Here is a 288,358-nt window from a genome sequence, read left to right as displayed (position 1 = left end):
ATACTCTAAATATCAAACTTTCTTTTACATAAACTTAAGGGTAACCACTCAAAAAAAATCCAGAACTGAAATATATACTGTAATAAAAGAAGAAACAGAGGGAAACATCATAGAATACCACCACAAAGAAATAATAGACAACAACAAAAAGGCAAAGAAACAATGGAGACACAGCCTTACCAGAAAACTAAAGATAGAATGACAGGAAATCCTCACATATCAATAATCACCCTAAATGTAAACAGACTGAACTCACCAATAAAAAGTCACAGAGTAGCAGATTGGATCAAAAAATGAAACCCAAACATATGCTGTCTCCAAGAGACAAATCTCAGTTACAAGGACAAGCATAGACTCAAAGTGAAAGGGTGGTAATTGACACTCCAAGCAAATGGTACCCAGAGAAAATCAGGGGTAACCATAATGATATCAGATGAAACAGACTTCAGGGTGAAAGGGATAATAAGAGACAAAGATGGACATTTCATAATGGTGAAGGGGACTATACAACAAGAAGACATAACAGTCATCAATATTTATGTCCCCAATCAGCAAGCACTGAAATATACCAACCAACTAATAACAGAACTAAAGGGAGAAATTGAGCAAAACAAAATTGTAGTAGAGGACTTAAATACATCATTGACAGCTCTGGATAGATCATCTGAACAGAAAATAATGAAATAGCAACCCTACATGACACATTAGATGAAATGGACATAATTGACATTTATAGAGCACTTCATCCTAAAACATCAGACTATACATTCTTTTCTAGTGTACATGGTACACTCTCAAGGATAGACCATATATTGGGACATAAAATCAGCCTCAGCAAATTTAAGATTGAAATCATACTAAGCATATTCTCTGATCCAAGACTTTGAAATTGGATATCAACTGCAAAAAGAAAGCAGGAAAAAACACAAATACATGGAGATTAAACAACATACATTTAAAGAATGACTGGGTCAAAGAAGAAATTAGAGGAGTGATGAAAATATACATAGAAACAAATGCAATGAAAATACATCCTACCAAAATTTGGGATGCAGCAAAAGCAGTTTTAAGAGGGAAATTTATATCATTACAGGCCTATTTCAAGAAACAAGAAAAATCCCAAATGAACAACCTCATCTTACACCTTAAAGAACTAGAAAAAGAAGAACAAATGAAACCCAAGGTCAGCAGAAGAAAGTAAATAACAAAAATCAGAGCAGAACTAAATGAAACAGAGAACAAAAAGACAATAGAAAAAATTAATGTGACAAAGAGCTGGTTCTTTGGAAAGATTAACAAAATTGAAAAAACCTTGGCTAGACTCACTAAGATAAAAAGAGAGAAGACACAAATTAACAAATTCAGAAATGAAAAAGGGGAAGATATCACGGACACCACAGAAATACAAAAGATCATCCAAGAATACTATGAAGGACTATATGCCACCAAATTCAATAATGTAGAAGAAATGGACAAGTTCTTAGAAACATATAGCCTTCCAAGCCTAAACAGACCGATCACCAGTAACGAAATTGAATCAGTCATCCAAATCCTCCCCAAAAGCAAAAGTCCAGGACCAGATGGCTTCACTAGTGAATTCTACCAAATCTTCAAAGAGTATCTAATACCAATCCTGCTCAAACTCTCCCAAAAAATTGAAAATGAGGCAGTACTCCCTAACTCATTTTATGAGGCCAACATTACCCTGATACCAAAACCTGGTAAGGACAACACAAAAAAAGAAAACTACAGACCAGTGTCTCTGATGAATACAGATGCAAAAATCCTAAACAAAATTCTAGCAAACTGAATACAACAATGCATTAAAAAGATTATTCATCATGACCAAGTGGGGTTCATCCCCGGGGCTCAAGGATGGTACAACATCCGTAAATCTATCAATATGGTACATCACATAAACAAAATAAAGGACAAAAATCATATGATTATATCAATTGATGCAGAAAAAGCATTTGACAAGATGCAACATCCATTTATGATTAAAACACTTAATAAAATAGGTATAGAAGGAAAATACCTTAACATAATAAAGGCCATATATGACAAGCCCTCAGCTAATCTCATAATTAACGGTGAAATACTGAAGCCCTTTGCACTACGTTCAGGAACACGACAGGGCTGTCCCCTATCACCTCTGCTTTTCAACATAGTTTTGGAGGGCCTTGCCCGAACAATCAGGCAAGAGAATGAAATAAAAGGCATCCAAATTGGGAATGAAGAAGTTAAATTGTCACTCTTTGCAGATGACATGATGCTATATATGGAACACGCTAAAGACTCCACCAAAAAGTTATTAGAAACAATCAACGAGTACAGTAAATTTGCTGGCTACAAAATCAACGTACAAAAGTCCATTGCATTCCTATATGCTAACAATGAAATCTCAGAAAAAGAAATACAAAAAACAATTCCTTTTGCAATTGCAGCAAAAAGAATAAAATACCTAGGAATAAACTTAACCAAGGATGTGAAAGACCTATATGCTGAAAACTATAAGACATTTTTGAAAGAAATTGAAGAAGACACAAAGAAATGGAAAGACATTCCGTGCTCACGGATTGGAAGAATCAACATAGTTAAAATGACCATATTACCCAAAGCAGTACACAGATTTAATGCAATCCCCATCAAAATCCCAATGGCAGTTTTTAAAGAAATAGAACAAAAAATCATCAGATTTGTTTGGAACCACGAAAGACCCCGAAAAGCCAAAGCAATCTTAAGAAAAAAGAACAATACTGGAGGTATCACACTCCCTGACTTTGGATTGTACTACAGGGCTACAATAATCAAAACAGCATGGTATTGGCAAAAAAACAGACACATAGACCAATGGAATAGAATTGAGAACCCAGAAATAAAACCACATAAATATGGACAGATAATTTTTGACAAAGAAGCGAAAAACATACAATGGAGGAAAGATAGCCTCTTCAATAAATAGTGCTGGGAGAACTGGATAGCCACGTGCAAAAGAATGAAACTGGACTGCTATCTGTCATGATGTACCAAAATTAATTCAAAATGGATCAAAGACTTAAGCATAAGACCTGACACAATAAACTGCATAGAAGAAAACATAGGTACTAAACTTATGGACCTTGGGTTCAAAGAGCATTTTATGAATTGGACTCCAAAGGCAAGGGAAGTAAAAGCTAAAATAAATGAATGGGACTATATGAAACTTAAAAGCTTCTGCACAGCAAAAGAAACCATCAACAAAATAAAGAGGCAACCAACTGAATGGGAGAAGATTTTTGCAAACAGTGCCTCCGATAAGGGGCTAATATCCAAAATATACAAGGAACTCATGCAACTCAACAACAAAAAACTAAACAACCCAAATGAAAAATGGGCAGAGGACCTGCAGAGACATTTCTCCAAAGAGGACATGCAAATGGCAAATAGACATATGAAAAAATGCTCAACATCACTAATCATCAGAGAAATGCAAATCAAAACCACAATGAGATATCACCTCACCCCTATGAGAATGGCTATCATCAACAAGACAAATAGTAACAAGTGTTGGAGAGGCTGTGGAGAAAAAGGAACCCTCATACACTGTTGGTGGGAATGCAGACTGGTGCAGCCGTTATGGAAGGCAGTGTGGAGGTTCCTCAAAAGATTATGAATAGAATTGCCATATGACCCAGCAATCCCTCTCCTGGGCATCTACCCAAAACATCAGAAAACATTTATCCATAAAGACATATGTGCTCCAATGTTCATTGCAGCATTGTTTACGGTGGCCACGACATGGAAACAACCAAAATGTCCTTCGATAGATGAATGGATAAAGAAGTTATGTTATATATACACAATGGAATACTATTTGGCGGTAAGAAAAGATGATATAGGAACATTTGTGACAACATGGATGGATCTTTAGAGTATAATGCTAAGTGAAATAAATCAGACAGATAAAGCAGAGAACCATGTGATTTCACTGATATGTGGTATATAAACCAAAAACAACAAGAAAACAAGACAAACATGAGAAACAAAAACTCATAGACACAGAGAATAGTTTAGTGGTTACCAGAGGGTAAGGGGGTGGGGGGTGGGAGATGAGGGTAAGGGGGGTCAAATGTATGGTGATGGAAGGAGAACTGACTCTGGGTGGTAAACACACAATGGGATTTATAGATGATGTAATACAGAATTGTACACCTGAAATCTACGTAATTTTAATAACAATTGTCACCCCAATAAACTTAAAAAGAAAAAAAAAAAGACCAGAGATAACCAGTGTTGGTGAGGATGTAAAGGTAACCCTTGTGTACTACTGGTGGGAATGTAAATTGGTACATCCATTATGGAAAATAGTATGAAGGTTCCCAACAAAAAATGTTGAGATAAAGAAATCATCCTCAGTTGGCTCTGTGGGCTCAAGTTAGTCACAAGGGTCCTTATGAGAACGAGGGTAGAACATCAGAGAAGACAGAGAAGGCAATGTGATGACGGAATCAGGACAAAGAAGGAAATTATGGAAAAAAAGGTCCGTATGGAGAGAGGTTTGAAGATGCTATACTACTGGCTTTGAAGAGGGAGGAAGGGGTCACTAGCCAAGAAATACAGGCAGCGTGTAGAACTGGAACAGAAAGGAATGGATTCTCCTGAAGAGTTTGCAGAAGAACCAAAGCCTTTGATTTTAGCTCCATAAGAACCGTTTCAGACTTCTAACTTTTATAAATGTAAGCCAATAAATGTGTGTTGTTTTAACCCACTAAATATCTGGTAATGTGTTACATCAGCAGTATAAAACAAATACATCACAGCTTAATATAAATATATAACATTTATATAAATGTTTCTTTATATAAAAGAAATGTACATAAATATATAAAAAGATGTACACTGAGAAGTTTTGCTTACTTATACCCTGTCATCATCCACTTGTTCCTACTTGAACCCTATAAGTAACAATTTATATTAATTTCTTGTTCATTCATCCAGTGTTTCTTAATGCAAAATAAGGAAATATGAATATTCATATTCTCTCTTTTATTACAAGAATGGTAACGTACTATACATACTGTACTGAACCTCATTTTTTTCAATGAATGAGATAAAAATAGATAAATTAATTAAATGCAATTAAAATCTTAAAAGTTCTCATCACAAGAAAACATTTGTAACTATGTGAGGTAATGGATATTAACTAGACTTATTGTGGTGATCATTTCTCTCTATATACACACACAAACACACACACACGGTGTCAAAAAATGTGTACACATTATGAGCAAGGAAAAACTTATTAATTGTAATATTCAATATGTACTGATAACAAAAGATGAATACAATTCACGTTTGACTTCTGCAATTACAAGAGGTGCTCAAAGTGGTTACCATCAACGTCCAGACACTTCTGATTACGGCAAACTATAGCTTGAGCATAGATAAGATCTCTTAAAATGTGTATACATTTTTTGGCACCCCTGGTATATAGATATAGATATGTATATCTCAAATAATTATGTTGTACAGCTGAAACTAACAATGTTATATGTCAATTACATCTCAATAGAAAGAAATAAAAATACAAGATATAAACTTAACTGTGTAAAAATTTAAACATCTGTTTAGTACGTGATACAGTTAGCAAAGTCAAAAGATGAGCTTGGAGAAAAATTTGCATGCATCCACAATAAAAATATAAAATTGATTGTGCAACAATCGTGAATTGTGCAAATAAATTTTGTTGTATCCAAATAACGGAATACTATGAAGTCATTCAAATGCATGTAAAGGGCAGAGAGAAAATTAGAATTAGGTGAGCCTATCAAAGCTTAGCCTAACAAAGCTTCAAAAAAAATAGGATGAACCTACTTCTGTATTTCCTATGTAATTAAAAATAAAAACAATGGGAAAAGAACAAGAAGACTATAGATCTATATACCTTTGAAAGATTTCAAACATACAGCATTAAATGAAAAAGACACTTGTAAAACAGTGTGTATAGTGTGATCCTATTTTTGAAAAAATGTACTGCTATTAGCAGAGAAAATATATGGAAGAATAATACATACCAAATTATTGATAATAGTTATTGGGGAATTTGAGATTATGAGGGACTTTTCCTGTTCTATGTTAAATTATCACGTAATATTCAAATTTTTATAAAACGTGTGTATCACTTTGTGATGAAAAAATTTTAAGATATATATTTTAAAATATACCCTCCCCCATGCCCTTTACCAGGCAAGGTCCTTGAATGAAACCATCAGTGATGACTTTGGTTAACTATAGCAGAAAATTAAGTGATTGCAAGGTATAGCAGGGACATTTACTGTTTGCTGAATATTCACATTTCCCAGACCTCTTAGAGTTAGGGCCATGTGACTAGATGTGGTCAATGAGCTGTGCATTTAAGAACTGGTGCGTAATACTCCCACTCTCTCTTCCTCTGCTATGACAACCAGGGAGGCCTCAGGTGCTAGATGAGACAGCCACAAGATGTCAGCCTGTATCCCTGAGTTACCTTTTGGAAAAGAACTGTCTTTAAATACCACGGGACTTGCAGTAGATTGTGCATGAGCAAGAAAAAACTTATATGTGTTGTCATTGAGATTTGAAGTTTATTTATAATCAAAGCATAAGCCACCCTATCATGACTAACAGAATAGTGTCAAGTAATTTACAGGATCCAGGAGAAGCCTGGAGAACCGGTAGGGTCAGGAACCAAGGGTGACAATGACATGACATACAAAGATTTTGCTGCAGGAGTGGTTTGATAGAATGATGCTGTTGCCCCCATTGCTGACTGACACTTGCCACTACAGCTGTACCCTGCTGTTTCTTGACATTAGTGCTGTTCAATCCGATTTTAGACTGCAGTAGCTGCCTTGAAAAATCAGTAATTGACCCTGCACACGTTTTATCACTCCCTCAACATTCAAAGTTCCAGACAGAATCATGTGATTTGTCATGCTGAGGTCACATGTTCATGCACTAGCTACCAGGGCATGGGGAGAAGAAATATGTGCCAACCTTCCTGGTTTCAGTCGGGCCTTGCCTCCAAACCTATCTTGGGATTCTTACTAAATAAGAAGAGTGTTTGAATGCTGAGCAGCCAAAATACTAATGTTCAACCCAGTCTTCAGCTTCTTCACTGACAGTTATTTCACCTTGACTTAATTAAAACTTTCCCCTTCCCTGAAAAGTGGAAATCTGCCTAATCTTCCACTCTCTAGCATATAATGTCCTCAATCAGGTGCTTTGTCATTCTTCAATCACAGCCCAACCTTGGAGGAATACAAATCTACCTTCTTTAGGTCAATCCCAGTCTCATGCTCAGATGTGGACCACTAAAAAGTCATGATCCCCAACCTCTACTGAGTCCTCATTGCAGTCTGTCAATCCTGTTTCCCTGCTCAGTTCTCCAAGACTCCACAGCAGCATTGCCAAATCCCCACTGTCTCATCCCTTCTACACCTTCCCTTCTTTCCCCCTCACTTCACCTCCTACTGCACTTAACCTATTTACATTTAAAGTAATTGCTGATAGATATGTAGTTATTGCCTATTTGTTGGTCATAGTTTTGGTCTTTCTTTTTCGCCTTCTCCTTCTCCTTCTTCTTCTTCTAGAAGTCCCTCTGACATTTCTTGTAATACTGGTTTGGTGATGAACTCCTTTAGCTTTTTCTTATCTAGGAAGCTCTTTATCTGCCCTTCAAGTCTCAATGATAGTTTTGCTGGGTAGAGAAATCTTAGTTGTAGGTCCTGGCTTTTCATCACTTTGAGTATTTCATGCCAATCCCTTCTGGCCTGCAAAGTTTCTGTTGAGAAATCAGCTGACAGTCTCATGGGAGCTCCCTTGTAGGTAGCTAACTGCTTTTCTCTTGTTGCTTTTAGGATTCTCTTTGTTGTTAACTTTTGCCATTTTAATTATAATGTGTCTTAGTGTGGGCCTCTTTGGGTTAATCTTCTTTGGGACTCACTATGCTTCCTGTGCTTAAATGTCTATTTCCTTCAAGATATGGAAGTTTTTTGTCATTATTTCTTCAAATAGTTTTTCAATTCCTTCTTCTTCTTCTTCTGGTACCCCTATGTTGTGAATGTTGGTACACTTGATGTTGTCCCAGAGGCCCTTTAAACTATCCTAATTTTGGGGGGAATCTTTTCTTTTTGCTGTTCTGATTGGGTGTCTTTGGCTACCTTATATTCCAAATTGCTGATTTGATCTTCTGCTTCATCTCATCTACTGTTGATTCCCTGTAATGTGTTCTTCATTTCAGTTATTGTATTCTTAATTTCGGACTTGTTCTTTTTAATGTTTCCTATCTCTTTGTCAATGTTTTCACTGAGATCTTTATAACTTGTGTTTTGAGCTCTGTATCTGGTAGATTGCTTGTCTCCATTTTGTTTATTTCTTTTTCTGGAGCTTTATTCTATTATTTCACTTGGGACATGTTTCTTTGTCTCCCGATTTTGGCTGTCTTCCTGTGTTTGTTTCTATGTATTAGGTAAAGCTGCTATGTCTCTTCATCTTAGAAGAGTGGACGCATGTAACAGGTGCCTGTGGGGCCCAGTGGCACAGTTTCCCTGGTCACCTGAGCCAGCTACTCCAGGTGTGTCCCTTCTCTGGGTTGTATGTACCCTCCTGTTGTAGTTGAGCCTTGATTGCTGTTTGCATATCAATGAGAGGGATTGACCCTCAGGTTTGTTGGTTGAGAGGACTGGCCATGACTATAGTGAGGGAGCTCTTGTGCAGCGGCTGGCCCTATGGAGCAGGATTTCCTTCAGGAAGGCTCTGGTGCTTGCCAAGACTCTCCTTTGGGTGTTCATTTGTGGAGCTGGTTGGGTGATGCTTTGGTGTGGTCTGAAACTGGCCACCAGGTGTCTTGGTTCTTGGGCCTCTTGGGAGGGGCTCTGGTGCAGGCCAAGATCAGCCACTGCATGCAACTTGCCCAGTGCCACTTGGTACAAGCTACAAAATGATCTGCTGATGGTTACCACTTTTGCTTGGGCTGGAAGTGCCTGGTAGAGGCTAAGCTGTGAATGGAGGCTTGCTGCCACTAGTTCCAGGCTTGGGACTATGTAGCAAGAGATATGGGGCACACTGAGACCAGATGCTGCTTGTTTGGGGTTTGTGAAACTTTAAGAGATTTTAGGAAACTCCACAGCATGAGTCAAGACAGACTGTTTGTGTGGAAAAGCCATTGGAAGTGGCTTGGTTGGGCCCACTAGTTGGGTGGGGTGTGGTCTCTGGGAATCATCAGGGAGGGGTGAACACTGTTAGCTAGGTTGATGAAGGTTGAGATATGGCACCTACCTGTGTGTGCATGCTGGGTTGTGGGAAGGCTCACCAAAGAGACAATGGCTTCTGCCAGCACTTCTGCCCTTAACCTGAAGCCAGAGAATTCAGTTCTTTCCCCATATGTCCCTTATACCTTTTGAGCTGCTGCCGAAGCACTGCAGCTCAGAACAAATGAGTCTGTCACCAAGTAAGTCCATGTGTAAGCCCTTTAGGAGGAACGCCTCAGACTCCAGCAGCCCTCTTCTCATTCAGTCACAATTTTCTCTGGTTTCACAGCCAGAAGCTGTATTCCCAGCATTAGAACCCTAGGCTGAGGAGCCTGGTATGGAGCTGGGACCCCTTGCTCCTCAGGGGGGGGACCTCCATAGCCAAGATATCCCTCCTGATTTTTAACTGCTACATTTGGGTGTGGGACCAACCCTTTCCACATCTTTGCCACTACCAGTCTTCACAAGGCTTTTTCTAAATATACTTAGTTATAAGACTTCTATTCAGCTAGACTTCAAGCGATTCTAAATGATGCTTGTTCTGTAGATCACTTGTAATTTTGATGTGGTTGTGAGAGGAGGCAAGCACAGCATTTACCTACTTCGCCATCCTGATGGGAAGCCAAACCTGTTCTTCTTTGAGTATTCTCAGTTTCAGTGAACTGTTCCATTATCAAGCCAGCCACCTCAGCCATAAATCTAGGCTTCATCTTTGACTCACTCTGCTAACAACCACATATACTTATTTCATAATCATGTTAATTTTTACCTCTGAAATATTTTCTCATTCAGAGACTTTGCACAGGGGTTCATGGACCTTGGAGGGTTTCAAAGAACCCATGAACATGATGAATTGTAGGCAAAATTTGATATACTTGTATATATTAGCATTTTTCTGCAAAGAGTGTGCAGGCCATAGCTTTATAGCATTCTCAGGTCTGTGAATGAACAAAAAGTTTAGCACCATTGCTCTAACACCATCCATTTCTCTTCGTCCATTATCCCACTCTGACCAGAGATAGTCACTATTTCTTTCTCTCCATATAATGGTCTCTGTGTTTTTTAGGGCCACAAATAAGGAGGGATCTTGTTGAGAACATGACCTAAGGCTAGTAGGGCTGGATGTACTCTGCCTCAGAAGACTCTTATATGCCACTGTGGCCTGCTCCTTTCCCTCCTTTCTGCCAACAAATCACTTATTCATTCCCTTTTCCTCCCCTTCCCCATATCTCCTTCTTCATCTTATCCTTTTCTCTTTTCCTCATTCTCCTTTCCTTCCTCTTTGCATTCCACAGCTTCTCCCTCATGCTTCATTAGCACACTAATTATAGGGTAATCAGATCTTGAATACGAAGCTTGAAGCCTCTTAAAACCAAGACTAGATGCAGCATTCACCTGGCTCATTGGCTATCACTTGCAGAGAGCCCCTAACATGCCCTCTACAGAAGAGGAAGGGAGAGAGTGTGTGTGTATGTGTGTGTGGTGGGGGTCTGAGCTTGGAGTTGTGTGACCAGTAAGTAGGGAGACCCCAGCCCCAAGCATAGCTGTTGTGGGTTAGGAGAAATATGTGTGGCAGGTCAAGAATCATAAGCCTTAAAATTTTTATTAAAACTTGCAAGTTGGAAGAAACTTGGAAACGTATCCAACCCAACCTTCCTCCCATCTCATATAGATGGTCCTTTCTTTTCCTTACTCTGTATACCCATCAACAATTTTTTTGTCTCTACCTCCAAATATATTCCATTCTGTTCCATTGATCTCTGAGTCCATTATTTCTTCAACATCACTCTCTTGTGTAATGTAGTTTTATACTACCACGGCTGTCTTGAAATCACATAGTGTGAATTCTCCAACTTTGTTCTTTTTCTTCAGTATTGTTTTGGTTATTGTAGGGCTTTTTTCATTTCCATGTAAACTTCAAAATTATTATCTCTATGTCTACAACAGAACTAGCTGGGATTTTGACTGAAATTATGTTGAAAATATACACTAAGTTGGGAAGAATTGACATCTTAGCAATACTGAGTTTTCCAGTCCATGAACATGAAGTAAATATCTCTCCATTTATTTAGATATTCTTTGTTTTCTTTCATCAGTGTTTTGTGCATTTCCACAATCAGATCCTGTACATATTTTGTTATATTTATACCTAACTATTTTATTGTTTTGCTGCCATTGTAACTAGTATGTTTTAAATTTCAAATTCCAATTGTTCATTGATGGTATATAGGAAAGCAATTGATTTTTGTTTATTAACCTTGTATCCTGTGACCTTGCTATACTTTCTTATTAGTTCTAAGACTTTTTTTGATAGATTATTTGGGATTTGTAGAATTTCACAAATTTTGATATTTGTATATTCATTTTAATTTTGTTCAAAAAATTTTTTTTAATTTCCTTGAGAATTATTTGATCTACATACTGTTTAGAAATGTGATAATTTCCAAGTATTTGGGAATTTTCCAATAATATTTCTGTTATTAATTTATAGTTTAATTCCATTATGGTCTGAGAACATAATTTGTATGATTTCTTTTAAATTCATTAATGTATGTTTTATGTCCCCAAACATGGTCTATCTTGGTGAGTGTTCCATGTAAACTTGAGAAGAATGTTTATTCTGCTCTTGTCAGATGGTGTAATCTATAAATGTCAGTGAGATGGAATCAGTTGATAATGCTGTTCTGATCTCTTCTAAATCTGACCATTTATCTTTCTTCACCATTACTGTCCTAGCCCAAGTTATCATGGTCTCTTGTCTGGTCCTCCTAACTGGTCTTGTAACTAGCCTCCTAACTGGTCTGTTGCTACTTTTGCCCCTACTATAATCCATTCTCCACACAACAGAGTGATTATAGATCATGTCACTGCCAGCTCAAAACTTTTCAATGGCTTTTTATTGTACCTAGAATAAAATCTAAACACCTTCCCATAACTGACATGTCCCTACACAGTCTTGCTCCAGAACTTCTTTCCTGCTTCATCTAGCAATAGTCTCCCCTCTTGCTCTCTCCAGTCAGACTTCTTCCTGAAATCACTTGAATACACCAAGCTCATTTATATCCTAGGGCCTTTGCCCTTGTGTTTCACCCTGTCTGGAATGCCATGACTCTGAATCTTTATGAAATGACTGCCTTTTTGTCACCCCTTGGTGATACCTTCCCTGACTACTCTGTTTAATCTTTTTCCCCCACCCCCACACAGTCACAATACCTTTGTATTGTTTTCTTTGTTTTCATTGCACATTTGACTTTTAGAAATTATCTTTTACTTGTGTTTGTTCAGTTGTTTGTGTCCATCATTTCTCTAAAATGTAAGCTCCAGAACAACAGGGACCCTCTTCAACACTAAGTCTCCAGCACTACATCAGGGCCTAGCACCTCATTCTTCTGATGTCAGGACTGAAAGCATGTGGGGCAGGGAGCAAGAGAACAAATCTCATTCTAGGCAAGTGGGGAGTGGCCAGAGCTAGGTAAGGGAAATGGGGAAAGATTCCAGTTCATGTTTTTGCCACCTTTATAGGCTTGGAGGCCACTACTACAATGAACTCCTGCAACTTATAGTCTTTACTTCAGTATATCATTAATTAAATTTCAAATAATTATGAATTGTATCATCTATCTTCTCCTTGCCTAGGACTGGGAAGAGGCCCTAGAGCAGTTTCTCCACCTATTTTTTATTATCTCACCTTAAGAAGACTTTTTAGACAATTTTGTCCAAAATTGCTGCCCCCATGAAATTTGAATATCACAGATAAATCATATATTTCTTTAACAACTATGTATATTTGTGTTTCACACATAAAAGAGTAACTATAAAACTATATTTTCAATTTATTGGGGTGACAATTATTAATAAAATTACATAGATTTCAGGTGTACAATTCTGTATTACATCATCTATAAATCCCATTGTGTGTTCACCACCCAGAGTCAGTTCTCCTTCCATCACCATATATTTGATCCCCCTTACCCTCATCTCCCACACCCCACCTCCCTTACCCTCTGATAACCACTAAACTATTGTCTGTGTCTATGAGTTTTTGTTTCTCAATTTTTTGTCTTGTTCTCTAGTTGTTTTTGGTTTATATACCACATATCAGTGAAATCATATGGTTCTCTGCTTTTTCTGTCTGACTTATTTCGCTTAGCACTATACTCTCAAGATCCATCCATGTTGTCACAAATGTTCCTATATCATCTTTTCTTATGGCCGAATAGTATTCCATTGTGCATATATACCACAACTTCTTTATCCATTCATCTATCGAAGGACATTTTGGTTGTTTCCATGTCGTGGCCACCGTAAACAACGCTGCAATGAACACTGGAGCACATATGTCTTTATGGATAAATGTTTTCTGATGTTTTGGGTAGATGCCCAGGAGAGGGATTGCTGGGTCATATGGCAATTCTATTCATAATCTTTTGAGGAACCTCCACACTGCCTTCCATAACGGCTGCACCAGTCTGCATTCCCACCAACAGTGTATGAGGGTTCCTTTTTCTCCACAGCCTCTCCAACACTTGTTACTATTTGTCTTGTTGATGGTAGCCATTCTCATAGGGGTGAGGTGATATCTCATTGTGGTTTTGATTTGCATTTCTCTGATGATTAGTGATGTTGAGCATTTTTTAATATGTCTATTTGCCATTTGTATGTCCTCTTTGGAGAAATGTCTCTGCAGGTCCTCTGCCCATTTTTCATTTGGGTTGTTTATTTTGTTGTTGTTGAGTTGCATGAGTTCCTTGTATATTTTGGATATTAGCCCCTTATCGGAGGCACTGTTTGCAAAAATCTTCTCCCATTCAGTTGGTTGCCTCTTTATTTTGTTGATGGTTTCTTTTGCTGTGCAGAAGCCTTTAAGTTTCATATAGTCCCATTCACTTATTTTAGCTTTTACTTCCATTGCCTTTGGAGTCAAATTCATAAAATGCTCTTTGAATCCAAGGTCCATAAGTTTAGTACCTATGTTTTCTTCTATACAGTTTATTGTGTCAGGTCTTATGCTTAAGTCTTTGATCCATTTTGAATTAATTTTGGTACATGGTGACAGATAGCAGTCCAGTTTCATTCTTTTGCATGTGGCTATCCAATTCTGCCAGCACCATTTATTGAAGAGGCTGTCTTTCCTCCGTTGTATGTTTTTAGCTTCTTTGTCAAAAATTTTCTGTCCATATTTATGTGGTTTAATTTATTGCTTCATTAATGTTTTTATACAACACAAGGTTAACAATGAATGAATAAAATGTTTAAGTTAAAGTTAATTTAGAAATGTTAAAAGTATGATGAAAGAAATTGAAGAAGACACAAAAAATGGAAAGATATTCCATGTTCATGGATTGGAAGAAATAATATTGTTGAAATGTCCACACTACCCAAAACAATCTACGGAGTGAATGCTATTCCTATCAAAATTCCAATGGCATTTTTTTTCCACAGAAATACAAAAAACTATCATAAAATTTGTACAGAATTACAAAAGACCCCAAATAGCCAAAGCAATCATCAGAAAGAAGGACAGAGCTGGAAGCATCATGCTTTCTGATTTCAAGCTATATTGCTAAACTATAAAAATCAAAATAGTATGGTATTGGCATAAAAACAGACACATAGATCAAAGGAACAGAATATATAGCCCAGAAAGAAACCCAGACATATATGGTCAGTGAATTTGCAACAAAAGAACCAAGAATACAGAATAGGGAAAGGACAGTGTCTTCAATAAATAGTGTTGGGAAAACTGGACAGCCACATGCAAAAAAATGAATGTGGACCACTATGTTACACCATATACAAAAATTAAAGTAGATTAAAGACTTGAATGTAAGACCTGAAACCATAAGACTCCTAGAAGAAAACATAGATATTAAGTTTCTTGACATCAGTCTTGGCAATGATATTTTGGACTTGACACCCAAAGCGAAGGCAATAAAAGCAAAAATAAACAAATGGGACTACATTAAACTAAAAGTTTTCAGAACATCAAAGACAAAACAAAACTAAACAAAACAAAACGAAAAACCATCAACAAAATGTAAAGATAACCTACAATATTGAAGAAAATATTTGTAAATCATATATCCGATAAAAGGTTAATATCCAAAATACAGTATTTCCCCCTTATCCATGGGAGATGCATTCCAAGAACCCTAGTGGATGTCTGAAACCACAGATAGTACCAAACCCTATATACACTGTTTTTTCTTATCCATACATACCTATGATAAACTTTAATTTATAAATCAGTCATGGTTAGACATGAATTACAATAACTAATGATAAAATAGAACAATTATAACAATATACTATAATAATAGTTATGCGAGTGTGCTCTTTCTCTTTCAAAATATCTTATTGTACTGTACTAATGTTTTAACTTAAAGGAAACACTTTATAGCTTCTCTTTGGAGTATCTGAATTGCCAGCAGCACTAGTCTTGCACTTTGGAGTCATTATTAAATAAAATAAAGGTTACTTGAACACAAGCACTGTGATATTGGCTGTTGTGACAGTTGGTCTGATAACTGAGATATCTACTAAGTGACTAAGGGGTGGGTAGTGATAATACAGCATGGATATGCTGGGCAGAGGTGAGTCACGTCCCAGGCAGGACAGAGCAGGATAGCATGAGATTTCATCAGACTACTCAGAATGACACACAATTTAAGATTTATTCAATGTTTATTTCTGGAATTTCCCATTTAATAACTGAAACTGTGGAAAGCAAAACCACAGATAAGCGGAACTATAGGGTATAAAGAACTCGTAGAACTCAATAACAAAAAAACAAACAATATAATTTAAAAATGAGCAGAGGATCTATAGATACTTTTCAAAGAAGACACACAGATGACAAATGGCACATGAAAAGGTGCTCAACATCACTAACCATCAGGGAAATGCAAATCAAAGTCACAATCAGATCTTACCTTACACCTGGTGGGATGATTACTATCAAAAAGTTAAGAAATAACAAGTGTTGGTAAGGATGTGGAGAAAGGAGAGCACTTGTGTACTACTGGTGGAAATGTAAATGGTACAAACATTATGGAAAACACTATGGGTTTTCCTTTAAAAATTTAAAATAGAGCTACCATATGATCCACCAATCCCACTTCTGGGCATTTATCTGAAGAAAACAAAAACACTAACTTGAAAACATATATGCGCCCCGTATTCATTGCAGCATTATTACAATAGCCAAGACATGGAAGCAACCTAAGTGTCCATCAATGGATGAATGGATAAAGATGTGACACACACACACAGACACACACACACACACACACACACACACACACACTGGAATATTATTGACCCATAAAAAGAAGGAAATCTTGCCATTTGTGACAACATGGATGAAATTTGAGGACATTATACTAAGTGAAATCAGTCAGACATAGAAAGACAAGCATTATGTTCCATATGTGAAATCTAAAAAAAAAAACAAAAACCAAAAAACTGAACTCATAGATACAGAGAACAATTTGGTGGTTACCAGGGGTGGCAGAGGTGTATGTGTGTGTGTGTGTGTGTATGACATGGGTGAAGGTGATCAAAAGATACAAACTGCAAGTAATAAATAAGTCATGGGATGTAACACATAAAACGGTGACTATATTTAATAAAAGTTTATTGCATATTTGAAAGTTACTAAGAGAGTAGATCTTAAAAGCTCTCATCAGGACGTCATCAAAATGGCGGCGTGAGTTGAGCCTCTGTAAAGCTCCCCTGAAATTTACAACTAATCGAACAACAATAACAACACAAAGGACTCCCTGCACAGCAGACAGGCAAGAAGAAGAAGCCCACTACTGAATTCACCTACAGGTGGGCGAATACCACGAGCAGGGGAGGAGGGAAGGGAGAATTGCAGAGACGGAGCCGTGCAGACGCAGGACGCAGACCTAGCTCAGTGCTCTGAGCTCGCTGCATCCCGGAACTACCGCAGCTGCGAAAGAGGGAAGAACTCAGACTGCTAGGGCTCCGCTTGTGACCCACAGGGCTGAGGGGGCAGCATATAACATGGCTGAACCCAACGCTCATGGCAGAGACCTCAGAGAAAAGACTGAGGGAAAAAGGCTGAAAACGGTGGTTTAAGCCCTCACTGCCGAGCAGAGAACGGAAGCCTTAGGCACTGAGACTAGCCGCCGCCTCCCTCCCCTCCCAGAGCTCCCCCCGCCCCCACCTGCCCGGTGCTAGAAGCGGAACAGTAGCAGTGTCAGATCAAAAGAACAGAATATTTGGTGTTCTGAGAACTGTGGACCGCAGACACAGATTCGCAGCCCAAATAGTTCTGGCGAAGGGGAGGGAGCTTTGGAAGCAGGACCGGCTGTGGTGGTGGTTGCCGCCATTGCTCTGGGCCACCTCTCACAACTCACCCCGCCCCTGGCCCCACCTACCTGGGTGGATCCCTGCAGGAGTAAACAGAACTACTGAAACATACGGGCTCTAAATCTGGTGCAAGAAGAGCTTTGGAACTTCAAAAGCTCTCCACATACCCACACGGACACTGTGACCTGTGACCCAGGTGAACTATTAACAGAGGAGAAGCCCGTGTCCCAGGGAATGCCCCCATTGTGTGAGAAGCTGGAATAGTGCAGAGACAACATAGCACTACCGTGTGAGAGAGAAAAAAAGGCTGCAGTCGGAGAGAAAATAAAACATTCTACCAACAAGTACTGGAAAACAAAAGAAAGACCTCTTCCTATCAACCTGCTGCAGAAGCCACTCTTGTAGGTGTCTAGGAAGAGAAATAATAAATCAGTAATTGCCATGAATAACCAAGGCAACAAAACAGCTCAGAAAGCAAGTGAAAAGTCTCCAGAAAAGGAACTGAAAGATATGGAAATATGTGATTTAAATGACAGAGAATTCAAGATTGCAGTTCTGAAAAAACTCAATGAGATGCAAGAAAACACAGAAAGGCAGTTTAATGAACTCAGAAACACAATCAAAGAACAACATGAGCATTTTACGAAAGAGATTGAAATTTTTAAAAAGAACCGAATAGAATTTCTGGAGATTAAGAACTCAATAGAAGAAATTAAGAATGAAATAGCCAGTTTAGGTAGTAGAGTTCACCAGATGGAGGAAAGAATGAGTGACATTGAAGATAGAAACCTGGAAATGACACGGATGGAAGAAGAAAGAGACTTGAGACTTAAAAGAAATGAAAGAACTCTACAAGAACTTTCTGACTCCATCAGAAAGAGCAATATAAGAATAATGGGCACCAGAAGGAGAAGAAAGAGAGAAGGGAACAGAGAATGTATTCAAACAGATTGTCGATGAGAACTTCCCAAACTTGTGGACAGAACTGGATCCTCGAATCCAAGAAGCAAATAAAACACCTAATTACCTCAATCCCACAGGCCTTCTCCAAGGCACATTGTATTGAAGCTGTCTAAAATCAACGACAAAGAAAGAATCCCCAAGGCAGCCAGGGAAAAGAAGACGGGAACCTACAAAGGAAAGCTCATTAGATTATCATCAGATTTTTCAGCAGAAACTCTACAAGCAAGGAGGGAGTGGAACGAAATATTCAAACTATTGAAAGAGAGAAATTATGAGCCAAGAATAATGTATCCAGCAAAGATATCGTTTAGATATGAAGGAGGAATAAAGACCTTTCCAGCCATTGAACTACCACTCACACACTATATTCTCCAGTGGGGTGAAGGCGAAGAAAGAGAATGGAAATGAGAAAGAGAGAGAGAGAGAGAGAGAGAGAGAGAGAGAGAGAGAGAGAGAGAGAGAGAGAGAATAAGGAGAATGGTTACAGTTCTTTTAATTGAAACTAGTCCAGAGGCCATAGCTGATGTTTCTGACTCCCCTTTCTCTCTTCTGAATTCATGTGTGCCCCTTGCCTTAACAAGCACCTTAGCTGCTCATGGTTATTTGCTTGGAAGTGTGAGGCGAGGCCCTTGGTGGTCCTGAGTATGTATGGCTACTGTATTCTTTGGCTAATTTGGACATGATGTGGATGAAAGCACCAAGGGGATTTTCTGGGACCCATATATAGGAGATGTAGGAGGTACATGTAGAATAAGACATGTTCCAGTGGGTCCAGCAATCCTGAATGTGCCTTGGAGGAGCAAATTGTGCATTATGCTCCTAAGGGACTTTAGAAGTTGTTTCTACAGCAATTGTGTGGAATCTGAGCTCTTGGAGGTCCCTCCTTTACTGTATTGCTATAATCTGCCTTGAACTTTTGCCACTGGACATGGCAGGGCTAGAGTCACGCAGTGAATCTCCTGGGTTCCAGACATGCTCTTCCCTACCCCATTGTGTAGCAGACTCCCTATTTCCACTTAGAAATTAGGATCACTCATCCTAGCCACATAGTAAACACCCCCTTTTTGCCTATTGGTTCAATGTCATGAGAAGTTTGAAATGGACAGATGAAAGTCTTAACTTCCTGTGAATCAAATTTTTGCAAGAGTTTTACTAAGAGAAGTGATGAGAGGTGTCACCCCCATTTCCACCCTTTCTTTCCTAGACTTACGTATTCTGTTTATGGGAGAAAGAACATCACATATTGGTTGTTGAGTCAAAAAATACACTGAATTCTTTAGGAGGGCCCTCAGACCTCACAGAGTTTCTTCCTATCGCCATAACGAAATCTTCTATAGGCCATACCCACCCAGGGAGGGGATACTGAGGGGCTCTTAGCAAGGCCTGGTTTTGGTTCCGGCTCTGGCTGTGTGACCTGGGGCTGCTCTCTGCTGTAACGGCAGATGGTTATGGGTGAAGTTGTATGTGATATGAAAAGGGAAGCCCATGGTCATTAGACCATTGTCTTACCTCTTTGACTGCAAAATGTATTCCTTGACCAGAAAAAATATTGTAGGGGATATTTCAATAATGTATGAACTGTATTGTAGGGGATATTTAAATGGTGTATAAAAGGTATAAAGTAATCAGAAAATCCAAGGATGATGGTACTGGTAAAAGCACTGCAGGCAGGGAAGGCAAATCCATTGCAGAATATGTGATTATTTTGGTAAGGACAAATTGACATCCACTCCGTGACAGCAAGGGTCCAGTGCAATCCCTCTGTCATCCAAGAACTTGCTGGTCTCCCCAGGGAATGCAGACGTATTGGGGTTTCTGCTGTTGAGAAACTGGGCACTCAACAGTGTTGGTAGGCAAGTCAACCTAAGTGAAGGTAAACCCATGTTGAACCCTTGCATAACACCCATCCCTTCTACAGCAATTTTGTTCACTGGCTCTTCAAACAAGCACTGGGATATCTGGAGAAAGGTTGACATATTTCCACAGGGTGGGCCATCATGCTCCTTTTGGTAAGCATTCACATAGGACACAAATATTCTGACACTCAGCCCATTCTGAGAGATCCGTTCATTTACTCTTCATATGTATGTAGGCAAAGCAATTAGATGGTGCCTTGCTCGTAGTAAGTGCTCTTTAAGCATTTTGTTGCATTATTGTTATTGCTGTCAGTTCTCTAATCTTGAGCCTTCCCAGTCTCTGACGATCTAACCAGACTGTTGACTGGTATTGATCAGTGCCCCTGGCCAGCTCACTTTCTGGATAAAAGATCAACCAGATGCACGGTTCCAACTTTTGCCTCCCAGGAAGATTTTCCTTCCTGACGTCCCATCAGAGTCACACCTGAGTGGGGCTGTAACACCACAGCTGTGAACTTCCAGCTAGTTCCTGCGTACCTCACAGCATCACCTGCAAAGCATGCTCCTGGGGTTCTTTTCTTCTTTAGTGAGCTGGTTATTGGGAACTCGGCACAAGGACCTAAGTGTGAGCTGACGGAGAACAAGCAATGCGGCAGGACTAGGTGCTAGGGGAGTGTGAGTCTCCTGTAACTCACTTGTGCTTTCAGGACCTGCTCCAGACTGATTTTTTTTATACCACCGCACTTTGGTGATGGGGTGTTGTTATTGTCTGCACAACTTTATGGTTTGGTGGATCAGTGGCACCAAGGCCCAGGATGGGCAGCTCAGGTTGCACAGTCACTTGCGGCGGAGGGGGGGGGGGCACATGGTTAGGCATTCAAACTCTACTAGGGCCAGTAATTTAACTTTATTAATCATCAGGTGCCAAGAGCTCTTTCTCAAAAGGAGAGTAGTTATTTGACAAAGGGCATGGCTTTTGCTGCAAAACTCTAGAGGCTGTGCTTTGATTCTCCAGTTGGCTCCGTACAGCACTCCAATCTGTCACAGACACTCACTCAACTCATTAAGACATTTACTGGTTCAGTCAACAAACATGTATTAGTGAGTACAGTTTTCATGGCCCTGTTCTGAGCACTGGTGTGTCTTGTTCTCAAGACACGGCCAGTCCACTGGGGGCAACAATGACAGCACTAAGAGGAACCACAAAGGGCTGTGGGAGCCCACATGAGCAAGTGATTCGCTCTTCTTCTGCATATGGGCATGTTAATAGTCACAGATGGTGTGTGAGGAACATCTGCACAGATGCACAGATACAGGCACACATTTATATGTATAGATATGGGCATTGTGTACACACAATCTAATTAAGGATTGTGAGTCAGCAGTCAGCGTGCTCTGGTGGAAGGAGCCCTTCCTAGAAGGTAGGTGACAGGAAGTAAACTGCTCTGTGTGCCCTGGGACGCGTCCCAGCCCCACTCGGGCCTTGTAGCTCCTGCCTGTAAGATGTGAACAGCATTAGCTCACCCAGCCTGGTCACTGAGTGGCAGGTTACATAGTGGATGGGCAGCACCTGGAGCACTCCTGGCACACAGTAGGTGAGAGCTACTGTGACTGATGTGGTGACAGTCAATGGAAAGCGCTTTGTAAACCCTTCACAGTGCACTGTGCCCATGAGCTTGAAGGTTGGGGCCAGGTGGACGCGAGTCCATGCTCACGTTTGTGTGGAGGGAGGCACACCGTGTGGAGATGGCCACCTGTCCTAACTGGGTGCTGAGCTGTGTGGGCAGGGCCGTGGCCATCCCCAACCAAGACAGCCCTGGCTGCAGGTGGTGCCATGGTGCAGGGATGATGCCTCTGGTGGCCTCTGACTGCTCTGAGGAGTGGGGGAGGTGGGAGTCAGAGGTCAGAGTCCACCTCAGCGGGAGGCTGCCTGTCTGAAGGCAACAGAAAACAGGCATGAGGAAGGGCTTTCCGGTGAAGTATCTTGCCTGGGACACACCGCCTCTACAAGGAGGGGAAGCTGAGGGGCTGGTAGGAAGGCCTGGTTTTCAGTCCTGGCTCTGGCTGTGTGACCTGGGGCCGCTCTGTGCTCCTGTCTGGGCCTCAGCTTCCTCATCCATAAACTGGTGGTGGTGATGCCCACCCCACAGAGCTGCTGTGAAGGTTAAATGAGGACACGCGGAAGCAGATGGCACCATGCCTGCGTACAGGTGTCCAAAAAATGAGCACGCTCCCTCCCTCCTGCGTCACACTTCCCACTTGTCCCATCCTCAAGCGATTCCCCCCAGCAAGAACCTGTGCTAACAAGCCCAGGCACAGGGCCGAACCCTGGGTAAAATGTGTCTGTTTATAGAGCCAACACCCATACTGTGCAGGTCACTATGCTCAGCTGGAGAGAAGGGACTCATGCCATAGAGTCAGAGATGGGCCACAACTGGGAGAAACGGAGGCCAGGGCACGGTGACCTGCCCGGGGGAGGAGAGGACAGGGGAGGGCTTCCTGGATCAGATCACTGAGCAGCAGCTGGACCCTGGATGAGGGTGGGGGAAGGAGGGCAGGAAAGAAGCAGTAACCGGTGGGGGACAAGTGCTGACACTGTGATGACCTGCACGATGGTGGTGGCGGAATGTAGCATCAGCCCTGAGTAAAGGAGGAGTCAATGGATTCAAGAGTGGGTCACTTCAGGGCACCTGTCTGTGCAAGTGATGGTCACCAGCTGACAGAGGATGGCAGCCTAGGTGGGGACACTGCACAGGCGAAGGTACAGAGTTGTGAGAAAGATGAGGGGACCAGGAAGGCAGGAGTGTAGGGTGCTCATTATAATGAGGCTGAAGAAGCAGCCAGATCCGAGCAGGCGTGGAACACCAGGACCAAGCTCTCAGACTTGCAGATGCTGTGGGCACATGGGAGCCATTCAAGGACGGGTCAAGACTGAGTAGCTGACAGGGTGAAAGTATGGGAGTGACCAGAACCTGCTTCTACCTTGTCACTGAGCCCCCCCCCCCCCATTCTCAAGGCCCAGGCAGTAGTCAACCCACCCATCCGTGGCCCAGCTGGCTCAGCTTGGCCAATGCTTCTGGGTATATGGGGCCCTCCCTACCTGCTTGCCCCGAGCTGAGAGGCCGGAGTCACCTCCGATGCGGCCTCTGAGGTTGAGTTCACTCTCACCGTGCCGGCATAGGTAGATAGAGCGGGGTGTGACATGGATGTTCATGAGATAGTAGACTGTGCGGCTCTGGATGTGGTCCTGCACTCGGTTCACCGTGTAACGCGTGCCCACGTCGAAGATCTTGATGTAGGACAGGTGGCTGGGCCAGCCCAAGCAAGAGCAAGGGCAGCTCAGAGACTGAAGGTGCGGTCTCTCTGTGTTATCCCACATTTCTTCCTCTAAACCCACTCTCCATCTGTGCCCCAAGAGATTGATTTGTGTTGATTGCATCCTCTAGGCTCCCTTGTTCTGCCAACCAGAGACATTGGCACGGGATGGAGGGTGGTCAGCACAAGAGTTTGGGTATTTAATCCCATGCCTCCCTATCTACCGTGTGGTGCTTTCTCTGTGTCTAAGTTCCCCTGACCATGGCCATAGGCTCCTGTGGGCAGCCCCTCTTCCATGGTTATAAATCTTGCCACTTTCTTGTAACTGCTCCCTCTCCCGACCCTTCCATCCTTGGGGTGGAAATAGCTTTCAGTTCATGCAGTCCTTACGTATCTAACCATCCGTTGTGGATCCCCTTAACCCTGTTCACACCTCTGAAAATTATGTCTTACTAATTTATCTTCACATCACCCACTGAGTATGCCATTTATTTTTTAGAGCATTCTGATTGACACAGAGAGTCAATGTGAGTGAAAAAGGAAATGAATGAGTAAAGAAAAGGGTAGGTTAGGGGGCAGCCAGTTAGCTCAGTTGGTTGAAGTGTGGTGCTCCTAACAATAAGGTTGCCGGTTCGATACCCACATAGGCCACTGTGAGCTGTGCCCTCCACAACTAGATTGAAACAGATACTTGACTTGGAGCTGATGGGTACTGGAAAAACACACTTAAAATAAATAAAAGTTTAAAAAAGGAAAGAAAGAAAAAAGAGTGGGTGAATGTAATGTGAGTAAATGCAAGGATGAATAAGTGTGAATAAAGTGTGAATGAGGGAATGATGGAATGGGTTGATCTGTGAAACTTTCCCTATTTATTCTGCTAAGTGTAGTGGAAGCCACACTGGCCAAATCTTGCTTCCCTCTGGAATCACCACTCAGAAAGGAAGGACAGTGTGAGGCTAATATAAAGTGCAGGCTGTCCTTGATGATACCGTCTGAAGCCTGTAGGTCAGAGAGATGTCCTGGCTGCCAGCCTTGCTTCAAATTTCATTGAGAGGTGTTTGAAGGCCAGACTGGCAGCATCAGAATCACTACGTTAGAAACACAGATTCCTGGACGCCACTTTCTGGAGTCCACTTCAGTAGGTTACGGAGGGGCCCAAGAATCTGTTTGTAACCAGTTTGCAGGTGAACTTGGTATCCGGCCAGATCAGAGAACCACCAAGCAGGCCTACCAACCTCCTCTGGGATGAGTGCACAGGCAGAGAGAAATCGCCCATGTCGTGTGGCCACCCTCACCAAGCTGTTTAGCTGGGAGGTCCTGGCTCATTTGATCACGCAAACCCAGAGACACAGTATGGTGCATGCAAAGGAGAGAGACAGACACACAGACCTGGGTTCTAGTCCCAGCTTTGGCTTTCACCTAAGGTGGGACGGACGGCACATCACTGAAATGCTCTGCTTCACTTTTTCCATCTGTACAATGAGGAGATGCCATCTGTGGCCCAGGACCATGACGAGAATTTGAGAAAATTCTTCCCTGCAAATCACTGTTGCAGAGTAATGAAGATTTGATGATAACAGTAACTGCTGCATTATTGAGCACTTATTAGATCTAAGCATGGTGTTAAATGCTTTATATAAAGGATCTCATTTAATCCCCGCTGACACTGTCTATGAAATTGGAGCCATTGTCATTCCCGTGCTACAGATGGGGAGACTGAGGCTTAGGGAGTGTGAATAACTTTCCAGGGCCCCACAGGCGGCATCTGAGTCCTCCTGCATTCTTAACCCTAAGCTAAAAATGGCAGCTCCCTCCCACTGCTCCTTAAAGGTTAAAACACAGGGTAGAGCCAATCCTGTGGGGATAAAACAGAACAAAGGCCTCTGAAAGGAAGGAAGCCAAGGGAATGTATGTAAGCAGGTGCCTCAGAGAGTATGGGGGCTCAGTTTGCCCCTAAGCTTCCTGACAGCTGTAGCAGGAAGTGGTAGGCTAGCAAAATTCCCAAGTTTCAATTTTCTTGATAAAAGGCGGCACAGAGACATGTCAAAATGGACATTTGTCTTGGACTAAAATTCCAGAGGAGTTGATCTTGTAGGCAGCTCAGCAAACATCCGGGACTAGAAATTCATCTGTTATTTCATCAGACATTAAGAGGCTTTTTCATGCACATGATTCTGAGCATCTCCCTCTGAAGGCAGAGAGAAATATGAAATTCTCTCCCAAATCTCCACAACATCTTTGTAAAACCCTCATTCTCCTCAACCCTTACATATCTCCACCTAACCCTCATCCTTGCCTCACCTCCTACTGCATTGAAAATGGAAGACATCAGACAGCAGTGTCCTCAATTTCTTGTTACAAACTACCTATAAATTCATAAGCATCCCCACCTGTCTTCTCCTCACTCCTTCCTTCCTGTCACAGTGGAAGAGGTAACCTTTTTTCCTACTAACTAATCTTTCCACCAGTGTTCTGTGTCCTCATTAGGAACTTTGATCAAACAGTTACCTCTCCCTCTTATACATATATCTTCAGCCTCTCCCTTCCTCCTTGACTCACCTTTTAACATATTTGAGTCTATTACATCTTTAAAAAATCACAGCCAACACACAGACTCCACTTTTAGGATGACAGAGTAAGGGGCTCCATGAACCCACTCGCTAACATACAAACAAAACTGGTGAAAAGGATTTTTTTTTAATTTATTTTTTAAATTTATTGGGGTGACAATTGTTAGTAAAGTTACATAGATTTCAGGTGTACAGTCCTGTATTACATCATCTATAAATCCCATTGTGTGTTCACCACCCAGAGTCAGTTCTCCTTCCATCACCATATATTCGATCCCCCTTACCCTCATCTCCCACCCCCCACCCCCCTTATCCTCTGGTAACCACTAAACTATTGTTGGTAAGACATTTTTGAAAGAAATTGAAGAAGACACAAAGAAATGGAAAGACATTCCGTGCTCATGGATTGGAAGAATCAACATAGTTAAAATGGCCATATTACCCAAAGCAATATACAGATTTAATGCAATCCCCATCAAAATCCCAATGGCATATTTTAAAGAAATAGAACAAAAAATCATCAGATTTGTTTGGAACCACAAAAGACCCTGAATAGCCAAAGCAATCTTAAGAAAAAAGAACAGTGCTGGAGGTATCACACTGCCTGACTTTAGCTTGTACTACAGGGCAACAATAATTAAAATAGCATGGTATTGGCAGAAAAACAGACACATAGACCAATGGAATAGAATTGAGAACCCAGAAATAAAACCACATAAATATGGACAGATAATTTTTGACAAAGAAGTTAAAAACATACAATGGAGGAAAGACAGCCTCTTCAATAAATGGTGCTGGGAGAATTGGATAGCCACGTGCAAAAGAATGAAACTGGACTGCTATCTGTCACCATGTACCAAAATTAATTCAAAATGGATCAAAGACTTAAGCATAAGACCTGACACAATAAACTGCATAGAAGAAAACATAGGTACTAAACTTATGGACCTTGGGTTCAAAGAGCATTTTATGAATTTGAACCCAAAGGCAAGGGAAGTAAAAGCTAAAATAAATGAATGGGACTATATCAAACTTAAAAGCTTCTGCACAGCAAAAGAAACCATCAACAAAATAAAGAGGCAACCAACTGAATGGGAGAAGATTTTTGCAAACAGTGCCTCCGATAAGGGGCTAATATCCAAAATATACAAGGAACTCATGCAATTCAACAACAGAAAAACAAACAACCCAATTGAAAAATGGGCAGAGGACCTGCAGAGACATTTTTCCCAAGAGGACATACAAATGGCAAATAGTCATATGAAAAAATGCTCAACATCACTAATCATCAGAGAAATGCAAATAAAAACCACAATGAGATGTTGCGTCCAGTACAACACGGGCAGTGAGGGTGCGAGAAGGGGCGGTTTGGGTTAAGTTTTTAAGAAAGAAACAAACAGAGACTTAATGCAGTTAAATCTGTCAGCAGGCCAGGGGTCTATCAGTCTCAGAGGACTGGAGCCCAGAATAAGGCCGACTGAAGGTTTCTATTGATAGGTATACAAAAACAAGAAAGTAACATTGTTTCTTTCACGGGTGTGAGACTCATACATCATAGCAGAAAAATGTTTATTCCAATCACCCTTTGTCTGTAAAGAGCCAAAGCACAAGGTCCCATGATGTCTTAATTAAGTTATGTACCTTCTCAGGGTCAAGTCTCTCATATTGTAACAGCTCCGTTGAGATAAATGGAGAGAACTGATCTTTGTTGTCCTTATGATTTCTCTCACAAACAGGTGCGAGGGAAAAGCCAGAGCCGGCAACATCTTTTCCCAGGCAGGGGGAAGGGGAGGCAAGGCTCCTTCCCATATTCTTCTAAGGCAGCTCATTGGGGGTCCCTACTCGGTTCCGCCTGGCTTAGGTTGTATCTCCCGTGATATATCTTACCCGTCTTTGGCTGCAAACCATCTTTTGGGGACCAGACAGAGAGACATAAGGTGTAAACACAAGGATGGAACAGAGTCCCAGAAAGGCACAGTCTTACAGACTCTTCTTTCCTTAAGGAAAGACACGGGGGGACAGTTGGCTAGACTCTTGTGTGACTACAATGAGATATCACCTCACCCCAGTCAGAGTGGCTATCATCAACAAAACAAATAGTAACAAGTGCTGGAGAGGCTGTGGAGAAAAAGTAACCTTCATACACTGTTGGTGGGAATGCAGACTGGTGCAGCCGCTATGGAAGGCAGTGTGGAGGTTCCTCAAAAAATTAAGAATAGAATTATCATATGACCCAGCAATCCCTCTCCTGGGTATCTACCCAAAAAATCTGAAAACATTTAGAGATAAAGACACATGTGCTCCAATGTTCACTGCAGCTTTGTTTACGGTGGCCAAGACATGGAAACAACAAAATGTCCTTCGATAGATGAATGGATAAAGAAGTGGTGGTATATATACACAATGGAATACTATTCAGCGGTAAAAAAAGATGATATAGGAACATTTGTGACAACATGGATGGATCTTGAGAGTATAATGCTAAGCGAAATAAGTCAGACAGAGAAAGCAGAGAACCATATGATTTCACTGACATGTGGTATATAAACCAAAAACAACAAAAGATCAAGACAAACAAATGAGAAACAGAAACTCATAGACACAGACAATAGTTTAGTGGTTACCAGAGGGTAAGGTGGGTGGGGAGTGGGAGATGAGGGTAAGGGGGGTCGAATAAATGGTGATGGAAGGAGAACTGACTCTGGGTGGTGAACACACCATGGGATTTATAGATGATGTAATATAGAATTGTACACCTGAAATCTATGTAACTTTACTAATGATTGTCACCCCAATAAACTTTTTTAAAAAAAGATTTATTTTAAAACTGTGATCATTGGAACTGTGTGAGTTTGGTGTAGGAATGGTCAAATTGACTACTGGAAGAGAATAGAAAACTCAAAATAGGTTCATGGAACTTAGAATAGTATAGAAGTGACACTTCAAATACCAGGGGGTAACAAAGAATATTTAATAAATGATGTTGGAACAGCATATTTTACATGGAAAAAGTAAAATTAGATCTCTACCTTGTATCTTACACAGAGAACAATTCTAGATGAACTAAAACTCTAAATGTGAGAAGCAAATTTTTTAACGTATTAGAAGAAAATATATGAAGATATAATATGACTTTGGAGTAAGAAAAATATTCTTTTTTATTATTTTATAGATTTTTTTAAAAAATTAGTTAGCAAACAATATTATATGTTTCAGGTGTACACAATAATTATTCAACATTTATATACCTAAAGAAGTGATCACTGTAAGTTCAGCAACCATCTGACACCGTACAAAGGTATCACAATATCATTGATTATATTCCTTATGCTGTATATTACATCCCCATAACTTATTTGTTTTACACCTGGAAATTTGGACCACTTATTGCCCTCCACCTTTCCCACTTTTTGATTTTTCTGTTATAGTTGACATTCAATATTATTTTATATTAAGTTCAGGTGTACAGCATATAGTGAGACATTTATGTAATTTGAGAAGTGACCCCCCCCCCACTAGTCTAGTACCCATCTGGCACTATACATGGTTATTACCATATTATTGACTACATTACCTATGCTTTACTTTACATCCCCATGATTATTTTGTACCGTGTTTCCCCAAAAATAAGACCTAACTGGAAAATAAGCCCTAGCATGATTTTTCAGGATGACGTCCCCTGAACATAAGCCCTGATGCATCTTTTGGAGCAAAAATTAATGTAAGACCTGGTCTTACTTTCAGGGAAGCATGGTAACTACCAATTTGTACTTCTTAATCCCTTCACCTTTTTCACCCTGCCCCCCAACCCCTCTCCCGTCTATCACCCCAATAAATCTAGTACCCATCTGATGCCATACGTAGTTATTACAATATTATTGACTATAATCCTTATGCTATGCCTTACGCGCACATCCCTATGACTGCTTTGTAACCACCAATTTGTACTTCTTAATCCTTTTGGCTTTTTTACCCACCTCAAATCCCCTCCCATCTGGCAATCATCAAAATGCTCTGTGTATCTATGAATCTGTTTCTGTTTCGTTTATTTTGTTCTTTAGATTCCACGATAAGCAAAATCACATTGCAACTGTCTTTCTCAGTCCAACATTCCACTCAGCACAATACCCCCCAGGTCCATCCATGCCCCTGCAGGTGGCAAATACACATTCCTTTCCCTGGCACAGCAATATTCCACTGTATATATGTGCCACCTCCTCTTTATCCATTCTTCTATTGACGGACATTGTGGCCATTGTAAACAATGCTGCCATGAACATATGGATGCACATGTCCCCTCAAAGTAGTGTTTTGAGTTTCTTCAGATAAATACCAAGAAGTGGGATTACAGGGTCCTTCTTTGCCTCTTCTTATATCCTTTGGCTTAAAGTCTATTTTATCTAGTGTAAGTATTGCTTACAATAGAAGATGGGTAAGTATTGTTTACCCATCTTTTTTTTTATTTCTCTTTTCATGAAATAACTTTTTCCATCCCTTTACTTTCAATTTGTGTGTGTCTTTCAATCTGAAGTGAGTATATTGTAGGCAGCATGTTTAAGGGTTTTGTTTTCTTATCCATTCAGCCACCCTATGTTTTTGATTGGAGCAATTAACCCACTTACATTGAAAGCAATTGTTGATAGATATGTAGCCATTGCCATTTTATTATTCACATTTTTTTAATCTTTTTTTTCCATCTTAAAGAAATCCCTCCGAGCTTCCTTGTAATTATGGTTTGGTGGTGATGAACTCCTTTAGCCTTTTCTTATCTGGAAGCTCTTTATCTGTTCTTTGATTTTAAATGATAGTCTTGCTGGGTAGAGTAGTCTTGATTGTAGGTACTTGCTTTTTATCACTTTGAATATTTCATGCCAATTCCTTCTTGCCTGCAAAGTTTCTGTTGAGAAATCAGCTGACAACCTTATGGGAACTCCCTTGTAAGGTAACTAACTGCTTTTCTCTTGCTGCTTTTAGGATTCTATCTTTATTTTTAAACTTTGCCATTTTAATTATAATGTGTCTTAGTGTGGGCCTATTTGGGTTCATCTTGTTTGGGACTCTCTGTGCTTCCTGGGCTTGTATGTCTATTTCTTTCACCAGGTTAGGCAAGTTTTCAGTCATCATTTCTTCAAATAGATTCTCAATCCCTTGTTTTTTCTCTTCTCTTTCTGGTACCCCTATGAGGCGAATGTTGTTTTGCTTGATGTTGTCCCCAGGGTCTCTTAAACTATCCTCACTTTTTGGAGTCTTTTTTATTTTTGCTGTTTCGATTGGGTGTTTTCTGCTACTTGTCTTCTAAATCACTGATTCTATCCTCTGCTTCATCTAGTCTGTTGGTGATGTCTTCTAGTGCATTCTTCATTTCAGTTACTGTATTCTTCACTTCTGACTGGTTCTTTTTAGTGGTTTCTATGTCCTTTTTTATGCTTGCTATCTCTTTGTTGAAGTTGTCACTAAGTTCCTTAAACAGCCTTATAACCATTGTTTTAAACTCTCTGTCTGGTAGGTTGCTTGCCTCCATTTTATTTAGTTCTTTTTCTGGATTTTTCTCCTGTTCTTTCATTTGGGATGCATTTCTTTGTTTTCTCATTTTGGCTGCCTCTCTGTGTTTGTTTCTTTGTATTAGGTTGATCTGCTATGTCTCCCAGTCTTGCTGGGTGGCCTTATGTAGAGGTGCCCTGTGTGGCGCTGGCAGTCTCCCTGGTCACCTGTATTTGGTGCTCCAGGAGTGTCCCTTGTGTGGGTTGTGTGTGCTCTCCTGTTATAGTTGAGCCTTGATTGCTGTCGTCATGTCAGTAAGTGGTATAGACCCTCAGGCTGACTTGCTGTGGAGTTTGACAATGTCCACAGCTGATGGGCTGCTGTGCGGGGAGCTTACCCCATAGAATGTCATTCACACCAATGGTCTCTGGTGCCTGTTGAGACTACCCTTTGTGAGTGCTGCTTGTGGAGCTAATTGGGTGGTTCTCTGCTGTAGTCTGAAGCCAGGTTTGGGGACCACTTGGAAGAGGCTCCAGGGCAAGCCCAGGTCAGCCAATGCCTGTGACTGGCCAGGGAGTATACCTGGTAGGAGCTACAAAGCAATCCATGGTTGGTGGCTGCCTGTGCTGTACCTGGAGGCCCGTGGGAGAAGCCACGCTGTAAACCGAGGATGGCTGCCACCAGTACCACCAGTCTGGGGTAGCTCCACAAAAAAACCAGGACACTCTGAGGCCTGCTGTTACCCGCTGGCTCTCATAAGTTTTAGACTCCGATAAAGTCTCCTCTGGTAGGCAAGTTGGTGAGGCAGGTTTTCAGTGAGTCAGCAGGGTGGAGCGGCAGAGCTCTCCAGACCAATCCGATTCATATTTGGCTTGTGGGAGTGGGCTCAACACTGAAAAATGGCACCTACATGCCAGCCGCACAGGAGAAAGACCCCACACAGGGAAAATGGGGACTGACCCTCCAGTTCTTGCCCTGAGTTATACAACTGAGTTCCTCCTCATATGTCTCTGACACCTCCAGAGTTACTGTCCCTCCACTGAATCCCAGGGTGAGTGCCTTCATGGGCCCTTAAAGAGGATGTCTGGGTTTCCACCACACCCGGACAGTCAGAATCCCCACTCTTTTTCACATCCAGAACTTTTGGGTGCTCCTATTCCTGGCACTAGTACTCAGTGCTGGGGAGCCTGGTGTGGGTGGTGGGGTCCCTCGCTCCTTCATAGAGAACCTCTGCAGCAAAGATATTCCTACTGATTCTCAACTGCCATGTGGAGATTTGGGGCCAGCCCGTTTCATTACTCCACCCCTCTCACCAGTCTCAACATGGCTTCTTCTTTATATCCTTAGTTATAAAAGTGCTGTTCAGCCAGACTTCAGATGGTTCTCCAGGTTGATTGTTCTGTAATTTAGTTGTAATTTTGATATATTCATGAGATAAGGCAAGTACAGCATTTATCTACTCTGCCATCTTGGATTGGAAAGGTTTCTTTAACCAAGTTACAAGAAGCCCAAATCATAAAGGAAAAAATTAGTTTGACTTCATTAAAATTAAAACTTCTATAAAACAAAAGCACTATAAACAAATTTATAAAACAGGTGTCAGTCTGGGAAAAGATATTTGTAATACACATAACAGAGAAAAAAACTGGTATAAAGAAGTTCCACAATGCAATAAGAAAAAGACAAACAAAACTCAACAGAGAAAGAAGAAAAGTATATGAAAACACTCTTATGCATAAAAGTAAAACCAAATGCAAAGATACTCAACTTTACTAAATATCAAGAAAATATAAATTAAAACAATGAAAAACCATTTCACCTCCATCACATTGATAAAAATTTAAAGTTTTCTTATACAGGATATGTGGAACAACAGAAACCGTCATGTACTGCTGGTGGAAGTGTAAATTGAGACAATTATTTCTGCACGATTTAATAATATGAAAGGTGTGTTTACCATATTACCCAGTAATTTCACTTCCAGTTATTTTCCCTAGAAAAATTTTCCAACATGTGCACAGGGAAAATGTATTAAGATTTTCATTGCACATATGTAATAGTGTAAAATTGGATAATGTGTAAATGTCCTTCAATAAGAGGATGCATAAATAAAATGTGGTATACTCCTACAATCAAATACTACACAGCAGCTAAAAGAAATGAACTGGACCAATATGTATTATCAACATTTGAGTGAAAAAAATCAAGTTGCAAAATAACATATATTATAAACATATGTTATTATATATTTTACATATGTATATTATGAAACTATTTCTATAAAATTAAAAATCATACAGCACAATATTTTGTTGCTTATAGAGAAATAAATGTATGTAAGCATTATTAAAAGGTGAATGCCAAATTCATAATAGTGTTTGTATCTGGGTGGGAAGAGGAGAATAGGATTGTGGATGGGTGGACAAAGGGTACTTCAACTTAATTGCTTTTAAAATTGCTTCTAAAAACACAGATTTGAAATAGATGTGATAAAATGTTAATCCATAATCCTGGATATATGGGTGTTTGTTATATTACTCTTCGTACTTTTTTGTATTTTGAAAATTACAAAATAAAATATACCATCAAAGGCAAAGTCGGAGGCTCTTCCCAAATGATGCTTACATAGTTTGGAGTCAATTCCAGGATGTTTGTGCTGAGAAGCAACCAAAAGTGTAAAGGGAACAAAAGGAAAAGGAGATGATGTGCATAATCATCACATGGTTCCCATGGACACGCTACTCAAGTATTCTTGTCTATTTGTAAATTATATTAGTCCTCCCAAAGCTCAAAATGATGTGATGACTAATACACCATTAACATGCCTATGTGTCCTATGAGGACAAAACTCTAAGACTCTGGGCAGCAGCTGTATAAAATGTCAAATTTTACAGGAAGATAAAGTATATAGGTACAAAATTATTAAAAACTGTGCATATTAAAATAAGATTTCTAAGAGGGATTTGGTAGCATAGAAGCTATTTTATCTCATGCAATTGCAACTGTAGTCAGTGAGCTAATGGAAAATATCAGTAAATCAGGGAATCATTGACGTGATACATTAGCATATTGAAATTTTTATTTTAAGTTGAAACATAAATGTACATTAATTCACCAGGTTTTATTTACAATCAAGGTTTTTTCTTTGTGTATACTTCCATTAAATGGCCTTCTGCTTCATTTTTCCTACATAAACCATATTCACAGTGCATTACATATTACTTATAGTTTTGGTTTCTTCAAAGTGGAGCAAGAACTTAAAGTGGATTCTGAAGCAATCTGAGAGCAGAATACTTTCAAAATTGTAAGAGTGGCTAAAGATATTTAATGTCTTTATGTGCTTGTGTGCCATCCATATATCCTCTTCAGTGAAATCTCTTCATGTATGTTTCTGTTTAATGACACCTTGTTTAATACATCGTTGATGCATTAACAATGAACTCACAGCCAACAGCACTATAACTCTTGCCTGAATGAAGCTTACCTAACATACATCATTTCTCTATGTCATGTCACAGCCTTCTTGTGCTTAGAAACACTAGATAGCACTTCATCACTGTGCTTGGGGGCCATTTTAAAAAGTGACATCACCAACAAAAGGCACAGAAATGTGAAAAACATGCCACTAAATGTATCCCAGAAAGGACACTTGTTTACAGTCTAAGAATTGAAACAAGAAGGCAGAATATAACCTTGTTTGACATCAACTGGGAACATACACATTAAGTAACTCAATTTTTTTTGCCAATCTGCTTATGTGCATGTATGAAAATGACTGTGAAAGTACTGTGAGTATTGATTTTAGGATTACAAATAAATTTTAAAGAGTAAGTGAATTTACAAATACAGGATCCATGAATAATGACAATTGATTGTATACCCCAAATCACTCCATCACCGGCAATCTGGTAAGGATTCAACTCTTGACATGCCACCACTGGCAATGGACTTTTGCTGCTACTGTCACTTCTGTAAATAATTTATCAACATTCTCTGTGCCTCTGTATCACTCTCTTTAAGATTTTACATTGGGATGGAAACATCTTATAGCAAAACCATAGAGCCCTGTCTCTTACCAAGACTCACAGTGTAAAATAATCCTTGCATAGAAATGGTGTTCTAATGTTGGATAGTACCTCCAATGATAAATGTCCACTGAAGTCTATCATATGGCTCAAAGTCTGCATAAACCATTATTTATATGTTTATACTTTGTGCCCCAAATTGTTCCCACCTAACATAATGCAGCTAAAGTTCCTACAACTGAAAACAGGCTTATCCTCTCCCCAACATGAGGAGCATCTCAAAGTCTCATCAGTTACTTCATCTGGCTCCAGTTCCAAAATACCTAAATAATGTTCATCCCTCTTGTAGTTCTGATGCAGTGCTCTCTCAATATTCTGCATCTATGGAGTAAATTGTAAAGTTCACCCTCACTCCCAATGTCTCCCCCATGTTAAATAATGGGCAAAAAAAAAAAAAAAGAAGAAAAAGGGAGATTCATTAAAATATATTAAAACATACATGGCATAATAAAAAGTAAATTCAGGTGGAGTCTACAATTCTTGGTTTTACATCTCATAAAGATGTAATTTGTACAGTAATAATGGTACACGGGAAGGGAAAACAGAGATATATTGGAGCATAGTTTTCATGTATTATTGAACTTAACCTAAAATTAATCCAAACTCAATTTTTAAAAGTAAAGATGTTAATTCTAATCCCCAGAGCATTCATTAAGAAAATACTTCAGAAATATAGTAAAAGAAACAAGAGAATTAAAATGGTATTCATGAAAATATCTATTTAACACAAAAGAAGGCAATAATAGAGGAATAGAAGAACACAAAAGACATAAAACAAACAGTAAAATTCTACCTTATCAACAATTACATTAAATTTAAATGGATTGAACACCCCTGTACAAAAAGCAGAGATTGGCAAAGTGATGAAAAAAATACGACCCAACTATGCTATTTACAAAAAACAAGTATTAAATCAAAGATTCACATAGGTTGACAGCAGAAGGATAGAAAAAGATATAACATGGAAACAGTACCCAAAATAGAACTCTAATGGCTATCTTAACAGTAGGCAAAATAGACTTGAAGACAAAATTTGTTCCTAGAGACTAAGAAGGACATTTTATATTGATAAAAGGATCAATCCATCAAGAGTATGTAACAATTGTAAGCATATGTGCACTTAGCAACAGTGCCCCCAAATCTATGAAGTAACAACTGACAAAACTGAAGGGAGAAACAGGCAATTCAATTATACTAATTGGAGAAGTCAATACCCCACTTTCAAAAATAAATAAAACAGCTAGACAACAGATTAACAAGGACATAGAAGACTTGAGCAACAGTATACAAACATTAAATATGAGACATCTATAGAACACTCCACTGACAACAGCAGAATACACATTCATCCCAAGTGTGCACGGAACATTCTTCAAGACTATATTCTAGGCCATGAAACAGGTCTCAATAAATTTAAAATGTTAAAATCATACCAGGTATATTCTCCAACCATAATGGAATGAAACTAAACATCAGTCACAGAAGGAAGTTTGAGGAATTCACAATAGACTCTTACATAACTAATGGGCCAGAGAAGTAACCATAAGGAAAATTAGAAAATACTTTGAGGTGGATGAAAATGAAAACACAACATACCAAAACTTATAGAATGCAGTTAAAGTAGTGCTTACAGGGAAATGTATAGGTATAAAAGCCTATATTTTAAAAAGCAGAGAGGTCTCAAATTAATAACCTAATTTTCCACCTTAAGAAACTAAGAAGAGCAAAGTAAACTCAAAGTAAGCATAAGGAGGATATAATAAAAACTGGAGTGCAAATAAATGAAATAGACACTATAAAACCAATACAGAATATCAACAAAATCAATAATTGGTTAATTGAAATGATCCACAATATTGACAAACCTTTAGCTAGACTGACAAACAACAAAAAAGAATCAAATTACTAGAATCAGGAATGAAAAGGGGGAAATTACTAACAAACTTAAATAAATAAAAAGTATTATAAATGAATGCTATGGATATATGCCAACAAATCTAATAACCTATATAAAATAAGCAAATTTGTAGAAAGGCACAAACTACTGAAACTGACTCAAGAAGAGAGGGAAAAGATGAATAAACCTACAACAAGTAAAGAGATTAAATTAGTGATCAAAAAACTTTCCACAAAGAAAAGCCCAGGACTAGATGGCTTCACTGGTAAATTCTAAAAATGTTTTAAAAAGAATTAACACCAATGCTTTATAAACTCTTCCAGAATATAGAAGAGGAGGTAACACTTCTTATGTAAGACCAGTATTATCCTGATACCAAATCCAAGTCATCATCAGGAAAGAAAACGACAGACAAATATCCCTTATGAATATAGATGTGACAATTCTCAACAAAATACTAGCAAACTGAATTTAGCAGCACATAAAAACGATTATACACCATGACCAGGTGGGATTTAGCCTAGGAATGCACGGTTGGTTCAATATACCAAAAAAAAATCAAACAATGTAATGCACCATATTAAGAGAATAAAGAACAAAAACCATATGGTAATCTCAATAGACATAGAAAAAGCGTTTGACAAATTCCAATGCCTTTGCGTAATAAGCACACTCAGTAAACTAGGAACAAAGTGGAACTTCTTCAACCTGATAAAGACCATTTATGAAAAATCTGTGTCTAATATCATACTTAATTGTGAAAGACTGAATGTTTTCCTACTGAGACCAGGAACAAGACAAGGATGTCCATTCTATCACTTCTATTTAACATTGTACTGGAGGTTTTAGCAAATGTAATTGGGCAAGCAAAGAAATCAAAAGCATCGGGAGTGAAGTCATATGGTTCTCGACTTTTTCTGTCTGATTTATTTCGCTTAGCATAATAATCTCAAGATCCATCCATGTTGTCACAAATGACAGTATTTCATCCTTCCTTATGGCAGAGTAGTATTTCATTGGGTATATATACCACAGCTTCTTTATCCAATCATCTAATGAAGGACATTTTGGTTGTTTCCATGTCTTGGCCACCATAAACAATGCTGCAATGAATATTGGAGTTGAGTGAAAAGTAGACAGATTGGAAAGGAAGAAGTTAAACTACATGTATTCACAGATGACATAACCTTGTATACAGAAAATTCTAAATAATGTGCAAAAAATCATTAGAACTAATAAGCACGTTCATCAAGATCACAGGACACAAGATCCATAATGTAAAAATTCATTGTTTTTTCATACACTGGCAATAAATAATTTTAAAATGAAATTAAGAAAACAGGTCCACTTATGAAAGCATCAAAAAGATTAAAATACTTTGGGAAATATAATCAATAATGTTGGAAAGGTTTTGTAGGGTGTCAGATGGGCACTTGTCTTATTAGGGAGACCACTTCATGGACGGTGTAGATGCCTGACCACTGTGCTGTACACCTGATGCTGAAGCTGAATAATATTGAATGTCAACTATAATCTAATATGTATAGTCACGGGACATGGAGTACAGCACGGGGAATAGAGTCAATGGAATTGTAACAGCTGTATATGATGTCAAAGGGGTAGTAGATTGGAGGTGGGGGTTATCAAAAAAAGATTAAAGGGGCCGGCCTGGTGGCTCAGGTGGTTGGAGCTCCGTGCTCCTGACTCCGAAGGTCTGCCGGTTTGATTCCCACATGGGCCAGTGGGCTCTCAGCCACAAGGTTGCCAGTTCAATTCCTCGGGTCCCGCAAGGGATGGTGGGCTGTGCCCCCTGTGACTAGCAATGGTGGCTGGACCTGGAGCTGGGCTGCGCCCTCCACAACTAAGACTGAAAGGACAACAACTTGATTGGAAAAAAAAAGTCCTGGAAGTGCACACTGTTCCCCAATGGGGTCCTGTTCCCCTTCCCCAATAAAAAAAATGTTTAAAAAAAAAAAAGATTAAAATACTTAGAAATAAATTTAACAAAAGAACTGCAAGACTTGTACACTGAAAGCTATAGAACACTACTGAAAAAAATTTTTAAGGCTGCTAAATTAATAGAGGGAATACTGTAAAAAACTTAATAGAGATGTCAGTTCTCCTAAAATTGGTGTGCATATTTAGTGAAATTCTTATCAAAATCCCAGTAAGATGTTTTGTACATATAGGCTAGATTATTCTGACATTTATAATGGAATGGCAAAGGAAATACAATGGGTAAAATAATTCCGGAGAAGAATAATAAAACAGGGACCAACTTCACCTGAATCCAGAACATATTATATAGCTGCATTAATCAAGACTATGTGTCATTGGTGGAAGGATAGACACATAAATCAATGAAACAGATGGAGAACCCAGATATAGACCCACAAAAATCCAGCCAATTTATTTTTGACAAAGATACAAAGTAAGTTCAATGGAGGAAAGATAGGCTTTTCAACAAAGAGTGCTGGAGCAATTGGATATCCATAAGCAAACAGAGAAAACTCAACCTAAATTTCAAACGTTTTATAAGAATTAACTATTTTTAATTCTTTGAGGAACCTCCATACTGTTTTCCATAGTGGTTATACCAATTTGTAATCCCACCAACAGTGCACGAAACCCACATCCTTGCCAACACTTGTTTTTTGTTGATTTATTGATGATAGCCATTCTGACAGGAGTGAGGTGGTATCTCTTTGTGGTCTTTATTTGCATTTCCCTGATAATTAATGATGTTGATTATCTTTTCATATGTTTGTTGACCATCTGTATGTCCTCTTTAGAGAAATGTCTATTCAGGTTCCCTGTCCATTTTTTAATCAGATTGTTTGTCTTTCTGAAGTTGAGTTGTATGTGATGTGTTCCTTGTATATTTTGGATACAGTATTAACCCCTTATTAGATATATCATTTGCAAATCTCTTCTCCTAATCAGTCTTTTCATTTTGTTGATGCTTTCCTTTGCTGTACAGAAAGTTTTTAGTTTGATGTAGTCCCAGTTATTTATTTTTGTTTTTGCTGCCCTTGCCTGAGGAGACATATTAAAAAAGATATTGCTAAGAGCAATGTCAGAGAGTTTATTGCCTGTTTTCTTCTAGGAGTTTTATGGTTTCAGGTCTTATACTTAAGTTTTTAATCCATTTTGAGTTTATTTTTTATATGGTATATGTGTGATTTCTTTTATATCACAATCTTCAAATGACAAAATTATAGAGATGAATAGATTAGTGGCTGACAAGGGTTAGGGATTGTAGTGGGTGGGGAAGGGATGGATGTAACTATAAAGGCATAGAGTCAGGGGATTATTGTGGTTATGGAATAGTATTGTATATTGATTGCAGTGGTGGTTACACATATCTACATACTTTATACCAATGTCATTTGGGAAAATTGGATGAAGGGTACACTTGACCTCTTTCTACTATGTTTTTAACTTCCTGTGAATCTATAATTAGTTCAAAATAAAGAGTTTCTTTAACAAACAAAACAGGTTGCTTATAAATCAAGCTGATCTTCCCTGTAATACTAAAAGCCAAAAAACAATAGAGCTATGACTATAGTTTTGAATGGAAATGATTGTGACCCAAAAATTTGATACTTAGCCAAATTGTCTTTCCTATATGAAGAAAATAGAAAGACATTTTCACCTTCATTCATTTATTATACAAGATATTTGAGCTCCTATTCTGTACCAGGCAATGCGCTAGGTATTGAGGATAAAAAGGTGAAAACACAGATACAATTCCTGCCCTCATGAAGCCTCCCCACAAGGTACCATGAGGTAGATTTAGAATAAACAAGCAAAGAACCAAATGAAGAAATACTTAAAAACTGAGATAGTTCCCATAAAGGAAACAAATAGAGTATCGTGATTCACAATAACATGGGAAAACCTAATATAGAATAGCAAGTACTGTGGTTTCCCACCCCAACTCATTCCCAGCCCCTTTCTTTGTTGACAGAGTACTTCTCATCACAGAGGCTAAGAGAGCTCACTTTCCTAACCTCCCTTGCAACTGCTGGGTAGGCATGTGACCCAATCCTGGCCAATGGGACCTAAGAAATCTACTGTGAGGATTCATGGAAAGCTCTCTCCCTGGTAGAAATGCAAATAACTTTTTCTTTCCTATCTTTGGATGTGGTTGGTGTGGAATTTGATGTCCAAAACTGTGGCAGCCCCCTAAGGAAATTAGGTCGAAAACAAAAGCCAAAAGGTTTTCTGCTGTTAGACCACTATTTTCCTGGTCCTTTGGACAGGAGGAACAGGCTTTTCTTGGAGTGTGTGAGTGAGTGTGTGTGTGTGTGTGTGTGTGTGTGTGTGTGTGTACGCGCGCCTGTTGGCAATTCAGGTTTCGAGGTTTCTGCAACACTTTGTCCCATCAGTATATAAGGGAGGCACTAAGGAACTCACTGTTCTGTTATTCCTCAAGTCCCAAGGTCTCTATGCAGTCTGTCTGTTTCCTTTCACCTTTCAGAGTCTTCCTATGTTGTTTATTGTATTATGTCCAGGGCTTGTTAGTTGTAAGAAGGAGGACCTGGGAGGAATGGGGTTATTCCATTTTGGAAAGACCTTGAAGTCCAGAAATTCGGTGTTAAATGTTTATTCTGGCTGCTCTGTAGAGCTTGACTTACATGAAGGCAAGGATAGAGAATGGACTCTTGTTTAGGGACTGTTGCATTGTTGCAGGATAGAGATGGTAGCTTAGAGTAGATTAATGGCATTGGGATCGGATAGCTACAGACAAATCTGAGATATATGTTGGAAATAGAATTAGATTGACTTGCTATTGGATTGGGTATGGGGAGTGAGGAAAAGAAAATAAACAGAAACCATTCAATATCTCTGGCGTTTTCTGAGATGGAGGATCCTGGGGCAGAGATGAGTTTCAAGGGGAGGGAAGAGAAAAGCAGCATTTTTGTTTTGGACATGTTAAATATGAAATGTCTGTGTGACATCCTAGAAGAGATATCATGTAGGTAGTTGGATGTATAAATCTAGAGCCTGGGAGAATGGTCTGAACTAGAGAGTTTAAATTAGGAATCTTCAGATTACAGCCATGAGACTAGACAAAATCACTTAGGGAGGAAATGTAGAGAGGAGAGGGCCAGGGCCAAGTCCCTAAGAACTCCAATATGTAGAAGAGAAGTAATAAAAGAAGTATGAGGGGCCAACCCAGTGATTCAGGCAGTTGGAACTCCATGCTCCTAACACCGAAGGCTGCAGGTTCGATTCCCACATGGGCCAGTGCCAGATGGCTCAGTTGATTGGAGCCGGGCTCTCAACCACAAGGTTGCTGGTTCGACTCCTTGACTCCCACAAGGGATGGTGGGCTGCACCCCCTGCAACTAAGATTAAACACAGCACCTTGAGCTGAGCTGCCGCTCAGCTCCCAGATGGCTCAGTTGGTTGGAGCACGTCCTCTCAACCACAAGGTTGCCGGTTTGATTCCCACAAGGGATGGTGGGCTGTGCCCCCTGCAACTAGAAAACAGCAACTGGACCTGGAGCTGAGCTGCGCCCTCCACAACTGAGATTGAAAGGACAACAACTTGACTTGGAGAAAGTCCTGGAAGTACAACTGTTCCCCAATAAAATTCTGTTCCCCTTCCCCCCCCCGCCCCCTAAAAAAAGGATGAGAAGAGGAAGCCAGTGATGTAGGGGCAAACCTACAAGTTTTCTGTGACTGTGGTGTCACAGAAGCTGAGAAGGAAAACATTTCAAGAAGGAAAGAGTGGTAAACTATGCCAAATCCTGATGAAAGCAGGAATTTGAAGTCAGCAAGGTGGCCATTGGATTTGACAACATGGAGTTCACTTGTCATATCGACAAGAGAATTTTCAGTTGGGTTATGAGAGTGAAAACCCAATTTGAATGAGCTAATGAGTAAAGGGGAAGTCAAGAGGTGGTAGCAATAAAGAAGTGTATAGACAACCATTTTAAGAAGTGTGTCTGTGAAGGAGAACAGAGAGATTCATTCATTCATTCTGCAAATAGTTACTGAATGACTAATATAGGCCACGCATTGTTCTAGGTTCTGGGGACATATCTGTGAACAGGACAGGTTAGGACATGCCTTAATGAGGAAAAGTGTCTGGATAAGGACTCAAAGGAGGACTTTCAAGGTTGAAGAAACTATAGCATATCAATAACCTAGTTGAAAGCAAAATACTATATCAGGCAAGAGAGGGGATAACCCAAGGAGAGAAGTCCTAGAAAAGGCAAAAGATAATCGTAGGCTCAGAAAATAATATCCCTAGTACCTTCTTGTGAAAATTACCTGAAGATGATCTCCAAACAAATGGTGAAGCAATGTTAAGAAGAATTGAATTCCAGTTTAAAAATAATGATTTTTCAACACTTTTATGGTGATTTTTCAAACATACAGAAAAATTATAATAATTATACAGTGAAGACTCATACATTCTATAATTAACATTTAGCTGTATTTGTTTTATCTCATATATATCAATCAACCCATATTACTTTTTGATGCATTTCAAAGTAAGTTAGAGACATCAATACACTTCATCCATAAGCACTTCAGTATGCATAAAAGATAATGATCCCAGCACACGTGTTTAAGTCCTTTCATAATCCCATTGAAACAACTGAAGAACTATAAAAAGAGGAAAACGTCTTTATGAGTTAACAACGAATAGGTCAGAAACTTTTAAAAACATCTGCAAGACTGTTAGATAAAATGCAGTGAGTAACCTACAATTCAACTCAGACAAAGTAGGGGCTCATCTAAGACGGAAGAGGGCTATTCCCTAGAAGAACTTTGGCAATATCCAAAGTCAGCAGCATGGACTGGGAACAGAGGCACACCACAAGATGGATACCAGGAGAAAACTAAAGGACTGGGTTAACTGTCCCAGCATCCCAAATGTGGAACAAATGGCTGAAGTCTGACCCAGCCTTCATTTGCTGCCGATGGTGAGCAAAGTGAGAGGTACCACCATAGCAAGATTCTAAAAAAGGTAGGTGAACCAGTTAGAGAAGGCATGTTGTGGCCCCCAATTATCTGCAGGTTCTCACAAAACATTGCATATCAGGAACTTTCCTTGTTGTACTGTGGGCTCTCTGTTTTCCACAGGCAATTAGATTTATGACTGACACAGGAACTCCAAATCTCAGACAGCAGAAGTCTGAGTCAGTGTAGAATGAAAGATCACCTAGGGAGAAAAATTCAAGTCATGAGGGACATTGGGAACTACACATCATTTTGCTGGCACATGGAATGGTTGGGGGAAAAAACTGATCATTTGACAAAACAGTTAATCTCCCTGGCATATGACTACCTTTTGGTAGCTCATTCCATACTCTCCATTTCCCAGGGGAATTCCCCCAATATAGCAAAATAAAGCTACAGAAAACAAACTTTCTCTTCTTCCCTTTGTCTAGGATACCCTGTCAGAGGGAACCTATCTCGATGTCAGTAACAGACAAACAAAACCCACCACCTCTTCAGAATGAGCTGTGAGAAACAAGTAATGAGCTTGTGAAAAGACTCAAAAATTTAAGAGAGGAGACCATTCTGAGGAAATGTTTACCTTTGAAATATTCTCATTGATATTTGAAAGGACATTCCGTATCTGAAGAGGGACCAATTCAAGCTTACTTTCACATGGAAAACATGATTATCAAATTTGAAAACATAATGGAGATTGTGTTTGTACATTGGATACTGCCATAAGCCAAGCTGATTATTGAGAATAAAAGCTAAAGAAATTCTTCTATAACCTAAAAAATAAAAAGATGGCGATAACGAGTCAAAAGGAAAACAATATGAAAGTATTTCATGAATAAGGAAAGAAGTTCTATAAGAATCCAGAAAGAAAAAAGCAGGTTAACCATGAAGGGGGGAAAAAATCAGGTCACCCTCAGATTTGTCTTCCACACCACAAAATGTGAGAAGGCAATTGAGCAATAGCTATAGAGTTTTAGGGGAAACCAAGGTTGTGATTCAAGAATTCTATATCCCGCCAAGCTATCATTCATGCATAAAGGCAGAAAAAAACAAAGACATTCCCAGATATTCAGGGACTCAGCAAGTATATACATTTATTTCCTCCATGCCCAAGCTTGCTTCATAGAGAAACTCCCCCATGCACAGACCATGGAAGGTGGCCCCAAACACCTGACTATAGTTTTTTTCACCAGTGCTGGACATGTGCCCCACATAGAGCTGATCAGGTTATTATAAGAACTGAAAATGGGACTCTGAGGGACTGCTCAGGGAGACAGCTCTGGGCATTTGAATCGAGAGGTCATGTAGAGTCAGGGTGGGAGTCACCAGCATTGTAAACCTGCAGATTGAAATTATGGTGGAGCAGTGGGGCTCTGAGAGAGAGGAAGAATCTGGTTTATAGAAAGAAGCAGGAGAATGGAGTGGATCCAGAGAAAGGAAAGAGAAACAATGACTTATTTTCCTGTCCTTGGTTATCTATAAAGGCTGCCTGTTGTTTTTGTTTTATAAAACCTCTTTTTGTCACTTTTTGTGTTTTATTTCTGTATTAGTTAATGTTCTTTTGGTTGCAAGTAACAGAAATAAACTCAGGTTAGCTTATGCAAGAAAGGGAATACTTCATAAATATACAAGAATGGCTTGAAAATTCCGAAGACAGGAAGAAACTGGGCCTCAGGAAGGAATGAAAGTCTCAAACCCCAGGAAGTCCTCTCGGTCCATATGTAATCTCTGCTTCTCAGTACATATTTGCTTCATTCTTCTCTCTGTTCCTGCCCAGTGATTCTCCCTGCTTCCTGGTCCACAGGGTGAGAAATCATTGCCAACAGCTGTAGTGTTTACACCTTCTCCATTGTTTTAGAGAGCTGTCAAACTGAGACTGGAATCTCTTAGTCTCAATTCCAAGGGCTACAGAAAAAGGGCTTATTGGTTCTGTTTGGATCAGATGCCCAGTCCAATTATCTGTGGCCAGAGAACAGGGTCATGTTTACAAACTTGGTGACTGGAAGCCCACACCTGTGTATCCAGGGTGGTTCCCGAAGTCCTCCTAAGAAGTGTCTACTATCGGTCATTTTAATTACAAAAATGAATACATTAGACAATAACAAATGTTGGTGAGGATGTGGAAAAGTCAGAACCCTCATCTACTACTAGTGTGTATGTAAACGTTGCAACCACGTTGTGAAACAATTTGGTAGTTCCTCAAATAGTGAAACATGAAGTTTCTGTATGACCCAATGATTCCACTCCTAGGTATATACTCAAAAGAATTGAAAACATGTTGTCATGCGGGGCAGCCTGCAGGGCCTCTGGTCCCGCTCCCCACACAAGAACGCAGGACATGGTGAGGCCAAAAAGGAACACCCACGGAGCCATAGGTAGGGGAGCCACACCACTATGGTCTCACTGGAGGCACTACAGTCTCACTGGAGGCTGGGTTCACACGACATGCAACCTGCTGTCCGCTTTGCTGCCAACCAACCGACTCTCTTCGACTCTCCTCGTAGCTGCGGCAGTTATATTAGTGGCCAATGGCTCAATGGTTACAGCTGACGGCCAACTTGCCACAGCTGACGGCCATCTACTACCCAAGCCAGCACCTTTTCACGTGAGGCCGAGAGCCTGGAAACTGCTCTCTGGGGCTCTGTCCCCACACATGTCCACATGAATGCTTATACACAAATGTTCTTAGCAACATTATTCATCACTTTCCAAAAGTGGAAACAACTGAAATGTCTGTCAATTGATAAATAGGTAAACAAAATGTGGTATATACATACAACTGAATATTATTCAGCCATAAAAAGGAATCAAATACTGATACATACTACAACATTGATAAACCTTGAAAACATGCTAAAAGAAACCAATATAAAAAGCCACATATAGTATGATTTCGTTTATATGAGATGTTCAGAAGAGGCAAATCTACAGAGACAAGAAGTGGTTGTAAGGGACTGCGGGGAAGAGGCATGAAGAGTGACTGCCAAGGGGTATGATTTCATTACAAAATGAAGAAAATATTCTAGAACATTCAACACCTAGAATTAGGTATTGGTGATGGTTGCACAACTTTGTGAATACACCAAAAGCCAATGAACTGTTTACTTTAAGGGTGAATTTTTTGGGCATGTGAATAATATCTCAACAAAATAATTGTTTGAGAAAAATTAATGAAAGAGACCTTAAAGAGGAATGCATGCTTATTCTAAAAAAAAAAAAAAAAATCTAAACAATAAAGAAGTCCATAAAGTAAAAAGTAGAAGTAGTTTTCTGATCACCTCTAAGGAGTAACCACGGTTAATAGATTGCTGTGTATTCTTCCAGGCCCTTTGTTATGCATATAAAATGTATATTCACTCTCCATAAATAGGCTTGGTGAGGTTTTTTTCTTTTTCACAAAGATCAAATGGATGGAATCATGCTATATGCTGTTTTTAAATTTTCTCTGATCCTTGCATGAGTGCTACCTTATGTTAACCAGAACCCGCACTCAGTGTTGGGAGGTGGGGTCAGGGTGTTTCAACTTGCTGCTGGACAGAGTGTACTTACAGGTAGTCTTTTGGTGGTAGGAGAATTCCTTGCCTTCCAAGGGCTCTAGCTTCTGCAGCCCAAAGGCTTCTCCTCACAAAGCTGCCTTTGTTTCATCCTCCAAGTAATCACCCTTGGCTCTCTTTTGCTGCAAGTTTCTATTATCTCTAAGGTTGGAACACCCCCTCCTCCAAGATGCCTTCACCTTTTGTAGTGTTTTTTTGCCTGCCTGTGCTTCAAAGGTTTGATTTCCTTCGTCTTTCCTATCACATTTGCCTTCCTTCTTACACAGCTCCTTCATAATTCTAGGTCTACTGGAAGTATCTCTTCTAGTCTCCAAGCACTATATTTATTTCCTTTAAAAATATATCATTTCTGTCATTTCCAAATATACGAAGTAGGAGCAGGATGCTGGAGCATGTATTAAATTGGTGCAAAAGTAATTGTGGTTTTCACAATTCTTAACCTTTTAAACTACAATTACTTTTGCACAAACCTGATACTTAATCCTCCATCTTGATCTACTCTCCTCCATACTGCTTTATGATTTGACTTTTTCATTCAGCAGTATTGTGGGGGCAGAGCCCCAGAAAGTAGTTTCCAGGCTCTCGGCCTCACATAGAAAGCTGCTGGCTCAGGTAGTAAATGGCCATCAACTGTGATTGGATGGCCATCAGCTGTGGCTAGTTGGCCGTCAGCTGTAACCAGTGAGCCATTGGCCACTAATATAACTGCTGTGGCTACGCTAGGAGAGAAGAGAGAGAGAAAGAATGGGGGCTAGCAAGAAGATGGCGGCTGGGCTGGCAAGCGTGGATGGCGGTTTGCGGACAGTGTGGATCCAGCCTCCAGTGAGAGTATAGTGCCGCCAGAGAGAATATAGTGGTATGACTCCCCTACCTATGGCTCCGTGGGTGTTCCTTTTTGGCCTCACCATATCCTGCGTTCTTGTGTGGGGAGCGGGAGCAGAGACCCCGCAGGCCTCCCTGCACTACACATGGCGCAGTGAACAGGGTCTCCCGCACAACAAGTATATAAGGTATTGGTTAGGGTCCCTTGATTACAAGCGATGAACCCTAATTTATTCTAATAAAAGAACTGGGGGGACAGAGCCAGGAGTGCAGTTTCTAGGCTCTTGCCCTCATGTGGAAAGGTGCTCACTCAGGTAGTAAATGGCCCTCAACTGTGATTGGATGGCCATCAGCTGTGGCTAGTTGGCCGTCAGCTGTAACCAGTGAACCATTGGCCACTATTATAACTGCCATGGCTACACTAGTAGAAAATGGGGGCTACTAAGAAGGTGGTGGCTGAGCTAGCAAGAGTGGATTGCAATTAGCACAGCAAATTGCAGCTAGCAAGTGAGGTTGGTTGGCAGAGAGAAGTGGACAGCAGGTTGCAGATAGTGTGGCTCCTGCTTCCTGTGTCTCCAACCCAGCCACCAGCTAGAATATAGTGGTATCACTCCCCTATCTATGGCTCTGTGGGTGATCCTTTTTGGCTTCACCATATCCTGCATTGTTATGTGGGGAGCAGGAGCTGAGACCCTGCATGACACCCTGCATGACAAGGACAAAAGGAATTTACTAGAAGAAGAATGATATAACTCACAGAAGCAAAGAAAAAAACTGAACAACAAAACCTCAGAAAGGACAAGAACCAGGCCAACTTCTAAAATCTAGGTAGTCAGTTTGTGGGGACAGAGCCCCAGAAAGCAGTTTCCAGGCTCTCGGCCTCACACAGAAAGGTGCTGGCTCAGGTAGTACATGGCCATCAACTGTGATTGGATGGCCATCAGCTGTGGCTAGTTGGCCGTCAGCTGTAACCAGTGAGCCATTGGCCACTAATATAACTGCTGTGGCTACTCTAGCAGGAAAATGGAGTCTAGCAAGAAGATGGTGGCTGGCTGGCAAGCACAGATTGCAGAGAGGCAGATGCCGCCAGCGAGACTATAGTGGTATGACTCCCCTACTTATGGTTCCGTGGGTGTTCCTTTTTGGCCTCACCATATCCTGCGTCCTCTTGTGGGGAGTGGGAGCAGAGACCCCGCCGGACGCCCTGTATGACAAATGGCGCAGTGAGCAGGGTCTCCCGCACGACACAGTTCTAATGGACAGGATGTTACTGTTGAGGTGGATCTGCCCCAGCAATATTTTTCCTTTCTTTCCTTTACACTTATGTTTCAAGGTCCTGAGAGAATCTTATTGGTCTAAACTAGATCGCATGCTCCCCTTTTTTGCCATGGGAAATAAGAGGACTTAATGGGCAGTTTCACCAAGAGTGTTTGTAATTATTGGGATGGGATAGTTCCCAATAGGAAAAATAAGGACTTTTAGTAATAAAAAAATGCTGCACAGGCAAAAGCAATAGCTGTCCACCACAGGCCACTCCTTGTCTGCCCAATAACCACCTTCCTATACCTGCAAATTTTTTAAATGCCCCCTTTACATAATGCAACTGTTCCATGTACAACTGAAAGCACACTCACCCCTTCCCCATTAGAGTGTCAGTAAAATTCTCATCGGTTACTACATTCACATCTAAGTCCAGGATCTCTGTGTGATGTCTTTTCCTTCTTTTCCATCCTGATTCCTGTATTCTGTATTATGTGTTCTAGTTATGAGATAAAAGCACCACATATTTATTGGTTACTGTAGAATGGCATCACAACCTATCAAGGTATTGCCTCCCAACTGTTGCTGTAACTGTCCTCCCCATTCTATAAGGCCAGTTGCTTTTAGGTGATGGGATATGTGGTAAGACCAGTGAACATCATGTCATTGCCTGACTTTTTCTGCTGTAAGATGAGTTCCTTGGTCAGAACAGTGTTCTGTGTAATATAACAATGAATGAGGTATTCAATAAACCGATGGATAGTGAGACTTGCAGAAGCATGGTGGGCAAGAAAGGTATATCTATTTCCAGAATAATTAGACATTACAGAGATCACTGCCTGCTCCATGAGGGAAGGGGTATAGTATAATCAATATGCCACTGTATATCTGGTTGTCCTCTTGAGCCATAATCCCTCATTAGAAGCTCATGACAAGCAATCAGAGTTTAAAAAAAAAAAAGTTCACTAAGCAAAGACAAATTCAGCCTTATGAAGGGAAGTTGGTCCTTTGTTCATGAGTCTGTTGAGCAAGCACTGGGGTGACTAGGAAGGGGGACTGACTGATGTTCATTGGACGGGACATCTTGTCCACCTGATTATTTAGAACATCTTCTGTAGTTGGGGACTTTGGTGAGTATTCTCCAAAGTTATATAAACAGTCCCAAACTCTGAGGCCATTTTGAGAGCCCTGTGTGCATGCTTCTTCCCCAGATCTCTATGCCTTCATACCTCCAATCTTGTTTCTTTCCAGTTCCCAAACCTCCAACCAAACCATTAGAAATTGTCTATGATTTAGTGTATATCCACACCTCTGACTATCTCTCCTTCCTGGCAAAATGGACTAAGTTTTATTGCTTGAAGTTCTGCCTACTGGTAAGGTGTCCCTACAACACTGTCCTTCAGGGACATCCCTGATTGGGACTGTAACACTGTAGCAGTCTACTTCTAACTGGTAACAGCAAACATATCATGGGACAATCAGTAAACTCGGCCAAATAGCTTTTTTATTCCTTGATAATTTGGCCATAGGCAATTCTTTGTGATCGCATAGGTATGGGATCCAGGGAATGTGAGTTACCTGTTCACACAACTTACTTATGCCTCCAGGATCTGTTTGAATGCAATCTCGTATTTACTGCCCTTTCATTATGGCATACTTGTGGGAACACCATATTTTATCACTTGGTAGATTAGAAATAAAAATTAATGATAGGTAGCTTATGTTGTATGCCTAAGGGTATTGTATACCTAGGGTCAGCCATTCAGTCTCCACCAGATCAAAGCAAAATGTGCTACTCAAAAGAAGATCAGTGCGGGTCCAGCCCGTTGGCTCAGGCGGTTAGAGCTCCGTGCTCCTAACTCCAAAGGCTGCCGGTTAGATTCCCACATGGGCCAGTGGGCTCTCAACCACAAAGTTGCCAGTTCAACTCCTCGAGTCCTGCAACTGATGGTGGGCTCCGCCCCTTGTAACTAAGATTGAACACGGCACCTTGAGCTGAGCTGCCACTGAGGTCCCGGATGGCTTAGTTGGTTGGAGTGTGTCCTCTCAACCACAAGGTTGCTGGTTTCGACTCCCGCAAGGGATGGTGGGCTGTGCCCCCTGCAACTAGCAACGGCAACTGGACCTGGAGCTGAGCTGCGCCCTCCACAACTAAGATTGAAAGGACAACAACTTGACTTTCAAAAAAGTCCTGGAAGTACACACTGTTCCCCAATAAATTCCTGTTCCTCTTCCCCAATAAAATCTTAAAAAAAAAAAAAAAAAAAAAGATCAGTGCTTGATGAAGGGGCATAGATTTATTTCAAACCTCTAAAGATCTCAGTTGTGAGTACTCTATCAGGGCCTTCCATAGAATCCCTTCCCATTGCAGATTTAACTGTTTGTTCCATAAAGGAAATAGGGGAAAGAGTTTTGTTCTACAAAGGAGATAAGGGGAAAAGTCTGGGTGGATGTTGGATTTTACAGTGGCTGCTGTTCCCCTCCCAGCCAGCACCACAGAAAGACAAAGAGGAAAAAGGGAGATTTCTCCCCATTCTATTGTGATAGTCTGGGGTGGAAGGATTCATAGAGGAAAATGCAGTAAGAAGTTGAGAATGCCTCTATCACTACAGCTCTCAAGAGATCCATACTCTCACACTAGCTCACATTTCAGCAGTTGCCTTCAGTAATTCATCAAAATTTCTAGTTTAATGTTCTTGCTGGTTTATATGGCATTAAGCAGTGTCTGCCCCAGGGAAGCAAATGTCAGTCCTGTGTCTCCCTGCTGGTGACCATCTCTCTCCAGGTCATTTGACTTGTGACCTCAGTTCCCTGAAGGGTTCATGAAGAGTCATTAGTTTGCACTCTGTCAGCTTTTTTCTTATTAGGGCAGGAGTGACATCTTTCTAGCTCTCTACACCTCCAAGTTGAAACTAGAAGTTCTTTGGACACTGAAATTTGAATTTTATATAATTTTCACATGTCATAAAATATTCTTCTTTTGATTCTTTCATCCCTTTAAAAATGTGAAAACTATTGTTAGCTCACAGGCCATACAAAAGCAGGCAGCAGGATGGATTTGGCCCACTGGTGGTACTTTGCCAACCCCTGATCTAAGCGTTTTAATGCTAGTTTATGGATGGTGATGTCATATGGGGAAAGGTCTCTGGGGGGGGGGTCTTCCAAAAAAGGTTTCCTCACTTTGAGGGACACATAGAAAAGACAGTCTAGATTCTTCTTCTTGATGTTGTGTGTCTGAATATGATACACAGAACTTCAGCAGCCACCTTGAAAATACGAGGCAACTAGCCTGAAGATAAAGCCAGGAGGATGAGACTGGCAGAGCAGAAAAATGAAAAGAATCTGGCTTCTTAAGGACATTGTCGAGAACCTAAATTAAACACTGGAGCCATCATACCTCAGAACTTTTTATATGAGATAATAAAATTTTCTTATCTTTAATAATTATTTTCTTATCAAGTTATATTTTCTATTAGTCATTCTAACTAAAACAATGAGTCAAAATTCTTTTTATTTTACATCATGAAAATAAAGCATTCTGTTCATTGAAAGTGTTAAGAGAATGAAAACAGAGTCACAGAATGGGAGAAAATATTTGTAAATCATATATTTGATGAAGAACTTAAGTTCAGAATCTATAAAGAGCTCTTGAAACTCGATAATAAAAAACCCAGCACAATTAAAATAAAAAAGACAAAAGATTTGACCAGATACTTTACCACAGATGATATACACATGAATGGCAATAAACATATAAAATTATACTCGTCATTAATCATTAGGGAAATGCAAATTCAAACCCCAATGAGGTACTACTACTCCCTTATTAGAATGGCTAAAATTAAAAAGATTAACCAAAACAATTGTTGGAATATGTGGAGGAACTGGAATTCTCATACACTGATGGTGGAATATAAAATGGTACAACCACTTTGGAAACAATTTGGTAGTTTCTTAAAAAGTTAAATATATGTCTGCCATATGATTGAAACATATTTATCCTAGGAATTTATCCAAGGGAAATAAAAGGATATTTTCACATGAATACTTTTATACAAGAATGTTTATAGCCACTTTTTTTTTCTTGTTTTGTTCCCAATTTCAATGCTTTTCTGATACCTGTCTGGATTCTTTCTTTCACCCTACTCCCTTGACTTGGGAATTGTGATCTCTTTCGACATTGATTATTTCCTTTTAGTCAGATAAAAAATATTCTCCCAAAACAAAGCATCTAGTATGCCGCATTCTCTGATTTAACAGACACAAATATTTGTGTGTATATAGACTCCTACATACATAGTTACATATCTATGTTATGTACTCTGAATATTCTTGTTTAGAAACTATGCCTGGGTAGATTGTGATGCCATTAATAGACATTGAGAGCACAGGAGGTACAGTAGGTTTGGGGAGTTATCTACCAATAGCCACAAGAACGCTGAAGCACTGTCCCAGTATCTTCTCAAAGGGTTTTTCCTTTACAGGATGGGACAGAATTCACATGTTAAAGAGACGTGAGTTTTAATTGACAGCCAACTCAATGTGGGTCAACAGCGAGATGTAGTTGCCAAAAATAATTGTGAGGTTATAGCCACTTTATTTTTAATAGACTCCAACTGGAAACAATCCAAAGGTCCATCAACAGGTGAATGGATGAACAAATTGTGGTAGTCATACAATGGAATTCTACTCAGCAGTAAAACTGAATGAACTCTGATACAACAGCTTGGATGAATCTCAAAATAAAGTATGCTGAGTAAAAGAAGCCAGACAAAAAAGACTACATACTGTATGACTACATTTATTTAAAGTTCTAGAAAGGGTAAACTAATCTATAGTGACAGAAAGCAGAGCAGTGGCTGCCTGAGGGTGTGGGCAAGGGAGCAAGGGGTAGGTGGGAGGGATTACAAAGTGGCATAGGGACATTTTGAGTGGTGATGGACATATTCATTATATTGATTCTGCTGATGGTTTCATTGATATGAATAATATGTATATTTCACTGAAATATCATATTGTGCACTCTAAATATGTGCAGCTTATTACATATCAATTACATCTCAATAAAACTCTTAAAATTAAAATAAAAAATCTTTGCTTACACGAATTCAGATGGGTCTTCTATCACATTTACCTAAATTTTTTTAACCGATACAGTCATTGTAGTTAGGCAAACTATGTCTAAATGATACATTTAACTAACCTCCAGTATACCCAGTTGCCCAATTGTGGAAGAAAGGCCATATAACTGAAATTAAGACTAGGATTTGGAAAAGAGAAAAGGAAGGAGTGTACAGCAATCACTACCAGTCCGAAGACAGAACTCTACTAGGGTAGTAAAGATTTCGCTCCCCTGCTAGTAGCGTGCATTCCTTAATCAACAAATGTATCTGCTCCTGCCTCTGGGCCTGTCTTGGGAGAATTTCTCTGTCTTGTTGTCCCCCTTGGCCCCATAGAAGATGGTTACTGGGGGGAATCCTTCTCCTTGGGCCTGTATCATTTTAGTAGCCTACTTCTTGTTGGCAGGTTCAGTGTTTCTAAAAGTATGATCCGTGATCCACCTGAATTAGAATCACCTGTTTAAAATGCAGACTCCTGGGCCTCACCCCTGAACTACTGAAACAGAATTGCTGGAAGTGGGGCTAGGAATTTACATTTTACCAAGCATTCTAGGTGATTCTTAGGTATGCTGTAGTCAAGAAACCTTGGATTAAGTCTTGAATTGTCATCCTCATGTCATAAAAAGAAAAACCTAATTTAGGTTTCAATATTATTTCTTTTCATCTTGATAATTCTTTTTGAGACTGTCATAACCTAATGTTTTTCAAGCTAGGGTCTATGGCCTGTGAGAGGTCCAAAGGTGTGTTCTTAGTCGTCCATAAATTCTTTGTCTTTTTAAATTTATTTTTTAAAGATTTTTGTTAAAATATAGCTAATGTACAATATATTAGTTTCAGGTGTCCACCATAGTTATTCAACATTTATATGCATAAAATATTTTAATTTTGTATGTTTCTTTTGATGGTAACCTAACTACAACAATTATAATTTTAGATTTGGATGACTGCCTTGTAATCAAGGCCAGTTATATAATTTTAGTACCCATGTTACCAGTGCTTTTTGTAATGAAGTTGAAACCAAGGCATACTATTTCAGTTGTCAGGTGTATAATAGTGTCTGTGCCCCTCTGTCACTAGCTAGTGATGTGCTAGCATGTCCCAGTCCTTGTCTCAAAGCATAGATGTGGTCGCTCCTCTCTGACACCAGTAAATGTCCAGAGTGACCTGAGAGAACCACTTCAAATGCTATGGCTAAGCGTCCTTACACATTGGTGAGATGATTGTGGTACAAGGTCTTAAGGCACAGATAGGATCTTATTTCCATTTATGTGACAGGAGGGCAGTGAGAAGGTGAGGTCCTGGGGTATAGGCAATGCAACTGTTCTCTCACGCAGGTGCTTAGGTGGCAAGATCTCAAAGCACAAATAAGGTAATGTTTCCATTCATGAGATGGACACCCTTGAGACTTAGCCCTGGCCATGGTTCTGGGTTTGGTTCATGGTTCTCTGGTCCAAAACAGTGTTTCTCATGGCAATATTCATCTATTGGCCTTGCCCTTCTCTGGTTACCATCTATACAGTTACCATCTACATAGCTATAGACAGTGCTTGGTCTCCATTACCTTGAAGGATGGGTACATGTTTTCATTTTTTCAAGATCTCAGCCTACCCCCACGAAGGACTTCTCTCTACAATATGTGTGTCACAACTTGAGTTTCATAACCTACTACACTATGTTGCCAGTAAAAATCTTTGTATCTTACATCCATTTATGATTAAAACACTTAATAAAATGGGTATAGAAGGAAAATACCTTAACATAATAAAGGCCATATATGACAAGCCCTCTGCTAATCTCATAATTAATGGAGAAAAACTGAAGCCCTTTGCTCTACGTTCAGGAACACGACAGGGATGTCCCCTATCACCTCTGCTTTTCAACATAGTATTGGAAGTCCTTGCCAGAGCAATCAGTCAAGAGAAAGAAATAAAAGGCATCCAAATTGGGAATGAAGAAGTTAAATTATCACTCTTTGCAGATGGCATGATGCTATATATAGAAAACCCTAAAGACTCCACCAAAAAGCTATTAGAAACAATCAACGAATACAGTAAAGTTGCCGGCTACAAAATCAATGCACAAAAGGCCATTGCCTTCCTATATACTAACAATGAAATCTCAGAAAAAGAAATACAAAAAACAATTCCTATTCCTTTTGCAATTGCAGCAAAAAGAATAAAATACCTAGGAATAAACTTAACCAAGGATGTGAAAGACCTATATGCTGAAAACTATAAGACATTTTTGAAAGAAATTGAAGAAGACACAAAGAAATGGAAAGACATTCCATGCTCATGGATTGGAAGAATCAACATAGTTAAAATGGCCATATTACCCAAAGCAATATACAGATTCAATGCAATCCCCATCAAAATCCCAATGGCATATTTTAAAGAAATAGAACAAAAAATCATCAGATTTGTTTGGAACCACAAAAGACCCTGAATAGCCAAAGCAATCTTAAGGAAAAAGAGCAATGCTGGAGGTATCACACTTCCTGACTTTGGCTTGTACTACAGGGCTACAATAATCAAAACAGCATGGTATTGGCAGAAAAACAGACACATAGACCAATGGAATAGAATTGAGAACCCAGAAATAAAACCACATAAATATGGACAGATAATTTTTGACAAAGAAGCTAAAAACATACAATGGAGGAAAGACAGCCTCTTCAATAAATGGTGCTGTGAGAATTGGATAGCCACGTGCAAAAGAATGAAACTGGACTGCTATTTGTCACCATGTACCAAAGTTAATTCAAAATGGATCAAAGACTTAAGCATAAGACCTGACACAATAAACTGCATAGAAGAAAACATAGGTACTAAACTTATGGACCTTGGGTTCAAAGAGCATTTTATGAACTTGACTCCAAAGGCAATGGAAGTAAAAGCTAAAATAAACAAATGGGACTATATGAAACTTAAAAGCTTCTGCACAGCAAAAGAAACCATTGACAAAATAAAGAGGCCACCAACTGAATGGGAGAAGATTTTTGCAAACAGTGCCTCCGATAAGGGGCTAGTATGCAGAATATACAAGGAATTCATGCAACTCAACAACAAAAAAACAAACAACCCAATTGAAAAATGGGCAGAGGACCTGAAGAGACATTTCTCCAAAGAGGACATACAAATGGCAAATAGACATATGAAAAAATGCTCAACATCAGTAATCATCAGAGAAATGCAAATCAAAACCACAATGAGATATCACCTCACCCCAGTCAGAATGGCTATCATCAACAAGACAAACAATAACAAATGTTGGAGAGGCTGTGGAGAAAAAGGAACCCTCATACACTGTTGGTGGGAATGCAGACTGGTGCAGCCGTTATGGAAGGCAGTGTGGAGGTTTCTCAAAATGCTATGAATAGAATTACCATATGACCCAGCAATCCCTCTCCTGGGTATCTACCCAAAAAATCTGAAAACATTTAGAGATAAAGACACGTGTGCTCCAATGTTCATTGCAGCTTTGTTTATGGTGGCCAAGACATGGAAACAACCAAAATGTCCTTCGATAGATGAATGGATAAAGAAGTCGTGGTATATATACACAATGGAATACTATTTGGAGGTAAGAAAACATGATATAGGAACATATGTGACGACATGGATGGATCTTGAGAGTATAATGCTAAGGGAAATAAGTCAGACAGAAAAAGTAGAGAACCATATGATTTCACTGATATGTGGTATATAAACCAAAAACAACAAAAGAGCAAGACAAACAAATGAAAAACAAAAACTCATAGACCCAGACAATAGTTTAGTGGTTACCAGAGGATAAGGGGGGTGGGGGGTGGGAGATGAGGGTAAGGGGGATCGAGTATATGGTGATGGAAGGAGAACTGACTCTGGGTGATGAACACACAATGGGATTTATAGATGATGTAATACAGAATTGTACACCTGAGATCTATGTAATTTTACTAACAATTGTCACCCCAATAAATTTAATAAAATAAAATTGAAAAAAAAAATCTTTGTATCTTCACAAGGAAAACTCACTCCCTGTCCCACAGCCCTCTCCAGGAGAAAAAGGAATGGGTCATTTTCTAGAACTGGTTCAAAAATTCCTGTGTCATAGTTTCAGGGTTGATTTAATCAGCAATGAAATGACATCATCAAAGGCACAGGGGCTTCTATTCTTTTTTTTTATTCTGCCTCCCTCTACTGACAGCAGATCTTTCTTCCTGGTTGCAAGGTAGCTGAAACAGTTCCAGCAATGCATGCAGACACAGCAACATCCTGTTAAGAAGAGGGGAGTTTCCTCCTATGCATCTCCCTTTATTACTGAGGAAAACATTCCCAAAAGTCCCCTGGTAGACTTCCCCTCAGGTACCACCGTGTTTCCCTGAATATAAGACCTAGCCGGACAAACAGCTCTAATGCGTCTTTTGGAGCAAAAATTAATGTAAAACCCGGTCTTATAATATAAGACCGGGTCTATAGTATTATAATATAATATAATATAATATAATATAATATAATATAATATAATATAATATAATACCGAGTCTTACATTAATTTTTGCTCCAAAAGACGCATTAGAGCTGATTGTCCGGCTAGGTCTTATTTTCGGGCAAACACAGTAGGACTGGGTCACATGCCCATACCTAAACCAATCACTGGCAAGGAGAATGAGCCCATCAATGACTGGTATTGATTATTCAAGATTCCACCACCACCCCAACACAGGGCTGGAGTAGGGTATCTTACCTAAGCACGTGACCACTTCAGACCGGTGCCAGCAAGGAAGAAGGAGGAGAAATGGATTTGGGCAAACAACTAGCATTATCTGCTTTACCCACCTACCTCCAGATTCCCCACATATGGACTATTTGGTTCAAAGAGTACTGCACAGGATTCCCCAAGGCTATAAGTGGGTGGCAGCTTGGTAGGTAGCTGTCTCCATCTCCCCACTCAAATTCACTGCCTAAATCCCTCACTCACTGATGGTTTAGGTGCTGTTTCCCTCAATTTCATGCAAAGCTGAATCCTACAAAGGATTTGTTCTTGCCTTCTCTCCTGAGTATGAGGAGATTGTTTCCTGTCTACACTGGGGTATGTGGGGGTAGTTTTCCTAACTAATTCCTTTATGAGCAGTAAGTTATTTTGGTAATTCATTTTATCTGGACTTTCCCTACTTTCTGACTACACTTTGTACACATTAGAGGGACCCAAGTTTCCTTACCACATGCTAGGAAGCAGCTCTCTAGTGATGGCTCACAGGGCATCCCCAAATTTCACAGCAGCATGCAGGACCCTTCTCCCATCTTTTTTTTTCACGGTGAGAGGCAGTAGTGATTAGCTTACCAGCCAACTACCACATAAAGACACTCAGGGCAGATGTACACTGAGTGAAGTTCCCTGTAAACTTGCCTTCCTCACACATTCCAAATCAGAGATCAGTGAACAGCCAAGTGTATTATCCAAACACCAAAAAACAGCAGCAAAACCTATGGCATTAATTCATTCTGATGTCATTAATTCATCCTGGTGGCATTTCAGATGTGAGCCAAGAGTGCCTCATATTGGTTCCACTGTCTTTCCTGATCAGGCCTGAGCATCTCAAATATATTTAATAAAAGTCTGGTTTTAATAAACCTCTCTGGTTGTGTGTCTCCACAGGGACAGTGAGGCTCAGCCCTGAACTTCTATACCCTAGCTAATTGAAGTACTGTTGCCAGCAAATGTAAATTTAGGGGAGAGTTCTTACGCTGATCATTTTAGAGCAGAAATCCCCTAGAATTGTTATACATAGACTTATCTTTGGAATCAAATGGCTGCAATCAGAAAACATACTGTGGTGCTTGATTTTGTCCCCAGATATGTTCAAGTGCATTTCATCAATGGGTCAAAGGCAATGGCGTGTTGAGAAAAGCTAAATTCTCTCCCTCCGCTTACCACCACCATCACCCACTTGCTCCCAGATCACCCAAGTCATCATGCCAGGGTCTCTAGACAAGGAAGTTATATTCTGAGGATAATATCGATTGTTTTCTCTGCCTTGTACAGAGCACTGAGCTCCCAGTACAGCTCCACCCCCAATCATTGGGCAGTTCTCCCTCCCTCCCATCTTGCAGAAAAATATTAAGGCCCTGAGGGAAATAAAACCCTTGTTTCTTTCTTTGATCACTTTCCTCAGCTTTGGGTCAGCTCACTATGCCTTCCTGTACTCTGCCCCCAAATGAGGTAGCAATGGCTAACTTGGTGCCAAATGAACTAAGCAGCCCCCAACTGTCAGCCTGTGCTGGGTCTTTTGCTACTCTTTCTGGGTGTGCAGTTGAACCCACTTCCTCTGGTTAGGGACTTCCCCATCTCATGATTCTTGGAAGGAGGCAGAGCCCACCTCCTTTTACAGACTTAAGAATGCCACATTTAGTCTCCCTCGCAACCAGGGTGTTGGCACATAACCTAGATCAGTCATCTTAGACTTTGTCTCAGGAGTTAGAGACAAAGAATCAGGCACCCAGGCAGTCTGTCTTAGGCAGCACTAGCATTCACAGCAAGATAGAGCGCTCTGCAGGGTGACAGTGGTAAAAGCTATAGACTGGAGTGCTCAGAGGTGCTGCAGTGGGTTCCTCACCAGACCGGTTCTGCCGCGTGGTTTGAGTGTTGTTTCTGCCTGCAAACCTGCCTCTCCAGCCTGCCTGCTGATTCTGTGAGCTGCCCAATATCCTTTTAATGAAGTCTTTTTCTACCTAAATCATCCAGAATCTGATTCTGTTGCTTGCAATCAAGAATCCGGACTGATACACAGCTGTACCTCCTTCAGGAATTTGACCTACTTCCCAGAAGTCCCAAAGGGCTTTTCTTTGTCCCCAGGGAGAGCTGAAGGGGATTCTTTGTAGATGTCCATTCTGTTATGAATACTAAAATTAGAAGCAGTAAGGTTACCCACCATTGTCCCACAGTATCTAGTTTAGTATCAGTGAGCGCATATGTTGAGCAATACTGGAAAGCCCCTTTTAAAGAAATTTTGCCCTGGCAAAGAATTTATAATGCTTCTTGAAATAATTAGTTTCATGATGTAGACCTGATGTCTGTGAACACATTATTTTAAAATGGGGGTTTAAAATGTGCTTTAGCAGGAACGGAATATTTGAACGTGATGAGTTTAATTGATTATAAAAGTGTTTCTTTTGAGATGATGCAATAACTGCCTGGTATTGAGTCTGCTGCTCCAGTGCATGCTGGCAGGAAGGCTTTCAAAGTTTATCTTGGTACATTTGAAATCTGGTAAGCGATTGGTTCTCTCTCTAAACTCTGGTACAGAATCTAGCCTTAAATGATGAGGCACTAGCAATACCCTAAAAAACTGACCAAAGTAGGGCTACCCCTTGCTGAAACTTTGAATTTCAGCCATAGGGGTCTGTCTGGGAAGACCACAAGGCCATCCTCCCTCTGATGACTGCCAGGACTCACCTTTCCTGCTTATCTCCACCTGCTGTGCCCAATTCAGGAGTGTCAAAAGTGAGTTGCATTGGGTGTTGTACCAAAACTGTTCACAAAGGCCCTAAGCTTCTGGGGCTTGGGGGATAGATGGAAGGTGTCTGCATGCCAAGCGTATATGTGCTGGCAAGGGAATTTGGGGGGGGGGTGATGAAACTGTTTTATATCTTGATTATGGTGGTGGTTATATGACTCTAGTCTCTTACTAACCTCATAGAACTGTACACTAATAAGAGTAAATTTTTTTCCTGTTTCTGTTTTTTTTATTTATTTTTTAAATTTATTGGGGTGACAATTGTTAGTAAAATTACATAGATTTCAGGTGTACAATTCTGTATTACATCATCTATGTATCCCATTGTGTGTTCACCACCCAGAGTCAGTTCAATAAGAGTAAATTTTATTGTATGGAGATTTTAAAACAATTAAAAATTTTTTTTTGAAGAATGTGGGTGCTGTAATATCTATTTTCCACGTGTGAATTGTGGCTGTGCAGTGATGCAGCATGCAGGCACGTGACCACAGTGGAGGACAGTGTCTCCAGCTAATCTGAATGCTGTGTGTGGCTGTCAGACCACATTTCAATAGCCACCTCAAATACGAAGTTCTAAACCTTGTGAGTGACTGCCCGTTTTAGGCCCAGGAATTCAAATTTGTAAGGAGTGTGTATTGGGTGTGGCTTTATTTCTGATTCCTGCCAAAGGCTGAAAGAATCTGTTCCCACTTTGTCTTGATATAGTACTATTTATTCCTAGGCCCTAAATACTGGCACCTATGTGCATAATGAAAAGCTTAGTAGAGGGAGACAGCCGCTTATCTCAGTTGGTTAGAGCACGGTGCTCTTAACAACAAGGTTGCCGGTTCAATCCCCACATGGGCCACTGTGAGCTGCGCCCTCCACAACTAGATTGAAACAACTACTTGACTTGGAGCTAATGGGTCCTGGAAAAACATACTTAAATAAATAAAAGTTAAAAAAAAAAAGCTTAGGAGAATCACTGGATGCTGAGAAAGCAATTTATAGGGTCCAAATTCCCAGTAATAGGACCAACTTTCCTTAAAGGTTTTTGGTGGTGGCTGGATTCCTACAATTCTCCTGCTTTGTTGGTGAAGCCCTGGTTTCAATCATCTCCAGCTGCTATGCCACACAACTCTTGGTTGACCTCTTATCCCAGCAGTTCTCAATCTTGACTGTAGTTTACAATTACCTGATACATAGGCCACCACCCATACCAATTATATAAGAATCTCTGGGGTATGGGGCCCAAACATCGGTATTTTTTAAAAACCCCTCAGGTGATGTCTATACTTCTGAAAGGGGGCAAGTTTCTATATCACGGACAGGCAGGAGCACCGTAAAAGGGATATATTAGTCTGATTAGGCTTCCATAACAAAATGCCACAGAATGGGTGGCTTAAACAACAGAAATTTGTTTTCTCACAGTTTTAGAGGCTGGAAGTCCAAGATCAAGGTGTCTGCAGGGTTAGTTTCCCCTGAGGCCTCTCTCCTTGGCTTGCGCGTGGACACCGTCTTGCTGCCTTTCCACAGGGTCAGCTCTCGGTGCTCAAGGCCCCATGTGTCTCTTTGTGTGTCACGATCTCCTTATAAAGACACTGGTCAGATTGGAGCAGGGTCCGCGCTAACAGCCTCATTTGAATCTCCTCTTAAAAGGCTCTATTTCCAAATAGTCACATTCTGAGGTAGTGAGGGTTAGGGATTCAACATACGAAGGGGGTGCGTGGGCAATTCGGCTCATAACAAAGGAGATCACGGTTTCTCTAACATGCCTCAACCTTTTTGTTATCTTAACCTGCTGGGTTTAATAGCCAAACTCATAGTCCTTTGGGGGTGTGGCTGCCTGCATCAGGGGTAGGACACTAGAGTTCAACAGAGCAGTCAATGTTCCACCTTCATAAGACCATTCTCCCAATGCCAACCATCGTTCCTCTTAGGACCAATGTTGGACACTTCACTTTGTTTCCAGACGGCCTGAAGTGGATAAGAATAGGACATTAATCAACTTAATTCCAAGTTCCCTGCTGCATCCTAGGCTGTAAAGTCTATCTTTGTTGCATTTCCCATCCTAAATTATGCCTGGCCACATTGTCCAATATGGTTGACCAGAAGTTATGTGTTCAGCCCAAATGATAGCATTAAAATGTCCCAAATAATGTACAAATGTCCAAAATTTGAACAATGTGAAACTCCTGGGTGGAAAATAAATTTCAAAATTCCGAAAAAATTTAAGTCCAAAAGTATTTGCTCTTTGATTTCTGTTTCTGCTCACTTTCAACTAGAATGGTCTCACCCTAAGGTGTGAGGAGAGTGAAGGTTCCTTTGGCAACTACAACCTGAGCTGTCATCCAATGAAATAGGTGAAGTTCATACAAGACCTCCAAAAAAGAATTAATCCAACTCCAAGATTCTCATATGTCCTATTGTCTAAGAGTTCAAAAAGTTAATTGGACACATACGATGTTCCTGGCACCAATGCCACATGTACAAAAACTTTAGAAGAAAATAATGCAAAGAAGCCACCAGAGAAACCAAGTAAGTGAAACATTCTGCAGAACCATTGGCCTAGTATCTTCAGCAAATCAGTCTCATTCAAAATGGTGACTGTGCCAGATTAAAAGAGATTTAAGGGATACACGAACCAGATGCAATGCATGGTCTGGATTGGGTACTGCTGTGCATGAAGCAACTTTACGGGACATTTTTAGGTCATTTGGAGAAATATGAATATGATCTGGCTGTTAGATGAGTTGAAAATTTACTGAAATAGCAAAACAGAGGTTGATGACTGAAAAAAAGCAGGCTACAGAACTGTATGTGTAGTAAGATCTCAGCTTGGTGATAAAATAAAAGCATGTATTGAGAGAGAGAGAGAGAGAGAGAGAGAGAGAGAGAGAGAGAGAGAGAGAGAAAATGATATCGTGCAACTTATGCCCTAGGATCTTATAGTGATAATTTCTGGGCAGTGGAAATTTTACTTTTTATTTATTTATTTATTTATTTTATTTTATTTTATTTTATTTTATTTTATTTTATTTTATTTCTGCTTGTCTATATTGTTTAATTTTCTATAGTGCATCTGTACTGCTTTCGTATTAATATAAAGTTATTTAAAAGAAAAAATTCTGGGTTACAAGCCAACTTCAGCCCCTAACGCAGTTATCCCAAACAAAATCATGTTGCTAGAAAGTAGTATATAATACAGTCTAGACTCACACTGCTACCAGAAAACAAAAGTTATAGCAGAGACAGTGATATCTGGAGGAAACCATAGAAAACGTAAGAGGAAGAGGAAATCGGCTTTCTTTCAGCCTCAACAGGAGGCAACTTAGATGGCAGTAGTTGTTTAGGGTCCATAACCTCTCAGTTTAAACTCTACTGCCTCTTGCTCTAAAATTTCTTGGTTGTGTGAAGCCTACCTTTTCGGGTGGTTTCTCTCTCTCTCTCTCTCTCTCTCTCTCTCTCTCTGTCTGTCTCTGTCTCTCTGTCTCTCTCTCTGTCTCTCTGTCTCTCTCTCTCTGTCTCTCTCTCTCTCTCTCTCTGTCTCTCTCTCTCTCTCTCTCTCTCTCTCTCTCTCTCTCTCTCTCTCTCTCTCTCTCTCTCTCATTTATTTCACTTCATGAATTACCCTCAGTTTATTCCTAAACAGACATTCAGCAGCTTGTGTTCTTGGGTCCTGGTGAGGAAAATTTCAACTGCCTCGGGCTTGCTGTCCTTGTGAAAAACCTTTGATTTTTCCAGGCTTTAAATACCACTTCACCAGCAGCAGAAACAGTTCTTTCTGTCCACTCTTGTGACTCCCTTCCTCCTTTGAAGCAATAGGCTCAATAGAGTTTCCTCTTTTCTTTAATTTTGAGAGATGTAAAGGCTACATCTCTCAAGAAGAAGTACAAAGACTATTATAACAAATACCCATCACCCAGAATTGTAGATATTTTGTCATATCTGCTTCTTGCAGTTAAAAGACAATAGAGATATAGCTAATGTGCCATTTAATCACCACCTGCATTGCCATTCTCCTTTGAGGCAACCCCTATGGTCTAGAGTGTATTCTCCTCCATTTTTATGCTTTAAGTATACATACACCCATAAACTCTATGTGGTATTTTTGTGTCTATTATTCCATTTATATAATTGTATCATTTTTATTCAGCATTCTGTTTTTGAGACCCATGTTGCCATATTTAGATCTAGCATCATTTCTGTGCAATGTTACATTGTATGACATCACTACATTTTATTTTTTTGGCAACATTTTGACAAACTGCTCTCCAGTGGTTGAAGTAGTTATGTTCTCACCAGCAGTGTAGGAGTATGCTTATTTCCCCACATTTTCTCAACACTAGCAATAGTCAGATTTTAAATTATTTGTCTTTCTAATGGGTAAGAAATACCTCATTTTTGTTTTCATGATCATATGTGAAGTGTTGCTTGCTCTAGGCCGATTACCCGACTCACATAGGGCCTTGGCTGCTCAGCCTCAGCAGGAACTGACACTCCAGCCGCTAGAGCCTGTGTTCAGTCCTGGCTCCGTCGTTACCTGCATGCACGTCTATCTTACTGTCAGGGATTCTCTCCGTGTTTCTGACATCTGGAGAGCTCCTTTTTTGTAGCTTTCAAGCTCAGATGTCCATTTTTTAACTCTAAAAATATTTTAGAAAATGTGGGACAACTGTTTCAAATTCATACAGACATAAAATGCAATGCATGAAACTTGACTGAATCCTGGTTTTTTAAAAAGCTGCAAAAAGACATTTTGGGGAAAACTAGGGAAATCTTAATATGGCTTGATATTATTAGATGATATTAAAATATTATTGTGAGTATATTATTGTTAATTTCCTTAGTTGTGATAAAGCTTTTGTAATTATGTAGAATGTCCTTTTAAGATGCACATTGAAGTTTGTAGGGATGATATAAGTCAACTCACTTTCAGATGGTTCAAAAAATTAGATAGATACATTATAAACAGATAGAAGATAGATAGATAGATAGATAGATAGATAGATAGATAGACAGATAAAGCAAATATGGCAAAATGTTAACAGTTGAAACTGAGTGGTGGACATAATGAAATTCATTATACTAATTTGAACTTTTCTATATGTTTGAGATTTTTCACAATAAAAAATTGGAAACATTTTATACTAGATTTCTAAGTATTTGAAACAGGGCTGAGGGAAGGTTTTAGCAAATGCTCAAGTCACCATCTTGATTTAACCTGCTTCATAGGTTTGTTACCTTTACTTCCCTAATGTGTATGTGGCTATATTAGTTAGGATACAGGTCCAGCTTCTTGTAACAGTGACCCAAATTAACAGAGGCTTAAATAAACAAGATACTTATTTTCCTCAGATGTAACAGACCAGAAGAAGGCACTCCAGGACTAGTGTGGAAGCTGTTCTGTGAGGTTATCCAGAGATTCAGTCTCCCCGTCAGTGCCGGAATGGTGCTCTCATCCATAAGGTACAAAATGGCTCATATTTTAGCCAGTAGGATGAAGAAAGGAACGGCCATCACATTAAGGGCTGGATCCAAAAGTTGTACACATCATTTCCAGTCACATCTCATTGGCTAATAATATTTAGTCACACCTAGCTGCAAGGGAGACTGGGAAATGCCATCTTTAGCTGAGCAGGTATGTGCATAACTAAAAAGATAATTACTTTGAAAGAAGGTGAGAACAGATATTGAAGGACAATTAGCAATGTCTGACACAATGGTTACTACTTTTTGAATCATAGTGTGTTCCTTCCCTTTTTGTTAATTTTGTTTTCAGAACGAACCACTTGTTTTCATAACAAACTTCTCTATATTTTGTCTTGTGAGGTCCATCATAGTGAAAAACACGTATTCAAGAAATTCTAGTTAATTGAACCTATTATGGTGATCATTTTGCAATATATACCGAGGGTGCCAAAAATTTTAAGAGATGTTATCTATGCTCAAGCTATAGTTCGCTGTAATCAGAAGTGTGTGGATGCTGATGGTAACCACTTTGAGCACCTCTTCTAATTGCAGAAGTCAAACGTGACTTGTATTCATCTTTTGTTATTGGTATATATTAAGTATTACAATTAATACAGTCTTTTCCTTTCTTAAAATGTGTATACATTTTTGTCACCCTCTGTACGTATATCAAATCGTTATGGTGTATACCTTAAAGTAATATGGTGTTACATGTCAATTATATCTCAATAAAACTGTATGTGTGTGTGGGGAGGAAATTCTGGATCTGGCAAAAGCATCCATGGTTCAACAACACTTGTCTACCTTCTCCTCCCAGAATTGAATAATTTCACCAGGAGGTATTCCCCCATTAAAATTAATATCTATTCCAGGCTTAACTCAATCTATTATTGTCCTACCTGATTCCCCTGTCACATGTCTCATCTTCCCTATTTATTTCTCTTGCAGTCTTAACCCCATACATGTTCTGAGCTTGTGACCACAAGGACATGTCATACCTGCTTCCCCATCCATAATTGTGTCACCTAGAAACTCGTCTAAAATGCCTGAAATATTTTATAATCATCTTCTTAGTCTCCCTTTCATAAAGTTATCCAAATTCTTTCACCCACTTAATATTATGGTGTACAATAGTGTTCTATTGCTGTTGTAGCAAATAACCACAAACTTCAAGGCTTAACAATACAAATTTGTTATCTCACTGTTCTATAGGCCAGCAGTCTGAATTAGCTCAACTGGTTTCTCTGCTTCCGGTTTCAGAAGGCCATGATCAAGATATTGGCAAGCTGGGCTCTTATTGGGAAGCTTGGAAAGAATCTGCTTCCAAGCTCATATCAGGTTGTTGTTAAAATCTATTATAGTTCTTTCCACTAATAGACCTGAAGACTGTATATCCTTATTTGCTGTCAGCTGGGGGCATCCCTTAGCACCTAAAGGCCTCTTTCCAGTCCTTGCACATGGACCCCTACATCTTACACTTGGAATCCCTCTGACTTCTCCTTCTGCCGTATTTCTCTTGCTGCCAGCCAGGGTGGGTTCTCTGCTTTTAAGGGCTCATGCTATTAGATTGGAACTACCCAGAAAATCCAGGATAATCTCTTTATTTTAAAATCTGGACCCTTAATTATATCTACAAAGTCCTTTTTATCCTGTGATATATCATATTCACAGGTTCTAGGGATTAGAGTGTGGACATCTTTTGGGAAGAGAGACATTTTGCCTACTATGTGGTTATTTTTCTTGTTGCTCTCTAAGGTCAGCTTTCGGAGAACACCTTTATATGTGAATACCTACTCAGAGTAGGTCTGGACTCTCACTGGTAGAGTAATTCCAGTGCGTTTTTCTTTTTTTTTCTTTTCTCCCTATCTCTCCTTGGTTTCTTTGGGAACCAGACAGCCTCTCTGACCTAGTAACAATTAAAATATCTCTCTGTTTTCTAGTTACATTTTTAAGAACCTTTAGATCTGAGTGTATCTTCTTTTCCCCTTTCATCTCTGTTTAGCTTATTCTCCAAGATCACATTTTCTTAAGAAAATCCCTTTCTCCAGCTTAAGTAACGTATCTTTTTGGATCCCTTTCTTTCACTCTCTCACTGCTCTTGTTCTGACAGTAAAACCAAAGCTTATTTTTATTTTTTCTAGCACTTTATTCTGGGAAATTTCACACGCACACAAAATCAGAGAGAATACTATAGCAAACCCCAATGAATAGTATAATGAATCACTCAGCTTCAACAATTATCAACACTTTGCCAATTTTAATTTATCTAGTCATACATTTTTATCTGGACTATGTTGTAGCAAATCTCAGACATCATGTCATACCAATCACAAATAAATTAGTATGAAGTATTATTTTGAAAGAAATCCAGTACCTCCTTGGTTTTGTGAGCAAACCATTCCTAGAGAAGGTGATCTTTAAAGTTTTTTTGTTTAGCCTTCGGAATTCTAATAATTTTAAGACTTGTTTCTCCACCACAATACAAGAAGATGCTATATCCTATACATGGTAAGGTCTCCTATTTCTCTATTGGTACTTTTATAAAAATCACCTGCCTTCCTAGGTTAGTCTGGGTCTTTAAAATCCAAAGTCATAGTCATGTCTCATATAAGTAATAAATCCAGAGCCAACCTGAGACCATGCGGAGGTGTCGGTTGGAAGACAAAACAGGGGAGTAAGGCTAGGAGTCTGTGGATGCACCACAAATTCCGAGAAGGCTCCTCCACAGTTTTTCCTTGCCTCTGGAACAGGGTTGCGATTCAAATCAAGGTAGAGGAACAACACTGATAGAATACCACCTACTAAATGTAAAAGATATAATCTCACTCTCTAGGACTTTGTGGTTCACGTGGAATTTAGCTACTTTTGTAGTTAAAAGCCCTAGTCTCTAGTCCTGGCTGAGAAATAAGAAAAAGGGAACAAAAATTTTTCTGCCTTCTGATGCTGAAAAAAACCTGATTATTGAAGGCGCTTTGAGTAAACCTTAACCAGAACCAAAATATTTTTTCCTGATACTCTGATCCCTGTCTCAGCCACAAAAGCATACACAGTCTGTTCTTACTAGGGTCCACTCGAGTCCACCTGCTTTTAGATGCCAGCCACAGTTTTAAGGTCAAAAACCTATGAGTCCTGTGCTTTCTAAAACTGCTGTCTATTAAAAGCAGTTGCATGCAGCAGACACCAATTATAATACATACTGCTGCAAACTCCCAAAGTTAATGATGTGCATGGCCAGGCTTTCCTTCCTTCCTTCCTTCCTTCCTTCCTTCCTTCCTTCCTTCCTTCCTTCCTTCCTCCCTCCCTCCCTCCCTCCCTCCCTCCCTCCCTCCCTCCCTCTCTCTCTCTCTCTCTCTCTCTCAGAGCAAGGATAAGTTTATTCAAGCAAAAGAGAAGAAAGAAGCGGGCTACTCCATAGAGCAGCTGGCCAGTGCTTTCTAAGGCCTGCCCTTATGAAAAAAAAAGAAAAAAGCAGCTGTAGCACCTGTGCATACCAGCCACCACACTCCCACAAAAAGAACTGCCTCCCTCAAATGTTACTCTAGATCTCAAATGCCACTCATTATATCAATTTCTCACAGTTTCTCAACCCATACACCATGGGGTCTCTCTAGAGGTCCTACAATCACACCACCCTCTCCCCTGAATTCTGAACTAGTTGAGAAATAGACACTGGAGTCAAAGAGTGAGCCGAATATTGAGATTTATTGTTGACAAGACTGGTTTAGAGAATGGGTCTGTGGTCTGCAGCCTGAATCAGGTTTTCAAATTTTTCATCCCAAGCCTAGAATTTTGCACCTTCCTGAGGAGATAGATGGGTCTGTACAGCACACCCTGCTGAGCTTGCCCTAGTGGGGCTGACCACATGGAGGGACAGAGGGGACACAAGCATGCTATAGGCAAGAGAGCTCTGAAAAATAGAGAGCAAGGCTGAGCAGTAAGCCCTCAATTACATTCTGGAATCTCACAATTCAGTCACTGAGAAGAGGAGCCAGTGAGTGAAGTGGGGGTGGGATGGGCACAGGAGGTTCTGGGAAGTTCTCTTCCCAATACTTCTGAAAGGGCAAAAGTTTCTAGTTCCTGTACAGATGGGAATAGTAGAAAGCGAAACCCCATGTAACTAATACATATCATCAAAGGGGAAAAACCAAGAGGCCAGTGCTTTCTCCAGTGGCTGGCCTTATGTCCTCACTGCATGACTGGAATGAAGTGGAACGCAGTAATATGTAGAAATGAGTGTGCCAGTGCCCGGTAGAAAGAGCAAAACCTACTAGTTTCACCTCATGAACATCTCTTGAGAGTCTTGCCTGGTTATTGTGGCCGTCTGATAGGGAGAAAACTTTAGAGCTAAATTAAACCCAGTTATTGGTGGGTTTTTGTTTGTTTGTTTGTTTTGTGTTTTGTGGGTGTGTGTTTTTTCTCCCAGATGGCGGAAGACATCAAGTCCGAATGCAAGACAGAGGATAAAAGAGAGCTTCAGACAGAGTTTGCAAGCTGGTAGCCTGCTGAACAGATCCAGTCCACAGATGTGTTTGATTTGGCCCATAAGAATTTTTAAAAAATATTTTAAAATTACTTGTCAGCATATAAAATTGGTAGAGTTCATATAAAAACCCAGATTTTGTTAAAGGTTGGAAGATTCTGGCCATGTAGATGTGTTTTTCTATATGGCAAAATCGGCAGGGTGAAGTAGCCACTGCTTCTTTTAGGAAGGGGCAGTGCTCATCTAGGCTTCTGTGTGACCTGCCTAGCCCCTGCCTACATTTGGGTTTGTGATCTCTGGTTTAAATTGACCAGCATTAGAGATTGTGATCTGAAAGAAATGTAAATCATCCATCTCCATGAGTGTTTAATCATGTCAGAGTGAGTATTTGGCAATGTGGAGAGTGCCAGGGAGGTGTGTGCCAAGAATCTGACCATCCATCAGGAGGGGGAGGGATGAGAAGACATCTGTCTATGTAACGAGGATGAAGAAATTGTTATGAAAGGCAAAAGAAAAGGGGGCCACAGCCCGCAGTGTGGAGAGGCAGGCTAGGCTGGAGCAGGTGACAGCGGGAGTCAATTACAGCCAAGCGTTGCTAGGGCAACCCAGGCTCCATGAACAGCCTGGAGGGCCTCTGGCCCTCTCACTAAGGCAGCTGATTTAGAAGGCCAGAGCTCTGAGGTCAGGGAAGCTTATGAGGAAAAAGATAAGGTTGCAGTAGCATTATCCTGGGTTAGGGCTCAAGTCTTGGTATTAGAGACAGAGGGAGCCACAACATCTCAAACAAAGCTACTGGTGGCCGCACTAAAAGCCTCTGGAATTGAGAACAATTACATCTCCCCCTCTTAAGGGCACTTCTTTCCAAACTGCTGGTTGTAACTCATTGGTGAGCAGTGAAATTAATTCAGTGGGATGAGATCAGCATTATTTTTTTAATTAAAGTTTATTGGGGTGACAATTGTTAGTAAAGTTACATAAATTTCAGGTGTACAATTCTGTAATACATTATCTATATTTCACATTGTGGAGATCAGAATTTTTAAATGAAAAGAAATGAATACAACTTTTTTTAAGAAACAGAGTGCATTACATACAGTAAATAGTTTTGTGAAACATTGGTTTCAGATATGTGTGTGTACGTATGTGCAGGTGCGCGTGTGCTGTGTCGTGATTTCAAATCTGTTTCTTACCCTGTGAATTGTGCTCAAAAAAGTTTGAAAGCCCCTGTCACAGGCTATAGTCAGTCATTGTGACCAGCTGACTGGATGTACCAAATTTGTCATGTCTAGTGAATTTTTTTTGTTTTTTTTGTTTTTGTTTTTGCTGTTGTGAGCAAGAATGGCAGATGTAGGCCAATTATAACCTTCTAAGGACTCTCTGGTGTCAGAAAAAGCACAGTGTAATGTTGTGCCAGCTGGGAAACAGGTTTTGGGGTGTGGCTGCTCAGCAGAGGCACAACTCCACCTGACTGCTCGAGACTCTACCTCCTGGGAGTGGTAGCATTGCAGGTGAGTGTGCAAGTGAAGCCAAAAGGAGAGCCTGCTCCACAGTGCTGGACCCAAATTCGGTTCTTGTCTGGAATTTTCCAGGTTTTCTAGGAACAACGTCATTCCCATCATTTTTTTGCATGGCCCGCGCTGTCGGTACCCTACCCAATGGCCATGCTTCACTTTCTTCCTCTCTCATAAAGCCCCCATTTTTGTTGATATGTAGGGTGACCCTGTGCATCACAGGAGCTGTGGTCATCTCGGGATCATAAGGTGAAGGACAAACAGGCCGAGGACAGTGGAACAGGATGGAGGGAAACTGGATTTTAATGCTGTTGCTGAGCTACTGAATTACCTACTCTTGAATCCCTCTATATCTGGGAGATAATAAAATGACCTTACTGTCCACTTTGATCCACTTTGTGTTGGCTTTGCTGTTATTTGCAACTGAAAGAATTCTGATTGATGTACCTTGCAGGACATGACAGGGTTAACTAGTTTGGGTGCAGAGGCCTATCTGTACTTAGGATATTTTAGAGTGAGCTTAGAATTCCCAGAAAAAAAAATTGTAAGGATAAAAATGGTTAAACAAAGCTTCATTTGTATACTGACCCATCAGACATAGCAGATGTCATTCTACTTCTGGCATCACTTTTTTGTATTTTATTTAACATACAGTAAATTTGATTTTTTTCTAGGTATAGTTCATGAATTTTAATACACGCATAGATTTTTGTAACTACCACCACAATCAGGTTACAGAACAGTTCCATAACCCCATAAAACTTCACATGCTATTGCTTTGAAGTCACACCCTCCCCCCCCGACTCCTAACCACCGATCTGTTCTCCATCACTATATTTTGTACTTTCAGAAATGTCATATAAATGGAATCATACAGTATGTAATGTCTTCAGATCATCTTCTTTCCTTTGGTGTCATGCTTTTGAGATTTATCCAAGTTGTTGCACGTTCATTCCTTTTTATTGCTGAGTAGTATTCCATTGGATGAATGTACCATAGGTTGTTTAGCCATTCATCCTTTAAAGGATATTTGGATTGTTTCCAGGTCTCGGTGATTATGAGTAGACACTAAACTTTTATGTGTAAGTTTTGTGTGAACATAGGTTTTTATACCTAGGATTGGGATTGGGTTATATGGTAAGTGTACATTTGACTTTATAAGAAATTGCCTATTTTCTAGGATGGCTGTACCATTTTGCATTCCTACCAGCAATATAAGAAAGTTCCAGATGTTTCTCTATATTTTCTTCTAAAACTCTTATAGTTTTATGATTTACATTCAGATCTATGATCCATTTTGAGTTAATTTTTGTATAAGGTGTCAGGTTTTGGTCAAAGTTCATTTATTATATACCAGGTTTCCCCAAAAATAAGACCTAGCCAGACAATCAGCTCTAATGTGTCTTTTGGAGCAAAAATTAATATAAGACCCAGTATTTATTATATTATATTGTGTTGTGTTATACTATATTATATTATATTACATTGTTATATTATATAAGACCGGGTCTTATAGTAAAATAAGACCGGGTCTTATATTAATTTTTGCTCCAAAAGATGCATTAGAGCTGATTGCCCGGCTAGGTCTTATTTTCGGGGAAACAGTATGAATGTCCAATTGTTCCAATACCATTTATTGAAAGGACTGTCATTTCTCCATTAAATTCTTTATACCTTTGTCAGAATCAATTGAACATATTTATGTGGTTCTATTTCTGCATTCTCTATTCTGCATTGGTCTATATGTCTGTCCCTTTGCCAATACCACACTGTCTTGATTACTGTAGCTGTATAGTAAGGCTTAACATCAGGTGGTGTGAATCCTCCAACTTTATTAATCTTTTCAAAATCATTTTGGCTATTCTACTTCCTTTGCCTTTCCATATAAATGTTAGAGTAAACGCATCTGTATCTACAAAATTTTTGCTGGGATTTTTATAGGAACTGTATCACATTTATAGATCAATTTAGGGAGAACTGACATCTTTAATATGTTGAGTGTTCTGGTCCATAAACATGTTTTCTCTGGTTACTTTAAGTCTTTGGAGATTTATTTCATCAGAATTTTATAGTTTTCAGCATATAGATCCTGTATATGTTTTGTTAGATTTTTACCTAAGTATTTCATTGTTTGGAGCTATTATAAATAGTATTCTTCATTGCGAGTGTATAGAAATGTGACTGAGTTCTGAGTGTTGACCTTGTATTCTGCAACCTTGCTAAATTCACTTATTAGTTCTAGTTGTGTGTGTGTGTGAAAGAGAGTGTGTGTGTGTGTGTGTGTTATTTGGGATTGTCTGTACAGACAATCATGTCATCTGTGAATAGGGGCAGTTTATTCCTCCCCTCTCCTTTGCTTTATTCTCCCTCCCTAACTGCCTAGAGTTGAGATGCCTAATTTGGATGAAATCTAAGAGTGGAGGATAAGTAGATTTGTTATAGATCATCTGCAAATTGTTCAAGCTGTTTAGAAGTCATTCTACAACAATGTGATAAAAATATCATTATGTGCTGATGATATGATCATGGACTAATTAAAACGATAAAATAATAATAATTTTTTAAATAATAAATATTACAAAAATACCAGTACTTCTTATGTGCCAGGGACTGACTGTTCTAACAATTATACATAAATTAACTTATCTAGTAATCACAACACTATAATGTGGGTACTATTATGCCCATTTTACAGATGCAGAAACTGTAAATGGCAGAGGTGGGTACAAACCCAGGTAGTCTGGCTCCAGAGTTTGCACTTTTAGCCATTATACGATAGGACAGAAGATTCTAGAAATGAGCTCCAAAATACCTGGGAGATTAGTATTTAAAAAGGGGGGCATTTCAAATGAATGAGTAAAATGTCAACTGTTCAATAATTACATACGAACAATTGGATAGCTACTGAGAAAAACTAAAGTTGGAAACCTACATTTGTACTGTACATCAAATAAATCTAATATGGCACAAGTATTTAAAGTTAAAAATTAAAATCATAAAGGTGCAAAAACAAACCATGGAGAAAGAGTTTTATAGTCTTGAGGTAGGGAAAGCTTTTCAAAGTACAACACATAAACCAGCTGTTATAAATGAAGTGATCAGTAATTTGATTATATAAAATATTTTAAATTTATATATTCTAAGAAACAAATTTGCAAGGCTAAAAGGCAAATATACTAAGGAAAATATTTGTGACAGGAAGACCAAAGGTTATTATCCACAATATAAAAAGAGCTATTCCAAATCAATAAGAAAATACTAAATTCAATAAAAATGTGGGCGAGCAACGCAAATAGGCAACATATTTGAAAATAGGATACAAATAGCTATCAAATATATGGTGATAGAAGGAGAACTGACTCTGGGTGGTGAACACACAATGTGATTTATAGACGATGTAATACAGAATTATACACCTGACATCTATGTAACTTTATTAACAATTGTCACCCCAATAAACTTTAATTGAAAAAAAAAGAATACAAATGGCTAAGAAACAAATTAAAAGGTGCTCAACTTCACCAAAAATCAAAAACATGAAAATTAAAGCAATGAAATATCACTTTGTATCAGATTAGCAAAGAAAAAAATGAGTGAAAATATGCAGCTTTGGCTAGGGTATGGGGGAAAACACTCTCATACTCCAGCCTATGGATATAAATCTGTATAATCTCTTTTGGAGGACAAGTTAGCAATATCTACCCACTTGTAAAATGGGCATACCCACTGCAGCACTCCCATTTCCAGGCATTTGTCTTATAGAAGCACATACATGTGCAAAACTATTTTCGTTATTATAGAGTGCTTCATTTTGGCACTCTATAAAAATGAAAACTCAGTAACAATCCAAAGGAGCATCCACCCTCCCTATACAACTGATTAAAAAATGAGGTAAATCTTTAAGTATTGACATATTAAGAAACACATAATCTATTGTTACCTCATCCTCTTATTTCTGAGAATCCTCAGGGGTTTTCTTATAGGGTGACTGTTACTTAAATTAGCATGGCTTTGTAACCTGTAAAATGGGCATAGTCGTAATACTTGCATCATAGGGTTGTTTATTCATTCACTCCTTCAAATAAATGTTATTGAACAGAAACAATTGCCAGGCACTGTGCTAGGTGCTGGGGTACAAATATAAATGAAACAGACATGGTCCTGCTCTCGAGGAGCTAGCTCACTGTCCAGTGTAGGGTATGTGGGTAGTGTGTATGTGAGGGGGACGGATGTTAATTACACAACTATACAATTGTCTTGGGTACCTGGGGAGGAAAATAGCAGAGTACGATGAAAGTGTATCACAGGGTACCCTGATCCAGTTTGGGGCGGGGCAGGGAAGGCTTCCCTGAAGTGATATTTGAATTTTTAAAAAAAAGATAGTGATAGGCCAGGCATTTTGTGTAAATGCCAGTTCCAGAGATTAGTTAAAAAGGATGAGGTATATGTGTATACACTGACATAGAAATAATGTCAAGAAAACGTTAAGTCAATAAAGCAAGTTATAAAACATATATAGCATGACCCAATTTATAGACAGAAAAAGATCTGAAAAATATATGGTCTGCCAATTAAGTTCATGAACTTGTTGCAACGATGTTGTTAACCTTTTTTGATATCAAAGGTATTATTCATTGTGAATTTGTACCAACTGGACAAACAGTTAACCAAGTTTACTATTTGGAAGTGCCGAAAAGGCTGCATGAAAAAGTTAGACGACCTGAATTTTCGCCAACAATTCATGGCTCTTGCATCACCACAATGCACCAGCTCACACGGCACTCTCTGTGATGGGAGTCTTTAGCCAGTAAAAAAATAACTGTATTAGAACACCCTCCCTACTCACCTGATCTGGCCCCCAATGACTTTTTTTTTTACCTGAAAATAAAGGAAATATTGAAACGAAGACATTTTGATGACATTCAGGACATCAAAGGTAAAAGGACTATAGCTCTGATGGCCGTTTCAGAAAAAGAGTTCCAAAATTGAGGGTGTACTAGTTGCTGGGTTCGGTGCATACCTTCCCAAGGGATATATTTCGAAGGTGATTGTAGTGATATTCAGCAGTAAGGTATGTAGCACCTTTTCTAGGATGAGTTCACGAACCTGTCTGACCTCGTATACCATACTCATAGTTGTTAACTCTATTTGAATAATTTATAAATTTGTCCGGCGTTATGTAATCAGAAAAAAACAAATATATGTAAATATAAATAGGAGCGACACCATGGACATTAGAAATATTAGTATTCAAGGCAAAAAGTTTTAAATGGAGTAAGGAGAGATATTGATAAAAGATACTATCTACTAAGAATGTCTTCTGTAATAAACATACATACCAAACAATATTCCATTAAAATGCGTAAAGAAAACAGAAAAGCAGATAAGCTGTACCTATAAAGTAAGTTTTTAAGAAAAATGCCTATGCAACCCTTGGAAAAATTGATCATGTACTGATTCACAAAAGAAAACACAATACATTTCCAATAGCAGAAATCATAAAAGCTGTGTTATTAGACCACAGTGCAATACAACTACTAACCACAAAGCAGTAAAAAAATGTTGGATCACTTCAAAAATCAAATAACACTTCTAAATAACTTCTGGTCAAAGAAGAAATCAAAACCAAAATTATAGGCTAGAAATTAATGGGAATGAAAGCACTCATATTAAAGTGAAATGCACAAAAAATTAAACCTTAAATGCTTTTAGAAATAAATAAGAAAGAATGAAAAATGAATGAAGCACATATTTAACATAAACCATTCCAACAAAGAAAACAGCAAAAAGAACTTAGAACTAGAGGAAGATATTAATAAATATAAAAGCTAAAAATTATTAAGTAGAGAATACGAAAATGGTAGAATAAGAAAATAAATCTGAGAAATAGTTCTTTGAAAATATCAACAAAATAGAGAAACCTCTACAGCCCAGTTAAAATAGAAAGGGAGAAATACAAGATGGTTTGATTGCTGCATAGACAGATAGATGATAGCTATGTGATAAAGCAAGTATAACAAAACATTAATGGTAAAATCTAGGTTGTGGGTATGCAGCTGTTCACTGTAAAATTCCTTCAACTTTGCTTTGTGTTTGAAAATGTTTACAATAAAATAGATAAAAATCTATTATCATCCAGAACATCTGTTTTGGAAACATTAACTAGAAATTTCATTAAAACCCGGAGACAGACAAAGGTACCCACTGTTGCCTCTACTATTTAACATTTTTCTAGAAATTCAATAAAATATAATATGTCAAGTAAATGCATGTAGGAATTATAAATATAATAAGGAGGGTAAATCATCATTTGCAGATAATATCATTATCCACCTGGAAAACCAAAGAGAATGAATAGAAAAATTATTAGAACTGAAAGGGAAGGTAAGTAGAGTGGCTAGTACAAAACGATGTCCCATTATGCACAAAAAATATAAACGGCTACTTCTAAATAGGCATGGTAGTGAGGGGAAGGGGGATGAAAGGCATCTTTCATGTTTTGCTCTGCGTACAGTACGTCTGTGATGTTTGAATCTTTTACAACCAAAATGATTCATGTAGTTGTTTGAAAAAAAGGGAAAATAAATCAATGGTAGGCAGAATCCTGAAAGGTCTCTTCCCCGCCCCCCCGCCCAGATTTCCCACCCTAATTTTTGGACTGTGGTTGTGATGAGATAACTTGCCTGTAATTATTTTACATTACATGGCAAAAGGGATTTTGCAGATGTAATTAAAGTTCCTCTTAAAATAGGGAGATTATTCTGGATTATTCCAATGGGCTTACTCTAATCACACAAATCTTTTAAAAGCAAAGAGTTTTCTCAGGCTAGTGGCAGAAGAAAAAGTCAGAGAGATTCCGAGAAAAAGAGGGATTCAGCCTGTCACGGCTGACTTGAAGATGGAAGAGGACACGTGAGGGTGACTTCTAGAAGCTGGGAGCATGGGGATCTTAGTCCTACAAGAGCAAGGAACTGAATCCTGACAATAACCTGAATGAACTCAGAAGTGGATTCTTCCCCAGAGCCTCCAGATAAAAGCCAAGTCTGGAACACCCTGATTTTGGCATTGAATAATCCTAAGCAGAGAACTCAGCCAAGCCCACCAGGACTTCTGACCTGCAGACCTGTGAGACAATAAGGTGCTTTTGTTTTTTGTTATTTTCAGGTGTACAAAACAATGTAATAGTTAAGACATTTACACCCCTCCCAAAGTGAAAATGCGCCTCCCCCAATCTACTACCCCTCTGACATCGTATATAGCTGTTACAATTCCATTGACTCTATTTGCTATGTTGTACTCCACATCTCGTGACTATATATAAAGTATAGTTGACATTCAATATTATTCAGCTTCAGGTGTACAGCACAGTGGTCAGGCATCTACACCGTTTATAAAATGGTCTCCCTAATAAGGCAAGTGCCCATCTGACACCCTACAAAATCTTTACAACATTATTGATTATATTCCCCAAACTCTTTCATATCCCTATGGCTATATTGTAGCTACCAATTTGTACTTTCTAATCCCCTCACCTTCTCCCTCATCTCTACCCCCCACCAATCTAGCAACCATCAGTTTTAAACTGCTAAATCTGTGGTAATTTGTTATGCAACAACAGAAAACAAATACAGATCCTCCTCTATTTACAATGGTTACGTCCCAATAAACCTATCGTAAGTTGAAAATACCATAAGTTGAAAATGCATTTACTACACCTAACCTATGGAACATCATAGCTTAGCCTAGCCTACCTTAAATGTGTGCAGGACACAACATCCATAAAAACGCTGGCAACACAGTACACTGTAGAGTATGAGTTATTTACCCTCCTGATGACGTGGCTGACTGGGAGCTGAGGCTCACTGCCAATGGCCAGCATCACTGGAGAGTATTGTGTCACATATCGTTAGCCCGGGAAAAGATCAGTTCAAACTTCGAAGTGTGGTTCCTACTAAATGCGTATCATTTTTGACTACCATAAAGCTGAAAAATCTTAAGTCGAACCATTAGAAGTCGGGGACCATCTGTACAAAATACATTATTCATCAGCAAAACAATGAGATATGTTGCGTATCAAATTTTCAAAGATTCCAAACCCAGTCATGCAGTAAGATAGGGAAATGACATACCCATGGGCCCAACGGGAATGTAAATTGGTAAAATCTTTCTCAAAGTACATTGGTCAATACCTATCAACCTCCCTCAATATGCAAATATGCTCTGCTTTATTAAAATTTATTGTATTTAAATAATTAGAGTGGTGAGTAAAGATTTTTCTAAATGTCCTTTACAGAACTGCTTATAACAGTGGACCATTAGAAACAACAGGAATGTATGGCTGTAGAAGACTGGGTTGTCAAATAAAATATCCTACACCATTTGATGAAATAAATTTATGTAATCAAAAGTCCACTAGGAATTCTTATAGAATTTTACAAGCTAATTTTATAATTCATCTGAAAGAAAATGCATGAGGATAGTGAAGAAATTTGTGGGGGAAAAAGTCAGAGGGGCTTACCCTCTGGCAGGTATGAAGTAATAATTTAAAGCTCAAGTGCTTTACAAAATTGTGATATTGGTGCTGGTATGGATTTTAATACTATTGAATGAATTATTTACATTCAAATCCATGTATATAGGAATTTGGTTTTTGATAAAGGGAAAGAATAACCTACTCAATAAATGTTTAGGGCCCTATGAAAAATACCAATAAGTAATTAGTATTACAGTGGAATAATATTCACCTATTAAACATAATATTGTTAGAACATGTAATGACTTAGAAAAATATTTACCAAAGTAATTCCAGAAAATTAAAGAGCTAAACATAAAAAAATTCTAAAATATTACAAGGAAATACAGAACAATGGTTCTAGTCTTGGTGTAAACAGGCCTTCTTATGCAAGGTTCAAAATGAAAAAGCCATGAAAGAAACGACTGATAAATTTGAACATATCAACATTTAAAACATCGATACCAAAAAGACCCCATAACCAAAGTTTAAAAATAAGCAAAGTTTGCAAAAAGAAAAATAAATTTCCAACACATGTAACAAAGATTTATATTCATACTACAAAATTCAATAATAAGAAGCCAAACAGTCCAATTGGAAAGTGCATTAAAAGATTCGAACAAACAAATGGCCAACAAACATGAAAATATTCCTTAACTTCGCTAAAAATCAGGGAAATGCCAATAATGAGATAACATTTTCACCCATCACATTGGCACAACATTCAAATGATTAGTTAATACCCAGTGTGCATAAAAATTTCGGGAAATGCATATTCTTATTCCCTGCTGGTGGAGGTGTAAACTGAATCTTCCTATGTGGCAATTTGGCATTACATGTTGAAATTTCAAAACGTGCTGTCTTTGAGCCATCTATTTCACTTCTCCATATTTATCTTACAGAAATATTTGAGCGTATGCACAAAAAAAGCATGTACAAGGATTTTTACTGTAGTACTGGTAATAGTAAAAAAGTATCACTGTTATAGTAAAGATTGAAAACAATGTATTTATCAATAGGTGACTATATCAAGTTGACTATAGTACACTCATTCAATGGAATACTATGCAGTACGTAAAATGAATGAAGTAGATTTGTATATACTGACATGGAAAATCTTCAAGCCATAGTAGGTGAATAAAGCAATTAACAGAACAACACACAAAATAGTTTGACATTTACATTTTTTAAAAGTAAAAAACACGAAATGAAGCTATGTATTTTTATGTTTATATGAACGTAAGAAGAATTTTAAATGTATCTGTCTTGTGTTTTGTAATAATGTATTCATTCATGTATAATTAGGAAAACATTTTAAATGAAAAAAGAACAAAAACAAAACTAATTACATGTTAAAAAAAGGAATGCTTTATGTTGAGATTAAAATCATGTTATAAACAAATATTTAATGACATGGCAGATATTCACTAGGTTATTAAATAATAGCATGCTATAATACTACTTTTGTTTTAGAACTATAAATACATATATAATACATAGAAAAAGGCTGGAAGGACAAAAAACCAAAACATTAATAGTGGTCCTCTCTAGGTGATGGGATTATAATTTTTCACTTTTGGTACTTTCTTTATGCTTTCATGTATTTTCTGAATATTCTACAATAAGAAAAATAGAAACAACAGGTGTGTGTGTGTGATTGTAGGAATTAGCACTGTAAAAGGAGTGTAGTTGGCAAGAAAACTAATGCCTGCTGCAGACTGAAATTAAAACTAGGGTGTAGGGAATGTGAGATTTTAGAATTGGGAGTTGGGGAACTAGACTTCATGGGGCCTAAGAATTAACAATAGAAACGTGGGGGCTAGAGTTGGGAGTAGAGACCATGGATTATTAGAATTAGTGCAGATGCAGTGAGAGATTGAAACTAGAATCAAAGGCCTCATTAAATTGAAAGGCTTTTTGAAAACAATCATAGCAATATTGGTGAGGGTATGGGAATATCCAAATAAGCTGAAATTCTCATATATTTCTGGTGGGACTGTATATTGCTACAACTGTTCAGGAGAGCCTGTTCTGAATATTTTTGGAGAAGTGACCTTTTGACCCTAGCTACTCCATTTCTACAAATTTCTCCTTGAGAAAAATCTTGGAAATATGCAAATATTTAATTACATTCAAGTTCATGTCTGCCTTTCTTATAATAAAAACATAGACACTTGGTTAAATAGTTAGCATTACAATGGAATAACATTCACCCATTAACAATAACATTGTAAGAATATTTAACGGGTCAATCTATCTCAAAGGGGCTTCCATAAAGATTATACACAAAATTTTATATGTAAATATGTATTTGACTGGAAGTGGATCCATTCATCAGATTCTCAATTCGGGGCATGAGCCTTTGCTCTGGAGGGCTGGAATTAGAACTGGAGGGTATAATTGCAGTTTTTATTTCCTCTGTGACTCAAGAGTACTTTGGATAGTGCTTTTGTCTTTATACTTTAAAATACTGTGTTAATACATGCTTTTTGTTAACAATTCAAACCTTACCGAAGTATCTAGTGTAGCGAGTCAAAGCTCCTGTTTCCTCTCACCCTCAGATGCAGCACGGTTAATAGGGGTATCTCCTACCAGATGCACTTTATTACCATGCATTTACAGATGCAGATACTCTATAAAAACTCTTTGCCAATAGCACTGCCACCCCAAATAATACCAAGGAGAAAAAGAGAATATTTATTGAGGGCTTACTTTGTGCCTGAAGTTAAGTGTTCCAAGGCTTTGCCCTTGTGAACTCGCTGTCATCGGCGCCCCCGTCACCTCCCGCCCTCCATCCACACCGTGTCCCTGCTCGTCCTTTTGCCCTCGCACCCCCCATTCTTCCTTCACAAGGCATCTGGAGAGATTGTTAATTTTTAAACGTAAATCAAATCAAACCAAATCCTGTCAACCTTCAGTGGCTTCCAGCGTGCCTCGAATCAACTCCCAATTTCTTAGAGACCCTACTGTACTTTAGGGTTGGGTTGCTGGGCCGGTAGTAGCTCAGGAGGGGTCCCCTGCAAGGGACCCGGCTACACCGCGGAGGGAGCGCCCTCCCAAGGGGCAGGGGCGGGGCTTCCCGAGCCGGGGGTGGGGCTTCAGATCGTGTGTGAGGAGAGCTGGAGGGGGAGGCTTTCCGCGGAGGGCGAGCAGCGAGGGGAGCGGGGCTGAAGCAGGGCGGCGGACCCGGCACGCTCCTGCGGGCCCCGCGGAGCCATTGCCGCCGAGGTGAGCTTGTACCCCCGAGGCGGGGGTGGGGGGAGACTGGGATCTGGTCGCACGGCTGTCCTCAGATCCTCGCTGGGGGTTGTTCTCACGGGACTCTGCGTGGAGGCGCGGAGGTGGCGGCCTTGGGGAGCCTGAGGGAAAGGGTGGTGAAAGGGCCCGGGGGCCTGCCCCAGCACTCCCTCCACCCCGCCTTCTCTCCCCTCCCCCAGGCCTCCGCCGGCGCCAGTCAAGAACGAGCCGCTTCTTCGGGGGCAGCGAGGGCAGCGGCCCTTAGCGCGGCGAGACAGCGGCCGACAGTGGGGATGCGAGGTACCGGCATTAGCGGTGGCCAAGTGGCCCTAGAGAGGGAGTAGAGGCCGGGCCTTCGGCGTTTCTCTCACGGGTTCGAGGAAGGCAGCCACATGGGAGGGGGAAGGTGAGGGGCGGGGGGGGGCAGGCTTCGTGGGTAACTACTAGGCGTAGTATATGTATGTTTTGGGATCTAAATGGTACTATAACACACACATGCATATTCATTTCGGCAAATTGCTTTTTAAAAACTTAACGATATGTCTTGTAGATCTTCCTATATCAGGGAATCTCAATTTATCTCATGTATAAACAGCTACATTGTATGATTGTACTACAGTTTATTTAACCATTTCCGGATTGATGTACATTAGCTTGTTTCCCTTTTTGGGGGGAGGGGGATGTTACAAGCAATGCTATAGTGAATGGGTTTCTATGTTTCAGGCACATGTGTGAGTATTTCTGTAGGAGAATTTCTTAGAAGAGTAATCGCTGGGTCGGTGTATGCGTATTTTGAATTTTGATAGATTTGTTCAAATTGCCATCCCAAAAGGCCGTTAATTTACACTCTCCAATGTTCTGCGAGAGTACCCATTTTTCCACAGTTGTGCCAACACAAATTATTAGGTTGGTGCAAAAGTAATTGCAGTTCTTGCAATTGTTTTAACCTTTTAAACCGCAGTTACTTTTGCATCAACCTGATATTACCAATCTTTGTAATTTTGGCCAATTTAAAGAGCAAAAAATGGTATGTCATTGTTTTCATTTGCATTTCCCTGATTACTACTGAAATTGAATGTATTTTTATTTGTCTTAATTACAAAAGTAAATAGGCAAATATCAATAGTCTTCCTATCTATAAGCAATAAGCTTTTCGAAAATTTTATACTGGGAAAAAACCCATTCGCAATAGCAAGAAAAACGAATAAAAATACCTAGACGTAAACTACAAAACTTTATTGAGGAATATAATAGAAGAACGTTTGCATACATGGAGAAAGGATACATGCTTCTGGATAAGAAGGATCAATCTTGTAGTGATGCCCATTTTTCCTATGTTGCTTAATACAGTTGATGCAATTTCAATAAATATACCAAGTTTTTGGAACTTAGTATGTTTCTAAAGTTCATCTGGAAGAAAGATGGCTAAGAATAATCCAGAAAATATCTTAAAAGATAAGTAAAGGTGGGGGTATTTATACTACCAGATATTAAAATGTACTCTAATGGAACAATATTTAAATTAGAATAGACAGAACAATGTATTAGAGTAGAAAAGCCCACAAATCGAGCCAGATTGGATCCCAAGATTTATTGGAGAAACATTGTTGGCTAGTCGTGGAAAAACTGCCATATTAAAAGCTACAAGCACGCACTCTTTCCCCCGCCCCCCCAGGAAGCTTCAATTTTCCTTTGAGGGCAGACTCCTTTGTTTGGAGAAAACCACTTTATTGGATCTTTTGGTTATGCCAAGTTAAAGCCTTAGGAGTTAAAATTTGTGGCTTTGGAGCTCCAACTAACGATGTGAGCCTATAAGTTAGATTAAGATGGATTCGGGTTAGCCTGCAGTGCGGCGAGAGGAGTCTGTATGTTACTGGTCTTTAAAAAAAATTTTTTTTCTGATCTAATGGGCAAAAAATGTTATGTCATTGTTTTCATTTGCATTTGCGTGCTTATTGTGAAATAGAACGTCTTTTATGTGTTAGTCTAGGATAATGTGTTATTCCTGGAGGCAGGTAACAATGGGGTACCCATTGCTCCTGTTCCAGAATGTTGTTTAGCTAATTGGTACAGCTCTGCCCAGAAGCGTGATAATAAACAGGTTGACTTTTTAAATTTTCCTCAAGCACTAGGCTCTAGACACCTTAGATGGGGGGCGGAGGCAGTTTTCAGGACATGGCCGAGATTTGGCGCTGAGCTGTGTCATCGCGAGGTTTGGCAGTCAGCACCGCAGTGGGTCGGAAACCTCGTGGTAGGCGAGATCCCTGCAGAACGGGAGGTTCCTCCCTTCCCCCGAAAAACTCCCAGTCATTTTCACGAAGCCCCGCCTCTTTCCTTTTTAGGCGAGTGCACTCAGTCTCGCGAGATCTCGTGTTTCCTAAAGGCGAGGCGCGGGCGGCATCCTGCGGTGATTTCGAAGGTCTTGCAGAGACTAGAACGTAATATCGCGATAGTTGTCTGGGCGCATGCGGGAGCTGGCGGCGGCAGATTGGCTCCGCCCCTCGGCGCTTCGTGAGGTTGTGCGTCATTTGCTTTTCGCTTCGCGTTGGGTGAGAGCGGAGCAGTAGCGACTTCGGCTTTGGTGGGAGGAGGGGTCTGCGAAGGGCTGGGCTCAGGCTTTTCCCGTCCGGTAGAGGTTCTCGCGGGATCGCGCGGAGGCGGCCGCGGTTCGGCTACGGACAGCCGCAGCCGCGGCGGCGACCGCAGCGTCTTCAGTTCGTGCTGTTCTTAGCCGGTAAGTTCTCGCGGGAGTGGGGTTACGTCCTCATTTGATCCGTTGGCGTCGGCGTTGGCGGAGGTAGCTCCGGGGTGGGGGGGGCAGTGACTAGGGTCGGTCCGCTTGCTGTTAAGATGGCGGCGGAAGCTGATGTCTGTCCGGCCAGGACCAGGGACTGAGGTGTTGGCTGTCCGCGTTCGTGACGCCTGTCAAGTACCCGACGTTAAGGAGGTGACGATTGGCAGAACGCCCAGGTGCCAATAAACCGAACCTGAGACGAAGACCACCCCGTCTCTGGTCGGTTGAGGCGACACCATTTCCCGGGCCTCAGCCGCGTGTAGGACCGTCTTTGCCCCACGAGTGGGTCAACGCCTCCGTTGTCGCCGCCGCAGTGGGCAGGTTGGGCACGGTGGGGGGGTGGGAGTCCTGGAGTTCGTTGGGGGTTAGATTGGGCGGTGGGGGAAGAGGGGGACTAACCTATGACGTTTGATTCTCTTCCCCCTACCTTTTTGCGGGCCCGCCTCCGTTCTCCGCCCTTGCGGCCGTCCATATCAATCTTCTAGTTTTTCTTCAGTTGTGGTGGGCTCTACTTCTCCAGCTCCCATGGTCTTTGAACTAGGGTTTAGGGGTCAAGCTTTGGTGCCTCTGACGTACTCGTCCTCTAATTCTGTCGTCCCATTGAATCTTCCTTACCTGCATGGATATTTGAGGCTGTAAGTAAGAGAGGGAGTCAAAGCTTTTCTCCCTGTCATGTCTTACCCAGTTCTACTAAGGAAGAGAGCCCACGTTTCCTATCCCGTCCGCTCTCCCTCTTCCATTGGTCCTCTTGACGCAGGTGTTGCATAGAGCCTTTCCCGTTCCCTGCATTTTACTCCATCTTTATGGATGGAACCATATATAGTAGCCTTCCATTTCTTAGGTCTTCGTGCTTTATGACCCTGATCTAAGCACAGGGCACTGATTTCTCCAACTCTGCGTGATGCTCGACCACTCTTAGGTGGAACAATGAATGGGTTGGTGGTTTGATGATTTGAGTTTTTGTGACCTCTTCATTTTAGGGGCCGTTAGCTTTCCCTTCCTCATTACACCCTCCTTCCCCCCCCAAAAAAAAAAAAAAAAAGCTGTAGAGGATAACCCTCCTGTAAACCAACTTTTGTCTTTTTACTTCTCTGCCACCCCGGCGAAAGCTCGGGAAACCCCCCTTTTCCGTGCCTTGCTCTGAGTTCCTGTGACCTCTTCGTCTGTAGACATCTATCTTTGCTTCTGACCACCTCTTAACATGCTTCTCACTTCTTAATCCTTCTATTCCCTGTCCCTCGTGCTCTTTTACTAGGAGCTGTATTCCCTAGAGAGAAGATACTCTCCTGTCAGTCTCCACTACATCCTCCCCATGTGCTAGAAAATAAAATAGCTTTGATAGATTATCTCCCGTCTCTCAGTCATTGCCCTGTTCTACTTTTGTCTCCTCTCCATTCCACCATTACTATAGACAGTTACTTCCATATCATTTGTTTCCTTTTTAGATTACATATTCGACACTGTTTTCTCTTAGCCTTAATGTTCTCTAAATTGAGGAGACACCAACATTCCCCAGTCAAGGGAAGGCAGCCTGGTATGGTGGAAATACAGTGTGCTTTGGGTTCATGTTGAACTTTGTGACCTTGGGCAAATTACTTTTCAGTTTCTTAGTGTTTTCTTCTGTATAGTGTGGATAATAGCACTTGTGGTTGCTAAAATTAGACATTTTGTAAAGTATCTGGCTTATGTTAGATACTCAATACATTGTTACTTTTTCTTGGTGTAAGAATATGCTGGCAGATGCATCTGTCAAATATGGTAGTTTTATGACTTGGGAAAGAAAAAAGATTTTGTTCCTTTAACTGTAAGTCTTTCATGTATATTTCTAGGCCACTCCTATCATTTGTGTATTTTTTTTTCTTCCTCATAGGCCACATTCTTTATATCCAGTGGTTGCTGATGTTTGAATGTTATTCCCACCTGCGTTAACCTACTAGTCTAGGAATTTTAGTGCAAAATTACTTTCCTGGAATGACCACCAGTTACAATGTTCCTGTCAAGAATCACCCCCAGCCCCTTCACCCCTCTCTGTGTTCTGCCTTTTTAAAAGGGTGCTTCATCCCTTGCCTCCTCCCTCCTTACTAACATTCCTTCAAAGGCAGTCTGTCCTGCCATTCATCCTAGATGAGATTTGGTGCCTGGTGCTTTACATAGTGATAAAAGGAACTTCTACTAGCTAGTTTTCAAGTGCTCATACTGCTTTTCCCCTACCTCTTTTCTTTTTTTGGCCCCTCAGATCAGTGTGGGGATCTACTATTTGGTCTTACCTGGGCAGGAGAATTCGTTTCTGAGAGAGTTTAGAAAGGTTTTTTGAGATACCAAGCTTCTTTTCCAAAGGGAATTACTGCCATTTCTTTAATACATTACCTTCTGTTGTGCTTTTGCCATTTTATGTTTTCCAGCATTCTGACTAAATAGAAGTGACTGTTCAGTATGGAGGTAGTTTTCTTACTGTTAATATTTTGGTTTTGATTAGACCAGTATTAAAGTGGGTGCTTTTTTTCTGATTATCTTGGCTGGATGATGGGTTTTAAAATAGGAATATGATTGTAGTGAAAAGTTTACCTGGGATTAAAAATTTACAATGGGTAGCCATCCAGTAATTAACTATATGTGGACACTGGTTTGGAGCTTTAGGGTTTATTTAGTTTGAAGTGCTTCGGAGGTAATAAAATTTTCCTCCTTTTTCATTGGAGGTCAGGGGATAACTTTGTTTTGAGATTTTTGCCTTGGTGTTCTTTACAATGATTGGAAATTAACTAAACCTTAATTTGACTCTTGTCATTTAGAACTAGAATAAATCTGAGAATGACAATCTGGGTGTGGTCTAAAAGGTTTAATTTATTCTAGGTAGATCTCTGAGGAGAGGAAGGAGTAGAAATACCAGTTAAAAACTTTGTCTAAGGTTCAGTGGCAAAGTTCAACCTGAGTTTCTAGGATGTTTATCATTTGTCTCCCAGCGTGGCCAAAAAGCATATGTATGAAGGTGAAAATTTTTTGTGTCAAATTTTTTCCACAGAAATTAATAAATTTTAATTTGCAGTGAGGATATAAAATTGTTTATAAAACAATCACTATCCCCTATAATTTTGTTTGGGTTGAGAACTGAGTTGAGTTTTTAGGAGGTATTGTCAGATTAGAAGAATTGTTTTAGCTGTTGGTTCTGAATTGTTACTGCTCAAGGCAGGTCCTGAAAATGCAAATTGATATGTGAGGGCTATTGCTTAAGAAATAATAACCAGGGTCATGTTTGAACATTGATATAAAGGTTAAACTCCCCCACACCCTAATAAATGTTTGTGTATCTCCCCTCCCCCACACACCTTTTTCTTTTGTAGGTCCTCCAGTAGTCTGACCTGAGTGGGTTTGCACTCCAGAGGAACCAGCAGACCAACTTCGTCAGGAAGGTTCAGAAAGCTGTTGGAGCAGTGTTGGTATTTCCCACCAGGATGAGTATGATTGGCTGTGATTTTAGGTTAGTTTTTCTAGATCTTTGTGGGTAGTATTTGTGTTTTACTTCCTGTAATGGAGATGGTGGGGATTTTATGTATTTACATTCTGTAATTGAGCTACTTTGGTTTCTTCCATTGATCTGAAGTGGCACTGGCTGTTTTTTGCATTTAAGTGGAACTCATTACTGAGAACTGTTTGAAATCTATTTGTACATAATTTTTAAAAATCACCTTAAGTGTGATTCAGAAAATAAAATTGCATAATATTATGTCTAACCAACTCTTTCTTAAAAGACTTAGGAAAATTTGAAACATACAAAAATTGGATGGTATAATGATCCCCCTGTGTATCTATCACTATCTTTTAACAGTTACCAACTTACAGCCATTGTTTCATCTATACTTCTGCCTATTGCCCCCCTCAATTATTTTGAAATAAACCCCTGCTGTCATATTTTTTATTTGCAAAATATTTGTATCTCTAAAAGGTAAAGGCTCCGTAGAACACAACCTCAAAACCATTATCTCAACTCAAAAAAATTAACAGTGATTTTTTAAAATACCAAATAGGAAGCAGTTTTACAGTTTGCTTGTATTAGACTCCGAAGAAAGTCATTTATCTTAAAGGATTGATATATCTCTTCAATTTATTTTAATCTGCAGGTTTCCTCCCTTTTGTTTTGTTTTTTTCTTATTTATTTTTTTGAAAAATTTGTCCTATAGTTTTCCCCACTTTTGGTGATTACACCCTAGTAGTGGTATCTAACCCATTCTTGCTAAGTTAAAGACCCTGGAGGACCCCATTATAATGGAACAATGGCAGTAATCTCCTGTATCCCAGTTGGAGTTGATACTGCTGGCCTAGGCACTATCCCAAAATAACTAGTCATGGATTCCTTTTTCTGTGGCAGAGTCTGATTTAGTTGATACCTGACTTCAGTTCCATGTCTTGGCCCTGCTTACTGCTCTGCGTGAAAAGTAGGCCTCCTTGTGGAAGAAGCTAATGTTTCCTAGATAATGACCTGATTGTGCCTTTGGGGTTTTTCATCATGGTTTCAATTTCCTTAGGTGGTTTAGTTATTTTTATACTATCTTATAATGTTGCTTTTTATTCTTTGAAGTTGATGTCTCAGCTGCTCTGACCCATAACTTCTGAGCTATTGAGACTTAGCGATGAGTTCCTCAGGCTGTAATAAACTTTTTGAAATGGCAATACCAAACAGTTTTTGAGAGCTTCCACTTACATCCTGATTTTCAGCTATTACACACAACTGTAGTTTTCCTGTTATTTTTCATTTTATTCCGGAAATGATGTTCCCCCAGCATAAAGTTCTTTAAACTGTTCATTTCTTCTTTGTGTAGCATTGGCCATCCTGAGATCTGTATGTCTGTTCCATGGTTAAAACCCATGAATGGAAGTTGGACACATAGCCAGCCAGCCTTTGACTTAAGGCCAAATTGGGGCAAAGCAAGGCCAGTTGTGACTACCTTTAAAATGAGAGTATCATGAGCTCAGGCTTCTCAATTCTTTGTTCATTAATGAAGAAAGATTGCTAGTTGAAAATAGACTAAGTTTTGAAGAAGTGATTTCTTGGGGATTGCAGTGAAGTCCATTCATTTAACAAAAAAATTTTGAGCACATTGGCTATAAAAGTTGTTTACCCCTGTCCTGCTTTTCTGTAGGTAGGAAGTTTGAACAAGGTCACTTAAACCTTCTAATCCTGAGTTTGTGAAAGTAGGATAACTGTAGATTTTTGAGACAGAGTTTTGCACACAAGTAGGCATTTCAATAAATAAATTGTTTCCAGAGTTCTTAACAGTTACAAGTTTACAATGGAAAAGCTATTGGTCTTTCTATTTTTAGTTGTGTGTTTTCAACCATGGTTCATAGTATTGAAATGCCAAACTTGTTTACTTTGAAAATACTTGTTCTTTATATTCCATGTTTACCTCTCCTGCAGTTAGGTTAAGTTGTTAAAATCTCATGTGTAACTGTAACCATATTAGGCTGCTTTACAATGATCTCACCACCTATAAGGTTGATAGTCACAAACACTTGGGTTCTGGTATTGTTCTCAGACTCATTTCCTCAATGACTGGTTACCAGATGTTTATATGTTAATGTCAGGGATAATTCGACTCAGAAGATTCTTTGGAAGCCCTCTCATTTGATGTGTCATAGGGGTTGAGTTGCTGAAACTTGACATACTTGTTGACCAGCTTGGTTATAGAAATGCTTTCAGATAGTGAAGGGGAGTGGCTCTCTATGAGTAAAACAACTGTAGGTTTTGTTTGGGGTGTTAACCTGAGCATTTTCAACTTTTATTTTCCTTTAAAAGTTTTTAATCATTTGGATTTAAAAATTACAGTGGTGGGATTGATCCCAGAATGTGATTTTACAGAAAGTTGGAGTTTGTTTTAGCTTTATATGAATATATCATTAAGTGGAGATTGGTATTGTAGTTGATCAGTCTGGATTGCTGATTGGACTAGATGAATATGAAAATTCTTTTTCAACCTTGAGATTCTGATAGTGTAATCTTAAATGTTGAGAAATAAAGCAAATTTTCCTTTTCAGTGATCTTTTAAGTAGTAACTAAAAGGGACTGGGAGTAGGGAGATGGCAAATTATTTTGGAATGACCTTTTAGTATAATCATTTAGATTTTAAAGATTGGTAAGTGTGAACACACTGCCATGAATTTATGTACCATCTTTAGCGTAATCCAGGATTTAAGTCCTTATAATTAGATAGCATAGAATTGCACTGGAAATACTTGTGTATGTTGTATTTGGTGGCTGCTTATGTTTTGGAACACTTGGAGATTGCTTTAATGATTTCATTATTTGCTGCAATTTTCTTACTTGCCTTGTCTCGATAGTGAGGCATTTTCTCCTTATCTTTGCTTTTCTTTTTTTAACTTCCACTACTAGTTCTTTGTTATTACGTTCTGCCAATTGTATTCTTATAGGTATAAGTACCTTTTAGCAGTGGTCAAAAACAGACTCGAGCTAGATCTCTGGGTTCAAGTTTTGACTCCATTTTTTACCAGCTGTGTCATCTTGTGCAAATTATTTAATCTATGGCACAGTTCTTAATCTGTAAAATGGTAATAATAGTGTTACCTACTTCACAGGGTTTTGGAGAAGTTTAGCTGAGTTAATGCCTATAAAGTGCTTAGAAGAGTGTTTCTGAAACTTTAGGGAACCTCACTGTCACCTAGAGGGCTTGCTAAAACCTATTGCTGGGCTCCACCCTTAGAGTTGCTAATTCTGTAAGTCTGGGAGGGGCCTGAGAATTTGCATTTCCAACAAGTTCCAGGAGATGCTGATGGTCAGGGGAACCATTGAAATAGAACAATGCTTGGCACAAGGTGTTAACTGGGTTTCTTTTCTGGATTTTCTCAGTCCCTGAGGAAAAACACTTCACTCTTCAGTGCTGTTTAGTACTGCCTCCATCTAGAAGCAGTTTTGAAATCCTTTGTTGAAGTGGGTCTCAAAATGTGGCTCCCAGATCCGTATCAGCAGCATCACCTGGGAATTTGTCAGAAATTCAGATTCCCGAGCCCCACCCCAATCTTCATTTTTAAAATGTGGCTTGGCTTAACTGGGGTGTCTTAGACTTTTCAACAGCTTTGTTGAAATGTAATTCATGTACTATACAATTCACCCATTTAAAGTGTACAGTGTTTTTAAATATATTCACAGTTGTATAACCATTACTACATCAATTTTAGAACATTTTTCATCATCCCTAAAGGAAACCCAGGACCCATTAGTAGTCACTTCCCTTCTCTCTCCCAGCAACCGTAGTGTTTGGCGATCACTAATCTACTATGTCTCCATAGATTTGTCTATTCTGGGCATTTCATACAAACGGAATCATACCATATGTAAGCAGCTTTATTGTGATTAAAATGTTTTCCTTTTATTGCAAAAAAACCCAAAAAACAATAAAAGATACGGAAAAACACCCAAAAACAAATGTAGAGTTTAATAAATTATTTTAAAGCAAACACTTTTGCAACTGCCACCCAAGTCAAGAAATAGAAGTTTTCCTGTCTCCCTGGCCTGGTGCTCATCCCAGTCACAGCATTGTCCCTCCCTCGGACTTTGTAGTAATAATCACTTCTTCTTTGCATTCTGTTAAGGTTTTGTCCAAGTGTGCGTCCCTGGATAGTAGGGACGCATTGGTTTTCCTGATCTCCCTTCATTTGCACATCCCCCTACTGTTCAAGTTTGTTCTGTCCGTTTTTTTAAAACTCGATTTGTCTTTTAAATATATATGGATTCCCTTTCTTTCTTTTCTTTTCCCTGAACTATAATTGTTGAAGGACTCAGGCCATTTGACCTGTAGAGTTTCCCACAGATTGAATTTTGCTAGTTGCATACTCAGTATAGTTTAACCCATCCCTCTGTCCTCTGCCTTTTCTGCAAATTGATAGGTGGATCCAGAGGCTTTATAAATTCAGGTTCATTCCCTTTGGCAAGAATATTAGCAGTGCTGTGTTCATTCACAACATGCATTAGATTGTAATGATGTTTTGGATTTTTTTTATTTTATGTTACCAGCCTTTTGGTACCTAAAGCTTATCCATTAATTATGTGGAAGTGTCAAAATGGTGACATTCTAACTACATCATTTTGTTTTCATATATTAGCAGGAATAATTTTATAAGGTTACTCAGTGATATAATTTATATAAGAAGGGCAGGATAAATGCCTGATTTTTACATTTTTTTCTGGCCACTTACTAGTTCTGTCACTTTGGGTAAATTAACCTCACCTGTCAGCTGCCTCATCTGGGGAAAATATCTTATTCATGGGGTTATTGGGACTTGAGAAAATGGAAGGTGTTAGTATACTGTGGGTGGTCAGTAGATGGTAATTTCTTTAACATACTATTTCGCTTAACCCCTCTACCAGCTCAGAGATGGGTGGTCATGGTGAAGTGATGGCCAGTTAGCAAAACCTGTCTGGACCCTTCAGGTCTTTGTTGGGGTCATCAGTGGTGGGGAGGAACAGGGTTTAGTCTTTGGTCATTTGGGGCTAAGACTCTGGCCAGTGGTAACTGAATGTTCTACCAGAGTAGTTTTCACTTTGCCAAGCCTTAGGAGTCACATTCATACCCTTGTGAAGGGTCTTACCCAGTTTTGTGATGATGTGCAATACATTGGTTGCCCTGATCTGCCTTTATCTACATAGCCTCCTATTGTTCAAGTTCTGTTCAAGGTTCTGCTGTAACCTTAGTAACCTATAATGAGTCTTCTGGTAGTTATCAGTATCACCACCATTAACATGCTTGACTGGCACCATACATAGCAGGTTAGAAAAAGAGGTAAATATTCCTTTTAACATTATATATTATCTAAAAAGTACAGCACTTGGCACATAGGAAGTACTCAGTAAATTGGAAACCTTTAAAAATTAATATATCTTCTTTTTCCCTCTCATGTCTTAACCTCTTCTTTCCTTTCATTCCCTTCAATGAGTATTTACTGAGTTTTCTAAGTACACGGAGCTAGGAACATAAATTGAAAGCGAGTTGCTCTCTGCCCTTGAGGAACTCACAACCCAAATACTGAGATCAAGTTTAAAGTTCCTTAGGCTTTTCCTTTGTTATCATTTCTTCCCCTGCTTTGTCCGTGCATAAAGTAACCTATTGTTTCTTAAAGATCTCCTTAGCTCTGTATCCCTCCCAGCCTTTGAGACTGCTGATACTTGAGAAAGACTGCAATTGTCTTCTGTGAATACAAGGTAATACCAAGAAAAACCTTTGGGCCAAGATTGGATTTCAAAGTGGTACATGTAGTTGACACTACAATATCAGTTCATGGTCTTTAGGTGGACCCACACCTGGTCTCCAGCTTCTGTCCTGTTGCTTTAACTGTCTTCTCCCTTCCTCCCTCCCTCTCCTCTACCATCCTCTCAGATTTTGCTACATAAAGATAGAGGCTCCCAAAACCAGTGAGTGATCTATCAAGTATGTAAAGAGAACTATACTTTATATAAACTTAAGATTTGAATGGGCCTGGGGTTTATCACTGAATTTTCATTCTCATCTATAAAACTGTAATCAAAAAGCCTACTTCATAGGCTATTATATTAAAATGAAATGTATTTTAACATGTTTATAGAGTGCCCTACAAAGATATAAAGCCATTGTAATTTATATATAAAAAAAATAGCTCTGTTGGGGCAAATGACTTCATCACTGAACCCATTTCCTCATCCTTTAAATGGTGGTGATATCTCATTCACTCAACAAGTATTTGAGTACATACTCAGTACTGCCAGAGGCTGGGAATACAAAGATAAGCAAGTGGAGAATGGAAGGCTGGTGGTCTATTGAGGGGAGGGAGAGACTTGTAAATTACAGTCAAAGGATCTGAACAATAACATGAGAAGTGAACAAAATGTGCCTTAGCAGTTTACAGGAGAGTGTCAGAGAATGGCATATAGTGATTTTGTTAGGTTTAAACAAGATGCATGAGAAGTACATCATGGACTGAAAAATGCTATACAAATGAAGTTAGTTAAATGTATCCCAAATGAATCAATAGCCTCAACCATTATTTCATTTTTTTCACAAGCTTTATACTTAAGATGTGTTTGTTTCTTTGAGCCAGAGTTTATGAACTCTTGAAGGGTATTATGTACTCCTGTAGTAGGGTACCCTGAAAGTAATACCTTTTAATCTAAAAGGATTATTTTTACCTACTTTATTATTTTCTAGTTTCTATTGCTTGAATTAATTTAGGGAAAACTAAAAAAAGTTCTTATTTTGGGAAAAGATTCGTACTCCCACAACAACATACAGTCACCATTAGCATTTTGGTTGGTGTGTAACATTTAGAAAATTGGGGGCATGCTTTTCCTGGAATAGGAACCTAAAAAATGTCTAATAAAAAGAAGATAGTCAAACTAAACATCAGAAATATAAATTAAAATGAGATCTTTTTTAACCATTAGAATGGCAAAAAATAATTATTGAGTATCAAGTCATGGCAAAAACTATAGGGAAGAGTCTAGTCTTACAATACTGCCCACAGTGGTATAAATTAATACAGCTATTTTGGAGATAATTTTGGCACACTGCAAGATATTGTATACTATATGATGCTATTTAAAAAGGGGGAGGTAAACTGATAACTTTCTTTGGGCAAGGAGAACTTGAGCTTGTGTAATGTTTGCATTTCTATTTCTGAGTAATTTAAAATACACAGAAGAAGACAGAGAACAATGTAAGAACTCTATTCCTTACCATCTCCCCATCCCCCCATTGATCATTTTTAGCGTTTATTTTTGCCTCAAGTCTTTTAGTGGGGAGGTAATGTAGGCAAAGGGGAAATACTTTTATTATTTTAACCCAGCATTCCCCTTCCCCCCATCGTTACCATGAATTGCTTGAATTTTTGTACTGTGAGAATGGTATAAATTACTCATGTAAGTAGAAATTCAAAAACAATGTAACGTCCCCACAACAATCTGTTATTTTGTAATACTAAATTTGCATACTGCTTTAGAGTTTGTAAAATCATTAACTACATGTAAGAATGCTTTGGGTATGAGACTTTATTTAGTCATTTGTTCATGTCCTTATAACTCTTGTTTGAAAATATTTGCCTGACTTTAAGTAATATTCTTTATGATTATAGAAGTATATATGGCTTATTGTTGAAAAATACAGATAAGCACAGAAATCTCCTGAAATTCTACCACTGACATGTAAATACTATTAACATGTTGGCATATAGTATATTCTTTGAAGGCTTTTCTTTATGCCTGTGTAGTATAAACATATTTTTTTTCAAAAATACTTTATAAAAATGTAACTCATTACTTGCCAACATTTTATTATGAAAATTTTAAAACATAAAAATGCTGAAAGAATAACACTGAGCACCTGTATATATCATCAGCTTTATCCAACAATTAAGAATTTGCCATTTGATTTATATGTACATATGTGTTAGTTTTCTGAAGCATATGAAGTAAAAATGATACTTCATCCGTAAATCCTTCAGCATGCATGTTTTAAGAATAAGGACCTACAAAACCACAATACCATTATCACATCTAGGGAAGTTGTTCTTTTCTGTAAATTATCTAATATCCAGTCCACATTTTCTCCGTTTTCCCCAAATTGTTTTTTAAGTTGTTTCTCCAAACCAATAAAAGAAATGGTATTTTTAAATTTGCTGTTCCCACTTAATATATTGACCCTTGTTCCCTGTCATAATGTATACCACTGTTATGTTTTAATGGCTGCATTACATTCTATTGTGTGCATGATTTTTTATTTATGATTTATTAATCAGTTCCCTATGTTTAACCCTATAAGTCCTACTAGTTTTCATGATCTTAAACAATACTTCCTGACACAATATAGGCATTTGTTAAATAAGTGTTGAATGAAGGAAAGAAGCAGAGGGACATCTTAATAGGGAAATCTTTGTGACATCTGTGTTTATTTCCTTAACACGTTGCGTACGGATCACGAGAATCTTCGTTTTTTCCGGAACAGAGGGGTATGAGGGATTTAAACCCCGCCGTACGCAACGTGTTAAGATATTCCCAGAACTGGAATGCAAAAACGTAAGGCTTTTGATACTTAACTGCCAAATCGTTCTTTAGAAAGACTACGTTATTCACTGTGGTATGTTTACTATATTATCCATGTTTATTTACAGTATGGCAGCACCTCAGGGTAAACCTTGATACTTCAATATTAGAGAAGAACATAAACCTGGACAGATCCAGTATCCTTGCTGTAGACGGCTCTCCTTATACCTATGTGTGCGGCCAGACCATATTTTGCAGGGGCTAGTTGGACTCCTCCAGCCGAGAGTACCTTGCAATCTAATGACCTAACCTAGGGTTCCAGTTCCTTTCTCCTCAAATTTCCTTAAGTATGGCAAGGCCAACCTTAAAAGGAAGTATAACCTGGAGAGGTGCAGATATCACTTGAAGACAACTTTTTACATAGAGCATTTTAGATTTTTGCTTTTTAAAAGTAAAGGCAGACTGCTTGCATGGGTGAATTCAAATCTCTACCTGTAGCAAAACATTACCAGTGGCTTTAAAATGGTAATCTTCTCCATGTCCAACAGAAGAGTTGGAGAAGACCCTCTATTTGATATTATCCATATCAAACTCCTTATTTTTGTTCCCCCTTTCTTCCGCCTCCCCCCCACTCCAGTTCAAGCCGTTGTTTCTCAGTCTAGTTGTGTAGGACACAGCTCCCTGGCCCAAGCTGGTATTATGAGCCTTGCGCTTCCCTGGCTGAGGCAGTCGGTCGCCGGTAGTTGGTCGGCCGCTCATAGCAGCTTATGGCAGCCCATGCTGGCTGTCATTCGCTCATGGTGGCTGCGCTGGCCACCAGCCGCTCATGGCAGCACACAGCAGCCTGTGGCAGCTCTCACCAGACCACCTCCAGGGAGAGCCGTTCTTCACAGTCTAAGTTGTAGAGGGCGCAGCTCCCTGGCCCATGTGGGAATTGAACCAGCGACCTCTCGACCTCGGCGTTAGGAGCACAGCGCACCAACACCTGAGCCACCGGGTCAGCCCAGACTGTTTATTTTATAGGCCCTGATCAGGGGAAATGACTTGTCCAAGGTACCATGGCTGGTTAGTGGTGGAGTCAAGCATTGAATCAGGTTGTCTAGTCCAGTGTTGTTGTTGTTGTTGTTTTTTTTTTTTTTGTGCTATATCTTAAAACTGAACTTATTTCTTAAAACTGAACTCTATTTCCAAATGTGCCAGCAGGTGTCACCCATGGAAGTGCAGAATAAGCGGCCCCCTTTCAATAAGAAAGGTACCCAAAAGATGGGGAAAATTTAAGGGAGCAGAAAGGTAAATGATAAGTCAAAAGTCCAAATAAAGCTAATTTTCTTTGCCCTTTTGACTATGGTTATTACTTTTCAACACAGGGTCAATTTGCAGCTTTTTAATGGGACACTTCAATTTCACTCTGTGTTTTCCTGCATATCTATGGATGCTGTAAACCTGTAGATGGGACTGAATTTCCTGCTTGTAAAACTTTGAAACTAAGGTGATGTTTTCTAAATCCACCTTTTTCTTGCTTCCTTTTCAACTGTTTTAAATTATAAAAATGTTTGTTGTAAACTTTTTATAAGATTCAAACAGAAACATTCCAATTAAAAAATTAGTCTGCTCCCAAATAACAATCTCCTTTTATTCATACCACACCTCAGAAATCTGTTAAAAATTTAATACCTTTTAGGATTTATATACTGTGGTTATCCATTTGGTGTACTGTGCATATTTTTATGTTAGAACATATGGCTGGACTCTATTCTTTTTAATGTTTGCATTGCATTTCCAAGCGTGGATTTACTATAATCATTCCTTTTTGTTGGGCCTTAGGAGTAGAATTTATTCTGAGTCATGTAAATTTTTGATAAGTACTGCCAAAATGACCTCCAGAAAGGCAATGTATAGTATTGAATTTCCATTCTCACCAGCAGTGTCTGTGAGTGCCCTTTTCTCTACCTATATCTTTCAAGATGAGATATTGTTGATCTTTTTAATTTTAACCAGCCTGATAAGTGAGAAATAGCACCTCCATGCTTTGATTAGTGTTTTTGTAATTACTAGTGAGGATGAGCAAATGTTTATATCCTCTGTAAATTGCAAGTTCATGCCCTTTTGCTTGGTTTTCAATTGGATTATTTGTCTTAATGAGTTTTGGGAGTGTTTTGTATATTAGATATACTAACCCTTTATCCTGTTGCAAATATTTTCTGTTATGGTTTGGAATTTTTACGTAGTCAAATGTGCCCCTTGTTTCTTTCCTTTATGGTTTCTAGGTTGTGTATCTTGCTTGGAAGATCTTTGCCAAGATTACAAGAATGTTTTCCTATATTAGCTTCTAATACTTTCATAGTTTAGCTTTTTATGTTTAAATAATGGTGTGAAATAGTTATGTGCTTTTATTTTCATCCAAACGGCCGCTCCTATTTTTCATCTTGGGAAAAACTATTTGATCATTTAATATATGCTCATCTTAAAAGTGAATCATTTGGAAAAGTGTAGTTTGTTTTAAAAAGTTGAAATTTGCGCCAAGTAGAAAACTGTCTTGGTTGTTTTTTTGCTCCTTTAATTTTGAGACTAATTCGGATTGTTCGTGTTTAATATTTAACATTTATTTTGAACTGAAGATAAAATGTTATAGACAGTGCTTCAAGGGATCTTAGTTATTATAGTCCCATTTTATTTATGTCTGAGGCCCAGATTGTTCTAAGGTCACAAAGTCAGTTGATGGTAGGGAACTAGACTACTTTTGCATACTGTTCCTTCATTTTCAGCAAACACCTTTCACGTTATAGATACAAATATTTTAAAGCAGCAGATTGTTCACATTGTTGGTTTATTTAAAGAACATTGGAAATGATTATGTGTGTGGTACTGTTAAATTGACTCAGATCCAGTGGCTTGATCTTTTTCTGGGACTTGATCTTTTTTCTGAGGGCTTTGTTTTAAAGCTTTGTTGTCAATGAATTTAGGTTTTCCTCCTTCATATGCAGATGACGTGTAGAAGGGTTGGAAAGACCAGCTGTTTTTTGCTTTTGATAGAGATTGATCCAGCCCAAGATTGCTGCCCTTACTTTAATCTGGAACTAAAAGAAATAGAACAAATAATAATATGGCTTACTCTTTGCCAGGCACAGTCCTATGAGGTAGGCTGTATTGTTTATTTTCCAGAAGTTACTGGCTGGTATAGTAACTTGTCTAAGATTATACAGCTAGTAAATGGAATTGAAGCTTGGTTCCCTTTGACTCCCGGACATTTCCATTGTGCTGTTGTCCTCTACTTCATTTTGACTTTCTTCCAGTAGTATTCCTCAGTGTCTATCTTTAAATAAATAAAAAAAGTAATCAACCTGTATGGTAAGAAATAAATACATTACTGAGGTTTCTCCTTCTCCCCCCATATAGATATATCTTTTGTCAGAATATATTAAGACATTAAAACCTAGCTTTTATTTAGAAATATACTTAACCTAGCTTTTCTATAGAAGATTTGTGCCTTTTTCTACCTTGCATCAGGATACAGGACCTAGAGGATTTTTTTTATCCTGGAATAAAGAATTCCCCCTTACATAGAGGAGGTTTAATCTTTAGAGATGGTGCGTATTTCTTTGTAAACTTGGGGATATGACAGAATTGGAGCTGAGTAATGCAAAAGGATTGGAATTCTTCTTGGTTTTCACTACTGTCTTTATTGTATTTGACAGCCTGTCTATTTCATAGTGTATATATTTTTTAGACTAAAGCAATATGCCCAAAGGTGAAAGCTGAGCTAATTGTTTCACTTTTGCTAAAGATGTTTTCTGCTTTATGCAACTTTAATCTAAAAACCCAAAGTTTTTAAAAAACAAGGTTATGGTTGGTATTATGTAAGGATTTATCTTATGTACTGTGTTGATCTTGTTAATTATTTTCAGCTTTGCTTTGGCCAGTAGGAAGTTGTAATTTAATTGTTCGTTTTTGTGTACTGACTTTCATTGGCTTTTACATTACCATTGCTTCTAATCTCCCTTTTTCTTTTTTACATTTCTGTACACCTGGCTATCTCATAGCACCCATCACAATGCCATCTATTTGTATATATGTGGCATATAAAACGTTCATTTATATAGTATTTGTTGAATGGAAAGATACAGATTGAATAAATCATATAAATTGGTTTTCTCAGTTGAAAATTTCATCAAAAGTTTTAATGTTTGGATTATTTACTGGATACATTAAACATTTACTGGATAGTCATTCATTCATTTATTAATACACTAAGTGACAGTTTTTATGCTGGTGACAAGAATGCAGATAAATAGACACAGTCCCACTCATACAGAACTCACTCTAGTGGGGAGATGGGTGTGTAAGTAAACAGGGTGTTGGTTGAGGGTACAGTGGGGGCACAAAGGAGGGAATGATCGATTTTCCTTGGGGAGGAGATATCTGAAATAGCTTCATAGAGAAGGAAACATTTAAGTTGAGCTCTAGGGGATATACAGAGAGTAGCCATTTTAGCAGAGAGCAATTTGAGTGAAGGTATCCAAAGTCTTGAATGGTAGGGAAACTAAAAAGCTTGTCATGGTTAAAGCATGTGGGGAGCCTAGGGGAATATTATATAATGTGGCCCTGGTAAGAAAGGTAAGCAGGGACTAGGTCCTAGAGGTCTTAGATGCTGGGTTAGGTAAGGAGTTTTCACTTGATGTAGGTAGATTTTGAATTTAAGGGAGATTGCTCTGGCAGCAGTGTGTGTGGGGGTGTGTGGAATGGAGGCATCTGGCAGGATAAAGTCTTTCTTTTTTCTTTTCCTTCTTCTGCCTCCCCCTGCCACTCCGGTTCAGGCTGTTATTTCTCAGCCTAGTTGTGTAGGGCACAGCTCCCTGGCCCGTGCTGGTATTATGGACCTTGCACTACCCCTGGCTGAGGCAGTCGGTCTCCGGTTGTCGGTTGGCCGCTCACAGCAGTCCGCGGCAGCTCTCAGCAACCTCCGGCTGCTCACGGCAGCCCAGCTCCAGGGAGAGCCGTTGTTCACAATCTTAGCTGTAGAGGGTGCACCTCACTGGCCAATGTGGGAATTGAACTGGCGACCTCGGCGCTCCAACCACTGGAGCCACCCGGCCGGCCCTAGGATAACGTCTTAATTTAAAATATGTTTAAGAGATTTTCAAACATGCACAAAAGTTAGAAAATAGTGTAATTAACCCCCATATACCTATTACCCAGCTTCAGAAGTTAACATAAGCTATTCTTGTTTTATTTAGACTCCACTCCCTCATTATTTTAAAGCAGGTTCCTACGTGAGTATCAAACTGGCAAAACAATAAATATCTAATAAAGTGCCTCTCAAGTCTGGCCATGCAGCTAAATCACCTGTACAGCTTGGGGGGGAAAAAAAAAAGAAAAAAAAATTCCACTTCACATTTACTGAGTATATACAAGGTGTGATCAAAGAATACGGTAAATGTTTAAATAAATAAAAATTATTACAGTAAAAGACACTTTGCCATTAACCCCCTTCAGAATACTCCCCCTTACTTCAAACGCACCTATCCCATCCTTCTTGCCACTTTCTGAAGCAGTTCTGGAAGTTCTGTTTCATGAATGTATCTAGTCTCAGTAGTGTCGATTCAAAACGTTTACTTTTCGTGGCCATTTTGACTTTGAGGAAGAGCCAGAAGTCACACGGTGCCAGATCCAGTGAATAAGGTGGATGAGGACACACCGTGATGTTTCTATTTGACACAAATTGCCATATACCAGAAGTGATGTGTGACACGGATCGTTGTCATGATGGAGGATAAAGTAAAGACACACGAAAGAGGACTTGCAGAACTATTTCAGAAAGTGGCAAGAACAATGGGATAAGTGTGTTCGAAGCTAGGGGGAGAGTATTTTGAGGGAGTTAATGGCAATGTCTTAGTGTAATAATTTTTTATTTAAATTAAATATTTTTATTTAAATTAAATACACCGTATATTTTGATCACATCTTGTAAGCCACACCTTGTATAGCCAGACGTTTTCAATTTTCAAAATAAGCCTTGGTTGAATTTGCATAGCCAGGGTTGAGAACTCCAGATTTATTTTTTAAGTAAACTATTTTAAAGATATTTTTTTAAGTAGCTTGATTTCTGATGGGTGTGTTTTCCTGAATTAACTGAATGCTGCCTCTGGCCCTTCTGAGTGAAGTTCACCTATTAGTGGCAGGCTTTTCTATGGTTAAGTTCTTGATATTTGAATAATGAGTATTAGTTTAAAGGCTGATGTCTTAATTTTCTGTTAGAAGTGGGCAAGATTAAAAAAGCACTTGCATCTTTGAAATTCGATGTGATGGGATAGGGAATAACCAGTCATTGTTATAATTGATCTTTTGTGTCAAATCTAGCCATAAGGAAGGGGATGGGAGATATCATTCTTAAAGGGTAAATTAGGATTATTCTGGAGCATCAATTTAAAATGTGTAGACAAGCTTATGGACCTTGGTCTTAGAGAAGAATTTATGGATTTGACCTCAAAGGCAATGGAAGTAAAAGCAAAAATAAGTGAATGGAACTATATCAAACTAAAAAGTTTTGGCACAGCCAAACAAACTATCAACAAAACCAAAAGGCAACCAACTGAATGGGAGAAGGTATTTGCAAACAACTCCTCTGATAAGGGGCCAATATCCAAAATATATAAAGAACTCATACAAATCAACAGTAAAAAAAACCAGACAATCCAATTAAAAAAAGGGCAGAGGACCTGAACAGACACTTCTTCCAAGAAGACATACAAACGGCCAAGATACATGAAAAAAATGCTCAACATCACTAGCTGTTAGGGAAATACAAATAAAAAAACACAATGAGATACCACCTCACCCCAGTCAGAATGGCTATCATCAACAAGACAAATAATAAATGTTGGAGAGGCTGTGGAGAAAAAGGAACCCTCATACACTGTTGGTGGGAATGCAGATTGGTGCAGCCGCTATGGAAAGCAGTATGAAGGTTCCTCAAAAAATTAAGAATAGAATTACCATACAACCCAACAATCCCTCTTCTGGCTATCTACCCCCCAAATTTGAAAACATTTATCCGTAAAGATATATGTGTTCCGATGTTCTTTTCAACTTTAGTTGGCCAAGACTTGGAAACAACCAAAGTGTCCTTCGATAGATGATTGGTTAGGAAGATGTGTATATACACATACAATGGAATATTACTTGGCCATGACAAAGATGAAATACTGCCATTTGTAACAACGTGGATGGATCTTGAGATTATCATGCTAAGCAAAATAAGTCAGAAAAAGTTGAGAGTCATATGATTTCACTCATGTAGGATATAAAACTGAAAGAAACAGACAAGGCAAACGGAAACTCAAAGACAGAGAACGGTATGGTAGTTACCAGAGGGAAAGGGGGAGAGGAGATAGAAAAGGGTAAAGGGAGTCAAACGTATGATGGTAAGGGAAGGAGATTTGACTCTGGGTGGTGAACACACAATGCAACGTACAGATGATGTATTACAGAATTGTACACTTGAAACCTATGTAATTTTATTAGCCAATGTCATCCCAATAAATTTAATAAAAAGTGTGTAGATGGGGGGGGTCTTTCCTTACTTTGCCTAAGTGACAGCATTCATTGCTGTTTTCACTTTTTGTTGGGAATGCTAAGAAGGGCTCCTTGGCATGTCGTCATTTCTTCTCTACTGGCAAAACTGATCTACCAACTTGGAACCCTGTTTTGTTGCCAAATTCTTTCGATGCCAGTATTTCTAAGTAATTGGGAGCAATGAGCAGAAGGATAACTTCTGGATCTTCAGCTTCCCGGTACAGTAGGGCAGAGGATGTGTAGGGGTGTGTTCTGACACCATTCTTACCTCCAATGTCAGTGTTGGAGGTATCAGATTCCTACTTGGTATCCCTGCCCTTGTTGTCTTTGAATATACTGAAGTGCAGAAAAGCACCAAGAGTAAGTAAGCAAGCATATACACTTAACCTGAGTCATAGTGTTTTCAGATTTTGAGGGAGACACTGTCGAGGTATTTCTGCAGATAATTTCCAGATTTGTCTTGGGTGAGTAAAGGCTGTTTTTCAGTTGCTTTAGTATTGTTGTGTGTGTGTGTGTTTTCCTTAACAACAGCAAACATTTGTTAAGCAGTTATTACGGTATGCACTGCTGGTTTTTTCTGCATGCAGTTTTTAAAAGATTTATTGGGGGTAACATTGGTTAATATAGCAATTTGCAAGTGTACAATATTATGATTCTACATCTGTACACTCTTACCAGTTTGCTTTATTATTACATCTTATTATCCGTGTTCCATAAAATCTAGGTCAGCAATCCTCAGGGTCATATTTTATGTGGCCAAGAATAGGGATCTGGGTGTCTGTGGGGGGGGGGGGCGGAGTAGACTGTGCATACAGACATTGTGTGTATGGTGGAGTTGTGGAGCAAATTTGGTTTGAATCCAGGTTATAGCACTGGGTATATGGCTACTTTGGCCTCAGTAAATTGGGAACAATCTTCATCTCCAAGTTTTTACAAAGATTAGAGATAATGCATAATAGATGGTCAGTAAATGTTAGCTGTTATTATGATAAATTGATCCTCAGAGTATTTGTTGGGTGGATATTAATGTAAATAAACACTAGATTGGATGGAAAGGCCTGACAATCCGTTGTGTCTCCTTTAACAAATGTGTTATGTCTGTGCCTCTGTAAAGAAATAGTGAATAGCAGGCTGGGTTTCAAGATTCGGCTTGCTACTTCCAGACAGGATGCAAGGTCCAGGCAGTTCTCACCTGAATTTACTTTGAGACTGCAGAGAGGTGAAGGGAATGACTGACTCACTGCGGGGCAAAAATCATCGAGTATTTTGCTTTGTGGCACATTGGAGTTTAGAGTTTTCTAAGCATTTTTGATTAAAAACTGCCATAATGGTTTTCCATGATCTCAGTGGGAATTTTCGGCTGACTTTGATTCATCCACACTCGCGTACATGTGTGCAGCATTTCTTAATCTACCAATAATAAACCAAATCAATAAATATTGAGTGCTTGCTCAAGTGTACCAAACTCGAGGATTAAACAATAGAAGACAGGAAAGAAGCTCCAAGAGCAGGCAGCAGCAAGCCAATCCAAGACATTTGTTTACATGATTTGTTTTTAATTTGATGCACGCCCTTTGGCTCAGGAGTCATTGTTTTCTACCTTAAAAATTGTACAAAAGAAAAATTATCGCTGTAAATGGATGCATGATGATAGAAAATTGGAATCTGAAAGCATGAAGCATGAACAAAAGTGTGTGTTATTCTGCCACCTAAAGGCAACCACTGATAATGCATGTTTCTTCGCTTCCCAGGTGGATTTTTTGTTTTTCTTCCCCACCTTGTGGCAGACGTTTTCTCATTAATAGAGAAGTTGATAGGTACAGGATACAATGTTAGCACATAGGGCACTCAGTTGAGTTTTAACAGATGAGGGAGAGGATTGTCCTACTTCTGGTTAAAATTTGTTAGTCAAAATCCATGAGTGTTCCATAAGTTAAGGTGAAATAGTGAATCTAAACAGTTCCCTACCCTCAGTTTCTTAGGAATTTTTCTTTCCATTATCTTCTCTTCCCCTCTACCTTGTAATGACCCCATAATTCTCTGCTTGCATTTACAGCCAACCTTTCAAAAGAGTTTTGGTTTGTTTTTTTGTTTTTTTACACATACTATGTATGTTGCCTCACTTCCCATTGATTCCCTGACTCACTCCAGTTTGTTTTCCTTTCCCACGACCCCACTAAAAATACTGCTCAGGTTATCTCTTCCCAATTTCAACGCACATTTTCTGGACATGTCTCATTTTGACATTTGACACCATTGAGTGTCAGTCTTGCCATCTTTTGTCTTTCATGATACTGTGAACTAGTTTTGCTTGTAGGTCACCAGCCTCTCCTTTGCCGGGTTCTCCTCCTTTGCCTTACCTTCAAATGTTATGTCAAATAAGAACTCAGTTCTGGGCTTCTTCTCTGTAAGTGATGGTCTCCACACCTGTGGCTTCAAGTTCTGTGTATGCCGACAGTCACAGATTTTTTTTCTCAGTGCATACTTCCTTCCTGAACTCTATTCTACAAATACATATGTACCTATCAATGTGGAAGATCCTGTGCTAGATGCTAAGAACTTAACACTAGAAAATCAAACCAGTTGGATTGCTTGATACTTGGCTGTGAAAGGAAACAGGGAGGGTACTCTAATAGAAAAATAACAATTAGGCGAGCTTTTTAGATGGGTTGCGATGGGAAGTCACTTTGGGTCTTATTTTAGTTGGTTGCTCAAATGGAACCAGCTATGGGAAGAATGGGAGTGTGGGGCAGAAGCCTTCCAGTGGGAATAGCACTTGTAAAGGTCTAGAGGCCAGAACTTAGAGTGTTCCAGAAACTAAATGGAAAGACTGATGTGGTTGTGAAGAGAGGAGATTGGAGAGCATTCCAGGAGCCAAATCATGCCAGGGCCCTATGGGCCATGGTTAGAGTTTGGATATAATTCTAGGGAAACCGGTGAAAGGTTTTAAGCAAGGAAGTAACATGAGCTGATTTATGTTTTAAGAAGATTGCTTTTGCTGTTCTCGAGAGTGGATTGGATGAAAGTGTGGAAGTGGGGAGATCAGTTATCCCTATTTCACAGTTGAGGAAACAAGTGCACAGAGGCTGATTTGTCCATGCTTATACAGTGAGTAAGTGATACATCAGTGATTCGAACCTGCATTTCCTGATTCTGAGCCTGTATTCTGATCTTTGTTTCTCAAACTTTAATATAGAAGTCACCTGAAGATCTTATTAAGATACAGGTTGATTCCCTGGGCCTGGGTGGGGCCTGAGAGTCTGCATTTTTAATAACTCCTGGGTGCTGTCACTGCTGCTGATCCTTTGACCATACTTTGAATAGTAAGGCTAGTCTACCACTACACTCAGCTGCTATTGAGCCAGATTTGGGAACTACAGGTGTTTTCTGCCCTTAAGGTAATTCAATATTGAAAGTCACTGTAAATTTGATGACCTGGAGGTGATTACTACACGGTGAGTTACCCTTTAAAGAGCACCTTTCCTCAGTCTATTTTAATCGTACGCACTTACCTTAATGTAAACCCTACAAAACTAAGATTCAAACCTCAAAGGTAAATGAAGTTTGGGGGAATGAAGAAGTGATAAATGGGTAATTAAATGGAAGTCATGGTAATAGCTATGGATGGTGGTTCATACGGTAATAATTCGTTAGTTTTCTTAAAGTTGATCAAACCTGAGTTTAGGAAGAAATGTTTTATTACATGTAGAGATTTCTTAATGCTCAGAGTTCTGGTCTGACCCAACAAAGGCAGAGGCCATGTTCAGGAATTTGTTTAGAACTAACTTCTTTTTGTTAGAGGCTTTTTTTTATGTAATGGGATTTTCACCTATTTAACTTCTAAGCATTAGGTAGAACTCATTCCCTAGTCACTTGTTCCCATCATTAATGAGATTGATAATATCTCAACCTCTCACCTTGTGCCCCAGTTTCCTCTCTTGCCATAGTTTTTTGAACAATAGGATCCAACAATGTAGAAGAATCTGTCACAAATTTATGTTTTCATCTGCAGGCATTTATTGTAGTAATAGAACTAGTAAAGTGAGCAGCATGTTTATTAAAGCATGCACTTGGGAGTCAGAAAAGCCTGGCTTTAGATCTTGGTGCCAATATTCATTAACCAGGCAAGGTACTTAATTTCTCTGAGCCTCAGTTTTCTATCTGTAAATCGAGTCAAAACTTGGCTAGAGTGGTAAAGATTGTATGAAAGACAATTAATTATACGAAGCCCCTGGGCAGCATGTCTCAAAATGTACTCTTTGGGATACTTAAGTTTATGGACTTTCAGTAGATGTCACTTAAAAACCGGTTCTTTGCCCTAATAAGTTTCCTTTATCCGAGATTTCTTGGAGCTATTAGTATTGTCAGCCAAGTGACTGTCCTAGAGGAAAAGGAAATTCCATTTGTAACATTTACCAAATTACTGGAACCTTGTCTTCCTTCATGGAGCAAGATACTCTAAAATGCTTTGGGAAACACCAGCCTAAGTATTGTCTAGCTTGTAATGGGCACTCAAAAATATTCTCCCTTACCACTGTGAAATCGGCTTAGAAATAGAATAATGGTGCAAAAAAAAAATCTTGAATGTTTCTTAATTGATGTCTCATAGACAGTGACATCTTTCCTTTTTAAACTATAGATGTTGTCTTGCAACAAAATTATGGAAATCAGGTTAACATGCACTTGTTATGGGGACGTGTGTGTCTTTTTATTTGTTTTGGCTTGTTTTTTTAATTGGGTGCCAATCATCTGAATCTGTTTGTAAAAAGTTTGGAACCCGAACACTGGGGAAACTGAAAAAGCCAAAGGCACTTGCTCTCCCAGAACCTCAATAAGCTAGGCCATGCGCATGGGACCTGTGCTTGACCAGATGCTTACACTTGGGACTTTGCATCTGGAGTCACTGATACCTGAGGTAAATAACCTGAGACCATTTAGAAATCATTCCACCACCAGCAGTAGCTTCTAGACATCCAGAGTCTGGTGTTGGCGGTGTAGGTACCCCAACTAAGCTGTGTCTGTGGGAGGTTCCAGCTGCATTGCTTCCTTGGTTCCTCCTGTTTCCTTAGTGTGGATCTTTAAGCCTTCCTGTTGGTTCTGTGAGCTATTAGCTATCCTTCCAGTAAATCACTTTTATTTAGTTAGCCAGAGTCCATTGTTCTCAGTCCAAACCCTTGACAGGTACAGAATCCCAAGTCAAAACAGCTTTAGTTAAAGTTAGACACTTATTGTGTAAAGATTTGCGGGTGATCTCATCTGCATTTTTTAAAACCAGTAAAATAGTTGTGAGTTGTTTATTTGCACAAGTTATTCAGTGCTCTTGTTTTGGAGGATTGTTTGGGTTTTTTACTGTTGATTTTTGAGAGTTCTTTATATATTCTAGATACTGTATATGGTTTGCAAATATTTTCCCCTGTTAAGTTTTATAGTTTTACATTTCGGTCCATGATAACATTATATTAGTTTCAGGTGTACAACATAATAACTCAGTATAACTAGAAGTTTGTACTTTCTGACCACCTTCACCCATTTCACTCACCTCACCCCCGCTTCTGGCAACCACTAATCTGTTTTCTGTAGCTATGAGTTCAGGTTTTTGTTCGTTTGTTTGTTTGTTTGTTTGTTTGTTTTTGAGATTCCTTATAGAAGTGAGAGCGTACAGTATTTCTTTCTCTCTGTCTGACTTATTTTACTTAGCATAATGTCCTCAAGGTCCATCCATGTGGTTGCAGATGGCAAGATTTTCTTTTTTGTGACTGAATAGTATTCCACTGTGTGTGTGTCTGTGTACAACACATTTTAAAAATCAATTTATCCATTGATGGACACTTAGGTTGTTTCCATGTATTGGCTGCTGTACATACTGCTATAATAAATATGGGGGTGCATATATCTTTTCAAGTTAGTGTTTTCATTTCCTTTTGGTAAATACCCAGAAGTAGAATTGCTGGATCATATTTTTAATTTTTTAAAATTAAAAATTTTAAGCAAGAAATTTTAAAATTAAACATTTTATGAAGAACCTCCATGCTGTTTTCCATGTGGCTATTTTTTACATAAAGTATGAGACTTAGGTTGGAGTTCATCTTTTTTGCCTATAGATATCTACTTGCTCTGGTATCATGTGTTAATAAAACTATCCTTTGATTGAATTGCTTTTTCCTTTTTCAAAAATCAGTTGGACATATTTGCATGGATCTCTGGTCCATGGATATATGTGTCTGTTGTACTTCCTACAATACTAGGTACACAGTAGTGATTACTGTAGAGATATATAGATATATGTAACAAGTCTTAAAGTTGGACAGAGTGATCCTCCCTTTTCTTCCTTTTCAAAATTACTTTAGCCATTGTGGCCCTTTGCCTTTCCATATACATTTTAGAATAATTTCAGTTTACAAAATTATCTCGCTGGGTTTTGGATAAGCACTGCATTAAACATATATATAAATTTGAGTAGAATTGACATATTTACTATGTTGAGTCTCTTAATCCATGAACATGGTATGTCTCTTCATGTATGTAGATCTTTGGTTTTTTAAAATCAACGTTTTGTAGTTTTTAGCATCCAAGTCTTGTACATGCTTTGTTAGATTTACACCTAAGTATTTCATTTTTTTCTTGAGCAATTGTGAGTCATGTTGTACTTTTAAGTTTGGAGTACACGTGTCCATTGCCAGTATATAGAAATATGATTGATATTTGTATATTTATCTTGCATCCTGCGACTTTGCTGAGTACTCTCGGAGGTTTTTCTGTAGATTCCTTGTGATTTTTCTACTTAGATAATCTTTTGTCATTTACAAATAGGCACAGTTTTATTTCTTCCTTTCTGATTCCATACCTGTTACTTCCTTTTCTTATTGCAGTGGCTAGAACTTCCAACACTGTATTGAATAAAAGTGAGAATGGACTTTCTTGTTCCTAATTTTGGAGGGAAAGCATTCAGGGATTTGGGTTGTATGGTGTTGTATGTAGCAGAGGCAGTCTAATAGCCTCCCAGCAAATGATTGCAGCCTCAGTAGTGTGATAGCCACTTGCTTTAAGTGATGGGTGTGAGAAGTTTTGTGAGAAAAATCAAGCCTGAGTAAATATATAAATAGCTCACTTACAGTGTCCACTACATGGATCTGATTGTTGCCAGAATCTTCTTGGCCTCATTTTAGATAGTTGGAAGTTGTTGACCACAGACAATTTGTTCATTTTCTATTAGATGCTGAGGTAAATTTTTTAAAAGTAATCTGGAATCACATGCTTTAAGTGTGAACTCTAGAGGGTAAACACCTTTTTTCCTTCAGGAATGGTTTCTACAGAAACATTAGAACATGTTCTGGATTTTTCACCAACTCTTTCGGAATGCCCATTGGTTGAATGGATGCTGGCCATACTGGCAAATATATGTTATTTCTACAGTACTGAGTATGTTGGACTAAATCTAGGCCAACAGTTGCCTAAAATTTATACTTGTGCTTGGTCAGCTTTACATTATGACCGCCTTCTTCAGGGAGGGACATTGACCTCCAGTGACTGCTTTGTAGCAAATACATTATTAGCAGCAGAATCTTTGGTATGTAAAGAGCTTGCAAGTCACTTCTGTGTATGTGTCATTGTTGCTAATGGAAAAAAACCTTTATTTCTTCCTGAGCCTTGGCCAGAGCATCTTGAAGGACCTGTCTGTCATCAAAGATCGCCTAGGTTTATACTATGGGTCTAGTCAGACTTGTTCACTTTTGAGCCTTCCAAGTAACATGGCCTTGATTGATTCTGTGTTCAGGACATTTATAGTGGGAGTCTTATACCTCATTTTCTAATTAAAAAATAGAAGTATTGTATTGCCTTTGTTCTTATAACACAACTGTTATATTCTTATTGGTTAAAAACAGTGAAAGATAGAGATTCACAGATAAAACAATCAAATACAGTCCTTTTGGTTAGCAATGAGTTGACCTTTTGATTTGTCCTTTCCATCTATTTTTTTAGACATAGGTTTATACTGTTCATTCTGTTTTGTAACTTATTTTACCATGAACATCTTTGTATGCTGTTACATTTTTAACAGTTGGACATTAGATCCTTTCCAGTTTTCAATTATGAGTTTAAGAGGTTTGTAAATAAAAAAAAAGACATTGTAATTTTGGCTTAAATTGGTTACAGACTTTTGCAACATATGGATGTGGGCCATTTTTATCTGGATTGTTTACTCCTCCTCCCTGCCTCATAGCTGTGCCTCTGAGTTGACGTAGCATCATAATGCCAGAGCTTTTATTTTAAGCATTTTGCATGTTCTTCATTCTATATTATCTGTGTCTAAGCATGTAGAGTTCAAGATTGCGACTTAAATTCTCACTTGTTTGGGGATTTAATTTTCAGATCATAAAACGAAATCGAAAACATGAAAGTAGACAGGACTAAACTGAAGAAGACACCTACTGAGGCTGTAAGTATCCAAAAGTTTGCTGTTTTTTCATTTCAGAATAAAATCCTTGCAATCAGTTCACCCATACCAATCTTCAAATATATCATCACTTATATATACAAAGCAGTAAAACAGAACTTCCCTGATTAAAAAAGTGAATAAGCTAGTGACCAGTGGAAAGTGAGCACTAAACAGTTTGTAGCTCTATGTACTTAAAGTAGGCTCGCTGGCTGCTATTCCTATGCATTGAAAGGTTATAGGGTATAATGGAAAGAGCAGATGTGGGGGAAAATCCTTTCTGTACTTGTGGGATCATTCTCAATTTTGTTTTCTAGAAAATTAAAGTGGTAACACCTTTCTTACTAGATTTCTTGTGAGGCCAGTGTTTAGCTTTCTTTATTACTGATTCTTAAGCATGTAATTCAGCTTAACCTGTGTATTAGCTGGCCATGTCATCAACAGTAGAAATCCCAGTTTCAGCCCAATATTCTATCATCTAGCTTAAACTGAGTTCTGAGATTAAGAAAGTATTGCATTGTTATGGCACTCTTGTAGACCTCAGGTGCTGTAGTTTAAGGAGCACAGGCTGCTTTGGAATTAGACATGGGTTTGAGTCTTACCAGATTTTTGTGGCTGAGAATTTAACTTGCCAGGTTTCCACACCTGTAAAACAGAGTTGAGACTTCCTCACGCCTTGATGGGAGGTAGTGCTTAGCCAAGTATCTGGTGCATAATTAGTTCATTTTCTAAATACAGGCCACTAGGTTTTTTAAAAACTAAGTAATTACCTGGTAAGTATCAACCCACAGGTATCACTATGAACATTTTGCTATATTTCTTCCAGTCTTTAAAAAATTATTGCATGGGTAGTTCTCCTGCCATTTTCACTCAGTGTCACACAAATGAGTATGAGAAGTGCTGGCTTCCCATACCCTCTCCAGCATTATTATTATCTTTTAAATTTTTGTTCATAGGCGGGGAAAAATATTTCACTGTTGTAATTTGTATACTTTAATACATAGATTTTCAAATTTGTTGGACTTTTATCCATTGTCTGCTCACGCTGCTTATTTTTGTATTTGACATTGGAATGTCTGTTTTTTATTGAATGCCACACATATTGAGTAATCATTTTTGATATCTTGGAAATACTTTTCATTTCCTTTTGATTTTTTTTTAATCTGTTTTGGCATCTAGTTTTTGACAGTTGGGTACTCAAATTTTTTTTGGAAATTGAAGAGCAGAAAGAAAACTTAAACTATACAAATAATGAAATGTAAAGTATATATCCAAAATAAAAAGACACATGACAAGCTGGGGAAAATATTTGTAACCCGATGTAGTTAATATCTTTAGCTAAATCAGTAGGAGATGACAGTAGGATATCTTTAGCTAAATCAGTAGGAGTATCCCGATGACAAAATGTACATAGGCCATGTCAGAAAAGAACAAAGTAAACTTGCAGGATAATTCAACCTTGTAGATAATCAGAGAAATGCAAATTACATTGATTTTTCTTTTAACCTAGTGGATTGTTAAGGATTTGTTCTTTGAGTCACACCTGTATACAATCTCATGGTTTACAACATTTGATAGCTGCTAGCAAATTACTTAGGAAAAACTCACCATAGTGGAATTTTTAGATCATTGATTATGTATGTTTTTAAGGTTTAAAGATGCCTATTTTTCTCAAGCAGCATACCCAATTTCTCCTTGCTGTGGTCAATACTAGGTATTATTTTTAAGAAAGACTATTTACCTTTCAACCCCTTTATCTATTTCACCCACTCCCTGCCTCTGGCAACCACCAGTCTATTCTCTGTATGAGCTTGATTTTCTTGTTTGTTTATTTTTTTGGGACTTAGCTTAAAGAAAACCATTTACCTCAAGCCCCTATTGTTTGTTCCATGTTCTGTTTTGAGTGCTGAAAATACCCGTAGTTTAAATCTCACAACAACATTGCTTCATTTGCAGAGGAGGATACTGAGATTCAAAGAGTTGGCTTACCATCTACCTAATTCCAAAGCCCATACTCTTTATAGTAGTATGCTCTCAATATTTAAGCTCCTATCATGTGCATTAAGTGTTTTATGTATGTGGCAAACATTTGAGCTTCACATTTCTGAAGTAGTTATTAGGACTGTTTTCCTGGTAAGAAAACTGTGGCTTAGAGGTTGGACTTGATTATGACCAAATAGCTTAGTACACATCAAACTAAAAACTGAACCCAGATTTGTTGGGTTCCAAATCTAGGCCCATTCCCAGGATACCATCCTGCTGCAGAGTTAAAGAGCAAGTGTAATCACTTCTAGCTGCCATCGTTAATGGGAGGCTTCTCTGTCCCAGCCCCTATCCTCGTCCCCCCCACCCCCACTTTCAGAAACTTGACTATAAACTCAATCCACACCTTGTTACCTGACAGACGGGCCCTTTTCATCAGTAAAAGAGAGCAGAAATGGATGGAAATGAAAACCCCAAGTAAGAATGGAGTCCTAGTTTTACAAAGTTCAGGATCTCTTTGCCCTCCTATAATTGGAAGGTTCCATGTTGCAGAAAAATATAGCCATTACTAATCTTCACCTTTAACTGTGCATTCACTAGAGCTTTTTCTCTGATTCAACATTCCTTATTAGGCATTCTGGTTAACTTTCAGATCATGGTACAGAGTCCTTCATTTTGTTTTTCTTGATGTTTAGCTTGTTTCCTTTATTTCTGTTGTCAGTACCCTTCCAAGTAGTTTGTCTAAATCTACACATTTATCTGGGTTTTAAAAAAGGCTCAGATACATTGTTTCATTATAAGATTTCCATTTTAATCCCAAGTGATCATCAAGCAAATTTTTACTTTTCTTAAGTACCATGTTTCCCCGAAAATAAGACCTAGCCGGACAATCAGCTCTAATGCGTCTTTTGGAGCGAAAATTAATATAAGACCCAGTATTATATTATACCCAGTCTTATAGTAAAGTAAGACCGGGTCTTATATTAATTTTCGCTCCAAAAGATGTATTAGAGCTGATTGTCCGGCTAGGTTTTATTTTCGCGGGAACAGGGTAGTACATCCTATTAAAAGTTAAATTGCTGAGTGTGTTGGCTTGAGCATTTCTTTTCTAATTCTTCCTCTTTGTGTCTCCCTCATACTCCAAAATACCCTTTTTGAAAACCTGTTTATTTTCCTCAGCCTGCAGACTGCAGAGCCTTAATAGACAAACTCAAAGTTTGTAACGATGAGCAACTCCTTTTGGAACTGCAGCAGATCAAAACATGGAACATTGGAAAGGTATGTGAATCCATGCTCCCAAAGACAGAGTTCCCTGGACTAGTACGTAATTTTGTATGCTCTGATACAAGAGAAACCATAATGAGGTAGCCTCATTCAGGAATAACTTAATAAGCACCTAGTGTATATGTCTAGCACAGCTCTAGATCAGTAGCTTTTAGCCTGTGAATGATTGCCAAGGAAGTTTTGAAAGAAATGTGAAAGAAAAATTTTGCTAGCTGAGGAAGAGGAACATTTAACATGGGTGATGATAAAGGTTATCTCAACCACAAAATTCCTTCAGTTTCACTGACAATATGAGTTTAAGATTGTCTTTACTTTTAGTTTAAAAGAATCTTCTTTAGATAATTAAAAATAAACACTTCTGATAAAATGGATCTGGCAGGGAGGGTCCTTGTGTTTCTAAACCTCAAAATGTAGCCAGAATTCTCCCAGGGGTTGTTTGGCATCTACTGGTGAAAGCAAGGGGAGGGGAGGAAGGGAGAGAACACAAACACACACACACACACACACACACACACCATATATATATATATATATATAACAATGAATTCACGTCCACATGGCTCAAAGTACAATCTTTCTCCTATGGATTTCTATACTGGTGTGGGATTGAAGAGAAGCAAAGAACTTGTCTAGGTGTCATGTTCAGCAATCCATTGTAGCAAAGCTGAGCTACAAAGCACCCACATAGTACTTTTACCTTAATCTTATATCTTCCTCATTCTCTTCCCCTCTCCAGTGCGAGTTATATCACTGGGTGGATCTGTTGGACCGCTTTGATGGAATTCTGGCAGATGCTGGACAGACAGTAGAAAATATGTCATGGATGCTCGTGTGTGATAGGCCAGAAAAAGAACAACTGAAAATGCTCCTCTTGGCTGTGTTGAACTTCACAGCCTTGCTCATTGAATACAGCTTTTCCCGGCATCTGTACAGTTCCATAGAGGTAGGAGAAGTTCAAGCCTATGTGATCTGTTCTTACCTAGAATTGTTCATATCTAGAATTAAGGAAATGGTTGTTTCTCTCTGATGATTGCTTCTTTCCTTTTCATTATGGAGCTCTGGGATTTTCCACGTCAAAGACAATCGTAGGATGTTTCTTGGATATAGACACCCTTCACAGGATTGATGGGAAAGTTCTTTCTTTAATATCACCTTCACCCTGCCTTTCATGATTCAAGAAATTAATGAGCATGTAATACATGTGTTGAAGTATTCTTGGAAATTTGCAGGAATTGATCTTTGTCCCAGGTTATAGAGCAGCCCAAAATTACTTTTAAACTATTAGAAATAGTTTGATTTTCTTGACATATTACTTACTGTTTTTCTTAGTTTTGTTGTTCTGCTTTTCAGTCTCTTCTCCCCTTTCCTCTAAATGTATATTAATAATATGCTCTGTGTTCTTAAAAAGTAAAGTGGGAGCAGGAATCCATGAGTTTTTGAATTGGTCTAAAATCACTATAAGAAGAAATGCTTTTCCTTTAGCCTAACTTTTAGACTTTTTATCACTATCGGTTAAGTGCCCTGTTGTGTGTTAATTTTTCTAAGTCTTCAGTGAAGAAACAATCAGAATCAGAACAAACAAATAGAAATAAAATAGCTTAGGAAAAGAAGTGGAATAACTGAACTAAAGACCCAGCACTCGAGTTTTAAGTGGGGAGTGGATAATCAGTGTTGAAGATGAAATAGATTAGCTGCAAAAGAAAGTCCATGGCCATCGGACTAATCAGCAACTGGAAATACCTGGGTTCATTTCTAGCTGAATTACATACTGATTTTAACCCTGACCAAATGCTTCAACATATTGGTGAGTTTTGATTGTATTAAAAAATCAAAATAGCGACTCTTGGGTTACTGTTAAATATACTGTACCCTAACAATCATATGCCACTAGGTTTTGGAATCTTTTTGCTTCTATATGAAGGACCCTGTATTTTAATTAATTCCAATTTTATATTTGTCGTAAAGGATACAGAAGGAGCATAAAATGATCTTTTTTTTATTTTACAATACTTTTAGTCAAGTTAGAGGCAGTGTTGTTGAGTTCCACCATGTATTAAAATATCACATTTGCTTCCTTTGTTAATCTGTATTGGGTACACAGGTGTCCCCCCCTGTGAAATGCTGTTCAATTTTTTTTTAACTTTATTGGACTTCTGACTTGCTGTTAGATTATAAGCTCCTTGGGGACAAGGTTGCATGTTGTAAGTGCTCAAATATATTTTTTGTACTGTTAAACTTCTCAAAAGCTTTGTAAATGTTGACAAACCTATTACATTGGCATTTTAAGTTTTCAAGGCCTATTGTGCTTGATACCATGAACTTGCCCTTTTTTGTCCCCTGTAGCATTTGACAACTTTATTGGCTTCCTCTGATATGCAAGTGGTGCTGGCAGTCCTTAACCTCCTGTATGTGTTTAGCAAAAGATCAAACTACATCACACGCCTTGGATCTGATAAGAGAACCCCACTGCTAACTCGGCTGCAACATTTGGCTGAGGTGAGTCCTGGGTGAAGAGTTGGAAAGGCACAAAAATTGAACCATATAGTACCTTTTCACAGGTGTTTCTTACAGTGTCAAAATGGATAAGTGCCCCTAACTTTACTGGCCTAATTGAGTAGAACTGTTGGAACTCACTTAGCTAGGTTCAAAAAAACTAACGTGAAATAATTTTGAGGAATTTCATGAATGTCTGTTCACAAAGCTGAATCTCTTTGTTCAAAAATCGCAATTTCTCTTCTAGTAAGAGAGTTCAGAATCAGATTCTACTTGGAAAGGAAATATGGTACAATAAAAGATCTGGATTTGCATCCTGGCCTTGCTTATTAACTCTGATATCAGTTTTCATCTGGGAATTTAGTATATTTACCTTAAGAGTAGTTTCAGAATAGGAAAATGTAGGGTACTTAATTCTGTGCTCAATAATTGGCTTGTGATTGAAGGCAAAAGCTCTCATATAAAAGTTGAACTCAACCAAACTATTGTCCAGTGTTCCTAGAGGCACATTGTTAACATATACTCAGGTTTGAGAGAGGTAAGAGGTAGCCATTGCTAGAGAAGAAAGCTTGATAAGTATGACTTATTTTAAAAGCTGATTAAAGGGTTACCTCACAAATAATAACTCAAGTTTCAGGCTATTTTTAAGTGCTATAAAGAGAATATTAACCACCTGTAATTTATCAAGATGCAGACTTCTTTAAGATTTGAGCATATTTTCTTGGATTTACAAATATATATATACAGACATACCACCTTTTAAAAAAACATTGTAAATATTGTCTCTTGATATTAAGAAAATGCAAGACAGTTCAACATTGGATCCCTAAGTAACAGTTAAATGAAAAAAGAAGCCGTATCTCACTAGATGATTCAAAAGCATTTGATAAAATTCAGCACATTAACAAAAACTAGTATAAACTCTTAGGAAGCTAGGAAAAGAAACTCTAAATTTATAAATTATCTACCAGAAGTCATAGAAGAACTGAAGCATTTGCATTGAATTCAAAAGTCACATAAAAATGCCACCTATTACTTTTGCCACTTAAATTTGTAAAAGAGGTCCTAACCAATATAAGAGAAAAGAAAGAAATAGGATATACATTAAAAGAGAAAACTTGTTATTTATAGGTGATGGAATTGAGACTCTTGGTTTTTTGGGGAGACAATATAAAATTATTAGAATTAATGAAAGTACAGTGAGGTATCCAAGTAAATGATTAATATACAGAAACAAATAGCTCCTTCTTACGTTAGTAATAACCAGTTAGAAAATGATCAGAAAAAAGGCCATATTCACAATAACGACAGTGTCTTTAACATAAGCCACATTGGGTAAAAGTATAAATTTAAGAGAAAATAATATAGAAAAATATAGTGTGATCTGATGAAGGAATTCTTAAAAATCCTAAAGCATAAAACATATGGTGAAAATTTGAATTTTATAGTCAGAAGTAAGATTTCTTTTTCAGTGAAAAACATCACAGTTCAGTGCTACTCTTAAGGTGCTTACATTGGAATGTAAGTCAGCACACTGCTTTATTCATCAATAAAAATCCAAATTGAACAGTGTACTTACAAATGTGGTTAAATACCATTCTGCTGCAAACTCATTTTGTCATGGACCAATAACACATCTGAACAATTGATGGAACCAGCGGCTTGTCTTTGGACAACATTAAGCAACACTGCCAGAGACAAAAGTTAGCGGACTGGTGATAGATTGAGAGATGTTTAGCAGTGTTTAAAACTAAAAAGGGACTTAATGTAGAATATCCAAGGAGTTCTTTCAAATCAAGGATAAACAGACACAGGATATGAATAGACAATTCACAGACCAGGGAATTCGGCACGTGAATAGCGTAGATGCTCAGACTCACTAGTAATTAGAGAAATACAAATAAACAAGATACAGCTTTATAAAGCTGTATCTGATTAGCAGGAATTAGAAAACTATAATTGTAAGAGCTAGGAGGTATGCAGGGCTATAGACACGCTTATGCATTGCTGATAGGTAGGTGTGTAGACTGGTACTCCTGGGTATCATCCCAAAGATGATATACCCTGTTATTCCGTAAGTTGACATCTGTGGGAATATTGATTGCATCCTTGTGGTAGGGAGAAGTTGGAGGCAATGTAGGTGTCCATTATTTGTAGATTGGGTAAGTAAAATGTGCATGCATACTATGGACCAAATAATATACATAGCAACATAAATGGCTTTTAAAAATAGTGGTGGGGGAGTTTTAAAAATGTTTATTGCTCAGTACCATTTCTAAAACTTAAAAATGTACACACAAAGCAAAACAATAAATGTGAGAAAACAAAAAGGATACCAGAAATGAAAGGAGTTGCCTTTGTCGGGGAGAAAGGAATCTGAATGGCAATAATGGAGCAGATGATTTATATAAATATGCAAAAGAACATAAACCTAACCAGCAGTATTTAAGATCTGTTAGAACAAAACTGAATCTTTACTTACAGATTTAAAAGATGTCTAAATTTAACAGAGACAGATATCATTTTTTTGCATGGGAAAATTCAGTAGTATAGTAGGGGCTCTTTGGTGAAATTAGGGCTAACAGTTGGTAGGTTAATTATTTTTAAAATCTTCTTAAAGCAGGAACTTTTTTTAAAAAAGTGATTAATACATGCATTTTTACAAAACTAAAACATAAATGTCGATTCCCTTATCTGTCTTTGTAATGTAAGACCAAGGACTTGACTTTGAGTAAGAAACAGTCTGTTAACCTTGCTTATACATACTACAACTACAACCATGTTTCCCTGAAAATAAAACCTAGCCAGACAGTCAGCTCTAATGTGTCTTTTGCAGTGAAAATTAATATAACAGCTGGTCTTATTTTACTATAAGACTAGGTGTATAATATAATATAAGACCGGGTCTTATATTAATTTTTGCTCCAAAAGACACATTGGAGCTGATTGTCCAGCTAGGTCTTATTTTCAGGGAAACACGGAATCTGTGATTTCTTTAAAATGGAGCAACAATGTAAAGACTTTAGTTTGTTAAGGAACCTGAATAAAGAGTTACCCTGAATCTCTTTTCCCTAATTTGTCAATATTATTTTAGCATCTTGCCTGTTAGTCTCTACAAAATATTCAACTTAGTTTAAGTCATTGTTTTACATAGTATTTAAAATCACATAATTATAATACATTACAACTGACATAAATGAGTTTGGGGACAAACACACCTGCCTTGGTACATACAGAAAGCTGGTGGGAACAAAAGAGTGCCCTCAACAGGCTGCATCAGTCAGTATGTCTTAGAGAAGGCATGGAGAATGCAGTTAATCTGTCAAATTGGTTAAGTGGAGAACTGGTAATAGCATCAACAGGAAAGCAGAAATGCACAAAAATAGCTGAGAAAATACTGATAAAGAATCAGGATCATTTGCTGTACCCGATAAAATACAAAACCATGGTAATTTTAAGTTTTGTAATTGGGACAGGAATAGACAAATGCTGAATGAAATAGTAAGCCCATGTTGCTTAAGATCAGGACAGTGGGACAATTGGCTGTTTGAGGGGAAAATGTTTACATCATTTCACACCATTCACATAAATCTTAGAAACACATTTAGAGGTAAATACAGGCAACTTTTAACATCTTTCATGAGGAAACATTTCCTAAGAAAGTCAAGAAACCTAGAAGCCATTTTTAAAACTGACAGATCTTATCATGTGAAAATATTAAAACTGTATAAGATAGTTATAAATAAAAGACAGATGACTTAAATTGGAAAAATATTTGCAATATATACAACAAAGGAGTAATGTAATATGTAAACAGCTCTACAAATCAACAAAAATGTAAGGATCCAAGTAGAAAAATATGCAAAAGCATATAAGATAAACAATTCATAGAAGAATACAAAGTATTTCTTTTAAATTGGCCACTAAAATATGAAAAGGTTGCACTAGGAATACACAGGGGAAATGTACATTAAAGCAAGATCATTTTTAACTCTGAGATTGGCAATAATATCTAGTATTGGCTAGGTTGTGGGATAATAGGTAGTTACAGACTTGGTGTATGAATGCCCTTTTGTAGGGTCATTTGGCAGCACTTTTTCATTTAAAAATGTGTTCATTTTTATTTTACCCAGTACTTCTATTTTAAGGAAATTATGTTCACCTGTGCACAGAAATGTATGTATAAGTATTCTCATCGCACCATTGTTTGGAAAAAATTTGAAGCATCATAATTAACATGGCATAAGCCCTAAGTTATGTATGACCCTGAAAGATATCAATGAAAAGTTCTCTTAGCAAGAAAAGCTAGTCAAGATCCTCATGGTTTTTCAAAAATCCAAAAGTAAAACTATATTAATAAAGTCCAGAAAGTTACATATCTAATTGTAAACTTAGAGAAAGAGAATTGAATTGGGGGCAAAGAAGATGGGTGAGTTTCACTTTTTTATTCTCTACTTTTGAGTATTTTATAGCTATAGTATAAGAATTGGTAAAGACTCTTTGCAGATACATTTTTAGTGACTTGTTTGTATGCACTGTTCTGTAATTATTTGCTGATTTAATAGCAATTATATGTAATCCTCTTAATCTGAGGCTAGGAATTATTTTATGTATATAATTTTATTAATATATGGAGAATTCTTTTTAGTCTTTAATTTAAAAAAAATTTTTTCAATTATGGTTAACATTGAATATTTCAGTTTAAGGTGTACAGCATAGTGGTTAGACATTTATATAACTTACGAAGTGATCCCCCGATAAGTTTTGTACCCACCTGACACCATACATAGTTATTACAATATTATTGACTAGATTCCCTAAGCTGTACTTTACATCCCCATGACTATTTTGTAACTGCCAATTTGTACTTCTTAATCTTTCACCTTTTTCACCCAGTCCCTTAACCCCCTCCCATGTGGCAACCATCAGTTTGCTCTCTGTGTCTATGAGTTTGTTTCTGTTTTGTCTGTTGGTTTATTTTGTTTTGTAAATTCTGCACATAAGTGAAATATGGTATTTGTCTTTCATTGTCTGACTTATTTCACTTAGCATAGTATCCTCTAGGTCCATCCATGTTGTTGCAAGTGGTGGGATTTTGTTCTTGTTTATGGCTGAGTAATACTCCATTGTATATATGTACCACTTCTTCTTTATCCATTTATCTTTTTATTGGACCATGTAATCCATTTACGTTTAAATAATTATTGATAGGTATGTAGGTTGATGGTTGCTTAAGTTTGAACACATTCTAAAGTCACTACCATTTTTACTCACACCCTCCATGTTTGTTTTTCATTACTTTTTACTTCTTTTGTGCAGGTGTGTTTATGTGTATTCCTTAATTTACTTTCGTAATTACACATGATCTTCCTACTTTTGCCTTTCAACCTTTCTACTAGCTTTAGTATTGGTTGATCCACTGCTCTTATTATGTTTGCCTTTGTCAGTGAGATATTTTTTTTTTAAATAGGTATTTGGAATCATTGGCTTTTACTAAATTTAAAGTAAGAAAAAATAATTACAATGTCCTGAATATTCCCCATACATGCTTCTGTTAAGTCATGTCACCAGCTCTGTCACCTTTACCCCAATTCAATCATTACAGATTTTTTTCTTTAACATTTTAAAGGAAATGTTAATTTTTTTCATAGTTATTACAATATTACTGATTATATTCCCATTACTGTTTCTACAACTGGCAATTTGTTCTGAGTTTGTTTCCGTTTTGTTTCTTCATTTATTTTGTTTTGTAGATTCCACATATAAGTGAAATCATGGTATTTGTCTTTCTCTGTCTGACTTATTTAACTTAGCATAATACTCAGTAGGAATTCTTATAACCATTTTACAGATGAAGAGTAGGAGATTAAGCAAGGTGAAGTGATTTCCTTATAATTCTCACAATTAGGAAGTGATAGAACTGGGGTTTGAAACCTAATCTATTTGCTTTTTCGGGTCATATCCTTTGTTTTTTTAATTAAAGTTTATTGGGGTGACAATTGTTAGTAAAGTTGCATAGGTTTCAGGTGTACAATTCTGTAATGCACCATTTATATACCGTGTTTCCCTGAAAATAAGAGCTAGCCAGGCAATCAGCTCTAATGCATCTTTTGAAGCAAAAATTAATATAAGACCCGGTCTTATTTTACTATAAGAACGGGTCATAATATAATGTAATGTAATGTAATGTAATGTAATGTAATGTAATGTAATGTAATGTAATGTAATACAATAATACCTGCTCTTATTTTACTATGATATAAAACCGGGTCTTATATAAGTCTTATATTAATATCTACTCCCAAAGACACAGTAGAGCTGATTGTCCGGCTAGGTCTTATTTTCGGGGAAACACGGTATCACATTGTGTGTTCACCACCCAAAGTCAGTTCTGCTTCCATCGCCATGTATTTGATCCCTTCTACCCTCATCTACCACCCCTTTCCCCCCATAACCTTTTCAAGAGCTGTACTGTATTAGGGTTTTGAGATTTCAGAACAAGCTTTATAAATGTTTAGGGATGGAAGAGCTCTCTAGAGTTAATCTTGTACTGTGTATAGAGCCACAGCAGCACCTATCAATCAATATCTCTTCAAATCATAGAACCCTAGGTTGGTTGTCACACACTAACATTTCATACTTAACTATTATGTGTTCTGACCATTTAGAATGTAAAAGTTAAGATACAGGCTCTAGTGTTACATGGCACACATATACAAAGTGTGGAATTTTTCTTTAGCTATTGTTTTGGTAGATCAGGATTATCATGTTCTTTTCTTCCTTTGGATCATTCTATCACCAGGAAGGATTGCTTAAATGATTGCTATTATGTTCTTTTTTATTTTGGATTCCTTTTAACTTCGACAGATATACTTTTCTTTGTTCTGAATTGGACTAATGTAGAGACTATAGATTAAGATTGATTTCTATTTTAGGACACTTTAGAATGACAGGTGCAGTTCATTGCTGGTTTTGCTAATATATTATGTGTTTGATGCTTTGCTATTACAAATAAAATAATCTTACAGGTTTTTGAGGGTTAGATATAATATGCTAAGTGTTCAGCAGCTGTCGTTACTAATAGCCTCCATTAAAAATGTTAAAACTTCATTTTTTTTATAAAATGTAAAATTTCTATGAAAATATAACTTGTTGATGTGGGTTTCTTTCCCCTACATCTTCCTTTTGATATGTAACTCCAGTTCTAATAGTAGTATTCTTGATAGACATTTTGGTTCATGTCTTGATTACTTAGCCCAGTTCCTGAATCTGAATTGCTTTCATTGTTTCTGCCATGTGCAACAAACACATACATTTACTTGCATGTGGTTAAGAACCTGGGTTTAGGAGTCGATCTTAGTTCTGTCAACAGATCAAATTAATCTGAGCCTATTTATCTGTAAATTGGGGGTTGTGATATCTACTTTATCTTTTTAGGATTAAATTAAATGGGGTCATAAATAACACACCTAGGTTTAATGCTGATCTTGTCAAAAGTACTTAATACATAGGAGCTATCATTAAAGATGGTTATGAGTACATAAATTATATGATACTCTTTTATATTTGCTTTCTTTTAAAACTGTATGTATACACACACACCCACACGTTTTCACATGAGTTTTTGGGTGCAGTCTCTTTCCTCTTGGGTCATCCTTCCACAACCTAAAATGTATCCTTTCGTGTGTATTTTTTTTTAAAGATTGTATTGGGGAAGGGGAACAGGACTTTATTGGGGAACAGCGTGTACTTCCAGGCCTTTTTTCCAAGTCAAGTTGTTGTCCTTTCAGTCTTAGTTGTGGAGGGCGTAGCTCAGCTCCAGGTCCAGTTGCCATTGCTAGTTGCAGGGGCACAGCCCACCATCCCTTGCGGGAGTTGAACTGGCAGCCTTGTGGTTGAGAGGACGCGCTCCAACCAACTGAGCCATCCAGGAGCTCAGCGGCAGCTCAACTCAAGGTGCCGTGTTCAATCTTAGTTGCAGGGGGCAGAGCCCACCATCCCTTGCAGGACTCGAAAATTGAACTGGCAACCTTGTGATTGAGAGCCCACTGGCCCACGTGGGAATCGAACTGGCAGGCTTCGGAGTTAGGAGCACGGAGCCCTAACCTCCTGAGCCACCGGGCCGGCCCTCATATGTATTTTTAATCCATATTATAATGACGTGTTTAGGGTATTTTTGTCATAAATTACAAAGGCAGGATACTTTTGCATCTCGATTTTCTTATTTAATACTTTGTTTTAAAAAGATCTCTTTAAGTCACTTGTATAGCTGTAAATCATTTTTAGTGGCTATATAATATTCCACAATTTGGATGTTCCATAATTTATTCAGCTATTTCCCAGCTAACACATATTCATTTTTTCCTATTATAAACAATGATTGCTTCATTAAGCAATCTTGTATATATGCCCTTACTTTTAACTTTTGAATCTATGATCGAGTCCCAGAAATCTTTGTGTTACTTCAGTTGGCACTTTCCTGATGAGTAGTGAATTTGAGCATCTTTCATTTTTGACCACTAAGATTTGTTCTTAGGAGTTGTCTGTTTATGTCTTTTGCCCATTTTTCTATTGGTTTAGTGTTTTTGTACTATAAAAACTATATTGGAAATATTAGCCCTTTGTCATCTATTAGAAGTCTTTTTTCCCTAAATCTTTGTTTTCTTTATTGCATTTGTATAGTAGTGTTTTCAAAAATGGTTCAGAAAAAATATTGGATGGCTTTTAGAAAGTATTGAATAATCGTGTTTTAGTCTTTGTGAAAAGTAACTTTGTATGTGGTGTCTTTTCTCATGGTAGTTTTTTAGTGACTCAGTTAACCCAGTGATGTGGGCTGATTGTGAATATAAATAGTAATTAGTGAACTGCAAATGTAGGGGGTTGTTCTCCAGGAAGACTTGTTAAATCAGTTAAAAGCCAGTTGATTGGTTTTTGTGAAGGTCTAGTACACAGGTTCTCAAAGTTGAGATGCACCAGTCACTTTATTAAAACATAGATTGATCTCCCTCCCCTGCTCACACCCCTTTCCCCCTTCCAGTTTCTGATTCACTAAGCATCGGGCAGGGCCTGATATGCACATTGCTAATAAGTTTCCAGGAGATACTAAGGCTGCTGGTCCAGGCACCACACTTTGAGAACCATTGGTCCAGTCTATCCTATTGGGTAAAGTTAGAAATTTGTAAATTTTTATAGTTCCGTCTCAAAGAGCACCAGGCATTTTTCCTGATGTCTGAACACTTACTAATTCTTTAGCAAATCCCATCTAGTTAGGTGGTGTTAAATATGCCTCTGTGGCATGGTTGATACAATAGTTGTTTATTGGGTATCTACTTAATTGCCAGGATCATAGAGTAACACTACAGGGTAGGTAGGAACAATGAGACTCAGAAGTTACATTATTTTGGGGAAAAGCTAATGGACTTTCAGCACCTGATAAAGTATGAAATGTAATTATCTGCTTGTCTTAGACATTGGAGTTGCTTGAGCATGGTTTTTATTCCAAGCATGAGTGTCAGCGTGAGACCTAGCTGCTAAATCCACACCCAAACCTTCCAGTTAATATCACTCAAGAAGTGTGTGCCCAACCCTGTGCTGGACTTAGTATAAAACATGTTCTTTTCTTCAAAAAGTTCACATAAGTGAGATAGTGGATTATGTACGTAATAAAAAGAACAAAGAACTAGTTATTCTGAGTAGTACTGAATATTAAGTACTCTAGAATCTTAAACATTCCATAGATTTATCTTGTTGGCTGCAAAACAAACATTTCTTCATATATGATATATGCTCAGTACTTAACATTTTAGAAATGTGTATGTACATAATTGTGTGTACTCTTAGCAATATGGTATACTTTTCTTAGTCTTTATTTATGCATATTTCTTTACATAGCTGAACCCATATGGTATATGTAATTTTATATCCTACTTATCATACTTAACATTAGTGTTTTCCCATATTAACTGTACATAATTTTTAAAGAAATGTTTCTTTATATTTAACATAATGGTAATATCTCATAAATGTCACAACATCACACGCTTTCATGAATCAAGTTTGGCTTGACATGATCCTTTTAATAAGGACCCCAGCTGACTAGAACTTTCTAATCATTGGTGCTTGATTTTTATTAGATCACAAAAGATGGAAAGAGATTTTGTGGTGACAATAATAGTAAACGTATTTTAAAACAATTGTGACAACAGAAGAAACAAAAGGAAAATAGTTGTGAAGATGTACAGCCTTTCAAGCTTATTCCGCCGTGCAAATTCAGGTCCTTGTTTTTTTACCTGTCTCTGCTATGTGGCGTCAGATGTTTATACCCTTTATCCTCATGGTTTTCAGCAAATTCCATGTTTCTTCACTGGAGGTTCTGGGAATAGCCAAGAAAATATTGAAAATGTAATGAGGAAATACTTTTCCTACTATGTAGGCATTAAACCTTTTTAATAAAGCTATAGGAATTAAAGTAGTGTGATAATAACAGTGCAGTTGACCATTGTTTCCAGAAACAGATCTAACACATAAGAAGTAAACTTACTGTAAAGGTGGCATTTCAGGTTAGTAGAAAAAGGATGAATTATTAAATAAATGATATTATAACAACTGGCTATCTATTTGTGAGGCAATTAAAGTAGATCCTACTTCATCAAAGTAAAATGAAGATGTATTAAAAAGTTGAGTGTTAAAAGCATGAAACTTAAAGCATTGAAAAAGTCTAACTACATGTTTTATGTTTAGGGTGGGCAAGGTCTTTTCAGGAATGAAACTCATACCATCAAAGAATAAATTAATATTAAAATATAATTTTATACCTTCTGTATGTGAATATCTTAAACAATCAAATTATGCCATCATGTAATTATCTCAGTTTATGTAACATTTCTCACATTGTTTGGGTTATTTCCAATATTTTCTGTTATAAATAATGCCACAGCGAATAATACATCAATATTTGGCCATATTTAGCAACAGATGTGTTTTTGTTGTTGTTGGGGAATATTGGGGAACAGTGTTTTTTTTCCTGGACCTATCAGCTCCATGTCAAATCATTGTTTTCAATCTGGAATCGAACTGTGGGAATCAAACTGGTGACCGTGTGTTCTAAGCGCTGCGCTCTAACCACTGAGCCAACCGGTTGTCCCCAAGATGTTTTTTAATTACGTTCTTAATGAATGTTGTGTCTTAAACTTTACAAATTTTTGTCTCATTTCATCTTCAGAAAGATGCTACGAGCGTCATTTTCTCAATTTTAAAGTAAAGATCAAAGAAATCAAGTAACTTATTCCAAGTATCATTGAAGATGAACATAAAAGCCAGCTTTCTTAAATCTTTCCTTTTTCATTGGTTCCTCCTATTTAAATGTATATGTAGAAAGAAAAAGCAAGAACTTTTTTTTTTCTTGGTCAGTCTAGGTAAAAGTTTTGTTGGCTTCTCAAAGAACTAAATTTGGTTTAGTTGAGTTTTTTTGTGTGTGGTTTTTTTTTTCTGTTTCATTTGTCTCTGCGTTAAATGTTGTTATTTCCATCTTTCTGTTTGGGTTGAGTTTCCTCTTCTTTTTCTAGTTCCTTAAGGTGGAAGGTAAGGTTACTGATTTGAGATCTTTTTTAATATAAGCAATTAAAGTTATGAATTTCCTTCCAAGCACTGCTTTCAGTGTATCCCATAAGTTTTAGTACGTTGTATTCTCATTTTCATTCTCAAGGAATTTCCTAATTTTCCCTTGTGATTTCTTCTTTTACCCATTAAGAGTGTGTTGTTTAATTTCCACATAATTTGTGAAATTTCCAGATTTCCTTCTAATTTATAGACTTCTGATTTCTTTCCATTGTCATTGGAGAAGATACTTTATATGATTTTATTCTTTCTTAATTTCTTGTTGTTTGTTTTGTGGCCTAAACATATGGTCTATCTGGGAGAATGTTTTATATGTACTTGAGAAAAGTGTGTATTCTGTTGTTAGGTAGATTGTTCTGTATATATCTGTTAGACTTAGTTGATTTAATATTCAAGTCTTCTATTGTTTTCTTTCTCTAGTTATCAATGTTTAATGTTTGCTCTGTGGATTACAACTAACAATTAATGAAAAGTGAGTTCAATTTAATACCAACATAGTTTTAATAGTAGACAAAAACTTTGATTCTATATACCTGTGTTCCCCCTACATACACACTTTGTGTTTGTTGTTGCCACAAATTACATCTTTATACATTGTGTGCCCATCAGCATAGATTTATCGTTAGTACTTTATGTACTTGTCTTTTAAAATGCACAGAAAAAAGAGTTACAAACCAAAAATACATTAATACTGACTTTTATATTTACCTGTAGTGTTCTCTATTTCTTCATAAGGAGTCAAGTTACTGTCTCGTGCACTGTCATTTCATCCTGAAGGAGTCCCTTTTACATTTCTTCTGGCAGGTCTACTAGCAAAAAGCTCTCAGCTTTTGTCCAAGAATGTCTTGATTTCTCCTACATTTTTGAAGGATAATTGTGCCAGATACAGAATTCTTGATTGTCAGTTTTTGTTTTTTTAAAATTAAAGTTTATTGGGGTGACAGTGGTTTCAAGTGTACATAGTACATTATCTATATATCACATTGTGTGTTCACCACCCAGAGTCAGTTCTCCTTCCATCACCAGGCAGTTCTTTTCTTATAACACTTTGAATGTATCTTCCCACTGCATTTTGGCCTCCATAGTGGTTTCTGAAGAGAAAGCTGATTATCTCGTGGAGGAACCCTTGTACACAGCAAGTCACTTTTGCTGCTTTCAAGGTTTTCTCTCTGTATTGGCCTTTGACAGTTTGATTATAATGTGTATTTCTATGAGTCTCTGTAGATTTATCCTATTGGAGTTTATGGAGCTTCTTGGATTTGTAAATTCGTGTCTTTTGTCAAACCTGAGACATTTTTGGCCCTTGTTTCCTTAAATAATCTCTGCCCTTTTTCTCTCTCTTCTTCTGGGACTTCCATTATGCATATGTTGGTACATTGATGTAATCTAACAAATCTCTGTCTTTTTTTTGTTTTTTTTCCACTCTTCAGACTAGGTAATCTCAACTGACTTATCTTCAGGTTCATTGAGTCTTCTCTTCTTTTTTTCCCACCTTTCAGTAATTGTTTTCAAATAAACTTTTCTCCAAATTTTTATGAAAGTTATACATGTTCAGTGTTGAAAATTAAAACAGAAAATTGTAAAGAATAAAATAACACTAATCCTCAACCACCACTATGTAGAGCAAAATAACTGTTAAGACTGTGTTTCAAGTGCTGCTCCACCCCCCACCTATGGTGAATTCTTAAAAATATTTTTAAAGACTGGACAGTAGTCTTGGCTTTCAATCCACCTTCCTGGTCCTCTTGAGTCTCCATGGCTGCCCTTCTGTGTCTTCTTCTCTGGTGCCTCCTCCTCTGCTTCTAGCTCAGGACACCACCCCAGGCTCTCTTAAATCCAGCTACGTTCTGCCTAGGTGATCTCATCCAATTTCATGCTTTTAAGGACCTCTACCTCCCCAAATTTTATCTGTTTTCTTTGAACCTCAAACTCATGTACTTACTGCCTTCTCAAAACCTCTACTGAATGTCTAATAGACACCTCAATTGTAACATGTACAAAATCAAACTTTTGATCTCACCTCCCACTTTTACCCCCGGGCTCAGTCCATTTCAGGTACCTGGCCCCCTTGGCATTCCTGGACAGCGCCAAGCACACTCTTGCTGCCTTTACACAGCTATGTCTTCACTTGTCTCTACGGCTTGCTCCCTCATGCCTTTTAAGTGTTAAGTGTCACTGTCTCAGTGAGGTCTTCCCTACCATCCAATTTTGATATTGGAACACCTTCCACACTCCTATCACCCTTTATTCTTTATTTTTCTGTGCAGCACATATTAACATCTGATGGTCTATATATTTAATTATATTCATTCTTCTCCCTGCTTACATCTGTTGAACCACTGTAGTGAATTTTTCATTGCTGTTATTGTGCCTTTCAGCTCCAGAATTTGTATTTGCTTTTTTATGGCCTCTCTTTATTGATATTCTTTATTTGATAAGACATCAGTTGATTTAAAGTTTTTACCTAGTAAGTGCAGTGTCTGGACTTTCTCAGGAACAGATTCTATTAATTTATTTTTCCAGCTTTATTGAGATATAATTGACATATGACATTGTGTAAGTTTAAGGTGTACAACATGATGATTTGTTACATTTATATATTGTGAAGTGATTGCCACAGTAGCATTAATTAACACCTCCATCACCTCATAAATACCATTTCCTTTTTGTGGTGAGAACATTTAAGGTTTACTCTTGTAGCAACTTTGAAGTGTATAATAAAAGTACTGTTAACTATAGTTACCATGCTGTACATTAGATCTTCAGATCTTATTCATCTTATAACTGGAAGTTTGTATCCTTTGACCAACATCTCACCATTTCCCCCACCCCCAGCCACTGGCAACCACCATTCTACTCAGTTTCGATGAGTTTAGCATTTTCAGATTCCATATAAGATACACAGTAATTGTCTTTATCTGACTTATTTCACTTACTGAGGTTCATCCTCAAGGTTCATCCATGTTGTCACAAAAAGGTGGGATTTCCTTCTTTCTCATGGCTGAATAATAATCCATTGTCTATATACACCACATCTTTTTGTCCATTCATCCATAGACAAACACTTAAGTTGTTTCCATACCTTGGCTAGTGTGAATAATGTTGCAGTGAATACAGGAGTGTATTTTTCTTTGGTGTCCTGATTTCATTTCCTTTAGATACATACCCAGAACTGGATCATTGCTGAATCATATAGTAGATCTATTTTAATTTTTTGAGCCACCTCCATTCTGTTTTTTGTAGTAGCTGTACCAATTTACATTCCCACCAACAGTGAACAAGGGTTCCCTTTACTCCAAACTTTCGCCAATATTTGTTATCTCTTTTTGATAGTAGCCATTCTAACAGGTGTGAGATGATACCTCATTGTGGTTATGATTTGCATTTCCCTGATAATTAGTGATATTGAGTACCATTTCATGTACCTTGGCCATTTGTATGTCTTCTTTGGAGAATGTCTATTCAGTTCCAGTTACTCAGTGCCTTTTTAATCAGGCTTTTGTTGTTGTTGTTATTCAGTTTGAGTTGTTCATATATTTTGGATTTTATCAAAGAGTTTGAAAATATTTTCTCCTCCATATGTTGCCTTTTCATTTTGTTGATTTTTATTTTTCTGTGCAGAAGCTTTTTCGTTTGATGTATTGTAGTGACATTTATTTTTGCCTTTGTTACTTATGCTTTTGGTGCCCTATCCAAAAAATTGTTACCAAGAATAACCATGTTTTCTTATAGGAGTTTTAGTTTCAGGTCTTATGTTGAAGTCTTTAATCCATTTCAATTTTGTATTTTTGAGTGATGTAAGATAGGGGTCCAATTTCATTTTTCTGCATGTAGTTATCCAATTTTCCCAGCACTATGTATCAAAGAGACTATGCTTTCCTCATTGATTATTCTTGGCTCCCTTTCAAATATTAGTTGACCATATACAGAGGGTGCTAAAAAATGTCTACACATTTTAAGAAAGGAAAACTATTAGAATTGTAATACTCTATATATACCGATAACAAAGGATGAATACAAGTCACTTTTGACTTCCATAATTATCAGAGGTGCTCAAAGTGGTTACCATCAGTGTCCAGACACTTCTGATTACGGCAAACTATTGCTTGAGCAACGTTGACCAATGTGTCCACTTGTATACATTTTTTTGACACCCCCGGTACGTAAGGGTTTATTTCTGGGCTCTGGATTCTGTACCATTGGTCTATGTGTCTGTTTTTATGCCGATACCATACTGTTGATTACTCTTGCTTTGTAACAATGTTTGATATCAGGAAGTGTGATACCTACCTCTAGCTTTCTTCTTTCTCAAGATTGCTTTCTATTTTTGTGGAAAATGTCATTGGAATTTTGATAGTGAGTATGTTGAATCTGTAGATAGTTATGGATGGTATGGACATTTTAACAATATTAATTCTTCCAATTCATAAATACTGGATATCTGTCCATTGGCTTGTGTCTTTAAATTCTTTCATTAGTGTTTTACAGTTTATTTCTTTTTCACATAGCTTATTGTTAGTATATAGAAATATGACTGATTTCTGTATGTTGATTTTTGTATCCTGCAACTTCACTGATTTTATTCGTTCTAGCAATTTTTTGGTGGAGTCTTTAGGGTTTTCTATACAAGATCATATCATTTGCAAACAGTTTTACTTACTCCTTTCCTCATTGGATGCCTTTTATTTCTTTTTCTTGCCTAATTACTCTGGCTAGGACTTCCAGTACTATGTTGAATTAGGAATGGTAAGAGTGGGCACCCATGTCTTGTTCCTGATCTTAGAGGGAAAGCTTTTAACCTTTCACTGTTGAGTATGATGTTAGCTGTAGGCTTGTCATATGTGGCCTTTATTCTATTGATGTTGTATGTTCTTTTATACCCCCATTTTTGAGTTTTTATCATGAAAGGATGTTGAATTTTATCAGATGCTTTTTTTATGTATCTGTTGAGATGATCATATGATTTTTGTCTTTCATTGTGTTAATGTGATGTATCCCATATTTTTTTATGTATCCCATTTATTGATTTGTTTATGTGAAACCATCCTTGCACCCATCCCAAGAATATATCCCACTTGATCATGGTGTGTGATTCTTTAAATGTGCTGTTCTCTTTGCTAGTATTTTGATGATGTTTGTTTATTTGCATCTTATGTTCATTAACTATATTGTCCTGTAGTTTTCTTATAGTGTCCTTATATCTGGCTTTGGTATCAAAGTAATTCTGGCCTCATAAAATGAATTTGAAATTATTCCGTCTTCAATTTTTTGGTAAGAACTTGAAAAGGACTGGTATTAATTCTTTAATGTTTGGTGGAATTCACCGGGAAAACCATCTGGTCCTGCACTTTTGTTTGTTGGGTGTGTTTTATTTACTGATTCGATCCCCTTACTTGTTTTTGGTCTGTTCATTGTTCATATTTTCTATTTCTTCATTATGCAGTCTCCATAGGTTATCTTTCTAGGAATTTACCTAGTTCTTCTAGGTTAACCAATTTGTTAGCTTTTTGTTATCCAATTTGTGGGCAATTTGTTCATAGTTGTCTCTTATGCTTTGTATCTCTGTGGTATCAGTTGTAAGGTCTCTTTTCTCTATTCAAGTCTTCACTCTTTTTTTCTTAGTCTAGCTAAAAATTCCTCTTATTTTATCTCCCCCGGTAAAAAAAAACAGCTGTTATTTTCATTGATCTTTTCTATTTTTATATGGTCTCTTTCATTTATTTCTGTTCTGATCTTTGTTATTTCTTTCCTTCTAAATTTGGGCTTAGTTTGTACTTTTTCTAGTTACTTGAGGTATAAAGTTAGTTTATTTGAGATCGTTCTTGTTTCTTAACATAGGCATTTATCCGTATAAAATTCTCTTTTAGAACTGCTTTTGGTGCATCCCATAGTTTGAATATGTTGGATTTCCATTTTCATTTGTCTCAAGATGGTTTTTAAGTTCCCTTTTGATTTCTTCTTTTGATCCATTGGTTGTTCAGGAATATATTGTTTAATTTACAAATGTTTGTGAATTTTTCAGTTTTTCTCCTGTTACTGATTTTTAGTTTTATATCATTGTGGTCAGCAAAGATACTCCGTGTGATTTTGTTCTTCCTAAATTCACTAAGACATTTTTGGGGACCTATCATATAATGTATCCAGGGGAATGTTCCATGTGGATTTGACTGGAGTATATATTCTGCTGCTGTTGGATGAAATGTTCTGTATATGCCTGGTAGGTCCATTGGTTTAAAGTATAGTTCATGTCCAACATTCCCTTACTGATTTTCTGTTGGGTCGATTTATCTGTTGTTGAAAGTAGGTGTTAACATCCACTATTACTGTATTGTCTATTTCTCCCTTCAGATCTGTTAGTATTTGCTTAATATATTTAGATGCTCCAATGTTGGGTCCATACATATTTACATTTGTTAGAACCTTGTGATGAATTGACACCTTTATCATTATATAATGATGTTCTTTGTTGTTACAGCTGTTGAGTGAAAGTCTGTTTTGTCTAATACAAGTGTAGGTGATTCTACTTATATAGAATATCATTTTCCATCCTTTCACTTTGAGTCTATGTAGCCTTAAAGCGGAAATGATTCTCTTGTAGGCAGCATATAGTTGGGTCTTGTTTTTATCCATCCAGCCACTCTGTGCCTTTTGATTGGAAAATCAGTCCATCTACATTTAGAGTAATTATTGATAGGGAAGGACTTAGTAGTAATGCCATCATATTAACAGTTTCCTGGTTTTTTTGTATTTCCCTTGTCCGTTCTTCCTCTCTTGCTGCTTTCCTTTGTGAATTGATGGTTTTCCATAGTAGTATGCTTTGCTTCTCTTTATCTTTTGTGTGTCTAATCTAGGTTTTTGCTTTCTGGTTACCATGAGCCTTACATAGAACATCCTATAGATACAAGTTTATTTTAAGCTGATAACAACATTGATTGCATACAAAACTCTACCCTCTTTCTTCCCCTCACCCCAAGTCTGTTTTGTTTCTGGTGTTACAATTTACTTATTTTTATATTGTGAATTCATTAACATTATGTTAGCTCTTAGTTATTTTTAATACTTTTATCTTTTAACTCTTATTACCCGTGGGTGATTGTTTAAGACAATGTTCTCCTGGGGCTCTCCAACAGCTGCTGAAAGTGGCTTCAGCTGGTTCACAGGCCACTGCAGAGTCCATAGCTGGGACTGAACTCTATATGCCTGACACCCTGGATCTTTTGGCATATTGGGCTGGATTCCAGCTTACTCAAAGGCACTTTTGTCTGTGATAGATGCCAAATTGTTTTGGTAGGAGGAGCAAGAGACATCTTAGTTAGCCATCTTGCTGATGTCACTCCTTATGCTGCTATTTGTGTTTCATAGTGTCTTCTTTCTTTGCATGCCTCATAATCTTTTTGTTAAATAATCGACATTTTTAATATAATGTGGCAACTATGGAAATGAGATTCTCACCCTTCCCTAGGATTTGTTGTTATGGTTTGTTGTTTGTTTAGACTTTTCCGAACCAATTTTGTGATCCTTTGTTTTGTGTGATCATTGATGTGTCTGTTCTGTTAGCTTAATGGTCAGCTAGTGATTTGCCTTAAATTCCTAGGACCAAAAAAACAAAACAAAAAAAACAAAAAAAAAACAGTCTTTGCAGGTGGGTTCTGTGTATATTTTGGTGTCTTCAGTGTCAGTACTCAGCATCTTCAATAGTCAACTAGAAGTTTACAACTCTGCCTTAGCCTTCACTTCTGGCTTGTGGAGCCTGATCGTCTCCAGAGGTGTGTGAACTTGGACCTTCTCAGATCTTTTCTGAGAATGTGGCCAGCCTTGGCCTTCCAAATTCCCAAGAATATGTGGAGCTTTTCAAAGCCCTTATTCCCTAAAGCATTTCACTCCCCAGCCTTTCTTCCCAAGCTTTTCAGTTTATTATTTATTGCAATTGTGTATCTTGTCCCAGGGGACAGGGACTAATGCGTTTACTCTTGAATGTTTTCCATAAATGCCCAGTTCATCCTTGAAAGAATGCCAAATTAAGAGAAAAATGATTGTTAGCTCAAATGCTATTTTTAAATGAAGGCTATTTATTAAGCAAGATTGTATGGCTGGAGTTTTGGCTTTGGAAGCCAATAATAGTGTACAGTTGAGCATTCTCCCACATTACCTTAGGGGCTAGTACTTGTTAATGAGTTTTTAGACTTTCTGGTGGCAGAAGTAGAGTAGTGGTGAGCAATGCAGAATCTGCTGCTTTGCAACTTAGTTCATGTGAAAAAGTGAGGAACTAGAGAGCATGTGATTCCACCCTAGTGAGGGAGGTGAGCAGGCTGAGCAGGGAAGGCAGATTGCAGCACTGAAGGCCTGGTGGGACAAGACTCACGTGTCGACAAGCACAACAGCAGGCATGTAGAATGCAGTCGCTTGGAACAGCTGCTTATGTTCTCCCCTGGTAACATCCTTACAGAATAGTAAAATCGATCTCATTGGAGAAATTACCTTTAGTCTGAGCATCTTGCCTTGCGTCTTAAGTCCTTGCTCCTATTTACGCCCTCTTTTCATTTAACTGTCACATTGTATGTCTTCTTAACACTGCTCCAAGCAGCCACATATTCTTAAATATTTTGTACACAGGACTACCTTAAGCATTGTTTAACACTGTCTTTTTCCTTTTCCAAGAGCTGGGGTGGAAAGGAGAATGGCTTTGGACTTGCAGAATGTTGCAGAGACTTGCATATGATGGTAAGTAACTCTTTGGGATATGGGTGTCTTTTGGCAGAGCTGTTTGTGATCTCTTTTTGAGCCTTAATTTACAGTGAATATATGGTATCTAAAGTTGTCGCTGCACATTAGGACCTTGAAGGAACCTAAGATCATTTGAGACACAGTACGCCTGATCTAGAAATGCTTCGGCCCTCCTAGTGCTGGCAGTAAAGAACCTCAGAAGCACAGTATATGTTCATTCCCAGCTCTTGAGTAGGAAGCCGCATTGGGTGAATCAGTTTGAAAGTGATGAAAAGTCCCAGAAAGTACATTTTCTTGCGTTCTGTCACTGAAACTATCAGAACTCTGGGCAGTCTGGCATTATTTAAGAATGGCTGCTTGAAGAACAGTTCTGCCATTAGGTTTATTAAGAACTTAAACATGTTCTGTGTGCTTTCCATCCCCTGCTCATACTTTTCACCCATGCTTAGATTATGAGCTCCCCTCTGCTTTGATGTGTTACTTATGGAACCACAAGGCACAATTGGATTTGTTAGAACAATTCTGTGCCAAGAAGCAACTATGTTTTCCAGCAGATATACTTCTTTTTTCAGTTCATCATGTATATGACAAATGGCTGTGATGAAATGTAGTGAATTCATTTTAGCAAGCATTTTTGCCCCATGAGAATGACTCTTTTTCTGGTCACATAAAACTACAATTTGGAACAAATTACTTTCCCATCTTAGCTGGTATATTTTATTAAGTATGTATTATGTGAATGGATATTGGATAATATGGGAGGTGAGTGTTTTCTGTTTAATAAAGCTACATGAATCTTAAAGGGTATTTAGTTTGGAATTCTAATTTTTTGTCTTAAAGTTTAGTTTGTTAATTCTGAGCCTCCTTATATATATATATGAAGCTTGTTCTTTGCCCCTTGTGCGAAACAGTATTATACACTGCTGGGATTGCATGATGTGTGTTACCCATTTTGGTCCCAATCTGTGTTAAGAAATCACACAATTTTATTTATTGGTGTTTCGCATGTTATGGGACTTTGAAAAATATGATGTGTACTTTAAAAGGAAGTAATACATACACATGTTAAAAAATTCTAGGAGTATAAAGGGGTGCACAATAAGTCTACATCCCCAGAGGCAATCACTGCTGCTGGTTTCTTTCAAGGCTGTGTTTTAATGGGCGTGCTGTTGCGATCTTACTTTGTTTTTCATGTTGCTTTTCTAGAGTTAAAGAGGATTTATTGTTGGGGTCTGGTTTATATTGATTTGGTATCTGCCTATGCATAAAAGTAGTTGGATATCATGAGAAGTGATGTAGAATGGTATAGAAGGGAGTATGTGAAGAATTATGAAGGTACACCCATGAGGCATGGTTTGAATAAAATATTTCAAAACGCGATGATACACACTAAGGTTTCCATAAGAATGTTTTTTTCCATTCTCGAGCTGGTGCCTAGACCCTTATATTTGTCTTCCATCCTTTCTTGGGTTCTTATTCATTACTGCTTGGCAGACTTGCCCCTCTTTTCCCTCTTGAGAATAGCTACAGTCCAAATTGATTTCTTGAAAGAAAGGGCAACTTGGTAACTTACAAGTAAGAAATATGAAAGCTTTTGGAGCTGTGGGCGCCATCCTCCTGATTCTGTCTTGTTACATAAGACGCCTGAGCTGTACTAAGACAAGAAATGAACGCACTGTAGCTGTTGGCTGCATTGCTCATTCTGCTGCCATGAGTTGCACAAGTGGCTAGGACTTTGAGGGAAGATTGGGAGAAGATGGTATCTGATTCTTTCATGTGCTTTATACACAGAAATACCCACCCAGTGCAACTACACTACACTTTGAATTCTATGCAGACCCTGGGGCCGAGGTCAAAATCGAGAAAAGGGTGAGTCTCAATCAGACTTGTTCTGATAGAGTCTGTGATCTGCTGTAACTGGGGTTGACTTTTCTAGAACTCCTCAGTTAAATGAGGGAATGGTTTTGAGCTACATTGCTGCCTTCCCAAGCTAAATACACCTAATAGTTTATCAGGAATAAGTGTTCATTGTATGCCCAGCTCTGATAGGTTTGGATCTTATGTTGGAGCTGCCAAAAGCAGGACTCCCTATATGGGGCACTGCTGTAACTTGTATATTTTTCTCAGTCTCAGTTCCAACATGCAGTGTAATACTGTAGATAGTGATAGCTCTACTTTCTCTATTTAAGCCAGCTTGCAAGAAGTCTATATTACTTACAGGGTCCTGCTTCAATTATCTGGTCGTTCCTTATTCTTTGAGGAGATACTGAAATTCAGTTTGGTTTAGAAGTGGCCTAGTGAATAAGATCTTTTTCTTCTGCCTACAATATATAATAATAAAAATAAACTTTCTAGATTAATGGCGCCTTGAAAACAGCTCTGATGCATATTTAAAGAGAAACCATTTTCATGGATTCAGTCTTTGCTATGAATACAGAGGCTGTGGGGATAAAGACGATGAAGATTTTTAAAGGACCAGGAAGAATATGAAATGTTTCTGACTGTGCATTATATTTTGATACTACTGGTTTCGAAGAAGCTGTCCTGAGAATATTCTGTATATAAAATGGGTATTTTGGGGGACTCAAAAATTACATTGATTTTAAGAGCATTTAGTCAGTCTTCACCCTAGGGTGCCGTCTTGGTTTTCAGACAGCTCTTGCAGTCCTGTGGCAGGGGAGGCTAAGATATGCAGTGACCCCTAACAACTCTCCTATCTTTTTAATTTCAGACAACTAGCAACACACTACATTATATTCACATAGAGCAACTTGACAAGGTAAGAGGAATCTTTGACTATTAACTATGTCCTTTACATTTGGTTCACTTTTTGTTCCTAACTAATTTTTTTTCTAATGTAGATTTCAGAAAGCCCTTCTGAAATTATGGAGTCTCTTACCAAAATGTACAGCATTCCTAAGGATAAGCAGGTATGATATGTCCTAAAAATATCTAAAGTGTGTAGTTGTTATTCATGTAGATTAATGACGTGTACTGTGCTGGGAGACACCGTAGCAGAAAGAATGAAGTCAGACCACTGGCAAATTAGTTAAACTCTGGGAGCCTTAGTTTCCTCATCTTTTATGAGGTCAACACTTTACTGACTTCCTAGGTTCGTGTGAGAGTTTGAGGAAAACATAAGCTGCCTTACTCACCTTGAGTATCTAATAAGTGATTGTAGCTCAATACTTTGGATACCAAAGAAGAAAACATTTAGTTGCGTTACGTTTTTCTGCTCATTGTGATGGTGATCAAGTATTTAATTTGGTTAGTAACAATCGTAACTCTCGCAAAATGTCTCCAGTTTGTGCCTGTCAGTAGAGTGATAGTTCTTGGCTTCTGTTGGGGTATTAGGATTCTGTGTCCCTCTGTTTTCTCATTCCCATTTTGTTAGCTAACCTCAGAGTGGAACTGTTCTGTTTGATACCTTAACAAATAGCAACAGTAAACCATTTTACCAAGGAGCTCCACAGGTACAATTTAGCCCTCAGAAAATACAGTCACTTTTTCCATTGATTTCCTAATTTAGGTCTTATGTCTCTACAGATGCTGTTATTTACACACATACGGCTAGCCCATGGCTTTTCTAATCACAGGAAGCGATTGCAAGCTGTTCAGGCCAGGCTGCATGCAATATCGATATTAGGTAAGACGACAACACTCTATAACAGGCACTGATAGGCAATTTAGACTTGATTTCCTTTGAACTTCATATGTCTTTGTTGTTATGAGGTTTATTGTAGTTATCTAGGTCGCAAGTTATATTGTAAAATTGCCAGCATTCATAGTGTTCACCATTCCTGAATTTCTAAATGTTGAATCAGAAAGAGGATAGGATGGTTATTGATATACTGTACGGGTTTAGTGTTGATTTTGCTCTTTTTATTTAACTAGTGTTCAGGTAGTCATCTCCTTTGACCCCCATTGTTCTTCCTCTTGCCATTCATCTTCCTCTTCTATGCCTTCAGGAGTATAGTTTTGAAATAAGTCAGAAAGTGTTTGTTAAGTAGTCAGTACTATGCATTTTACTTTTACAGTAGGGTGGTAGCGTGGGAAAGCACACTGGTTTTAAAACCAGTCCTGGGCTCTCACCCTGATGATGCAGATTAGTAGCCACATGTTTATCCTTTTGGCCTCATTTTTCTCATTTAGTACTGTGACATTACTTATTTTATAGGCTTGTAAGAGGATTAAGCAAAAGCCTATAAAGTACCTAGTACAGGCCAGGCACATAGAAGGTATAAAATGGTAGCTGCTGTCTATATTGTCACCTTTCATTATGTTATTACTCGTCTGCTCTTTTAAGCTATGGGTTCCTCAACTGAAATTCCTACTCTTCTTTTTGTATGTAATACCTAGCATAACTTCTGGCATGTAGTGGGTACTCAGGGAATGTTTGTTGAAAATTAAACATGCTTAATTTAATCCCACTAGTTTGCACATCAGGAGACTGTGTCCGGTATTACTTGTGTGAGGATTCACTGAAAGTGTATTACATGCATTCTCAAGTTCTTCTCCGATGTCATATAAGTTTGGCTTAGTTTGCAGTAGTCGATAAATTCTGTTCTTCATAGCTTTTAAGTGTTTCCTTGTGAAAACAGAAGCGTATGAAGAGACTGAAATGAAAGTGTGTGTCCAAGGCATAATAGAATTATTATATCAAGTATTGATGTTATAAAAAATTAACTCTTCATTCCCTTTTCATACTTCCCTTCCCAAAAATCTTCACTTAAGACAACTGATACCATTAATAGGAGAATATATCAGTTGGGTGTGTTAGAGCTTATCATATTTGAGCCGATCCTCTAGAATTCAGTGATTCTGCCCTCCAGTGCTGGTTGGAAGGGAATCCGTCCCTAGAACCAGTAGGTGCCAAAAGGTTTGTCATTGGGCAGTGGCTTGACCACTGCCTTCTTGCCTAAAGTGTTTATTTCTCCTTTTGCAGTGTATTCCAATGCCTTGCAGGAGTCAGCAAACAGTATCTTGTATAATGGGTTGATAGAGGAGTTGGTAGATGTCCTTCAGATAACAGATAAGCAGCTCATGGTAAGTATTTATTAATATTGTGTGTGTATCAGGCTAATATGTATTTATTTGCTTTTTGGGTTTTCCCAGGGGTTTAGAATGAACCCCAGTTGGGATGCTGGCCCTTTTACTTCCTCTTTGGATATTTAGCTGCAGAGTTAACAAATGCTGGATTTTCGATGTTATTCTCAACAGACTTCCATCTACCCTAAGCAATTGCCAGTAGAATAACTGAAATTTTAGAGTTTGGACTATTAGCAACTTGGTTTAGTCCTATACTTATTTAAAACACATATACCATGTTTACATTCTGTTTTCATAGGAGATTAAAGCTGCTTCTTTACGAACATTAACATCTATTGTGCACTTGGAGAGAACTCCCAAACTCAGCAGTATTATTGACTGTACTGGAACTGCATCCTACCATGGATTTTTACCTGTACTTGTGCGGAACTGTATCCAGGCCATGATTGGTAAATTTTGATAGTTATCATTCTAGGCAACAAGCAAAATGCTGCCCTTTGCTTGGCTGCTTTTGTTTAACATCCTGCCAACTTAACACCAAATCCTGAGCTTACTCTTTCTCTCCCTCTCCCAATCTCCCTTTCAGATCCTTCCATGGATCCATACCCTCATCAGTTTGCCACTGCTCTCTTCTCTTTTTTATACCATCTGGCCAGCTACGATGCTGGTGGCGAAGCCTTGGTCTCCTGTGGAATGATGGAAGCCTTATTGAAGGTGCTCTACTTTTTTTTTTTAAATACATTTGTGGGGAGATCAACTAAGAGAGGGTATAAAGTTGCAAGTTTGGAATGGTTCACGGTGAGAGCAAATAGCCTAAGAAAGCTTACCCAGAAAATGTTATACTTAATTTTTCTAGTTTGGCCTTCTAGTTATTAACAACTTTTAAGAGTAGCTATTTCCATTATTAAGAGTTGAACATAGTCCAGATGTGTTATAGTAGGCCCCAGGTACTAGTGAAGGCATTACCACATCTTATTATGACCTTAGTTATGACACTGAAGAAAATATATATAAAAGTACTTTGTAAGTTGTTCTGTTATGTAATGGGCTTTACTGGGTATTGGGCACTGGGCACCAGCTTTTTTCTCCCTGAATATTTTATTTTATTCTGAAAAGTAATGTATGTCCTCATTACCTCAGGGGGTTAAGTACCAGAAGTGATAAAGCTATCATTTGGCAAGCACCAAAAATCAAACACATACTCTTTTCTCTTGTATTGTGCTGCCTCCCTGAGGCCCTGGAATGCATGCTTCCAAAAGAATACATTATTTACAGCTTTGTGTCTTTTCATTTGACTGGTTTTGCCTCTTTCTCTCTCCCTGATAGGTCATAAAGTTTCTTGGCGATGAACAGGACCAGATAACGTTTGTTACCAGAGCCGTGAGAGTAGTGGACCTCATCACCAACCTGGACATGGCAGCTTTCCAGTCCCATAGTGGACTTTCTATCTTCATTTATAGGCTGGAGGTATTCTTAATATAAGGGGCATTTTGCATAGGCTTATGCCTAGTGAGACCTGAGCCTAGGAACTATCCTAATAATCCCAAAGAACCATTTAATTCCTCTTCTGTTTTTAGAAACCCATTTAGTAGTCTGCATATAACATTCTTTCATTATAATTATTTTTAATCCCTGGTATATCTGTAGGATTTGCTTACTACTTTTCCCTTGATCATAGCATGAAGTAGATTTGTGCCGAAAAGAATGTCCATTTGTGATCAAGCCAAAGATCCAGAGACCCAGTACTACACAAGAAGGAGAAGAAATGGAAACTGATATGGATGGTAAGTAATAGTTACTAAGTCAGTATTTTTTGTGCTTGATGTTTTCCTGTCATCCAACCCCAATTTTCATTCTTCCTCATAAATTGTAAAGTGTACAACCGACTTGAGTATGTATTTTCAACAACAAAACAATTTTTAATGCATAAATGATTTGTGCTTTGTTTTTCATGAAGATAATTAGAAAAGAGAGGTACAAGTTGTTGGGAATAGAGGTGGAAGGTGAAGCAGATGGTAGGGCTTTGTAATCATTCTATGATACTCTGTTTTATTTCAAGACTTAATAGTTGTTTTCTTAAGTATTGGCTCATTATTTTCTTATTCCCACTGAAATGTAAGCTCCATGAGATCTGAATACTGTTTTGTATCTCCAGCAGTGTCTGATATAGCATACGTGTTTGGGAAAGTTAAGTACAATGTAGACTCTAAAATGGGACTTTCTGAAACTGTCTTATTTTTTTAATTAAAGTTTATTGGGGTGACAATTGTTAGTAAAGTTACATAGATTTCAGGTGTACAATTCTGTATTACATCATCTATATATCACATTGTGTGCTCACCACCCAGAGTCAGTTCTCCTTCCTTCACCATATATTTGATCCCCTTTATCCTCATCTACCTCCCCTTTCCCCCCTTACCCTCTGGTAACTATCTGGCTATTTTGAGAAGGGAGCGGAGAGGTGAAAAAGTTGTGTAGGAAACAACTTTTTAAGTCATTAAATGAGAAAGACAGAAGACCAGATATTCTTAATCTTCAGCTGCATCATGTGTATCCTTTTTTTTAAACCTCTCTGTCCCCACATGCATAGTTCATCATCATAGTACCAAAAATAATAAAAACTGTTCCCCAAAACAGCTTTCTTAGAATTTAATCTTACCTTGATGACCCATGTTGTTATTAACATGTATCTGTTACCATACTTATGGTAAAAGTATTAGAATTTATAATGCTTTCATTTCTGATGCTAAATGTCCATCGATTTCCATTCCTTTTCTGAATAATTATCTACCATGTTTCCCTAAAAATAAGACCTAGCCAGACAACCAGCTCTAATGTGTTTTTTGGAGCAAAAATTAATATAAGACCCGGTCTTATTTTATCATAATATAAAACGGTGTCTTATATAATATAATCTAAAACCGGGTCTTATATTAATTTTTGCTCCAAAAGACGCATTAGAACTGATTGTCTGGCTAGGTCTTATTTTCAGGGAAACAGGGTATGTGCGTTGCTGTTCCTAGAAGCCCCTTTACCCAATTTCTATCTCTAGTCTTGTTAGGCAAGCTGGTATTTGAGTTAATGGGTGAGATCCTGGAGTGTTGATTAAAATGTGATATCTACTAAATGGTGTGGTGTAAAAGACTAAAGAATCACTATTCATTATAACGGTGGTTGTCATTTAGCAAGCATAGGAATAAATTAAAGTGCTTGCTAAAGACTTAAACCCAGTCTACAGTACTTAATTCATTAAGTTTGCAAGTGAAAACAGGAAATCTTTTTTAACCAATCCAAGTGATTCTGATGTACTCATAGAGAAAATTTTATATTGAATAAACAGCAGGTTGCAAAACCATGAGTTTTGTGGTTCCTGTATATAAGTAGGCACTAGTATGTACAAAGTGTGATTGAAAACCACAGTGAATGCTTAAAACAAATTTATTACAGTAAAAGACGCATTGCCATTAATGCCCTTCAAAATACTCCCCCTCACTTTGAACACATTTAGCCCAACGTTCTTGCCACCTTCTGAAGCAGTTCTGGAAGTACTTTTTTGTGATTGTCTTTACTTTATCCTCTATCATGACGATGTTCTGTATTATACATCGCTTCTGGTACGGCACTTTCTGTCAAATAAAAACATTTCGGTGTCTCTTAATCCACCTTATTCCCGGGATCTGGCACCATGCGACTTCTGGCTCTTCCCCAAAGTCAAAATGGCCATGAAAGGAAAACATTTTGAGTCTATTAAGTTCATAGAGGCAGCCACAACAGTCCAACTAAAGATATGAAAGAGAACTTCCAGAACTGCTTCAGAAAGTGGCAAGAACGATGGAATAAGTGTGTTTGAATGGGGGGTGGGAGGGCTGAGCAGGATTAATGACAGCATGTCTTTTACTGTAATAAATTTTTTTTAATTTAAGCATTCATTTTTCGATCACCTCGTATGTGTGTATAGGTAGAAAAAAGTATTTCAGAATGTAAATAGTGGTCTATCACTAATGGAACTTTGTTTTTTTATAAATTGTAAAAAGTAATTGTGTATTTTGTAGTATATTAATTAAAATTATTCTCTTTGAGTGTATAAAGTAAAAATGAATTCTCTCACTCCCTGTCCACCATACTTACTATTTTGGTATAGTGGGTTTTTTTTCCTGTTTTTTATGCATATTCAAGTACATGTTGACAGAAGTACATAATACTTAAAACAGGAAGATGATATCAGTAACATACTGTTCAACTTAACATTGTTCATTCGATGTATCACAGACATCCTTCCATATCAGTGTATCTAGTCTTAATGCTTTTTATATTTATTAAGTTACTCTCCCAACAAGCTTTACCTAATATCTCTCTACTACCCACCAGTAAGTAGTATGTTAAATTGCATGTCTCACTACCTTTTTTCCTCCCAAATTTGGTGGTTGAGAAATATTAAAGCACTTTTCTATGATTGTTTCTAATTTTCATGTCTTGAATAACCAGTATTGTTAAATACCTTTCTATTTGTTTGTGGAAAGCTCACATTTTCATTTTGGGTTTCCATATCCGAATCCTTCTCCATTTTGATGTCATTCATCTCACCTTAATGGAAAACATTTTCTCAATCTTTCTTTTGGTGGTAGCTCTTATTCTAACGAGTTTCTTTATCATAACTTGTACTTAGTGGCAGATGTGACTATGGAGAGTAGTCCGGGATCATCCATCTCTGTGGAGCACCGGCTGGATGTTGAATTAAGGGCATCGGGTTCCAGCAGCAGCACTAGCATCTGCCCTGGCCCTGGCCCTGGCCCCCGCCCTGGTGCGTAGACACATGGATGCACAGTCTTTCCCACTGATGGAATAACTAGTGAAGCAGGGTGCTTTGGGGGGGAGCGTAAGTGGTACACTTGAAGGCTTGCTGCTTATGACTATGCATGTTATTTTGCCATTCTCATGTCTGTTTTCTCCTATTAACATTTATTTTAGCATTTTACAGTTTTCTGACTATTGTACTTTGATTCTTTTATCTTAACAGCCATGTTGGAGGGCATTTAATATCTGAAACAGGAACTGAGGATCAGAGAGTTAATCTTTTTACTTTGCTTTTTTTTTTAACATTAGGCTTTTAACTTTAGTATTAGTTGTGTGCAGTCCTTGGTGATTTATTTTTCCAATGTTAAAGCTTAGGTAAGTACTCTTCCTAGCATCCAGAGATCTCACTTCAAATGTCTGCTAGTGTTGTTATAGTGTCCGGGGGTCTCCTAAAAGTTTGTTTATGTGCTGCTCACTGTCGTCTAATGATGAACCCAGTATAATCTTCTATCTTTCTCCCTTGCCAGGAGTCCAGTGTATTCCACAACGAGCAGCACTTCTCAAATCCATGTTGAATTTCCTCAAGAAGGCCATTCAAGACCCGGCTTTCTCCGATGGCATACGGCATGGTATTTGATTCTAGATACCTTCTTGAAGGATGTTTGACTCTTTCAAAGATTGGTCCTTTTCAGACTTTCTGAAGCTACTCTTCTTTAGAAGGCAGGCTTAAGAAAAGGCCATGCCTTTTTGAATAGCTTTTAGTCATTTAGTAGTGTTACTTTCCCTAAAACTAAGGATCGTTCAGCAACTTCCATAGTGATTCACCTGTGTTTTTCCTTTTCCACCTTTCACTCTGTGCTTACTTCCAACTTGCTGCCCCACTCTGTCTCTCTGTGTCTATATCCTTTTATTCTTTGACTAAATGTCAAAAGGTTATTGCATGAACAAGGAATAAATAATAGAACCTGGGGAGGAGGGACAAGTAGAGGCTGTTAGACTGAAATCAACACAGAGTTGGTTTATCACAGTGTGGTATATGTAATATATTGCTCCATCATCCCCACCCGTCAGGCTACTCTTGGACTGATTATATTCTCCTTAATGTCCACCTTTCTCTTAGTAATGGATGGTTCTCTGCCTACCTCCCTGAAACACATCATCAGCAATGCAGAATACTATGGCCCATCACTTTTCCTCCTAGGTAAGTGGAGTTGACACTTGATTATGGCAAGCTGGAATAACCTGTATGTTTTCTATGCTTGCAAGATTTTACTATCCACATTTATCCACTGTGATTATGTGTCTTTTAGTTGGTGATGAACTATAGAAAGGCCAGAATTTAGTTTAAAATATCCATTTCTTAAATGCCAGATATACCATCCATACACAGTGTATTGTGAATCATTTATAATAAGTAGTAGAGTTGTACATTTGGCTTTCTGTGCTGTACTAACACTGCAAGTGTGATAAGAAATCTGTCTTTATTTCAATGGTTAGTCTTCAATCTTGGTCTGGAAAATCCAATCCATTGGTTTTCATTCTCAGAATTGAATATCAAACTTGCAGGCTATAGTATAGAAAATTGTTTCTCACTGTAGAAAATGCAGTTTGGAAGTTGTGGGTGCTTTGTAGAACATGCCTTTGCAATTTGACACTGGCACTACTTTGAGTACTGCTGTTGTTAAAACCTCATTTTTATGAACTAGCATTTATGCAAGGCCTACATAGTCAGGACAATACATGAGATTCATCGGCTTTTAGAATTTTCCTTAAAACTGTAAAGGAATTTAGTGAGAGGTGTAGAAATAGAGTAACCTTGTACCCATAGCAGGCATTTTTTTAATACTTAGGGGTGTCTGAAAATAGCAGTTTTGGTTACTACAACTTAGATACTTCTTGATGAAGCAGTTTAGGATTTTTGTATATTAACTGTATCCTGTGATTTTGCTGAATTCATTTAATAGTTCATAGTTGTTTTGTTGATTTCTTAAGATATTCCATATAGTCTTGTCATCTACAAATAGACTTTTGTTTTTTTCTTGATCGTCTTGATGCTTTTTGTTTCTGTTTTTTTTTTTTTTTTTTTTTTTAGCTTTTTAAAATTAAGTTTATTGGGGTGACAATGGTTACTAAAATTACATAGGTTTCAAGTGTGCATTTCTATAATACATCGTGTGTGTGTGTGTGTATATATATATATCTATATATATCACATTGTGTGCTCACCACCCGGGAGTCAGTTCTCCTTCCATCACCATTCATTTGACCCCTTTTACCCTCTTCTACCATCTCCACCTCCCCCCTTACCCTCTGGTAACCACTAAACTGCTGTCTGTGTCTGTGTTTTTTGTTTGTTTGTTTGTTTGTTTTTTGGTTTGCTTTGTTCCTTTGTTGCTTTCAGTTTTCTATCCCACATACGAGTATGAGTGAAGTCATAATTAATGGTTCTCAACCTTTTCTGACTTATTTTGCTTAGCATGATAATCTCAAGATCCATCCATGTTGTAGCAAATGGCAGTATTTCATCTTATGGCTGAGTAATATTCCACTATAGAGTAATATTCCACTTGAAAGATAGATGTAGATATATCAATCTATAAATAGATCGTTATGTCACATCTTCTTTATCCAGTCATCTATCGAAGGACACTTTGGTTTTTCCATGTGCAATAAACATTGGAGTACATATATCTTTACACATAAATGTTTTCAGATTTTTGGGGTAGATACCCAGGAGAGGGATTGCTGGGTCATATGGTAATTCTATTCTATTTTTGACGGACCTCCATACTGTTTTCCATAGCACCTGTACCAGTTTCCACCAACAGTGTATTAGGGTTCCTTTTTCTCTACAGCCTCTCCAACACTTGTTATTATTTGTCTTGTTGATGATAGCCATTCTAACTGGGATGAGGTATTATCTCATTGTGATTTTGATTTGCATTTAAGCTTTTTGTTTCTTTTGTTGTATTAATTAGGCATTGGCAACAATTTCCGATACAGTGCTAAATAGAAGTGGTGAGAATGGGCCTCTTTGCTTTGTTCCTGAACTCAAAGGGGAAGGCATTTAGTATTTGTCCATTAAGTTTGAGGTTTGCAGAAGGTTTTGCGTTGAAGGTTTTGTTCTTTTTCAGGTTGAGGAAGTATCCCCTCGTATTAAAGCAACTTCACTTTGACATGGATAGACTTTTTCCCAAGGTTACGTTGATAGCAGAACTCATGACAGTCGTCCTTTGGTATGATCAAAGAAAGGTTTGTTACCCAGGTGAACTCCCATGTCAAGGGGCAGGGAAGGATGACTTTGTCTGGAGAAAGCCCCTAAGAGACAGAGAAAAGCAGGTGCACAGGCGTATTTTTTGAAGGGGAAGATTAAAAGGCAGCAAGAGGACACATGTGCTTGTAGATTAGGGACGTAGAGCAGGTAAGCCCTCTCAGGATGATGCAGGAAGTAGGAAATGAGAAATGTCAATGGAGGTCAGAATTGCTTTTCTAGAGTCTTAACTCATCCCTGACATTTGAACTAGTATAACAACCTCCCAGGTTTCCTATTGAAAATCTTATACTTTAGAGCGACCAAATTTGCAAAGCCAACCCAAAGTAATTAGGCCAAGAATGAACTATTTTAGCTCCATAAGTAATAGTATAGAGCCTTTCACCCTAGGTAGAAGGATATGGCCAGGAAGATAAATTAATGAGGGTCTGAGAATCTCTTTGGAGTGTTTTAGTAATATGATAAGCTGTTTTTATTTGTTGTTTTTATTTGTTGAACTATTCTGTTTACCTTTCCTATATTGCGCCACACACAGTACAAGGTCATCTTTAAGGCACAAGTTCCACCTTGAGATACTAGTAGCTAGTTTATTGCCCATCTGTTATCAGTTATCATAGCAACTAGACTGCTTTGTCCCTCATTAAGGGCTTCTAAAGCTTGAACTATTTGGTTTATGTGGTTGACCAGGACTTGTACCTTTGTCTGGGTGGCCTCTACGAGATGAGTCTGTGTTAGAGAATTGAAAATACCTGAACTTGTGCTTGTTACACAAGAGATGATCGTGAGGCCCACTATAATAGGTAAAAAAGACAGCCCAATGCTCCCTTCTGTGTTAACACTTCATATAAGAGCTGGACTTTCCAGTTAGGTCTAGGGTGCCCTGGGTGCTAAATATCCGTAGGAAACAGGTTGGGGTGCGGGGGTTAGAAGGGAGCCATTGGTGGAGTAGAGTGTATGACCTTGGAGAGCAGAAATGACACAAGGGGTTTGGAGGGTGGGGTTCCTACTACCCAGATTATGTCAGGGCAGATATGTGAGGGCAAAATAGTCTTAACAGGGAGGGTAGCGTAATACAGATTGTCAATTGGTGGGTGAGATGAGGAAGGGCATGAAGGGGAAGTCAGGATGGAAGCAGCTGGTGCGGTTGTGATGTCCTGCTGCAATTAATCCCATGCTTAAACTCGCCGAATAAAGATTCTGACTCCTCCCCAATTCTACCTTTGGCTCTTCTACCCCACTTTTATACCCACTGTATTCCCTTTAACCTCCCAGCTGTATTTTCTTTTTTCTTGTCTCCTGTCTTAGCCCTGCCATGTTTTTAATCTGTTCTAGTCTGCTTTTTGCTCTGTTCTGGCCTAGCAGATGCTAACACCATCAGGGCGATTGTGGACTGCTTAACCCAGAGAGGGTGACCAGTAGTCAGTATGAATATTGAACACCTACAAGGAGGCTAGTTATTTGTATAAGTGGTTGCCTGAGCTAGGGCACCTTGTAACATTGCTATAGGTTTAGCGCTTAGGTAACATTTTCTGTTACTATTATATAAATATTGTTTATCAGGTTGAGGAAGATGGGAAATGTGGGTAGTGATGGTGGGATAATGGAGAGTGAAGTGAGGGACGGTTAGATGAGGGAAAATCAGTTGATGGTGCCATGGAGTTGTGATGATTGATATGGCAGCCATTATAGGGGCAGTCAACATTTGTGGGTGTCAGCATTGAGGCTGGGGTATCAGTTGTGCTGAAATTATCACTGAGGATGCTGGGTTGATGGGAGTCCTGGCCTTGCCCCAAAACTTGGATGGGAAATTTTACATATTTGAGAAATAATTATAAAAGTAACTGAAGATCAGTATTCCTTTGTCTCCAGGATTTATAGAGTAATTCGTTATGGGGAAACTAGAATGATTGAATACCCCAAACAAGTGAGGTCACAGCATGAGCATAAAGGAGCCCAAGGAGTTTGGCATTAAGCTGGAGGGGTACAATCCCCGACCCCGTCCATGAGCTAAATGAGGCATGGCCAGGCCAACCAGAGCCAGATCATTCCATAATATTTTCAGACCTGTGGTTTGTAGGCCTTGTCGAGGTGAAGGTGCCTGTTTATTAAGGGAGTTGCAGGCATTGTTCTCCCAGATCCTGTAGTGGCTTCCCATTCACTATCTCGGTAATAGGGTGGATCTAGAACTATCATCCTGTTTAAGAATGTTGGGACTGAGAACTAATTGAAGATCTTTCTTTCTCTTTGAAAGAACCATCAAGTTGTAGACATGGGACCAGAAAGGCACCAAGACCTCCATTTCCTGCAAAGAGGGACCTCCAGTTAATGAACCTTTAAAACTATCATACTAAGAAAGGATTTTGGTAGATAACTTTTGTGTGGCATGCAGAATAGTCTTTTTGGAGGGCAAGGGCCCTCAATTTGGGATTCCATTCTGTTAGCACTATTGATATAGGAGCCAATTGAGCATACATTGCACCAGAATCAAAAAGGAGAGGTGTCTCTAAGTGAGGAGGGTTTCTAGTTGGGTATCACAGATTCATATGGGAACTGTCCCCTTTTGTGGCTAGAAAAGGAAATAGAGAAGTCCTAGTTCCATTTTTTATTACTTTCAGGTATAGAAAACAACATAATGATTAGACATTTAACACCCCTCACAGAGTGATAACCCAACAATTCCACTACCTGTCTCGCACCATACATAGCTATTACAATACGGTTGACTATATTCTCTATGCTGCACTTTACATCCCATGACTATATATATTTTTTGAATTTATAGTTGACATTCACTATTATTTTATACTAGTTTCAGGTATACAGCACAGTGGTTAGGCATTTATATAATTTCTGAACTAAACCCTTCGTTAAGTCTAGTAGCCATCTGACGCCATACATAGTTTTTACAACATTATTGACTACATTCCCCATACTGTATTTCACATCCTCGTGACTACCAATTTGTACTGCTAATTCCTTCACCTTTCTCACCTAACCCCCCTCCCATCTAGCAAGCATCAGTTTGTACTCGGTATCTTTGAGTGTTTTCTGGTTTGTTTGTTCAATTATCGTGTTCTTTAGATTATGCATATAAGTGAGATCATATGGTATTTGTCTTTCTCAGTCTGACTTCATTTACTATAATATCCTCTAGGTCCATCCATGTTGTTGCAAATGGTAAGCTTTTATTCATTTTTATGGCAGAGTAACACTCCATTTTATAAATGTACCACAATTTCTTTATCCAATCGTCTCTTAATGGATATTTTGGTTGTTTCCATATCTTGGCTGTTGTGAATAGCACTGCAGTAAACATACGGGTACATTTTTTTTTTTATTAGTGGTTTGGATTTCTTTGGTAGTCAGGAGTAGAATGGCTGGGTCATATGTAGTTCTATTTTTAATTTTTTGAGGAACCTCCGTATTGTTTTCCATAGTGGCTGCACCAATTTGCAATCCCACCAAAGTGCAGAAGAATTCCCTTTTCTTCACATCCTTGTCAACACTTGCTTGTTGGTTTATAGGTGATAGCCATTCTGACAGGTGTGACGTGATATCTCATTGTGGTTTTTATTTGCATTCGTCCGATAACTAGTGCCCTTGAGCATCTTCTCATATGTCTGTTGGCCATTGGTGTGTCTCTTTGGAGAAATGTCTGTTCAGGTCCTCTGCCCATTTCCTAATTGGGTTGTATGGTTTTTTCTTTCTCCTTCCTTCCTTCCTTCCTTCCTTCCTTCCTTCCTTCCTTCCTTCCTTCCTTCCTTCCTTCCTTCCTTTCTTTTTTTGTGTGTGTTCAGTTATATGAGGTTTTTAAATAAATTTTGAGTATTAACCCCTTATCTCATGTGTTATTGGCAAGTATCTTCTCCCATTCAACATTGACTTTGTTTTGCTGATGGTTTCCTTTGCTGTGAAAAAACTGGTTTCATTTAGTCCCATTTGTTTATTTTTCTTTTATTTCCCTTGCCCAACCAGATATATCAGTAAAAATATTACTAAGGGCAACGTCTAAGGATTTATTTCCTATATTTTCTTCTAGGAGTTTTATGGTTTTGGGTGTTACATTTAAGTCTTTAATCCATTTTGAGTTTATTCTTGTATATGGTGTAAGAAGGTCATCCAGTTTAAATTTTTTCCATGAATCTGTCCAGTATTCCCAGCACAATTTATTAAATAGATTGTCTTTACCCAGTGTAAATTCTTGCTTCTTTTGTCATAGATTAAATAACCATATAGGCTTGAATTTATTTCTGGGCTTTCTATACTGATCCATTGACCTATGTGTTTGTTTTTATTCCAATACCTGGTTGCTTTGATTACTATAGCCTTGTAGTATAATTTGATATCAGGTAGCATGACACCTCCCACTTTGTTCTGATTTCTCAGGATTGTTGTGGGTATTCGGAGTCTCTTATGGTTACATGTAAATTTTAGGATTATTTGTTCTAGTTCTGAGAAGAATCATTGGTATTTTGATAGGGATTGTACTGCATCTGTATATTGCTTTGGGTAGTATGGACATTTTAACTATATTAATTTTTCCTATCCATGAGCATGGTATATGTTTCCACTTATTTGTGTCTTTAATTTCTCTCTTCAATGTATTATACTTTTCTGAGTAAAGGTCTTTTACTTCCTTGGTTAAATTTATTCCTGTTTTACTTTTTTTGATGCAATTGTAAATGGGATTGTTTTCTTAATTTCTCTTTCTGATAATTTGTTATTGATGTATAAAAATGCAACTGATTTCTGAATATTAATTTTGTATCCTGCTACTTTACTAAATTGATTTGTCAGTTCGAATAGTTTTTTTGGTGAAATGTTGGGTGTTCTCTATATATTGTATAATGTCATCTGCAAATAATGACAATTTTGCTTCTTCTTTTCCAATTTGGATGCCCTTTCTTTCTTTCTTTCTTTCTTTCTTTCTTTCTTTCTTTCTTTCTTTCTTTCTTTCTTTCTTTCTTTCTTTCTTTCTTTTGTTTATTTGATTGCTGTGGCTAAAACTTCCAGTACTGTGGTGAATAAAAGTGGTGAAAATGGGCATCCTTGTCTTGATTCTGATCTTAAGGAAAATGTTTTTAGCTTTTCCACTTTGAGTATGATATTAGCTGTGGGTTTGTCATATATGGCCTTTATTATGTTGAGATATGTTCCCTCTGTTCGCACTTTGCTCAGAGTTTTTATTATAAATGGATGCTGGGTTTTGTCAGATGCTTTTTTCTGCATCTATTGATATGACCATGTGATTTTTAATTTGCATTTTGTTTATGTGGTGTATCACATTGATTTGTGGATATTGAACCAACTTTGCATACCAGGAATGAATCCCACTTGATCGTGGAGTGCAATCTTTTTAACATATTGCTGAATTTGGTTTGTTAATATGTTCTTCAGGAATTTTGCATCTGTGTTCACTAGAGATATCAGCCTGTAGTTTGCTTTTTTGTAATGTCTTTGTCTTTGTTGGAAGCAGAGTAATGGTGCCTTCGTAAAATGAGCTTGGGAGCCTTCCTTCCTCTTGGATTTTTTGAAATATTTTGAGGAAAATGGGTGTTAATTAATTTTTTTTTAATGTTTGGTACAATTCACCTGGTAACTTTTTTGTATTTCTGTGATTTCTGTTGTCACTTCTCTTTCATTTCTGATTTTATTTGGGTCCTCTTAATGAGTCTGGTTAAAGGTTTGTCAATTTTGTTTATTATTTAAAAAAACCAGTTCTTGGTTTCATTGATATATACGTGTGTGTGTGTGTATTGGCCTCTATTTCATTGATTTCTCCTCTGATCTCGATTATTTTCCTTTTTTGTACTCTCTTTGGGCTTTGTTTGCTGTTCTTTTTCCAGTTCCCTTAGTTGTATGCTTAAACTGTTGAGAATTTTCTTATTTCTTGAGGTAGGTCCACATTGTTAAGAATTTACCTTTTAGGACTGCTTTCACTGTGTCCCATAGATTTTGGTTCATTGTGTTTTCATTTTCATTTGTCTCAGGTATCCTTTGATTTTTTTTTTCCTTGATCTCATTGTTGACCCATTCATTATATAGTGGCATGTTATTTAGTCTCCATGTGTTCATGTGTTTTTCAGTTTTTTTCTTGTAATTGATTTCTAGTTACATTCTATCATGGTTAGAGACAGCACTTGATGTGATTTCTGTCTTCTTAAATGTATTGAGACTTGTTTTGTGGCTTGACATGTCATCTGTCTTGGAAAATGATCCACGTGCCCTTGAAAAGAATGTATATTCTGCCTCTTTGGGGTGAAATGCTCTAAAAATATCAATTAAATCCATCTGGTCTAGTGTGTCATTTATGGCTGCTGTTTCCTTGTTAATTTTCTGTCTGGAAGATCTGTCCATTGGTGTCAGTGGGGTGTCAAAGTCCCCTATTGTGATTGTGTTACTGTTGATCTCTGCCTTTATGTCAGTCAATATTTGTTCTATATATTTAGGTGCTCCTATGTTGGGTGCATAGATGTTTACTAGGGTTATGCCCTCTTGGATTCATCCCTTTTTATTACATAATGTATTTTGTCTTTTGTTACAGTGTTTGTGTTAAAGTGTATTTTGTCCAGTATCAGTGTTGCTACCCCAACATTTTTCTCGTTTCCATTTGTGTGAAATAGGTTTTTTTCATCTGTTTACTTTTCGTCTGTTTGTTTTTCGATGTGAGGTGGGTCTCTTGTAGACAGCATATGCATGGGTCCTGTTTTCTTAACCCTTCAGCTATCTTCTGTCTTTTGATTGGAGCATTTAATCAGTTTACATTTAAAGTGATTATTGATGGGTACATAGTTATTGCCATTTTATTTATATTTTTGATCTTCGTTTGTTTGTTTTCTCCTTTCTTTTGCTTAAAGAAATCCTTTTAACATTTTTTGTAATACTGGCTATTTGGTAATGAATTCCTTTAGCTTTTTCTTGTCTGGGAAACTGTTTATCTCACCTTCAATTTGAAATGATAGCCTTGCTGGATAGAGTAGTCTTGAAAAGTAGGCCCTCGTTTTTCATTACGTTGAATATTTCGTGCTACTCCCTTCTGGCCTGCAAAGTTTCTGTTGAGAAATTAGCTGATAATCTTATGGGAGCTCCATTTTAAGTGACTAGTTGTCTTCCTCTTGCTGCTTTTAGTATTCTCTCTTTAACCTTTGTCATTTTAACTATGATGTGTCTTGGTGTGGGCCTGTTTGGGTTCATCTTGTTTGGGACTCTGTAGTTCCCAGGCTTGTATGTCTATTTCTTTCATCAGGTTAGGGAAAATTTCAGTGATCATTTCTTCAAATAGGTTCTCGATCTCTTGCTCCCTCTTCTTTTTCTGGTACTCCTATGATACAAATGTTGTTACACTTGATGTTGTCCAACAGGACCCTTAAACTGCCTTCTTTGTTTTTATTCTTTTTTCTTTTTGTTGTTCCAGTTGGGTGTTTTCTGCTACCTTGCATTCTAAATCGTTGATTCTGTCCTCTGCTTCATCTAATCTGTTGATTACTTCTATTGTATTCTTCATTTTAGTTAATTGTGTTCTTTATTTCTGACTGGTTGTTTTTTCATAGTTTCTATGTCCTTCTCTATGCTTGCTATCTCTTTGTTGAAATTCTCACAAAGTTCCTTAAGCATTCTTATAACCAGTGTTAAATTCTGTCTCTGGTAGGTTGGTTGCCGCCATTTCATTTAGTTCTATTTCTGGAGATTTCTCCTGCTCTTTTGTGACATGTGTTTTTGTTGCCTCATTCTGACTGCCTCTCTGTGTTTGCTTTTATGTTTAAATAGATTCCCTGTGTCTCTCAGTCTTTGATGGGTGGCCTTATGTAGTAGTATATGTCCTGTGTGGGCCAGTGGCACGTTCTTCCTGATCACCTATGTGTGTGTTCCAACAGTGTCCCTTGAGTGTGTGTGTAGTCTCCTGTTTAGTTAAGCCTTGATTATTTTTGGCATGTCAGTGGGTGGGATTGACTCAGGCTGACTGTGAGGATTGGCTACATCCACAGCTGCTGTGCAGGGGCTGACCCCTCGGGAATTCAGCCATGAGGGCTCTTGTGCCTGTTGAGACCGTCCTTTGGGTGTGCTACTTGTGGTGCTAACCTGGTAGTGATCTCGTGTGGTCTGAAGCTGGCCTCTGCTTATGATGTTTCTCATGTCTCTTGGGAGGGGCTCCAACGCAGGCTGATTTCAGCTGCTGCCTATGACTGTCCCCTGCTACCTGGTAGGAGCTACAAAGGTATATGTGGTTGGCTGCTGCCTCTGCTGGACCTGGAGCTGTGTGGGGGTGGCCTCACTGTGAACCAAGGCCAGGTGCCACAAGTGTTGAGCCTGGGGCAGCTTTGCAAAAGGCTCAGGGTCCCCTAGGCCTGTTGAAAGAGCCTCCTACGAATGTCGGCCTCAGGCAGTGCAGCAACTAGCGCAGCAGGGCAGTGTCCCAGGGAGTTGCGAATTGTGGCCGTTGGTTTTTATACTGTTAATGTAAATTCAGTTCTTGAGCCAGTGCCTGGCCTGCAACCACTTTGCAAAACACCCTGAGAACACCCCAGCCAGCCACCCTACCCTCACCTCAGGCTCGCAGATTCCTGAGAGCTGCAAAAATTATGCTACAGCCCAAATCGTGGCCCATTGCCCACCACCAAAAGTTCCCCAGGCAGCTGGGCACTGTCTGATGCTTTAAAATGCTTCTGCAGCTTGTGGAGCAGGGTTGCTGCCCAGGCTCTGAGAGTATCCCCATCAGTGGAGCTCTAGGTGGCCCAGGAGGGGACCCAGGGCATCACCGAGGTGGTGCGCACATGTGGGTTTTCCCAGACCAATGCTGTCTCAGATTTGGCCCTTTGGTGGAGCGTCAATTTAGAAAAGATGGCACGCTCTTGTAGGCTACACATGCGGCAGGCTTCAAACAGGGACAATAACTACTGTCCCTCCAGCCCTGGACTAGAAGCCACACGACTCTCTTGTTATGTCTCTGGTACCTCTTGAGTTGCCACCCCTCCACTGGAGAACCAGGTGTTAGCAAGCGAGTCTGCATGTGGTGTCTGGGTTTCCAGCCCCCTTCCATCTCATCGGGACGGACGGACGAAGTCCTCACTGATTTTCACTGCCAGATGTTATGGGAACTCCGCTTCTCAGCACAAGCCCCTGGGACCTCTCTCTTGTCTTCTGGGGCGGCCTCCACTACCAAGGTGTCCCTCCCGGTTTTTAACCACTATTTGTGGGTTTGGGATCAGCCTGTTCACGTTCCCGCCCCTCCTGTCAGTCTCAATGTCGCCTTTTCTTTCTATCCTTAATTATAGGGGTTCTGTTCAGCTAGTGTTTAGATGATTCTTGAGGTTGATTTTTTATAATTTATTTGTAATTTTGTTGTGATCTGGGGATGCAGTAGGCACAGCATTTACCTAATCTGCCATCTTGGATCCTCTCCCCTAGTTGCATTTTATTAGGATGTCATATGACTTAAAATGTTGAGTGAGAGTTCAGGATAACTCAGAAAATGGGCAGAAGAGACCCAATTAGGGAGACCATTGTCCATTTTGTAAGTTTAAGACAGCATCCTTGAGTAGGCCGTTATGTCTCTCTATTAGGCCTACTGTCTGCTGAACATGACAGATTGGAAGCTCCAAGTGATGCTTTGTTTTTACAGCCCATGCCCAGACTGAATGAACAGTAAAATGTGTCTGCCAGTCAGAGTCAGTGTGATCTGGAAGCCCAAAGGGAACGAACATTTAGTGAGGCGTATAATAGTGGTGTTGGTAGTAGCATGGCAGGAAGGATAAACCAAGAGCAGGCCTATATAACAGTAAGTCTTTGTGAGGGCAAAGCAGTTTGCACCAGCAGATTGGGGGCAGTCACTCTATAAAATGAATTTACCAGTTGGAGAAAGGGTGTTCGGATCTTTGTATGCATTCCTGTTGGCCATGATGCCAGTGGCAGGACAGAGCACAAAGATTATATTGAGTTTGGGCTCGGGCCAGTAGCCTGGGGGTGCCATGACAGGTAGCCTTGATTTTAAGGGTCCAGGGACTGTGGTGACTGGAGATCTCATGCACCTATTGAGCCAAGGGCAGGGAGTAATATCTCAGCTTATATGCAAAGTGTGGGCAATTTAATCAGCTATGACATAAAAATGTGAACTTCTTGTGTGGTGGCCTTGGCATGAATTGAAACATTAGAGACTTTAATTGTAATACGTGGAAGGTTTCATAGGACACGATTCTGAATATGGTAACTGTTCTCAGCCCATTGACCAGAAAAAAAGGAATGAGGCCATTAGCTACCACCCAGGAGTCTATAAAAATATGAACAATAGACATACTTTTATTGGGGTTTCCTCCAGTGCCAAATGACTGCAATCAGCTGTCAAGTCGGGCTGACTCTTGAGTCCCATCCTTTATCAGGAGTGACCTGATCATGGGGTGGAAAGCAGCAGCTCTCCAGCAGGCTGCATCACATGTGATTGGTGTACTGCCATCTGTAATATAAACAGATTCCCTTTCTACCGGATTTCCTATTCAATGAAGATATGTCCCTATGTTTTTGTGTCCTATTCCAGGTACCTTGAATAGTCTTGAAAACCAAGGTCACTTGGTTAGGTAAATTACCATCAAGATAAAAGCCTGAAGCACTACTGAATTCCCACTTTCACTTAGTGTGGACCTTTAACGATACTTTGTATACTCTTCCCATTTTAAAAGATATTTCAAGTATTTATCCAGCTTTTAGTTATTTTCAGCAGAATGTTTTATTACAATACTGTGCTTTTCTATCTTGTAAGAGGAACTTTATCCATTGACATTTTTGTGCTCTGTGATAGGTTTTACATTTTCCTAAATTTTTGTGTTTAATGTTAATGTTTTTTTCGTATTCTGAATCTTACATTAATTTTCTTCTTTTTTTTGTAATGGTTATCCTTATTTTGTTTTATTGACATATAAACTTAAAATTTCTTACACTGTCTTCTGCCAAACTAGACAAAGTAAGACTTTCAGCCTGCATTTGCTTCACTTCTTTCTCACCATTTTCTTTCTTTTCTTTTTTTAGTAACCCTTGACTTCCCTTCTCTGCTTCATTATGTAATTTTGTTAGAGTACATCTTTGGGTAATTCTTAAGGTGTTAAACTTTTTTCTTTCAGGATTTTGTGAATGTTTCTCTGTTGTCTTCTAGTATTATATATTGTGCATAACCGTGATGTTCAACTGGTTCTCATTCCTTTGTAGGCAGCTTCATTTTCTCTTTACGCTTGGAGCTCACAAATTTCACCAGGATGTTTTTAGTTGTAATTCTTTTGAGTGTTCCCTCATAGAACTTGGTTACTTAGGCCATTTTTAAAATCTGAATATTTTTTCTGCTTCAGAAAAATTTATTTGGTTCCTTTTAATTTACATGTTCTCTCCCAGAAACCCTATTGTATAGCTGGTAAGCCTACCGTATTAATCTCATGTCACTTTCTGCGAGAATTTCTCTGTATAATCTTTCAAGATGCCTATTGGATCATTGAACTCTTTGTTTTTTACAAACATTTTTAAGAGACCCTTTGTCTTAAATTATTTCTGTTTTATGGGTTTTGTAGATTCCTGAATTTTAACCAATGTTTTAAAAAGTTTGTCTTTATTACTTAACTCGCAGTAGTCAGTTACTTGGTTCCATCTGGAGATGATTGGTTTGTGTGTATGTTTCCTTTTTAAGTTCTAATTCTTGGTCATCTGTTAATTTTTAAAAAGGGTTTAAGTTGTCCCTTTGCACTGTAGCATTACGACATAGCATTAGAGTTAGACCTCTGTTAAGTAAGAGATATGATGTCTTTGTAACCTCTATTAGAACACTAATTTTAGTTTATGAATACTCCATTTTAGTAACCCCTTAGAATTCAGACATTTATACAAATGAAAGTCTATGGAAGGGTCTGCCATACACTGGTAGGAACCCAAAAAAAGGACTTAAATTTTCCATAAGTTTATAGCCCATCAGAAATCCCCAAAGCCATTGACAACTGTTGGTCCCCAATATTTGTCACATATCCGCCATTTCAGTGGCATTTAGAATTTATGAGCGGTGCTCTATTCACTCTCTTGAACTGAAAATCCTCTGGTTTCTTTTAGATCTCAAGACATCACTGTTGTGAGTTTGTTTTATACATGGTTTATGGATATATAAGTGTGTACCTTCTTTGTCAGATTTTAAAATCTAACTTTAAAAATCTCATAAAGTGAGTTGGAAAACCTGTCTTAATTCCTCCTGGAAAGTTTAATAACACTCGCATCTAAAACTGTTGGTTGGTGCCTTCCTGCTACTTACTGTTTTTTACTTTTAAAAATTCTTGTGGTTTTTGGTCTAATTTGCTTTGCTATCATTTCTCAATAGTGGATTTTTATGACATTTTCTTACAAAAACATTTCATTTCAGTTGTTAGCATACAGTTTGTAAAATAATTTAAATCTCCTATTTTCATTACTGATATGTATTATTCTCTTTTATTTATTAGATTTCCCACAACTTTTTAAGCTTTCTCAGTCTTTTCAGAGGGCTAGTTATTGGTTTTAATTATTTTAGTTATTAACTTTTTTTTAGTTAGTGCACTAAGTTAAACTTTTTTCTGTTAATTCTAGCTTCTCTTTTAGTTACTTTTAAATGAACACATTAATGCTGTACTATTTCCTTTTGAGTAGAGTTTTAGCCATGTTCTAGAAACATTGATACCATATTTCCCTGAAAATAAGACCGGGTCTTATATTAATTTGTGCTCCAGAAGACGCATTAGAGCTTATTTTCAGGGGATGTTTTAGTTTTTCATGTGCAACAATCTACATTTATTCATTTATTCATGTACAGAAATCTACATTTATTCAAATACAGTCATGTCATCTTCTTCTGGAACATCATCATAGCTCTCCAAACCCCGAATTCTGGCTTGAACATCTTGCGACTACATTTCCTGTAGAACCACTGGCCCCAACCTCTCATGTTCAGCAATAGAGCTCTCCTTAAATGAGCACTTCTTGTCCATGTAGCCTGCTCGTAGCGCATTGGCAACACAGCTATCAGTGATTTTATCCCAGGAATTCTTCACCCAAGTCATGACCTCTTGCAGGCTAGGCTTCACAAAGTTCCACACTGATTTCTCTCCATTTTATTTTCAATGTAGTCATTGGTTTCTAGACACAAATGGTCCTTGAATGGGTTGTTTATTGCAATATCAAGAGTCTGAAGATAGGCAGTCATTCCTGTGGGAATCATTATTCCATCTGTTCTCTCTGCAAGGAAGTTCTTCATGTCTTTAGCACGGTGAGTGCTGGCTGAATCCCAGACCAGCAGACCCCTTTGGCCACCTCGCAAAACAAGTGGCAGCATTAAATCAAGCCACTTCCTTATAACTGCTTGTGGGCACCAGGCTTTTTCGGTTTCAAGAACATAAATGCCTGAAACACGTTCAACCTTATCTTTCTTGCCCTTAGTGATGATTAGAGGTGGGGCTTTCTTTCCATCCAGAAGAATTGTCAAAATACAGGTAACATGTGCACTTTCGTAACAAATGGAGGGAATGTAGATTGACGAGGCACCCCTTTAATCAACTGTCGTTAGAGATCCTTGGCCCAAAAACACTGCAGTTTCATCCATAGCAATCCTGTTGGAGAGTTGGTATTTAGAAAAGTCGATGTCATCAACAAAGGACTTGGATGCAAGTGCACATTTAATAACTTTAGTATCTTCCAGCTTGAAGAGTGTTGTTGATCTTAGAGACAGTTCATATCGCTGAAGGAAGCCATCCAGCCAGTGTTGTGATGCTTTGAATTATTCTGGGGATATTTCTAACTGTGGTGCCACTGCAAGGGCAAATGCTTGAATATCAGCCCTACACACAACCAAAGCCTTTGCTTTCCTGTCAGCAATCCATTCACAGATGATGTCTTCCAGCTCAGGAAATGATGGCTGCCGACCTGATCCACACTTGCGCTTCTTAGCATTTCCCTCATCCACCTGTTGACTGAGGTTAACATACTCTGCTCGCCATTTTCGGACCGTTCGGAGATCCAACTTCTTCTTGCAGAAAGCCGCAAAATTCATTCCCTGGGAATCCTCCACGATTCCTTTCTTGTACTCGACGGAATAGCTCTTTCTTTTTGCCCACATCTTGTCTGGGGGTCAAAATATCTTTGAATCTACCCTTTAAACCTACCATTAAATCAGGTGTTAATTGAAGACTTACAAGACAGGAATGGCAACAAAAATGATGACAGTTAAGAATGATAGTCCACACAAAAGCGACGAAAAATTGCAGGCACCAAAATTCAGAAAATGTTTCTTCATTTCACATGAGTGCGTTAAGTACGTCCGTTACAACACATGACACATTGAATTATGCTGATTCATATTAGACACAACCACGTCTGTTCGGTATCAGGTGTGCACGTTATTCATGCGTTGTGTCTGTACTCTGGTCATTGGTAAGTCTCGAGTTCATCTGTTTACATAGGCATTTACCTGTCGTCCAAAGGCCCCTGCTTGGGCATTTACAGATAACTTAATTACAATTTATATTATTTATTTTAAGTATTAATGTCAATATTATTTAGTTATATATTAATATTATTTTACAGTTCAATACATCCGTCCTTTGGCAATGGACATATTAAATGCATCTGTCTGGATGACGATCTCAACTGGGGCTTATTTTGGGAGTAGGGTTTATATTACAAGCATCCTGAAAAATCATGCTAGGGCTTATTTTCTGGTTAGGTCTTATTTTGGGTGAAATACAGTAGTAGTCTTTACGGCACATTTCTAATTTGTCAAAAAATGGTCCGATTAATACCCAAGGACTCCTAAAAATTCTGATGATATTTTTAAATTGTTGAAAAGGCTTTTTGAGAATACATTTTGTTCATTTTCATCAGTTTATGTACACTTTAACCCAGCAAACCACCCCCGCTTCATCTTAGATTGTTTTCTGGGTAAGCTGACAAAAACGGATGTGTGTTCAGGTTTATCAAGTCTCACAGTTGTGGACTGCTTTTTATATATATGGTGGTACATGTACTTAGTGGAATGGTATGCAGCTATTCAAATCGAATGAGTTGTAGTGACGGAAAGATAAAGGAGACTATATGACATATATATTACAGTTGGGGGGAAAACAAGTTACATAACAATATAACCTCACTTTGTATAAAAATATGCCTTATAAAATCCTGATTTTTATTTTATTATACATTTTTAAATAAAATTTTACATATTTAGGGTATACAACATGATCTGATACACAGTGAAATGATTTCTGTAGTCAAGGTAATTAACATGTCTCCTCACATAGTTACCTTTTTTTATGTGATGAGAGCACCTGATATCTAATCTCTTAGTTTATTTCCAGTATTCAGTACAGTATTATTAACTATGGTTGTCATGCCTCTGCATTGCTGATAAAAATCTTGAGGGGTAGTCACTAAATTCTTAATAATGGTTAATCTCTGATGAGCATTATTGTGAATTTTTCATGGTAAGCACAAGTGTTTAAATTGTACATTTAGTATGTTTGGTTTTTAAGCCTTTAGAATTTTGCTTTTTATACTTAAGAAGAATCTCAGTTTTTCATATTTCTCTCTCTCTGTCTCTCTCTTTTAGCTACTGAAGTGGTGACTGTGTTTGTATTTCAAGAACCATCACTGCTGTCCTCACTCCAGGATAATGGATTGACAGATGTCATGCTGCATGCACTGCTTATCAAAGATGTGAGTCCTTTCTGCTGCTCTGTAAAGAAATCTCCATGTATACCCCTCCCCGCAAAATCAATCAATATCAATATCAATATCAATATCTCTCTCTCTCTCTCTCTCTCTCTCTCTCTCTCTCTCTCTCTCTCTCTCTCTCTCTCTCTGCAGTCTTATGGCATTCAAATTCTACTTCTTCTGTTTGTAGTATTGAAACTAACTGGGGCGTGATTGTTCAAGATCCCTTTTCTCTCTGTGTGATATCCTTGGCCAAAGTTTCTTATCATCTACACATCTACAACTGAATTCTTTTACATGTCTTCAAACTCACTTTTCTCTCTAGGTTCCTGCTACCCGTGAAGTCCTTGGTTCCCTCCCAAATGTATTCAGTGCACTCTGCTTGAATGCACGAGGTCTCCAGTCATTTGTACAGTGTCAGCCTTTTGAACGTCTCTTCAAAGTTCTTCTGTCTCCAGATTACCTCCCAGCCATGCGGAGGAGGAGGAGTTCTGATCCCCTTGGTAAGTCACCAAGATGTATCTTAAAATAAATAATCAGTTTGCTGTTGTGCCAAGATTTTAGATGATTAACAAGTCACCAGTTGGCAAGGAAACCCTTCCTGACCTCACATCATTTCTCTGTGTTGGTGTGCTAAGCTCAATGGGAATTATCACCATAAATTGACTTGCAGGTAGAAAAGAATACTTCATCCTTAGCCTCTGCACATAATATTTCCATACTTCTCAGCAGTTCACTGTTAAATGTGCTGTCATGGTGCTGGTGAGAAATGAGTTTTAGACGGTAGCAGCAGATTTCTAGGTCCACCACCTAGTCGAAGCAAGAGGAGATATGGAAGTCCCAAGGTGTTGATTCTCCTAATCTTCTGCTCTAACATCCAAGTCCCTAAGTTAGTCACAAATGAATAGACTTCACTGAGTGTATTGGAGACCAGATCGTTGAAGAACAGGAACAAGGTAGGGCTCCAAAAAGAATCCAGTTTTCAAAAATGTGCTTCATGCTTTCAGCATCCTCTGTAGCATTCTAACCAGTATCATTGTTTACTGGTGCAGCCAGAGGGTTAATAGTTTGTGCTTCTTTGTTTTCTCTTTAATCTGCCATAGTAGTTCAGACCTTGACAGTAGAGATTGCCTGGACAGACTGCAGCATACATGGTTACTTTAAAATGTTTACTAGACTGGTAAAGTTTCCTTCCTCCTCCCCAGAGATTTGGTTGCCGAGGTTGGTGTGCATTCATTCGAGAAAGCACAACATTGGAAAATGTGCGACCAGCTCAGTTTCTTCTTTCCTCCTTATATTGGCATAGAAAATAGCACAAGCTCTATTTTCTTCAGTCTTTCTCACAGTTTTTTGCTTGTTTGTTTTTGCTTTAAGGGGATACTGCATCCAACCTGGGGAGTGCTGTTGATGAGCTCATGAGGCATCAGCCCACGCTCAAAACGGACGCAACGACTGCGATCATCAAGGTGGGAAGTGATTAGATTGTGACCATGGGCTTGAGAGCAGTGAATGGGGAGTTTTTAGAAAAAGGCTTGACCTACTGGAGGGCATTTGGATTCTTGGGCAGTGCCAATAAGATTCTGTCTAATTTTTCTCCATGTGCTTGGGTTGGTCCTTTGTCCATCCCTCCAGAAAGTCACTTAAGTATTGCTTTCTTATATAGGATATTAACAAGTCGCCACGCCTTAGCTTCTGTTTGTAAAAGCATATTACCCTTTCTAATCTTTGTTTCTTGATTATTTTTCACATTTACTAGCCCTGTCAGTTGCCTAGTAGGGTTGTTGAAAATAGTATGAATTCATGGGGCTTGATGAATTAGGACATGGAGTCAGATCAGTCAATCGCTTAATAGCCATGTGACCCTGAACAAGTTATTTATTTCCGTTGTTTGTAAAATGGGGTTAATGACTACATTTCAGGAATGGTGTATATAACATGTATGTAGTGTTTTGGTACTTCTATGTATAGCACATAGAAAATAATCCAAAAATGTTAGTCACCCCTCCCCATTCCGTAATTCCTAATAAATAATTTTATTTCCTGTGCCTTTCAGTTACTTGAAGAAATCTGTAATCTTGGGAAAGACCCTAAATACATCTGTCAGAAGCCATCAATCCAGAAGGCAGATGGCAGTGCCACTGCTCCTCCCCCAAGGTCTAATCATGCTGCAGAAGAGGCCTCTAGTGAGGATGAGGAAGAAGAGGAAGTACAGGCCATGCAGAGCTTTAATTCTACCCAGCAGAATGAAACCGAGCCTAATCAGCAGTAAGTGTTTGCAAGAAAGGTTCACTACTAGCTTTGTGGTCTTGGGCATGGCATTTTCATCTGGAAATGTGAGGGAGTTGGATTACATCATTAGCATTCATGTGGCCCTAAGAGTCGATAGGGTTTTTCTTCTTTGACCCTTGTGCTTTGGCATTTAATTGTATTGGTTACCTTAGCAAGCTCTCTTTCTTAAAAGTTCATGAAATTGAATCAGAATCAGTATATCAAGTTGATGGGCTTTCCTCAGAAGACTTCTTTTCTTTTTCCTTGTTGGTGTGGTATTCCGCGTCGTTGGCTGCTTGACTGTTTCCATAAGTGAGCACATGTGCAACACTTTGCACTTTTGAAGCCTGTCTCTTAAATAAAAGTCCTTAAGCGATACAGGGATTTGTTGGTTTTTTTCACCTTTGTTTTTGTTTGATTACATATTCCAGATGAATCCTGAAGGCTTTGGAATGTACTAGATGGTTTAAGCAGGCACATTAGATTTTCTTATTTTTATTTGAGGTTTCTTCTACATAAAAATTGACTACCTGGATGGTGAGATGGGGTTGGGGATGGGCTTAAAGACTGCTGGCCGGTAGTGGATAGTCCACCTGACAATTGTAGCTATAACTCTTAATCACCTTCATGCTAGAAGTGGGTGTGATCCCTCTGGACAGTCATGCATTCACTCATTTAATACACTCTTGGCGTATAGGTAAGTAGTTCTGAGAGAAGCATGAGCATTTTAGGCGTAGATATGAATGGATTTGAGCTTGGGACTTAAGAGAAGATTATGGTGGAATAGACAGCAAAAGCAAAGGTCTAGACTCCAAAACCAATATGCACTTCTGGAACTCTAGGAAGTGTTGAGCCTGCTGGTATGAGTTTCTCTGGAAGAGAGGCATTAACTGCTAAGTACATTGCTTTGTGGAGTAGACATCTTACCCTTGTCTGAGTAGGCGACCCTGCCTTCATTCTAGCAGCATCTTCTGTTTTGATCAAAATGTTCTCTTTCTAGAAGAAGAAAATACCCTGAAAGAAAGCAAAACTATTTACATATGAGTCAGAATCTTAGTTTCATACCCTTGATTGTCAGCCACCCTGCTGAGATAGGGTTCTCTTTTCTGCCTATAAACAAGGTAAAGATTTCTTAAACATGAGTGGTGGTAGTTTTGAGTCAAGCTATGTGCATTCATCTGCATATAACTTCTTTTCTACCTGGACATCTTACAGATACCTTAGATGTAGTGTACCCAGATTTCAAGCTGTCATGGTTTATTGACATTTTCTCAAGCCCTTGTATTTCTTCACTCTCCATGATTTTCTTGAGATATCATGTGTCACTACGTTCTATCCATATTTATCCTCCATCCCCAAATTATCTTACCTCCTTTTCCATCTACCACATTCTTGCAAGGCCAGCTCAAATGCATCCTTCTTTTTCTTTTCCTTTTTTTGTTTTTTTAAAGAATTTTTATAAAAGTTTGAGCCAAAACTGATGACCTATTCTGGGGAGCGCGATCTCAAGTGCTCCAAATGTCTCATTCTTAAAGGAGCTTTTCCTTTTACCTCCAAATAGGAAGTCGATCATTTGTGTTCTCCTAACAGTTTTGTCAGAATTATTCATATATTCTAATGGCTTCCCCGCACTAATCTGTATGCTCCTTCGGGGCAGCGACAATGTCTCATTCAACACTGTATCTCAGCCACTTCCTATGTAATAGATAATCAGTCAATAAATGTTTATTTAGTGCATTGGGGGAATGGATCCGAGAGCCTTGGGATTAAGGATTCCCTGAGTCTTAAGTGCCAAGAGAGAGCTAGCTGGCCCTAATGAAACATGAATGAGAATGAAGAGACAGTAAAAATCTAGACCCACAGCATTAATACTCCACCACAGTGTTAGTCATATGTAGCTTCTAAGCTGCAAAGGACTCTAGTAGTTGATGTTCCACAATATCGATGTTTTTCTATAGTCTGCCTGGTCTGGGTGTTCATCACGGCCTCACATAACGTACCTGATAGTCTCACAAATGTTGGTACATATATGCTTTTCCACTTCTGCCGCCTTCAGAAGCCTATTAGGACTACATGGATTATTAGGACTGGAAGGAAAAGCAAGAGACTCTAAACTCTACCTCCATTTTGAAAGTTACAGTATATTAAAGGGAAAGTTCTTTTATCTCCTTACCCCTGGCAGTTGTTATGGTAGGAGTTGCTATATACTTTCTGCCAATATGGGAAGAGACTTAGAAAAATTTGCAGTGTGTGCCACCCCTCTGCCCGAAAGTCTTGTTCGTACCCACCCCCCGAAACACAAAATTCTTCAGTGGGACTCCTGAACAAATTCTTGTCTCCCATGACCTCGTCTGTTTTCCAATGCTTTAAGTACACATGAGTAAATTTTTTCCAATATTTTCTATTAAGGTATAATTTCTACACAGTAAACTGCACAGATTTTAAGTTTTCTATTTCCCTACCCTAAAATGAGGCAAATATTTATTCCTATCATCATAGAGTAAGTTTACCTATTCTTGAATGTCATATAAATAGAATAAATGGACTTTTATATGTGTAGCATATCTGACATGCTTACTTTCTTGTATCTGGCTTCTGTTGCTCAACATGTTTTTGAGATGTGTTGTTGCATCTACCAGTGGGTTCCTCTTCACTGTTTAGTAGTATTCCAGTGTATGAATATACTACAGTGTTTATCCATTCTCCTGTTGATGGACTTTTTGAGTTTCTATTTTTTTCCAGGCTAAGGCAATTCTTTTATTTTTTTCCAAAATCTACAGCTAATATTTCAAAATGATATTTGTGTTTGATCTTGAGATACATGGTTTTGTGCTAGAGATCTGGAATAAGGAAATGTAGGCACTACAGTCTATGCCACATACATGAAGTTCTGTTCTACATGCAGAGGCATTCATCACAGGTAGTTCTAAGTACTTGCCTTTTGGCCTCTTCTGCCTTCTAAATTGTTTGATCTCAGCAAAACTGATAGTGCCGGAGATGAATATACTTGCCAGTTAGTAACCACGGGTTTTAGTTGGGACCACATAGTTTATTTTGTGGTTGATTCCATTTACTTTGCCTAACTTAACTGCCTATCACGAGCAATTTGAAGGGTACGGGTTATATAAATCCATGTGGTCTTAGGAACTTGAATAGCAGCTGTCTGGACTTTAAAGGCGGTGAATGCAGAGAAGCAGTTGCTCCCTGAATCATGGCCCACTGGGAGGGGTTCTTTCCCAAAGACAGCTGTGTTTCCTCAAGAGCTGGAAGAAAGACCTGGTTTCCCCCTACATCACCCCCCGCCAAGAAACACCACATGAGGTCTGTTGTATTATACACTGCACTATGACAACTGGAATCCTCCTTTACTTCTGATTAAGGGCTTCTGCACCATAAATACACATGTAAAATTGACCAGAGTAAAATTGAGTTTGGAAATGTGTGCATGTTTTGGAGAGGAAGGCAGAGACAGGATGTTTTTAATTTGACAGTTAAGGTAAATTGTTTCATTCATCATAGGTATGCAGTCTTTAATTGTTTCAAAAATACTATGGGTCAAAGTTTCATTTAAGGTTAAGAGTAGAGTGACATTTTTCTTAAAACCAGTTGGTAGAGGGATTTGTACTAGAGAGAATTGATCATTTTTACTATTCGTATATGACCTCCTGAGCCTGGAAGCCAAAGAATGAGGGTAGGGAGAAAAGTGGTTAATGACCAAGTTTGTCCTCTGTTGGTTGTTTTCTCTCTTATTCTCCCCAGCTGTCATTTAGCAAATGAATGAAGTACCTGGGTCCCATTTTGTGCTATTGCCTTGGCTCTTTGCTATTATGTCTGGCTTCTACAAAGGTGTCTCATTGGGCTAGAGCCACACCTGTGCTCCTTAGCTGTAGAGATGGATCTCTGGGTTCTTTCCAAGGAGGTGAAAGCCAGCTCGGATTGATAATGGTGTGAGTGGCAGGGAACGCTGCAAATGTTGCATAGTCAAGGAAAGCTTTGTGATTTTTTTCCCCTGCAATCATTTCACACCTATCTTTGGGTTCTTTATACAAAGCTCTTTCTGAAACTCTCTATTGGGCATGTTCATCCTAGCTCTGGATATTTCATCAGTGGAGCCATTTGTGATGCTTTTCCACTGTCGTTGTCTAGATTTTTCTGCCAAATGTCCCTGTGCCTAGCAAAGCTTTATTCACATTTTCTCTTGCTCAGAGATGAAAATTACTAGATTTTTGCCAACTTTTTTTGCCTTCTCTTTCCCCACTACCTCTCCCTACTTCCATCTCTGCCTTTTCCCCTAAAATCTGTTCCAAGGGCCTATATGCAAAGCACTCCTTTTTTCACTGAAGTTTTATCCCTTCCTAGGGTTTATCTTTGAGGTAGACTTTGTTTCATTTCAGTACACTTGTGGGTTTTTTCCCCTCTGTTTATTTCTTGCAAATGCCAAGATGTAGTCATTGAACTAAAGGCTGCATATTCTGTGGCTATGGCATTATTGCGGCCTTTTCATCTGCAGTACAGCATTGAAGCATCTGAAGCAAAAGCCTGATCACTATTTTTGGATAGTTTAGGAACTGTTGTGACACAAGCACAGATTGTTATAGAAGGAGGCCTTGGGTATTGACTTCATCTTTGACCAACTTTGTTCTGAATGGTTTGTCAGTCTAAGCATGGGATTTTGAGCAAAATTAAATTGCATTTCCTGCTCTTTAACTAAACCTTATACAAGAACATGGTACAATGTTTATGAATTTGTTTCTTGAGCGCCTTTCTTTAAGCAAATGTTTAAGTAGTCTCTTAATTAAACTTGCTTATTTTTAATATTTTCGTATTGATAATGAAACTCCTACGGTAGTTGGCCTAAGGTAGGGTAATTTCTTTTGTGATATTCCTGCTGGATTTGTGAAGGTTGCATTTTTCCTTTTATGATCTCAACCTAGTCAGGCTAGGAAAGCTAGTTGCAGAATTGATTGCAACTCTTATTTTTTCTTATGAGATATATATATATATATATATATATATATATATATATATATATATATATATATATATATATATCGTGCGCACACACACACACACACACACACACATACATACACTAAAGGCTGTTAAGTAGTCTAACTTAGAAAAAGGCCTAGAATTTCATGCTGTGTTCCATTCCTCTCTTTGTTCTCTTGCACTGGTATTTTGAATTTCTGTATAACTCATTCTTTTCTCCCTTAACAGGGTTGTTGGTACCGAGGAACGTATTCCTATTCCCCTCATGGATTACATCCTTAATGTGGTAAGAGTCATGGTGGGGTCAAATGAATAAAGGTGTGTGCTTTTCTGAAAAATACGTGGTTACAAAATAATCCAGTGATTTCTGTGTTTTTATTTTCACTGGAGCCCTTAAAATGTGGAGCAGTGGGGGAAAGCTTTCAAACCTTGTTCTGTGAGACTGGTTTGCCAAAATCTAGCCAACAGTCTCCCTTTTTAGAATATTCCCAAGTTTCTGTTTGTTGTTACCATTCCCCATTGGAATCCAAATAGAAATAGAGTGGGCTTTGTTAAGCCAATCTAGTATTATCTTTGAATGTGTGTAACATTTTTTCTCTTTTTTAAAAAAAATTAGTGTGTTCTTTTTTTTTAACTTCCTGTGTATCTCACAGGAAAAAATGAACAGTTCGACTGTTCCCGTAATTGTTTACATATATGGGGAAGTCCACTTAGCATTTGTTCTAGCCCATTTAGTACTTCTAGGACTTCCCAAGATGGTTTCTCTTGTGCCTGTGTGTTTGTTGCCCACATTTCATGTTTCTATCCTTACAAAATTATTTATTTGGTCCGAATAACTCCTCTAGAGTTTTAGGTTTCATTTGCATAATGAGCACATTTGAGGGAAAGTGTCCAAGCTTGTTTCAGGGGAGAGGCAACACATTATCATAGGAGCACTAAATGAGGAAATTAAGAGATAGACCTGATTCTGACACTAATTCCTGAGCAATTTCTGTGGCCCTGAGCAAATCATTTAACCTCACTGTGCTCTCAAATTGTGTGACATTAGGTGTGGCTGAAAAGGTAGATTGCTAAGAAGTAATTATTCCTTATTTTCTGGATGTTTAGGGTCCATATCATATATCTATCCCTGTTTACCTGAGGTTTTAGGTATTCTAGAAAATACTGATTTTGTGACTACAAGGCTACCCCATCCTTATTTCAAACTGGCCTTTTAATTCCAAGTGTCAGGCTTTAACTTTTTTTTTTTTTAATTTTCATTACCTAGATGAAATTTGTGGAATCTATTCTGAGCAACAATACAACAGATGACCACTGCCAGGAATTTGTGAATCAGAAAGGCCTCTTGCCTTTGGTTACCATTTTGGGGCTTCCCAATCTGCCCATTGACTTTCCCACATCTGCAGCGTGTCAGGCTGTTGCAGGTGTCTGCAAATCCATATTGGTAAGAAGCTTCTGGCTGAATATTTTCATTTCTTTTTAGAAATCAATATTGGAGTACTTACGTGTATGTGTTTTTATTGTTGTCTCCCTTTTCCTTGAACTAAAAAATAATGGTGTAATTTTGTGGTTAATGTACTACTGCAAGTTAATTTTGTAACTAATAGTGTGCCACGTTACTTCTCATTAAAAAGGTGAAGTATTTGTTCTTTGTTCCTGGGTTTAGTATGTAGTTGTAACATTTGAGTTTATTGGATGGGACTATCTCCAAGAAAGCTTTGGAGCCAGGTTTTTTTAGTGTCATCCTTTGTCATGGGTGCTTTTAACACAGTCTGATAGTTGTTTAGCTGGTTTTTCTCCTTTCTCAAACTTGATAGTCGTGTATTTTAAGCATAATTGACCCATAGTTTATTGAACAAATTTTGCCAAAATGGTAAAATACGCATAACTTGATATTTACCACTTTAACCATTTTTGAGTACAGTTCAGTAGTGTTAAGTACATTCACATTGTTCGACTCATCTCCAGAAGTCTTTTCATCTTGGAAAACTGAAATTCTATGCGCGTTAAGCAACAACTCCCCATCTCCCTCTCAGCCCCTGGTAACACCACCACCATTCAGCTCCTGGTAACCACCATTCTACTTTCTGTCTATGAATTTGACTGTTCTAGGTACCTCATGTAAGTGTAACCTTATATTTGTCTTTCTGTGACTGGCTTATTTTGCTTAGCACAATGTCTTTAAGATTCACGCATGTAGTAGCATTTGGCACAATTTCCTTTTTAAGGCTCAGTTTACTCCATTTTGTGTATAAACCACATTTTGTTTATCCATTCATTCATCAACAAACATTTGGGCTTCTTCCACCTCTTGGCTATTATTGTGAATTAATGCTGCTATGAATGTGAGTGTGTGAATATTTCAAGACTGGGTGTGTGTGTGTGTGTGTGTGTGTGTAGAACAACTTAAGATCTACTCTCTTAACAAGTTTGAAGGATATAATACAGTATTATTTAAACTAGAGTCACCATATTGTACGTTTGATCCCCAGAAGCCATTCATCTTATAACTGAAAGTTTGTATCCTTTGGCCAACATCTCCACATTTCCCACCAGCCCCTCGCAAACATCATTCATTCTACTCTCTGATTCTGAGTTTGACCTCTTTAGATCCCTCATATAAGTGAGATCCTCGAGTTCCTGCTTTCAGTTCTTTTGGTTATATACCCAGAAGTAGGATTGCTGGATCATATGGTAGTTCTGTTTTTAATTTTTTGAGGAACCACCATGCTGTTTTCCTTCCATAGCAACTCCACATTTCACATTTCAACCAGCAATGCACAAGGGTTCCAATTTCTCCACATCCTCACCAACACTTGTTACTTTCTGGATTTTTGATAGTAGTCCACTCTGTGAGCGTGAAGTGAAATCTGTGGTTTTGATTTGCATGTCCTTAATGAGTGACATAGAGCATCGGTCATATGCTTATTGGCTATTTGAAAATCTTTGGAGAAATGTCTATTCAGGTCCTTTATCCATTTTTTATTGTGGCTGTTGTTTGTTGTTGAGTTATAGGAGTTCTTTATATATTTTTGGGCGTTAATCCCTTAACAGATAAATAACCTGCAAATATTTTCTCCCATTCCATGGGTTGCCTTTTCACTCTGTTGATAGTTTTGTTTGGTACACAAAAGGTTCTAATTTTGAAAAAGTCTATCGCTTTTTTACTTTCATTGCCTCGTTTTTGGTGTCCTATATAAGAAATCATTGCCAAATCTAATGTGGAGCTCTTACCTACCCTACAGCTTCTTGTAGGCGTTTTTGTACTTTTAGCTCTCACATTTAGGTCTTTGATCTATTGTGAGTTAATTTTTTATATGGTGAAAGTTAAAGTCCAACTTCATTCTTTCACCTGTGGATATTCCATTTTCCCAGCATCATTTGTTGAAAAGAGTCTCCTTTCCCCTATTGCACCCTTGTCAAAAATCATTTGACCATATATGCAAGGGTTTATGAGGGTGCTTTATTTCTGTTGAAAACAAAAAATGGGTCTGGCCCAGTGGCCCCGGTGGTTGGAGCGCCGAGCTTCTAACGCTGAGGTCGCCGGTTTGATTCCCACATGGGCCAGTGAGCTACGTCCTCTATAACTAAGATTGTGGACAACGGCTCTCCCTGGAGGTGGGCTCCTGTGAGCAGCCGGAGGTCTGCACGGGCTGCCGTGTGCTGCCTGGAGTGGCTGGCAGCCATCGTGAGTGGCTGGCATCCGGGGAGAGCTGCTGTGAGCAGCGGATTGGCGACCAACTGCCTCAGCCTGGGGAACGCAAGGCTCGTAATACCAGCATGGGCCAGGGAGCTGTGTCCTACACAACTAGACAGAGAAACAACGGCTTGAACTGGAGTGGGGGTGGGGGGGAAATGCCATTGGGGTTTTTATAGGGATTGCATTAAATCTGTGAAGCTCTCTTAGTAGCTGGGTTGTGTAGTAATAAGTAATTTCTACTAAAAATCACAAATCTGCTTGCTTATGGACTTGGAAAGATCCATAATTATGACATATCTGCATTTAATGTTTCATTTTGCTTTACTCTTTAATTAAATTTATTGGGGTAACAATGGTTAGTAAAATTACATAGGTTTCAAGTATACAATTCTATGATACGTCATGTGTATATCAAATTGTATGCTCACCACCCAGAGTCAGTTCTTATTCCATCACCATATATTTGACCACATTTACCCTCTTCTGCCATCCCCCCTCCGCCATTATCCTCTGTAACCACTAAACTGTTGTCTCTGTCTATGAGTTTTTGTTTGTTTGTCTTGTTACTTTGTTGCTTTCAGTTTTATGTCTCACATATGAGAGAAGTCATGGTTCTTGACTTTTTCTGTCTGACTTACTTCGCTTAGCATAATAATCTCAAGATCCATCCATGTTGTCACAAATGGCAGTATTTCATCTTTTATATGACAGAGTAATATTCCATTTGTTTGTGTGCACGCACGCGCATGTATGTGTGTGTGTGTATATATATATATCTTGAAGGACACTTTGGTTGTTTCCATGTCTTGGCTACTATAAATAATGCAGTGAACATCAGAGTACATACATCTTTATGGATAAATGTTTTCAGATTTTTTGGGTATATACCCAGGAGATGGATTGCTGGGTCATATGGTAATTCTATTCGTAATTTTTTTGAGGAATCTCCACACTGTTTTCTGTAGTGGCTGTTCCAATGTACATTCCCACCAACAGTGTATGAGGGTTCCTTTTTCTCCACAGCCTTTCCAACACTTGTTTTTGTCTTGTTGATGATAGCCATTCTAACAGGTGTGAGGTGATAATCCCATTGTGGTTTTGACCTTTTGGCTAAATCAAGTCTAGTATTTTCCTTTACTCTTTGAGAATATTTAATGGAGTGCTGTTCATAACTAAGAGGAGAAAAAGAGCTGCTCCATCTTTATTCTACCTCTAAGATACTGTGTGAATGTGGGTAGATTTATTTAAAGCCATAGGAAAGGCACTTAACTTCTCATATCTTTGAATGGCAAGTGATAGCGTTTACTCTCAGATTTTTCTGAAGACTCTAAAAGTAATTACAAGTGCTATATAATCCTTGAGTTGTCTCATAAAACAAATTGATTAGCTGATGCCAATCTTAGAATCGTCTCCCTTATTATGGGAAGAAAAAAACATTTATGATAGTGGTTGACTTCCATAGTTTAGAATCTTGCCTAACATTGCTCCCTGTTGAGCAAAATTTGGAATTCATCTTACAGCATGGAGTCCTATCTATAGCAGTATTCTAGTTTGGCCATCACAAACTTTTGAATATGATCGACTTACCATGTTTAAAAGCCTTTCGTTTGAGAGAAGTAATGTGTTGCTTTAAAAGGAGGGGTTGAGGGATGTCGTACCTGCATTTATATTTTGACTCCACTATTTACCAAGTGAGAGGCCATGGCCAAATCTGAAATTTGTGAGACTTGCCTTCCACTTCTATTGTGACTAGTAAAGACTTGATGCATATGAAGTTCCTTATACATTAATGCTTTAATCTTCTTTTTTCAGACACTGTCGCATGAACCCAAAGTCCTCCAAGAGGGTCTCCTCCAGTTGGACTCCATCCTCTCCTCCTTGGAGCCTTTACACCGCCCAATTGAATCCCCTGGGGGCTCAGTGTTGTTGCGAGAACTGGCTTGTGCTGGCAATGTTGCTGATGCTACCCTCTCAGCTCAGGCCACACCTCTGCTGCATGCACTCACTGCTGCCCATGCCTACATCATGATGTTTGTTCATACTTGCAGAGTTGGACAGGTAAGAATTACCTTAGGGGTGGATATTTTGTTTTAAAGCCAATAAAATACCCAGGGCATGTACCTGGCGCATCTTACTGTGCTTATCAGTTCTACCTGGGCTAGCTGCTGAAAGAACAGTTTTAGGGTGTGATTTTATTTGTTTGTTTGTTTGTTTGTTTTTTGGTGGGTGGCTTGGGTTTATGCTTTAAGTTGTTGTCCAGTAGTATTTTTTTTCATTAGAAGTTGGGTGACCATATAATTTATCTCATGAACTGGATCTTCTTGAAAGTGAAAGAGGTTGGTGTAAATAACAAATAGATCTGTAACATCCATGAAGGCCAACTGGGATGTACAGTTAAACTTTTTAGCAGGCATGCATCAATTGGGTGCTCATCTGGCCTGTTACTTCCTAATCTTTCTGCAAATGCATGAAGACCTAATAATAGGATAGTTAGAAGGAAATTTGACCACAGAATGTTTAAGTCAGTGGTAATTAACAGAGATTACTAAAGACTTCCTAAATATCAAACCCTATGGCTTTGAGCTTCCTCTTACGATTCCAGAAAGGTGGTTTCTTTTTGTGTGCTCACAGTTTTACTACCTTTAGTTCTCATTTGATTCAGGTAATCAATTCTAAAGATTAATGGTATAACATTTTAGCGGCCCTGGTTTATGCTGTTGCGCAGGAGTATATTTATTGAATCAAATCAAATGAAAAACATAGTTATAAACTATTTAGAAAATAATTAGACTAACAAAACTTAGGGACTTGCTTGTTTTTATGACTTTATTAAATAAAATCAAAATAAAATGAAATGTTTAATTCAAGGAATTAAATCCAAATATTTGTTAAAATAAGAGGAAAACAGCACGCCCCCACACTTAAAAAAATAGAAAGCTGTCAGTGAATCTATAAAATTTTCTTTGATTTAGAAAAACAGAGTTGGCTATGACTCCTGTCTTTTCATTTTACAAAAAGCAATGAGAACAAATGTTAGAGAGATTATAAATATTGTAAGAGAGTACCTTGTGAAACTGGGATCTTAAATGTGGAAATTTTGATGAAATAGACAGCTGTGAGAATAACAAAGAAGGAAAAATAGAATTCCATATCCTTCTGAAATAGCTAGAAGTTGATTTTGAATATAATTGTTCAGAGGGCACCCCAAAGATCACCTTCTTTTTACTTTGTTGCAGAGTGAAATTCGTTCCATCTCTGTAAACCAGTGGGGCTCCCAGTTGGGTCTGAGTGTTCTGAGCAAACTGAGCCAGCTATACTGTTCCCTGGTGTGGGAAAGCACTGTCCTCCTCTCCCTGTGTACCCCAAACAGGTAAGGGAATGGTCATCTCTTTTGTTATCTCTATTGTCTTTCATAATAGAAACTAAGCTCAGTGAGCCTGGAGTATAGCTTTAGTCCAGGATGGAAGGTTATAGTCAAGAGTTCCGAGGCTCCCTTGTCTGTCCTGTCCATTCCAGTTGCTATAACAAAATACCACAGACTGGGCCCTTACAAACAGCAGAAATTTGTTGCTCACAGTTCTGGAGGCTGGAAGTCTGAGATGGTGCCAGCATGGCTGGGTGAGGACCCTCTTGCAGGTCGCACACTTCTTGTTATATCCTCACGTGGCAGAAGGGACTAAAGATAGGAGTCCCATTTGTGAGGGTTCCGCTCTCATGACTTAAGCACTTCCCAAAGGCCTTTCCTACTAATACCATCACATTGGACATTAGGATTTCAACAGTGAATTTCGAGGGGGCACAAACATTCGATCCATAGCATTGTCCTTCCCACTTAACCAACCTAGGGGCTTGCTTACAAAAAGTGTCATCCTGCACATCTTTGACATCCCAATTCTGGTATGTCAACATGGTAGGTGTTTCAAATTTGGTCCTGTTGTTAGATCTCAAAAGTTGAGTTAGAAACCTTGTTGAGTGCTACCTCAGGAACTCGATCACTGCAGATGTTTTATTAGGTTTACTTATCTGCTATGGGAGAGGGTAGTGTCAGCCAAGCAGATTAGAGACCAACCAAGCACAACATAGGAGATGAGCTCACTGTTTTCTCTTGTTGCAGCCTACCATCTGGATGTGAATTTGGCCAGGCAGATATGCAGAAGCTGGTTCCAAAGGATGAGAAGGCAGGTACGACCCAGGGCGGAAAAAGATCAGGTAACTCCAAGAAACTAAAATCTTAGTCATTCTCTTAAATTCTCTCTGTCTTTATAGGTCTGTTGTGAAAGTTTGGTTAGCTCTGTCATCTGTAGTCCTCAATTTTTTTCCTTTCATTGATTTTTAATTATTTTAAAAATAAACTTTTTACTCATTGTTTTCTATAAAAATATGTACACACAACCGTAAAAATTAGAAGATGTAGTAGAAAAAAGAATCTCCCATATTCGTACCACAAAACAATACTTTGGAAGTGTCTGCCTAATTTTTTTCCCTGAGGATATATTTTATTAACATGGTTCTAATTATCTTAGGAACATTATTTCATAGATCTCTTTTCACTTTGTCATGTAAAGGTACCATGAATTAATCATTCCCTGTTAAGTTCCTGATGTACTATTTTGAAAAACAAACATCTTTATATGTAGTTTTATGCTAGTGTAAGATCGATTCCTAGAAATTACTGTATCAAACGGTATGATGGGACATTAATTTTTTTTGTATGTTTATTTTTCAGAAGCTTAATTTCATAGGTTAAAAATGGTAAATGATTGTTTTAAAGTGACTGGAACACTTTAGAACCACTGTCCAGTATGTAGCCTTGTGTGACTGCTGAATATTTTAATGTGGCTAGTACAACTACGTAAAAAACAAGTTTTTTTCTTCCTCCTTTATTCTCCTCCTTCCCTCCTCCCTCCTTCCCTTTCTTGTTCTGTCTTGCCCTCTCTTTTTCTTTCTTTCCTCTTGTTAAGGGGAAAGTGTTATGGCTTGAAATGTGCCTCTCCCCCCCCCCCCAGCACTTCAGAATATGACCTTATTTGGAAAGAGCTGTTGCAAATATAGTTAAGATGAGGTCATAGGTTGGGTGGAGTGAACTGAGTTTTTAATTTTTATTAATTTAAATATAACAGCTGTTACCCTGTTCAGTTGTTCGAAGACTTTTAAGTATGCTTGGAACAACTTGGGTATGTGCATCTTTTTGTTTCCAACTAAATTATATGAAATGTAAACAGATCATTTATTTTAATGAAAATTTAATGTCTTGATTGAGATGTGGTATAAAGTATAAAATAGATACCTGTTTTTTAATACTTAGTATAAAAATGTAAAATCTTAGTTTTTATATTTGATTATATGTTGAAAGAAAAAATGTTATATTGGGTTAAGCATTATATTAAAAATTGTAGCTGTTTCTTTTCACTTTTTAATGTGGCTACTAGAAAATTTAAAATATTGTGACTCACATCATATTTGTATTGGACAGTGCTGTTTTAGAAAATAGATTTTATATTATAGCACAAAAGTTCCAAATTTCAGTAGGCAGAAATTATACACAATTTTCTGACCCTAATGCAACAAACCTAAAATTAGTAAAAGCAACTTTGTAGAAAGTTTTTTCTTCTGTTATTGTACATCAGGAAGGAAATACATTTGATAAACTGTTAAAACAATGAAGATAATTCCATGTATAAAAACTTAACAGATAATGTTTAAAAATTATACTGAAATTATTAAAGACAGGAAGTAATAAAGCAGACATAACTTGTGAAACAACAAATAAAGACTTATCTGACAGCTAGTGTGGGAGAGGGAACAGAATTAATAAAACATATACACACCTGTGGCAAGGTTTTGGAGAAAATGTACCATATCCAAAAAATTAGAATCTCAAATTTAGTCAAAATATACCAAATTTAAGTCAAAGAAAGAGTAAAATAATTTATTTTTCCCCAGCAATGTCTTTCACACATTTAAGAAAGATGACTCCGTTTTCACAGTTTTTCCAGAAAATTTGGTGATGTGTTTTAGAAGTTTGCCTAAAGCCAATTTTTAAATGTAAGAGTGTGCGCGCACGAACACACACACACATTCATATACAAAAATCTTAAATGCTGCAAGCTAGGAAATATTTTTCCACAGTGGTAATCTATGATGTCCAATGTGAGTTTATTAACGAACTATAAAATTCTAGCAGTGCATACTCCTGACAGCTTGGGGGCACCATGCACATAGTAGTCTATATGACTGGTACCCCTCACATCATGCAGTACCTATAATCTTCCAAAGTAGTCCTGGGTTAAGACTATTCATAAGCTCTCATTGGAAGATGTCAGTATTAGCTAAAAGCAGCTCTAAGGAGAGAAGCATATCAGTGGAGTTTTGGATTTTTTTGTTTTTTTTCTCTTCAGATTTAGGAAGTGATGGACATTTATTTAAAGAAGAGCAAGCACCATAGGTTGCTCTTTCTTGGGACTCTTCAGAACAGTGAACCAGGTAAATGCTGGCTCAACATGGTCTTATTGGTCCCCTCTTATGTTTATAGATGGGGAACAGGATGCAGCAGCTGGAAGTATGGATGCTTCTACCCAAGGCTTATTGGAAGGCATTGGGCTTGATGGTGACACATTGGCTCCTATGGAGACAGATGAACCTACTGCTTCAGACTCTAAGGGCAAATCTAAAATCACACCTGCCATGGCTGCCAGAATCAAGCAAATCAAGCCTTTATTGTCAGGTGGGTGATTCTCTTTACTTTCTTTTCTGACTTTTAGAGCTTTAACCAGAGCTTAAACAAATTGAGTTGGTAAGACTGTTATTTCCTCTAAGGAAGTTTTAAACTTTGGTGGGGCATTTTTAGGTGTACTTCATTGAGTGTCTACTAAGTGACAGGCTCTGTGCTGTTAGGGCTATAGAGGTAAGAGAATCACTTCCTGAAAGCCATCTGCCTCTCCTTATCTTTAATTCCTTACTTCTTGTTCATTCTTCACCTACTGCAAATGCCTTCTGCTTCTACCATGTCTTACCAAGGTACTTATAACCTTCTTGTTGCCTAAGTTCATTGGATACTTTCCAGTCCCTTTGTCACTTCTCTGCAGCATGTTAGTTGACTCACCACCTCCTTCTTAAAATGCTCTTTTCTTGGCTTTTGTGGTATTGAGCTCTCCTGCTTTCCAGGTACCTGTCTGGCTACTCCACCCACTTTCCTCTTCTCCTCTCTGTCCCTTAAACATAGCCATCAAGTGACATGGTTGATTTGTGCTTTTAAAAAGTCATTTTGGCAGCTCTGTAGAGATTACATTAACATGACACAAGACCACATTAAAGCCACACACTAGTCTGTCTTTGCCATCTTTTACCACCTAATGTAATATCAATGTTTGGGGTATCGATTTCGTATGTCTCTCAACATTTGCCACTTTCTGCCACCTTAATGTAGAGGAATGTGAATACATAACTCCTTGGCATCTGGAGCTCTGCCCAAAAGCAAGCAGAAAATGGCGTGTGGTGTTTTCCATTTGTTACCTTAAACCCCCCTTGAATTTTACACTTGTTCTAATTTGTTTAATGCTGCTCCTTTTGTTTTAATTTGAAAGTCTACCAGCACTACGAATTGAAGGAAAACTGACCATCCAAGAAGATTACTCCTGTTTAGCTCCCCTTTCTTTCTTTGTTAGACCCCTTAGACTACAATGGCTTGGAACATTATGGGGTTTTTGTGTGGGTCCAGCCCCTGCTTTTGATGTCTATTTCTCTGTGGCTACTGGCCTTTTATTTTCCTCTCTTACCCTTGCTGACTACATTTGAGCCACTTTGCTGTCTGTTCATTAGAAGGCGGTGATGAAAAAGCTCAAATTTATTGTTTGGATGCATTAGGTTTTCAGAGTCTGGACATACATAGAGGTTTCTAGCCAGCCAGTGCAACTATCAAGTACACAAAATATTTTAAGAAAAGCAAGCTAATACCCAAATATATTGTGTTTAGACATATTTTCTTTCCATTTTTCTACACTTTTACATGTTCATATTTGGATTCTGCTTTTTTTTTTTTTAATGTAAGGGTGTTTTCCCAGGATCCATCAGCTCCAAGTCAAGTAGTTGTTTCAATCTAGTGGAGGGGGCAGCTCACAGTGGCCCATGTGGGGATCAAACCAGCAACCTTGTTCTTAAACGTACTGCGTTCTATAATGGAGCTATCCGGCTGCCCCTGGAGTCTGCTTTTTTGCTTCAATATATACCAAAAAGCAGCCTACAAAAAATGAAAATTTGAAATACTTATAATCTACCTAACACCTTAAGAAAGTCACTTAAAAATTGTATGATTTTCCTAGCAATATTTTTTCCTTTGGCGACTATGTATGTAATGTGATCAGACAATATACAATATATATGATTTTTCTGGTCTAAGTCATTAACGTTTTTGCAATTTTTAAAGTCCTCTATAGGCATTTTAAGTGACTTCATAATCCAATAAATCATTTACTTAACTAGTTCTTATTACTATATTGCTGTCTGCTAAGGTGGTTTCAGTTTATACTTCTTCTAGCAGTGTGAATGCTTACCTTGTTTGTCTTTCAACATTTGTTATGTGTTGAATGCCAAGATATTTCTCTCTCCTGCCTTTGAAAGAGGCATTGATTCCCTGTGGAACTTCCTTTTTGGACTCTCATATGTAGAGACAAGTCCAAGTGTTTCCTAGGTATTGTGTGGGAGGAAGTGGTCAGTCATAAAAATGTATTAATGGTAATGTGTCTGTTATTAATGAAACTAATTCTGAGAATACTGTCAGCCTTATTCTGACTTTTGGATTCCAGCCTCTTCCAGATTAGGCCGAGCACTTGCTGAGCTATTTGGACTCCTTGTTAAACTTTGTGTGGGGTCTCCTGTCCGCCAGAGAAGGAGCCATCATGCTGCCAGCACTACCACAGCGCCGACACCTGCTGCTCGATCCACAGCCTCAGCCCTTACTAAGCTCCTCACAAAGGGCTTGTCTTGGCAGCCTCCACCATATACACCTACTCCCCGCTTCAGGTGAGATTCCGCTTAAGGTACAGAATCGAATTGGTTTCTTCTCTACTTCAATGGAGAATGAGCCACTGAATTAGAGGCCTTGGTGGTCCCTTGTTTACTGTAGATTTGTACCCCAATAACAGTTTAAGGTACTTGTTTTGGTTCTACTTAGTCTAGAACATAGATTTTAAAATCATTTATAATCCAACTGCATTTCAATAACCTTGTATTTTTTAGTAGGTGGGAGCCACTTAGAAACCTTAGAAATTTCAGTAACCAGACTAGTGACCCACCTGCATTCCAGTCAGTCTGTCAGTCAGTTCGGTGCAATCTTAAATTTTGCTCTGGGCTTCTACGTGAATTTGCCATTACTTCAGTGTCGGTCTCAGAGAATGTTAACTTTTTGCTTTTTCCCTCTTTCAGGCTGACATTCTTCATCTGTTCAGTTGGTTTTACATCCCCAATGCTGTTTGATGAGAGGAAATATCCCTACCACCTCATGCTGCAGAAATTTCTCTGCTCTGGAGGCCACAATGCTCTTTTTGAGTAAGGATCGAGTTGTTTGCTGAAAAGCATTTCGTGGAGTTTGGGTTTTTCTGTGTGCTTCAGCAGCCCACAACTTTCTAATACACCTGTGCTGTGAATACGTAGACACCCATTGGGATACCCTGTTATGTTCCAAGAACTAGCCATATTTGTCTCCATCTGCCTTGGAGCGTGGGATTCAGCCTGTCTTAGAGGTGTTTGTAAGGGTCTCTTTTCCTCATTTGGTTTCCAGTACCTGATACATACTTTTCTAATAGACTTGTCCTTTTCTATTGTTTCTCTGAATATGATAATTTTTCTACTTCTCTTGGTTAAAATTTTAAAGTAAGTTTCACTTTTTTGTTTGTTTTTGCTTTAAAAATTAATGCTAGAAGAAATCATTTTGCAATGTATATATGTATCAAATCATCACATTGTACACCTTAAACTTACATATGTTATGTGCCAATAATATCTTAATAAAGCTAGAATAAAGACAAAAAAAGGTAAAGCTAATAAATGTTGAACAGATTGGAAACAGTAGCTCCAAGAGGATGGACATCTACTTCCAACGTAGACTGGGAACCTATTGACTGTCCTTTCTACCACTACCACCCCATCTAAAATACCAATATTCTGTCTCCATACTTTCTCTTATTTGAATTCAGAACTTTCAATTGGGCTCTGTCCATGGGAGGCAAAGTTCCTGTTGCTGAGGGATTAGAACATTCAGACTTACCTGATGGCACAGGAGAATTCCTAGATGCCTGGCTTATGCTGGTGGAGAAGATGGTGAATCCCACCACGGTGCTTGAATCTCCACATTCACTGCCTGCCAAATTGCCCGGAGGTGTCCAGAACTTTCCACAATTCAGTGCCCTCCGCTTCCTTGTGGTAACTCAGAAAGTGAGTATTCAGCATTCTAAAACCAAAAGGAATTTCTCGTGCTGACTAGGTAGCTCCCACTGTGTTTTGTCCTTAATAAAATAACTTGATCATTAGTTCCGATTCCCAGATAAGGCTGCATTACAGAGGGGGATAGAAACCATTTGAGAATTTTCTGTGGTGTAAACATTTGAACTGTAAGCTTCAGATTGGTAACTTCCAGGTTGGGTTAAATGCCCCCCCTCTGTGCTTCCTTAAGCCCCTTCAGGACTGACCTAGGATTTTGTTGTTGGCACAGACTGATTGTGGAAGGACCATTCCATAGGTCTTTGACTTAATTCCTCCCAGGGCTTCGAATTGAAACAAAATGATTTTCATACAGCTTTTCAAATAACTTACAGGCAGCTTTTACTTGCATCAAAAACCTGTGGAACCGGAAACCCCTGAAAGTGTATGGCGGTCGAATGGCTGAGTCCATGCTGGCCATCCTGTGCCACATCCTCCGAGGAGAACCTGTGATTCGAGAGAGACTGAGTAAAGAGAAGGAGGGGTCTCGAGGAGAAGAGGATACAGGGCAAGAAGAAGGTGGCTCCCGCAGAGAGCCTCAAGTCAACCAGCAACAACTGCAACAGGTAGGATGGTGGCCGGATAGTCCAGGGCCCAGATTTTGCCACCGGATAGAGTGTGACACTTGTGGATTTTTAAGTTTACATGCCACTGGGTTCCTGGTCCTGTCAGCCAGGAAAAAAGTTTAAATTTGCTCTTTCTCTAAGGGTTTATTTTTTGCTCTTTCTCTAAGGGTTTTTTTTTTTTTTCTCCTGAGAAAGCTGGAATGTAGTTCCAATGATTCCAACGGGTAAAAGATTTGTGTTCTCCCCAAGCTTGTTGTTTATTATTAGAACTCTTTTAAGTATTTTTAGTAAGCTGCAGCTACATGTTCTTGGAGGCAAATCGTCCTCAGCTTCTTTCTGATTAATCTATGAAGGGCAGGGATGTCATGACCCAAATTTATTCTCCAACAAGAACTATCTGAAACCGTACTTAACCTGCAAACTTTTTCCCCACATTTTGAAAATTGGAAGCTAGGAGCAGTGGTGGTTGGGAGGTGGGGAAGCACTTACGAACCTGAGATTTCAATCTCAAAAGAGCCTTTAGCATATTCTTCCAGGAATTTGTGTGTTTCTATGTGTGTTCTCTTTGTCTAGAGTCCTGTTCGAATATTTCTTCTATATATACACGTCACATTTTTTATCATAACAGTAATAAATGCTCCCTTTAAGACAATTTGGAAGTACAGCAAAATATTTTTTAAAAGGCATTCATAATGTAACTACACAAGATAACAATTATGCCCTTTTTTTATCCCTTAGTTCTATGACTAATTTTTACATAATTAACATCATATCATATGTAGAATTGTACTGCTGTCATTAAGAAAATGGGTTGTTTTAACATCTTAGTCACTCTTTTATTACCGGATCTTAATTTTCTTACTTGATGTTGTAAAGCTGTAGTGTATAGTTTCTCTTTGTATAAATTTGTATGTCTTTTCTTAAAGAATGGAATTGAGAACCACCTGTACTATCCTGTAGCTCTAATGTTTGAATGCTGTGAAAGCACCAAATACAAAGGTCCATTCATGTTACCTAAATGTCTTACCTTATAAATGTTCTCGGTTCATGTGAAGTTAAGAAAATTTGTTTCCATCTTGAAAGGGTTCCTTTCTTGTTTTTTTAGTTAAATTTATTGGGGTGACAATGGTTAGTAAAATTACATATGTTTCAAGTGTACAATTCTGTATTACATCATGTATATATCACATAGTGTGCTCACCACCCAGAGTCAGTTCTCCTTTTTCTCACCATATGTTTGATCCCCTTTACCCTTTTCTACCATCCCTCCGTACCCTCTAATAACCACTAAACTGTTGTCTGTGTCTATGAGATTTTGTTTGTCTTGTTCCTTAGTTGCTTTCAGTTTTATATCCTACATACAAGTGAAGTCATGTGGTTCTCGACTTTTTCTGTCTGACTTATTTCACTTAGCATAATAACCTCAAGATCCATTCATGTTGTCACAAATGGCAGTATTTCATCTTTTCTTATGGCTGAGTAATATTCTAGTATGTATACATACCACATCTTTTTATCCAGTAATCTGTCGAAGGACACCTTGGTTGTTTCCATGTCTTAGCCACCGTAAATAATATTGCAGTGAACATCGGAGTACATATATCTTTGTGGATAAATGTTTTCAGATTTTTTGTTGTTTACCCACGAGACTGATTGCTGGGTCATATGTTAATTCTATTCTTAAATTTTTGAGGAAGCTCCATACTGTTTTCCATAGCAGCTGTACCAATTTACATTCCTACCAACAGTGTACGAACAGGGTTCCTTTTTCTCCACAGCCTCTCCAACACGTGTTATTTGTGGTGTTGATGATAGCCATTCTAACAGATTTGAGGTGATATGTCAGTGTGGTTTTGATTTGCATTTCCCTAATAGCTAGTGAAGATGAGCATTTTTCATATATCTGTTGATCATTTTGTAGGTGTTCTTGAGAGAAATGTCTGTAAATGTCCTCTGCCCATTTTTTTTTATTGGGGTGACAATTGTTAGTAAAGTTACATAGATTTCAGGTGTACAATTCTGTATTACATCATCTATAAATCCCATTGTGTGTTCACCACCCAGAGTCAGTTCTCCTTCCGTCACCATATATTTGATCCCCCCTTACCCTCATCTCCCACCCCACACCCCCTTACCCTCTGGTAACCACTAAACTATTGTTTGTGTCTATGTGTTTTTGTTTCTCATTTGTTTGTCTTGTTCTTTTGTTGTTTTTGGTTTATATACCACATATCAGTGAAGTCGTATGGTTCTCTGCTTTTTCTGTCTGACTTATTTCGCTCAGCATTACACTCTCAAGATCCATCCATGTTGTTGCAAATGTTCCTATATCATCTTTCCTTACCGCCGAATGGAATTCCATTGTGTACATATACCACAACTTCTTTATCCATTCATCTATTAAAGGACATTTTGGTTGTTTCCATGTCTTGCCCACCGTAAACAAAGCTGCAATGAACATTGGAGCGCACGTGTCTTTATCTATAAATGTTGTCAGATTTCTTGGGTGGATACCCAGGAGAGGGATTGCTGGGTCATATGGTAATTCTATTCATAATTGTTTTGAGGAACCTCCACACTGCCTTCCATAGAGGTTGCACCAGTCTGCATTCCCACCAACAGTGTATGAAGGTTCCTTTTTCTCCACAGTCTATCCAACACTTGTTACTATTTGTCTTGTTGATGACAGCCATTCTAACTGGGGTGAGGTGATATCTCATTGTGGTTTTTATTTGCATTTCTCTGATGATTAGTGATGTTGAGCATTTTTTCTTATGTCTATTTGCCATTTGTATGTCCTCTTTGGAGAAATGTCTCTTCAGGTCCTCTGCCCATTTTTCAATTGGGTTGTTTGTTTTTTTGTTGTTGAGTTTCATGAGTTCCTTGTATATTTTGGATATTAGCCCCTTATCGGAGGCACTGTTTGCAAAAACCTTCTCCCATTCAGTTGGTTGCCTCTTGATTTTGTCGATGGTTTCTTTTACTGTGCAGAAGCTTTTAAGTTTCATGTAGTCCCATTCGTTTATTTTAGCTTTTACTTCTGTTGCCTTTGGAGTCAAATTCATAAAATGCTCTTTGAACCCATGGTCCATAAGTTTAGTACCTATGTTTTCTTCTATGCATTTTATTGTGTCTCCTCTGCCTTTTTGTTTTTTTCATCTGCCTATTTTTTAATTGGACTGTTTGTCTTTTTGTTACTGAGTTGTATGAGTTCCTTATATAGTATTAGCCCCTTATAAGAGGCATTGTTTGCAAATATCTTCTCCCATTCATTTGGTTGCCTCTTTGTTTTGTTGGTGGTTTCTTTTGCTGTGCAGAAGCTTTTTAGTTTGATATAGTCTTTTCATTTATTTTAGCTTTTACTCTTCCTTTGCCTTTGAGGTCAAGCTCATAAAATCCTCTGTGAACCCAAGGTCCATAAGTTTAGTACCTATGTTTCTTCTATGCAGTTTATTGACAAATTGTGTTTCTTTTTCTGAAATTTCATTGTTAGTATATAGGAATGCAGTGAATTTTTGTGCATTGATTTTGTAGCCAGCAACTTCACTGCATTCGTTTATTGTTTCTAATAGCTTTCTGGTGGAGTCTTTAGGGTTTTCTATATAAAGAATCATGTCGCCTGCAAAAAGTGACAATTTAACTTCTTCTTTCCCAATTCGGATGCCTTTTATTTCTTTCTCTTGCCTGACTGCTCTGGCTAGGACTTCCAATACTGTGTTGAATAACAATGGCCCTTTCTTTTTGAAATGCATTTGGATTTCTTTTTTTACCGTGGTTCTGAGATCCTGCATTCTTTTTGTAGCTCATGGACATGGGCTTCACAAGGGAACATGCCATGGAGGCTCTACTGAACACCAGCACCATGGAGCAGGCCACAGAGTACCTTCTAACCCACCCGCCCCCGATCATGGGAGGAGTTGTTCGGGTGAGTTTGCTCAGGAACTCGAATCTTCCAGGACATTGGTTTGGTTACTGATGTGCTTTTCTCCTCTCCCGTATCAGTCGCTCATCTCCCCTTCTATAAACTACCACTCATTTTCAGATTTCTCCATGCCAATATTTTCTTTTCATGGTAACTCTCCTAATTCTAGAATGTAGTGAGCAGAAGCTTCCTATCTCCCCACCATGCACATTACTGTGCTTGGTTTGCAGAAGAACTCTTCAGAAAACAATGTAAAAGGCTCTCTTTTCTGAGATGCGGAATAGGTGGTCACATTGAAGTCCCCTTCCTATACTTAATTTCATTGTGATTTTCCCTTTCTATTCTTTTAGCGACCAGGTAAGCATACTTAGTTTAACTCTAGAGAACAGAGTTCGGAGCCCCTTTTTTTCTCAAAAGCTTGTGCACAGGGTGTCTGATTCCTTAAGTTGGGGTGTGTATAGTTGCTGGACTTTCTCTTGTTGCTCTGTAGGATCTGAGTATGTCTGAAGAGGACCAGATGATGAGAGCAATTGCCATGTCTCTGGGACAGGATATCCCAATGGATCAAAGGGCAGAGTCACCTGAGGTAACTATAATACGAGGCATCCCAAAGGGTCTGACATGTTAATCTTAGTGTTTCAGTGAACATTCTGCTACTATTGCAGAGTAATTGGTGGAATTGAAGTCTAAAGAAAGCCACGGGAGTATTCATGTATCCCAACCTTGCCATCACTGATCTACACTGTATTGACCTAAAGCTTTAAGTGGGGACGATGATGCATTGATTTTTATTGTGAAGTAAGAGACCCCAAATGTACTTGGTAGTGCCCACTAGGCCAAACTTGGCTGTCTGCTTTTAGGTAACAATTGCTTCTGTTTACTATACTGGCAGAGAATGCAGGACAGTGTCTACACATGATTTTGTAGGAGGTAGTGTAGGGTGGTGTGAATAACTTGGCAATGCTTCAGGGGTGGAGGTGTCCTTCCCCTCTGCTTTCCTTATTTTGCCTTAGCCTGTGTGGCTGCCCTCATACTTGTTGCCACACGCTAATAAACATATCACCTGCTTGGAGAAGAAGGTAGAGGGTACTCGTGTGGTAGGGCAAATACGTTTTTAGAGTATTCTTCGTCTTTTCTCCCCTCAAGTCTCCCATATACTGTCACTTTTCCTTCCCTGGCTCCAGGAAGTTGCTTGCCGGAAGGAGGAGGAGGAACGGAAAGCTCGGGAAAAGCAGGAAGAGGAAGAGGCTAAATGTCTAGAGAAGTTCCAGGATGCTGATCCATTGGAGCAAGATGAACTCCACACATTCACAGATACCATGTTGCCGGGTTGCTTCCACCTTCTGGATGAGTTGCCAGACACGGTGTACCGGGTGTGTGATCTGATCATGACAGCAATAAAGCGGAATGGAGCGGACTATCGAGACATGATTCTGAAGCAAGTGGTCAATCAGGTATGCTCTCCGGGGGCCAAAAGAGGAGTATGTAAAGGGCTTTTCCTGCCATCTATCAAAACTTGATTTCAAAAAATAGTATTTTTAATTTCACCCAATATGGATGTATTCTCTATTTGAATTCTTTAGATCTGGGTCTTTCTTGAGTGTTCCTGCAAAGAGTAGATTAACTACTTCACAAATAACGTCTTTGAAAGAAAAACAAAGCCCTCTTTTTCTAGGCATTTCTTCTTAGATACACCTTAAATATCTAAAATGTGTCTTACTTACTCTTGAGCCAAGTTTGGCCCCCTGGATTAACAGTGAATAAATGTTTTTCCTCCCCTCCTGTGCAACAATGACTTTGACAAATGAGTCCCCATCCTGATGAATAGTTGAAGTAGGATGAGAAATAAATTACCCTGAATCCCCACACAAAGCAGTTATACTTTGGTTGTATTTCCTTTACTATTTTTCTTTTACTCTTTATGTATTTAAATCATTGAATCTTGTTTTATTTTTAAAGTCAAGAAGCAGAGTAAGAAAAGTGATGTGTGTAATCATAACTTTAGTGTATGGATGCATCACAGAAGTGGGGGGGAAAAAAAGATAAACCTTTTTTCCACAAGATACGATCAAGGTTTAGTTATCTTTAATGTATATTAAGAGCTTGTAGAAATGATTTTAAGAAAACCAGAACCTTAGTAAAAAAGGCAATTATGTGAACTTCATTACAAGAAATTTAACACGCGAACTAAAACAAGTCCAAGATTTCTAACATTCTGATTTTTTGTTTCTAATGATAATTCTGGGGCAGAATGTAGTGAAAGATTGCTCATGGAAGTGTAAGTTGGTAGAATCTTTGCGGGGTTGACTGTGCACCAGAATTTTTTTTAAAATATTCATTTCTTTTAACTTAGAATTAAGAGTTCTTGTAATCTAACCTAAGGAAATAAACTTTTAGAGATGCTCCTGTAGTAGCCTACATCTTTTAATCCCAAAAGTAAATGTTATTATTTACCCACCCTCTTTTGGCAAGTGTGTTGAGGGTGGATCAGGTATTTTACAAGGTTGAGAATGTTTTGACAAACCTTGTCATACTCGATCTACAGTTCTGACTTGGCCACTCTTCTTTTCTAGGTGTGGGAAGCTGCTGATGTATTGATCAAAGCCGCTCTTCCCTTGACAACGAGTGACACAAAAACTGTGTCAGAGTGGATCAGTCAGATGGCCACTCTGCCCCAGGCATCCAATTTGGCTACTAGAATCTTGCTTTTAACACTGCTTTTTGAGGTAAGATTTAGATCTTGTGGTCTCTCTGATTCATTCATGAGAATTATTGAACACCTATCATGTGAGACATTGAATAAGGTAGAGAACTGTGAGGCATGATCCGTGCATTTCATGAGCCCACAGTTTCTAATAGGCTGTAATACACATAATTAAGTACAAAATACAACGTTCTGTGCCACATGAATGGTATAAACAATTTTGTCTGAGTTCAGGGAGGGCATATGCACCACAGCTGGATTAATGAGACAGGCTTCTTGGAACAAGTGTTAATTGAATTGAGCCTTAGAGGATTTTGGGGTGGTCATTAAAAGAAGGTATTTAGAATGACTGTCATAGTTCTGTTGTGGAATACATATGGCCTCTCTGAGGATACGTTTAACTGGAAGCCAAAGCCTTGGGTAGGGGGTGAAAATTGGGTAACAGGCATCAGATAGAATCTCACTCTTCTTTTGTACCTGGTCACTTGGCAGATTTGAGGGGAAAAGAGTGCTTTGGGAAGGATATGTTCGTGTTCCAACCAACATAGGAATTAGGAGGCAATTGACCTTGAACAAAAGACTCTTCATTTATCATCATGTTTAATAGTAAAACCTGAACTTAATGGAGTAAAACCCTTCACAGCAACTTGGGAGATGAGTTCAATATATGTGTCAAACTATGTGTCTATAGTCCTGGGACTTTCCCTGTGGTGGAAATAGTAATTCTTATTATAGCACTTGTGAATAGGTTGCAGAGTACAGAATGCTGGGGTCCCCCGTCATATAATATAAAGAGAAAATTACTCATGAGTCCCCTCATTTTAAAAAATCACAAGTAACAATCTTGTATTTTCTTCTAGTCCTTTTTCTATGTACTTAGACAATTGGGTTCAGACTGCTTAGAAAGTTTTGTATTCTTTTTTGTCTGTATTATATTATGAATATTTTCCCATGTCATGTATGTATTATTCCATCTTTTGGACATCCCCTAGTTTAAGTAATTGCCTATTGTTAGACATTTAAATTACTTCCAGTGATTTCCTATTATAAGTAATTTCAGTGTAGTCCCTCTACAGGGAACCATTAAGTGGGTTGCTGTGTTTAATTATTCCATCTTCATTGAAAGATTATAAAGATTCTCTGTAAATCAAGCTTTTCAACTTCAATATAAGTAACACTATGTAGCCTAGATGACAATCCTTAACTATATTAATGATAACTGATAACAGTTTCCATATTAAGCTCATATTAATGTGCCAGGCACTGTATTGGGCACTTTGAATATATAGCTTCAATTACCACAATTACCCTGGGGGTAGAAATTATTGCCTTTGATCCATGAGAAAATGAAAGCCTGTGGAATTTAACTCATCTCAGATCACAGAATTGGTCCATGCAGAGGTGGAATTTGAATTCATCCATTCTGTTAGTGTTCACCCTGGTGATCTATACCATGCTAATCCTTGATACTTAGTAGAAGTTGATATGTTTTATTTTTTTCCCCTTTGATTCATTCATTAATCAGGAGTTGAAGCTACCTTGTGCTTGGGTGGTTGAATCTAGTGGCATCCTCAATGTCCTAATCAAACTCTTGGAAGTGGTTCAGCCCTGTTTACAAGCTGCCAAGGAACAAAAGGAGGTCCAGACCCCAAAGTGAGTAACCCTGTATTTCTCCTGGTTTTACTTCTATTTCCCTGGGACTTGGGCCCTCAAGCTTAGGGCCTGAATCGGGCACTTTACTGGAGCATGTATGGGGCAAATCTGGGGTACCTTTTTGTGGTTTGAAAATTGTGAGGTGCCTGATGAAGTTAAGTTTTCCCATGTTGTGTGTAGATTTCTGGCTTGCCCAAAGTAAATCATTTCTACTTTTGTAGGTGGATCACCCCAGTGTTGCTCCTAATTGATTTCTATGAAAAGACAGCCATCTCCTCAAAAAGGAGAGCCCAAATGACTAAGGTGCGTAAGACAGTGTATATGGTCGGCAGAACTGCTTAACTTCTTGAGACAAGAGTAGACAAGGAGAGAATATAGGGGAATAGTAAAGAATGTAAAGCTCTCTGATGAAGGCATAAATCTCCCAAGTGATATTAATAGCTACATTTCTCTTCTGAATGGGGTGTTGGAATTATTTTTTATGGAGCTTCTTGCTAAAGGGCCTAAGAACTTACTCTGGAAGTAAATGTTAAAGGAGTATCCAGAGGAGGAGTGGCTCTTCTTCTATGTAAAGGACTGAATGTACAGCTATTGCTCCAAAAGCAAGAGCTCCTTATACGAAGATTGCATATGCCACATTATTTATTTAGTACCTTCTCAGGAACAAGATTTGTTTCAGTATATCTAAAATAATGTTCCCCTTTTGTAGAAAACAGTTGGAAACAAAAGGAAAACAGAGGATCGCAGGACAAGCTGTGGAGAGGCTCAGGAATATGAGGCTTAATATGTACAAAACCTCTCTTGGTTCTCAAAGTATATCAAATGTTCAGTATATTTCTTTTTCCTGGGTTAGCTTTAGCAGTGAACACTGATGAAGTGAATGTTTCTTCTAAGAACCAACGTTGTAGAAAATAGAAAGAAACTTTGTGCTCTTATGTTTAGTACTTACAGTCCAACAACAACAACTGGCGCTGGTTTGATGACCGCTCTGGACGTTGGTGTAGTTACAGTGCGAGCAACAACAGCACTATTGATTCTGCCTGGAAATCTGGAGAGACAAGTGTTCGTTTCACCGCAGGCCGAAGAAGATACACTGTCCAGTTCACTACAATGGTTCAGGTACATGAAGTGTTCAGTCAAGGATTAGGGAGGGGTTACAGGATGGTGTCTGTCTCCGCTTCTGGAAGGTTTGCAGTTCGTTATAGGGCCTTGTATATTCCACTTTCCTTCTGGGAACCTTCAGGCTTTCTCTCTGTAAATAATAGGGGTGGGATAAACTGCCAGAGTTCCTTTCTGTTGCAGCATTTTGTCTGAGAGTTCCAACACCCTCCCGCACCCATAGTTCCTTTTTTGGTAGAGATATTTCTGGTGGCTTGAATTCCTAGGTGAATGAAGAAACAGGGAACCGGCGCCCTGTGATGCTGACTCTCCTGAGGGTACCACGGATGAATAAAAACTCTAAAAACAGCAATGGACAGGAACTAGAGAAGACACTGGAAGAAAGCAAAGAAATGGATATCAAACGTAAAGAAAATAAAGCCAATGGTATGGACTTTTAGTTTTGTGTCATTCAAGGAAGCTAGTGTGCCTTTATGGTTTAAGTTCTGGCCAATTTCATTGAGTGATTTTTTTTATCAATCAGATTAGTTGGTGATTTAAAGATGCACAGTCCTTTTTATATGGCTTTTCATCTGGTCTTAGAATTGGTGTTTGGTATGTTTCTCTTTATGGGATCCAAGCTTGACTGGTTACTTAGGAAAGAGAGGTGTGGGAGGAAATGTCAAGCTAAACTGTCTGAACTCTTACTTTCTTCCCATTTGTAGATACCCCCTTGGCCCTGGAGAGTACAAATACTGAAAAGGAGACAAGCCTGGAAGAAACAAAAATTGGGGAGATCCTGATCCAGGGCCTGACAGAGGATATGGTGACTGTTTTAATCAGGGCGTGCGTGAGCATGCTAGGAGTCCCTGTGGACCCAGACACTTTGCATGCCACCCTCCGCCTCTGCCTGAGGCTCACCCGAGACCACAAATATGCCATGATGTTTGCAGAGTTGAAGAGTACCCGCATGATCTTGAATTTGACCCAGAGCTCAGGCTTCAATGGGTTTACTCCCCTGGTCACCCTTCTCTTAAGACACATCATTGAGGACCCCTGTACCCTCCGTCACACTATGGAAAAGGTGAGTCTTTTTCTTTGTCAGATGCTGGTTTAGCTTTGCATAATTTTTTTTCTCCTTGGTCTCAGAACAGATAGACTTCTAGTTCTTAGGGTCTATAGCTAGATGTATAGGCTATATTCCCTGCCCAGCAAAATTTCCCAGCTGTATGCTCGTGTGCTGCTTAGATATGGTAGATTATCCCAGTGAATGACAATGAAAAAGAACTAGAAAATACATTTTCTACTCTTAAATTTACTATAGTAATAGCTCTTAACTAGTAAGTCCTCTCTGGCAATATATGTTTCTTGAACCAAAAACTGTTAGTAAGGAACTGGGATACCTTCTATCAAATTCATATCTTAAAGATCATTCCTTTGTAGGATTACTTTCTCATGTGTTCACCCAAGAGCCTATTTTCCAAACATTGTGTTTTGGAGTTATAAAAGTAGTAAAGTTTTTGGACTGTTTATGATAAGCCAGACACTGTGATAAGCTTTTTATAAATACCCGTTGTGCAGATCACAAAACTGAGGCTTACATGTTTATTTCAGGAACATATAAAGCAGTGGAAGATGTAACAAAAGTATTAGGTTGGTGCAAAAGTAATTGCAGTTTAAAAGGTTAAAAATCATTGCAAAAACCCCAATTCCTTTTGTGCCAACCTAATAATTAGAAAAAAATGAAAACATTTATAGCACCAACAGAGGGGTGAGGGGCAAATGTCTTGCTAGTGAGGCATTTCCTCCTAGGTATTTTCACAAAATTCTCTTTCCTCCTGTTCTTTGTCAGCAGTCATCATGTGAATGTTAGTAGACTTCACTTTTTCTCTCTTAGGACATTGTGTCCCACATTTATAAATAATGTTCCAATGTGCATTTTTGTGCATAGCTTTGTAACATTTAAGATTATTTAAAGGTGGTACCATTTCATACTTCTGTATGTGTAAGAGTGTACATCTCACATTCTTCAGATAGTTCTTTTTCACCCAGCCTATTTGATTTCACTTGACTTGAGCAAAATCAAAAGGAGAGCTGTCAAAGGCGGCATGTGCACTGCATTAATCCAAGGTCAGGAGACAGCCCAACAAGGCAGAAACGACTATGTATAGACAGCATTCTAGCTTTAAAACAGAATAGTTAAAATATTTAAAGTTTATACAACTTAAAAAATGCTAGGAAAAATACAGGTTCTTGTTGGATGAGAGAAAACTTTCTGAGCTTAAAGGAAATTATATCTGGGGTGTTGGGAGCAAAAGAAGTTCAGTGGCAATTTTAACGTACCAAGTTGGCAAAATGTAAATGCTTGATAATATCCATTGCAGGTACGGTTGTGGAGAACCAGGCATACTCTTACTTTTGGTAGGAGTGGAAATTGGTGCAGCCACATTGGAGGGCAATTTGGTACTGTCAGTTTAAGATATCCTTTAACCTAGAAATTCTATGGCTAAGAATTTATAACTAAATTTATGCCAAGGTACATATACAAGAATGTTCACTGTAGAATTGCTTGTAATATCAAGAAACTAGAGGTCTAATGTCCAGCAGAGATCTGAATAAATAAATTATGACACATTTTTTATAGCGAAGTTACACTTTTTTGTATTTAAAAAATGAGTTGTTTAATTGCAGCCTGACAGGCAAGATACAGGGATTAATATGCTGAACTAAAGAGAGCATGACTGATGTGGTTAAGAAAAGCATTAAGATTCCAAAAGATGTTTATCTTTGTGAACATAGTTCACGAAGGAATAGATATTAGAAGATACAATGGAGTTGTTTTCTTTATGCTTTTCTGTATTTTCCATGATTGATGAGTCATTTTATGAGAAGAGCAAAACCATGATGATATCTAAGCCCTGTGGTATCAAAGCAAACAATCCGTAAATAGTTTGATATCTCCTGTGGCTATCATTATCTGAAACTGATGATTGGGTATGAAAATGTTTAATTTTGTGCTTATACAGTAAGTGGATATCAATATTATGTATTTTTAGAGTTTGAGCCATTCTGGTTTAAAATTAGGAAAGCGTTTGGGAAGGCTGGGAGCTAGCACTTAAATGTGGGAGCCATAATCTGGATGAATGATCAGTGTGGTCTAGATACATTTTCCAATTTCTCTGAAGATCATATGCCATCTGGTCTAATAATTGATAGTTTGGGGATATGCTGAATGCTGTAACTTTTATAAGCCATGTTTTTGAATCGGGAAGGGACAAGACTTGAAAGACCAAGTATATTTTTCTCCCCAAAATCTAAAGCTGTCATCTACTGTCTTGAGACAGAGCTTGGTTAGTATTTTAATCCTTGGAAACTCTTCCTTGAATGTGATTGTATTTTTTTGAAAGTGGTCATTAATCAGCAGTGTTTCTCCCTTTCTTTACTAGGTTGTTCGCTCAGCAGCTACAAGTGGAGCTGGTAGCACTACTTCTGGTGTTGTATCTGGCAGCCTCGGCTCTCGGGAGATCAACTACATCCTTCGTGTCCTTGGGCCAGCCGCATGCCGCAATCCAGATATTTTCACAGAAGTGGCCAACTGCTGTATCCGCATTGCCCTTCCAGCCCCCCGAGGCTCAGGAACTGGTGAGTTTCCCCTTCTCCTGGCTTTGGAGACATTGAAGTCTGTGGCCTCGTATAACTCCAAAGATTTTCTGTGGAGAGATTTGTAACTTGGGAAGCCTCCTAAGGCAAGCATTGGGACATTGGCTGTTTGATCATGTGGGTCAATTCAGAGGTACTTCAACAGCTTCTCTGGTCCTTGCCCTGTGGTAATCCCTGCGTGAGATACCAAGGACTCATTCAGTCTAGTCCTTGCCTTCAAAGAACTCATCTTAGTGTGGCAACAGGGCAACAGATAGAGTGATAATTGAGGAACAAATGGACGTAAGACTTGTGATACAGTATGGAGTATAGAGTATCATCGGTATATTATTGCCAAAAATGTTTGGCCTAAATTTAATTATGAGGAAACATAAATAGTGAGACATTGTGAGGCCAAGAAAACTAGCCTAGACTCTTCAAAAATATTAATGTCATGAAAGAGAAAAATGCAAGGATCTCCTAGATAAAAGGAGACTAGAGAGAAATAACCACCAACAAACTTGATGGGATTCTGGATCCAGGTAAAGGAGATTGGGAGGAATTTGAATACCGTATTTCCTCGAAAATAAGACGTAGCTGGACAATCAGCTCTAATGCATCTTTTGGAGCAAAAATTAGTATGAGACACGGTATGTTGTATTATATTTATTATATTATACTTGGTATTATATTATGTTATTTTAATATAAGACCCGGTCTTATTTTACTATAATTTTTGCTCTAAAAGACGCATTAGAGCTGATTGTCCGGCTATGTCTTATTTTCGGGGAAACACAGTACTGACTATGTGTTAGATAATATAGTTGAATCTGTTTTAAATTTCTTGGATGTTGTAGTGATATTGTGGTTATATATAAAAATATCCTTGATCTTAGGAGGTGCAGGTAGACGTATTTAGAGGCAGACAAATGGTGAGTCTAGATGAGATGTATAGGGGTATTTATTTGCTAACCTTTCGATGTTTCTGTAGGGTTGTTTTATATATACATACACATATACATATGCACATACACATAAAGACAGGAGGAGGGCTAATTATTTTGAGAGCCTCAGCTATGTACCTGACCCTGTGCTGGGCATGTATGGTCTCATTTAATCCTCAAATTTCAAGAATGAGAAAATTGAGGTTTGTTGAAAGTAATTTGGCCATCATCCTATAATAGAACAGGATTTTAAAACCAAGTCTATTCAACTTTAAAGCTTGTACACTTTACCATTTGGTACAGCATCTGTATTAAATCCTGTGGGGTTTAGGGAAAGTAAATGCCAGATTTTCTGGTAGGCTACTTGAACATGCTTTGGAAATGGCTTCCTGTCCCAAGCTTGTATATTATGTAAGCCCCCTTCTAAGTCCTTATCCGTAACCAAATGTAGGTACCAGTTCACTATTGACTGATTTTTCTGTCTCACTTTGGCTTAGCTTCAGATGATGAATTTGAGAATCTTAGAATTAAAGGCCCTAATGCTGTACAGCTGGTAAAGACAACCCCTTTGAAGCCCTCGCCTCTGCCTGTCATTCCTGATACTATCAAGGAAGTGATCTACGATATGCTGAATGCCCTGGCTGCATACCATGCTCCAGAGGAAGGTATGTAGCTAGCTCACCTCAGGAGGCTGGGCACTTTCCTGGGTCATTTCAACCAGCTCATGGCTTAGTGAGCGCTCATTGTGCCCACGCTCCGGGAATCAAGATGAGTAAGATACATAGCACCCTTCTTTAAAGAAGCTAATAGTCATATATAGTGTGACAGATGCCAAGGTAGTGGTGAGTCCTAAACATAACACCTGACCTGGTGGGGATGGGGCCTGTAGGGAAGTTTCTTAAGATAAGTGTTTTCTGAAGGAAGTGTTGAATGATAAGAATGAAGAGGTTTGAGAATACATCCCATACAGAGGAGGAAATGAATAATGATTAAGAAGGCGATAATAGCATCTTGTTAGCAGGTTTAAAATAAAATACCATGAAGTCTCTAATGTTTTCACTCTCAGACAAAACATCGTTATTGCCCAAAGAGCTGGAAAGAATATTAGAAGGTGTGGCTAGGCTTCCTGACCTTTGAGACCACCATCCCAGTCCATCTTTATTCTTAGTTAAGGTGCTACTTGTAAGTGCTGAGAAAGTCGTGAATGAATAGATTGAATCCCAAGGTTCCATTCCAGTAAGATCCTTCTGGCTCTTGTTCGGGGCATGTAGGTCCCACCGGATTGCCCAAAATGGATAAATACTGCTTTTTGATAAGTCAAGAGTGTGAGTCTTTACTTTCATGCATTTCATCCATACAGCACTCTGATCCATACAGAGCTCCTACCTTTTCCTACAACCACAGAAACTTTACACCACTATATCTTGCCCCCCCAAATGATTTTGCTATAGCAACCATTTATTGACCCGCCCACTGCATTAGGCATAATACCAAGTATGTTCATTTAAGTTTAGTAGTGACAGCCAAGGAAAGTGAGGAGACTACTTAAGTTACTTAAAATTGCCTCTGGTCACAAAACTAGTTAGTAATAGAATGAGGCTTTCAACCATGCCCTCTTGGTTAATATTGCCGGTCCTCAAATATCGTCATTTCCTTACAGGGTTGATGAGAGAGATGCCTTAGGAACTTTATTCTTGTCTGTATGAATTAGCCTGTGGTAAAATTGGTTTTATTGTACATCATTTTCACTTAAAGTCGCAAAACCTATTGACAATGTTAAGTGAGGACTTAAGGGTAGTACATTGCTCCTCATTCTTAAAAAGCCCAGCAGTGTCACTATGTACACAGTCATAGCAACTTGGAGTGAAATTGTCTAGGCTACCAAATAGGCATTAACATTGCACATTTACAAGAGTTTTGTTTTGTTCTGCTTTTCTAGCAGACAAATCTGATCCTAAACCTGGGGTGATGACCCAAGAGGTTGGCCAGCTCCTGCAAGACATGGGCGATGATGTGTATCAGCAGTACCGGTCACTTACTCGTCAGAGCAGTGACTTCGATGCACAGTCCGGTTTTTCCATTAATGTAGGTGAATTACAACCTCCTATCTTCCTCCTCCCTTTCGATTCTTGTGTGTTCTCAGTATTTAGGGTTATGCCATGGAAATTTCAAACATAGTAATTTTGATATATTTATAAATCATATGTTACCAAAAAATGAAGACAAAAATTGAGGTGTCCCTGGGAATTTCTTTTCTCTCCTTAGGTTGAAAATGTTTCCTTAACTCATTTTTCATTCTCCTCTTCCCCTGTCCCTTCCCCCCAATCTCACAGTCACTGTTTATAATGATGGCTTCCCACAGATTATAGTATGGGGGGGGTGCGGGGGGTGATTCAAAGATCGGCCAAAGAGAATCTGTAGCATTCACAACCAGTACCCTGGGAAGGCGTCCTGCCATTTGGGGACAGCAGTTTTTAAAAATAATAATGGCTCAGGAGTTTTCTTCTTCCATAGAGTCAGGTCTTTGCTGCAGATGGTGCATCTGCTGAGACTTCCACATCTGGGACATCCCAAGGAGAAGGTAATGGTTTGCTTTCCTCCCTCTTTTGTTATGATTTCTTGAGGACAACTTGAGGAAACTGGGTGTCCTGGATAGGGGATAGGGGAATACAAACATAATGGTCAAGTGTACTTGTCTCAGGGTTGAGCTCAGTGTTTTGTAAATAAAGTATTTCTGTAAGCTAAAGTTAGTGGAATTGTGACTTAACTAACCCAGTAATGGTTGTCATGATGATATCCTTTAGTTCTGCTCTTTAAACCACCATATATGTTTCTTTCCATGGTTTCCACACTGGCTTATAGAGCTTTGGTGCCACTGACCCTATTCTAGTTGTAAGCTTTGCATGGCGGATTCTTGCCTTCTAGCGGTGTCAGCAGACCCCATTGGCTACTCACCAAAAATTAGAGAAATGTCATGTGGAAGCAATTCTAATGAGACCGTTCAGGAGCTTCTTCTCCTTGGATACGAAAGATCTTTGAGATCTAATTTAGGAGACATTATACTTAATATCATACTAGTTCCTGGAGATAAGTCAAAAAGGCTATTAGTAAGATATTGGTTAACTCATTTTCGTGGACTTACTGTATCATGTGGGTAATGGCAATATCATTCAAGGGAAGCATCGGTGCCCACTACGTGGCAGACTATAGTAGACACCAAAATGAATCAGATTCATTCCTTGCAGTTAAAGAATTTTGTCTAGTGAGGGAAACCTGCAGCCGTTATAATACAAGGTAAGTGCTAGAATGGAGGCGTGCTGAGATAAGGTATAGTGGGTACGTGATATGTTAATATCTCAGTATGCCTGCATGAGACAGGAAAGCACTTATAGAGGAGGTCAGCATTTTAGCTGAGCCAGATAAGTAAATGTGTGCCAGGCAGACATGTGGGAAGGAAGAGGTGAAAGAGTACACAAGGCATGTTTGGAGAACTATTAGTACAGTATTTCTGGGGCATAAAATGATACACAAGAGGAGGGAAGTGGCAGAAGATATGTGAGCAGTTGGGCAAAGCCTCTCTGATGTACTGTGTCCACAGACCAGGTCTAAGACCTGGGTCATCCTACCTGTCTGTCTTTCCACTGCAGTATGAAGAGGGCATTCAATTTGTACCAATGGCCTTAAAGTGGAGAAGTGGTATTCTTTCTACCTAAGGCTTGATTTTTGCCAGTACTCCAGTGTGCAATTGAACCAGTGTTTCAACTCCAGTGGAATTGAACAAGTGGCTCTTTCTCAACAGCTTCAACTCCAGAGGAGTCTCGGGATGGGAAGAAAGATAAAGAAGGGGACCGGGCCTCTGAGGAAGGCAAGCAGAAAGGCAAGGGCAGCAAACCTCTAATGCCCACCTCCACTATTCTTCGTCTTCTGGCAGAGTTGGTTAGGTCCTATGTTGGTATTGCTACTCTGATTGCCAACTACAGCTACACTGTGGGCCAGTCTGAGCTGATCAAAGAGGTAATATTTTCAACTTCTGCTTAAGGTTTTATACTGTCGTCATTTGGATACCTGCTATGTGTTGGATGCTTTGCTAGGAACCCATGCATGCTAGCCCAGTGATGAGAGAGGCAGAGGCCTAAGACACATTAAAGAGCTAGGCCTTTTTCCCATGATGTGGAGCCATCAGGCTCATTGCAGGGGGTGAGTTGATGCAATTTGTAGAACATTGCGTGGTATGCAGTGTTGAGACTGCAAAAGGCAAGACTGGAATCAGAGACCAGTTAGGAATCTGATCTAGTAATCTAGGTAATACAGGACCTTGGTGAAATTGTGGGAGGAGAAGTGGAATGGGTTAGTTGAAGAGATGTTTTAAAGGTAGAAGTGGACAAGAATTGGATTGGGAGGATGAAGGCGAAAGAAATCAAGGACTCAGATGTTTTAGGGATTTTTCTTATTATTCCTTTTACTTTAGAAGACGAAGCGATTTGAAAAGCAATTGGAATTTGAGAGGTTTCTGTGGGTCACCTAAGTAAAGGTGTCTAGGGGACAGTAGAATGAACGAAATACGTAAGAATGTCAGTATTTGTCTTCCAGATGTACTCACACCTGTGAAAAAACACCAGATGTGGTATCAGTACTGGTAATAAAGAATATAAGAAAAGCCTAAATGTCTATCAGTAGAGCTATGGGAAAGAATGAAGTCGTATTTTATATGTCCTGATATATTGGGTTGGTGCAAAAGTAATTGCGGTTTTTGCAATTATTTTCAACCTGTTGAACCGCAATTGCTTTTGCACCAACCTAATAGCATTATCTTCAGGTTAGATTTTTCAAGTGAGGAGGCACCTTTAAGAAACTGTCATGTTCCCATATATGTAAAAGGGAAGCCCAAGGAGGTTTTTCTCATAAAGGGGACCTTGTTTGGGGGTCACAGTAATTTTATGGTTGCTAAGTACTAAAGAGCCTGATAGTGGAGTACAAGCAATAATGTTGGCAGGCAAAGAATCCATGAAAGCAGCTGCTATTTTTTAAGCTATTTTTACTTTTAATTCAAGTTTTTAAAGCATATAAGAATACACAGTCTTAAGTGATTTCGTCAGTTGGTCTTGGATAACCACAACCCAAATGAAATAAAACATTACAAACTCCACAAAAGCTTCCCCCCTCCTGCCTTTGTGCATCTCCCCTTCCACGTTAAGCTTCCATAAGGTCACCATTATCTTGAGTTCTGTTGTAAATTGGTTTTGTGTTTTATACAAACGGAATCTTACAGTATGTACTCCTTTGTGTCTGGCTTCTTTTGCTTAACGTGTTTGTAAGATTCATTTTTGTGTGTAGTTGTAGTTTGTTTTCATTGTTGTATAGAATTCCATTGTGTGACTGTAACAATCTTTTTATCCATTCTAATGCTAATAAGCAATTCGGTAGTTTTCCATTTGGAGGTTTTAAAAGCGCTGCTGCATTCTTGTACATGCCTAGGTGAACATATGTGTGTCTTAGTGAGCATTTCTGTTGGGTGATATATGCCTAGGAGTAGACTTGCTGGTGTGTTCAGCTTTAGCAAATGGTACCAAAAGTTTTCCAGAGTGGTTGTGTCAATTTATATTATCACCAGCGTAGGATATAGGAGTTCCGGTTGTGTACCTCCTTGCTGTCCCTAGTATTTTTCCTAGCCATTCTAGCAGGTTTGTGGTGGTATTGCGTTATGGTTAAAATTTCCCTGTCTTTATTGGCCATTTGTATACTCTCTTGTGCAGTGTCCAAGTCTTTTATTCTTGTTTTCTATTGAGTTCTTCATGTATTCTGGATATAAATCCTTTGTGGAGTATATGTATTAAATATACATTAGACGTTTATTTCAAAGCTTTTACTCATTTATGCCAGTTGTAGTTACGGTTTGTAATAGTATTACTTGGGAAATAAGAATTGCAAATTTATTAAGTATCTGATTGATATGTGTCACGTGACCCACTGGGTCTGGGTTCTCATAGGTGCTTACAAATACCCTGTCTCCCCGAAAATAAAACCTAGCTGGACAATTAGCTCTAATGCATTTTTTGGAGCAAAAATTAATATAAGACCCTGTCTGTTCTATTCTATTCTGTCAGACTGGGTCTTAATATAAATTTTTGCTCCAAAAGACATATTAGAGCTGATTTGTCCGGCTAGGTCTTATTTTTGGGAGAACACGGTATCTTATAATCCTCACCTCAGCACTAAAAGGTTATTGGTGTTGTTCCCCTGAGTAGAGAAGACAGTTCAGAGAGGTCAATAACTTGCCCAAGGCCACACTTCAGAGTAGCAGGACTGGAGTTGGAACCCAGGTCTCTGATTCCAAATCCAGATCCTTTCTGCTTAGTCACACTGCTTTCCCAAATTACAAAGCTTTTTTCCAGTTTTTACTAAAGTCACATAACATTTACACTTTTATTCAGAAAACTGTTTTAACTTTTAATTTTATTCACTACTGGGAAGTTTTTAATTCTAATACCGTGTTTCTCTGAAAATAAGAGCCAGACAATCAGCTCTAACGCGTCTTTTGGAGCAAAAATTAATGTAAGACCCGGTATTATATTATATTTATTATGTTACGTTATATTAGACCGAGTCTTATATTAATTTTTGCTCCAAAAGACGCATTAGAGCTGATTGTTCGGCAAAGTCTTCTTTTCGGAGAAACACAGTAGTTGTCTTAACAAGGTTACCTTATGTAATTTCCCAAACTCTAGTATTTTTTTCCCCTCCCCCTCTCCCACTCCCAACTCCCATTCAAGCCGTTGTTCTCAGTCTAGTTGTGAAGGACACAGCTCCCTGGCCCATGTTGGTATTATGAGCCTTGCTCTCTAACGGGCTGAGACAGTTGGTCGCTCACGGCAGTTCAAGCCAGCTGACGGCTGCTCCCGCCAGCCCACCTCCAGGGAGAGCCGTTGTTCACAATCTTAGCTGTAAAGGGTGCACCTCGCTGGCCCATGTGGGAATCAAACCAGCAACCTCTGTGTTAGGAGCACAGCGCTCCAACCACCTGAGCCACCCAGCTGCCCCGTCTAGTATTCTTAACTGCATTTTTTTTAATTAAGGTAAAATTCGCGTGAAACTAAGCATTTGAAAGTGTACGGTTTAGTGGCATTTAGTACATTCAGTTGTGCAGCCATCATCTCTATCTAGTTCCAAAATCATTGGTGCGTTTTGATCCAAAATCTCTTTGAATGACAACAGAACTAAGGTTTCTTTCTAAGATAAGGAATTATCAGGGCACAAATCATCGTTAGAGAAAAGGTCTGGCTTAATTTCCTTCCCTGTTGTTGGGGTTTTGAGTTTTTTGCTTTTGTTTTTCTATTTTAAGTAACCCTGCTGTTAAATATTTTTGCATATCCATATCTGTGACTGTGCTCTTTCTCATTTAACCCCTGCCAGTTTCTAGCCCAGGGTTCTGGGCACATTGTAGATGTCAATAAGTACTCCAATTCAATTGAATACTGAAGGGATTATAACACTCAATTAGGAATCAAGATTTGAATACTTACCACTGACTAAGTTCTCTGTGCAAGCCACATTTCTTTGGGCCTCATATTAACCATCTGTAAGATGGGGAGAGTATTGTACTGCCTTAACTCTTACAGGTTTGCTGTAAACAGTTCTATTTAAATATCACACAAAAATATTTTAAGAAATGCCAAGTAACATCCAAATGAAAATGTATAAACTGTGTAGTAGGAAATGAATGGGATTTGGAAGCATAAAACCTGGATTTGCTACTCACTTAGCTGTACCTTTAAGCCTTGGCTTTTCTCATCTATGATATGGAGTTGATAATCACTGGCTGGGTGACTTCCAGGATCAACTCTGTGCGTATGTGTACCGCGTTGCTGTGCAAACGATACGGCATAATTGTGTTTGTGAGTAAATGGTCGTGATTAATGACTTTACAGGACTGCAGTGTGCTAGCTTTTGTTCTGGACCACCTCCTCCCACACACGCAGAGTGCAGAAGACAAGGACACGCCTGCCCTGGCCCGCCTGTTCCTCGCAAGCCTGGCTGCTGCAGGTAGTGGCACAGATGCCCAGGTGGCCCTTGTGAATGAAGTAAAAGCAGCCCTGGGACGGGCACTGGCTATGGCTGAGAGTACAGAGAAACATGCCAGGTAAAATCCATGCCTGACCTAGTGCTCATAACCAGTAGCAACCCCTTACTCCATTCTTGGCCCATGGGATTCCTTGCATTTGAACAAGAGTTCTAGTTATACCAGCACAGTACATTCTATGGTCCTCTCGAATAATTAAAACACCCAGAAGACTGGTTACATTTGGAGGAGGTGAGTAAACAGACTTAGAGAAAACAAAGGGACATTTTTGTTATATCTAGGGTCTTTAAGCAAGAGGTTGAGCAGGTTATTCCGTCTTACTTTTTAAATTACGTTTAAAGAAAATGAAGAATGCTGCCACCCACAGAGTGAGTTCTCGCCTATGTAGTTGTTACTTTGAGGATGGAACACAAAGGGCCCAGGAGGGTTATCTGAGGCAAGTTAGTGAGGACTTAGCCTAAGATGGGGCTGTGTTCACGTGATAGAAATGTCACGTTTCTCCCCCAGGCTTCAGGCAGTGATGTGTATCATCAGTACCATCATGGAGTCCTGCCCCTCCACCTCCAGCTTCTACAGCAGTGCCACGGCCAAGACCCAGCACAATGGCATGAACAACATCATTCGACTCTTCCTGAAGAAGGGACTGGTCAATGACCTGGCCAGGGTGCCTCACAGCCTGGACCTGTCCAGGTAAAAGCATTCCTGAGCGCTAGCCTCAGGCTTTTGCCCTCTCTTTAGTCATTCTGCTTACTTCTCCAGTTGCCTAATATTGCATGTTTTTTTGCAAGATGAGTAGTGAGCAGCCGGTTTGATAGGAAAGTTTGGGTGTAAGTGGCTTTTGGGTAGTATTGTGACTTATAAGCAAAGTACTTTCTCTTCTTTAGGCCTTAGTTTTCTCATTTGCTGCAAACTCAAGAGTTGGACTATATCACTAATTTTTTCTTGAAAGCTTCTCTACATTTAATTAAAAATAACCTTTTATTATAATGTTATGTATGTATCATAAGAATACAGATGAGCAAAAATAAAGTAGGCACCATATTCTTACCACCCAGATACCATTGTTATCTTACGGCATATCTTTCAGAGGTTTTCTTCACATACATAAATAATTATTTTTTTACTAAAGTATATATGCTGTTGTGTAACCTGGGGTGTGGTTGGGACTTTTTTGTTGCGTTTAGGTTTATTTTTGTTTTCAGTTAGTCTCTACCTTTCTTTGTAAATAAAGTTTCATCCTATCTAATACCCGGATTTATATTAAAAAATTTTTGTCCAAACTAAACCAATGGACCTTGCATTACTTATGGTTAGATCCTCTGCATCTCTGTTCTAACACAAGGCCTTAATTAATTTTTTAAATTTTCATTTTATTGCTGTTGTGCATGATACTAACTTGTTGAAGTGACCAGGCCTGCTGTCCTGCCAAGTGTTTCACCTTCTAGATGTGGTCCATTTGGTATCTTGCAACATAGTTTAACTTGTTCCTTTACTACCTATTTTCCAGAAACTTCTCATTAGAGCTAGAGACTTAATGGAGCAATTTAAACAATACTGGCTGGGATATATCATAGATTGATGTACATCTCATTTTATATCATGAGGAGACAAATCTATTCGAACTACCATTATTAATCATAAAATTGACCACTAGAGTAGAGTGGTAATCATCATTGTACTCTTACATTTTCCCCTTTCTTACTACAAAGTAATCTGTGTTAGTACTTGGGCACTGTACAAATGTCTGGTTCCCTATCAACCATGTACCTAATTAATGGTCTTAATACCAGTTGATAATCCTTGGCGTGCATCAGTTGATTTCTTTGGGGGTTATCAGTGACACCTTTCTAATTTCTATCATTCCTTCTACATTATTTAGCTGGCATTATTCTCTGATACAGCCCCAGTTCAAAAGGGAAAATCTAGTTATCCTGAAATAGCAGTTCCTACTGAAAAGGCAGAATAACAACTCAGTTTTTTCCCCTTAAGTCACCGGTTTTCAGAGTAAACTCAAAAATAGGTTAAATCACCACCTCAAATGTGAGTTTTCTCTGGCTTACTATTTTCTAAGTAGCATTATGGACTCATGAATTTTCGTTGATTGCATTATTTGGATCACTACAGTCATCATCCTTTTTTCATTACAACTTTGGTCCATTGGGCCTCTTCAAGCTGACGACTTTGTCCTTTTGATACAACCTCATGGATTTTTTAAAAAATGCTTAAAAATGTCACACTCACAGTAGGGTAATGAGCACCATATATCTCACCTAGACTAACCAGTGGTTACCTAGCATTCTGTCTTACTTGCTTTAGTTCCCCCCTGCTCTCCCCTTTTTGGGAGGTGAATGGCTTGAAATTTTTTGCTAACAATGTGGTGTTTAACCTCTGAATACTTCAGTATGTATCTCCTAAGAACAAGCATTTCCTTACATGGCTAGAATATCATCATTACATCTAAGAAATTTATCATTAATGTAATACTACTAAATGAATATTTCATATTCAGTTTTCCCCAATTATTCCAAGTGTATCTTTATAGCCTAGGGAAGAGTGTTTTGATCCAGGATCCAGTAAGCATCACTCATTGTGTTGGATTATTATGGGTCGCTTGGTGTGTGTTTTTGTGATACTTGACTGTTTTGAAGAATCCAGAAGGCCCAATGTCTTAGAGTAATATCCCATAATCTGGATTTGTCTAATGGCTTTTATTTTTCATTATTTTTTTTAAGCACATCATTTTTCCAATTTTAGTATATGTGCTGCCGAAGCGAGCACAAGCACATCATTTTTATTGGGGAATATTGGGGAACAGTGTGTTTTTCTAGGACCCATCAGCTCCAAGTCATTGGCCTTCCATCTGGTTGTGGAGGGTGCAGCTCAGCTCCAAGTCAAGTCACCGTTTTCAATCTTAGTTGCACGGGGCTCAGCCCACCATCCCATGTGGGAATTGAACCGGCAACCTTGTTGTTGAGAGCTCACGCTCTAACCAACTGAGCCATCCAGTTGCCCCACTGGCAGCTGAGCAGCAGCTCATTGTCTTCAGTCTCGTTGCAGAGGACGCAGCTCGCTGGCCCATGTGGGAATCGAACCAGCAACCCTATTGTTCAGAGCTCACGCTCTAACCAACTGAGCCATCCGGCCGCCCTAATTGCTTCCTTATGATTAGATTTAGGCTAAACTTTTTGGGCAAGAGTAGTACATAGGTGGCATTTGTCCTTCTCAGTGCATCACATCAGGAGACACATAATGCCAATTTGTCCATTTATTGGTGATGGTTAAGTTTAATCACATAGTTAAAGTTTAGCTTTCCCCTTTGTATTTAATAAGTTATCTGTTAGGTGATGCTTTGAGCGCATAGGAAGATCACGTGACTATCCTGTGCCCTGAAGAGTTTTAACTCAGTCGTTTTAACATTCATTGGTTATCCTTGTCTGGATTACTTATGTTGCTGGTTGCAAGTGCTGATTTTCTGATTCTCTCATTCCTGTGTATTAGCTGGCATTCTTTTATAATGAAGACCTCCTTCTACCTGCTTTTTTGTATCCCTGTGGCTACAGGTTCTTTTTATATTTAATTTGTTGTAACCTATTACTATCATTCTTTTTGATGCATAAATTTGGCCAGTAGTAACAACCCCATTAATTTTTTAAAGCCTTCTTACTTTTGAAAGCCTTCTAGCACAACATTATGTCCCAGGCTCACCTTGTAATCTCCATGCCCCTTTTTTGAGATCAGTTGTGCACTGGTGAGCCTTGTTTCCTTTTAGTGTGGATTTCTGTGCTCAGTCCATCTCTGTATCTTCCTTTATCTCAGTCCCAACATGGCCAACACAGTCAATGCTGCTCTGAAGCCTTTGGAAACCCTTTCCCGGATTGTGAACCAGCCCAGTAGCCTTTTTGGCAGCAAGAGTGCTTCTAACAAGAGCAAGTCTGAGCAGGATGCCCAAGGAGCTTCTCAGGATTCCAATAGCAACCAGCAGGACCCAGGTAGGGAATTAGAGCCAATGGGCTAGAAGGCTGGCCTGGTGGGTGTACTTATTTTGTGGGCATGGCATCACAACTGTTCTGGCTTGGTATTGTTTGCCTGGGAACTTGCTGACCTTCCAGAGATCTGTCATAGTAGCGTGGGAATCTGCCCCACAAAGAATTCCTTAAAATTGCAGCCTTGTTTGGCTATCCTCACACGTAGCCTTGTCTTTTCCTTTGTCACCCATTCATTTATTCTCTGAGAACTTGTAAACTTGCCCAGGGAAGGGACCTTATTGTCTTCATGCTTGCCTTGTGGTGTCCCACACATAGGCACCCTTTGATTATTTTGCTGGTTGGTTGACTGTTTCAGGCGAGCCTGGGGAAGCAGAAGTGCAGGAGGAGGATCATGATGTCACTCAGACAGAGGTGGCAGATGGGGATATCATGGATGGGGAGGCTGAAACCGACTCAGTGGTGATTGCTGGGCAGCCTGAGGTGCTCAGTTCACAAGAGATGCAGGTAGGGAGGCAGATCACCCAGGATACCCCTATTGCGGCGCTGAACCAAACCCCCAAGCAATGTGGGTGGGTGAGTACTTTAGATCCTTGCCTTGATGCTGTCTGCTTTGCGGAGGAGCACGGATGATATGCTTAGTAGATGCTTAGTAAATGAATTTAAATTGTATTAAATGAGGGGTGGGGGCAGGGTGCCATGTACTGTGAAATCGAATAGATCCCAACAAGAAAATGTAGGCCCAGGTGAAATGTTGATGTAGAAAGCTGGCTTGATCCCTTTGGGCCCAGTCTTTGATTTACTTGGCTCTGGTCATTAATGGAAGCTCCTTAGCATTACTGTTGTGCCTATAGCACCAGCTGCACTGGGGCATTCAAAGAGTCGTCTCCTAACAACCCTAAAGAAAACATTGTAATTTCTGGAGCTGGTAGCGGTGATAAGAAATGGAGTCTACAGTCCTAAGCTGATAGCTCTCAAAGAAATCGGCACGTATTCCTGGACAGTATAAAGACTAACCTGGTCTCAGATAACTGGGATGGACCCATTTGAAGGACAGTCTGAGTGTGGATTGGCAGCACGTGGTAGTTTCTGTGCTCTTAGCACCCAGTGTGTGGTATTTATATAACACCCTTTGTCACACATTATCCCAGAAATACATGCTCCCTTGCTGGCTTTTTTTAGGGTTTCAGTGCTAGCACAATGATAGACTTGTGTGCATCCATATGTATGTTCTATTTCTCTCCAGGTTGAGAATGAGCTGGAGGACCTGATAGATGAGTTGCTTGAGAGGGATGGCGGATCTGGGAACAGTACAATTATAGGTGAGAGCCCCAGAACTGAGTATAGCCTCTTCCTTTTCCTCAATCTCTCTTGGGAGGACCCTTTTTCTCATCATCTGCTTGCTCAGCTCTGCCTAAGGGCTCATAGCCAGCCTAGATTGCTGCTTGTCTTGATGTTGATGGTCTTACGAGATTCACAAGCCATCTATCTACAGACCTGTGGCGGGTCTGAAGCGTTGCCTGTGTGGGGGAGGCGGAGGGATGGCCATCAGTAGAGATGATACATCAGGCACATTAAGAGTGTTTATTATTCATGGAAACCTAGAGGAGGCTGTAGAGGCTGTAGGGTGAGAAGTGCTTTCCTTTCAGTTCTTCAACGAAATCCAGGGCCTTTTCCACCTTTGAGTCTCATTACTGTAACAAGAGCAATCATCCCTAAGGGTGGCTCTTCTTACAATTCAGAGGGAAAATGGCAAAGGTACCCTACAGTCACCTGGCTCCAAGGGTGTATGTGTTACTTGTTTTTATTTTATTGATGAAGGAAATCAAAGGATTAACGGAAGCAGACAAGTATTTATAAATTTGACAAGGATTTTTCACACCTATTATCCTCTGTGGTTTCACAATTAGTAGTGGGATTGGCATTTTACAGATGAGGAAACTGAGACTCAGACAGGTAAAGTGACTGGCCAAGCTCACCTAGCTAGTCAACAGCAGAGAACTCAGGTCTTCTCCCTCATCCAAAAAAAAAAAAAAAAAAAAGTGGATATCTGCTGGGTGTCTGTAGCTACTGTAGGCACACCCAATCTGGAAAGGGAAGTCCTCTGTTGTTCAGTGAAGGCTCTGCTCTGTAACCTTCAGTGAGCAGAAGTGGAGAGGATGAATCACAAGAGGACGTGCTGATGGATGAAGCTCCTTCCAACCTCAGCCAAGCTTCCACCTTGCAGGCCAACCGAGAAGGTGAGAGTGCCGAGGCCAGAAAGGCCTCCCTTCTTGCCCTGCACGTCTGACAGACACTACACTAGGGTTTTCCTGGAGGCAGCTGCCCACATGTGCAGAATAAGGAAGCATCTGTCTGCATGCGCTGACATACACCATCCACTTTATCCTCAGCCAGTTTTTCAAATAACATGTTACTACTGCTTGCCCAAAAGTTTGTCACTTCTTACTTGGTTCGCTTTCTTCTCACCCACCTGCTATCATCGCTCCAGATTCCCTCTTAACCAGCAGGATGCAGTCAATAGCAAAGTAGGGCTGGAAAGGTAAGGGGGCAGCAGCAGACTTGGCCAAGTCCTAGACCGTGGCTCCTCAAGCACCACCCTGTGGCCAGCCTCCACATTCAGCCACCCTGCTCAGCGTGTTGATGCATTGATTGGCACTTTCAGGAAATCTGGGCTGGCTCACTAAGTCTGTTTATCACCCCAGATCTGGTTCTTCCTCTCCTAGAGTCAGATACCCCATGCCTTCCCACTCAGTCTGCGGGCCCGCACAGTAGCCTGTTTTCTAGCTATTCAGTATAGTCCTCCAATGTGCTCCCTTTGTTTTAGATTCCATGAATATCCTGGACCCTGAGGATGAGGAGGAGCACACTCAGGAAGAGGACAGCAGTGGCAGTAACGAGGATGAGGATGATAGTCAGGATGAAGAGGAGGAGGAGGAGGAAGATGAGGAAGATGATCAGGTGAGGGGGGACTGTGTTTGGGTTGGTTCAGACAACCTCTTCCATGGGAACACAGCTGGAGAACACCAACAGTTTGGGTTGCTAGCCTCCACGCCTCCCTCCCTCGTGTGCACATGTGGCCATGACACCAGACCCCAGAAAACGCTTACCTCCAGCAATTCTCCATCTCCTATTTTCCCCTTAAGGAGGATGATGAAGGTGAAGAGGGAGATGAAGACGATGACGACGATGGCTCTGAAATGGAATTGGATGAGGATTACCCTGATATGAACGCTTCTCCCTTGGTCCGATTTGAGCGCTTTGACCGGGAGGATGATCTCATCATTGAGTTTGACAACATGTTCTCCAGTGCTAGTAAGATACAGGGGCTCAGCTGGGTTTTATCTCTTGATTCTTATACCCTTCTCTAGGGTAAGCCAAGCAGTGAACCAGAGCAGCTATGTCGATCTAATACAGATAGCACTTCTTTTCCTGTGCCGACTTCCTGGGGCAAGGGAGGTCTGAATCCATCTCGCTCAATAAGTGTACACTTAGCAGGAAGAATGAGAGGCTGCTCTTGTTCTCCACCTCAGTAAGCAGGCAGCCATTTTAGAATCTGGACAACTTGATGATTTGCTTGAATTTTAAAAAAATAGGAGACCAAGGCTAAGTGCATCAGGCACCCTTGTGCACGCTACAGTGACAGGGCGATCGGTAATCCCATATAACACGACCTTGAGAGTTTGTATGGACACCTTTGAGCTCGGCATTGGGGAGTAGATTTGAGCACATTCACACTGTTCTTCAAGGATGCATCTTTTGAGAGGAGAGAGTGAATCTCTTCCCTCCTCTCCCACCAACATCACAGTGCCCTTTTAGCATCAAGTTCTTAAAATCAGGCTGTCTTGAGAAGGCAGGTCTTGACCCTAAATCACAAGCAGATACAGCAGAAAACACTGAACTGTTCTGGTCTGTCGTCTTGGCCAAGTAGTCTCTTACCTCTTTGAGCCTCAGTTTGTCACCTGTAAATGAAAAGTTTGGGGGGGGAAATGGTTGGATTACATAATTTGCCGGATACTTTCTATTCTATGATTTTCTTTGCATTTCTGTGATTTTCATCAGACTTCCTAATGTTGAGCCTCTGTCCATTGAACAAATATTTGAGGAGTGCCTACTATGTCGGTACTAGGAATACAGCAGTAAAAAAGAAAGTCCTTTTCCCTCATAGGAGCTTATGGCCTATTAAGAATTACAAATAAGCAGGCACTACATAGTAGTGTGGTAAGAAAGCGCAGAGTAATTATTAAGCCAGGATTTTTAAGCCAATCCTTAGAATCAGAGCAAGTGACGTCTAAGCCAAGAATAAAAAGAAGAGGGTGAAGAGTCTTCAGGATGCAGGGAGCAGCATGTTTCTTGAGGGGCCTGGAAATGTCACTGTGGCTATAGGGTGAAGAATGGATTGGGAGGCTATTTAGGAGGCTGTTGCAGTATCTAGGTGAGAGATGGTGGCATTAGCTATGATAATGTCAGTGGTCGTAGATGAGGTGTGGGAATGAGGGAGAAAGGACAAAGCTCAGGTTTCCGTGTGAGGAAGTAAGTCCCAGGAGACATGGTTCTGCTTTAACAACCATGGGAGAAATTTCTTTTTGGCACTGACCCCTTTGCATGTTGTCCTTGCAGCAGACATCCCCCCATCCCCAGGAAATATCCCTACCACTCACCCACTGATGGTACGCCATGCAGACCACAGTTCCCTGACGCTGGGCAGTGGCTCCTCTACAACACGCCTCACCCAGGGTATCGGGCGCAGTCAGAGGACCCTAAGGCAGCTGACGGCCAATACAGGCCACACCATTCACGTTCACTACCCTGGGAATCGCCAGCCCAACCCACCTCTCATACTCCAGAGGTGAGTTGAAAAGATTGTTGGGCTCACTGGGCTTCAGCATCGTCTTGACCTGGGGGAAGCAGTCCATCACTTAATGGTCTTGTCACATGTGCAAATAATGTATTTGTCCCATTTCTTTGTGGGCTATATGTGCAGACTTCTGGAGGAATACCTAATTGTATAACATGTTCTTTTGCTTAAGTGTCCTGTGTATACATTCAGCAATCATTAAGCATCTCATATTCTAAGCACTTAACACTTTAGATATAGACAGAACAGGATCCGTGCCATAGGGCTTAGAGGTTAGTGGAAGGAGTAATTTTAAAAGTGAAAAAAGGGATATAGGTGTCATAGTGGTCAATGTACACACTACAGAGGGTGTACAAGAGAGGTATTATACCCTAACCCAGTACCTGGCGTTATCCATGACACTAATCTGCCTGGATCTGTGGAATAATATGCAACCTCAGCCCAAATAAAGTTTGCAAACTGATGGAGTAGTTAGGAAAGTAACTAAGATTTATGTGTAGTACGATCAGTCCATAATAGCGTTAAGCATTTCGTAGACGATACAGAAATGATCTCACAGTAACAGGTTGCAGGGCCCCTGTGGGTGTGCAGTGACCATGGCATCCCCCCGTCGCCCTACAGGTTGCTTGGTCCCTCCGCTGCCGCTGACATCCTGCAGCTGAGCAGCAGCCTTCCCTTACAAAGCCGGGGCCGGGCCCGCCTCCTGGTGGGCAACGATGATGTCCACATTATCGCCCGGTCTGATGATGAACTGCTCGATGACTTTTTCCATGACCAGAGTACAGCTACCAGCCAAGCAGGCAAGTTTCTCTGGTGAAAGGGAGGGTATAGTTTGTCAGCTTTTATTTTTTTTCCCTGCTTAGGGAAAGCAGAAAAGTATCTGCTCTGCCTGAAGAAACCCTATTTTATAATAGAAGCCAGACCACTGAATGACTTTGCCAAAGGCAACAAAAACTTGATTATCTCTGGGTGCCTGTGGTGTGCCAAACCTTGTGATCGACACTGGACCCTGTTAGAGAATGACTGCAATTTTAGGATCAGTTGACACATGACAAGACCCAGAATCTCATTCTCCTGTGTTCCCCTACAGGGACCCTGTCCAGCATCCCCACAGCCCTGACTCGCTGGACAGAGGAATGTAAAGTTCTCGATGCTGAGAGTATGCACGACTGTGTTTCAGGTGTGTGGCAGTTTGGTTATCAGGGCAGTAGTGAGCCCTCCGGTGCTGGGACAAGTATACATGGAAAGTTGTTTCCCTGTTTCTCTGTGGCCACAAGCTCTGCTGCTTGGCTTCCTCCCCCACGTCCCCTGAGCAGCTCCTGATCTTTGCTCTTTTGATGCAGTTGTTAAAGTGCCCATTGTCAATCACCTGGAATTCCTGAGGGATGAGGAGCTGGAAGAAAGACGGGAGAAACGCAGGAAACAACTGGCAGAGGAAGAAACAAAGATAACTGACAAAGGCAAAGAAGATAAGGAAAACAGGGATCAGAGTGCACAGGTGATTCCCAAAGGCTGGAGGATTCATCTTTGGCTACGTCTGCTTTAACTTTGATACGGTTTTGGCATACACGTGGCATCGAGAGTCACTGGAGAATCCTCGGACTTTCACATTGAACCTCAGAAAGGATCCATTCCAAATTTGCCGTATACTCACATAGTTTTAGGGGAAAGAATTCAAACCCAGAGGGAAAATCATTTTTCCAGTGTCTCACTGGGAAAAACTGGAGCCAGAACCAGAGTGTTTCCTGAGTCGTACTGTAGAGTCTCTGCAGCTAGACAAGAACGACCTTGACTAAGTCCAGGCTGTTGATGGTGCAATTCCGTTTCTCTCAGTGGATTGCTTTACCAAGTTGGGGGAGGGGATCTTTACCAAGATAACCCCATTCCTTCATCTAAGTTATGCTTAGGCTTCAGCTCAGAGAAATGTTACTACCCTGAACCCTAGCACCACATGTCATTTTCTAGGGCTCAAATTCTCTGCCATGATTTTGGTTTACAAAGAAGCTACCTACGTTTTTCTAAAACTTCTGGGACCTCGAACAGTATAGCTTTAATGTATATGAATCAATGCTAATAGAAATACAAAGAAATTGAAAGACTTCAGTGAAAGACTTTATTATACCCCACTCGGCATTTAGGATATTCGATAGGTTAAAGATAAAGTTATTGAAATGTTCAATTACAATAACAAGCTTGATGTAACAAATACCTTTGTATAGAACTTTCAGCTAAGTGAACAGTAACATTGTTTTAAACACATGAAAAGTGATAGAAAATAAGCTAGCCTGGCATGTGATTTTAAAAGCTGGAGTAGACAAAATGAGCCCAAGGAGGGGAAATATATAGAGATAAAACTTCAAGAAATTCTTGCTGGTCTCACCATTGTGTTCAAGTCATGCTCTGTGGCCAGCCCAGCTCTAAAGTGTTTTTGATTATCCTTTCCTCTGGTGGTTCAGTCGGCCCCTGGCAGTTTCCACCTTGTCCATAAGCCATCCTTGAACATGAGTGTGTGTGAGAGAAATTGGAGATGTTTGCACACTGAAGTGCTCATCTTCCATCCAGGTCACTGAACTCCTAGGTGGCATATGTGGGGGTTGGGACTATTACAGTTGACCTCAGTCTCATGTGCTTGCAAAGTCCTACATTGGTCTGTCCCTTCTCTTTGCAGTGTACTGCGTCTAAGACAAATGACTCTGCTGAACAGAACCTCTCAGGTAACTCTTCCTCCCTTTTCCTCCTCTTGCTAATGGTTGGTTCTTTCTCCTGGCCCTGCAGAGTAGCTGGCCCAAGTGGGCTGAAGATGAACACTGGTGCTCTGTGGGATGAGGTAGTAGATTGTATAGTTTTAGGGTCATACCCCATCTTGGAGATAACTATACAGTCTACTGTCTTTCCCACGGTGGTACATTCCCCTCCGACGTGCTATGTTCAGCTTCTCGTCCTGATTGTCCTGTGCTGCCTTTTGGTGTGTAGTGAGGCCATGTGTCCTACCCCCTTGGGTGGCCACCATAGTGTGGTGCTTCATGAGAACACCTGATGACAGTGGTTCCCAAATGCCAGTCCTCAGTGAAAATGAACAAAATAAGGGAGGTTTAATGAGTTCTTCAGAAATTGAATTTATTCAACTTAAAGGACTATTTCATAATAGAGATCATGTCCTTCTTAATCCTTTGGTATTGAAATATTTTTATTAAATGATATTGATGGGGTTTTTTTTCTTGGCTAAACTAAAAGTTGGTAGCCCCATGTTAGTCTCTTTTTACTTTTTATGTAAATTTTATGGGTCTGTGGAATCTCTAAAAGTCTAGAAACATTATCTTGAGCAACCTGCTTTGGGGGAAGGTAGCTCTGGGCTAAATGGTATTACTACTATATGCTTTCTATCCCTCGTCGTAATCTTCTTAATGTCAGTAGCCATTTTATGATTCTAATAACTGCTCCATGTGGTATTATATGTCTCCCCCACCCCTATTTCCTCAGACTTTTCTTCTGCTTCCCTATACCTTCTGTCTCCTTTGGCACTTGAGTTGGGAAATGATTGTACCAAAGCCTACACAGTATTTTTTAAAGCAGTGAAAGAGGGTAGGTGTCCTGGAACCCTTAATCTAGCAAAAGGTCTTTGAAAGTGTCTCTCATCAGGTAGAATGGCCTTTTGCCTGCTGCCCTTGCTAGAGGATTCTGCTCATGCCGGGGTGAGGTAGTAAGTTGTATTGTTGTGGGGTAGGGATTTTAGGCCCCAATTAGAAGATAACTATACAACTTACTACTTTCCCTGGTGTGTGGCATCTTCATACCTAGTCTCGGCACTGTTGCTTCCATTAGACAGAATTGTAGATGTTCCTTAAATAATCAGGACTGGAAGAAAAGGGAGGTGGAAGGGGGCAGGTGATATTTAGGGTAGGCAAATATAATTATAAAGTGACTTGAACTCTTTCCCTTCCTGGGGCACAGAAAGGATTTAATTTTTAGGATCTACAGAGAGTTCTCCAATTCTTGGGACCAAGATAGCACTGTGCCTTAGCCCCTGTCCTGGGTGTACCAGACCAGCCACAAGCTGTTCCTAGGAGCAGTTGATGGTGGGGGGAATTCCTACGTCACTGGTTGGGGGGGGATTCTTGTCACGCCACCTGTGCTTATTGAGTGGCTCCTGGATCCTTGGCTGATCGCCCCGTAACACATTCATTGTCATTCTTTCCGAGAAAGATGGGACTCCTATGCCTGACAGCTACCCAACAACCCCATCTTCAACTGATGCAGCTACATCTGAGTCCAAGGAGACCCTTGTCACTCTGCAGCCCTCACAACAGCAACCAACACTCCCACCCCCACCAGCTTTGGGAGAGATTCCTCAAGAGCTGCAGTCCCCAGCTGGAGAAGGAGGGAGCTCTACACAGCTATTGATGCCTGTAGAGCCAGAGGAATTGGGTCCCACAAGGCCAAGTGGAGAAGCAGAAACGACTCAGATGGAGTTATCTCCAGCTCCCACTATAAGTGAGTAGAGTTGCAAGGATTGGGCGGGGGGGAGGGTAGAACAGGAGGGAAAATGGACATCTTCGTAGTTTCTTCTCTCTCTTTAGAGAAATAGTAGAAGCTCAAGTCCTCGAATAGTAGGATCTCAGCTTGCACATGACTGTCTCAGCTCAAGTTGAGATTTCTTCTCTGTGTCCTTAAGTGATTATGCATCTGAGTGGAATGGTACTAGTGATGATGCCAACAGTTTGTTGACGTAATCACTATTATTGAGCCGTCATGCTGAGCTTATTTAAAAAGAACTCTCCAGAGTAGATGGTGTTATCTCCATGAATAAACTGAAACTCAGAAGTGAAATAATTAGCCCAAGGCCACTCAATGAAGTGGTTGAGCTGAGATTAAAATCCAGATCTATATGACTCGAAAGCTTGCTCTCCTTCAACAGTTCCAGGGATGCAAGCATGTGGCCCCACTCACACAGCTCTCACATCCTGGCGGACACCATTTATCTCATGGCACTATTTCCCACAATTCTCAGCAGTGTTCCAGCAGGCCAGATGGAAACCTGTTCACCATCACTGTTCTATCATGCTGTCTATGATGTGTTACAGAGAAACCTTAAGATGTAGGGTTTTTTTCCTTTAATGAATTTTGTTTGTTTAGATAAACAGAACCAACATGCATATATACATGCTACCTGCAGAGACTCTGCAAGTGACAGGATCCCTTATCTGGGATGCCTAGGGAAGATGTTTCACAGAGCTGGCAGTTCTGAGCAGAAGTGGTAGGGAATGAATCCCTGGAACACCATAAATATTCAGCAGATGATAGAAAGGACTTGAGATGAGCCTTATTGAAACAAATGAAATTGAGTGGGAACATCAGGCTAGCGTGGAGTGAAGGTGGAGAAGTGAGAAGTCTAATCTGGCTGCTTCTTAATTCCAGGCAGAGATCTAACCTCTCCATGTGACTTCCTCCTAGCCTCTCTTTCCCCAGAGAGAGCTGAAGATTCTGATGCACTCACAGCTGTCAGCAGTCAACTGGAAGGCTCTCCCATGGACACCAGCAGCCTGGCTTCCTGTACCCTGGAGGAGGCTGTGGGTGATACCTCAGCAGCTGGCAGTTCTGAGCAGCCCACAGCAGGCAGCTCCACTCCTGGGGATGCCCCGCCAGTTGTGACAGAAGTACAAGGCAGGGGTGATAGGTCAGGGGAACCTACCCAGGCCCCTGAGGACGGGTAAGCACTGTGTGAGCAAGAGGAGGGCAGGATGTGTTGGCGGGTATTTCAAGCCACGTTCATACTTGTTAATCTAATGCACATGCTTGGTACACTGGGGAAATCAACCTGGCTTCTATGAGAAAGGGGTATTATAGGAGTAGTTTATAAATGGGAAAATACAATACAGAGAACAACCTGAAAATGATTTCCTTCAGCTCTCCCCCTGCATCCTCTGAGAGTTCTTCCACTAGAGATTCTGCTGTGGCCATTTCTGGAGCAGATTCCCGGGGGATCCTAGAAGAGCCACTGCCTTCAACAAGCAGTGAAGAAGAAGATCCCCTTGCAGGTGAGCTGCATGTGTATCCTAGGATTTGTTAGGCTTCTCGTAGCCCTTGGCATGGAAATGCCCGCCAGTCAAACAGTTCAATCCCGACGGAGGGCGGCGTGTATATGGGAGGACCGGCGGTAAGGGTATGTGGTGCCGCTTAATGGAATGAACCCAGGCTTTGATGTCAAACTGATCTTAGCTCAAATCCCCCCTCTGCTGCCACCTCCTGACTTTAGGACCTGGGGCCATTACTTAGCTCCTCTGATCCTCATTGATACTGAGGGGGTGATAACAGCTACATGCTGGGGTCTTGATGAAGGTTAAGTGACTGCATACATAGAAGCTGGCACATAACAAAAGCTCTCCCGAGCCTAGGGAAGGTGGGTGGGCTTTCTCTGTGTGTCCTGTGTCCTTTGCATGCAGTGAGGACAAACATCGCTGGTTTCCTCAAGCAAGGCCATGGATTTCTTTCCTTCAGTTACATCTTGGGCATCAGATGTAACTAGAGGTGTGAGTTCCTTCACATCTTGCATCTCCCTTCAGGTATCAGTCTCCCTGAAGGTGTGGACCCCTCTTTTCTGGCTGCTCTGCCTGATGACATCCGCCGGGAAGTCCTGCAGAACCAGCTGGGCATCCGTCCACCCACCCGTACTGCCCCCACCACAAATAGCTCAGCTCCTGCAGTGGTAGGGAATCCTGGTGTGACCGAAGTGAGCCCTGAGTTCCTGGCTGCCCTGCCTCCAGCCATCCAGGAGGAAGTATGTGAGCGGGGAGCTGGTGAGAGCAGGCTGCCTGGCTGGAAGTATTTCCCCATTGACTTCTTCTGGTCCGTAGGTGCTGGCACAGCAGAGAGCTGAGCAACAGCGGCGGGAACTGGCACAGAATGCCAGCTCAGACACCCCCATGGACCCTGTGACCTTCATCCAGACTCTGCCCTCAGACCTGCGCCGGAGCGTCTTGGAGGACATGGAGGACAGTGTGTTGGCTGTGATGCCACCTGACATTGCAGCCGAGGCTCAAGCCCTGAGGCGAGAGCAGGAAGCCCGGCAGCGGCAGCTCATGCACGAGCGGCTCTTTGGGCACAGCAGCACCTCTGCACTTTCTGCCATTCTCCGAAGCCCAGGTATGAAGGGAGGCAGGGGGAGAGCTCTGGAATGTCGAGCTTTGGCCACATGAGGCTCTGTAGTTAGTTCCCCTTTGTATTACCTAGACCTAGCTTATCACTCCCTCCCCAATTTCGGTTTCCTTTCTCTTTCCTTCCAGCTTTCACCAGTCGTCTGAGTGGCAACCGTGGGGTCCAATATACTCGCCTTGCTGTGCAGAGAGGTGGCACCTTCCAGATGGGGGGTAGCAGCAGCCATAACAGGTACCTTTGTCTTTTTTTTTTCACCCTGCCTTACCACCTTTCACATCTACAACTGGTCCAACTCCCTTAATTTATAGATGGAGAGGTTGGATGTCCTCTCTAGGGTATTTCCTTTAATGAGTAGGGAAGCCAGATTCTTGGACACTCCCCCTTTAGAAAGCCACACTTCCGGCTTAGTATAGCTACTGTGGGCATAGTCACAGAGTAAGGCAGGCTGTCAGCAGGCACTAGCTGTGGTTGTAACAAGAAAAGCCACTTGCTTCCCATGCACATAGTAGAACATGGAGCCACCTGCCTTGGGATTGTAGCATCTAGGCTGTAGAAGTGGAGAGGAGTTAGTTATTAACCAGGCAGAAGCAGAGTAGAGTCAAAATGTGAAGGGAGTGTGATCAGCTCCTACATATGGCAGGCAACCCCCTCTCCCCCACGCCCTGGTAGTCTAGAGAAGGCAGAAATAAGCACTCTCTCCTGAGACTTTAGGTGCAGTCTGATTTTACCAATTGATGATATAGACCTGGGCTGGAATCTGCTCTCTTCTCAATTGTGTGATGTAGGGCAAGGCACTTAACCTGTTTGAGCTTCTTGTTCATCATCTCAGAAATAGGCGATTCTCTAGTCTTTACAAACAGCCCTTTTAGGAAGCTGTTACAGACATTGTATAGTGCCTGGTACATAGTAGGGTACTCAAGGCAGTTGTTAACTGTTAAGAGCTCTCGGACTGGACACCCTCCCTTCTCTAGTTGTCTTGGAGGTATCCAGCTCATCCCACTCCCCTAAGCCTATGCCTGATCCCAGAGCTCTAGCTGAAGTGTTACCCAGAAACCATGCTCTGTTCCAGGCCTTCTGGCAGTAATGTGGACACTCTCCTCCGCCTCCGAGGACGGCTCCTTCTCGACCACGAAGCCCTGTCTTGTCTCCTGGTCCTACTTTTCGTGGATGAACCGAAGCTCAATACTAGCCGTCTACACCGAGTACTGAGAAATCTCTGCTACCATGCTCAGACCCGTCACTGGGTCATCCGCAGCCTGCTTTCTATCTTGCAGCGCAGCAGTGAGAGTGAGCTATGCATTGAAACACCCAAGCTCTCCTCAAGTGAGGAAAGGGGCAAAAAGTCAAGCAAGAGCTGTGGGTCAAGCAGCCATGAGAACCGGCCCCTGGACCTGCTGCATAAGATGGAGTCTAAGAGCTCCAACCAGCTTTCCTGGCTCTCAGTATCCATGGATGCAGCCCTAGGTTGCAGGACTAACATATTCCAGATCCAGCGTTCAGGTGGGCGCAAACACACTGAGAAGCATGCGAGCAGTGGCTCCACTGTCCACATCCACCCCCAGGCTGCTCCTGTTGTCTGCAGACACGTTCTAGACACACTCATTCAGTTGGCCAAGGTGAGGAGCTTGAAGGAACCCAACTCCGGGGGATGGAAGAGGGGTGGCAGCCACAGCCTGAGTGACTTGTGAACTCTGAGGGAGCCAGCAGGCCCTTCTTAGTTACCTGTTATTGCTGAAGCCTGTATTGTTTCTGAGAAGTTGTTTGGTAAATGACTTTCTGGGGTTTTTATCTTCACTTTACAGTTTTTTCATGCATTATCTCATTCAACCTTCAGCGGTCTGTATTATTCCCATTTTTACAGATGGAGAAGCTGGGTTACAGCAATTTTTAGTGGCTATGTCATGTGGCTAGTAAGTGATAGAGCTGACTGGACCTAGAACTTAGTTTAATCTTCTTTATAGTAAGCACTGCTGCCGTTTAAGGGCCTGCCTTGTGCCAGGATCCACGCGAAATACATTACCTCCTTTCGTCTCAACAATTTCACAAGGTGGTTCCCCATTTTATAAGTGGGGAGAACAATGTTCAATAAAGTTTGCTAATCATCTGTTGACCTACAAAGCCCTTGTTTCTTTCTCTAGGCCGCTTGGCCATCAGTCGGATAAAAGTCCCATGTTCCTTTACCAAAGCTGTCCGGAGGAGTGGAGAGCCTATGAACCAGTGGTCTTTCCTTGTCAGGAAGATGTATTTTCTATGTAGACCCCCTAGACCAAGCTTGTCCTTGTTTTCCCGGCAGGTGTTTCCCAGCCACTTCACACAGCAGCGGACCAAAGAAACAAACTGTGAGAGCGATCGGGAAAGGGGCAGTAAGCAGGCCTGCAGCCCGTGCTCGTCACAGTCCAGTAGCAGTGGCATTTGCACAGACTTCTGGGACTTACTGGTAAAACTGGACAACATGAATGTCAGCCGGAAAGGCAAGAACTCCGTGAAGTCAGTGCCAGTGAGCACTGGCAGTGACGGGGAGAGCTCCCCGTACAGCCTCGAGGCCTCTCCACTGGGGCAGCTCATGAACATGTTGTCGCACCCAGTCATCCGCCGGAGCTCGCTCTTAACTGAGAAACTCCTCAGACTTCTCTCTCTCATCTCAATTGCTCTCCCGGAAAACAAAGTGTCGGAAACACAGTCTAATTCTGGCAGCAGTGCTTCCTCCACCACTGTTGCCACCTCAAGCACATCTACCACCACTACTACCACTGCCACCTCCAGCACGCCCACTCCCCCCGCTGCAACCACCCCTGTCACTTCTGCTCCAGCCCTGGTTGCTGCCACGGCTATAACTACCATTGCCGTAGCTGCTTCGACCACAGTGACTACCCCCACAACTGCTACCACTACTGTTTCAAGTAAGTGTGGATGTCAGCTGGGAGCAGTGGGGTGTTTACACCCACCTCACCCCTCCACTCCCCGTCCAGGTATTCTTCCATAAATGATCATGATCGGCGTGGTTTGTGTTTGTAAGAGCCAGATGTGGTCTTTCTCACCCTCATCATCACCAGAGCGCGTGTATGTGTTCTCTCTCTCTCTCTCTCTCTCTCTCTCTCCCTCCCCTCCCCCTCTCCCTCTCTCCCTCTCCCCCTCTCCCCCTCTCCCCCTCTCCCCCTTTCCCCCTCTCCCCCTCTCCCCCTCTCCCCTTCTCCCCCTTCCTCCCCCCTCCCTCCCTCCCTCCTTCTCCTCCCCCCCCGCCCCTCCCTACACACATGCTCCTATGAAGACCAGCGGGCATTCACTGAATGTGGCTTCTGCTAGGCTAAGCACCAAAAGGAGAGATCGAAGGTCCCTATCTTCAAAGAACTCCCAGCCTTTCCAGCAGGGTTGAGGGAGTCAGTTCTCAGAGGAAAGAGTTCAAGAGCAGGAAGGATACAGTGTGAATTGGGCTAGAATAGAGTAGCCAGCCTGTCCCAGGAAGTGAAGGGAATAAGTCCTACAGCAAACTAGTAAGAATTATTTGAAGAAGTAGGTTTTGAAGAGTTGGGGGCCTTCAGAGGGGACTCTGGTTGGGAGTAATACCTGGGATTCTTTATCACTTTAGAAGGTACAGTCATAAGAGTCCTTCGCATCCTAAGTCATTTGGATTTGGCTTTGTTGGGTGGATCTTTTTCACTACTTTCCCATTTTTCAGCCCTGGACAGTTCAGCGATTCCTTGGTTCTGCCACTTAAGTCTTTGGTGTGGGAGTTTCAGAGGCTTACAATGTTCCATCTGTTTTCCTCAAAGCTTCTACTACTAAGGCCAGCAAATCTCCAGCGAAGGTGGGTGATGGGGTCAGTAGCAGTGCAGACTTTAAGATGGTATCCTCAGGCCTCACTGAAAACCAGCTGCAGCTCTCTGTGGAGGTGAGTCGAAGCTCTTCTGACCTCCCAAGGTTGGGGGAGAAAGGGTAGATGGGGGTGGATAGTGCTTCAGTTCTCAAGTGAGGGCTTACTCCTCCCTTCGTTTGCTCAGGTGTTGACGTCCCATTCTTGTTCTGAAGAAGGCCTAGAGGACGCAGCTAATGTGTTACTGCAGCTCTCTCGGGGGGACCCTGGGACCCGGGACACTGTTCTCAAGCTGCTGCTGAATGGAGCCCGCCATCTGGGTTATACCCTTTGTAAACAGATAGGTAGGTAATAATAGGAATAAAGCATCATGTCTTTCTGAAACCTTCCACTGAGGTGTCACCTCTTTCTGGAAGGCTTCCCTGAACCTCAAGCTGAATCCGACTCCTCTGTCCTTCTGTAGCACAGCTTCCATGCTCTCTTCGGTTATGACACTGGTAGTACTGGGTTGTCATCTAGTTTCCTCTGCTCAGTTACTCTAAAAGAGCAAGACTGGGCTTCTCTGCATTCTCAGTACCTGACACGCAACAGGTAATCAGTGTTTCTGAAGGCAAATGAGCATGTAGAGGACCGCAGTTTCTCCATCCTGGGCACTCCTAAGAGCCCTATAACGAGCCTGTTGAGGCGGCATTGCCGCCTTGGCGATGCACCTGCACTACGTCAGGCTCAGGAACTGAGAGTCAAAGTAATAGCCTCTGCCTTTGTGCAGTTTTGAAGGTACAAAAATTTTAAGAACACTTGCAAATCATCTAGCTTTAGTCTTCCTTCTAGTTTTATCAAGAAGAAAGCTAAAACCAAGTGGTAAAGTGATTGAATCAGAGTGGAGCCAGATTTTCTCTCAGCCTAGTCTCTGCTCTCTCCCACCCCCATCCCAATCACGGGTCTCCCCAGGTCTTAGCTACCTGCTCAGTTGTCTCCTCACAAGTGTCCCTGGAGCTAAGGTGATAAGAGTTGATTGGACTGTATGACCCGGGGCATTCTGTGCTGCCCGAGAATTGTAACGGTCTTCTTTGTGGAAGAGGCTTCTGACCTTTCTTGACTGCTACTGTTTATTCAGCACCCGCAGGCCAGGCAATGTCCTAGGTACTCGGCTACACAGTTACCTCCTAATTCTTAAAGCAGCCGTGTGATACTAGTATTAGTCCCGTTATTAAGATGGGTAGGCAATTTGCCTAAAATCTCCACAAAAAAACCTCAGAACTTCAAGAGGATACAGATTCCAAAACATACTTTTCCCCTTACTGAGCAGCATTTTGTGTAGATTCAACAGATTCTTGAGGCCAGGTAAATTGGGAGTCCCTGAGTGGTTGATCCAGGGGCACACATAGCAAGATGAACAAAGCAAAATACCTAGTCACTCCAGGTTCTCTGTAGCTGAGCAAAGAGGATGGTCTGAGCAGGCTTTTTGGATAGGTTTGTCTTTAAGCTGCGTCTCTGGGGGAGTCTCTAAAACACTTGCTGGCTCCTCTGCCTGCCCAGGTACCCTTCTGGCTGAGCTGCGGGAATATAACCTGGAACAGCAGCGGCGAGCCCAGTGTGAGACCCTCTCTCCTGATGGCCTTCCTGAGGAGCAGCCACAGACCACCAAGCTGAAAGGCAAAATGCAGAGCAGGTGGGTTGTAGCTGCCCATAGGGCTGTAGGACTGGAATCGAGGACATTCTGAAAGGTGGCTCTTGCTGGTTTCCTGGTGGTGGGTTTTTCCCCCTCTGGGCAGATTTTCTTATCTGTCCTGTACACACTCGACCCTATTTTTCCTATTTGTAAGATTTCCTTGTGAGATTTCTCAGTCCTCTGGTTGACACCAGAAAGCCCTGCTTGCTCTGAGTACTTATGCTTTGGTGCTGTCAATATACGCAAGCCACCTCTACACTATCCAGGTTTGACATGGCTGAGAATGTGGTAATTGTGGCATCTCAGAAGCGACCTCTGGGTGGCCGGGAGCTCCAGCTGCCTTCTATGTCAATGTTGACATCCAAGACATCTACCCAGAAGTTCTTCTTGAGGGTACTGCAGGTCATCATCCAGCTCCGGGACGACACACGCCGAGCTAACAAGAAAGCCAAGCAGACAGGCAGGCTAGGTATGGAACTGGAGTGTCCAGTTGAGGGTCAGGGTTGGTGGTGGAGAACCCAGTCCCTGGAGGGCAAGACTTAATGTCATGTCTCCTTCCTGTTTGACCTTTCCAAAAGGAAGTGACGATCCTTTCTTAAAATGTTGATGGCTGCATTCTGTATCTCACTCAAGCTACCTGCATATGAAATTCATTAGTGCAAGTAGGAATTAAGGGGGAGTGGAAATCTGGCAAGGAAATTGAGGGCGGATCTTTTGCTGAACAAGATTAACTCACTGAGTATGCCTCCTTTCTGCTTCCTTGATCACTCTTGACTAAAACATTGCAGCCATGTTGCCTCAGACATGGCCTGCCAAATCCTTCCTCTCTCCTCCTGTCCCACAGAACCCTCTCACCTGCCACCATCCGTCTGCCTAGCACCATGGCCCCTGCCCTTGTCTGTAACGGTAGCTCTTAGTGCCTGATGATAAGCACTGAAGTTGCCTGAGCTAAAGCTCAAAGACCTCAGCAAGATGCCCTGTGGCGGCCCAGAAGATGGGAGAGAGAATATCAGTCCCTCTTTTTACGTTTTATATCTTGCCTCCTTCTTTCTTTCTCCCAGGTTCCTCCGGTTTAGGCTCAGCTAGCAGCATCCAGGCAGCTGTTCGGCAGCTGGAGGCTGAGGCTGATGCCATTATACAAATGGTACGTGAGGGTCAAAGGGCGCGGAGACAGCAACAAGCAGCAACGGTTAGCATGATGCCTGTGGCCCCTCATTCATTTGTCTCCCCCCTCCCCACCACAACATCAGTGGGGTTTCACTGCGCTTACCTTGTATGCTTTTGCATTAAGTTTGCTATATGAATGCTCTGGACAACAGGGTTACTTTCTGTTGGTGGTTTTTTTGTGTTTGTTTTGTTTTTTCTTTTTTTTTTTTTTTTTTACTGTTTGTTCATTGGTTTGTTGGTTTGGTGTGATTTTGATTTTTAAAGCTTGGCTATCATACCCGACTCCTAGCTATCCCATCAACAGTGGTGCTTTTGCAAACTGCATAATGCTAAGTGTCTGGGTTCTGAGGGGATGTGGGATGAAGATTTTTCAGTCTCTTGGAACAATGCAGGTACATCAGAGGCATCTCAGGAATCCTGCCTTTTTGAAAGTCCCCTAAACTCGGTACAAATCCCACGCAGCCTCTTCTGGCTATGGCTGGTCCTCCACCCTGGCCTCTGCCTCTGTTCTCTGTACTCTCTTGGCACCTAGGCACTCAGGCACTTTTAGGAGGAAACCTTCAGGTTCCTAGGTAGCCAGCTCATTGTTGGGATCCCAGCACAGAGTGACTACAGGAAAGGCCTGGCATCATGTATGTATGCTGTGGCACTCTCTCATTGTTTTCCTGTCCCTGCAACATGAAAGTCACCTTCCCAAGATCCAGGATAAAAGGTATCCTGAGGCCTGGTTTTTCTTTGTATAGAATTACTGTTATACAGTAGGGTTTCATTGAGCATGCTGGGAACAGCCTAGAATATGAGGGCCGTGACTCCAGGAGGGTAGAAAGGAAAAAGAGAGAGCTATTGTTCTGGAGTATTTTTTCTACCCAGTCTTTTCCCCACACACACACCTGATAGGACAGATGTTGGCTTTTTAAATAATCACACGCATCAAAAGTTGCACTGATATCTCTGTTATTTCCTCTTTTATGAGCAAACAGAAACAGAGCAAACCTCCCTACCGCCATCTGAGCTTTATATTTGTGTGCACATGTAAACTGTCCCCAGAAGAAATCTTGAAGTGTGTGCCCAAGAGGCTGGTGTATGACTGCACGTAGGTCTGGAGTGGAGTGGAGGCAATGCAGGCATCATCCAGGGAGCTCTTTGGAAAAACTTGCTAGCTCAAGGTGGGGGATAGCAAAGTTGGTGGGAAGGCCATTCTTTTGTCCTGGAGAGCTATGATTTCCTGACCAGATATGGAAAGCTTCTTTCCAAGCTTATGATGTGTGAGAAGTGGTAGGACCAGCCTCTAGCCTGTCCCTGAGGAAAGCAGAGTTGCACCCTTTATGTGACTTTGTCTCCCTTTTATCCAGTCGGAGTCAAGCCAGTCAGAGTCATCTGTCCGGAGGGAGGAGTCACCCATGGATGTGGACCAGCCATCTCCCAGTGCTCAGGATACTCAGTCCATTGGTCAGTACTGCTTCCCATTTTCAGCCTAGCAAAAGGGAGAGCCAGTCTTCACGGAATGTCTGCTGGAGCCACTGTTCTCCACACACATAAGCTCAGTGTTTTCCAATTTGTTCGAGCAAACACTGGTTTCTGCAAATGTTAATAGGCATTTACCAGCCAAGATCACTAACCATCACCACTTCTCCCTCGTTGCAGATTCGTAGCACATATTGCGATTCCTGTAGTAAAGAAACTATGTGTGGAGACAGCAGGTGTTCGAATCTTCCCCCCCCCCCCCCCCGTTTACTAGCTCTGGGACCTGAGGCTCACCTCTTTGCTTCCATTTTCTCCTTTAAAATAGGGGTATTCATAGTTAGGATTAAATGAGTTAACAGTGCTAAGAGTATACAGTGCTTAGAGCAGTACCTGGCACACTGCGGCTGCTGTTATTCGCAGCATTTCTCAAAGTTAATTGTACATAGAAGGCTTTTTGGCATCCCTTTAACACATTCCTGTGGGATAGAGTTATCATAGGACACCCATTTTTGAACTACATTAAATCACTTCCTAATCCACAGGTGCTCTGGGAGTTGATGAGGCAGTGAGTGGACCAGCCCTATAGTAGAACTTCTCTGCAGTAGCCACATTTCAGGTGCTCAATAGCTTGCACTTGAAATGTGGTTAGTACAACTGAGAAACCAATTTTGTTATTGTATTAATCTTACTGAATTGAAGTGTAAATGCCGTTCAGTGTAGGACTGGAGCTTGCTTTCAGATGTCATTCAGTGTCACTCAGTGGCCAGTGGGCCCGGTCTACTTGATCTGCCACATGGCCCCGTGCATTTGGTCTGGGAAAAATCTGAATGAAGGGAGATCCTTGAAGGCTGTCTGACTATCCTGTGTGCCCTGTAGGCTCGGATGGAACCCCACAGGGGGAGAAGGAGAAGGAGGAGAGGCCTCCTGAGTTGCCCCTGCTCAGTGAGCAGTTGAGCTTGGATGAACTATGGGACATGCTGGGGGAGTGTCTGAAGGAGCTAGAGGAATCCCATGACCAGCATGCGGTGCTAGGTGAGTAGTGGCCCGAGGGCCCAGGTCCCAACCCACTGATCTGCCAGATTCATTTTCTTCCTTCCATGTCAGCCCTCTCTGTCTCTGTAATGAGGATTCAAAGGAGAAGGTTTTTTTCTCTCTGACTTCAGTGTCAGAAAAAAGATTTGCCTTCTCTTTTTATGGCTGGTATCTTTCACTTCTTAGACCAGGGGAATCTTTATACAACTGACTGCCTATCCCAGTTTTCTTTGGCTTCAAGGAAGCTCTGACCTCCTCTTGGCTTCATTTTTCTATGCTACCATTATATTTCCTGCAAGTTTTCATTATGTGTTCTTCTGTATTGTACTCTGTAATCTGGTTATGAAGAAGAAGGAGGTTCCTATGTTGAAGTTAGTCAAATTCACCTCACTGTCATTCCTACCCCCAGTGCTACAGCCTGCCGTCGAGGCCTTCTTTCTGGTCCATGCCACAGAGCGGGAGAGCAAGCCTCCTGTCCGAGACACCCGTGAGAGCCAGCTGGCGCACATCAAGGACGAGCCGCCACCTCTCTCACCGGCTCCCTTAACCCCAGCGACGCCTTCCTCCCTTGACCCATTCTTCTCCCGGGAGCCCTCGTCTATGCACATCTCCTCAAGCCTGCCCCCTGACACGCAGAAGTTTCTTCGCTTTGCAGGTATGGGGAACTCTCAGGCCCCCAAATGTACAAGGCTTTAGTTTTTACAGGATCATTGCATACGTTTATCCTTAGCTGACATGTGTGTGTCTGTCTGTCTGTACACGCCACTACCATTTTTCCCCTAAAACAAGGAAGAGAGAATTGTTGGCTGGATGGCTGCCGTCCAGTCTGACCCATGACATGCTGATTCTTGCTGTCCTTTCTCCCCTCAGAGACTCACCGCACTGTGTTAAACCAGATCCTGCGCCAGTCCACCACCCACCTCGCTGACGGGCCTTTTGCGGTCCTGGTGGACTACATTCGTGTCCTCGACTTTGATGTCAAGCGCAAGTATGTGCCCTGGATGTTGGGGGGCACAGGGGACTGGAGCTCTCCAAATGGTATCGCCTCTCAGAAAGGAGCCAGAGTTCCTCCTGGGGCGGTGTTTCCAGGGAAAGACGTTTCCCTCGGTGGCAGCCCTTGGAAGGGTGTTGGGCGGGAGAGAAGTGACTCATCTGTGCCACAGTCGTCGTACCTAAATACTTGCTGGCCTTTTCCATCCCGCTCTGCGTTCTTCATCAGAGAAATACGAGCCTTTGTTTAACCACATGATTTCTGAAGTCCTGTTCCACCCTTTGGGGTAATACAGGAGGTACAGGTAGCGATAGTCCACTTAGAGCAGAGCTAGCAGGGGCCGCCCAGCACTCCTGTCTTCCTTCCCTTCTCCTTCCTGTGCACCTGCACGGGCTTGGCTGCTTGTTGCACAAACTCCATGTCACAGTCCCTGTGGGCCCCTACTTGGTGGAGATGGGAAAACTGAGAGGTGATAGTAAATAAACTCTCTCTCCCAACTACTGGGCACTTGCCCAGGGAGACCCAGGTGGGGAGCAGAATCAGAGTGTTTGGAGGATGGAGGAAGCCTCATTGTGAGTCTTCGTCCTGATCAGACAAACCGATTTGCCACCCTCAATCCTGTTTTCCTTCCTTTCCTGCCTCCCAAGATACTTTCGCCAAGAGCTGGAGCGTTTGGACGAGGGTCTCCGGAAAGAAGACATGGCTGTACACGTCCGCCGTGACCATGTGTTTGAAGACTCGTATCGTGAGCTCCACCGGAAATCCCCTGAAGAAATGAAGAATCGATTGTAAGTGCCCAGAGCAGAGAACAGACAGGATGGGAGGGTGGAGGCTCTTCCTACGAGGTAGCGAAGGCTGGCTCAGGCCCCGGATGTGCAGGGGAACTTAGGAAGGTGCTGCCCTCCCCAGTAGGAATTCCCAGTTGGAATCGGGCTTAGATCATCTCACTGAACTACCTTCCATCTGCTTGGCCTGGTCTCATAAGACTGGTCTTCTGCTGGCTGGCTGGCTGGTCCTTGGGCTGAGCTACCCAACAATTTCCAGATAGACAGAAGAAGAGTCTTTGGCATTTACAGAGATACACCTCATGGCTTCACAGACAGGGTGTTTTTCCGGTGTTAAACTTGGAATGGGGGAAGCCTGCTGAGCAAATGGTACCTTGGGTTGGGGGAGACTACACTTGCATGAGTGGAACCCCACCAAATTGGTAATCGCTCACTGGTGATTCTGAAGCCACCTAGAGGAGATTGGCAGTTGGCATTGCCAAGTGTCATGGGATCCATGAGACCAGAGACCTATTGGAGCAGATTAAATGCTCCCAAACTCAGGAACTTGATTCCTCTTCTGCCTCGTGGCATGGGCTTGCCATCCATGGAATCACGGGAAGTCAGTGGTTTCTGAGGTGGACTGAGCCCTGCTCCTACACCACCCAATCCTTACAGACGTTAGACTCTAGGCTCAGTGCTCTCAGACACCACTTGATTCCTCCTTTCCCTGCTTCCCCTGAGTGAGGCCTCATTTAGGCCTTTATACCATTCCCGATGGGGTTTTCTGGAATATTGGTCAGCCTTTACTGGTACTTCAGGACATCTTTTCTATCGATGATGCCTTTTTTTGTCCCAGAGCCCTCTGGGCTGTCCTGGCATTCTGCGTTCACTCTGTCCTTGCACTCCCCAGCCACTGCTTCAGTCGCTCACGCACTCGGGTCACGCTCCATTACTGAGTGAATTTGTCCTGTGCTTTCTGTACATCTGTTTCTGCTCTCTTGTGCAGGTATATAGTGTTTGAAGGAGAAGAAGGGCAGGATGCTGGAGGGCTCCTGCGGGAGTGGTATATGATCATCTCTCGGGAGATGTTTAACCCTATGTATGCCTTGTTCCGTACCTCACCCGGTGATCGGGTCACCTACACCATCAATCCATCTTCCCACTGCAACCCCAACCACCTCAGCTACTTCAAGTTTGTTGGACGCATTGTGGCCAAAGCTGTATATGACAACCGCCTCCTAGAGTGTTATTTTACTCGGTCTTTCTACAAACACATCTTGGGCAAATCTGTCAGGTGAGGCTGTGGCACAGGCCTGAGGCTGTCGTCAGTCATGGGAATCAGGTCCTTTTCTTCTGTCCCGCCCCTGTGTTCCCTGTCCACCGCCACTACCCACGACCCTGTCTAATTGTGTTTTTTAGATATACAGACATGGAAAGCGAAGATTACCACTTCTACCAGGGCCTGGTCTATCTGCTGGAAAACGATGTCTCCACTCTAGGCTATGACCTCACCTTCAGCACTGAGGTGGGTCAGGAAATCCTGACTGCATGTATCCCAGCTAGTCTAGGAAACGCATTGCGAGATCGCCCTTGACCCGGCATGGGATAACCTCGTGTTTTGAAGGAAGCATCTCGACTTAAAAGTCCCATGCCCCATTTACCGGAATTGGTAAAACAATCGAGGCTGTTTCCTAGTTTCCCTTTTGTAAAAAACAATGCCCCAGTGCATGCTCCAGTACATTATTCTTCATTCCCAAAGATAGTTCATTGTAGAAAAATTAATATAGAGGTAAATGAAAAAAAATGAAGGTTACTCTTCCCCCAAACTTTTCTGTAAAGATTGTATTATGTTACATGTGTTAGCCATGCCCTTTTCCTTTTTCCCCTTGGGCTTTCCCTATTTGGGAGTTACGAGCTCATGAGAAAAGTCACTTTTTTATGACCTTGCTTCATATCCCTGCCCAGGATGTGGAAGAGTTTAGGGTGTGTTCCCAGGTATCTGTGTACGTCCAAGTCCCATCCTAGACCAAGCCTGATGCATATGATTGGTGTTTGGGTGTTCTAGGTCCAGGAGTTTGGAGTCTGTGAAGTTCGTGACCTCAAACCCAATGGGGCCAACATCTTGGTAACAGAGGAGAACAAGAAGGAGTATGTACACCTGGTGTGCCAGATGAGAATGACAGGTAGGGGAAATGTGCCTTAGACTTCTTGTTGCTCAATATGCGAAGAGGTCACGCCTCACTTCATTTCACAGACATCGTTTCCTCTTCCCCTATGCCAGCCACAAATGCCTTGTACAAAATGAGTCCAAAAACTTAACCAAAAATATTTCCCTTCATTCATCCTCATATGGGGGCCTAGAAACAGAGTGGCAGATGAGGCAGGCCATCCATCAGCATCCTAATAGCAGCAAAAGCCAGATTGGGAATCTAACCTCTAACAATTGTGCAACTTCAGATGCCACATGGCTTGTTGGTTCTCTCCCCAGGAGCCATCCGCAAACAGCTGGCAGCTTTCTTAGAAGGCTTCTATGAGATCATTCCAAAGCGCCTCATTTCTATCTTCACTGAGCAGGAGTTAGAGCTGCTCATATCAGGACTGCCCACAATCGACATTGATGATTTGAAATCCAACACTGAATACCACAAGTACCAGTCCAACTCTATTCAGGTAAGCTGCTGCTGGCATCGCCCAAGCCCGTATCCCTCAGCAGTGCTAGTTTGTACGAATCGTTTGTATAAATAAACCAGTACTCTTAAGGGAAGCAGGTTGTGGGTGACCACTTACCTACCATGTTTCCCCGAAAATAAGACCTAGCCAGACCATGAGCGAACTCTAATGCGTCTTTTGGAGCAAAAATTAATATAAGACCCGGTCTTATATTATAGTAAAATAAGACAGACCGGGTCTTATATTAATTTTTGCTCCAAAAGACGCATTAGAGTTCGCTCATGGTCTGGCTAGGTCTTATTTTCGGGGAAACACGGTGTATATAACTATTCTTTCAGGGCGTGTTTTCAGGTGATGTTCTTGCTCATCTTATGAATGAACTTAATCCCATCTCACCGAAGGGACTTGCCCTAAGATTCCAAATCCCCTTCCTCCCTCTTTTCAGTAGCTCTCTACCTAACCTTAGCTTCTTCTGTCCCTTCCTGCAGATCCAGTGGTTCTGGAGAGCATTGCGTTCTTTCGACCAAGCTGACCGTGCCAAGTTCCTCCAGTTTGTCACAGGTACCTCCAAGGTGCCCCTGCAAGGCTTTGCCGCCCTCGAAGGCATGAATGGCATTCAGAAGTTTCAGATTCATCGAGATGACAGGTCCACAGATCGCCTGCCTTCAGCTCACACATGGTAAGATGAAGGATTTGTTCTCTTTTTCATCATTCAGATTGAGCTTGCATATATGCCACTTCTAGGCCCCTGCCCAAGGTCGATAACCCAGATCTGGCCCCGGCTACCCAGGCCTTGGCATAGCTCAAAATTTGGTGGTTTTGTGCAAAAGCTGATGTCTGAGGTGAGAAGCTGGCCCAGACTCACAGTGGGGCTTGGAAGACATTGCAGATGAACACTGCCACGTGAGGCCACGTGTGTTCTAGGACTCGGCGTGGCTGGAGCAAGGAGTTGCAGGGGTCGTAAAGCTAAAAAGCAGTGGAAGCTTTTTCAGCGGGGGTCGGATCACCAGGGACCTTGAATGCCTCCTTGGAGGTTGCATGTTAGCCCGTAGGCGAGGCCATGGTGTTTAAGAAGTGACAGAGTCAGATCTACACGTTAGGTGCCTGGTGGCTGGTATTGGGACTGGATGAGAGGAGGACAGTCCAGGCAAGGATAAGACGGATCCGTAAGAAGAGAGGAGGAGGTTCCCTTGGGGAGAAGCCAAGGTGGGCACGGGGGGAACGCAGGGATTTGGTTACCATTTTTTATTACAAACTGATTTTTCTTCTTTCCCTAGTTTTAATCAGCTGGACCTGCCTGCCTATGAGAGCTTTGAGAAGCTCCGCCACATGCTACTATTGGCCATCCAGGAGTGCTCTGAAGGCTTTGGGCTGGCCTAATAAGGCCCCACCCTCTGCTGTGAGGTTTTTCTATCTTTGGTGGACCTGGGAAGGGGGAAATTAAAACAAACCAGAAAGAAAATGTCAAAAACCAATAAATGAAATCTACCAACTCACCATGTTTGTGTCCCAGCTGCCCCATCTTCTCCAGCGTATACCCATTCCCCCTTTCCTGCTCATTCTTTCTCCTCTCCCTTTCTCACCTCCCCCGTTCCATGCCGTCCATGATCCCCACCCCATGTGTTAAAAAGGCAGTAGCCTTTGCAGGGACCTGTTTGTCCCAACTGTTTGAACAGTGTGCTCCTCAAAGAGTCTGTGTTCAGAAGGATTTGCTGCATTGAGACTTGAAACCTTTGGATAGGGGAAAAAATTATATATATATATATTTTTTTGTTCTGTTTGCATTTCTTAATTTGTGCTTGGAATGTGTTGATGTGCACAGCTAATGATTCAATGCGAGACAAGGTTGGAGTCTGTGTTGTGGAGGTTTCAAATAAAGAGCACTCTTCATAACTCACTTTCCACAATGGAGTTTTTTTTCAAACTTCTAGATGGCTGGCGAAAAGATCCAAATGTATTCTCCAGAAAACCATCTCTGCCACCACCACTGGTGCATCCTCCTCCTTCAAAGTTGGTTTCCCGAAGTCAGGAGAGATGAGCAGCCACCAGGAACTGGGGGAGGCTGTTTTTTTGGAATGGGATCTGTCTGCACTTGGGGGCTGTGATGGTGTTAGAGATGGCAGCCAAGGGCAAAGTACCACCTTGCTCCAGGGAAAAAAACCAGTAGTAAGTAGGTTGTGAGAAATGTCCTGAGAATGCACTCAACCCAACCCACCATTCTATTTGGTGAGCCTTTACAACAGTCTCGAATACGGGACCCACTTAAAATTTTGATTTCATTTATTGATGTTTTAGTTTAATTCTAACAAATTTTAATACGCAAATAATTTGACAGGCTCTCCAGAAGAGCAAGTCTAACCAGCATTTTGTTTTTGTTTCGTCGCCTGTCTGCCAATCTGTTCACCTGTCACCCAACAGTCTTGTGGTTTTTACTCCATCCAGCATTTAAAGCTGATCTAAGGACTTTGATGGTTCCAGCTTCCAAAGAATAAAAGTTTAGTTAGAAAAAGAACCCCAAGTGCTTGCTTTGTGTGGTTTTTCTCATCCTCAGGCTCTGCTTCTTAAAGATTTTCCCCTGGACCATGTCCCAAAGTGTGGATCTGGGAAAGCAGTGGTGTGTCCTTAACCTGATCCCCGATGCAAATGGCTGTTGGATATTTTCTCCTTTTTTTTCAAAATCAAACTTTTCTGTGCCTAGCCCTGCTGATGACTGACAGATGAATCAGCCCTGTCCCTGCTATTGAGCTTCTAGTTAAGGGGAAGAGACTGATCAGTTCTGCGACCCATGTAGGAAGGGGGTGTCTGGGTGCCCAGAGCAGAAAAGTACCTGATTTAGCCAGGAAGGTCAGGGAAGACTCCCTTGTCTGCAGCACTTGGGTTGAATTGTAAAGCTGTGTAGGAGTTAAGATTAAGGAGGGGCGGGTAATCTAGGTCAAGGCAGCAGGAGTCCAGTTATGTGATAATGGTGGGACTTGAGCAAAGGTTGGTTGCCTGAGATGAGGCTGGGAGTCCAGCAGGGCTTTAAAATGAATAAAGAGAAATACAGTAGAATCAATCAATGAGCTTAGAACTGCTTTGAATAATCAAAGTAGAATAAAGCTCTGACAGATCATTTAAATTTGAAGAGTTGGGATTTGGATGTGGAAGCTGGGAGTACAGGTGGAATAAGCCTGAAGGAAATCAAAGCAAATCTAATTCATTAGCATACTACAAAAACCTAATGTGACCAAGTATGATTTGCCTTTGGGTTATACGTGTGGTGTAATAACTTCCCACTTCAATATCCAATGTGAAAAGTCTTTTCCATAGATGGAAGGCACTTGCTAACAACTATTCCTGGTAACTTGTAAAGGTAAAGACACTGTTGATAAGTTAGCTTCAGACCAACAGCCAACACCACACTGGGAGCAGAAAATGGCCAATTATCGCCATTAGCACTATTCTGCCAGTTCTAACCATTTCAGTAAATTAGGAAACAATTAGAACTGTTGGCTACTAAATCAAGAGAATCAAGTTATTAGAATTTAAAACAGTCCAGCAAGAGGCCTGGTTATAATGAGCAAAATAACTCATAAACATTTATTGTCCAACAAGTATAAGTTGTAATAAATTCATAGAACGGAATCCTATACAGCAGTAAAATGTATCCATTGCATATATCAACATGCACAATCTCAATGATAAGCAAAAAGTACAAGACCTGTTTAAAGGTTACAAATAATACTACATAGGTATGTACCAAGAGCATGAAAAACCACATCCATACAGACAATTAAGTTCACGAACTCATCCTAGAACAAGTGCTACATACATCATTGCTGAGTATCACTAAGGTCACCTTTGAAGTACTCCCCTTGGGAAAGCTATGCACCGACGCCAGCGCCTAGTCCACCCTTCACAGCAATTTTGGAACTCTTTTTCTGGAATGGCCATCAGAGCTGTCACCCTTGATGTCCTGAACGTCATCAAAATGTCTTGCTTTCAACATTTTATCTTCAGGTAAAGAAGTCATTGGGGGCCAGATCAGGTGAGTACGAAGGCTGTTCCAATAGTTATTTGTTTACTGGCTAAAAACTCCCTCACAGACAGTGCTGTGTGAGCTGGTGCGTTGTGATGTGAGAGCCATGAATTGTTGGCGAAAAGTTCAGGTCGTCTAACTTGCACACAGCCTTTTCAGCACTTCAAATAGTAAACTTGCTTAACTGTTTTGTCCATTTGGTACAAATTCATAATAATCCCTCTGATATCAAAAAAAGGTTAGCAACATCATTGCGACGTTTGTGAACTTAATTGTTAGACCTTGTATGTATGAAGAGTGTGAAAACCCATGCATGAGTATAACCAAGTGCACAATGTTCAGATAAGCTATGAGGGACACAGGGATGCGGCTGAGAAGAGGTAATTATACAGAGGGCTTCAAGTACATTGGTGATGTTTTCTGTTAGCTGGGTGGTGCTGGGTATATGGCTGTTCCTTACACTTCATACTATAATGCTTTGTATAACTTATACACCTGAAATCATAATTTTTAAGATAGACTTAAATTTCACAATGCATTTGAGGTAGGTAGCAGGAAGTCAATAACAGGCCTAATTATACATGAAGGCTAATTTAATAGCTGCTTGCATGATAAGGTAAAACATGTCTCTTTTTGTCCCCTAATAATTCCCTCCACTGATCTGTATGTCGATTACCACAGGTTAGTTATCTCCTTATTAGTCCCCATATAATTAGGGTAGCCATGTAATCTATCATCCACAGTTGGACAAATTTAAGAATAAAAATGGTGCTGTTAATACTTACGCTGGACCACAGATGCAAACAAACCCGATAAACAGATGAATGGCTATACTTAAGATGCATATCTGTCTTGTCTGGGGAAACAATTACTACCCATTGTAAACAAAATATTTTAATGAGCACTTACCATGTACTGACAACACCCGAGAAGTCTGCTTCCCAGAAATTCACTGAAGAGAAGAAAGCAGGTATTAGGAAAGTGCAGGGAGCAACAGGTACACAAAGAGATTTAATAGGCAGGAGTAGAAAACGGGTTAAACATTTTCTCAAATACAAGCACTAACGAGTTAGAAAACCTAACAGTGGATTCCCTTCACAACAGTAACAAAATACCTGAGAATAACCTTAAGAAGCAGTGTTTGGGACCCATGTGAAGAAGAAAACTGCACAACTCAGGAGAAGCTTTTAAGAGGCAAATGACACTTCCTGTGTTCTTTTGCATAAAAATACCAGTATAGCTGGCCTTGAGACGGGAACAAACTGACATGCTAAATAAGCAAGGTGGGAACTGAAATGGACATATCTAACAGAATGGCCTCAGCCATGAATATTTGGTGTGCTGTGGTCTACCGTAAAGAGCAAAGGAAGCGGCAAGAGCCGATTGGGGAAGAAATAGCTTTGTCAATAGTAAGGCCTAAGTATTGGGAGGGGAAAAAACATAGTTTGTTCTGCACTTCTAAGTAAATTCAAAATGGAAGATTCAAGCGTGAAAAACGTGAACTTATTTTTTAAGCACAAAATAAAAAGGGCAAATAATTGGGATATAGAAAATCTCAGGCTGAAAACAACAAAAGACATTATAATGGAAAAGACTGATATATTTGACTACTAAAATGTTGGCAACAACATGAACGGAATTAAAAAGCAATGACTTTTTTGTTCTATTTAAAATATGCCATTGGGATTTTGATGGGGATTGCATTGAATCTGTATATTGCTTTGGGTAATATGGCCATTTTAACTATGTTGACTCTTCCAATCCATGAGCATGGAATGTCCTTCCATTTCTTTGTGTCTTCTTCAATTTCTTTCAAAAATGTCTTATAGTTTTCAGCATATAGGTCTTTCACATCCTTGGTTAAGTTTATTCCTAGGCATTTTATTCTTTTTGCTGCAATTGCAAACGGAATTATTTTTTGTATTTCTTTTTCTGAGATTTCGTTGTTAGTATATAGGAAGGCAATGGACTTTTGTGCGTTGATTTTGTAGCCAGCAACTTTACTGTATTTGTTGATTGTTTCTAATAGCTTATTGGTGGAGTCTTTAGGGTTTCCTATATATAGCATCATGTCATCTGCAAAGAATAATAATTTAACTTCTTCATTCCCAATTTGGATGCCTTTTATTTCTTTCTCTTGCCTGATTGCTCTGGCAAGGACTTCCAACACTATGTTGAAAAGCAGAGGTGATAGGGGACAGCCCTGTCGTGTTCCTGAACGTAGAGCAAAGGGCTTCAGGTTTTCTCCATTAATTATGAGATTAGCAGAGGGCTTGTCATATATGGCCTTTATTATGTTAAGGTATTTTCCTTCTATACTCATTTTATTAAGTGTTTTAATCATAAATGGATATTGTATCTTGTCAAATGCTTTTTCTGCATCAATTGATATAATCATATGATTTTTGCCCTTTATTTTATTTTGTTTATGTGATGTATCACATTGATGGATTTGCGTATGTTGAACCATCCTTGTGCCCCGGGGATGAACCCCACTTGGTCGTGATGAATAATCTTTTTAATGCATTGTTGTATTCGATTTGCTAGAATTTTATTTAGGATTTTTGCATCGGTATTCATCAGAGATATTGGTCTGTAGTTTTCTTTTTTTGTGTTGTCCTTACCAGGTTTTGGTATCAGGGTAATGTTGGCCTCATAAAATGAGTTAGGGAGTGCTGTCTCTTCTTCAATTTTTTGGAAGAGTTTGTGCAGGATTGGTATTAGATCCTCTTTGAAGGTTTGGTAGAATTCAAAAGCAACAAAAGAACAAGACAAACAAATGAGAATCAGAAACTCATAGACACATACAATGGTTTGGTGGTTGCCAGAGGGTAAGGGGGGTGGGGAGTGGGGGGTGGGAGATGAGGGTAAGGGGGATCGAATATATGGTGATGGAAGGAGAACTGACTCTGGGTGATGAACACACAGTGGGATTTATAGATGATGTAATACAGAATTGTACACCTGAAATCTATGTAATTTTACTAACAATTGTCACCCCAATAAATTTAATAAAATAAAATTAAAAAAAAAAAAAAGCAATGACAATCTAGGAAAAAATACATCTCTAACAGGTAATCCTTAATTTTATTTATATATATATATATATATATATATATATATATATATATATATATATATATATATATTAAAATATATATATATATTTTTTAAATTACAAATCACTGAGAGACAAACTTCCCAACAGAAAAACATACAAGGATATGAAAAGGCAATTCACAAAAGAAGAAATATAAATGAGCAATAAGCATATAAAAATGCTTCTGTGATAATTATTACCTCTATAATAATCAAGATCCATCCCATTAAAAACTCAGTGAAAACCACTTACCAAACAAATATGTACACGTGTGTGTTAACATGGGTGGGAGATTATGCAAAGAAACAGGCACTGTTAGACGCTGCTGAGAAATTGATTACCACCTTTCTGATGGGTAATTTTGTAATATCTACTGACAAAAGCACTCCCTGACTTCTGGGAACTGGCCTGGCATTCACAGTTAGACCTTGGTGTTCTCTTGTTGAACATAAATATTTCACAGAATATCAACATCAGACAAAGCCACTCTGATCGTGATTAAGCCAAAATTAAAATGACTCCCTAATCATGTCTGAACACAGACAAAATGTAAACATTGTCCAAACCACAAAAATTAACCAAACACCCCCATCCTTATTAATATGAGGGGCTCCTGCTTTTTTTTTTTTTTTTAGCCAATTACAGCTTTAGCATCTCTCTAGTCTGTTATCTCTACAGAGAAGATGCATTAGCATACCCAGTCACAAAATTACCCCCACTTCTGGATAGTATTCAGAACATCACTTCCTTAAACCATCCCCAAATCACCTAACACAAGCCCAGATCCGCCCGCAGTACCCCATGTTGTGGGCTGTCCCTCACTGCCAAACAGCTGGACTCGGGGGCAAGTTCTTGCTCCTGGCCTTTGGCTGCATGGGCAGACACGAGGAAGAACCTTCAAACATACATAGTAAGGTGCCAAATGGTATGTATCCTCTACTTCTGTTAATGCTTTCTAATAGTCACAAATTCAGACAGAAAGTAGCAGCCTAAACTTTTTGGCTTGCAGACACAACATGGTGTGTGTGTGTGTATGTGTGTTTTACTGTGAATGATTTGCAGTGGGCATGTCTTCTCGAGGTCCCACAGTCCCCACCACTCCCTATCACTTATGTTCTCCTGCTTTGTTCACTCATTCATTCAACATTTATTCAGCACCTACTGTGTGCCAGGCGTAAATTCCTGCCATCATGAAGCTAACATTCTAATGCAGAACGCAGGCAATAAGCAAATATGTCAGAGTAAATGACATTTTCTTCTCTGAAGAAAAATAAAGCAAAGTAAAGAGAGAATTGAGAGGGGAGCCTACTTTAGCTGGGGTGGTCCAAGGAAGGCCTCTCCGAGGAACTGACATTTGAGCAACCGCATTTCCCCGAAAATAAGACCAGGTCTTATATTAATTTTTGCTCCAAAAGATGCATTAGAACTTATTTTCAGGGGATGTCTTCCTTTTTTCACATACAACAATCTACATTTATTCATGTACAACAATATACATTTATTTATTCATATACAAAAATCTACATTTATTCAAATACAGTCATGTCATCTTCTGGAACATCATCATAACTCTCCAAACCCCGAATTCCGGCTTGAATTTCTTGCGATTCCATTTCCTGTAGAACCACTGGCCCCAATCTCTCATGTCCAGCAATAGAGCTCTCCTTAAATGAGCACTTCTTGTCCATGTAGCCTGCTTGTAGTGCATTGGCAACACAGCTGTCAGTGATTTTATCCCAGGAATTCTTCACCCAAGTCACGACCTCTTGCAGGCTAAGCTTCACAAAGTTTCCACGCTGATTACTCTCCATTTTATTTTCAATGTAGTCATTGATTTCCATGCACAAATGGTCCTTGAATGGCTTGTTTATTGCAATATCAAGAGTCTGAAGATAGGCAGTCATTCCTGTGGTAATCATTATGTGATCTATTCTTCTCTCTGCAAGGAAGTTCTCCATGTCTTTAGTGCGGTGAGTGCTGGCTGAATCCCAGACCAGCAGACCCCTTTGGCTACCTCGCAAAACAAGTGGCAGCATTAAATCAACCCACTTCCTTATACCTGTTTGTGTGCACAAGGCTTTTTCGGTTTCAATAACATAAATGCCTGAAACATGTTCAACCTTATCTTTCTTACCCTTAGTGATGATTAGAGGTAGGGTTTCTTTTTCTTTTATTTATTGGGGTGACAATTGTTAGTAAAATTACATAGATTTCAGGTGTACAATTCTGTATTACATCATCTATAAATCCCACTGTGTGTTCACCACCCAGAGTCAGTTCTCCTTCCATCACCATATATTTGAATCCCCTTACCCTCATCTCCCACCCCCAACCCCCCTAACCCTCTGGTAACCACTAAACTATTGTCTATGTCTATGAGTTTCTGTTTCTCATTTGTTTGTCTTGTTTTTTTGTTGTTGTTTTTGGTTTATATACCACATATCAGTGAAATCATATGGTTCTCTGCTTTTTCTGTCTGACTTATTTCACTTAGCATCATACTCTCAAGATCCGTCCATGTTGTCACAAATGTTCCTATATCATCTTTTCTTACTGCCAAATGGAATTCCATTGTGTATATATACCACAACTTCTTTATCCATTCATCTATCGAAGGACATTTTGGTTGTTTCCATGTCTTGGCCACCGTAAACAAAGCTGCAATGAACATTGGAGCACACGTGTCTTTATCTATAAATGTTGTCAGATTTCTTGGGTGGATACCCAGGAGAGGGATTGCTGGGTCATATGGTAATTCTATTCATAATAGTTTTGAGGAACCTCCACACTGCCTTCCATAATGGCTGTACCAGTTTGCATTCCCACCAACAGTGTATGAGGGTTCCTTTTTCTCCACAGCCTCTCCAACACTTGTTACTATTTGTCTTGTTGATGATAGCCATTCTGACTGGGGAGAGGTGATATCTCATTGTGGTTTTTATTTGCATTTCTCTGATGATTAGTGACGTTGAGCATTTTTTCATATGTCTATTTGCCATTTGTATGTCCTCTTTGGAGAAATGTCTCTGCAGGTCGTCAGCCCATTTTTCAATTGGGTTGTTTAGATTTTCGAATTCTTCATGGTTCAGCCTAGGAAGGCTACATGTTTCTAAGAACTTGTCCATTTCTTCTAGGTTATTGAATTTGGTAGCATATAGTCCTTCATAGTATTCTTGGATGATCCTTTGTATTTCTGTGGTGTCTGTGATAACTTCCCCTTTTTCATTTCTGATTTTGTTAATTAGTGTCTTCTCTCTTTTCATTTAGTGAGTCTAGCCAAGGGTTTGCTAATTTTGTTAATCTTTTCAAAGAACCAGCTGTTTGTCACCTTAATTTTTTATATTGTCTTTTTGTTCTCTATTTCACTTAGTTCTGCTCTGATTTTTGTTATTTCCTTTCTTCTGCGGACGTTGGATTTCATTTGTTCTTCTTTTTCTAGTTCTTTAAAGTGTAACATGAGGTTATTTATTAGGGATTTTTCTTGTTTCTTGAGATAGGCCTGTAATGCTATAAATTGCCTTCTTAAAACTGCTTTCGCTGCATCCCCAAAATTTTGGTAGGATGTATTTTCATTTTCATTTGTTTCTATGTATCTTTTGATCTCTCCTCTAATTTCTTCTTTGACCCAGTCGTTCTTTAAAAGTATGTTGTTTAATCTCCATGTATCTGTGTTTTTTCCGGCTTTCTTTTTGCGGTTGATATCCAATTTCTCAGCATTGTGATCAGAGAATATGCTTGGTATGATTTCAATCTTCTTAAATTTGCTGAGACTGATTTTATGTCCCAATGTATGGTCTATCCTTGAGAATGTTCCATGTACACTAGAAAAAAATGTATAGTCTGATGTTTTAGGATGAAGTGCTCTATAAATGTCAATTATGTCCATTTCATCTAATGTGTCATTTATGGCTGCTATTTCATTATTTATTTTCTGTTTGGATGATCTATCCATAGCTGTCAATGATGTATTTAATTCCCCTAGTATAATTGTATTTTGGTCAATTTCTCCCTTTAGTTCTGTTAGTAGTTGCTTGATATATTTCAGTGCTCCCTGATTGGGGGCATAAATATTGATGACTGTTATGTCTCCTTGTTGTATATTCCCCTTTACCATTATGAAATGCCCATCTTTGTCTCTTGTTAACTTTTTCACCCTGAAGTCTGTTTCATCTGATATCAGTATGGCTAGACCTAATTTTCTCTGGATACCATTTGCTTAGAGTGTCAATTTCCACCCTTTCACTTTGAGTCTATGCTTGTCCTTGTAGCTGAGATGTGTCTCTTGGAGACACATCTGGTTGGGTTTAGTTTTTTGATCCAATCTGCTACTCTGTGCCTTTTTATCGGTGAGTTCAGTCAATTTACATGCAGGGTGATTATCGATATGTGATGATTTCCTATCATTCTGTCTTTAGTTTTCTGGTAAGACTGTGTCTCCACGGTTCCTTTGCCTTTTTGTTGTTGTCTATTATTTCTGTGTGGTGGTATTCTATGGTGTTTCCCTCTGTTTCTTTTATTACAGTACATATTTCAGTTCTGGATTTTTTTTTTTTTGAGTGGTTACAATTAAGTTTAAGTAAAAGAAAGTTTGATATTTAGAGTATTCCATTTTCTTCAGCACGCTTACTTTCTCCATTCCCATATTCCGGTTCAGGCCTTTACTCCCCCCCTTTTTATGTTTTGGTTGCCACAAATTGTCCCTGTTGATGGTGGTCGACTAGCCTCCTTTATTATTTCTTGTATTGCAGGTCATGTATTAGAAAATTCCCTCAGCTTCTGTATGTCTCGAAAGGTCTTTATTCCTCCTTCATTTCTAACGGATATCTTTGCTGGATATATTATTCTTGGCTCATAATTTCTCTCTTTCAATACGTTGAATATTTGGTTCCACTCCCTCCTTGCTTGTAGGGTTTCTGCTGAAAAATATGATGATAATCTAATGGGCTTTCCTTGGTAGGTTACTCTCTTCCTTTCCCTGGCTGCCTTGAGGATTCTTTCTTTGTCGTTGATTTTAGACAGCTTCAATACAATGTGCCTTGGAGAAGGCCTGTTGGAATTGAGGTAATTAGGTGTTTTATTTGCTTCTTGGATTCGAGGATCCAGTTCTTTCCACAAGTTTGGGAAGTTCTCATCGACTCTTTTTGGAATATATTCTCTGTTCCCTTCTCTCTTTCTTCTCCTTCTGGTATGCCCATTATTCTTATATTGCTCTTTCTGATGGAGTCAGAAAGTTCTTGTAGAGTTCTTTCATTTCTTTTAAGTCTCAAGTCTCTTTCTTCTTCCATTCGTGTCATTTCCAGATTTCTATCTTCGATGTCACTGATTATTTCCTCCATCTGGTCAACTCTACTACCTAAGCGGACTGTTTCATTCTTAATTTCTTCTATTGAGTTCTTAATCTCCAGAAATTCTATTTGGTTCTGTTTTAAAATTTCAATCTCTTTCATAAAATGCTCCTGTTGTTCTTTGATTGTGTTTCTGAGTTCATTAAGCTGCCTTTCTGTGTTTTCTTGCATCTCGTTGAGTTTTTTCAGAACTGCAATCTTGAATTCTTTGTCATTTAAGTCACATATTCCATATCTTTAAGTTCCTTTTCTGGAGACTTTTCACTTTCTTTTTGAGCTGTCTTGTTGCCTTGATTATTCATGGCAATTACTGATTTATTATTTCTCTTCCTAGACATCTACAGGCGTGGCTTCTGCAACAGGTTGATAGGAAGAGGTCTTTCTTTTGTTTTCCAGTACTTGTCGGTAGGATGTTTTCTTTCCGACTGCAGCCTTTTTTCTCTCTCACACTGTAGTCTATGTTTTCTCTGCACTATTCCAGATTCTCACCCAATGGGGGGATTCCCTGGGAGACGGGCTTCTCCTCTGTTAATAGTTCGCCTGGGTCACAGGGCGCAGTGTTTGTGTGGGTATGCAGAGAAGTTTTGAAGTTCCAAAGCTCTTCCTGCACCAGATTCAGAGCCTGTGTGTTTCAACAGTTCTGTTTACTCCTGCAGGGATCCGCCCAGATAGGTGGGGCCAGGGGCGCGGTGAGTTGTGAGAGGTGGCCCAGAGCAATGGTGGCGACCACCACCACAGCCGGTCCTGCTTCCGCAGCTCCCTCCCTTCTGTCAGAACTAGTTGGGCTATGAATCTGTGTCTGCGTTGCACAGTTCTCAGAAGAGCAAATATTCTGTTCTTTTGATCTGACACTGCTACTGTTTCACTTCTAGCACTGGGCAGGTGAGGGCGGGGCGAGCTCTGGGAGGGTAGGGAGGGGGCAGCTAGTCTCAGTGCCCAAGGCTTCCATTCTCTGCTCGGCAGTGAGGGCTTAAACCACCACTTTCAGCCTTCTTCCCTCAGTCTTTTCTCCGAGGTCTCTGCCATGAGCGTTGGGTTCACCCGTGTTATATGCTGTCCCCTCAGCCCTGTGGGCCATAATGGGAGCCCTAGCTGTCTGAGTTCTTCCCTCTCCCGCAGCTGCGGTAGTTCCAGGATGCAGTGAGCTCAGAGAACTGAGCTAGGTCTGTGTCCTGCGCCCACGCGTCTCCGTCTCCGCACTTCTCCCTTCCCTCCTCCTCTTCTCACGCGATTTGCCCACCTTTAGGTGAATTCAGTAGTGGGCCTCTTCGTCTTGCCTGTCTGCTGTGCAGGGAGTCCTTTCTGGAGTTATTGTTGTTCGATTAGTTGTAAATTCCAGGGGAGATTTACAGAGGCTCACTTCTCGCCGCTATTTTGATGACGTCCTAGAGGTGGGGCTTTCTTTCCATCCAGACGAATTGCCAAAATACAGGTAACAAGTGCACTTTAGTAACCAGTGGAGGGAATGTAGATTGATGAGGCACCCCTCTGATCGATTGTCGTTTGAGATCCTTGGCCCATAAACACTGCAGTTTCATCCATAGCAATCATGTTGGAGAGTTGGTATTTAGAAAAGTCAATGCCATCAAAAAGGACTTGGATGCAAGTGCATGTTTAATAACTTCAGTATCTTCCAGCTTGAACAGTGTTGCCGATCTTACAGACAGTTCATAGCGCTGAAGGAAGCCATCCAGCCAGTGTTGTGATGCTTTGAATTCTTCTGGGGATATTTCTAACTGTGGTGCCACTGCAAGGGCAAATGCTTGAATATCAGCCCTGCGCACAACCAAAGCCTTTGCTCTCCTGTCAGCACTCCATTCACAGATGATGTCTTCCAGCTCAGGAAATGATGGCTGCCGACCTGATCCACTCTTGGCACTTCTTAGCATTACCCTCATCCACCTGTTGACTGAGGTTATTGCACTCTGCTTGCCATTTTCAGACCATTCGGAGATCCAACTTCTCTTTGCAGAAAGCCGTAAGTTCATGCCCTTTATCATATCCTTCATGATTCCTTTCTTGTACTCGATGGAATAGCTCTTTCTTTTTGCACTCATCTTGTCTGGGGGTCAAAATATCTTTGAATGTACCCTTTAAATCTACCATTAAATCAAGTGTAATTGAAGACTTGTAAGACAGGAAGGGCAACAAAAATGATGACAGTTAAGAATGATGGTCCGAGTGACGTCATAGAAATGGCGGCAGCTGGGCGCACTTTTTGAGTTCTCCTCCAGATCTTATCACAAATGGGACATCTATAACCCATCAAAGGACTCTCTGCTCATCACGCAGAACAGCTAAGAGACTCATACAAGGATTACTTGAAGGTGGGCAAATTGGGTGAGCAGGGGAAGAGGGAAGGGAGCGGAGTGGAGACACGACCCGCATCCGAGGCTGTGGAAATGCAGCCCGCATCTGCAGCTGTGTGGACGCAGCCCCCACCTTCGGCTGTGGAGATGTGGCCTGCATCTGCGGTGTTGGAAACGCGGCCAGCATCCGCAGCTGCAGAGACACAGGGGATCCCAAGACGGAACAGAGAACACAAAAACCAGGAGGTGGGCTCTTTCCCTGCATCCCACAGCTGATCTCTCCCGCCAAGGGGGCAGCATATCCAGCATTTGAGGCAATAACCTCCACTGAGACCTCCAGCTGGGTCCTATGTCAGACAAAGGATACAAACTCCATACCTGGGCCCCTCCCCCCACTCTTCCATTCCTACACCCGCCCTTCCAGAGACTTAAACTGGCCCCTGAACTGAGAAGTAGTGTCAGATTACAGAGGCGCCTTAGTGCTCAGGCTCTGGGAAGACCGGTGTGCAGCTCTGACCCAGGGAAGAGGATGGGAAGTGTGATTTTTGCGGGGCTAGGAGAGAAGAGACTCCTCCACCCCTAGCCACCACCTTTTCTGGCCTGCGGGAAGAGTGTGACACGGCTGGGCTGGGAGAGAGAAGACCCCTCCATCCCCTGCCCCCACCCTTTCTGGCCTGCCTAGGGCGGGGCAATTACAACTGGGGAGACACTCCCAGGGATCAGCAGTAGGCAGCAGATGCAGCTCTGGGCTTTCAGGAGCTCAGAAATCTCCTGCCCACCACATACACAGAAACACACACACACACACACACACACACACACACACACACACACACGGAAGAAGTGCCCTAAGACTCAGGAGAAATGGACACAGAAGAAATGAGAGAATGGTGTTACTCTCAGTGCACATATGTGCAGGCAAGGGCAGAACTGCACTGACTTTGTAGAAACTACCATCCAGACCCACTCATCTAAATCTGCAGTCCTAACATAACTCTGGGCACCAGGTGACCGGATCTGCCTGCACAATACGCAGAGGACTCTTTGGTACAGCAGAGGACAACCTGGAGATTACTTGGTGGGCTTAAGCCAAGACTGGCGATACTTTTTTGTTTTGTTTTGTCTTTATATCTTTGATATCTTTGCCTGTGTTGAGCGGGGGTTGTCGGTTGTTTTTACATGTGAATGTATTTGATTTTTTCTTTGTTGTTGTTGTTTTGTGCTTGGTGATTTGCTTTGTTCTGAAATTGCCCTACCAGGGCCCAGCTTAAGAGGCACAAGATTCAACACACCCAGAGGCCAACCCCAGACCAAACCAGAGTACTACCGGGTTTGACCTACAAGTGACATACCCAGAGGGAATTCTCTACAGGCACAAGAGCCCATAGAGGCCAAACCACATTTAAGCGGTCAACCCTCACGCAGCAGAACACCTTGTGGTTGGCAGAGCCCAGTCTCACAACTAGTCAGCCTAGGAGTTAACCCCACCTACTCACAAGTGAAAAGCAATTACAGATCTTCTTTAACAGGACAATATACACAACACAAGAGTCACCTTTGGAGCACACGCAGAGGAGAAGAAGGAAGTAGTGCAAGTCAAATATAAAGGACACATACTATATAAGATAACCCAGCAAGAACTAAGAACTCCAGGGGATCTACCTAATACATCGAAGCAAACACAGAGCATCAGCCAGAATGGGGAAACAAAGAAACATGTCCCAAATAAAAGAACAGAAGAAACCTCCAGAAATGGAACCAAATGAAACAGAGGTAACCAACCTATCAGAGACAGAGTTCAGAACACTGATGATAAGAATGTTTAAGGAGACTGCTGACGTCATCAAAATGGCGGCGTGAGGTGAGCCTCTGTAAAGCTCCCCTAGAATTTACAACTAATCAAACAACAATAACTCCACAAAGGACTCCCTGCACAGCAGACAGGCAAGACGAAGAGGCCAACTACTGATTTTACCTGAAAGTGGGTGAATCGCGCAAGCGGGGGAGAAGGGAAGGGAGAAATGCAGAGACGGAGCCGCGGGGGCGCAGGATACAGACCTAGCTCAGTGATCCGAGCTCGCTGCATCCCGGAACTACCACAGCTGCGGGCGAGGGAAGAGCTCGGACTGCTAGGGCTCCGCTTTCCACACGGCTGAGGGGGCAGCATATAAAATGGCTGAACCCAACGCTCACAGTAGAGACCTCGGAGAAAAGACTGAGGGAAGAAGGCTGAAAATGGTGGTTTAAGCCCTCACGGCTGAGCAGAGTCAGAAGCCTTAGACACTGAGACTAGCCACCCCTCCCTACCCTCCCAGAACTCGCCCCTCCCCCACCTGCCCAGTGCTAGAAGCGGAACAGTAGCAGTGTCAGATCAAAAGAACAGAATATTTGCTCTTCTGAGAACTGTGGACCGCAGACACAGATTCGAAGCCCAACTAGTTCCAGCAAAGGTGAAGGAGTTGTGGCAGAAGGACTGGCTGTGGTGGTGGTCACCGCGATTACTCTGGGCCACCTCTCACAACTCACCCCGCCCCTGGCCCCACCTATCTGGGTGGATCCCTGGAGGACTAAACAGAACTGCTGAAACATACAGGCTCTGAATCTGGTGCAGGAAGAGCTTTGGAACTTCAAAAGCTCTTCGCACCCCACACGGATACTGCGCCCTGTGACCCAGGTGAACTATTAACAGAGGAGAAGCCCGTCTCCCAGGGAATCCCCCCATTGGGTGAGAATCTGGAGTAGTGCAGAGAAAACACAGTACTACCATGTGAGAGAAAAAAAAAGGCTGCAGTCAGAGAGAAAATAAAACATTCTACTAACAAGTACTGGAAAACAAAAGAAAGACCTCTTCCTATCAACCTATTGCAGAAGCCACTCCTGTAGATGTCTAGGAAGAGAAATAATAAATCAGTAATTGCCATGAATAATCAAGGCAACAAGACAGCTCGGAAAGAAAGTGAAAAGTCTCCAGAAAAGGAACTTAAAGATATGGAAATATGTGACTTAATGACAAAGAATTCAAGATTGCAGTTCTGAAAAAACTCAACGAGATGCAAGAAAACACAGAAAGGCAGTTTAATGAACTCAGAAATACAATCAAAGAACAACATGAGCGTTGTACGAAATAGATTGAAATTTTAAAACAGAACCAAAAAGAATTTCTGCAGATTAAGAACTCAATAGAAGAAATTAAGAATGAAATAACCAGCTTAGGTAGTAGAATTGACCAGATGGAGGAAAGAATCAGTGACATTGAAGATAGAAACCTGGAAATTACACAGATGGAAGAAGAAAGAGACTTGAGACTTCACTTAAAAGAAATGAAAGAACTCTACAAGAACTTTCTGACTCCATCACAAAGAGCAATATAAGAATAATGGGCATACCAGAAGGAGAAGAAAGAGAGAAGGGAACAGAGAATATATTCAAACAAATTATTGATAAGAACTTCCCAAACTTGTGGAAAGAACTGGATCCGCGAATCCAAGAAGCAAATAGAACACCTAATTACCTCAATCCCAACAGGCCTTCTCCAAGGCACATTATATTGAAGCTGTCTAAAGTCAACGACAAAGAAAGAATCCAAATATTCAAACTATTGAAAGAGAGAAATTTATGTAAAAGAAAGTTTGATATTTAGAGTATTCCATTATCTTCAGCACGCTTACTTTCTCCATTCCCATATTCCGGTTCAGGCCTTTCCTCTCCCCCTTTTTGAGTTTTGGTTGCCACAAATTGTCCCTGTTGATGGTGGTCGAATAGCCTCCTTTAAGGGGGGTGGGGGGTGGGGGGGTGGGAGATGAGGGTAAGGGGGATCGAATATATGGTGATGGAAGGAGAACTGACTCTGGGTGATGAACACACAATGGGATTTATAGATGATGTAATACAGAATTGTACACCTGAAATCTATGTAATTTTACTAACAATTGTCACCCCAATAAATTTAATAAAATAAAATAAAAAGAGAGAAATTATGGAGCCAAGAATAATATATCCAGCAAAGATATCCCTTAGATATGAAGGAGGAATAAAGACCTTTCCAGACATACAGAAGCTGAGGGAATTTTATAATACACAACCTGCACTACAAAAAATACTAAAGGAGGCTATTCGACAACCATCAACAGGGACAATTTTTGGCAACCAAAACTCAAAAAGGGGGAGAGTAAAGGCCTGAACTGGAATACGGGAATGGAGAAAGTAAGCGTGCTGAAGAAAATGGAATGCTCTAAATATCAAACTTTCTTTTATATAAACTTAAGGGTAACCACTCAAAAACAATCCAGAACTGAAATACGTACTGTAATAAAAGAAGAAACAGAGGGAAACATCATAGAATACCACCACACAGAAATAATAGACAACAACAAAAAGGCAAAGAAACAATGGAGACACAGACTTACCAGAAAACAAAAGATAGAATGACAGGAAATCCTCACATATCAATAATCACCGTAAATGTAAATGGACTGAAAAAAAAGAATGTTTAAGGAGCTTAGAGACGACGTAAAGAAGAATACAGATATCACAGTGAACAACCAGTTAGAACTAAAGAACAGAATTACTGTAATAAAGAACTCACTTGAAGGAATTAACAGCTGGTTGGATGAGGCAGAGGATCGAATCAGCGACTTAGAAGACAAGTTAGCAGAGATCACCCAAACAGAACAGCAGAAAGAAAAAAGAATGAAAAACAACGAAGATGGTTTAAGAGACCTCTGGGATAACATCAAGTGCAACAGCAGCATCATAGGAATACCAGAAGGTGAAGAGAGGAAGCAAGGGATTGAGAACATATTTGAAGTTATAATGTCCAAAAACTTCCCTAACCTGATGAAGGAAACCCACATACAAGCCCAGGAAGTGCAGAGAGTTCCAACCAGGATAAACCCAAACAGGTCCACACCAAGACACATTATAGTTGAAATGGGAAAGGTGAAAGACAAAGAGAGAATCCTAAAAGCAGCAAGAGAAAGAGAGAGGGTTACATACAAGGGAACTCCCATAAGACTATCAAATGACTTTTCTACAGAAACATTGAAGGCCAGGAGGGAGTGGCAGGAGATACTCAAAGTGATGGAAAACAAAGGCCTACAACCTAGATTGCTTTATCCAGCAAGGCTATCATTTAAAGTTGATGGAGAGCTAAAGAGCTTCCCAGAAAAGAATAAGTTAAAGGAATTTATTACCACCTAGCCAGCATTGCAAAAAATACTAAAAGGACTTCTGTAAATAGAAGAAAGATGAAAAGAATCTAACTACAAATTTAAAAATGGCAACAACTATGTACCTATCAATAATCACTTTAAATGTAAACGGATTAAATGCTCCAATCAAGAGACATAGGGTGGCTGAGTGGATAAGAAAGCAAGACCCTTATATATGCTGTATACAAGAGACTCACCTCAGATCAAAAGACACACACAGGCTGAAAGTGAAGGGTTGGAGTAAGATATTTCATGCAAATGGAAATGAGAATAAAGCTGGAGTTGCAATACTTATATCTGACAAAATAGATTTTAAAATGAAGAACATATTAAAAGACAAAGATGAGCACTATATACTAATAAAGGGATCGATCCGACAAGAGGACATAACCCTAGTAAACATCTATGCACCCAACATAGCAGCACCTAAATATATAAAACGGATATTGACTGACATAAAGACAGAGATCAACAGTAACACTATCATAGTAGGGGACTTCAACACACCTCTGACAACAAGGGACAGGTCTTCCAGACAAAATCAATATGGAAACAACGGCCTTAAATGACACATTGGACCACTTGGATTTAATCGATATTTTCAGAGCATTTCACCCCACAGCTGCAGAATACACATTCTTCTAAAGCTCACATGGAACATTTTCCAAGATAGACCATATGTTAGGCCACAAAACAAGTCTTGATAAATTTAAGAAAATTGAAATCATACCAGTTGTCTTCTCTGACCACAGTGCTATGAAATTAGAAATGAACTACAGGAAAAAAACTGGAAGACACACCAATTCATGGAGGCTGAATAACATGTTACTAAATAATGAATGGGTCAACCAGGAGATCAAGGAAGAAATCTAAAGATATCTCGAGACAAACAAAAATGAAAACACGACGACCCAAAATCTATGGGATGCAGCGAAAGCAGCCCTAAGAGGGAAATTCATAGCATTGCAGTCCTACCTAAAGAAACAAGAAAAATCCCTAATCAACAGTTTATCTTCACACTTAAGGGATCTGGAAAAAGAACAGCAAAACAAGCCCAAAGGGTGTACAAGGAAGGAGGTAATAAAGATCAGAGCGGAAATAAATGAAATAGAAACCAGATAAACAATACAAAAGATCTATGAATCCAAGAGTTGGTTCTTAGAGAAGATAAAAAGAATCGACAAACCTTTAGCCAGACTCATTTTTAAAAAGAGAGAGAGGACCCGAATTAATAAAATCAGAAATGAAAGAGGAGAAGTGACAACAGACACCGCAGAAATACAAAAAATTTAAAGAAATTACTATGAGCAACTCTATGCCAACAAACTTGACAATCTGGAAGAAATGGACAATTTTCTAGAGGCACACAACATCCCAAGGCTAACCCAAGAAAAGCATAAAACCTGAATAGACTGATTACCACCAGGGAAATCGAATCAGTAATCAACAATCTCCCAACAAACAAAAGCCCTGGACCAGATGGCTTTACAGGTGAATTTTACAAAACGTTCAAAAAAGAATTATCACCTATTCTCCTCAAGCTGTTCCAAAAAATCCAGAAAGAGGGAAGTCTCCCAAACACTTTTTACGAAGCCACTATCACCCTGATCCCAAAATCAGACAAAGACACCACAAAAAAAGAAAATTACAGGCCGATATCTCTAATGAACATAGATGCAAAAATCCTCAACAAAATATTAGCGAACAGAATTCAGCAATACGTTAAAAAGATCATACACCATGGTCAAGTGGGATTCATCCCTGGTATGCAAGGGTGGTTCAACATCCACAAATCAATTAATGTGATACACCACGTTAACAAAATGAAAAATAAAAATCACACGATCATATCAATAGATGCAGAAAAAGCATTTATTTGATAAAATCCAGCAGCCATTTATGATAAAAACCCTTAAGAAAGTGGGAATAGAGGGATCATATCTCAACATAATAAAGGTCATATATGATAAACCCTCAGCTAACATCATACTCAATGGGGAAAAGCTAAAACCATTCCCCTTAAGATCAGGAACAAGGCAAGGTTGCCCACTTTCTCCACTTCTATTCAACATAGTGCTGGAAGTTGTAGCCACAGCAATCAGACAAGGAAAAGAAATAAAAGGCATCCAAATCTGTAAGGAGGAAGTAAAATTGTCATTATATGCAGATGACATGATACTATATATAGAGAACCCTAAAGAATTCACCAAGAAACTGTTAGAGCTGATAGATGAATTTAGTAAAGTAGCAGGATACAAAATTAATATTCAGAAATCAGTTGCGTTTGTATATACCAATAATAAAACATCAGAAGGAGAAATTAAAAAACAATCCCATTTACAATTGCTTCAAAGACTATAAAATACCTGGGAATAAATTAAACCAAAGAAGTAAAAGATCTGTACTCAGAAAATTATAAGACGCTGAAGAAAGAAATGAAAGAAGATACAAATAGATGGAAACACATCCCATGTTCATGGATAGGAAGAATTAACATAGTTAAAATGTCCATACTGCCTAAGGCAATATACATATTCAATGCAATTCCTATCAAACTACCAATGACGTTTTTCACAGAAATAGAACATATAATCCTAAAATTTATATGGGACCACAAAGGACCCTGGATAGCCTCAGCAATCTTGAGAAATAAGAACAAAGTGGGAGGTATAACAATACCTGACATCAAATTATACTGCAAGGCTACAGTAATCAAAACAGCATGGTACTGGCATAAAAACAGACCCATAGATCAATGGAACAGAATAGAGAGTCCAGAAATAAATCCATGCCTATATGGCCATTTAATCTATGACAATGGAAGCAAGAATGTACGGTGGGGTAAAGGCAGTCTATTCAATAAATGGTGCTGGGAAACCTGGCCAGACACATGCAAAAAAATGAAGCTGGACCACCTCCTTACACCATATACAAAAATAAATTCAAAATGGCTTAAAGAGTTAAATGTAAGATCTGAAACCATAAAATTCCTAGAATAAAATATAGGAAGAATCTTCACAGACATTACCCGGAGTAAGATTTTTACTGATATATCCCCTTGTGTAAGGGAAGTAAGAGAAAAAATAAACATGTGGGATTACATCAAACTAAAAAGCTTTTTCACAGCAAAGGAAACCATCAATAAAACAAAAGGGATCCTACTGAATGGGAAAAGCTATTTGCCAATGATATATCTGATAAGGGGTTAATATCACAAATTTATAAAAAAAACTCACTCAACTCAACTCCAAGAAAACAAACAACCCAATTAAAAAATGGGCAGGGGACATGAAGAGACGTTTTTCTAAAAAGGACATGCAAATGGCCAATAGACATGAAAAAATGCTCAACGTCACTAACCATCAGAGAAATGCAAATAAAAACCACAATGAGATACCACCTCACCCCAGTCAAAATGGCTGCCATCAATATATCAACAAACAACAAGTGCTGGTGATGATGTGGAGAAAAGGGAACCCTTGTGCACTGTTGGTGAGATTGCAGGTTGGTGCAGCCACTGTGAAAAACACTATGGAGGTATCTCAAAAATCTGAAAATGGAACTACCTTATTATCACCAATTCCACTCCTACGTATCTATCCGGAGAAATACAAAACTCTAATTAAAAAAACAATTATGCACTCCTACATTTATTGCAGCAGTATACACAATAGCCCAGACATGGAAACCACCGAAATGCCCATCGGTAGACGACTAGATTAAGAAACTGTGGTACATTTATACAATGGAGTATTACACAGCCATAAAGAAGAAAGAAATCTTACCATTTGCAACGACATGGATGGACCTAGAGAACATTACATTAAGTGAAATAAGTCAGACAGAGAAAGACAAATACCACATGATCTCACTTCGATGTGGAACCTAAAGAAAAGAACAAGTGAATAAACTAATCAGAAACAGTTTTGGAGACAGGAAAAACTGAGGGTTGCTAGATGGGAGGGGGGATGGGGATAAGGGGGAAGGTGAGGGGATTAGAAAACAGTCAGTAACCACAAGATGGCCACAGGGTTTTGAAAATTAATTTGGGGAATGTAATGAATAATGTTGTAAAGATTTTGTAGGGTATCCGATGGACATTTGTCGCATGAGGGAGACCACCTCAGGGATGATGTAGATGCCTGGTCACTTCATTGTACACCTGAAGCTGAAGCTGAACAATAATGAATGTCAACTACAAGTTTGTATATATATACACACATATATGTGTGTGTGTGTGTGTGTGTGTGTGTGTATGTATATGTATATACTTACAAGAAGCAGAGTACAGCATTAGGAATAGAGACAGTGGAAATGCAATGGCTGTGTGCGATGTCAGAGGGATAGTGGATGGGAGGAGGGGGGTTCACACAGTATGAGGGATATAAATGATAAACGTCTAAGTATTAATTTGTCTTGTGCACCTGAAATTAATTTTTTTTAAAAAGGTAAAAAAAACACAAGGCAAAAGACATTAAAGTGGAATTTTGACCTTAAAAAGAAAGAAGAAATTATAGCATGAACACAGTTCTGTCTTACTTATCTTCCACATGAATATGACAGTTTGAGATAGCTAAATCTCTTGAATTGTACAGCTGTTAAATGTAATTTAACTTTTTACAGCCACTTTCCAGAGAATTTGGTTGATGTTTTATTGAATTCACTGATTAGCATCTGTTGTATGGCTGCTTGAATGCAGTCATAAATAATCAGAGTATAGCTCCAAAATAATGATAAAACATACCTGTCCCATCTTCAGCCTTTTGAAACTATTTGTCATGTCATAGACTAGGACCAAGGGAAAACAGAGGATTCAAATTTCTTGTTGTGGTTTTAAAACTAAAAATACTTTTATTTACAATAAAGAGAACACATCCATTTTATTCAATTCAGGAGCATAATTGTGCAGTCAACATAATTGAGCAGAGAATTTCCCGATAAAAATTTTTGCCCAAGTCATTCCAAAGTCTAAAAGATTGGGTCTTCGTGTGAAATAAAATATTTTTTCTGTTTATTATAACTTCCCGTTTATTATAACCATAACACGCTCTTGTAGGCTTTAATATTTATGGCACACTAAAATTCAAGGGTGTGATAATGTGATAATGATTTCAGAGGAGGACTTTGGTAATCTACATAGTAATTAAGAAAAGAAAAAACAAAAATTGTTGAAAAATGTTTACAACGGTTTGCACTGACATTTTAAAATTTCATTTTCATAAGAAGCTATTCTTTCAATCTCAGGAGCTGGCATTCCTTCAGCAAAGTAATTACTTTGCATTTATATTACTTGTGAGAGATTTTTTAAATAAAAATTTCATAATTTTTGCATTACAATCAAAATATGCCGAGAGTGCCAAAAAAATGTATACAAGTGGGCACTTTGGTCAACGTTGCTCAAGCAGTTTCACCATAATCAGGAGTGCCTGGACGCTGATGGTAACCATTTTCAGCACCTCTTGTAATTGCAGAAGTCAAACATGACTTGCATTCATCTTTTACTATTGGTATATAGTGAGTATTACAATTTTAATAGTTTTCCTTTCTTAAAATGTGTACGCTTTTTTTGACACCCTCTGTATATGGTGTATTTTTGCATCAGAAGGAAGCATAATTAAAATACTATCTCTCAAAAAAAAAAAAAAAAGAATGATGGTCCACACAAAAGCGACGAAAAATTGTAGGCACCAAAATTCAGAAAATGTTTCTTTATTTCACACGTGTGCATTAAGTATGTCCGTTACAACACACGACATACTAAATTATGAAGATTCATATTAGACACCACGTCCGTTCGTTATCAAGTGTGCACGTTATTCGTGCATTGTGTTTGTACTCCGATTGGTTATTCGACACTAAGTCTCGGGTTCATCTGTTTACATAGGAGTTTACCTCTCGTCCACTTGGGTATTTATAAATACTTAATTATAATTTATGTTATCATTTATTTTAAGTATTAATGTCAATAATATTTGTTTATATTTGATTATATGTTAATATTGTTATTTTATAATTCAATACATCCGTCATGTGTTGCAACAGATGTACTAAATGTGTCTGTTTGGCTGACGTTGGTAACTGGGGCTTATTTTTGTGGTAGGGCTTATATTACGAGCATCCTGAAAAACCACGCTAGGTCTTATTTTCTGGTTAGGTCTTATTTTCAGGGAAATATGGTAGGAAAAAGCAAGGGGGGGTGTAAGCCATTGTGAGGTCTCAAGGAAGAGTGTTCTAAACCGAGGAACAGCCATTGTAAAGACTGTTGTTACACATGGCATCTAGGAGGAAGACCAGTGTGGCTCCAGGGAGGTGAGTGATGGGAAGAATCATACCGTGTTTCCCCAAAAATAAGACCAGGTCTTACGTTAATTTTTGTTCCAAAAGACGCATTAGAGCTTATGTTCAGGGGATGTCATCCTGAAAAATCATGCTAGGGCTTATTTTCTGGTTAGGTCTTATTTTCGAGTAAACACGGTGCTGGTTGAGGTCAGAGAGGTAAACAGGGGCCAGATCAGGGCTTTCACTGTAAGGTAGGAACTACCAAAGGGTACCGTGCAGAGATATGACCGGTGACCTCTGTAGCTGCTCACAGAGTGTTTGTGGGAGGGGCCAGCGGGGAGGCTGGAAAACCTGACGGACTGCTGCTGCCTTCTTCCAGGTGGGGCACGAATTACTTGCCAGGACTTCAGAAAGGGTCCTTAATAGGCTTGTATATGCATGGGCCATACAAGGCATTGTTAAAGGGATAGGGGATTGGGGCCTGAGGCGAGCCAGAGTCTCACCCTTGATGTTTGAGGATTTTGTCTGGATGATGATGATGATGATGATGATGTGATGGTTTCATTGTCTGTTTTTCATCATGGGCATGTATTTTTACAATTAAAAATAAATAGCCTAGTTTCAGTGGGCACGCCCTGCCCCCTCCCCTCCTAGACGCAATCTTTAGGAACTAGAGGCATCCCGCTGAGCCCTCCATGCCCGCTGCAATGCAGCCTCGCCCAGCTCGTCCTGGTTTGTCCTGGACCTCCTCGGTTTTAGTAGTCCAAGTCCAGCGTCCCAAGCGAGCTGTCTCCCTCCACGGCTGGGACAGAACCCGGAGCGGGACCTCCCCAGCACGCAGGGCCTTTAGCCAATGGCAGATCGCGACATAGCGCCCAGGCGAGCTCTGCCTGGCAACCCCAGTTCAGGAAGTAGTGCCGCTCGCTGCCCAGAGCAGCTAAGTCTGAGGCCTCTCTATGGGACCGCCTCTTCCGACCCAGCCTCCTCCTGAAAATCAGTGTGTGTGATTGACTGTGTTTGTGTAACTGTATAACTTGGGAGAGGGGGCATTATTAATGTGTCGGGGAGGTGACGTATACGTCTAACTGCATGTGATTTGTATGAATGGGTGTGACTGTACTGATTGTGAGTAATCGAATGGGCTTATGGGGGCTGCTAATGTGTGTCTGTGGTTTCAGAAGTGGGTATGTGTCTGTGTTACTGTGTGACCACACGGCCCAGATCTGGTGCCTTGAGTTGCAGTGATTGTGTGAATGTCAGTCAATACTTGACGGAAAAGAGTGGCCATCACTGAGTGTGTCTGTATTTCTAGGACAAGGAGTGCGTGTGTGTGCGCGCGTGTGTGCACGCACGCATGCACTCACATATGTCCACATGGGATTGCTTCTGTGTTTGGAACTGGCTTTCTTGTGGCCAAAAAGTGTCACTGTATGTCCCTGCACCTCTCTGGAATTGTATATGAGTCTTGTATAGTAGCGAAGCTTATAGGTTCTGAAGTCAGCCAGACTGGCCGGGGTGCAAATCCTGACTCTGCCACTTACTGGAGAGGAAACCTTGGACAAAGTGCTGAACCTCTCTGTTTCTCAGTTTCTTCATTTGCAAAACATAAATCCTTATCATTTTTATGGTTAATAACATGAAGTGAAGCCGTGCTTATCTGGTGCTCAGCACAGTGCCCGGCCCACAGTAAACTCTGGGTAAATATCAGCTCATGTTAATATGTGGCTGTATCTGTAGGAGTGTGCAAGTGTGATTCTGTCTGTACTTCAGAGATCATGTATATGTGTGTGGCTCTCACAGGTTTCGTTAGTTCAAGAAATATTAATTTGGCACCTACTAGACACCAGGTACTGGATTAGACTGCGTATGCAGTTATGAAAAAATCAAACCAGCCACAGCCTCTGCCTTCAATCAACTGCCACTTTTAGGATCTGACCACACTGACCAGCTTTAACACTACAGATATACTTGCTATTGTACAAAATGACATGGGCATGAAATATTGCAAGAAAGGGTTGGAGATTATTTGAATAAATGAATGACTAGTTACACCTGTTATAGTCCAGCCTCATTATGCCCTTTAGGCCTCTTGCTGTCAGTAATCCTTCACTCTTCCTCCATTTCTTGACTCTATTGTCGTCCATGGATCTATCTTGATGCCAATACCATGCTGTTTTGATTACTGTAGCTTTATAATAAGTCTTGAAATCTGGGAGTGTTAGGCCCTCCAACTTTGTTCTTGTATTATTATACAACATTGTTTTAGCTATCCCAGTTCCTTTGAATGTCAGTTTTTTACTCTCCATCCCAAAGCCTCCTGGCATTTTGATCGGGATTTCATTGCAACCACAGATTGATTTTGCAACAATATTGAGTATTCTAATCTATGAACATGGTTTATCTTCCATTTATGTAGATCATCTTCAATTTCTCTCAACAATGTTTAGTGCTTTTCAGTGTAAAAGACTTGGAGGTCTGTTCTGTACTGGTCTCAGCCTATCAGGAACCAATGTTGTGGCTGGGCCAGCCTTTGTGGTTCTTATGATTGTAAGATGCCCTTCAGCAATAACTATCAGGAAACTTTAAAAGATACATGTTTATTACTTACAAGACCTGGAAATGGCACAGCATACCTAGGGTCACACAGCGAGGTTGTGGGGAGGAGGCGGCTCACAGGCTTGGGTTCTGCATTAGGGTTGAGGGTGGGGGCCTAGGGTTTCACCTGGCTCACTCTTTATTGGTGAATTTAAAACAAAGTGTGTCAATTTAAAACAGAGTAAAAGAAAATAAACAAGTAGTCCAAATAATCAGTTATTGAAATCACAGCTGGCTTTGAAGCGGATGCTCTTTGAAATGGATGTATCTGCAATCAAAGTCATGTATTTGTATTACAAAAAAACTGTCAGGGCTTACACTACAAAGTCTTTTACTAAATTTTTCCCTAAATGTTTAATCTTTTTTATGGTACATTTTAAATTTCAACTTCTGATTATTCATTGGTAGTATATAGAAATACAATTAATTTTTTTCTATTAAACATGTATCTTGCAATCTAGCTAAACACATTAGTTCTAGTAGCTTTTGTGTAGATTCCATAGGATTTTCTACATACACAATCGTGTGTTGAGCAAGTAAAGACAGTTTTACTTCTTCCTTTCCACTCAGTCTGCCTCTTAGTTCTTTTTCTTGCCCTTTTGCGCTGGCTGGACCCTCCAGTGAAATGTTAAACAGAAATGGTAGGAGTAGGGCTCTTTCATCTCAACCACTGACAGGCCATCCAATAACTGAGGAAGACTCAGAAACTTTGGAGCCACGTGAGCCACAGCCACGGCCTCATTGGCAAGCACCAAAAGCACCTGAGAGAGGTAATGCTGGTGGCATGCATCACCACAGGATTAACTTCGACAAATATCACCCAGGTTACTTTGGGAAAGTTGGTACGAGACACTACTACTTAAAGAGGAATGAGAGCTTCTGCCCAACTGTCAACCTTGATAAACTGTGGACCTTGGTCAATGAGCAGACACTGGTAAATGCTGCCAAAAACAAGACTGGAGCTGTTCCTATCATTGATGTGGTGTGATCAGGCTACTTACTCCAAAGTTCTGGGAAAGGGAGAGCTCCCAAAGCAGCCTGTCATCACGAAGGCCAAATTCTTCAGCAGAAGAGCTGAGGAGAAGATTAAGGGTGTTGGGGGGAGGGGGGCTGTGTCCTGGTAGCAGGGAAGTTCATTAAATGTTCACAAGTGTTTTTCTAAAAAGAAAGAGAAGAGAAGAGAAGAGAAGAGAAGAGAAGAGAAGAGAAGAGAAGAGAAGAGAAGAGAAGAGAAGAGAAGAGAAGAGAAGAGAAGAGAAGAGAAGAGAAAAGAAGTGTCCAGCTCAGTGGCTCAGGCAGTTGGAGCTCCTTGTTCCTAACGCCAAAGGCTGCCAGTTCGATTCCAACATGGGTCAGTGCCAGATGGCTCAGTTGGTTGGAGTGTGTCCTCTCAACCACAAGGTTGCCGGTTCGACTCCTGCAAGGGATGGTGGGCTGTGCCCCCTGCAACTAACAACGGCAACTGGACCTGGAGCTGAGCTGCACTCTCCACAACTAAGACTGAAAGGACAACAACTTGACTTGGAAAAGTCCCGGAAGTACACACTGTTCCCCAATAAAGTCCTGTTCCCCTTCCCCAGTAAAAAGAAAAGAAAAGGAAAAGAAAAGAAAAGGAAAAGGAAAGAAAAGAAAAGAAAAAAGAAAAGAGAAGAGAAGAGAAGAGAAGAGAAGAGAAGAGAAGAGAAGAGAAGAGAAGAGAAGAGAAAAGAAAAGAAAAGAAAAGGTAGGAGTAGGCATCCTTGCCTTTTTCCTGATCTTAGGGTGAAAATACGCTGTCTTTTACCTTTAAGAATGAAGTAAGCTGCAGTTTTATGTAGGTGCCCTTTAGCAGGTTGAGGAAGTCCAAAATTTTCTAATTGTCTAAAATATTACTTTTTTTTTTTCATTCATCAGAAATGGATGTTGGATTTTACCAAATGCTTTACTGGCATCAATTGAGATGATCATATGGTTTTTCTTTATTAGTTTGATAATATGGTGAATTACAAAAATTGGTTTTCAAGCATTAAACCAACCTTGTATTCCTGGGATTAAACCCACTGGGTCATGATGGATTATCCTGTTTATATATTGTGTTGGATTTGATTTGCTCAAATTTTGTTACAAACTCATGTATCTATGTTTATTATGGATATTTGTTCTGTAGCTGTAATATGTTTGTCTTTTTTTAAAAAAATAGACTTTATCTTTTAGAGCAGTTTTAGATTCATAACCAAATTGAGCAGAAGATGCAGAGATTTCCCGTATGCCTCCTGCCCCCACATGCATAGCCTCCTCCATTATCAACATCCTGCACCAGACTGGTAATTTGTTACAATTGATGAACCTACATTAACACATTATAACCATCCAAAGTCCATAGTTTACATGAGAGTTCACTCTTGGTTTTGTGTATTCTATGGGTTTGGACAAATGTGTAATGAACTACATGTATCCATTACAATATCATACAAAGTAGTTTCACTGACTTAAAAATCCTCTGTGCTTTCCTTCTGCACATCCCTCCCTCCCCCTAACCCCTGGCAACCACTGATCTTTTTACTGTCTCCATAGTTTTGCCTTTTCCAGAATGCAATATAGTTGCAGCCATAATGTATGTAGCCTTTTCAGGTCAGCTTCTTTTACTTATTAATATGCATTTAAAGTTCCTCCATGTATTTTCATGGCTTGATAGTTCATTTCTATTTATGACTGAATAATATTCCATTGCCTGGATATACCACAGTTTATTTATCCATTCACCACTGAAGGACATCTTGGTTGCATCCAAGTTTATGCAATTATGAACAAAGCTGCTACAAACATCTATGAGCAGATTTTTGTGTGGGCGTAGTTTTCAAAATTTTGGGGTAACTACTAAGGAGCACAATTGCTGGATGGTTTGTTAAGAGTATGTTTAGTTTTGTAAGACACTGCCAAACTGTCTTCCAAAGTGGATGTACCATTTTGCATCCCCACCAGCAGTGAATGCGAGTTGCTCTGTATCCTCCCCAGCTTTGTCAGTGGCCTGCAGTTTGGCTGTTTTGGTAGATGTGTAATGATATCTCACTGTTTTTTTCATTTCCATTTCACTAATGACTTATGTTCACTTTTCATATGTTTACCCCTTCTTTGGTGAAGTGTCTAAGATTTTACCCATTTTTAATTGGGTTTTTCATTTTCTACTATTAAGTTTTAAGAATTCTTTGGACATTTTGGATATCAGTCCTTTATCAGATGTCTTTTTCAAATATTTTCTCCCGGTTAGTGACTGGTCTTCTCATTCTCCTGACAGTGCCTTTTACGGAGCAGAAATTTTTAATTTTAACGAAGTCCAGCTTATCAATTCTTTCTTTCATGGATCATGCTTTTGGTGTTGCATCTAAAAAGTCATTGCCAAACACAGGCCACTTAGATTTTCTTCTTTGGTATCTTTTAAGAGTTGTATAGTTTTGCATTTTACATTTGGGTTTGTGATCCAATTAACTCAGAATGCTGAGTTAATTTTTGTGAAGGAGGGAAGGTCTGTCTAGATTCCTGTTTTGGCGTATGGATGTCCAGTTGTTCCAGTACCATTTATTTTATTGTGATAAAAACACTTAGCATTAGATCTACCCTCTGAACAATTTTTTAAGTGTATAATATATTATCGTTGACTTGTTGACTATGTAGGTACAATGTTGTACAGCAGCTATCTACAGCTTGTTCATCTTGTTTGCTCATTGACTAGTAACTCCCCATTTGTCTCTCACCCCAACCTCTGACAATTACTCTTTGATTCTATTAATTTGAATATTTTAGATACCTCATATGAGTGGAATCAAGCAGTATTTGTCTTTCTGTGACTGGTTAATTTCACTTAGTATAGTGTTCTCCAGGTGCATCCATGTTGCTGCATATTGCAGAATTTCCTTCTTTTTAAAGACTGAATAGTATTCCACTGCATATATATATATACCACATTTTCTTTTTTTAGAGGGTTTCCCCGAAAGTTTTATTTATGATTACTTCACCTTGTGAAATAAAAATAAAAAAGTGTCAAGTCTGACAGTACATTGCAAATACTGTTTCAAAACAAGAAAAAAGTAACATCATACTCTTTAGAAATTGCTAACTGCAAACTGCAATAATAATAATAATAATAATAATAATAATAATAATACTGGTTTTTATGTTAGTCATCTTAACTGATTTTTAATTTTTAAGATTTTCACTTAAAATATAGCTAACATACAATATTATATTAGTTTCAGGTGTACACCATATTAGTTCAACATTTATATACTTAAAGAAGTGATCGCCATGATAAAACCAGTAACCATCTGACACTGTACTATGCTATCACAATATTATTGACTATATTCTTTATGTTATACCCTACATCCCCGTAACTACCTTATAACAATCAATTTTTACTTAATCCCTACCCCTTATTTCGCCCACACCCTGACCCCCCCTCCCATCTGGCAGCAGTTTGTTTCTATTTTGTTTGTTAGTTTTGTTCTTAGATTCCACATATAAGCGAAATCACATTACATCTGCCTTTCTCTGTCTGATATACTCCACTCAGCACAACACCCTCCAGGTCCATCCATGCCACCGCAGACGACAAGAACCCATTTCCTTCCATGACTGAGCAATATTCCATTGTATATATGTACCACTTCCTCTTTATCCACTCATCCATTGATGGGCACCCAGGCTGCCTCCACATCTTGGTCATTGTAAACAATGCTGCAATGAACATATGGATGCACACGTCCCAATTTTGGGTTTCTTCGGATAAATACCCAGAAGTGGGATTACTGGATTCTTCTTTGTCTCTTGTTATAGCCTGTGTTTCAAAGTCTATTTTGTCTGGTATAAGTATCGCTATCCCAGATTTTTTGGTTTTCTTTTGTTTTTTTCATTTCCATTTTCATGAAATATCCTTTTCCATCCCTTTACTTTCTGTCTCTGTGTGTCTTTCAATCTGAAGTGAGTCTCTTCTAGGCAGCGTGTGTAAGGGTTTTGTTTTCTTATCCATCCAGTCCTCCTATGTGTTTTGATTGGAGCATTTAATCCGTTTACATTGAAAGTAATTGTTGATAGATACGTAGCTATTGCTATTGTATTATTCATAATTTTGATTGTTTTTTCCATCTTAAAGAAGTTCCTCTAACATTCCGTGTAATATTGGTTTGGTGGTGATGAACTCCTTCAGTTTTTCTTGTTTGGGAAGCTCTTTATCTGTCCTTCTCTTTTAAATGATAGCTTTGCTGGGTAGAGTAATCTTGGAAGTAGATCCTTGCTTTTCATCCCATTGACTATTTCTTGCCAATCCCCTCAGTCCTGCAAAGTTTCTGCTGAGAAATCAGCTGACAGCCATATGGGAGCTGTCTTGTAGGTAACTAGTTGCCTTTGTCCTCCTGCTTTTAGGATGCTTGCTTTGTCTTTAACCTTTGTCATTTTAATTATAATGAGTCTAGATATGGGCCTGTTTGGGTTCATCCTGTTTGGGACACTCTGTGCTTCCTGGGCTTGTATGTCTATTTCCTTTGCCAGGTTAGAAAAGTTCTCAGTCATTATTTCTTCAAAAAAGTTCTCAATCCCTTGCTTTCTCTCTTTTCCTTCTGGTACCCCTATGATGAGAATGCTGTTATGCTTGATGTTGTCCCAGAGGTCTCTTAAACTATCCTAAGTTTTGAAATTCTTTTTTCGTTTTGCTGTTCTCATTGGGTGTTTTCTCTTGTCTTGTCTTCCAAATCGCTGATTTGATCCTCTACTTCATCTATTCTGCTGGTGATTCCTTCTAGTGCATTCTTCCTTTCAGTTATTGTGTTCTTCAGTTCTGACTGGTTCTTTATTATGGTTTCTCTGTTCTTTTTATGCTTGCAATCTCATTGTTGAAGTTCTCACTAAGTTCCTTGAGACTCCTTATAACCATTGTTTTAAATTCTGTCTCTGGTAGGTTGCTTGCCTCCATTTTGTTTAGTTCTTTTTCTGATTTTTCTCCTGTTCTTTCATTTGGCATGCATTTCTTTGTTTCCTCATTTTGGCTGCCTCTCTGTGTTTGTTTCTATGTATTAGGTAGATCTGTGATATCTCCCAGTCTTGGCCAGGTGGCCTTATGTAGTAGGTGTCCTATGGGACCCAGTGGCACAGTCTTCTTGGTCACCTGAGCCTGTTGCTTCAAGAGTGTCACTTGTGTGGTTTATGTGTGTGTTCTCCTGTTATCGCTGGCCTTGATTGCTATTGGCACATCAATGGGCAGGATTGACCCTCAGGCTGACAGGCTGTGGAGTTTGGCCACATCCACAGCTTATGTGCTGCTGTGTGGGAGGCTTACCCCACGGAGTGAGATTCACTCCAGTGGGCTCTGGTGCCTGTTGAGACCACCCTTTGTGTGTGCTGCTTGTGGGGCTAATTGGGTGGTGCTCTGCTGTGGTCTGAAGCCAACCTCCTGCTGTGGTTCTGGGGCCTCTTGGGAGGGCTCTGGTGCAGGCCCAGGTCACCCACTGCCTGTGACTGGCTGGGGAGTACCTGGCAGGAGCTACAAAGCCATCTGCAGTTGTTCACTGCCTGTGCTGTACCTGGAGGCACATGGGAGAAGCCACACTGTGAACTGAGGATGACTGCCACCAGTACCAGGCCTGGGGTAACTCCACAAATAGCCGGGACACCTAGAGACCTGCTGTCACCTGCCAGCTCCCTTAAAGTTCAGCCAATGTTAAAGCCTTGTGCAGTGTGCAAGTTAAGTGAGGCAGTGTCTCAGGGAGTCACTAGAGTGGAAAGAGTTGTGGTTACCAGGTTAATGTAGACTCTGGTTTGGTGCCAGTGCTGGGCCTGGAGCTACTCAGCAAAAGTCTCAGAGCACACCGAGGCCAGTTGCTGCCTGCCTGCGGCTTGTGGACTCTGATGGTTTTCCAAGAATGAGTGCAATGGGAGAGGGGCTGATTGCTGGCAAGAGAAAGTGCCTCTAGTGGTGCGTGAGTTGGGTAGGGCAGGGTTCCCAGCTGAGTCAACGAGGCGGAACTCACCAGGCCAATCAGATTCAGATTTGGCCTGTGGAGGGAGGGCTCAACATAGGAAAGATGGCACCAGTCTGCCGCTACACAGGAAGATAACCCCCCTCACCAAGAAAATGCCGACTGTCCTCCAGTTCTGCCCCTGAAGCCACATTCCTCAGTTTGTCCTCCGTACATTTCCAAGGCTCCCCGAGTCACCGTCCCTCCGCTGCAGCCCAAGGTAAGTGCCTGAGAGAAAGTTGTTCTGTATGTGGGAACTTTAAGAGGACATATGGGTTTCCCGCAGCCTTCCATCCTAGCCAGAAGGTCAGAATCCCCACAGTTTTTCACAGCCAGATGTTGTGGAGGCTCCTCTTCCGGCACCGGTACTCTGGGATGGGGAGCCTGGTGTGGGGGTGTGGGGTACCTCACACCTCCAGGGGCATCTTCTGTGGCTGAGGTTCCCTCCTGATTCTGAACCACTACAGGGAGGTTTGGGGCCTGTTTTGTGTCTCCGACCCTCCTACCAGTTTCAACATGGCTTCTTTATATTTTTCGTTATAGGACTTCTGTTTGGCTACACTTCAGATGGTTCTCCAGGTTGATTGTTGTATAATTCAGTTGTAATTTTTCCCCTCCTTTCTTCCACCTCCCTCCTCCTCCACTCCGGTTCAAGCCATTGTTTTTCAGTCTAGTTGTGTGTAGGACACAGCCCCCTGGCCCATGCTGGTATTGTGAGCTTTGCACTCCCCCCGGCTGAGGCAGTTGGTCACCAGTCATCGGTCGACCACTCACAGCAGCTCACGGCAGCTCTCGCCAGCTGCCAGCCACTCATGCTGGCCACCGGCCACTCATGGCAGCCCACAGCAGCCCAGGGCAGCTCTTGCCAACCTCCGGCTGCTCACCACAGCCCAGCTCCAGGGAGAGCTGTTGTTCACAATCGTAGTTGTAGAGGGCGCAGCTCATTAGCCCATGTGGGAATCGAACTGGTGACCTCCGCTGTTAGGAGCATGGCGCTCGAACCACCTGAGCCACCAGGCTGGCCCCTCAGTTGTAATTTTAATGTGTTCACAGAAGGAAGCAGGCACAGTGTTTATCTACTCCACCATCTCAGATCTCTCATATACCACATTTTCTTTATCCTTTCATTTGTCAATGGACATTTAGGTGGTTTTCACATCTTGGTTATTGTGAACAGTGCTGCAATGAACATAGAAGTGCTAATATCTTTTTTAGATACTGCTTTCAATTCTTTTGGATAAATAACCAGAAGTGGAATTGCTGGATCATGATAGTTCTGTTTTTTAAATTTTTTGAGGAATCTCTGTACTGTTTTCCATAGTGGCTGCACCATTTTTCATTCCCACCAACAGTGTACAAGGGTTCCAACTTCTCCATATCCTTGAAACACTTGCTTTTTGTTGTTTCTATAATAGCTATCCTGACAGGTGTCAGCACCTGTTGAAAATATTGTCTTTGCTCCATTGTATTAACTTTGCTCCACTGTCAAAGATCAATTGGCTATATTTATACGGATCTATTTTGCAACTCTCTCTTCTTTTTTTTTTTAAATTTATTGGGGTGACAATTGTTAGTAAAATTACATAGATTTCAGGTGTACAATTCTGTATTACATCATCTATAAATCCCATTGTGTGTTCACCACCCAGAGTCAGTTCTCCTTCCATCACCATATATTTGATCCCCCTTACCCTCATCTCCCACCCCCCACCCCCTTACCCTCTGGTAACCACTAAACTATTGTCTGTGTCTATGAGTTTCTGTGTCTCATTTGTTTGTCTTGTTCTTTTGTTGTTTTTGGTTTATATACCACATATCGGTGAAATCATATGGTTCTCTGCTTTTTCTGTCTGGCTTATTTCGCTTAGCATTATACGCTCAAGATCCATCCATGTTGTCACAAATGTTCCTATATCATCTTACCGCCGAATAGTATTCCATTGTGTATATATACCACAACTTCTTTACCTATTCATCTTTCGAAGGACATTTTGGTTGTTTCCATGTCTTGGCCACCGTAAACAAAGCTGCAATGAACATTGGAGCACACGTGTCTTTATGGATAAATGTTTTCAGATTTTTTGGGTAGATACCCAGGAGAGGGATTGCTGGGTCATATGGTAATTCTATTCGTAATTTTTTGAGGAACCTCCACACTGCCTTCCATAACGGCTGCACCAGTCTGCATCCCACCAACAGTGTATGAGGATTCCTTTTTCTCCACAGCCTCTCCAATACTTGTTACTATTTGTCTTGTTGATGATAGCCATTCTGACTGGGGTGAGGTGATATCTCATTGTGGTTTTTATTTTCATTTCTCTGATGATTAGTGATGTTGAGCATTTTTTCATATGTTTATTTGCCATTTGTATGTCCTCTTTGGAGAAATGTCTCTTCAAGTCCTCTGCCCATTTTTCAATTGGGTTGTTTGTTTTTTTGTTGTTGAGTTGCATGAGTTCCTTGTATATTTTGGATGTTAGCCCCTTATCGGAGGCACTGTTTGCAAAAATCTTCTCCCATTCAGTTGGTTGCCTCTTTATTTTGTCGATGGTTTCTTTTGCTGTGCAGGAGCTTTTAAGTTTCATATAGTCCCATTCGTTTATTTTAGCTTTTACTTCCATTGCCTATGGAGTCAAATTCATAAAATGCTCTTTGAACCCAAGGTCCATAAGTTTAGTACCTATGTTTTCTTCTATGCAGTTTATTGTGTCAGGTCTTTTGCTTAAGTCTTTGATCCATTTTGAATTAACTTTGGTACATGGTGACAGATAGCAGTCCAGTTTCATTCTTTTGCACGTGGCTATCCAATTCTCCCAGCACCATTTATTGAAGAGGCTGTCTTTGCTCCATTGTATGTTTTTAGCTTCTTTGTCAAAAATTATCTGTCCATATTTATGTGGTTTTATTTCTGGGTTCTCAATTCTATTCCATTGGTCTATGTGTCTGTTTTTCTGCCAATACCATGCTGTTTTGATTATTGTGGCCCTGTAGTACAAGCCAAAGTCAGGAAGTGTGATAACTCCATTATAGTTCTTTTTTCTTAAGATTGCTTTGGCTATTCGGGGTCTTTTGTGGTTCCAAACAAATCTGATGATTTTTTGTTCTATTTCTTTAAAATATGCCATTGGGATTTTGATGGGGATTGCATTGAATCTGTATATTGCTTTGGGTAATATGGCCATTTTAACTATGTTGATTCTTCCAATCCATGAGCACGGAATGTCTTTCCATTTCTTTGTGTCTTCTTCAATTTCTTTCAAAAATGTCTTATAGTTTTCAGCATATAGGTCTTTCACATCCTTGGTTAAGTTTATTCCTAGGTATTTTATTCTTTTTGCTGCAATTGCAAAAGGAATTGTTTTTTGTATTTCTTTTTCTGAGATTTCATTGTTAGTATATAGGAAGGCAATGGACTTTTGTGCGTTGATTTTGTAGCCGGCAACTTTACTGTATTCGTTGATTGTTTCTAATAGCTTTTTGGTGGAGTCTTTAGGGTTTTCTATATATAGCATCATGTCATCTGCAAAGAGTGATAATTTAACTTCCTCATTCCCAATTTGGATGCCTTTTATTTCTTTCTCTTGCCTGATTGCTCTGGCAAGGACTTCCAACACTATGTTGAAAAGCACAGGTGATAGGGGACATCCCTGTCGTGTTCCTGAACGTAGAGCAAAGGGCTTCAGCTTTTCTCCATTAATTATGAGATTAGCAGAGGGCTTGTCATATATGGCCTTTATTATGTTAAGGTATTTTCCTTTTATACCCATTTTATTAAATGTTTTAATCATAAATGGATGTTGTATCTTGTCAAATGCTTTTTCTGCATCAATTGATATAATCATATGATTTTTGTCCTTTATTTTGTTTATGTGATGTATCACATTGATGGATTTGCGGATGTTGAACCATCCTTGTGCCCTGGGGATGAACCCCACTTGGTCGTGATGAATAATCTTTTTAATGCATTGTTGTATTCGATTTGCTAGAATTTTATTTAGGATTTTTGCATCGGTATTCATTAGAGATATTGGTCTGTAGTTTTCTTTTTTTGTGCTGTCCTTACCAGGTTTTGGTATCAGGATAATGTTGGCCTCATAAAATGAGTTAGGGAGTACTGTCTCTTCTTCAATTTTTTGGAAGAGTTTGTGCAGAATTGGTATTAGATCCTCTTTGAAGGTTTGGTAGAATTCACTAGTGAAGCCATCTGGTCCCGGACTTTTGCTTTTGGGAAGGTTTTGGATGACTGATTCAATTTCGTTACTGGTGATCGGTCTGTTTAGATTTTCCAGTTCTTCATGGTTCAGCCTTGGAAGGCTATATGTTTCTAAGAACTTGTCCATTTCTTCTAGGTTGTTGAATTTGGTGGCATATAGTCCTTCATAGTATTCTTGGATGATCCTTTGTATTTCTGTGGTGTCCGTGATAACTTCCCCTTTTACGTTTCTGATTTTGTTAATCAGTGTCTTCTCTCTTTTTATCTTAGTAAGTCTAGCCAAGGGTTTGTCAATTTTGTTAATCTTTTCAAAGAACCAGCTCTTTGTCACATTAATTTTTTCTATTGTCTTTTTGTTCTCTATTTCATTTATTTCTGCTTTAATTTTTATATTTCCTTTCTTCTGCTGACCTTGGGTTTTACTTGTTCTTCTTTTTCTAGTTCTTTAAGGTGTAACATGAGGTTATTTATTTGGGAGTTTTCTTGTTTCTTGAGATAGGCCTGTAATGAGATAAATTTCCCTCTTAAAACTGCTTTCGCTGCATCCCAGAAATTTTGGTAGGATGTATTTTCATTGTCATTTGTTTCTATGTATCTTTTGATCTCTCCTCTAATTTCTTCTTTGACCCAGTCCTTCTTTAAAAGTATGTTGTTTAGTCTCCATGTATTTGTGTTTTTTCCCACTTTCTTTTTACAGTTGATATCCAATTTCAAAGCCTTGTGATCAGAGAATATGCATGGTATGATTTCAATCTTCTTAAATTTGTTGAGACTGATTTTATGTCCCAATATATGGTCTATCCTTGAGAATGTTCCATGTACACTAGAAAAGAATGTATAGTCTGATGTTTTAGGATGAAGTGCTCTATACATGTCAATTATGTCCATTTCATCTAATGTGTCATTTAGGGCTACTATTTCGTTATTTATTTTCTGTTTGGATGATCTATCCATAGCTGTCAATGATGTATTTAAGTCCCCTAGTATAATTGTGTTTTGGTCAATTTCTCCCTTTAGTTCTGTTAGTAGTTGCTTGGTGTATTTCGGTGCTCCCTGATTGGGGGCATAAATATTGATGACTGTTATGTCTTCTTGTTGTACAGGCCCCTTCTCCATTATGAAATGTCCATCTTTATCTCTTGTTATCTTTTTCACCTTCAAGTCTGTTTCATCTGATATCATTATGGCTACACCTGATTTTCTCTGGGTACCATTTGCTTGGAGTGTCAATTTCCACCCTTTCACTTTGAGTCTATGCTTGTCCTTGTAGCTGAGATGTGTCTCTTGGAGACAGCATATGGTTGGGTTTAGTTTTTTGATCCAATCTGCTACTCTGTGCCTTTTTATTGGTGAGTTCAGTCCATTTACATTTAGGGAGATTATTGATATGTGAGGATTTCCTGTCATTCTATCTTTAGTTTTCTGGTAAGGCTGTGTCTCCATTGTTTCTTTGCCTTTTTGTTGTTGTCTATTATTTCTGTGTGGTGGTATTCTATGATGTTTCCCTCTGTTTCTTCTTTTATTTCAGTATATATTTCAATTCTGGATTTATTTTGAGTGGTTACCCTTAAGTTTATGTAAAAGAAAGTTTGATATTTAGAGTATTCCATTATCTTCAGCACGCTTACTTTCTCCATTCCCATATTCCGGTTCAGGCCTTTACTCTCCCCCTTTTTGAGTTTTGTTTGCCACAAATTGTCCCTGTTGATGGTGGTCAAATAGCCTCCTTTAGTATTTCTTGTAGTGCAGGTCGTGTATTAGAAAATTCCCTCAGCTTCTGTATGTCTGGAAATGTCTTTATTCCTCCTTCATATCTAAAGGATATCTTTGCTGGATATATTATTCTTGGCTCATGATTTCTCTCTTTTAATAGTTTGAATATTTGGTTCCACTCCCTCCTGGCTTGTAGAGTTTCTGCTGAAAAATCTGATGATAATCTAATGGGCTTTCCTTTGTATGTTATCGTCTTCTTTTCCCTGGCTGCCTTGAGGATTCTTTCTTTGTCGTTGATTTTAGACATCTTCAATACAATGTGCCTTGGAGAAGGCCTGTTGGGATTGAGGTAACTAGGTGTTCTATTTGCTTCTTGGATTCGAGGGTCCAGTTCTGTCCACAAATTTGGGAAGTTCTCATCGACAATTTGTTTGAATATATTCTCTGTTCCCTTCTCTCTTTCTTCTCCTTCTGGTATGCCCATTATTCTTATATTGCTCTTTCTGATGGAGTCAGAAAGTTCTTGTAGAGTTCTTTCATTTCTTTTAAGTCTCAAGTCTCTTTCTTCTTCTCTCTGTGTCATTTCCAGGTTTCTATCTTCGATGTCACTGATTCTTTCCTCCATCTGGTCAACTCTACTACCTAAGCTGGTTATTTCATTCTTAATTTCTTCTATTGAGTTCTTAATCTCCAGAAATTCTATTTGGTTCTTTTTTAAGATTTCAATCTCTTTCGTAAAATGCTCATGCTGTTCTTTGAGTTTCTGAGTTCCTTTAACTGCCTATCTGTGTTTTCTTGTATCTCTTTGAGTTTTTTCAGAACTGCAATCTTGAATTCTCTGTCATTTAAGTCACATATTTCTGTATCTTTAAGTGCCTTCTCTGGAGATTTTTCACTTTCTTTCTGAGTTATCTTGTTGCCTTGGTTATTCATGGCGATTACTGGTTTACTATTTCTCTTCCTAGACATCTACAGGAGTGGCTTCTGCAACAGGCTGATAGAAAGCGGTCTTTCTTTTGTTTGCCAGTACTTGTTGGTAGAATGTTTTATTATTTCTCCAAC

General features: G+C 39.7%; 1 protein-coding gene, 1 long non-coding RNA gene and 1 pseudogene across 29 annotated transcripts; all 3 read left to right on the top strand.

Moving 5' to 3' along the window:
• Positions 1 to 62,265: 62,265 nt before the first annotated feature.
• Positions 62,266 to 74,832, top strand: LOC141569610 (uncharacterized). Its single transcript, XR_012493299.2, has 5 exons — positions 62,266 to 62,995; positions 65,273 to 65,525; positions 68,346 to 68,456; positions 69,672 to 69,797; positions 74,653 to 74,832. It is a non-coding gene; the product is annotated as an uncharacterized LOC141569610 (long non-coding RNA).
• Positions 74,833 to 86,044: 11,212 nt separating this feature from the next.
• Positions 86,045 to 247,425, top strand: HUWE1 (HECT, UBA and WWE domain containing E3 ubiquitin protein ligase 1). 28 transcript variants are annotated; one of them, XM_088795037.1, is made up of 85 exons: positions 86,045 to 86,190; positions 86,400 to 86,499; positions 92,332 to 92,468; positions 116,952 to 117,018; positions 120,178 to 120,276; positions 121,019 to 121,225; positions 122,626 to 122,778; positions 143,050 to 143,112; positions 144,907 to 144,984; positions 145,847 to 145,894; positions 145,977 to 146,045; positions 146,662 to 146,761; positions 148,061 to 148,161; positions 148,463 to 148,613; positions 148,751 to 148,878; positions 149,491 to 149,631; positions 149,843 to 149,948; positions 152,831 to 152,965; positions 153,486 to 153,587; positions 154,079 to 154,159; positions 171,822 to 171,928; positions 172,251 to 172,428; positions 173,300 to 173,391; positions 173,979 to 174,190; positions 179,414 to 179,471; positions 180,453 to 180,629; positions 184,698 to 184,943; positions 186,122 to 186,255; positions 187,000 to 187,094; positions 189,418 to 189,609; positions 191,687 to 191,903; positions 192,306 to 192,428; positions 193,076 to 193,313; positions 193,694 to 193,924; positions 197,727 to 197,849; positions 198,337 to 198,432; positions 199,031 to 199,300; positions 200,420 to 200,572; positions 202,076 to 202,203; positions 202,425 to 202,506; positions 203,146 to 203,322; positions 203,589 to 203,748; positions 204,027 to 204,385; positions 206,748 to 206,943; positions 208,382 to 208,549; positions 209,827 to 209,969; positions 210,399 to 210,465; positions 211,684 to 211,898; positions 215,810 to 216,021; positions 216,469 to 216,651; positions 219,778 to 219,950; positions 220,303 to 220,451; positions 221,191 to 221,266; positions 222,086 to 222,184; positions 222,772 to 222,905; positions 223,091 to 223,259; positions 224,565 to 224,793; positions 225,424 to 225,602; positions 225,893 to 225,982; positions 226,146 to 226,300; positions 227,471 to 227,516; positions 229,006 to 229,293; positions 230,254 to 230,509; positions 230,707 to 230,837; positions 231,363 to 231,577; positions 231,654 to 231,942; positions 232,083 to 232,185; positions 233,024 to 233,570; positions 234,248 to 234,854; positions 235,725 to 235,843; positions 235,953 to 236,109; positions 237,305 to 237,437; positions 237,704 to 237,906; positions 238,499 to 238,581; positions 239,957 to 240,053; positions 240,945 to 241,100; positions 241,510 to 241,755; positions 241,971 to 242,088; positions 242,739 to 242,879; positions 243,865 to 244,152; positions 244,278 to 244,383; positions 244,924 to 245,041; positions 245,347 to 245,528; positions 246,017 to 246,207; positions 246,806 to 247,425. In XM_088795037.1, exons 4-85 carry the CDS (start codon positions 116,974 to 116,976, stop codon positions 246,906 to 246,908), a joined length of 13,215 nt encoding a protein of 4,404 aa, XP_088651163.1. In that variant the 5' UTR covers positions 86,045 to 86,190; positions 86,400 to 86,499; positions 92,332 to 92,468; positions 116,952 to 116,973; the 3' UTR covers positions 246,909 to 247,425. The 28 variants fall into 28 exon arrangements, with proteins under 28 accessions (XP_088651163.1, XP_088651161.1, XP_088651162.1 ...); XM_088795035.1 differs by having other exon boundaries at positions 238,499 to 238,626; XM_088795036.1 differs by having other exon boundaries at positions 209,824 to 209,969.
• Positions 247,426 to 271,781: 24,356 nt separating this feature from the next.
• On the top strand, positions 271,782 to 275,546 carry LOC109438819 (large ribosomal subunit protein uL15 pseudogene; annotated as a pseudogene).
• Positions 275,547 to 288,358: the final 12,812 nt, after the last annotated feature.

This window comes from Rhinolophus sinicus, chromosome 18 (assembly GCF_057876585.1).
Source record: "Rhinolophus sinicus isolate RSI-liver-muscle chromosome 18, RSI-T2T, whole genome shotgun sequence".
Taxonomy (NCBI): domain Eukaryota; kingdom Metazoa; phylum Chordata; class Mammalia; order Chiroptera; family Rhinolophidae; genus Rhinolophus; species Rhinolophus sinicus.
Note: the sequence above shows the minus strand (reverse complement) of the source record. Positions and strands in the feature narration are given on the sequence as shown.

Bases quoted from the DNA above. Each gene is read 5' to 3' on its own strand.
- HUWE1 (XM_019718905.3), top strand. From the start codon at position 116,974: ATGAAAGTAGACAGGACTAAACTGAAGAAGACACCTACTGAGGCT. The intron at 230,838-231,362 runs GTGAGCTGCATG...ATCTCCCTTCAG, and splicing joins AGAAGAAGATCCCCTTGCAG to GTATCAGTCTCCCTGAAGGT. The intron at 231,578-231,653 runs GTATGTGAGCGG...TCTGGTCCGTAG, and splicing joins CTCCAGCCATCCAGGAGGAA to GTGCTGGCACAGCAGAGAGC.